Below are 288358 nucleotides of genomic sequence, written 5' to 3'. Positions count from 1 at the left end.
TCACACATGTATATACAAATGCAGCAGCTTATTGCTTCTATTTAACATTACTTGTATGTGTATTTGTTTAGGGCGGACCATTTGTGAAGTTGATATTTATATAAAGGAAGGCATTTTCCTGACTAGAGTAGTTCTAACACCAATCACCATAATTATATTTAAGTTAAAATTAAACACTTTTCTAAAATGTGATCTGTCAGATCCCCACATCCCCCCTCAACAAGCATGGCTTGATTAAATGAGAGCCTTGGCTTAACTTAATCTCATAAACGTCAGAGACTTGACATTTGGCCATGAAACAATGTTATCATTTCTAGGCCATGTTTTGTGTTTATTTTTAAGTTCCTATTTCCTCTGTTAGTAATCTGGAAAACCTAGTTTCTTGATGCAATAAGTGGCTATGCATTGATCATGCAGTCATAGCTTTCTGATGACTGCACAGCACGTTAGCTAATATGCTATCATTTTCCATGACCTTGCAGAGTCTTTTGTATGCTTACAGTATTCTAAGAACTGAGATTTACCACTTTCCTTCTGCCAGTTTGCTGTTTCACAGGGCTTGGATATCTGAGGCAGTTCATGATGATTTCAGCATCCTGAGGCTTTGCTATACAGTCTATGTGGAGAAGTTCTCAAGAGTGACATCTGCCCCTAGTGCCATGGGAGCTCTATAAAATGAGCACAGCCTTATGGAATGCTTTACATCAATCCCACCTCAGGCTCTGCACTTCTTCCTGCTTCACTGCTTGGTGGTGTGGTGATTCCCAGAGCCTGCATCCTATCGTCAGCATCCCTGCCTATATTCTCCCTGCTTAGATTCCCTTCTCTGCACAAGTGTCGTGACAGCATCTTCAAACCTGATATTTAGGCCACTCCTTTATCAGCTGCATAGAAATGCCTTGTTTAAATACTATCTTCATGTTGTGTGTGTGAGCGCACGCGTACACATGGGTACATATATGTCATGGCCTGTGCACGAAAGTCAGGAGACAAATTTTTGGAGTCTCAGAGATTGAACTTAGGTAGTCAATCTTGGCAAGAAGCACCTTTACCTACTGAGTCACCTTGCAGTCGAAGACATATCAAAAAATATTGAATAAAAATTTCCAGTCTATATTTCAGAGCACTTTAGTGATAGGCTGCTCCACATCATCCTGTTCCATCATTTTCTAAGGATCTACATGACTTCCTGGTTCTCAATCACTCTATTTTTCCTTTAGTGTCTGCACTTTGTTCTTTCTCCACAGCTTAGTCATTCCAGAACTTTCCATTTTAATCACTCCCCATGCTATTCCTCACAATTACACTTAGCACTAGTTCGAGGAGAGCTAAATTTATAAAGATTAAGTGTCTCTCAAAAATTAGCAAGAAAGATCATACTTTAAATCACTCCAGGGAACTCAAAACTGGAAATGACCGCAATAGAAATCACTCTCTTTGAGAAGCGAAGACATCCATTTAAAGAGTGAAGTTTGAAGGTTCTGTTCTGAGTTTTCACATGTGAATAAGACTTAAATTATCATCAAAAATTAGTTTGAAAGGACACTTTATCTTAAATATTCACTTTAAGAAATTAAAATTAGTTGTTGCACTTTTATTACATACTGTTTACGTGTGAATGTTAGTGTTCCCTGAAATTCAAGCATTAAAACCTCTGTGATGGTAAGGGGCGAGCATCAGATATAATTAAATAGTGAGCATAGAGTCCCCACCAATGGGGAAAGAGGTCTTATCAAAAAAGCTATGGAGAGTGTCTTGCTTCTGCACAATGAGGAGGCACTGAGAGAGTGACCCAAAGACGTCAGATCTATCAGTATAGAACTCATTCATAGCAGATAGTGGGATGGGATGGCTTAAGAGGCAGTCTGTCAGTAATGTGCTCTGAAGTATAGTCTGAGAAATTCTGCTTTGGCTAAATACGAAAGGAGACATTGCTTGGGCCAGTGGTAGGATGGCTTGGTGGGTAAGGGCACTTGATGATGCCTTGTCTGATTATGAGTTTGATCCCCGGGACCAATGTGGCACAAGGAAATCTCGAGTTTCCAACCTCCAGATCAGTAAGAACCATATTTCTTTTGTTCCAGCTCAAGTTTCGCATCCTTTGCAGGATGGAGAACATCTCATATTCTCATCTTGTCTGCCTGTTGGCTTAGGCATTTTGTACCTCTGCTAACAATATTTTCATCCGTTCAGTGATCTACACCAGAGACCCAGACATCCTCAAGGCTAACTCAACATTTCACCTACCTAACTCAACATTACTCTTTTTACTACACTTTACCTCCTTTGATGTTAAGGTTAAAATGCATGCTCACCATTGTATACTATTGAGCACATCACTAAGCATATGGATGCTAACTAATAAATACTTTAATTAATTAAAATACTCCTTATTATCAACTTAACACAACCTAGAGTCATCTGGGAAGCAAGCCTCAATGAAATACATTCAGTTGGCCTATGAGCCAGGTCTGCAGGGAAATTATCTTATGAAGTTAGTTGTTGTGGGTAGACTCAACCCATTGTGGGCAGCACCATTCCCTAGGCAAGAAGTCCTGAATACATGAATAAGGAAACCGAACTGAGTCAAACGTGTGAGGAAGTGAGCCCATGTGCATCTATTCCTCTCTGCTCTTGACTGTGAATATCATGTGACCCGCTCCTACTTTGGTGTTTCCACAATGATGGAGTATAACTTGAAGTTGTAAGACAAATAAACTCTTCTCCTACAAGTTGTTTTTACCAGGGTACTTTATCACAGCAATATAAACACAACTAGAACACACTCTTTCCCTCATATCTAAGCGACTATCAAGGGCTTAGAACTCACCTCCTAAGTTGTTATTTAATAGTTTCCCTCTTCTCACTCCTGTTATGCTCAGATATGTATTGTCTCTTATCCATACTGTTCAGATCACTTCTAGCAATTTAAAAAATTGTAAACACAACAAATTACTCACTTGAACTACGAGCATGATGCTATGTGAAGCTGCTTTTGCATTGAGTTGTGTGGCTAAGTACATGAACCTCACTTACTCATTCAACAATTATTTACTAAGTTGCTTTCATGTGCCATGCAGTCTTCTATCTACAGAACAGGCAGAGGTGGGCACGTGAAGTGCATTGTCGAATAGACACAGTAATAACTCAGCCTCCAAAGTCTTAATCCAAAAGGTTTTCAGGACTATTTCAGTGATCATTAAAATTCTAAAGATGTGTCTTTACTCTCTTATTTGTATACAGATTCAGAAGGAATGGGTTACAGTTCAGTTATTTGTATTAAAGTCTTTTTTTTTATTTTATGAGTATTGTCTACATGTATGTATGCTCACTATGTGCATGCCTGGTGCCCGAGAAGGTAGAAGACAGCATCAGATCTCCTAGAACTAGAGTCACAGACAATTGCAAGCCAACATGTGGGTACTGGATAAAGATCCTAGGTCCTCTGCAAGGAGCAGGAAGTGCTCTTAACTGTTGAATCATCTCTCCAACCCCTAAAGTTCACTTCTTGATGGATCTAGTGAGAAAAAGCAATACTTTTGTGATATTCTTATCACATGTAGGAGGCAGTACTAGTGACATTCTCATTTAATACATGAAGTAACTAGTGCAGAGAGCCAGTCTGACATCATACTCCAACAGAGGAGCTAGGACCAAAGCTTGCACTCTAACTCTGGACCTTAGCTGTTAGTGGAAACTGATGTGGATTAGGCTGGATTTGAATTAGATACTGAAGTACTTGAGAGAGCATGAACACAAAGCAGAGGGGTCAGTATAAGACAGTAGAAGATGGCATAACAAATGAAGAAAGATTGGTATGACAGAAGTGAAGTGCAAAGAAAGGGTAGCTGATAAAAGGAAGCTGAGAAGAGGGTGGGCTGCCTGGACTGAGCTGCAAAGGAAACTGGATTCCCAGGAAAACAAGTAGAGATCGTGAGGTTAGATCTCACTTAGCATGAGAGGTAAACACAACTGACACATTAAAAGACCCCAGGGGCAGCAGGGATCGTTCATCACTTGAGTGTTTGCTGCTCTTGCAGAGGACCTGGGGTCAGTTCCTAGAACCCACCTGGAGCAGTTCACAATTGCCTGGAGCTGGAGAGCTGCAGAGCATCTGATACTCTCTTCTTGACTCTGGGTACTGTGCTCATATGCACATAACCTTGTACAGATATACACATGTACACACAATTAAGAATAAAACAAGCCTGCAGGAAAAGGAGAGTTGGTTTGGGATGCTTGTCAAGTTATGAGCAGGCAAAATTTGGAGAGAAGGATACAGCTCCAGTGCAAGAGAGAAGACTGTTGGCAGCAGCAGTGGAGGAAGTGACTAGTGACTATAGACCCCAGACTGAAGGGACAAGAGAGCAGGACACTTTATGGAGGGGCCTAAATGCTTCTCCTTCTCCTTCCTCCTCCTCTTCCTCCTCTTCCTACTCCTCCTCTCCTTCCTCCTCCTCTTCCTCCTCTTTTTCCTCTTCTTCTTTTCCTTCTCCTTCTTTGTTTTCGTTTTCTTCTTCTTCTTCTTCTTCTTCTTCTTCTTCTTCTTCTTCTTCTTCTTCTTCTTCTTCTTCTTCTTCTTCCTCTCTTTCTCCTCTTTCTCCTCCTCCTTCTTCTCCTCCTTCTCCTTCTCGTTCCCCTTCTCCTCCTTCTTCTCCTTCTCCTTTTCTTCTTCTTCTTCATTATTATTATTATTATTATTATTATTATTATTATTATTATTATTATTGTGTGTGTGCGTGTGTACCTAGCTGGGAAGTTGTGAGTTACATGGACAATGTGTAACAAACTCAGGTTTCCTTCAATAACAGCACATCCCCTTAACTGCTGAGCCATCTCTCCAGTCCTAAACTATACAAAACTCAGAGAATTAAAAAACATTATTTTCATGAAGTCTTTTATAAGTGTGATGAAGGTTGCAACAGTTAAATCATGTTTAAGATACTACAGTTTCAACTTAGGAAAACTGCTATGACAAAGGTCAGAAGTGAAGCTAGCAAATACTGATGACTCTGTCTAAGACTTGAGTTTCCTAGTATGCCAAGAGCTTCCATAACCTAAGACCATGAAATCATAGCAGGATGGAGGAAGGGACTGTGTTCATCTTCACAGAGGTAAAATAGATTTCAACGTAAGAAACATGGTCAGCATCACCCCTGGGAAGTGACAACCTAATCCATGATCAGATGCCTTATTCTCAGATGTTCTATTCAGCAGATTGAAGATAAAATATTTGATAACTCACTGTTATCAAAGGTATGAAAAGAGACTTTCTATGGTGAAAGTGTAAATTCTGCTCATTTTAAAGTACCAAGGCATTATGCTCTCTTTGACATAGCAATGGAGTTCTGGGAATCTGCCCTACAGATGGAATTGTGGGTATTCACATGACAGAAGAGGCTAAACACACACACTTTGAAACTGCTTGTAGCTGTCAAGTACTGCAACCAAAGCAGTGAAATTACTGTACTTCAGAAATCACTTATCATACACTGGAATGTTCTTCAACACATAAACCATAGAGAATGAGGAAGCAAATACAAATCCCCCAGGGAAAAACTATGGATGTGTAGTGCATTGTCATGGGAATAAATATTGGAACTATGTAATTGTGTGCATGCTTATTATTTTAATTTTCATTACTTTCATTTATTTATTTATATTTACTTATTTCGGTGGCACATACACACCACACACCACACACACACCTCACCACACCCCCCACACCCCCCATCCCACACACACACACACCACACACACACCACATACACTACACACACATACACACCACACACACACACCACACACACTACACACACATACACACCACACACACAAACCACACACACACCACACACACCACACACACACACCACACACACCACACACACTCACTACACACACATACACACCACACACACACACACCACACACATACACACACTACATACACACCACACACACACCACACACACACACTACACACACATACACACACATACACACCACACACACACACACCACACACACACACACACCACACACACACACACCACACACACATCACACACACACCACACACACACACCACACACACACACCACACACACACACCACACACACACACCACACACATACACACCACACATACACCACATACACATACTGCACACACACACCACACCCACTACACACACATACACACCATACACACCACACACACACACACACACACCACACACACACACACACGCTACATACACATACACACCACACACACACCACACACACACTACACACACATACACACCACACACACACACACACCACACACACACATCACACACACACTACACACACATACACACCACACATACACCACATATACACACCACACACACACACCACACACTACACACACATACACACCACACACACCACACACACACACTACACACACATACACACCACACACACACCACACACACACACTACACACACACCACACACACACACACCACACACACACTACACACACACACACACACACCACACACACACACACACACACCACACACACACATCACACACACACTACACACACATACACACCACACATACACCACATATACACACCACACACACACACACACACTACACACACACACCACACACACACACACACACACCACACACACACCACACACACACACACACACTACACACACACACACCACACACACACACACCACACACTACACACACACACACACACACCACACACACACACACCACACACATACACACACTACATACACACCACACACACACCACACACACACACTACACACACATACACACCACACACACACCACATACACACACCACACACACACACACACCACACACACACACACCACACACACATCACACACACACACTACACACACACCACACACACACACCACACACACACACCACACACATACACACCACACATACACCACATACACATACTGCACACACACACCACACCCACTACACACACATACACACCATACACACCACACACACACACACACACATCACACACACACACACACGCTACATACACATACACACCACACACACACCACACACACACTACACACACATACACACCACACACACACACACACACCACACACACACATCACACACACACTACACACACATACACACCACACATACACCACATATACACACCACACACACACACCACACACTACACACACATACACACCACACACACCACACACACACACTACACACACATACACACCACACACACACCACACACACACACTACACACACACACCACACACACACACACCACACACACACCACACACACACACACACCACACACACACACACACACACCACACACACACATCACACACACACTACACACACATACACACCACACATACACCACATATACACACCACACACACACACACACTACACACACACACCACACACACACACACACACACACACACCACACACACACCACACACACACACACACTACACACACACACCACACACACACACACACACCACACACACTACACACACACACACACACCACACACACACACACACCACACACACACCACACACACACACACACACACACACACACACACACACACACACACGTGTGGAGGTCAGAGGGAAACATGGAGGAGTTGGCTCTTGGCTTCCACAGGCTGGGTTCTGAGGATTGTCCTCATGCCCCCGGGGTGGCAGCAAATGTCCTTTCCTGCTGTGTCATTTCATCAGCTGATGTGCTTCTTATAAAATAGTGAAAATATGTACATAAACATTCTGACGGGTTTCCTTAAGTAGGCCAGCATTTCTGGGAGGAACCAGGGACATCTCGTCACTCTGTGCTCTTGCCACAGCCTTTTCCTGTTGTCAGAGCATGGTTGGTGAATGAAGCTATGGAAGGAGAATGTTTGAGAACTTGTGAGAAAATTCCAAAGAAATGAGACAGAAGTCTTGTAAGCTGTTCCTCCACATGTGGGTTGTTCCTGGGATGGGCTTCTGTGCCCTCCTGGCTGTGAAAGTGGGAGTGGGTTATCCATCATCTTATCCATCGTTATTTAGATGATGCTTCCAGGCGTGGGTCACCCTTGTTGCCTTATACAGCTTAAATTCTTGTAACCTTGCCGGGCGGTGGTGGCGCACGCCTTTAATCCCAGCACTCGGGAGGCAGAGCCAGGCGGATCTCTGTGAGTTCGAGGCCAGCCTGGACTACCAAGTGAGTTCCAGGAAAGGCGCAAAGCTACACAGAGAAACCCTGTCTCGAAAAACCAAAAAAAAAAAAAAAAAATTCTTGTAACCTTACCCTGTGACTGTATATAACTTGAACTCAAATGAACTTTGCTCACATGACCTGGCCTAGTCTCACAATGCCCACAGAATAGAAATTGTCTGATGCCCTGAATAAAGTTGGCTCTTGCATGAGACTTTAGTCCACCTCATTTTTAGGCCCTCCTCTCCCAGGTGTTACCTGAGAGATGTTACCTGAGTAATGTTAACTTGAATATTATCTGAGTCTTCCTGTGGTTAAAATTCTATGCTTCAAGATTAAAGGGTAGGTCCAAGGATTGTAAATTTCAAAAACAGAACTTACAACATTGCATATTGACTGTATTCTAATAATGTGTTTTGTGTATCTAACTTCTCCAAAAGCCAGTTACTCTAACTTCCTTCCTGTTTTCTTTCTCTTCCACTATATATATATATGAGACTGTAGGTTAACTCTATAACTACCAATAACTAACTAACCAATTAACCAATTAAATTCAAACAAGACCAAAAATTTTTTTACTTTATCATCCAACCTCCCTCCCCTAGCTGTTTGACATATTTGATATTTTAGTACTAAAAATGTTGGGAAAATAAATGAATAATGTCTTTGGAAATAATAATTTGTATTCATTTGCCTGTTTCTACTATATCCTTTTATTTAAATTAGCCATGATTCCCAAGGAACGCTTAAGATGTACATGAATTTTTAAAAATAAAGACTTAAACCAGAGTAGGAGGCAAGGTCTTAAAGTGATACTTGGGTTGCTCATGGGACCTAACATTTAGAACTGCACATGAGTTAGTAAGGACCCAAGGATGTGGGGTGAGGACAGAGGGAGTAGCATGTCAGAGGAAACTGCACTGCCCGAAGACCATGTGGACGTTCAGAAACACAGGCAGCGTGACTTCAGTTGTTTGCTTCGAAAGGCGTGTCCTACTCTCAACTCATGCCCTGTGAACACGGGCATGGTGCTAGGTTTGAACGGGGAAGGTTACAAGAATAATTTTGAGCCTCCTTGAAAACAGTGCACTGAGGACCACAGGGATATTACCAAGGTAGTCTTCTATGTTTCTGAGAAGTGGAAATTGTGGCAGTGGGCATGATCCAAGCCGTAGACCGTGAGCTCAGCAAGATTATGCGAACTAGAAGTTCACTGGCATGGAGGTGGGAGATTTTCCTGAGGGTACAGAATGTTGGATGGTATAGAGTACTTGAGGAGCATTCTCCTTAGCATTTCAAAAGCTGGACTGTGAGTCAGCCCAGAGCATCATCCTGATAGTGACGGAACATGTGTAATAGCTTTTCATGTAAATGCTGATGCCGAGATAAACAGCTGCCTCACCGTGCATCATAGCTGCTCATCTGAAACACACGAGGAAAGCCGGGGTCGCAAACAATAAGGGAGTCAGTCCTCGTGTGCTTTGTGCTTCGTGGTTGTTTTGTTTTGTTTTGCAAACAAGGTCAGTATAAGTGTAATTAGATTAACTCACTCCAACGTCCTTATCTTGCTGCAGCGCAAAACACAAATCCAAAAGAGCAGCTACTCTTATTTACTAAACATCAAACTCAGTTGTGTAAATGGTACAGTTGTGTCTCCAGATAATAGGCATGACTGCAGAGATTGAAGTCTTACAAACACACAGTAAACGTCAGATAATATGAACTTTTCAGTTTGCTAAGGCATAATTTCCTTATTTCCATATTTTTCATATTTTATAATTCATTACAACCTAGTAAGAATACATTTGTAATCAGAATTATGGGTTGGCTACTTTTAAAAGGAAAATCTGAAAATTTTCCTATGACACACACACATACACACACACACACACACACACACACACACACACACACACACATATATGGAAATGTGACTTAAGTGTACTGTTGAAGAAATATTTTCCATTTTAGTAAATGAGTCATTAAGTTGTGGGTAAATAATAGTGAATACATTAGCAATACATATGCTACAGAAAGTTAGTCTCAGTAGTAGGAGCAAAGACTTCATGTGTTAGTATTTAGCAAAGCTGTTTAATATATAATTAAAAATCTGCTTTGATACAGAGTTTTCAGAATTTCTTGGTGTCTGTCTTGAGCTTGAGATGTCTCCCTGTCTAACTTTGAGTTAACTATACTCTGTGCAGAAGCAGGAACCTCATTTGGGTCATGAGCCTGAATCAATAGCTTTAAAACATGCCAACATACTTGGCCTTGCCATAATAGCCAACTTTAGATCTTGATTATTGCATTCTTTGTTGAACATGCTAATTTTATTTGGAGATAACATAACTGTCTTGGTCTTTGGAAATACAAATGAATAATGGATTACACCAAAACAAACATCTGAATCGTCTTTTATATTTTAATGGCCTTAAGGGTGGATTAAGTAGAGACAACATAAGCAAATTACACTGAAATTAGGAGGGAGTTTATGGCGCAGATTTAACCACATTCTGTTACACTCTGTTCCTGGGGAGTTTTATAGTTTTGTTTTCCAGGAGGAAGCTAGGAATTGCATCAGGGATCCAAGACTTGAGAAGCTGAGGAATCTCAAATTACTGTTGTGACCCAGCTAGACAACACTGATCAGATACTCAGAAGAGGACTCCAAGCAAGAGCTATGCATTAGTTAGAGGGACCTACCATGAGCACAAAAATGAAAATGTCTCTCAACGTGATGAAGCCATCTCTGTGTGAGTACAAAACAAAGGAGCTACCTTGAAAAGACTGAGGAAACTAGTGATTCTCTTTAACTGAGATGCGGTTCAGCTCTCTCTCCTGATGGCGTCACTTCTGGGTGTCAGAGCAGGATGGCAAGCTGGGACGATTGTGAGAGAAGGCAGGTAGGAATACAGGAGGTATTCCAAGACAGACCTTCAAATGGAAAAGGTCCTGGACCTAGTGAACAACCACCAGGAAGCAGACACACTGAGTTCACTACTGTTCCTGCCTTCAAAACACGTACCCTTGAGAGCTGGGCATTCGGAAGGTTCAAGGAAAGCTGAGCTAATTCATTTCAGAAATCTCGTGCTTGAGGCCTTACTTTAAGTAGGGGGTTGATCTGGATGACATAAATCACATGCAACCCCCAAAGGCTATAGTTATTTGTATACACATACATATCATCACACTGTATATTGACTTGTTTGAACAGGAAAATTGATTCATTATGGAAAAATGTCACCCCCAGTTAAATACACTTTGAAAGGGACTAAAGAAAAAGCAAAGAGCAAACTCAACCAAGGCTTAATCATTGTCTTTTAATAAGTGTTCTTAATTTTTAAAGTTTTTTTTAATAGAAAATGTTTAAATGAGTTTATTCTAAAAAACAAAACAAAACAAAACACATAACAACAAGGAACAACAAAACACTAAAAACTCACTTAAAATATCTGGATTACAGCCCTGCTTTACCAGCCTGGCTCACGCTGCCCCGGGGCGGAGCCCGTGCTTCGTGCGTCCTAAGCACACTCTCTACCAATGGACCCACATCCCCAGATCCACAAAAACCGTGTTCTTTCTCCTTCAATTCTTGTCTCCCTTATAGTGCGTATTTTAAATAACAAGCTGTGATCTTTTCCCTTTTCAAAGTTGAGGCATTATAAAGTTGAAAACCCATTTAAGTGCAACATGGCTAATACAAGCTAATAGCTGCCAATCCAAAGACCCTAGCCTGCTGACTGAAGCTGCAGGCAGGCACACTGGATGGGGATTCAAGTCCCTGTCTGGGCTGGGCTTAGGTAGCTTTGTAGATAACCATGCTAGAATATTTTTCCCACTTTTATTGATCCATTTTACTGGATGAATTCCAAACTACGTCTTGACTTTCATGCTACATTTAGGTATCAGAAAGAAACATGGCAGATTAATTATGAGAAAAATAATATAGGACCCCCAAGGACCCACCCGAGAGACAGGAAAGCTAGAGTACACGGTGGAGAGAAGGGAAGGTGAACTGGAGTGGTTCCTGTACTGTGGAAAGAGGTGGAATGGGAGATGTGATGGCAGTAAGGAACAGGCCCATATGAGCTGCCACCTGAGGCCATGGTGATGTCCCGGGGCACACTGCTGCTGAGGGCCATGCTGACCTGAGTGCCCTGTACTGCCACCTGAAGCCATGGTGATATCCAGGCCCAGTCTGCTGCCAAGGACCATGTTTGGGTCCATGGCCCTACTGCAGCTGGGGTCTGTGTTGATGTCTGTGGCCTGAGTTACCACCAAAGGCCATATGGTTGTCCATGGTCTGGGCTGCTACCTAAAGCCATGCTAGTGTTTGAGGACCATGCTGCTGCTGGGTGCCATGCTGACCTGAGTGGCCTGTACTGCCACCTGAGGTCATGGTGATGTCCAGTCCCCCACTGCCACCAAGGGCCATGTCTGAGTCCGTGGCCCTACTATGGCTGAGGTCTGTGTTGATGACTTTGACTGTAACCATGTTGCCAGTGAGGGTCATTCAGATGTCTGTGATCTGGCTGCCACCTGAGGCCAGAGAGATGTCCAAGTGAGAGTTGGCCCTGCCCTTTGATGGCAGCCACAGGCAGGAGAGCTGGCCCCCAATGCATCAGAGCAGGTGAAATGGCCCTGCCCCTTGCTGGCTTCAGCAACTGGGAGAGTGGGAGGGCACCCCCCTGGGCAGCACAATAGATGTTGCCCCATGGGAAAGCTGGCCCTAGCCCTTACCTGCTGTGCTGTGGTGTGGGTGAGGGAGAGCTGGCCCTGGTGGCAAGGGTGCAGGAGAGCAGTTGGGCTAACTCAGCTTCCACTCAGTCTCAGACCCAGGGCTTTGAGTTGGTCCACCCCAACATCTACCCCATCCAAGAACTGCTGGAGTGTGTGGAGAGGCTGGTCCTGCAGAATCAAAGCTGCAGGATTTCCATGACACAGGGCAACAGTAGAATATCCAAGAGGAGCCCTGGTGAGGATCCAGCAGTAGTGGTGTAGCAGAAGCCAGAACCAGTTCAGTGACTCATTGAAAGGGACATTTGCAAGTAAAGCTGTTTGGGCAAAAGGATCTATACTGTGTGGCACAGCATGACACACTGCAGCTTCCATGGCGAGAGCTTTGTTGTTGTTGTTTTGGTTTTTGTTTGTTTGTTTTCTTTTTGGGGGGAGGATGCAAGGGCAAAGGGCAGATATAGAGGGACTAGGAGATGAGTGGGATTAGGGTGCATGATGTGAAATTCATAAAACAATCAATAAAAAAATTAAAAAAGAAAAAATATAATATATAGCATGCATAATTATAAGGAATATATGTTTATCATATATATTTATTATATATGTTCAGCCAAGAATATATAGATCTGTCAGTTTTCTCACTTATAAACATTACTGTTAGCATTGAAAAATAGACTTCTGTTTTTATAGCATCTTATTAAATCTGTGAGCAAAGGGACATTTGAGAAACACTGAAACATCAACAAGAAAATCACCATGCAGTCTTCCTTCAATTTACTCCCCTTCAAAAGAGGAGAAAATGGTGTATGGCTTTCCTTCAAAGTGAAGGCTGATAGCTGGAGTTAGAGGATGAACAATGATAGCACTACTCTACAGTACAGGTGCATTTTTCTTCGATGGCACATATTCACAACAATGGAGTACGGTTTCCTGGATCAACTGGGTTCTCAGAACACAGGGAATGCTGGCCTGTGAAAGGCAACGCACTGCATGCCAGAGTTTTATCTCACCAGGAGCTTATATGGTTGTGTATATATTTGTTCATTTAAAATGTGTTATCAAATAAAAAAATTAAATTCATTCAAAGAACTGAGTTTGAGGCCAGCCTGGTTGGTCTACAGACTGAGTTCCAGGATAGGCTCCAAAGCTACAGAGAGACCCTGTCTTGAAAAACAAAACAAAACAAAACAAAGAACTGAGTTTAACAGGAACTCAAGACACACTCTAATGCTTCAGGTTGTAGATATCACTTTCCTTATCATCAGAGTGTGAATCCTAAGTACCTTGTAGCCACTCATTATAGAAGAACTATTTTATTAGTTTTTTGTGGGTTTTTTGTTTTGTTTTGTTTTGGTTTGGTTTGTTTGTTTTGGTTTGTTTTTTTTTGGTTTTTCAAGACAGGGTTTCTCTGTGTAGTTTTGGCGCCTATCCTAGATCTCGCTCTGTAGACCAGGCTGGCCTGAAACTCACAGATATCCACCTGGCTCTACTTCCTGAGTGCTGGAATTAAAGGTATGTGCCACTTGCCACCTAGCTAATTTTTAAAAATTCTATTAACTTGTGTGTATGGGTGTTTGGCCTGCATGTATGTCTGTAAGCCAGAGGAGGGTGTGGGATCTCCTGGAATTGGAGCTACAAACAATTATAAGCTGCCCATATGGGTGCCGAGAGAAGAAACGGGGTCTTCTGGAAGAGCAGCCAGTGTTCTTAACCACTGGGCCATCTCTGCAGCACCCAAGGAAATGCTTAAATAGATATTTCTGAAGTAATATCAAGTTGATTGTTTTTCTTACAGAATGATCTGTGTGTGTGTAGAAAGAGGATGAGAAGGAAAAGCAGAAAGTGAGAATCTCGTTCTTTATAGAGACTGATAAGAAGACAGAAAGCCATGTATGTACAAGCATATACACGTACATGTGTGTGCACATATGTACATGCTATGGAAGCATTTCACACACACCCTATAGCACATATATAAATACAGCGTTATGAAAGAAAACTCAAAGATTTCAAAGAAATCTAGATTGTAAATGTGAGTTTTATATTGACCAACATTGTCTATTGGCAGAATTTTTGAGGAATGAAAAAAAAACTACAGACAAAAGTTAGCTCATTTTTGATTCTTGAGAACACCTTGTGCTTTACTGTGGTTAATGTATTTCCTCTTGAATGAATGGTGCTGCCTCCATTATTGACCCTCTTAAGTGCTAGGGTCTTTACTGTGCAGGGCTCTCTGTCTCTCTGTCTCTGTCTCTGTCTCTCTCTCTCTCTCTGTGTGTGTGTGTGATCTGCATTTGCACATGTGATTAGGGCAGTTCAGTAACTATAATTCTAACTCAATTCTTAGCTTCATGTTTTTCCTAACTACTTAGTCAGTGAGATGACTTTTAAGACAGAGGTGGGCTCAGATTCTGGGCATTGTACAATATTAATAAACTGCAGCCTCTGATGTCAGGTGTCAATCTCTCCGTGACTCAATGTGTCACTGGAGGCACTAGGCATAGTAGTGGTGGGCTATGTGCTTTCAGGGTTACCTTAGGGGCTGAAGATGCTTTCAAGTAAACTGCCTTGTACAATGTCCCTATGTTCTTGTAAAGTCACATCAAATCAGAACAAATGATTTTAAAAAACCTTAATTACTTCCTATATGTGACATCAGACATATCTTCTAGCCAAATTGTTATTCAGTGTTTTAAGATTGCTGTCTGTGTGATAATTTCATGAAGAAACTACATAGAACTTACTGTAAATGCCCTTCCAGAAGTCTGGTCAGCCTCTAATCTCATCTACATCCATTTATAATCAGCTACATTGAGCACATATTGCTATGTCAGTAAAGGGTGATTTATAAAAAGGACATTGAGCAAGCCTCATCAGCCAATAACACTGGCTTCCTAGCATACTGTCATATATTGGAATACCATTACTGTATGCTGTAAAATGGACTTGTAGATCCCACAAGTAATGACTACTTGATGACAGAAAGTAGTTTTAAAATACTTAACATATATGTTCAATATCTTTAAATTTTTACTGTTTGAAGAAATGATCTGTCTAGGTCTGTGTTCTATTACCACATACCTCCAGCTAGACTTTTCCAGATGAACTGCTCTCACAACGCATCTCTCCTTCCTTTCCTCCAGGCCTTACTGTTTTTAATCGGTGCGGAAGATTATACTTTAGTCATAACTCTTTCTTTCCCTCTCCTTATCTTTGGCTTCCTATTAAACTATTTATTTGTACACTTTCATTCTTGACTTTTATGTGTGGTCTCCTTTATTCTCATGTCAAGACAGAACTGCTATTCTCCATCCACCCACGTCTCCCTTTTACACTGCATTGTTTTTCTGAAAGCTTCTCCTTAAGCATACTCAGGTATTTGCTTGAGTGCTGAAGCCCTAGGTTCTGTCCTCCGCACCATGTAACCCAGTGTTGTGTGCTGCCTGTAATCCCAGCACTCTGAGGAGGAGGCTGGAGGACCAAAAACTCACGGACATTATGGGCTACATAGAATGTTCATGGACAACATGAAATCCTGCTTCAAGGGGCAGGAGGTGAGCTATTCCTTGATATTATAAAAAGTGATATAAATTTATCATCTTTATTCAGTTGATCCTTATGGAGTGAAATCACTCCACACAAGATGTTTCTCTTTTCAGAATTTGTCTGGACCACTCTGTTTCTACAGTACACAGCAGGGCTTCGGTGTCTCATTGCATGCTGGCCCCCACCTTCAGACCCATCTCAGCCACAGTGAAGTACAATTTGATACCCTTAGCAGCTACAGGTTGATACAATTTGAGTGTCTCCCCAGCTTCCATGTGTTAAAATAAATCACAAAGTATTAAAAAAATGGAAACAATATGGCTAGAGTGTTTGTGGTGGGACCTGTGGAAAGTGCTTTTGATTAGATAAGAGCATGAAGACAACCCCAATGACTGAATCCTGGGGCTTTATAAGACGAGGGAGGGAGCAGAGGACATACACCACCACACCCTCTCTATCTCTTGCCCTATGGTACCCCACACTGCCTGTAGAACCTGTCAGCAATAAGGCTATCCACAAATAAGGTACCTTGACCTTGTGCCTTCAGAACCATGAGCCAAAATAAACCTATTTTCTTTAGAAAGTATTTGCTTCATGTATTATTTTATTTATTTATCTTATTATTTATCTATTTATATAAATATTTTATTTTATAATTAATTTAATTTTATATATCAGCCACAGATTTCCCTGTCCTCCCCCCTCCCCACCCCAGACTTCCCCAATCCACCTCCCATTCCCATGTCCTCCAAGGCAAGGTCTCCCCTGGGGAGTCAGCCCAGCCTGGTAGATTCAGTTGAGGCAGGTCCAGTCCCCTCCTCCCTGCTTCATGTATTATTATAGCAACAAAAATGAGCTATCTTACTTGTTTTAAAAGTTCTTTAAGATTCCCTGTATCTTTTTGCTTAATCTTTAAGGCATTTTATTTATTATTTTATTTAATTAACAGTTTTTCATTTATTTTACATACCAAGCACAGTTTCCCCTCCCTCTTCTTTTCCCATTCCCTCCCCCCATCAGGCATTTTATTATGGCCAAGGTAAGTGTGTAGTTTGTGTTATTGTCCAGTTTCATTTCCAGTTGCTGTGGTAAAATACCCCAATAAAGAGTTTCTTTTCAGTCACGATTCCAGGACCCAGCCCATCACTGTGAGGCAGCAGGATTGGATGAATGTGATATTACACCCCTAGAAAAGAAAAGCAGGGCGCACACGAGCCAACGCTGAGCTCAGTGTCTCCAAACTCAGTGGGCTTCGGTTTTTCCACATCAATTAGTGCAATCAGGACAAACCACCCCAGTTAACCCGATCTAGACAATCCCTCACTGAGACTCTCTGCTCAGGTTGATTTATTTAAAACTATTTTACTTGTGTATATGTCCGTATGTCTGAGCACAGCCAACTATGTGTAGGTGCCCTGGAGACTAGAGTAGGGTGTTGGATCTTCTAGACCTGGAGTTCCAGGGGATTTTAAGCAGCACCACATGGGGGCTGGGAAGTACTCATGCCTCTAGAACAGAATGTGCTTTTAACTGCTGAGTCATCTCTCCAGACCCAAATGATCCTAGATTGTCAAGTTGACAATGAAAGCTACTGATAATTTCTACCCTTTCATTTACTGTGCTCTTATTTGCAACTACGTAGAGACCACTGAAGGGTCTCAGGCTGTCCCAGCCCTCAGCAGTTTGAGAATTTGTGACTTCAACCACCAGGCACATGAATGAATATGAAGCTCCAGGTGATTCTGTCTTCTAGCTTCTGAGGAGGATAGAAATGGTCTACCTGACCAGGACATTAGTTATATTAATCACATAAATTGATTTTCTTCATTTTTTCCATCCCTAAATGTAGCAATGAATTTGTCCTTCTTGGGAGATATGTTTTGAGAGATTACTAAAACGGGGAGGTCACCTTGGCATTTCCTGTTTAACATTTCTTGATTATTGCATGTAGTACTCGACTTTGTAACCTTTTATCTCATGGCTAGAGCATGATGAACCAAGAAGACCACAGGTACAATGTGACTCTTCTAGTAGATGTCAGTAAGTGTGCTTTGAACCTTTCCAGCTTACACCACTCCAGGTGAATCAACAGAGTAGCTCTTTGAATCACTGCTACTAAAATAATTTTCTCAGTTTGCTCTTTTCATTTGGAGCTAGTGGTTACATGATAAATAACCATGCTGGTGGACAGCCATGAGAAGTTTGGTGTGATAATTACATAATTGGAAGCTTTATTCCAGAAAGACACAGTGCTGAATGAAAATGCAACAATTACTTAACAGTGAGTCTGACCTCATCTTCCTCCGCAAAGTGCACACCATGTCTCCAGCTGGAAACCAGCTGAGTTTAAACTGTGCTCAGTTTATCAGGATGAAAACACACATTGTTTGAAAGAGCATCTGTTTGGGTAACTTTACCAGTACACTGAGACAATGGATACATTTTTCCTGGCAGGTTTGTTCATAGCTTGCTAATTCCTGAGAACACAAAGATTAGAATCCAGGAAATTTGCAGGATCATGAGTTTTCTGCTTCTGTCCCAGTATGTTGAAGGACTGCCCATTATGAGACACAGGCTAAGGAGACCTCTGGAGTGTGAGCTAATAGACACTTCCTCTGCTGCTGAACAACTGAAACAAAGCCTGTCCCATCCAGTTCAAATCAAGTAGATCTTAAATTAGACACTTTTCTGTGGTTTTCTATACTTTTCTATTATATTGCTGAGCTCAAGAACAACACAGGCCCAATATGAGCTGAAGAAATGGTTAGAAAAATCAGATTAAAGGACATGGAGGAAAGGAACATCTGCAGAGACAACATCTGAGAAATAATTAAACATGAACCACACATAAGGGACTCTGAGGTAACACCAAGCAGCATCAGTGAGAAAGGAAAATTCTACACTTTCCATTTAGACATGAAGCAACATAAAACCAGAGAAGCTTTTGCAAGCAGTCGGAGACTGGGGTGTCATTTCTAGAAATAACATTATGAGCCAGGTAGTAAAAGGTCACTGAAGGACAGACAGATAGATGATCACAGACAGAAGGTTAGACAATTGAGGGATGTCCGGCTATGCTGGCAAGTGTTCAAGTAAACATCGCCGGTATGAAATAACGAGTGTCTGATTTATAGATTAAAAGGAATAAAGCCACAAAAGCCATGTTACCTGGGAGGAGGCGGGATTGAAGGATTCGGAGCAGTATCTAATACACATTTACTTGGAGACAGTTTTAAACCAGAGGATTCTCATTTAGTGGGCAGCATGTTTACTTTGAAAACTTGGGGTGGCTGCACATTCTCTGGGGTTTGGCCATGGGAGGTTGTCTGTGCTCCAGTGACTGCCCCCTCGCCATATACATAGGAGCAGCACTAATTCACTTAGTGAATCATTTTATTTTAAAAGAACATGAAGTTGGAGAATGTATTAGGGAGGATCTAGGAAAAATTGGGGGAGGAAATGGGGGTGAATATAATCATATTTCTTTGTACCCATATATGAATACCTCAAAAAATTAACTGAAGATAGAAAAAGTGGAACAGACCTCACTCAAATGTGGTTCATATGTCAGTATGGATGGCAGTCACACAGTGTCTCTTTCCCTCTTCTTGTCTGTCTATCTCCCTGTCTCTCTCATCTCCCTCCTCCTCCCTCTCTGTCTCTCTCTCTGTGTATCTGTCTGTCTGTCCCCCCCCCCACGATACAAAATTATTGGCATAATTAGATTTCCCAAGAAAAGCAGATGGCCTGGGGAGTACCAGAGAAGGAAACTTACTTGGGGTTTTATGATGGCTACAGGTGAGGTAGCTTGCAAGTTTCTACATGTGGTTATAAATCTCCCTCCCACAGGTATCAGAGCAGACAGCAACTTTCTTGTAGTGGTTCGCAGTCTGGTGTATATGAGGTGGAAGTCCAGCATGAAGAACCAGAAAGCTTCATTTCTTCTGAAATTTCTCTTTGGTTTCCTGAGGGCGGCATTCTCTTGGGTCTCATGTAGTTCATTCTCCCATCCTTCTCTCTGTGTTGTCTGTGTCCCCAGATCTCCCTCAGGTGGACACTAGTCATGTTGGACTAGAGCTCACACATAAGTCTTCAGTTGATCTGCCTCTTTAAAGACTCTCTCTGCAAATTTAGTTGCATTCTAGGTACCAATAACAGGACTTCATTACATGAATGTTGGGGTACAAAACTTGACCCTTATAAGTGTGGTATGCTATTTTGAAGGTGAAGATAATTTTAGTGAAAGGCTATTGAAACAGACTCAAACATCATCCAAGTTAAAATGCAGAATACGGGCTTGAAAGACAGCTGTGGGCAAAAGTGCTTGCCTGAGTTCAAAGACCTGAGTTCAAATCACATGAGGTTGGACAAATAGTGTGAGCATCTGTTTTCCCTGAACTAGTCTGAGGAGAAGGGAGAGGGAGACTAGAGACTCCTTGGAAGCTCACAAGCCAGCAAGCCAGGCATCCACAACAGGAAAAGAATAAGATAAGGTGGAAATCAAGAACAGACACTAGAAGTTGTCCTCTGACCTCCATGCACATGCAAGTTCACAAAGGATGGACATGTGCATGTGAACAAGCATGCATACACCACACACACAGAAACAGAATACCAAAACACTTATAAGTGGTCAATTGGATGGAACCAAAAACTTTAAAACATTTTGGACATAAGTACATTAGCAGATGGGACCATAGTGTTAAAAGTCCATAAGGCAGTGTTAATTTTTCCCACTTTGTAAACAAGCCAGAAGTAATGAGGGTCATCATTCCTTTGCTAATTAGCTCTTACAGATTCTAGGTAAGTTCTTCAGTTCCTAACTAAGGAAAGATGGCCCATAGATCTACTTAATATTCACACTGTAGATGCTAACAGTTTAATTTCTAACTTGCTACTTGTGGGATTAAAAGATCTACACTCACAATGGACTGTTGTAAAGTAATGGATTTCCTGACCATGAGAAATTTTGGCAAGGCAACAGCTCCAGCAATTAAGGTGGGGGTATCCTGTCCCCTCTATTGTGTTTCATGACTCCCGGAGAGGACAGTGTGCTGGATCCACATTTAATGAGATCTCCAGACAAGACCGCAATGTAAATGTAGTGTGGATAGACATCATGGAGTGTTACCAGTGTGTGCATTTCATCCGGTATTAAAGTTCACTTAGGGCTTGTTTTGAAAAGGCTCAAAAGCTGATCAGCATCTGGCCATCTTCCTGGAGTAGACTATTTTAGTAAACACTGGATTTCTAACTGGTTCAAATTGTAGACCTGTTTTTAAGGGCTACTGCTGTTGTTGGGGTCTGTGTCATTTGACTAGTTTTACTGTCTTATGTTTCCTTTCCGTCTTCTCTTTCCTTCTATTCTCCTCTCCCTCCCTCCCTCCCTTTTCTCTTCCCTTCCTCCTTCCTTCCTTCCTTCCTTCTTCCTAATGCTCACTGGTGGCCACCTGCTAACATAGTTCTTTTCTTCAAAGGATCTTCAAATGGGAACCATCCAGAGCCCTGGCCTTTCTTGTGATAGTGAATGGCTATCAGAGGTGTTCCTTAGGTATTTCCCACATATTCCTGAAGGTCTGGATTGGTTTATGTGGCTGAGGCATAGACTCAGGAGCACCAATGACATTTTATAAGATCATAATGAGTCATCTACATTTAGGAGTGTGATTTCTGCGTGCCACATAGTAACTGCTCTTCCACACCAGTGAGTACCCAATGGGGCATTGTATCTCACAGGGTATCATTGTTTCTCCTGAGTGCTTCCAAGAGTGGAGCTAACATTGACTGACACATTCAATTAGCAGCACCAGAATAAGAGTATTCCTAGATCTTAGCATGAGTTATAGTTCATGCTCAACTCAAGATACATAACCTATAATACAAATAGGTCTGGGATGAAACATACAGGGTCACTTTAGAGAGGCCTGTAATACTATATCCTAAATGCCACTTATAACTTTATAACATTCATAAATGACTTAGGCCATTTAATCTACACAAAGTCTCAGAAGGACTCAAGAAATGCATCACTAGACAATATAGTCCAAAGTTAAAGTTGACCAACAGAGAGCAGATTCTGTTAACAAAGCTAAAAACTGAAGCATTCTGATGATACAGCTTTGGGGTAGATATTCTATCCACTGCACCAATAGCTGTACCATTCCTTCTTTGCCCTTAGAATAGCTCCAAGTCTATCTTCTGGCCTCCGTGAGTACACTTTAGTCTCTACAGTAGGACTTATGATATGACTCTAAACATTTTAGACCATAATTAGTATGTGAAATTATCTGACCTGGCATTAGAACCGTATTTTAGATGGGGTCTATTACTAGATGGGCAGAGTCCATCCCATCCTCCTATCTAGCTATAACTTAGTACCCACTGGTCATCCTTTCCTCCAGTTACTCATCTAAACACAATAGAAATGTAGGGCATTGTGTCACCCAGAAACTCAGAGGCTCATAAAAAAGCGACTGCACATGAGGAAGGTTGTAAAGAATTTGAAATGTGATAAAAGACTGTGCTTCTGCATGGCAAAGGACACCATCAATAGGACAAAGCAGCAGCCTACAGAAAGGGGAAAGATTTTCACCAGCTCCACATCCAATAGAGAAATAATATCTAAAATATATAAATAACTCAAGAAATTAGATATTGAAAACACATAATCCAATTCAAAAATGGGGTACATATCTAAACAGAATTCTCAATAGAGAAATTGCTAATGGCTGAGAAACACTTAAAGAAACATTCATCCTTAAGCCATCAGGGAAATACAAATCAAAATGACTCTGAGATTCTATCTTATACCTGTCAGAAAGGCTAAGATCAATAACACAAGGGACAGTTCATGCTGGAGAGGATGTGGAGTAAGGTGAACACTCTACCATTGCTGGTGGGAGTGCAAACTTGTACAGCTACCATGAAAATAGATATGATGGTTCCTGGAAAATTGGTATTCGATCTACCTCAAGACCCAGCTATATCACTCTTGGGCATATACCCAAAGGATACTCCAGTCTATCACAAGGATACTTGATCAACTATGTTCATAGTGGCTTTATTCATTAATAGCCAGAAAGTGGAAACAATCTACATGTCCCTCAACTGAAGAATGGATAAAGAAAACGTGATGATTTACACAATGGAATATTACTCAACTGTTAAAAAAAGACAACATGAAATTATCAGGCAAATGGATTCAGCTAGAAAAAAAGTATCCTGAGTGAGGTAGATCAGATCTAGAAAGACAAATATAACATGTATTCACTTATAAGTGGATATTAGCCATTAAGTAAGTAGTAATCAAGTTTCAATCCACAGACCCAAAGAGGTTAGGTAAAGAGAAGAGCTGTAGGGGGAATGCATGGATCTCCCTGAGAAGGGGAATAGAATAAATTTTGTGGGTAAACTGGCATCAGGTAGAGATGGGAGCAAGAAGGCTCAGGTGGGGTGTGGAGGGAGAGAGTGTAGGGAGAGACAGCTGGGGGACATTTGGCAGATGGTATGGAAACCTAGTGCAGTGGAAACTTCCTGGGATCTATGAGGGTGATCCTATGACGATTCCTAGCAATGGAGGATACAGAATCTGAACTGGCTATGTTTCATAGCCAGGCAAGGCTTCCATTAGTGGGACTGGGTTACATTCAGTTGAATAGTTGGCCAGGGATGTTCTGTGGAGATCCCAAACAACACAGACTGATACTAGGACAGGTGATCACTCTCTCAAAACTGACAGTGGGCCCCATTGCCTAGAACAACTCCCACACAGCTCATTGAACATAGAGAGGTCAAACTGGTGTGAGCATGGAGCCTTCACCCCTATGTTACAATTTCTTTGGCATGAGAAGCTACTCTGCAGGCTACTGGAAGAGAAATCTGGACCCCAACTCAGCCACAAAATCCTAAACCTACAATCAGCCCTGCCTGCAAGATGTGCTGGGGCAATGATGGTGCAGAATTTATGAGAGTGGCCAACCAATGTTTGGTTTAACTTGAGGCCCATGCCATGAAAGGGAGCCCATGCCCTACACTGCCTGGATGGCCAGGAACCAGAGACTGGATAGCCCAGAGACCTAGGGTAGAAACAAGCATGACTGGCAGAAAAAAATTAATGAAATGATTCCTAGTGATATTCTGCTATACTCATAGATTGGTGCCTTGTGCAGTCAGTCATTAGAGAAGCTTCCTCCAGTAGCAGCTGGGAGCAGGTGCAGAGACCCACAGCCAGACATTATGCAGAGAGACAGTCTAAATTGGAGCATTCCATCTAGCTCCTCTTCTCAGAGATTGGGGAACCCTGTGGAAGAGGGGACAGAAAGGTTGTGGGAGTCAAAGGTGATGGAGGACACCAGGAGAACATAGTCCACCAAATCAACTAAGCAGGTCTCATATGGGCTCACAGAGACTGAAGAGACAAGCACAGGGCCCACATGGATCTGCACCAGGTCCTCTGTGTATATGTTAAGGCTGTTAGCTTGGTGTCTTTGTGGGTCTCCTAACAATGGAAGAGGGTGTGTCTCTGACACTTTTGCCTGCTCTTGGGACTCTTCCTCCTATTGGGCTGTCTTGTTTAGCCTCAATATGAACACTTTTGTCTTTTCTTATTGTCCTGTCATGTCCTGTTTGGCTGTCAACTCTTGGAAACCTGCTCCTTTCTGAAGAGAAAATGGACTGTGAGTGGATCTGGAGGAGAGGGTAGGTGTGGGAGAGCTGGGAAGAGTGGAGGGTGGAGAAACTGAATTGTATGAGACAAGAATCTATGTTTTATTATTGACATGTAGATTAACCATTGAACTGCCTTACTACCACCTAGAGTTTGAATCTCTATGTTTTGACCAGCTGTAGTTTTCTGTAATGGTCTCTGTCTGCTGAAAAAAAATCTTTATGCGAGTGAGAGCATTACTTATCTGTGGATACAAGGGGAAAGAATGCAGACATAAATTATATTGGCTTGGAAAAGGGGCATGACTTCAGTAGCCATGGATAGCTTATAGTATGAGGCGTGAATTCCCTCCTATTTCGAGAACCTTGAGTCCAATAATATCTCTGTTGCTCATCCCCAGGTATCAGTGTCACTACTACACCTTTGAGGCTGGTCATTGTGGTTCAGAGGCCACAGCTGAGTGGGTCTGTGGGTTGACTTTCTCCCTTAGAAGCTTGCATCACATCTTTGGAAATGAGAGCTGGTCCTTAGGGTGGAGGCTTCCAGGTCAGTCCAGCTCTGTTCCTTTGAGTTCCATGTCCAAAGTGTGTGGCCCCTATCCCAGCACAGTAGGAGGCTCATTGCATGCTTTTTAAGAAATAGTGTGTGTGTGTGTGTAGGGGTGGATATGTGTGTTCATAACTATTTTTTTCTGCTATATATACTGAAAAATATATGAGGCTAGCTGTATCCTTTTTTTTCCTTTTCTGCGATAAAGTCTTATGAATCTCTGACTGGCATAAAATCTACTGTGAATTTAAGGATGGTCTTGAATATCAGATCTCCTGCCTCTACCTCCTAAGTGCTGGGATCACAGGTGTTCACACCATGCCTGGGCTATTTAGTGCTGAGGATGAAGCCCCTGTAAACAATTCACCAACTGGTCACTGAGCAGTATCCTGGCCCCCGGCCGTGTTCTTTCTTGGTCTGACATCAAGAGTTTCAGTCCCTAGGGGGTTTGATGACCTGGAACAAGCAGTTCAGCTGGTCAAAGGCTTGGAGGACTGAAACTGAAGGGAAATCAGGAAAGAGGTCTGCATCCTGGGATGTGTGGTAAATGCAACATTTTCAAGTACTGGTTTAGACCCCTCAGGCTTTTGGCTCATGATATCCAACTAAGCACTCTCCCATCCTTTCTAATATATTTTACAAGCTTCATTTTCCCTATTATTTATTTCTATGAAGTCATGGTAGAGGATTGGTAGCTTCAAACTCGTCTGGTGATTTTTTAAAAATATAAATTGCCTAAAATATTTCTGTCCTTCTATGCCCCGGGTCACATTGCTCGGCTGAGTAAGTTTGGACACTGCAGCAGAGATCCAAACTGTTTACTTTCCTCTTTTCAGACCCAGGCTTTTGCAGGAGCTTTCCAACGTTTAGTCACGATATGATATACAGCCTGTTTCAAGCTTCAGGCTAAAGTTAAAGATTATTTACCTAAAGAACCTGGGAATTTGGGTAAAATGTATGAGCTGCATGAAGAAAATAAAAGAGTATAATGAATTAATAAGCCTAAATAATCATTAATAAGCCTTATTAATTGTTTCTAAGACTTATTTTTACACTTCTCTCTCTCTCTTTCTTTCTTTATTGTGTGTATGTGTGCACCTTACTTCATGCGCACACATTCTTGTAGCTGCCATGGAGGCCAGAAAAAGGCCTCAGATCCCCGGGAGCTGGAGTTACAAGTGGTGGTGAGCACTTGAACGCTGGAAACTGGATTCTAATCCTCTGGAAGAGCAGCCAGCACTCTTAGCTGCCACACCATCTCTCGAGCCCTTTCTTGACAGTGATATTGTTTTGTTTTGTTTTTTTTAATCCCCAAATGGTTTTAAGTGTCTGGTATGAAAACTTTCCCCAGATTGATTCTGCAGACCAGAAATGTTACTACAACAGGTGGATGGTGAGCATGTCACTCAGAAACAATTTCGAACAAAAATTGAGGGAATTTGAATTTTATGAAAAAGCTAAGAGGGTATTGAGAAGGTGTGGCCCAACACTGGTGAGACTATTCATGGACACAGGAAGCGATGTGGGATAAACAAGCCCTAGTTTCATGGCTTCTTCCATCACGTCTCCGTGAGTTGGCTGGGCCTAACTCAACTGATTGTATCTGTTTAAATAATGAGTGTAGATCTATCCTGGTGTGTGTGTGTGTGTGTGTGTGTGTGTGTGTGTGTGTGTGTGTGTGTGTATCTGTGTGGGTCTGTGTGAGTAACTTTTGTTAACTATGATTTTCAAACTGTCTGGCAAGTATCCTATATTTAGGACACTTCTCATTTCATATTTTAACATATTTCAAATTCCCAGTAGCAGGCATACACAGCTAGGGACCAACATGAACAATTCTACTCAAGTTCACGAGGAGCATGGATGCCTGATCTCTGCAATAGTGACATACACATATAGTATTTTATTTTTCCCATTTTTAGTTCTTTGACTTCATACATGTATGTAATAAATTTTAGTCATTTTCTCCTCTCGTTCCTCCCACCCCCACCCCGCCGCGTCCACTAAGCTCTGTTTTCTTCTCAAGTCCTCTTCCTCTGCTACATTCTTGTCTATATTTTTATTCTACTCTCTTGTACAAATTCTCCATCCCTTTTCTACCCTGGACTGTTCTTTTCCAGAAATTTCTCATTGTCTTTCCCATTAGTCACAGGGCCTTATACCAAATGAAGTAAGTAAGGCCAGATGGAAAACCCTCAAATGCATGTTCTGGGGTTGTCATGTTGTGTTATATTCTGGGGTTGTCCTGTTGTGTTATATTCTGGGGTTGTCATGTTGTGTTATATTCTGGGGTCATCCTGTTGTGTTATATTCTGGGGTCATCATGTTGTGTTATATTCTGGGGTTGTCCTGTTGTGTTATATTTTGGGGTCATCATGTTGTGTTATATTCTGGGGTTGTCCTATTGTGTTATATTCTGGGGTCGCTATGTTGTGTTATATTCTGGGGTTGTCATGTGTTATAATCTGGGGTTGTCATGTTGTGTTATAAACTCACTTGCCCTCTCACTCCAGCTTTTCATCAACTCAGAGTTCGGAAGCTATTTTATTGTTAGCAAGCAGTTTGCCTTGATCCGTTTGCTCTGCCTGTCTGTGTGGCATTAGTCATTTAGAAATGGCCTTTTTCTGTGTGTTCCACATCGTTCTCTTTGACAGTGGTGCCATCCAACCCCACTTGATTATCTTTCTGTATTCTACCTAAGTAGTTCCTTTTTTTATTGGCAGGTAACTACCATTAGAACTGGGGCTGAGCATCAATTGCCTATCATTTAGGAAAGCTAGATGCTGTGGTGCTTCCAGGATGGCAGATGGAGCATCTTCCCTGGGACGTTTCTTTGCCATTTTTATGTGTATGGCATAAGTCAATGTATTCCTTACTTTTCCGTTACTGTGATAGATACCATGACTAGAGATGTTATGAAAAGAAGTGTTTATTTTGGCTTAGAGTTCCAGAAAGACAGAGTCCATCATGGCAGACAGGCAGGACAACAGTCAGGGAAGGGAGGACCACAGTCAGGGAAGGGAGGACAACAGTCAGGGAAGGGAGGAGAACAGTCAGGGAAGGGAGAACCACAGTCAGGGAAGGGAGGACAACAGTCAGGGAAGGGAGGACCACAGTCAGGAAAGAGAACCACAGTCAAGGAAGGGAGGACAACAGTCAAGGAAGAGGACAACAGTCAGGGAAGGGAGGACCACAGTCAGGGAAGGGAGGACCACAGTCAGGGAAGGGAGGACCACAGTCAGGGAAGGGAGGACCACAGTTAGGGAAGGGAGGACAACAGTCAGGGAAGGGAGGACAACAGTCAGGGAAGGGAGGACCACAGTCAGGGAAGGGAGGATCATACTCAGGGAAGGGAGGACCACAGTCAGGGAAGGGAGGACAACAGTCAGGGAAGAGGACAACAGTCAGAGAAGAGGACAACAGTCAGGGAAGGGAGGACAACAGTCAGGGAAGAGGACAACAGTCAGAGAACAGAGGACCACAGTCAGGGAAGAGGACGTCAGGGAAGGGAGGACCACAGTCAGGGAAGGGAGGACAACAGTCAGGGAAGGGAGGATCACAGTCAGGGAAGGGAGGACCACATTAAGGGAAGGGAGGATCACAGTCAGGGAAGGGAGGACCACAGTCAGGGAAGGGAGGACCACAGTCAGGGAAGAGAGGACAACAGTCAGGGAAGGGAGGAGAACAGTCAGGGAAGGGAGGACCACAGTCAGGGAAGGGAGGACAACAGTCAGGGAAGAGAGGACAACAGTTAGAGAAGAGGACAACAGTCAGGGAAGGGAGGATCACAGTCAGGGAAGGGAGGATCACAGTCAGGGAAGAGGACAACAGTCAGGGAAGGGAGGACAACAGTCAGGGAAGGGAGGACCACAGTCAGGGAAGGGAGGACAACAGTCAGGGAAGGGAGGACAACAGTCAGGGAAGGGAGGACCACAGTCAGGGAAGGGAGGGTCACAGTCAGGGAAGGGAGGACCACAGTCAGGGAAGGGAGGATCACAGTCAGGGAAGGGAGGACAACAGTCAGGGAAGGGAGGACCACAGTCAGGGAAGGGAGGACCACAGTCAGGGAAGGGAGGGTCACAGTCAGGGAAGGGAGGATCACAGTCAGGGAAGAGGACAACAGTCAGGGAAGAGGACCACAGTCAGGGAAGGCACAACTTCTCTGTTCACATCACATCTACTCCAGTGAAGAAGTAAAAGAACAGGAAATGGGGCAAAGTATAAACCCCAAAGCCTACCCTGTAGGTGCACTTCTTTAGCAAGACTCCACCTCCTAAAGGTTGCATAATCATCCCAAACAGCACCAGGTACTGGAGATCACATGTTAACACATCTGAGCCTATAGAGCACGTTACACATTTGAATCATAGCAGTCGGATTTATTGTTTACATTAATCCTTACACAGTGTAAACTATTTTATTTTTTAATTTTAGGCAAGTAACACAGAAAGATATTCCACCAGTTTTTTTAAGTTTTCCAGGGAAGAAAGGGGATAAAGTGGCATAGGAGAGTGACAGGAGTAAGAGTCCTGGTGGGTACAGATAGCTCATGCATTCAAAAGTGTAAAAAATAAAACAACAAACAAATGACCATAAACAAGACACTTCAAAGCACTCCTGGAGGAGTCTAAGTGATAATTGATAAACCATTTATAGTAAGTAGAGACAGTCCTTGCTCTGATAAACTGACAAATCAATTTATATACTGAGATTAATGTTCAGAAATTTGCATATTACCTGGGTTTTGGTTCATGTCTGCACTTTTTCAAGTTGCATTTTAAAGTATTCTTTCAGGTAAAAACTCACTTCCAATATGATCTTTGAATTTTTGTAATTTTTAAATTAAAGAGTCTCCAGAAAACTTATTAAATTTTTCTTGTACTACTATGAAAGAATTCCTAAGATATCTTACATGATCTTTCAAAAACTATTATTGTCCCTTAGAAGCCTGTTTGTTTTCTAATGAGAGACAGAAAGGGAGTGGATCCATGTAGAAGGGGAAGTGGGGAGGAACTGGAAGGAGTAGACAGACATAAACCGTAATTAGGATATAGTGTATGAAAAAATCTAGTTGCAATAAAAGGAAAAAGCTATTTTTGTATCTTTTTTTCAAAATTAGTCATCCTAACAGGTATTTTTAGTGGGACTCTGACTTATTATTTATGCTATGAGATTTAGTAAAATTTACTAACAAATAAAAATGTATTAATTAAAATATCATTTTAATGGTTTGAAGGAAGAATGATTTTATCTTTAATAAGTCAAACTGGATTGGCTGCAGCAGCAGAATATAAATTCTAAGTGAGACAAACAGAGGTGATTCAGAAGACTAGGAAGCATGTGGCTAGCACTCTAATGTGAAATAGAGGGTGTTTCTCCCCATTAGCTCACTGGCTGATGATGTTCTTGGTTCAATAGTCTCACAGTGAATGACAATTATTCCTAAATCTTAAGCTATGGTAAGGCTGATTTAGAAAGAGCAAATGTATTTATGTTCATTTCAGAATATTCATTCTTTTTATTTTAGTTATCTAACTTATTTCTAGACCCCACATGCTGACTTGAAAACAGCCCACAGTCTTGGTGCATCCCCCCCAGGTATTGTTAAGTAGTTCTTACGTATATTTGCCCGCTATAATGAGTTCACTGGGTATTAGAGTGGTCCACTGAGAAACTTTTGGATATTTATTATCAAGAACTCTATTCTGATCAGGTATTTTCTTGAGTTGTGAGGACAGTTAGTACAACTTCGGGTTTTAAATAGTCTGAAAAACATTTCTGAATATACCAGAAATATTTGTTTTCTCCATCTCTAGAAATCAAGAAAGACTTCAATCTTTTGGAAGTTTCAAACTAATCCTGCATTATAAAATGAAGTTAAAAATAAAACCATAAGGGCAGCTTTTAAAAAAATAAATTCAGCTACAATAGAAAGAGGATAAGAATCAATGAAAATGTGGACTAGGAACAGAATTTGTGTTTTGTTTTAATGTAAGAGGAGTCATGGGTCATAGATTAAGAAGAATACTCTTTGTTTCTGGGGCATTGTGCTGGCAAGCCACTGTAATTGCATGGATTAAATACATAAATTGCTTTCTTTCATTCTTGCCTTCTTTCTGTAGACCCTAGTTATTCCCTTCCAGTTTTATTTCATCATCAGGGCATATGTTTAATAAGCAATTACAATTTCTCTAACAATGGATTCATCCTGTACCAGCAAAAACACAGTCATTTCTGATAGTATTCCAGAGATCATGTTCATTGATCCACCATAAAATTTGCGTTTCTTTATACCTGTGAGAAATTTAGACACCTTTAAAATAAAACAAATAGCAGATTTGTGTTATGAATACTCCTCTTACATTGATAACTGATGATGGAACTTGCTTAACCTTCATTTATGATGTCATCCAAGAATTTTTGTCAGGATGCATAAACAAGAAAGTAGTGTGATGATATACACAGATGAAAATGTCAAAATCAAATTCATTAATTTGTAGTCTCACTCAAAAAGAACTTTTTAAAATAATTATTGTCAAATGTATTTACAATGAGTACTCTTATTCAACAAGAAATCTAAAATATTTTCATTATTTTTAATGTTTCAGCATAAAATGATTATTTCTTTTACCCTGTACTAAGTGGTTTGACAGCAGAAACAGAAATGCAGCCTGTGTTTCAAGAGCAGTGCTCCGGTTCCCTGGTTTGTAAGAAGTTTGGTAGTGATGCGTGCACATCCTGGTGCATTTGGCTGCTCTCAAGAGTGAACCAGTACTGTGAGCTATGATAATGTGAGTAGCTGCAATGTGCTAAATGACTCACTCTCAGATTTATGCTAGCAGTTCTACATGCAGGAAGTCAGAGATGATGACAGACCTGTGAACTTCCATCATCTTCATCAGATGAACACGTACGAGTCTTTGAATAAGGGCACGACAGCATTTGGAGAGGTTAGCACTCTGTGCATAGGACTGTCCTTCACCCTGTAGGATGTTTAAGCCTCCCCTGTTCCCATCTTATATGTTCAGTACCTCAAATCTTATTGTACATGAAAACCAAAAACTGCCTGACTTCACTTATGGATGGTAGGCATAATAGAAAGATGCCTTATATCAATAATTATCTTCTTGAAAGTGTGTGTAAGATGCCTCATGAATCAGACACTACATACAGCCTGAAACTTTTTTTTAAAATCAGGAATACTAGTAAGCATTAATCCTGGCATGTGATAGGTAATAATTAAAATTTATATTTAAGTAAAATGCATAAAAATTAAGGCTTTTATGAGTCCTACGTAACTGTTTGTTTACTCATTTTTTAAGCTAACACCACAGCCGCACAGTTTTCAAAGAAGATGACATAGTTGAGGTCTGAGTAACTATAATGGGAGAGAAGGGTGTTTTATAAGGTTAATTCTAAAGGAGAATGTGTTACACCTTGGCATAATGTCCAGAGCAAAGTAAAATTTAATGATGAACTAGAGTACATTGATTCTATCCCTCATTTATCCATGTTGCTTTTAATAGATACTGTTGCTATGGTGAGGAGTTGAAAGACGTACACCACCAGGCAGCCACTCCTTCCTTCTCTGTTCCCTGTCAACTCGGGAGATGGCTGATTACAGTAACACAATTGGTGATATTGATGGAGTTCTGTGTGGAGCTCTTCCTGTTAGTGGTACTGTAGCCATTCTGGCTGCCCTCCAGTGGGCCACCTCAAGTCCTGCTCCACCATAGCCTCGCTGGAAAGGCAGCTCAGGACTCCACAGCATTCCTCCCAAAAGCAAACTTCTGTGGACCACTGACCAAGAAAGATGTAGTAAGTCTTTCTCAAGGTTCTGCAGAACACACTTTCACCTCATGTCTAGCAACAGAACAGTTTAATGTACTTCCTTATCTTATTTGTTTTCATCTAAAGTTCCTTTAATCATAAGAAACTAGGCTATTCTTGCTTCTCTTTGCCTCTCATAGCTCCTCTGTTACGGCAAATAACAAAGCCATGATCTTAAATTTGTGTACAGCAAAACAAAAGGTCTTGGAATTATTGAGGGCTCTGCCTCTTTAATAAGCATTTCAACAGTCATCTACTTGTAATCTAGCCCTCTCTTGAGGTGCAGACCAAATTCCACCCTTTAAGCAGTTTATCTAAAAATTCATCACCACACCAAATATGCCCATCTATTCCACCATAAAGAAAGAATACAGAGTTTAGAATCAAAATCATGCAGTTAGTCAAGACTTGTCTGAGCCTCAGGTTCTTCATTTAAACATTGCAAGAGGGGAAGAAAGGATATGCAACCTTAAACAGCAAAAGTACTTTGTATATAATTCACCTCATTTGATCTGCACAGAGAGTATATTGTTCTCAGCTTCTAAAATTGGAAGATCAGGGCAGTATAGGGACCAGTTCCAAGAAGCCGAGCTGTTTGGAGTGGGACTTGATCCCAGATACTCTGATTTTAATCTAGTGCCCTTTGTCCTCTGTTGTTTCACTTTGTTCATAGATAAATGATCATAGAAAGCAAAACTTGCCTTAGGTTTTCTTTTTTTGTTTTCTAAACACTCCCTCTTAATAGGAGGGTGGGCTTCAAAAGTCATGAACCAAGACTTAAATATGAGCTGGAAAGACAATGTCAAGCAGTAGAAAGAGGAAGATAATCAGCAAGCTCACTGGCTTAAACAACCTTTCCTGTCATTCATTTCATAGTGCTGTGAATGAGAAAATCAAGTTCCACCCTCTCATTACCAAGGCTTATATTTATTTATTTTGTACTGTTTAGTTACTTGAACAATACTCACCCAGTCCAAGAGACCTAACCCACTGTGCAATTTTTATCTCAATGGGTATTTAATGCCCTTATCCTGCACAAGTTCAATGATGATTCTGAAGGGGAGTCCAGAAGACAGTTTGCTGAAGAGTAGTATAATACCTCACATGGGCAGCGAGATGATAAAAAGAAAGAGGAGAATGTTGGGCTCTTTAATATAGATTCCCAAGAACAAGAGCAGGATTAAAAAAGACCATCTAGTGGAGATGGGAGCCTGTGCCCCAGTGGAATCAACAGCCTTTTCAACCACCTGCCGCCAGTCCCAATGCTACTAACCCACAGATGTAGAAGAAGCTCCGAGGATGATTGGGAAAGAGTCTGAAGGAGAAGAGGGCGGTGCAGCAACAATTGATCTTTCCCAGGTGCTATTAATCCCCGCGTCCATCAAAGGATGCACTAACACCCCCAAACAACTTGGAAACAGCATTTTCTTGTTTTCTCTGAAGAAGGATTTACAGTTTTCATTAAGTTTTCTGAGAAACTTATAATCTAAGTTTATTCATTCCTCTCAAAAGCAAACTTCCTTGGACCACTGACCAAGAAAGATGTAATAAGTGTTTCTCGGGGTTCTGCAGAGCACACTTTCATTTTATGCTTTACAACAGAACAGTAGTCTCAGGGGTGCCCAGTACCCTGCAACAATGGATTCAAACTCCCATCTGTCATGTGCAGATCCCATCCAATACTGGTCTCACTTAACACAAGTCCTCCTTTAGCCAGGCCTGGTAATCATTCATGAAAATGTGTCTCACCTGGTCTTGACCACAGGCATGAGTGGTTTGAAGGCTAGACTCTGACATTTCTACAACTACCTTGCAACCTGTACTTTGGTTGGCTTGACTTCCCTGGCTTTACCATGAAAAATCCCTCCAATGGAGAGTACTCTGGCTCTTAATGTGTTATATCCAGTTTCCTGCTGGATGTCTCCACTTGGGTTGCACAGGAGTATTTCTAATGTAGCACTTCTAAAAGAAACTCATCCTCTCCTTTACAGTGGCATGACCTCATGAGTGGTCCCTATCAATATCCTATATCCCTGTCAATACTTAGCAGTATATAAAACTCTGGTTTCTTCTGATCCACTGGATATACATGGTGTTTAATTAGCATTTTCTAATTAAAATAGTGACTATTTATTGGTGTATCTGTCTCATAACTGTACTGTAAATTCCCTGAAGTCAAGGTCATTATTTCCATGCTTTCTGAACAAGTGTGTGGAACATGTTCAGAATCAATAACCTTCTATTAGACAGTTGAACAGGTGAATGAACTCATCAGAGTCCTCGAGACCACTGAAAGACAAATAACTGCTTATTAAACAGAAACATACATATATATTTAAATAGGAATCTACCTCATATATTTATATACATACATGTACATTTCTGTTTATTTATATGATTTTATATTTATTTATATTTATGAAATTTGGGGTTAAAAGATTAAATCAGCCTCACATTAGAGAGTTATGCAAGGTTTGTTTCGACACCCCTTTGACTATGTCTAAGCAAATTCAATTTTCATCTCAGTGTGTGGCAAGTGGAAAGGATAGGTTTGGAGTCAGTTGTATCTGTTTTTGCAGTGTGTCTCTGTCATGTTCTAAGTGCTTTCCTCAAGATAAATAGTTTAAGCTATGGGGAAAATAATACATGTTTCATGGAATTAATTTAAATTTAATTTGAAAAGTATCATATATTGCAAGCTACTCATCACTGCTCCTGGCATGAGGTATTTCAGGTGGTAAATAATAACTGTTATTATTTTTCCTGGAAGGATTTGATAAAACTCCTAGGTGCACTTAAAATTGGATTTCCAGTTTTATTCTACATGAATCACCTTGAGAGAAAAGAATACTTACTATATACTCCATGGTTCTGCTAGGCTGCTCATTGATTGCTGTCATGTCAAAATAACTGTTCATTAAGGGTGAACTACCATGTTGGGGTGCTAGAACAGGAATCACAAGTTTATGAAAGGAAAAAAATTAAAGAACCTTTTTATTGTGAAGCTTGATGACATTTCCTCATCTAAAAAACAGAAAGGAAAGAAAAGGTTTAAATAATGAGCATTATTTTGATTATCCCTGTGCCTTACTTAGGTCAAATTTTATATATTTTATTGATTGTCCATTTGACATTTCATGTTCATTACTGCTAAAATGTTTTATAAGAAATCACTTCATACTCAGTGGCCAAAAACAACAAATAATTTATTCTCACTCCTGCATTTGTGTTGACTAAACTTTGGCTAGACAAGACCAGTCTCATGTGGGCTTGCATCCAAGCCACAGGCTATACCTGGGCCTACTCTATCTGTCTTATTCTCCTAAATTCTGGTCTAGCTGTGGCATGCTGACTTTACAACAATAGCAGAAGTGTATTACAGCAAGCTCAGGCACAAACACAATGATATTTGGGGATTTTTCTTAGACAAGACCAATGCCTTAGCTAATATAGTATTTCAGCTCACAGTTCTAGTTGACTGTGTATAGTAGCAGAAAAGACAAGATCCAGCCAGTCCTGCCATCATGTTTGCTTATGCTCATCATCCTCTCTATACACAAGCAGCTTAGGATCCCCTGACTAGGTGATGATGCCACGCAACGTGGGCTGGGTCATCCCACACCAATTCATATTAGTAATCAAGACAACGTCCCATAGACATTCCCACAGGCCAACCTGATCCGGACAAACCCTCCTCGAGATGCTCTTCTCAGGTGGTTCTAGACTATGTTAACAGTTTAAATGAACCATTGCATGGTGAAACTGCTGGCATTGCGTACCTGAGAGGTGGCAAGGATCACTGATCAGCATTGGTTATGGAGGAGAGGAGGAAGGAGACACCAGGCAGCCAGAAGAATTTGGGCAACCCATTGGTTGTTGGTAACCAGGGGAAGGATCAACTTTCCTACTGCAATGTATTGTGTAGGCACATAAAAATGGTAGTGCCATCAAGAAATATGGACAAAAGAGAAGAGCAAGATGCAGATGGGTGGACTAATTCTGCTCTTGGCATATCACATTTGAGAATAAAACCATCCTAAATGTCTGATGCTCATAAGAAAGGTGACAGAAAGCTCTTGGTTTGAATGCATTCTCACCTTCTTCCATAAGAGAGTTGTAGCTAAACTGTGGACCAATACCTTCCCCAGGCCTCTTAGGATTATCTCACAAGATGTCTCAATGATGTGTGTGAACAGAGATGTGAACATCTCTTTCAGATTTTTCTGTGCTCCATGATCCATGGACTCAAACCATAATAACCACAGCTATCTTCCAAGTCATTTGTTGGAGAAGAAAATCCATCAATGGTCAGTCCACCTAAAACTCTCTCTCCCTAGAATGTCTGATGAGAAAGAAATGAACTTGCAGAGAACTACTATATCTTGTTTACTAATCATATTAGCCCATCTGAGATGCTGTAACAAAGCACTACATTCTGTCAGTTTATAAACAATACTAATATACTTCTCATCATTCTGGATCTGGAGGCTGGCAGTACAAAGTCAAGCCACTTACAGTTTGATATCTAGGGAGAATCTATCTCCATTTCCTAGATGGCACCTAGTCACCAGATACATTCTCGGAGGAGAAAAGTGTGATGGCCTTGTGAAGCAGAAGGCACAGAAGAGCATGAGGGTATGAACTCTCTCTCAAGCCTCTTTCATAAGCACATTGATTCTTTCATGAGAGCCTGGGCCTATTGACTTAATCACTTTCCAAAAGGCCGCTCCTCTTAATGGAATTGGAGTGGGGATTAAGTTTCAACTGAACTTGGGAGGAGATACCATTGTTCAAACCATGGCAGGAACAGCTTAAACCACATTTATTATATTATAGCAACTACATTACAGATTCTGCAATCAAACAAACAAACAAATGAAAGTCTCAGTTGCTGGGAGAAGGCTCTGTGGTTAAAGAAATTATTAGATAAGCAACAGGGCCAGAGTTCTAAGTCCCAGAACCCTTGTATATGCCGGTGAGTGTGAGAACTTGCCTATAATTCCAACCTCAGAAGTTAGAGACAGGAGATCTCTAGAGCAAACTGGCTAGAGAGACCAGCCATATCAGCTTGCTCTGATCTTATCTGAGAGAGCCTGCCTCAAAGAATAAGGTAGAAGAACAATGGAACAAGAACCCCAAACAACCTCAGGCCTCCATGTGTACTTCTCACACACACATACACACTCACGTACATGTACACACATACATATACACACAAACATGCACATGTACACACACATGCATATACACATTCATGCACACCACACACACACACACACACACACACACACACACACACACACACACATATATATATATATATATATATATATATATATATATATATAAATCGAACTAAAAAGAAAGATCAAAATGTGACACTGGATCGGGATTTCTGGGTGGAAAAGCTGCAGGTGCCCTGCTGATATCTCCATCAGCCAAATGGCTGTGACTTGTAAGACAGTGTGCTCACCAGACCTGAAGATTGAAGAGAAATGCTTGAGAAAAGTCACACTTCCTGTGTTAGCTGTTATTTATTGCTTTTAGCAAGGTTGAGCAAGGAAAAAAATATGGAACCTGGTCAAACAGATTTGCAAGTCAGACATTAAAGAAAGTGCAGAAATGTTGGGCTATGTCTACAGCCTCCTCTCTGGCCTGGAAAGGTTTCTATACCTCAGGTAGCAGGAAATAAACCTCTCGGTTCTCAGATGCCTTTCTCAAAGACTTCTCCATCTCATAAAGGGGCCTAACCATGGTGCAAACAAGCAGAATAAAATGTGGACTTCTGTGACTGGGGCGATAACTCAGTTGACAAAACATTTGCTATGTAAGAATCAAGATATGGGTTTGAGCACCAGAATCCATATACTAAAGCTGAGTGTGGTGGTTTGCACTTGTAATCCCAATGCTGGGAAGGCAGTGGCTCACTGGACAGCCAGCCTAGCTAGAATGTCATATTTTAGTCCAGTAAGAGATGCTGTCTCAAATAAAAAAAAAGCCACAGTGGATAGCATTCTGAGGAATAACAATCAAGACTGACCTCTGGCCTCCACACACACATACACTTATGTGTGCATACACACTTCTGCACACATGAATGTGCACATATATATATAAATCTCTGTATTCTGTCAGTCCTCAGATGATCTCCTAGAGGATTGTTCACACTCCTACTCCTGGCTACCAGACATGTGTTAAGACCAAATAATTCTGGCATTCACTGACTGGAACTAAGCTTGACCAGGAGCTTTGAGGAATTAGCGAGGCTTTGGGGAGAAAAAGAAGGCGACCTGGGACTAGCTTTTGAGGACACTTGATGAAGGGATCTGCAATATTAGACAGAAAAGCACGGATGTAGTGACTTGGAATCTCTGCCCCAAGGCACAAGATGAAACTCCTCGACAAGGTTGATAGAGGAGGCAGCAAACTAACCTCTGGAAGGACTCTGAGAAACAATTATCATAGGAAGTGAAATGTAAGTGTCTGAGCTGCTCTAGCAGACAGCATGGAATGAAAACATGGGTATTCCTTCATATCTCTAATGGCTGGGGGACTCACAGGAGGTCGATGATCCATGGGTGGGCCCAGAAGAAGGACATTCACCAAGGTCATCAGGGTTGTGCTGATGTGGAGAAATGTGCCTCACTAATACAATGTGTGGCAGATTTTGCCCACTGGTGTGGAGCAATGGAAGGAGAAGCGTCACAGAACTGAGTCCATTCGCGGCCACAAGGAAGAGAAAACTAAATAAAGTACAGTTGGTAGTGCTTGGTCATTAGTCAGGCGGCTACAAGCACAGGACCAACCGGTAATTGTTATAGGGACTGAGGGGTACTGAATGAATAGTGTATATCTACTGGCAAAAAAAATCAGCCACAACAAAAAAGAATATACAAAATCCATATCAGAAGAAGAGGATGGAGAGACAGGAATCTGAGACTTACCTCAGTTCCTGAATGTCAGCCAACCTTTAGGTCTGGCACCTTTGAATTTTCAAAGAAATAACATGATAAGACTGTAGTACTTCTTTCCTTAAAGAGACCTACAATCAGAACTGACTCTTACTAGATCTGGAGACTGGAAAGATGGCATTTATTTTTAGATTTTTAATGGAATCTTGAAACTGGTCATGATGGGAACATTTATACTATAGAAATCAGCAAACACTGGGATAGAGGGTCTCTCTCACAGCATATACCTCTACACCACTATCTCTACAGCTATCCATTCAAACACACTGGAGAGACACGGGTATCCAGACTTTTAAGGACCACTGGATGCAGATGCTGAGCTGATTTTGTTGTCTGGAAACCCAAAACAAAATAACAGTTTTTCTCTTAGTGTGGAAGCCTGTGAGAGACAGGTGTTAAATGGAATCCTGCCCCAATATGCTTCGTAATTGGTTTGTGAGTATCTGATAATTCTCTAACTAATAATAAGAATTAAAATACTTGGTAACCTCAGCATCCACCATAGCAGGTTCTTGGCTTGTGCAGTAAGAAATAGCCCAGGGGAAGTCAGAAAACAGCTCCTTCTTACCCTTCTGACAAACCCAGGAGTTCAAAATAGGCACACAGGAGCTGATTCTCAGCCATGCTGCCTTCTTAGTGCTGGGGTTAGGGCTGCCAGGAAGACTCAAGGGCTGCAGGCTGTGGTATCTAACAGTTCCTTTAGGCTTCTGGATAGTCGCTGCACAAACCAGGTACTTCCTGGAAATGGTGGTATGTTCAACCAAGCCACAGCCTAAACCGTAGCTCTTTTGTTGAATTCAGAATCATTGGACCTTATTGCACGGGCTAAGATAGGGTGAAGTATGTGGGGTTTTTCTTCTGGAAAGAAAGGCGTCAGAAGCAGTTTGTGTTCTCATTAAGTTTCACTTTGGAGCTTAACTCTCCCGCTGTCTACCATAATGTGGGTCATTCAGACCTCCTACAAAGCATTGCATTCACTTATAAACTGATCATATGTCCAGAATTGTTCATCTTCAGAAGAGTCTGTGGAATTAAGTTCTCTGAATGACCTGGACTGGTAAATCAGTCCTTCATAGGAATGAAATTGTATCCAGCATCGAGGCTGTGTCAACTCCAAAGCCAGAGTTCAGCTTCCTGACAAGTGGCCAAGAGCCGCAGGTCACCCACAACAGTTGTGCCCTCCCTTGTGCTGTGTCTGTATGGAGAATCCAGCCGAGCAGGAAGCAGAAGCTATAGCTTGGCTTACAAATGGGTCAGTGTGACATAGGATGTGAGCTAAAAATTAATGGTGAGTACTTTTAAATCAGCCACAGGGGTGGAATCAAAGGGCTGGGAAGAGAAAGTGTTCCCGGAGTACAGATCGGAAACATCCATTTTATGCTAAGACCCTATGGCCTTCCGGACACTGGCCTTTAGCAGCATGGGGATGTGCATGGCAGCTGAAATAGACCAGAGGATATAGAGCTTTCCTATATTGTCCAGGTCCCTCATATTCTGGTGCTACTCTAAGAGATATAAATAAGACTCAAATGAAGTTTCTTGTCAAATGTATAGGATAGAAACCTCCTATCATATTTAATTTGATGAAAAGAAAACCAAGAGACCCTTCTTAAACAGCTCTATTGAGAAGCCAGGATTATACCATTGTAAGATTATTACCTAATGAGTCCCAGGGATACTTCTCACTACCTTTAGTTTCTATACTGTGATATAGTCTCCATTTTACTCAAACAGTTCCATGGGTTATATTTTTTCTATATTCTCCACAACCCTTTACAAAACAAGTTGTTAAGATTTTTAGTACTAGAAAAGTCAAACTGATCTATGTTCTTCTCCATAGTTTAACGTTATTTCCAAGGTGTGTGAATGTGTATGTGTGCATGTGTACGTGTGTGTAAGCGCACACGTGCATGCGTACGAATTTTCAGACTGATCTTCCTTTCAACGGAGCAAAGTAGACTAAGTATCTCCAGCCACCAACCCATGAGAGCTGAATAAAATGATGGCGAGAACCTGGGATGAATAGCAGCCTTCCTCCTGGGACTTCTCCTCTCACGGAGCACACCTCGTCCTGAGTCAGTCTGTGCATTGGTAGAGTACAGATGTGCTTTGGTCCCATGCTGGAAGCTACTGCCACTCTGTCCTCTGGAGACACAGTACATACTATCTCTGAGATGTTACCAAATAAGGACTGTGTAAAATTTAGTCCGTTTTTTCAACCAGAGAAGCAGCAGATAGTGATGGAATAAGCAACAGTTGAATCTAGATCAATTTAGGCAGGCCACCCAGTGGTGGGCTCTGTGCTTACCATGGACACTCTCCACTCCAGGATCATTATTTGTAAAATGGGAACAGTAACATTTAGCTGGAAGGATTGAATGTCTGGAAAAGTAACTGAGCCATATCAATAAAAACTTGCTCAGTACAGTATCTGGTTTATAGACAACCAACAAATATTCCTAAAACTGAGAGGAACAATCATATTCAAGAAAATGGCTATAATAAGTAACATTTTTAAAGCTGTATAAATGTTATGGTGAGCACTTTGCAATCATATCAAGCTCTTAAGCACCATCATTGCACAATTTTATAATAAGAATTTGAGATACAGAGAAGGTAGGGGATCTTCCTATAATCATAGCAATGAAGGCTTCCTACAAACCTAGAGGTTTGTTCCACCTCCCAGAATGTATGTGAGATTGTCACATCTTGTCCTTTAACAAAACAAAACAACAACAACAACAAAAGCCTTGATAGGGTTAGAATATCTAAGGTACATAAACCTACACAGTGATTGTTACCCCCTTGTCTGCCATTTTTATTGTTTTTTTAGGAACTTCATACAATATGTCTTGATCATGTTCACCCTTCTCACAACTCCTCCCACATCCACCACACTTCCCTACCCACCCAACTTCATGTTTGTTTGTTTGTTTGTTCGTTTCTTAAATCAGGTCCAGTATGTGCTATTCATCTACTCATGGGTGTATAACCATTCACTGGAGTGAGGTCAACTTGCCAGGGACTACACCCTTAAGGAAAACTGACTCTCCACCCTCCTGGCAGACAACATACGCCAGTAGTTCCTCTTCTGGGGGGTGGAACTTCATGTCCACCCCACTGCTCTGGTGGGCTTTGGGGGATTGTTATTATTATTGATCTTAAATCAAATAGACATTGTATGGAAGCTCCTCCTTGAAGTCCAAGAGGAATAAGAAAATGCATCTGGATATGGAGTCATGAGGCAAGGACATGTCATGGTTTTGGCTAACATTGTAAATCACTTAGCATGCTGGGTTTTGACAGAGATGGGGACAATTGCTATCTTATTTTTCTGAGAGGAATGAATGAGCAAACAGATATAAAACACTTCACAAATGCAATTGCCTAACAGATAGTTGTCATTATTATTTAGACATAATTATATATCTTTTGAGAAACTTAAAGTTGATACTGAAATTACACTGATTTTTCTTTCCATTCTAATTGGAAAGTAAAATAAATTATTTGATTATGTTTCAATTTACAACATTCTACCAAGTAAAATGTTTTAACATGTAAATTTCCATACTATAATTTTAATCATATTTTAAATTTATTTTTTGAAAATTTCACACACACACACACACACACACACACACATATCTATCCCCTTCTGCTTCCTTCTAACTCTATCTTGACCTACCCCAACATTTCCCCCTCATAATATCATTATTGTATCTTTTAAAGTTATTTTTGAACCCACTGAATACAACTAGTGTTGTTTATAAGCACGTGTGCCATCCACTGGAGTGTGAGCAACCTACACACCAAAGGAAAAAGACTCCCTCCCCAGTCACCACCAATTGCCTTTAGTGCTTTTGTGAGACCCACAACTGGCCAAAGTGCTGAGAAGTGACTGAGAGCTGAGCCCTAACTGGGACATCTGTATCGCCCCCTTTCCCTGGCTCTAAAGCTCAGGGAATATCTTGCTTTTAATATGGCAAAATTACTATGGATGAAGACAAAAGATGGAAACACACAGCAATGCTTCTTTCTTTGTTTTTGTAGAAAGTTTCGTAGGAGGATGAGAAACAACAGATATCCCATATTCTGGAAGATGTCATTGTGGGGTTGCCTAGGAGACACACCAGGATACATTATCGAGTTACGCTTTGCATTTTCTTTGGAGTCAGTAGAAATGAGTGAGATGTGAGACATTGAGGCTAAGACTTCAGAAAACAAGCTTGCAGCATTATCACAGGAATCAAGAATGTGCAAAGATGTATTTATACTTTTTACCAACTTTGAGAAATATGTCCTATTTCACTGAGAAGATTCTGAAGCAGGCATATCTGGAACTATTCGCTAGTTGAAAGTGTAGGATGCATAGAAATAGAGTAAACAACATGTAGAAGGCCCTCCCATTAACTGACAATGTAAGTGTTGTAGCTGGAAGACAGGTTGTAGACAGGAGGAATGGCTGTCTGAAGGATAGCCCAGAAACTCCTATAGGAGTGAGAATAAAGTCTAAGATCTAAGAAGAAGCCTTGGACATTCCCTATAGCAGAAACAAGGCTGGAGAGCTCTGAGAATGCTCAGTCAAATGGCTGGACACACAGGATAGTGTTCCAGAGAATAAGGAAGAATGTGAGAGCTGAGGAATCTGAGATGCATGCAGTGGGCAGTAGCTGCTGAAGGGACAGTAATGTAGAGGAGCAGAGAATTTCTGTCCAGCTGGAAAGCAGCCTTCAGGTGGACAGGGAACAACTTTAGTTTCCTGTTTGGGTTAGAGACCTTCAATATATGAATTACATAAGATTTCACCTATGCTGATGAGAGAAGCAGCTTGACTGCTTTGAATGTAATGAAAAGACCACAAACATGCCGAGGCTGTTACAAATTTTGCAGGTATTACTAGACTTGCAATTTCTTCTGGAAAATGAGTCCTTAGGGTTGCAACATGAAGAGGAAAGGATAAGTGCCATGGGCAAAGGCACATTCAGGAGAACTGGTCATCTGAATAAAGTGACAATTTACCAGAGCAATGTTTACAAGGCCAGTTTGTAGAGTAGACTGATTGCAAGTCTACTCTAAAGCAATGATCTTAGGTAGACAAATTGAGGCTGCAAATAAAATTTGTTTGCAAGATAGATGATAGATAGACAGACAGACAGATAGATGGATAGATGGATGGATGGATGAATAGATAGATATTTATAGATAGACAGAAACTGTTTCATTGACTAGTTTGATCAAGGCAGGCTTAGAGATATGAAATGTTTTGTTGATATCTCAAAAATTCTACCTGTGGCTAGGGAAGCAGCTCAGGGATAGATTGCTTATCCAGCATGTTCAAGGCTCTGAGTTTAATTCCAGCATCAAGAAAATGTATCTTTGTTTTACATGGAAATAGTTGGGTGAGTGGAGGGAAAACTTAGTGAATTTTGCCTCTAGTTCCATCAGCCGGAGTTTTGAAAATTCTTTCTAGATTCCAGTATTATATTGTACATCACACAGTTTTTGTATTTTAATGTGTCTTTATTTGAGTCTTCAAGCTGCATTTTGGGAAAGTTTGGGGGACATGTCACTAAGACACTAGTCAGATGATGTTTTAAACTAGTCTTTCACAATTTATTAAGTATTAATCTATTTACCTACTTTTACTCACTCTGTTAGTTACTTTTCTCATTGCAGTGACCAAACACCTGTCTTGAACGAGTTTAATGAAGGGGAGGACTATCGGCTTCTAGCTGCAGAGGGATAGTCAGTCTCATTAGGCAGGCACAGGAACAGGAGCAGGAAGCTGAGTGGTCACTTTTCAGTGGCAGAGAGATAGCAGAGAACAATCAGAAAGTGGAGTTAACATATACGACTTCAAGGCCTGCCCCTCCTGAACCACTTCTTTCAGTGAGTCTCCACCTTCCAACGGTTCCATGACCTTCCATGCAGAGACATCAGCTGGAGACACGAATTCAAACACAGGAGCCTTCAAACTATATCATCTATTTAATTCTTCAGTGCTAGGGACTGAACCAAGGGCCTCATGTGTATGAGGCAAATGCCTCGTCACTGAGCTACACTCCCAGTCCTTATTTTAACATCTTTTTTATTTGAACAGTATTTTAGGCATCATTCCTGGGTTTTGCTTTAAAGTACCTTCTTGTTTCTAGTTTTATTGCATCCTGGTCAGTTTGCTTGATAACATGGTTCTCAGTCCCAGAAACGTAAGTCTGGTTTATTTTTATGAAACTTAATTTCTGAAAATTCTACTAGTTTAAGTCTTTTGGAGTTCTGTCTCTTTTTTCTTATGACCTTTGTCTTTTCACATACACAATCACTGCTATGAATTAAATTTAAATATCTTGAGACATATAGTTTTAAATAATCTGCATCTTTATGTATTATAGCATACAGTCCTTTAAATATGTGCAAATATGTCTACACACAAAGCACAATGATGCATATGTACTACATAATTGCACTCAAATAACGGTACTCACGTCACTGACTATTAGTAGCCTGTCAAGCTCTGTTTGTTTGGAAACATCTTAACCCAACTTCAATATCTGAGACCCTTTGAGCTATCCTGGTAATCTATTTCCAGGCTACAAGACAATGGGGGGAGGTTTGCTTCCTGATGCCAGGTTCTCAGAATGTAGAGCTCTTTGGAAGTCTTACTTCCTACCTTGAGCTGAAAGGAAAATGGGAAATGGTAGAAAATTTTGTTTATTTATTTTGATTACTATTATTTTTTAATCAGAGTGGACATATTCTTAAATAATTCTCAAAGTTTTAATTAACCAAACATTCCAAGATTCAGGCAACAAAAGCCACACATATTCTTTAGTTCTAAATTTCAGTTCAAGTGTCTTTAACATTCTGACACTGGATAATAGGGGCAGATGCCTGAATAATAAGGATAACTACTAATACTTCTCAGGAGATTTCGATATCTACTCTTTGCATTGACACTGTATTGGAAATTTTCTACATTTCTAAGTCATATAGTGTGTTTTAATCATATGTTTATATAAGATAATGGAGTTTTATCTACACAAAAAGAAATGGACTCTGTTGTAGGGACAATCAAGTTATGACTTCCCATACTGGGAGTTATTTGGCTGCTTTGTTGGTTTGAACAATGAGAGAGGATGCTGTCTGGTGAATGAGAACATGGAAAGAAGAGATATGAAAATGAGGAGAAAGGAAACACCCATCAGTAGCTGTGCAAACAAGGACATTGATCATTCCTTGCCATAGATGGCTGCTTTTAAAAAAAAAAAAAATGGGACTTTTCTACAGCAGTCAACATAGTTCTTCCATCCTTATTAGGAAGGGTGGCTGATCTGCATTTGTTTATATCTTAGACTTGCTGGAGGTTAGACAATGATTAAGACAGCCTCTCTACTACCTAGCAGCTTACAGTCCACCTGCAGTGGGCAAACAGTAAGCAGGAACACTTAGAAGAGTCCTGTGTTAAGGGACTAAAGTTACACAGAAAAGACTCGATGATGAGGAATAGCTAATGTCTTATTGCAGTGACACTCATCAATGTGAGCTACTTCTCTTCTTTTAATTATCTTAGATTAGTACAGCAAGGAGATGGAGGAAAGGAAGGCAGCATTAAGAATCGCACCCCTGACAGAAAGGAGTGCCAGGTAGAAGACACAGCAGAATAAGACATGCAAACATCCCCATGAGTAGCTTCTGCTGTTAAAGGTTCCCTGACATTGGCCTTTTCTCCAGGATTGTTGCATTTACCTGTTGCTGAGGCAGACTGGGTCATTGCGACCTTAACCGGAGAGTGCTTTTCAGCATTGACTAACCCGACATGTTGCTTCAATGCCATCTGAGTCTTACTCATAATAACTGTCAAAGTGACACCTGGCCCACTCCAACCTATCTCTTATTCACAGAGATTTTCACAGAAGCTGCACATTAGAGAGTCTGAGAAGTTGCCATCCCAGCTCAACCCTTCACAAGGTTTAAGCACAATAGGATTACTCTAATCTCATGTAGTAGAAGTGTCAGAGAAAGGTTTTGTTCTTAGATCCACTCTATCATGCTTGATGTAGGGTTGAATCAATTGTCAAAAGCTGCTTTTGCTGCAATTCAGGTCAAGATGTATAAATGAGAGTGAATAAGAATGTCAGAACAACCAGTGACAAGTTTCCTCTGGCACAGTTGAGCCTGAGGGCCTAGTGCTTCACGGTGTCTCTGCGGTTCCTCTGTCTTCAGTTACCCACTTAGCACTCAGGAGCAATATGAAGAGTTTGACACTTAACTTCAAGCCTGAGGAACTGGGGAATGTGTTCTGCAGTTTCCAGACAAGACAGGATTTGCTTAAACGTTTCTCAGCGTATGTCTAACCAATAGAAAGATCCTATTATATTCTAGAGTTACAGAAATATGGTATGAGAGTCACAGTTGCTACAAATAACAATCATCCACAATCTTTATAACTTGCTTTAGAAACTGGAAAACCAGACTTCTTTTTCTGGAGGGCAACATATTTATATACACATCCATTTTCTGTTATTATGACATGTATAAAATATTTTTATATATAAAGGATTTAGATGTTAAAGAGTGATTCATAATACTTATCTTTCTATTTCAGTCAAACACACACATGTTTGTATATAAGACACAAAGAACCATAAAATAAACATACTGCTTAACTTATAACTTAAACTTAAGCCTCCACTGTGTCCTACCCTCCAAAAATGTATCCTTTTAATAATGTTGATACATAACTTCTATTTTGAATTTTGTGTTATATACAGACATAATTGTAAGGTTCATGTTTGGAAATGTTATTTTTATGTCTTAAATTTTAAATAATTGATATTATATCACGTGTATTTTTCCCTTTCAACAGTCTGGTTTAAAATTCAATGAACAAGAGTGGATACCACAGCCTCACTGGGCACTAGTGTTGGCTGCCCAGTGAAGACTGTACAACTTTCTGTGACTGATCTAGAATATACTAATAAATCATTTTATTTAAAATTTGATATTTTATCATGAAGGTTTGTATTAGTTTTGACTTTTGAAACACTTCATTAAAATGTCATTTATGTTAGCTAAGCATAGTGGTGCTGTGCTGTCTATAGGCTGAAGTAAATGGATCATGAGTTCAAGTCCAGCCTTGATTACATAGTGAGTTCAAGATCAACCTGAGCAGAAAGGTGAGAACATGCCTCAGTCCCCACCCCCTATACACACATGATTGACTTTAATTACTGATTGTTATGGTTCTCACTTAAATTTTACACCTAAGGTGAGTGTTTCTCACATGATTTACCTCATTCTTATCCTTCCTAGCTGGCAATCACTAACTTTTTGCAGATAGAAAGTATTTCTAGAGCAGTAGTTCTCAAACTTCCTAATGCTGAGATCCTTTAATACAGTTCCTCATGTTGTAGTGAGCCCCAACCATAAAATTATTTTCACTGCTACTTCATAACTATAATTTTGCTACTGTTATGAATCACAATGTAAATATCTGATGTGAGGGATACTTGACATGTGACCCCCATGAAAGGGTTGTTTGATTCCTCCAAAGGGGTTATAACCCGCAGGTTGGAAACCACTGTTCTAGAGGACCTGGGCATTGCATCCATTAGTTTCTGACCCAGAAGAAGGCATGGCCGATTCTTTTTCAACTTGCATCCTTGGGTGAGTTGGATGAATATGATTAGAAAAGAGGCCCTAGCTAGACAACACCATGAGGAATAGCCCTTTTTCGAAGTGTGGAGGCTGTTTATCATCTAAACCAGTGCTTCTCATCCTGTGGGTCACCTAAGACCATCTGCATGTCAGCAACACATTTCTTTCTCTTGGGCTGGTTTGTTCCACTCCTGTTAGCAGCTCTCCTTGGCAGGTGTTCCATGGCTCTGGCAACTCTAACATATTGGGGTCTTAAAGGCAATCCAGGCTTCAACTTCACAGTTTCACAAAATGGCCTCTCTAGGCCTCCATTCAGGGACACCCCAGCAGCTTTCCTTAGACTCAGAGACAAATTCCATAACCCATTTCTTCTATACTTAACTCCAAAGCCAGAACCACATGGCTGAAGCTGTAAAGTTCTGCTGCTTGCTGGGACTGGAACATGGCCCCCACATTCAATTACATCTTCACCAGCTTTCTAGTTTTGATTGTTACCTTCACTGCCTAAGCCTGCCTATCCTTGAACTTAATCTGTAGACCAGTTTGGCCTCAAACTCAGAGATCTGCGAGCCCCTGCCTTGCAAGTGCTGGGATTAAAGGTGTGCACCACCACACCCATCCCTAAGCTTTCCTTTGATTCCTTTTCACAAATTGGGAATTAGCTGGATGGGATCTTGCCCTGAGGTCATCACTCCCTTTATTCCATTTCTTAATCTGTTTATCTCCTTGAACACAGGATTCAGCTCTATTCCACTTCCTGGTGCCCCTTTCTAATTGTGTACATTTTTTATTTTTATTTTCTCAGCTTGCTCCTTTTCATTCTAAATCTTCATTAGAGTTACCACTAATAACCACTTAACAGAGTCTATAGAAGGCTCTTTTGACATTCCCTCTACCAATAGAATTAATCCAAAACTCTTCACTTTATCCTCAGGTAGACTCTTTGGAAAAGGGCAAGAGGCAGCCATTTTCTTCACCAAAGTATCACAAGAATAATCTCTAGGCCACTGAAACTTCTGAAACCTCCTGAGAAAGAAGCCCACAGTTCAAATAACTCTTAGTGCCACTGTCTTCCATGCTCCTACTAGTAGGTCCAACTAAGCAATGCTTAAAGCATTGCACTGCTTTCCTAACCCAAAGTGCCAAAGTCAATATTTCTTCAGACAAAAGCATGGTCAGGCCTATCACAGCAATACCCCAGTCCCTGGTACCAATTTCTGCTTCATGGGGCTTCTATTTCTATGCAGAAACGCCATGAACATGGCAATTCTTATAAAGGAAAACGTTTAATTGAGGTGGCTCAATTACAGTTCAGGGGTTCAGTCCAGGCAGACGTGGTACTGGCTACATCTTGATCAGAAGTCAATAGGAAGTAGACTGTCTCACTGGGCAAAGCTTGAGCAAAAGAAACCTCAAAGCTTGCCCTCACCGTGACACACTTCCTCCAAAAAGGCCACACCCACTTCAACAAATCCTAATAGTGCCATTCTCTTTGGGGATCATTTTCTTTCACACCATCACAGCACAGTAAGACATTATCAATTTAAAATAAAATAATTTCAACACTTATTATAAGTTATGTGAATGCATCCATTCACCCTTTGTGAGATGATGTGAAGCATTCGGTGTCTATGTCATAAGATGGAGTGAGGAGAATGAAGCCGACATGTGGCTGCAGTATTAGGGCACGAGGGTTCCCTGAACACAAGCCCTTTGACAGGTGATCTGAAAGCTGGGAGCTAGCAAGTAATAAGTGGATGGGTTGTATAGAGAGTGGACATGATAAACAAAGGCAAACCAAAGTAAGTAGTCTCACTGCCACTGATAGACAACTCAATGCACCATTTAAAATTTATGAGTTGCTTATTTCTGGAATTCTATTTAATATTATTGAACTTAGTTGTCTTTAGTGAAAACTCAGCTAAAGAGGACGTGTTGTAAAGAAAGACTGGTGGTCCAGAGTGCCACATCTGCTACGTGTTGCTTTTGTCTTGTTTTGATCCCCTCTGCAAATGGGAAGCCTTTGAACGACAGATAAAGATACACTGCTTCCTTCACATCCAGGTACCCTGGTGCACATAGACTCTCAAAGCACACTTTAAACAGCCAGGGTTCCAGAAAAGCCTCAGAGTTCTTTGTTCTTAGAACCAGGAAAAAAGATAAGTTAATGTGTTCTCAAATCACCCTAATGTGACTTTAATGTAAGAAAAGAGGTGACTACTCACATTTATTTTTAAATTCTCTCCAGAACTGGCTTTTCTTCTGTCTCGGGCTAAGAGAACCTGAAGCCTATTAGCACTGCTCTCCATCAAAGGCCAGAGCACAAGTTCAGCACACATGCTCTGGTCAAGTTGGGCTCTGCTTGTGCGGAGTATAACTGTGTAATGGGCAGACTGCTATCACAAGAAAAATTAAAAGCCTGCCTGCCAAAGGCAGAATATTTTCTATTATAAAATTATTTTAAGAGGTTAGGATTCTGGGTGGAGAGAGAAAGTACACATTGTCACTCCTCAAAAGGTGAGTTGAGACAGCCAGTTGGGAGGAGGTAAAGAAAATATTAAAAAGCAATATGACCTCAAGAAGGAAACCTCCCTGTCACAGCTGGCTATTCTACAACACACAAAAGGAATGATGACAAAGGCCAGGAAACTTAGTGCACCCATGAGGATGAAAACGTTTTATTTTAAAATACTTATATAAATGAGGGCAGTAAGTATATCATAATATATGAAGCCTGGGATAAATTTGTCTTTTTACCAAATAGTCATAAGATATAATTTTAAATAATATTTGTGGAAAGAAGCACAAAGAACAACATGCCTAGGAGCCACAAAAATCACAATAATGCCCTGTTGACATCAAGTCAGTTCTTCAGTCCGTAAGTGACACAGACACTGAGCTGAGCAAAAACAGCCTTAATGTTAGTCACGGCCCCGAATGGTATCTGTCCTTTCCAATATTCCCTGGTTCTTTAACAATTTTAACCTCTCTCTCTCTCTCTCCCTCTCTCTCTCTCTCTGTGTGTATTTGTGTGTGTGTGTGTGTGCCTGTGTGTTTGTGTATTTGTGTGTCTGTGTCTGTGTGTGTGTGTGTGTGTGTGTGTGTTTATGTGGACACAGACCAGTCATTGTATGTATAGATACAGCCTCCTTTTGCCTCCCACCTTGCTGAGTCAGGATCGATCTCTCTGTCTCTGTCTCTGTCTCTGTCTCTGTCTCTGTCTCTCTCTCTCTCTCTCTCTCTCTCTCTCTCTCTCTGTGTGTGTGTGTGTGTGTATTTGTGTGTGTGTGTGCCTGTGTGTTTGTGTATTTGTGTGTCTGTGTGTGTGTGTGTGTGTACGTGGACACAGACCAGTCATTGTATGTATAGATACAGCCTCCTTTTGCCTCCCACCTTGCTGAGTCCTGGAAAGCAGGTGCCTGCTGCTGCATCTAGCTTTTCACATGGGCTCTAGGCCCCAAGTCATGTGATCAGGCTTCTGCTGCAAGTCATGTGACCAGGCTTCCGGTACAAGTACTCTTACCTTCTAAGCCGCCATGCTGGCTCCCCAGTGTTCTTTAATTTATATGGAGACAATGGATTCTCTCCTTGCCCTTCAGACAGCTATTCAAATCTGTATCATTTGAGCAGCTTTAAAATTTCTAAATGAGCTTGTGGACTTGTACAAAGAATCTCTTTGGGTTTTGACTTGGACTGTATTATGTATATAAACTGACTTGGAGAGAACTGATACCATAAATTACTAAATGTTTTAACAAATGGAATTCAGAGATGAAATTTTTCAAGTCTTTTGTTAATTTATTCTGTAGTGTTTTCTGTTGACGCTGTTGTAACTGTGCCTAGCTGGTGTATATCCTTGTCAATCTTTTGGTGCTCTGTTATATATACAGAGATGGGTTTTGGTAAATGTGTCCACTATTTCTAGTTCCTTCCCTGAGCTTCCCTGTGAAAACAACAAAGTCGTCCACAGAAGAGATGGTTTACTTCTTGTCCTTTATGTCCCTTGCTTATTTTACAGTGATTGCTAAAACTTTTTACAAAAAAAAAAAAAAAAGCTAATAAAAGTGGTAAATGTAGCATTTGCACACTGACCCTGACCTGAGGGAAGCTGGTGAACATTTTAGTCAAGTGTGCTAACACGTGTGCCTTTCAAAATAGTTTTCCTCTGAGTATGTCTAAGGACAGCCTCTTCTATGTGGTCTTTAGTACATTCATTTGATTGATTTTTGATATTAAATGCAAATTTCCTCTTCATGTTATATTATTCTTGTTTATGTTATGAGATTCAAATAAACTTAGATGCTGTCTGATAGTAATTTGGTATAGATTTTCCCATCTACGTCCTGGGAAGTTACTGGTTTCAAATTTCATGTCTTTTAATATTTTTTATCACGATTTAGTGCTTCATAAAACATGCTGGGGAACGTTCTTGACTCCTGAATTTTGTGAACATTTGTGTGATTGTTGCATTATTCATTCCTTGAATAATTGATTCAGTTTCTGATGAAAACATCCAAGTCTGAACATTTGTCAGTGACAATATTCTCAACAGACAATTTATTCAATTGGCATGTGTCTGTGGAGGTCTTTTGGTGAGTTTTATTTTTCAAGGAAATTGATTTAAAATAAATGTATTGCACAAATCCATTGCTAACGGATCCTCATTGTTCTTCCCACTCCTGCATGGTTTGGCAAGTCCTTAGATTAGGTAGCACTGTGTTCTGTTTTCTCCTCCTGGTCAGCTGTGAGTAATTCATCAGCAGTTTTCCAAAGAAATCTAGTTTCTTCCTTGCTACTTTTCTCCATCGCCTATATTATTTATTTCTCCACTGATTTTCCTCCTCTTTTGTTAATATTTAATTTTTTATATTTTCCAGCTTCTCCTGGGCTAGTTCATAAATAATTAATGTAAATATTTTTATCTCATAATATAAATAATTTCAACTACATTTATATGTGTCCATATATTAACATCAACAAATGACATGATTCATTTTATTTATTATTGCATGTATAGACATTTATATATGTATAATTTTCATTTTTAATTTGTGATTTGTCTAAGGGTTTAATGTTTATGGGATTCCTTTCTGCTCTCTGTCTCCCTCCCTCTCTCTCTCTCTCTCTCTCTCTCTCTCTCTCTCTCTCTCTCTCTCTCTCTCTCTCTTTCTCTCTTTCTGTTTTAGAAACAGAGTCTGAGAGAGCCTAGACTAGCATCAAACTTGCTATACAGTCAAGTTTGACTTGAACTCTTGATCTTCCTTCCTCAGCTTCCCAAGTGCTGGGGTTACACTTGTGTAACCTGGCAGTTGCCTCTCATTTCTAAATTATCTGTTCATCTGTGTTTTATTGTGCTAGGGGTTGAAGCCAGGACAGGAACACACCAAGCAATGCTTTGCCACTGAGCACCGTTTCCACATTTTATCTCTGCTTTAATTATGTATTAGTCAGAGAACAGCGTTCAGTCTCCACTTTCTGGCTAAAATTAAGACATGTTGTGGATTATTAAATGGCCCATCGTGACAAACATCCCAGGTGAGCTTCATTATGCGGCCATTGTTGGCTGCAGTTGTCTACGGACGTGTGTCAGATCACGATGACTTTGATGTTCAAGTCTGTGTTCCCATTAATCTTCTGTCTGCTGTTAAATTCCCAGCTATGATTATAGGTTTCTTGGTTTCTTTTGTAACTCTCATTATTTGCCTTGCACATTTTGAAGCTCAATTATCTGGGGAAAATCTCTGTCTTGAAAAATTTCTGATATTAATGCACTTATTTAGATTTCTTAAGCTTGCTTGTTACATGATTTCTTCCTAACTATCTAAGTGTTTTATGCTTCAGTTTTGCTTGTTTCAGGTGACATAACTGGCTCTTCATTTTCGACCCCTCTCCATCTGATATATTTGTAACTTATATTCCATTTTATTTTATTTGTTGACTTGAGACAAAGTCTTAAGTTATCCAGGTCAAAGTCATTACGTATCTGAAAGTGACTTTGAACTCAAGATCTGCCTGACTCAACTTCCCCAAATGCTGGGATTACAGGTGTATGCCACCTAACCTGAAAATCTGTGTCCTATTTTCTGATGATTTCCCTGTGACCCCTGTGTTGGTTTTATGTGGCGCTTTTACCCTGCAAGGAAAAGTCACGAGGTACAACAAAAGCCACCGTAAGAGTTTATTAGGAGGAGAGAGGGACAGGACAGAGTGTGTGGTCAGGCCTGCTGAAAACATGTGCAGAGAGCAGGGAGGGTACATAGAACCCACCTCTTACAGACTTATGTAGTCCCACATGGAGCCACCTGGCTACTCCATGCATGCACATAGATTACGTGATCACACTGAACACAAATTACATGACCACATGGCGCATGGATTATGTAGGACATATGGCCCGGGAATGACTAGGTAGAAATGACTGTCTCACCAGGGCATGCATGATCATGGGGGCATGGCTAGAATTCCTATCATCCCAGATTCTTTATTTTTGTAAAAGATGGCGAATGAGTGGGTATGGGGCATCGTTTCTCCTGAAAACTGCTTCTCGCTGACTTGGTAGGTGTTGGTTGACTCTTGGGGGTGGGTAGGCAAGGAGGCTTCTGAGGTAGCCAGGCATCCTGGGATGGTGGACTGTCCTCTGCTGCTCTGGAGCCATCCATCATCTTTCTTGGGTTGGGACTCTGACTGCTTGTGTCTGAGAGTGTGCTGGTGAGACAGAGAAAAGCTTAGAAAAAAAGAATTATATATTTTTTCTATGTGCATACGAGGCACAGCTCTGTAAGCCCATATGCGCATGTGCAGGGGAATCCCTAAGAAGCGGCTCACAGACTCCTCCCCCTTCTTCTGCCCCCTCCCCCCATGCACACGTCTTCCACAGGCCTGGTCGTGTTCCTTCCTGTCCCTCCGTTCTCCCTAATAAAACTCTGACAGTGGGTTTTGTCATACCTCGTGGCTTTTCTCACACAGTAACAGTGCCACTTAATGAATAGCATTGGGCTGCCACATTAAAACCAACACCCTGTTTACTTCTTTGTGAGCTATTCAAGTTTTGTGTATTATATTTCAATTTTTTCATTTACCTCTGACCTTTATATTTTCTAAGTGGTTTTACCCAGGCTTTGTATTTTTCTGAACCAGGTCTCACTATGGTCCTAGGCTAGCCTTGAGTTCAAAACCTCCCTGTGTCAGCTTCCTCAATGCTGGTATGTATCCTGAAACTGTTGTGCCCATCACAAGACCCCAAGCAAGACCACCGCAGAGCCAATATCCGATGCAAGCACACAGAGTTTTTTAATAACAAAACAAGACCCGGAGCTTGGTCTGTGTCCAACACTCGACATGGTGGGTGGAGGAGGACGGCCGAGCGCTCACTTGAAGGGGTTTATATAGGAAAGGTTTACATGCTGCTTGGGATTGGACGAGGGGGCTGGGGTGAGGTAGTTCTTTGAAGTTACTGGCTGAACTATAAGCATGAGGTTACTGATGGCTGACAGGATGCAGGGCATCAACAGAGACATAAATTTTTTACTCCTTGTGTTTTGCTTTACCAAGTCCAGGATATATAGACTTATTGTTTCAGTCTTATCTTCCCATGAGCTCGACTTCTGGTCAGTTCTAAAACTACTGGTCAGCAGATACCTTTGGAGGGGGAGATGTCTCTCAAGAGGGCTATTGATTTTTCCCTTTCAAAACCTAAATTTTGAGTTATTTATACTTTCCCACATGGTAACTTTTTCTCCTCTTTTGGAAATACATATATATGCAGTTTGAATCTAAAATGTGGCCACATGAGGCTTTAGGGGAGTGGGTCTGGATAATAGAGCTAGCCCACCAGGTGCAGGCCTTTCTGGAGTTGAACTGCCCTGACTCTGGTCCAAGTCTCCGGCTTCCTGTCTGCTGTGTGAGCAAGCCAGCCCTACTTAAGATTCAGTGCGGCACATGGAGCCACTCTACTGATGCCCATTCTTACTGACTGATGCTTCTGAAACTGTGAGCTGAGATAAGGCTCTCCTCCCTCAAGCTGCTTCTGCCAGGGATTCTGTCACAGCAGCAAGACACCTAACACAGTTGAAATACTATGGTGGTCTGAATGAGAATGGCCCTGCAGGCTTATGTATTGGAATGTTTGGTTCCCAGTTGATGGACTGTTTAGGAAGGATTGGGAAGCATGGCCTTGTTGGAGGAGGTGTGTCACTCAGGATGGTTTTGAGGTTTCAAAAACCCATACCAGGACCCCTTTCTACCTGCAGCTATGGATCAAATGTGAGCTCTCAGCTACTGCCCCAGCACCATGCCTGCCTGCTGTCTCACTCTCCACCATGACGACCATTGACCGACCCTCTAAAACTGTAAGCAAATCCCCAGTCAAATGCTTTCTTTTGTAAGTAGCCTTGTTCATGGTGTTTCTTCACAAAAATAGAACAGAAACTAAAACAAATACTTAGTATTCTCAACTCACTAAAACTGTATTCATTAGGTAATATAATGGTGGGATTTTTCTTAAGCATTGACTTCAGAGAATTTAAGTAATTGAGCCAAGCTTTTACTAATTGAACTGAACAATTTCACTTTGCTGTTATTTTTGTTTTGGCAAGTCTCACTTTGTATTCCAAGCTAGACTCTAACTAGGGATCCTCTGCCTCAACCTCAGGGTGCTGAGATCTCAATGGAAGCCTCATGAATTTTTTTTTCAGCATCAAATGTTTCTTCATTATCAGTGAGTCAGTGTAGGACATTGTTCCTTTATTGAGTGGACAGAAATTAAGAATTGTGCTCTGATACTTGTATTACTAACACAATGTCTAATAAACAGCCCTGCATCTCAAGACAAAAACCTTCACACAGAACACTCCCTGGATGACAGCATACTGTGACCTGTGTGAGTCTCTAACAGTGTGTATCTGTTTCCATACTTACATGTTTCTGCTTCTTCTTGTACTCTGAAAAGTGTCCATGTTTGAACAGTTAGTTATATTGTCATCAATTAAACCTGAATTTGACTTGACATTCTAAATGAAATATGAAGAGATAAATGTAATCAGAGTAGCTAAAACAGTTTCTTATAATATTTGAGTGTATCCATTGAATGAGGGCCCCATTTTTAAGACATGACTTAAACAATACACTAATTTAAAACTTTTCTCTCTACATTTTATTAACCCAACTGTATTTAACGTCCCAGCATGAATATTGATATTTTTATTGTTATCATATATAAGGATTTTCTCAGTCATCTAATATAGTTTTTTTTTTTTTTTTTTTTTTTTTTTTTTTTTTTTTTGGTTTTTCGAGACAGGGTTTCTCTGTGTAGCTTTGCGCCTTTTCTGGAACTCACTTGGTAGACCAGGCTGGCCTCGAACTCACAGAGATCCGCCTGGCTCTGCCTCCCGAGTGCTGGGATTAAAGGCGTGCGCCACCACGGCCCGGCCTCTAATATAGTTTTTTAAAGTATGACTTGAATCATCTATATATTATTTGGAATGTATCATTTGGGGTAGAATTTAAGTAGGAAAAATATATGTCATACAACACAGGACAGAGGCAAGATACTCATCCATTCTTTAGATGTGGTTGTGATCTCTGTGCAATCTTCTATTATAATGCTGTTCAAGGTAATTGTTTTACTTTTTCTTTCTTTTTGTCCTGAGGACTGAGCCTTCTCATAGATAGTCAGGGGACAGTCATCATGAAGGTCATCAAGATGGACCCTACTATCATAATCAACACCCTGTATAACCAGGAAAACAATTAATCTGATTCCCATTTCTTATCTTACATAGAGACATGATATTCTAAACTTCTCCAAAGGTCTTATTATTACCATATAGCAGTCATATTTCTAAAAAACAAAGATCAAATATTGCCCTAAACTAGAGCTAAGACAAGTAGGCCAAATAGGCACCAGACAGGGAAGCACCTGTTAGGAAGACTATATGTTCTAAGTACTTACAGAAATAGTAATAGCCTACCTAAAACTGTAGGTTGGTATAATGGTCTTTGGCCACTATCCACCACACACCTCAAGAGTATGCCACACATAGTGGTCTCTCTGGCTGTTGTCCACTCTCACCTTTGAAAGTTCCCACTTTAACTTGTAACATACTCCAGCCATCTTCTGCACTACACTCTTTAGTCTCATCTGAATCCCTTTAATGGAGATCACAAGGATGGGGGCGGGGCAGAGAAAAGACAAGAACAAGATCTTGGTGACATGCTTTGGTTTTTCCCCTGGGTTGCTACTGAATTACCTTCATCTTCATTGTGGCAATCATGAACACCCCTCCCTCAGGGCATCAGGGAATTCCCTTTTCCTTTCTACTTACAACCTTCCCTCAGCCATGGGTTCTGTGCCTGAGTATGGATGCCTCACTCTCCTGTTTTAGGAGACTATGTCAGTTTACCCTTGTTCACTTGCACTTCTGTGTACTACAACATCAGTGCTAACATAATTCAAGTGCCATTAACGAAAGAAAGGTTGCTGTTTTCAAATAATGTTTTCTGGCTGTGTCCATTGAAATCTGATGAGATCAATGTGTTTCCTATATCAGATTAAAGGGGTAACACCAGGCTTCAGCTGTCAGAGTCTTCTGTGTCTGATGCACTTATTTACATAATGTGCTAAATGGGTCCTAAGGAGAACGTAGGAATGCCCCAATGATTGTTAGCCTCTGTCACATTGTGGTCAGGATAAATAGCTTTATTTTGGGATTCTCTCCCAATTTTACAAAATGCTTATGGAAAAACTGTATTTATCTAAAAGAAACAATCATATCTTTATTATGTATATATTTTTGTAAAGTTTGAAACCTAGACCTTGATGTCCAGGAACTTGGCTCACACTGACTGACACAACTCTAGAATCAAGTAAACCATGCTATTTACTAAATGATGTTTACTCATAAAATAGGCAAGACAAGATACCCCTGATTCCCAGAACATTGTCGTAGTTGACCCACATTGGCCAGAGAATTTGGTCCCCATTGACCGAGGCTCCTCTGTAACTCAGCAGCACACAGAGCTCCTGATTTACAGACTTCTGAGGATGCTCTGGCTGTTCAGTGGTGTTTCAGCCTCTCTCTCTTCTTGAGAGGAAGTTCTTCTCCAGTTTGTTTGTGCACCAGTTTGGGTTTATGTGGTTTAAGTGTTAAATGGCCCCACAGGCTCATGGGTGTGAACATGGGGTTTCCCAGCTAGTGGCACTATTTGGAAAAGTTATGAACTTTTAGAAGATGTAGCCTTACTGGAGGAAGTGCATTACTGGGTGAGTGCCTTGATGTTCTACAGCCTGGTCCACTTCCTGTTCACTCCCTGCTCTGGACTGCTATAGTGATGTGGACAGTTGACGTCTGTTTCTAACAGAAGCCATGACTTCCAGGATCCATGATAAGGCCATTCCTTCAAACTTTAGGTCAGAATGGACCCTTTCCACTTTTATTTTGTCACAGAAATAGGAAAAAAAATAATTATTGGGACAAATTTGGTCCTCAGACTTTAAAAACAGAGAGCTTCACTTTGCTTTATATAAATAAATGGCAATTTAAATTAAATGCTCAAGACTAATAGTATACAATTAATGATTGGGGCCAGGAGAAATCCCACCACCTCTTCAGAGCAGCATTATAGCACATTATAAAAGCACATTCTATGAACCTCTTCTACTTTAAAGAAAATCCATCTCTGAGACAGTCTGCTCTGGTTAGTTTTTTTGTTAACTTGTGATACAACCCTAATTTATCTGAGAATAAGGATCTTCATCTAATGAATTTTCAGATCAGATTGGCCTGTGGCTATATATGTAAGAGACTGGCTATCTTGATTGATGATTTATATGAGTGGTCTCGGCCTACTGTGGGCAGTACCACTCCTAGGTAGATGAGTCTGGGATATGTTTAACCAAAAAAAAGTTGATCCTGACCAGACAGTGAGCCAGTAAGACAGTAGCATTACTCAAGTTCCTGCTTCAACTTCCTACCTGACTTCCTCAAAGACGGACTATGGTCTAGAACTTTAAGATGAAATAAACCTTTTCCTCTCCAGGTTGCTTTTGGTCATGGTGTTTATTACAGGCACAAAAAGCAAACTAGAACAGAATCTTTATTCAATCTGCTCCTGACATTGGAAGGAAATTACAAAATTTTCATTGACATTCGAGATCCACACTGATGGCCTACTAAATATAATAAATTCTGTTTCCTGTACCTTTGATCTAAGGAGGAAGAGAAAGAACAAAATGAGGCTAGATCTACCAAAAAGAGAGGAAAAGGCACAGAGAACAGCTTGAGACTTCACAGGGCGTGCTGATTAGTTTTGTCACCTTGACATATACTAGAGTCCTCTGGGAAGAGGACACCTCACCTGAAGAATTGCCTCTATCAAATTGGCCTGTGAGCACAGCTGTGCGGTTTTCTTAATTGTTAATTGGTGAGAAGAGTACACTCCACTATGGGCATTGCCATTTTCAGGCAGGTGGGCTTGGACTGTATAAACTCAGCTGAGCAAGACAGAGAAAGCAAGTCAGTAAGCAGTGCCCTTCACCGTCCTGACTTTAGCTCCTCCCTCCAGATTCCTGCCCTGAGGTCCTGCCCTAACTTGTATCAACCATGCTCTGTAACTTATAAATAAATGAAACCCTTTACTCTCCAAGTTGCTCTTAGTCATGCTGTTTATCACAGCAGCAGAAACCAAAGCAGAGAGACCAAAAACCTCCCACTGGCTTCACTCCAAGGAAAACCAAGCTTCCAGATCCGTGCTGTGTCTGTTGGAAAATTATTAGAAAACTCTTATCTGAATATTGAGCATCATCCTAAGACTTGTTGCTTGTCAATGAGGTGAAGATAGAACACTGGAGAGGTTACTGTCCCGAGGATCAAAAGCCTCTGAATTAGAGCCCCAGGTATTGTCCTTGGAATGAGGAAGCTCTTGGCTCCAGTTGACTCCTCACTTGACCATCACAAGTGTGACAAAGTCTCACATAAATCTTGAAGTCACAGGTAGGACCATGATTTTCACATGACAGTGGAGCCTACAACTCCACTCGTACCTTATGTGCTGGACAGTTGGCCTCTGCCTCTTATGTAATGTGCATCAGTGAGAGCCGCATGACAAAATGTCCGCTGTGCCTTATGCTGTGTATGGAAGAGTTACTGTGCTGGCTAATTTTATGTCAACTTAACACAAGCTAGAGTCATCTGAGAGGAGAAAACCTCAATTATGAAAATGCTACCCAAAAAATGTGCTATAGGCAAGCCTGTAGGGCTTAGTGATTAGTGACTGATAGGGAAGGCCCAGCCCATTGTGGGTGGGGCCATCCCTGGCTGGTGGTTTTGGGTTCTATAAGAAAGCAGGCTGAGCAAACTATGAGGAGCAAACCACTAAGCAGCACCCTTCCATGGCCTCTGCATCAGCTCCTGCCTTCATGTTCCTACTCTGCTAGAGTCCCTGTCTTGACTCATTCTGATGATAAAACTGTGGTGTGGAATCATAAACCAAATAAATCCTTTCTTCCTCAAGTGGCTTTGGTCATGGTGCTTCATCATAGCAATAGTAACCCTAACTAAGACAGTTAATCTTGACCTGCTTTTTTTCTAGTAATGTCCAACTGTTCTTTACATTTATTGACAAAAAAATGGTGTTCTAACTTCTCTTCATTCCAGAAATAATCCAATAACTGCCAAGATCATCTCTCCTGGAGATAATAAACAATCCACTCCTTTCAGGCCTCCTCACTAACCCACGAGCATGGGCACCAACAGGCCAAAAGGACAATCACAACCACTCAATTGTAGTAAAAATGGGAAATTCTTGTGCTTTTCCTAACCATAAATAATATTTTCTCTGGCTTAAAGTCCAAATAGAACTTTATCCCATAATCAGTAAACTGCTTTGTGTTGAACTTTTAAATCTCTGTCAACATCTTGTAATAATGAGTTTATCTATTAAAATCTTAGTAGCAATGCTACTAGTCTTTAGATATTATTTACTTGAATGCCTTCTTAAGATAACTGACTCGCTTTCATAATCAATCAGCCCTCAGCTGGTCATAGGACATTCTTTTTTCCATAAATCTGGGTCTCTTCAATTGTCTCCCCAGCTTGAGTGAAGAAATAAACTTTTCTATGACTCAATTAGTCAAAAGTAGCGAGATAGACCCAGTTCCCATCTCCTATGGGACTTTTTGGACTCAAACCTTGAGTGGGGATTGCTAGATAACTAGTCAGTTATTAAGCAGCATAGAGGGTATGGAGGATGGGGCTTGTAGCTCATAATTAGAAGCCTGAAAAAATAGGAAATGAGACTAGAACTTTGACAGCTGGTAAAAAGAATGATATCTGACTCATATCTCTTGCCTGGAGTAGAGACATACCATTCAAAAGTGTTCAGAGATCATCCCATAACTATGTGACGACAGACTTCCTTGTCAGGAACAAAGACATACTATTGTCCTCTCCTCTGAAAGTTAATCCAAGCGGACTCTCCAGTTGCCTAAACACCCTCCCACCCTGGAAACCCATCTGTTTTGAAGACTTTAAGAAATAGTGCAGGGTTGGGGAGATGGCTCAGTTGGTAAAGTATTTGCCATATTAAACCAGACACACTGAACTGGACTGAAGAGGAAATAGAAAATAGCCTTGAAGACAATTCACAGGAGACAGGAGACAACTTCCTAGACACACACAGGTACTAAGATTAACAATTAATAAATGGAACTTCATAAAACTGAGAAGCTTCTGGAAGGCAAAGGACATTATCAATAGGACAAAACAGCAACCTACAGAATGGGAAAAGATTTTCACCAAGTCCACATCTAGTAGAGTGCTAACATTGAAATATATAAAGAACTCAAGGAACTAGACATCAACAAACCAAATAATCCAATTAAAAATGGGATACAAATCTAAACAGAGAATTCTCAGTAGAGGAATTTCAAATGGCTAAGAAACACTTAAAGGAATGTTCAACATCCTTAGCCATCAGGGAAACACAAATCAAAACTACTTTGAAATTCTATCTTACACTTGTCAGAATGGCTAAGATCAATAACACAAGTGACAGCTCATGCTGGTTAGGCTATGGAGCAAGGGGAAGACTTCTCCTTCGCTGGTGGGAATGCAAACTTATGCAGCCACTATGGAAATCAATATGGTGGCTCCTCAGAAAATTGGAATTTATCTACCACTAGACCCAGCTATACAACTTGTGAACATATACTCAAAGGACACTCCATCCTACCACGAGGACACTTGCTCAACTATGTTCATATCAGCTTTATTCATAATAGACAGAAACTGAAAACATCCCAGATGTCTCTCAACCAAAGAACAGATTTTTAAATGTGATATATTTACAAAATAGAGTAGTACTCAACTGTTTAAAAGATGACACTATGATATTTGCAGGCAAATAGATAGAACTAGAAAAAAAATCATCCTGAGTGAGGTATCCCTGATCCAGAAATACAAATATACTATGTACTCACTTATAAGTAGATATTAACTGTTAAGTAAAGAATAATCATGCTACAATCCACAGACCCAGAAAGGCTAAGTAACAAGGAGGGCTCTAGAGAAGACGCAAGGATCTCCCTGGGAAAGGGAAATAGAATAGATTTTGTGTGCAGACTGGGTGCAGGTGGGGATGGGAACAGGGGAATCAGGTTGAGGAGGGAGGGAGAGGGAGATAGTACTAGGAGAGATGGGGGGGGCTTTTAGAGGGTGATGTGGAAACCTAGTGCAGTGGAAACTTCCTGGAACCTATGAGGAGAACACAGAGCCTGGGCCAGGCTAGGCTCCCAGTGGTGAGACAACAACCCAGCCACAAAGCCCACACATACGTGTCCTGAGTGTAAGTTGTGCTGCAGCAATAGTGGCTCAGCCTGTAGGGGTGGCCAACCAAAGACTGGTATAACTTGAGGCCCAAGGAATGAGAGGGACTCCATGCCCAACACTGCCTGATTGCCCAGGAGCCAGAAGCTGGATGTCTCAGAAACCTAAAATAGAACCAAATGCAACTGACAAAAAAAAAAAAATGAAATGGTTCCTAATGATGTTCTGCTATCCTTACAGATTGGTGGCAAGCCCAGCTGTCATCAGAGAGGCTTCATCCAGCCACTGATGGAAGCCGATGAAGAGTCTCACGGCCAAACATTAGGCAGAGAGAGTCCAAACTGAAGATCTCCATTGGGTCCCTCCTTCTGGAGCTCAAGGAACCCTGAGGAAGAAGGCGAGGAGGATTGTAGGAGCCAGAGGGGTTGAGGACACCAGGAAGCCATGGCCAACACAGTCAACTACGCAGGGCTCATAGGGGCTCCCAGAGACTGAAGTGACAACCACAGAGCCTGCCTGGGTCTGAGGTAGGTCCTCTGCATACATGCTGTTGTTGTTTAGCTTTGAGTGTTGTGGGACTCCTAACAATGGGAGTGGCGGTGTCTCTGTCTCTTTCGCCTGTTTGTGGGACCCTTTTCCTCCTACTGGGTTGCCTCACAGAGCCTTGATATGAGGGTTTGTGTCTAGTCTTATTGCATCTTGTTTTATTGTGTTCACTTGATATCACTAGGAGGCCTCTCTTTTCTCGAGGGAAAGAGAGGAACAGTAAATGGGGGGAGCACTGGAAGGAGTGGAGGAAGGAGAGCCTGTGGTTGGGATATTGTATGAGAGAAAAAAAGAAAGAGTATAGGGCTGGGGAGATGGCTCAGTTGGTAAGGTGCTTGCCATATTAGATGTGAGGACCTCAGTTTGGATCTCCAGAACCCACAGAAAGGCCAAACATGGTGTGTACACTGTAACCTCAGCTATGATGTGATAGTGCATACAAAGCTTCAGCTATGGTGAGATGGGAGACAGACAGACAGATTTCCTGAAGCTCAGTTTTCCAGCCAGCCCAGCTTAATTGGCAAAACTCTAGGCCAATAAGATATCCTGTCTCAAACAAAAGATGGAAGGTTTCTAGGGATTCACACCTAAGGTTATTCTCTGACCTACACATACACACACACACACACACACACACACGCTCACATACACATTGTCATGAATGTGCTATGTCAGATACAGAAATGAACATATTTGTATCTTTCTATAATGTCAGGATTTAGGGAATAACAATAAATTCACAGTGTACACTTGTTTCAATGGCATCAACTTGCTAGGTAATTGGACTTTCCTTGATGATACAGCCAATCTGCTTTTACAGAATTATTTGTGTGTGTTTGTATGTGCATGTGTGTGTGCGTGTGCATGTGTGTGTGTGTGTGTGTGTGTGTGTGTGTGTGTGTGTGTACCTAAAGAGGCCAGAAGAGTTCGTTTTATTCTCTGAAGTTAGAATTACAGGCAGTTGTGGGTGCTGGGAATATGTCCTCTGAAAAAAACAAAAAATGTTTGTAACCACTGACCTACCTCTCCACCTGCATTTTAGTCCAATCTTAATTACTATTATTAGCTCTCCATCACACATCACACAGTAAATATGCTGTTATAGAATGGTTGAGGACACTGCCAAATTCAAGAAATTTCAGAATGTAGGCTAATAGAAACACTAGTTAGATAAGGAAACAACTGGGCAGGGTTGCAGGAGTTGGAAAAGCCATGGCTATGTGTCTCACAGGTTTAGGGCAAAGCTGCAGAGTTGAGTCCAGCTGCAGAACCAAAGGGCAGGACTGCATCCAGACGAAGAAGCAGATGGATGGATGGATGATGGATGGATGGATGGATGGATGGATGGATGGATGGATAGATAGACGGATGGATGGCAGGTCCAGATGAGTGAACAGGAGACTAGAGTGTTGAGTAGGCTGTACCAAGAATGGGAAGCAAGTTCATTGGAAGTCCTGAGGACAGTCGGGGGTTCTCTGCCTGTTGATCCTTGATGCATACAACAGATGGTCAGATGACAGTTTGGTGGAGGCTATTGTAATTGTCTACCTCCTTATGAGGTCCAGGTGAAGAAGTTACACCCATTCCTTGGTATACTATGTCCAGGAAATTCTGGGGCTTGCTTTCCCTGATAGGATTTTAATATACACGTCCCTACAGCTTCACTTCCTTCTGGTAAATTTATGCAGAATAAGTCACTTATCAGTCTGCAATGCATGGATAGTGCCAGATAGATGGTGGACGCATGTATCCACCCAGGTGCACAGTCACCTCCCATCTTCAAAATAAAGTCAAAGGTACTTGAAAAGTGAGATCTCTTAGAGCAAGACACAGTCGTAAAAGCTGCCGATTTATCCAATATGGAGTAACTTGGATCAGGGCACAGACTGATCTCAACAAGCATGTACTCTTTTATGGGGGGAAGGGGCCACAAATTTAAAAAAATATAAAGTTTATCTGAAAAATGAAGATTGATGCAATGGGCCCTTTGGCCACTGCCCATTCTCACCTGGAAGAGTACTTCACTTCAATGAATACAGCTTACCTTAGGCAATATCTCCCAAAAGTTTAATTGAATTCTTTCTATAGAAGGCAGGGCACTGGGGAGCTGGGTGGTGGTGGTGGGGACTGCAATGAGATCCCAGTAACAATCCAGGACCTCACACATTAAGAAAGTTTTCTCCTACTGAAGGATACCCCTTATATTTAATGTTGCAATTTCCAACATTTGGTACATTAAAATTGTTCCCCTAATAATGATAGTTGATTCCCAATTAAATTTATTTTCCTCATCTCTCCTCAAACAAGGAACTTATAAAGTCCTCAATTTAGCATCGAGTGTGGCAACTCAGGTATAGGTGTGATGTAGCTTTTTCCTCTAGTCATTACGGGACCATCATCTGCTGTCATGGAGCAGAGATCGTTTTGTTCCTATACTTGGCTATGAAGTAAGCAGCATAACACAGCCATTGCTTTTGTGGTGGCAAAGAGATGGTTGATAGCCTAGTAGTAGGGAAGGGAGGGTCACCAAATCGTTACCTGAGATTTCACGTGCCATTCCATCCTGACTCCCAACTCCGTGATATGTCTAAGGGATACGGAAAATGAAAGATTAACTAAAGAAGGGACACCCATGATGAAGCCTCCATGAGGACTTCTACTATGACGGGTGTAAGACTTTTTGATACAGATGTTTTGGGTCACACGTGCCACTGTAAGTAACCCCTTATCAATGCTTTTGTAAATAAGTCCAATAAACCCACTGGCTTAATAAGCTAGGCTGTGTTAAATCATTACTTGAATCTTCACTATATGGTCTGGGGTTTTTTCATGTCTTCCTAGGAAAAATACCACTACCTTTTCATTTAAAACAAATGAATTGGTGTTATTCAGAAACAAAGCTTTTTGTAAAACTTCATTATAGACCAGGTTCCTCATCCTGGTCTTTCTTCAGCTCCCTGGTCTTTGTGATCTCCATAGAGAGAATATAGATGAGACACAGTGAGTATAGTATAGAAGATGGGTGGGATTCATTTGAGTAAAGCAGTCTCATTAATTGAGAGTGAGCTCTGGCTGTTGGGACCATTGCCAGGGTTTATATTTTAAACAGGCTTTACAGTATTTTTAAAGTCTTGAGCAGAGGGAGGTGGATCTCTGTACATTTGATCCCATCCTGGTCTACAGAGTGAGTTCCAGACCAGCCAAGGATATGCAGTAAGAACCTGTCTCAATGCGCTCGCTCGCTCTCTCTCTCTCTCTCTCTCTCTCTCTCTCTCTCTCTCTCTCTCTCTCTCTCTCTCTCTCTCTCTCAAACTAACATCCAGGCAATGACTAATGGATTCCACAGAATCATCCTCATGGCTGGGTAAATTATAATTTGGGGGTAGGAAGTACCGCAACAAAGTAGAGAATAGAACATTAGGGTGATAGATGGAATCAGGGTTAGAGAATACTTGCTAGGATTTCCATGTTCTGGTTTCCCTGAATAGATATTTGGGCAGAGATAGGTGGATAGTAACAGAAGAACTGACAGTGTACTAAGGAACAAATGTCCTTCCAAGGCCACAGCTGGACAGTGGTCAGAGGCTGAGTAGGAGTGCTATTTGAAGATTCTGGGTTTTTACATCCCAGGATCATTGACTTTGGGATTATTTGCATAGCACATACTTTTTTTTTTTTTCCTGATCATGTTGTCCCTTGTCACTCTTGGAGTACAAAGGTTGTCAGCCTTTCTCACTGTCCATAGTTTCTTTCACATTCTAATCTTTCGTTTGTTTGTTTTAACCAGTGTCTTGTTGTATAGCTTTGGCTGGCCTGGAACTCATTTTGTAGAATAGGCTGGCTTCAGACTCACAGAGAACTGCCTGTCTCTGCCTCCCAAGTGCTGAGATTAAAGTGATGCACCACCATGCCCAGTTCACGCATGCCAATCTTAATGCCCCACTCTTACCATCTCTCCTGTAACACTGATGTAAGGACATTTAATGGAGTGTCAAGGAGTAAGCTTGATAGTGTGAAATCAACACTTGGATGCCATGGATTCTTCAGATTCTAATGGGGACATTATTTGGAACAAAAGCTGACAAAGCAAAGGAAAGTCTGAGGTGACAAGAGACTGGGACATGGAAGTACATGCTACATAAACCCCTCCCTCTTTAATTTGCTTTTGGTTGGAGTGTTTTATCAGAAACAGAAGAGAAGTATAAAAGAAGGGCTTGTCTGGCCTTACAGTTTTAGGGAACACAGTCTATTGTGGTGGGAAAGACAGCAATAGGAGTGTGAGGACTGGTCACCATGTGTCCGTAGTCGTGAGGCGGGAGAGAAACCAGTGCTGATGCTCATCAGGAGTCAAGCACCTCTGACAAATACCCCATAGGTTGATGCACTTGACCAAGACCTGGGTGGGTGGGAGCTTCCTCAGCTAAACCTGGAGTTACTAACAAATAGTTTGTATGATGTGAAAGGTTGTGGTACCTAACACTGAAGACTTATAAAAGGTCTTTTGCTGGGCTGAGGAAATGATTCAGTGGGTAAAGCCCACACTGCTTTTTGTTTGTTTGTTTCCTTGATTTGGTTTTTCTATTTTCTTTTATTGAAAACAGATTTTTTTTTTTTTTTTTTTTTTTTTTTTTTTTTTTTTTAGTATAACATTTCTGATTACAGTTTCCAATCCCCTAACTCCTCGGACTCCTCAGCTCCCCTCCCATCCACAGCCCCACCCTTCCTGTCTCTCTTTAGAAAACATGATTTCTAAATCAGACAAAACAAAAGTGAACAATTCAGAATCAGACTAAACAAACAAACGAACAGAAGGAAAGAGCCAAAGAAAAAGCACAAGAAACCCATACAGACACAGAGACACACACCTTCACACACACAGGAAGCCCACAAAAACACAACACTGGAGGCCATAATGAATATACAAAGGACCTGTAGGGGGAAATAGTCCTGACAAAGTATTATGGTCCAAAGAACCTCCAAAGACGCCATTGAGCATTGAGTTCGTTTTGTGTTGGACATACTGCTGGGTATGCAGCCTCTCCGGTTTCCCCAGTGAGACTCCCTTGGAGAAAACTAATTTTTCATTTGTGAGGAATTATCAATTGGACATAGCCTCTGGGTTAGCGGTGGAGGCTTGCATCTACTTCCCCTCTCAGAGCTGGGATTCCATCTGGTGCAAACCTGTACAGGCCTTGTGCATGCCGCCTCAGTTTCTGTGAGTTCCTATGTGTGTCTGTCCTGCTGTGTGAGTTCCTATGTGTGTCCATCCTGCTGTGTGAGTTCCTATGTGTGTCCATCCTGCTGTGTGAGTTCCTATGTGTGTCTGTCCTGCTGTGTGAGTTCCTATGTGTGTCCGTCCTGCTGTGTGAGTTCCTATGTGTGTCCATCCTGCTGTGTGAGTTCCTATGTGTGTCTGTCCTGCTGTGTGAGTTCCTATGTGTGTCCGTCCTGCTGTGTGAGTTCCTATGTGTGTCCATCCTGCTGTGTGAGTTCCTATGTGTGTCTGTCCTGCTGTGTGAGTTCCTATGTGTGTCCTTCCTGTGGTATCTGGAAAGCTTTGTTTACTTGGTGTCCTCCATAGCCTCTTGCTCTTAGAATCTTTTTGCATCCTGAACCCTGAGGTAAGGTATCCCATGGGGTTCCCTAAGCCCTGAGGTAACAGACTGATGGATAAATCGTACTTAGGACTGAGTGTTCCAGGGTCTCTCACTCTGCACATTGTCTGACTGTGGTCTCTGTATTTGTTCCCAGCTACTGCAGGAGGAAGCTTCTCTGATGATGGTTGAGCAAGACATTGACCTAGGAGTATAGCAGAATGCCATTACAAGTCATTTTATAGCTATGTTTCTTTAGTGGAACAGTAGTATTTGGTTTGACATTTCCTTTTTCCCTATGGTAGCATGTGCAGTACCTTCTAGTACCATAAACAATATTTAGAAGGGGTGAAGGCTCTGGGTAGGTGCTAGCTTGACTTCTCCATGTTCAATGAGTTGTATAGGTGTCATCTTCTACAATTGTCTTCTGCAATAGGGCTGTTTCGTTCGGAGCCTCCCAGCTTGGCTCTGCATGGTCCTAGAAGCCCTGTTCTCTCTCTCTCTCTCTCTCTCTCTCTCTCTCTCTCTCTCTCTCTCTCTCTCTCTCTCTCTCTCTCTCCCTCCCTCCCTCCCTCTCACGCACCCAGAGAGTCTCTGAACAAAGGAATGCCTCCAAAAAGCCCAGTTCTGCATTCTTGGCAACTATTACAACTTCCTCCCCGACACTGCCAGCTGCCCAAGTCCCCACCTAAGCACTTGGGCACAAACCCAGCTTGCAGCAGACACATCATCACCCTCACCCACAGTCTATAAAATGTTCCTACCTTGGCTCAGGCTCATGACTTCTCTGGCCTCAATTTCTGGGACCCAAGAACCTGCCTGGGAGTTGCTTTTCTCAGTACACCTGTTGTTATACTTTTTTAGTTCAGCTTGATTTGGCTTACTGTATCAGCGGAGAAACTCATTTGGAGGGAGGGTGCAGAAAACCTATTAAGGCCTTTACCATCAGTTTGTGGACAGTAACCAATAGCCTTGGCAATAGCCTGGGTTGTTTGGAATTTCCATGGGGACCTTTTAGCCAACAATTCAATTATATATAACTTATTTTCAGTACTAGAAACTTTATTTTATGATGAGAGATGTCCAGTTAGGGAAATGCCTACTAAACAATTTGGCAATTTCATTTAGATCACTTTCATATATGAATATATTTTAGGAAGTTTCTGCTTTTTCCATACAACCCATCAAATGGCCCTTAGTTTATCTCCCCCAATATTCTATCCCTCATCTTCCTCTACCCTGCTCCTCCCTATTTGAGAGTCCCATTCCAGTCCTCTTCCCATCTATAACTATCTACTCTGTTTCTCCTTCCTAGGGAGAATCATCTCTCCTCCATTACTTTATACCTGATTTCTGTGATTATATGGATAGTAGCTTGCTTATTGAATACATAACAGCTAACATCCACATATGGGTGAATATATACCATATTTGTCCTTCTGAATCTGTGTTATCTTGCTCAGAATCACTTTTTTCTAGCTCTATTTATTTACCTGCAAATTTCATGATTTTATATTTTTAACAGTTGAGTAATATTCCATTATGTAAATGTACTGTAATTTCTTAATCCATTCATCTGTTTATGTATATCTAGGCTCTTTTCAATTTTTGTCTATTATGAGAAGAGTAACAATAAACATGGTTGAGCAAATGTTCATATGATAGGATGCATGTCCTTTAGGTATATGCACAAGAGTGATAGAGCTGGATCCTGAGGTAGATCTATTAACAGCTTCTTGTCACACTGATTCCCATAGCAGCTGTACAAGTTTACACTCGCTCTCACAAGCAATGGATGAGTGTTGTACTTACTCCACAACTTTGCCAGCACGAGCTATCATCTCTTTATTGATCTGAACCATTCTGACAGGTTTAAGATGAAATCTCAAAAGTAATTTTGATTTGCATTTACCTGATGTCTAAAATGCTGACCATTCTTTAAGTTTTTTTCAGCCATTTCCTTTTGAGAATTCTTTATTTAGGTTTGTAACCCATTTCTAAATTAGGTTATTTGTCTTCTTGATGTCCAGTTTTTCTAGTTCTTTATATATTTTAGACATCAGTCCTCTATTAGATGTGTAGTTGAAAATAAAATTTCCCATTCTGTAGCCTGAAGCTTTGTATAGATGATGTTGTCTGCTAGAGTCCAGCTCCAGCAGGGTTCAGGTCCCAAAGAGGAGGTGTAGAATCGATGAAGGGAAGCAGGACCTGAGGGGGAATCTGGATGGCTGCCACTTTATTGAAAAAAGAATACACCTTTTGTTATGCCCAGATTTCGGGGGAATTCCAAAAAACACCATGGAGACTGAATCCCATATGCAAAAACAAAGAGCCTTTATTTCAAGCTCAAGCTTGGACTCTCCATCTGTCAGAGAGACCCCAGCCCAGTCAGGGTAGGGTTTTTATCATAGCAGAGGTTGGGGTGAGGGGATTTCCAGGGTTCAGGACCCTGATTGGCTGACATTTGTCTAGGGGTATCTTGTCGAAGGGGATAGGTATGTGCTAGGCTGAGACAACTGTCAAACTTATCTAATCTTATCTAATGGTTGGAATGTTTAGAATGTAAGGTACTTCCCCTTAGATGCTGGCCCATCCCTGGGTGTTTTCAGCTTATGGCTTTCCCTGGATCCAGGTGTTACAGCCTAACAGTAACTGGGAAACTCAGGCCTACTTTTTAACTGATTTTTATTAAGCTTGTCATGGCAGATATGTGGCTAAGCTGCCCTGAGCCCTGTTGTATTTGCCGGACCAAGAATGGACCACAAATATACAATAAAATCCACTTTAAGAGTTTTATTGGTGGAGAGTGGGAAAAGGGGAAAAGAGGGTGGGCACAGACCTGTCTGGAAGAAACATGGCAGAAGAGAGGGCATGGGACAGGCAGGTCTGCTTTTAAAGATAGCTCAGGGCATGCATATAGATTATGTAGCCATGCTGGGCATGTGCATAGATTACATAGGACGTAAGGCCATGGGGTGACTAAGCATTTTGCCTGAATGCTGATGGTACATGCGTGTCCATGGGACCCCAGGAGTGGCTGGAGGATGCTGGAAATGATAACAGGCCCATACTTTTATACTCTATAATTGCACAAAGGATTAACTAGAAGGGGTCATGTGAGCTGGGATGTGGCTTGTGATCAGGGGTTGAGGAAGCTAGCACTGACCTTGACAAGTTAATAGGCTCTAGTTATATGTTAATGGAAGGGCCATGAGTTCCTCTTGCCAGAGATAAGAATGTCTCCCTTTTAGCAAGCAGGAAGTTTCAAGCCTCTGTGGGAATGGGGACTTTTGTCTAAATGCCAGACCTTGGGAAAGGACTTTCTCAGGGGACCAGACAATCCATTATATAATATTGCAGTTTTTTTATATGGCTTAGTTTATCCAAATAGCTAAAGCTTAAAGTGAGCAAAGATGAGGCTAGACAATTACTGCTGGGAATCTGAGTAGACCTTAGGGATTTATAAATCTTGATTATCAAATATGCCTTATTTATCAAGCATGTGTTACTTATCTAAATTTTTTAGCAGCTGGTGTTACCTTGTATGGGAGTAGGCAGAGTTATCACACTATATGGTTCCATGGTGGTGGGGATTTTTTCCAAAGGATTATTTTGTTTTAAGAGGCTGCCATTTTATAAATTTTCATCCTTCAAAGCTGGCACAAAATTCCCCAAAGGAAAAGGCGTGAGGAATTCCCCTAACACATGGTCAGAATCATTAAAAATGAAAGTGAAAGAGTGCTGGGAAGTTGTGACCTGCAAAGTCAGAATGCTGGAAGTCGTCAAGCAGCATCAGTTGCCATGCCGTCTGCACCAGTTGTCCTTTGCCAGGCAGGAGCTTTGCGGTTCCATGAGGGCCCGTTTATTAACTGTTGATCTTAGTGCCTGTGCTGTCAATGTCCTGTTCAGAAAGTCTTTTTTTTTTTTTTTTTTTTTTTTGTGCCAATGAATTCAAGGCTATTCCTCACTTTCTCTTCTATCAGGTTCAGCACATCTAGTTTTATGTTGAGGTCTTTGATCCACACAGAGTTAAACTTTGTGCAGGGTGATAAGGATGGATCCATTTGGATTCTCTACATGCAGCCATCAGGTGTGACCAGTGTCAGTTGTTGAAGATGCTTTTCTCCAGTGTGTTTCCAACTTCATTATAAAAAATCAGGTATGCCGTGAAATGTCGTTCTGTATGCTGTGAATGTGTGTTGCTCTGATTGGTTGATAAATAAAATGCTGATTGGCCAGTAGCCAGGCAGGAGATATAGATGGGATAAGCAGACAAGGAGAAGTCTGGGAAGAGGAAGGCTGAGTCAGGAGTCGCCAGCCAGACACAGAGGAAGCAAGATGTGAAGGCAGAACTGAGAAAAGGTACCAAGCCACGTGGTTAAACATAGATAAGAATTATGAGTTAACTTAAGTGTAAGAGCTAGTCAGTAATACGCCTGAGCTAATGGCCAAGCAGTTGCAATTAATATAAGTCTCTGTGTGTTTACTTGGGGGATGTGAGTGGGAGAGATTTGTCCTGACCACCAGCTGGCTGGGACACAGGAAAACTTCCAGCTACATTTGGCTGCCTAACATGAAGCAAGAGTTTCCATCTAAAACCTGAGAAAGCTTTATTAAAAAAAAAAGATTCTAAAATGGAGCTAAAAACAGCTTGTCTCTCAAGCAAGCCGTGAGCTACAGTATGGCAGGTTCACAGTGGCGTGTGGGCTTGACCTGCAGCGTGGCGGCTTCCTGCTGCGTACACAGAGGCATCTCCAAGCCACACAGCTTGGTGCATGGTGGATGTAGCTTTTGCTAGTACAGACAAAAAAAAAAAGAAAAAAGAAAAGGTTCCTGGGCTACACACTACTAGATGGAAGCAGAGACCCACTGCCTCACAGAGTCAGCGATAAGCATGGTTCCCTCAGAGCTGGCGGTAAACATACCACTGCCATGTTGGAAAGCTGAGGTGGGCAGAGCCAGCAGCCAAAGCTGCCATTTCAGTCCTAGTCAGGCTGCAGTTCAAAGCAATAGATTAAACCTCTAAATAGTTTACATTATATGTAAAAATGCATGTAGATTCGGAAGAGAGAGGAAAAGGAGGATAGACAGTTATGTAAAGAAATAGAAAGTTTTAAAAAATAAAGTCTTTAAAGAGAAAGTAAAAGCAATATAAAAATAAGCCACATAAAGATGGAAATCACACAAAGAGTCTGGATTATATTGTCTTTGGGATTTTTAACTACAGAGAGACATTTGATTGTAAAAGCTGCTGAGTTAAATCAATATGTATATTTTAAAGGTATCTTGACTTCAAAATTTATGTTTAAGGTTATGTTTCTTTGGAAAAGAGGTTCTGCTTTTGTTTCCACAGAAGTTGAGAACCTGTGGATTGCTTCTTGATCAGCCAAGACCCCCTGAAAGGTCTCCAATGACACCATGGCCCAGATGATCCAACATCCAGAATGGCTTCAAGGCAACTAGCTCAGACAATGCAGCCTCACAGACTACTCCAGTCAGGACTTGACCATAATTCTTAATTTTCTCTGGATCCCCATAAGATTACCAGTGCCCACAAACAGCAGGAAGTAGTGTGAGAAGCTTCACCCAAATTCCCAAAATATTATTTATAAATGTTTAATTTTATTTAAAGCAGATTGATTATAAATGCAATCTTTATAGGTATTCATAGGTATGTAGACTTATGTCTAGATTTTTATCCAATTTTGTTGACCAACATTTCTGATTTTTGTGTCAATACCAGGCTGTTTTAATTACTATAGTTTTGTAGTACAATTTGAGGTCAGGGATGGTAATACCTCCAGCAGCTATCCTGAGGGGTTTTTTTGTGTGTGTTTCCATATAAAGCTGAAAATTGTCCTTTCAAGTTCTGGTAATAATTGTGTTGGAATTTTGATGGGAATTCCTGTATATTATTAAAAGGACCAGCTGTAATAATATACTTCCCAGGGGCTCAAAAGAGAAACTACAAATGGCAAAAACTATTTTTGGGAAATGAATCTAAGTACACAAAGCTCTTTATCTGTCTACTTTATTCCTCAGGGATAAAATCCTGTCTACACAGCTTCAGTTCTGTTTTTGTGCCTAGCTCCTTTCTTGCTTGATTTAGCTCTATATTTATCTACTGTTGCCTCTAAGTTCTATCTTAATTCTCTTATCTTAATTATGCCTCATCTAGGTCCTTCTCATCTTGTTCTTATCCAGCTAATACTTCCCCACCTGGCTCTTCCTCATCTTCCATCTTGTTCACACATTCTCTTTGGTCAAAATCCTCCTTATCCCTCTCAGTTCTCCATCCTCAAGTTCTCCACTCCTTTCTTCCTCTTTGCCTCCTTATACCTCAAAGTTCTTCTCTGAAAATAAAACCTTTTTATCCCTTTGACCATTATCTCTCCAAGCTATCTCTGCTCCTGCTGTTTCTGGCAAGTGTGCTCCCTCACTAGGCAAGTTAGCTAGGCAACTTCCATCACAGCTGGATGTACCTGTAAGTTGGGACCCTTTAGTTCTGAGTTAATTGTTAAGGGTGGATCTAAAGCTAGAGATAAGACTTTGGAAAGAAAAAGGTTAAGCTTAATTCGCATATCTGCCAGGCCTTCTCAAACAGGTAGTCTGGACACTTAAGTCTGTTCTTAGAGAGTACAGAGGTATCTCTGATAAGGTACTTTCCTCCGTCTGGGGATGGACCTGGCCAGATGCTGCCAATGACGATAATTACAGAGAGACTTGAACTGGGGTCCTGGCTCTGCCTAGCTGTCAGTGCAGAAGGTTATCTAAATATTCCTAGAAGTGGTTAGGTAAGGAGTTAGAGGACTATAAAGTTAGTAAGGCTGTAAGAAAGGAGGGTCCAAGCTAAATTGTGCAAAGCTACTACTTAAGGTCCACCTGACCTAGGCAGTGTCTCCTTGTGGAATTTACCTTAATTCAGGAGACTTATTATGTGGTGGTTTGGACTGTTTTTCCTGTTAGTCCTTGAATGTAGCTAAGGAAGATATCTGATACTAGTGCTATCTAGTACTAGAAGAAACAGATGGGCCTGAGGGAAAGAAGTCTTTCCTGAGGTTGTTCTCCAAATACCTCAAACGTATATGTCCAAATAGTGATCAGTCCACACTGTTAGCATTTCTTAGGAAAAAAATCAATTGGGAAAGCTATGAAGGCACACATGATTTTCATAACAGAAGACAGCTGATATACAACAATCCAAATAACACCAAATGCTCCCTGGAATTTGGCTTCCTCTGAAGGAATTCCTTGATCCCTTCAGGTAGTGGCTTTGCCATAACCAGCTGAGTTCTTATAATATATTCCTGCAGCCTGTAGCAGGGAATTGCATTGAATCTGTGCATTGCTTTTGGTGGGGTGGCTATTTTTACTATATTAATCCTACCAACCAATGGAAGCATGGAAGACCTTTCCATCTTCTAATATCTTCAATTTATACCTTCAATGTCTTAAAGGGTTTTTGTTTTTTGTTTTTTTTTATCATACAGGACTTCCACTTGCTTGGTTAGAGTTACCCCAAGATATTTTGTGTGTGTGTGTGTGTGTGTGTGTGTGTGTGTGTGTTTTGTTTTGTTTTGTTTTGTTTTTGTTTTTCGAGAAAGGGTTTCTCTGTGTAGCTTTGCGCCTTTCCTGGATCTTGCTCTGTAGACCAGGCTGGCCTTGAACTCACAAAGATCTGCCTGCCTCTGCCTCCCGAGTGCTGGGATTAAAGGCGTGAACCACCACCGCCCGGCTATTTTATGTTTTTCAGGCTATTGTGAAAGGTGTCAATTCCCTGGTTTCTTTCTCAGTCTGTTTATCATTTGCATATAGGAAGGCTCTGATTTTTGTGTATTAATTTTACTACTTTGCTGAAAATGTTAATCAGCTGTAGGAGTTCCCTGGTGGAATTTTTAGGTTCCCTTATGTATACTATCATATCATCTGCAAATAAAAATACTTTGACTTCTTCCTTTCCAATTTGTATTCCTTGATCTTCAGAGTTGTATATTGCTCAAGCTAAGGTTTCAAGTTCTATATTGAGTAGGTATGGAGATAGTAGACAACCTTGTCTTGTTCTTGATTTTAGTAGAATTTCTTTAAGTTTCTCTCCATTTACTTTGATGTTGGCTGTGGACTTGTGATAAGTATTCTCTATTATTATTTTATTTGCATCTTTAATCTCTCTACAACTTTTATCATGAGCAGTATTGAGATTTGTCAAAGGCTGAATCTAATGAAATGATCATTTTTTGTCTATCAGTTTATTTATAAGGTGGATTGCATTTGTTAATTTACATATGCTGAAAGATCTCTGCATCTTTGAGATGAAGCCTACTTGATCATGGTGGAGGATCTATTTGATGTGTGCATGGATTTGGTTTGCAAGTTTTTATTGATAATTTTTGCGTCTATGTCCACAAAGAAAATTGGTCTTTAATTAATTCTCTTTGTTGGATTTTTATGTGGTTTGGGTATCAGTGTAACTGGCCTTGTAAAAAGAAATTGGCAATGTTCTTTCAATTTTTAATTTGTGGAATAATTTGAGGAGTATTGGTATTAATTCTTCTTTGAAAATTTGGTAGAATTCTGAACTAAAATCATCCTGTCCTAGTATTTTTTTTTTCTTGGTTGGGAAACTTAATTCCTGCTTCTCTATCACTAGGGATTATGGATCTGTTTAAATTGCTTATCTGATCTTGATTTAACTTTGGTAAGTGGTATATATCAAGAAAATTATCCATTTCTTTTACATTTCTCCAAGTTGTTATAGGTTTTTAAACTATTTCTTTATGATCCTCTGGATTTCCTCACTGTCTGTTGTTATGTGCCCCTTTTCATTTCTCCTTTTTTTTTTTAAGTTTGATCTTCTCTGTTCTTTAACAAATTTGGCTAAAAGTTTATCAATCTTGTTGGTTTTTCTCAAAGAACCAACTGTTTGTTTCATTGACTCTTTGCTTTGTTTGTGTTTTTCGTTTGTTTCTATTTTATTGATTTCATCCCTAGTTTAGTTATTTCTTTCCATGTAATCCTTTCAGCATTGTTTCTTCTTTTTGTTCTAGAACTCTCAGGTATGCTCTTGTTACTAACATGGGATAGCTCTAGTTTTAAAAAAAAAAAATGAAAGTACTTAGTGCTATGACCTTGCCTCTTAGAACTACCTTCATTGTGTGCCATAAGTTGGGTATGTTGTGTCTTTATTTTCATTCAATTCTAGAAAGTTTTTAGTTTCTATCTGGATTGATTTTTCATTCAATAGTTCAGTTTCCATAAGTTTGTAAGCTTCTTGTTCTTGTTGATATCCAGCTTTAATCCATGGTTGTCCGATAGGATACAGGATACTATTTAAACTTCCTGTATCTGTTGGGACTTTCTTTGTGTTCAAGAACATGGTCACTTTTGGAGAAAGTTCCATGAGGTGCTGAGAAAAAAGTATATTCTTTTGTGTTCAGGTGAAGTGTTATATAAATATCTGTTAGGTCCATTTGGTTTATGACCTCATTTAGCTGCAGCATTTCTTGGTTTAGTTTTTGTTTGGATGACCTGTCTATTGGTAAGAGTGGGATATTGAAGTCTCCCATCATCCACTGTGAGGGTCAATATGTGAGGGATTTAAGTGGTAGTAGTGTTTCATTTATGAACTTGGGTGCTCTTGTATTTGGTGCATAGACACTTAGCACCAACTACCCCAGGCACTCCCTGGAAACTTGCTGGCCAGGGAACCCATTTAGCAGTCTTTACTCCCTCCTGTCTCCTAATCCCAGTCCCCCAGTCTTTATCTAGGCTTTGTAGAAGACCACCTGCTTCCCTTTCTCTTCCTGCATTCTCAGTGGATCCTGTAGATCTTCTCCAACAGCCCCCACCCCATCCCTTTGTCTCAGCTGCCAACTCCAGGAGGAACTCCCTAGAAACCTGCCAGCCACTCCAGCCAGGGAATTGCTGTGGGATGGTCTGTATGTCAAGTGTGTTGCTGATTGGTCAGTAAATAAATCACTGATTGGCCATTGGCTAGGCAGGAAGTATAGGCGGGACAAGGAGGAGAATAAAGCTGGGAAGTGGAAGGCTAAGTCAGAGAGACACTGCCAGCCACCACGATGACAAACAGCATGTGAAGATGCCGGTAAGCCACGAGCCATGTGGCAAGGTATAGATTAATGGAAATGGATTAATTTAAGCTGTAAGAACAGTTAGCAAGAAGCCTGCCACAGCCATACAGTTTGTAAGCAATATAAGTCTCTGTGTTTACTTGGTCGGGTCTGAGCGGCTGTGGGACTGGCAGGTGAGAGAGATTTGTCCTGACTGTGGGCCAGGCAGGAAAACTCTAGCTACAGGGAATCAGAAACACATTCTGTCTGAGACCCCGTGACACCTAGCAGAATCTCAGCACTCCCTACCAGGCAACCCACAACCGCTACACTCTCCTAAGAACCAGAGAGAGCATCAGAATCCAAGGAACAGAGCATCCACCCAACAAAGACAAGGCCAGACAACAGCACAAGACACACTTGGTATGTAAGCAGGAGAACCCAAGCTTGAATCTCCAGAATCCATGTGATGCAACCCTTGCAATCTCTGTGCTTTTAAGGCAAGATGTAGAGCAGAGACAGGGAACTTTGTGTGCTGTCTTCTAGGAAATGCCCTGCTTGCATCAGATGACTTGAGGCAGATTCTGAGGAATGATGATAGGTACGGAGATGACCTACATATCATGATCCAATGTTCAGTCAGTTAGCTAGGACATGTCCCAAAATACTAGAAGCTAACTCTAAAGCCTCAGGGAAGAACAGTCTAACTGTGGGCACCAGTCTACTTAAAATAGTGAATTTGAGACTCAGATGAAATGGGAATACAGAAGAAGACATCTGTGAGATTTAGAAGAGTGAACCATTAGGTACATGAGTGGTGTTATGTTAATGAAGTCTAAGGTTAAGGACTGCTGGGTGAATGGAAACCAAAGCCTAATTTGTGGAATGAAGGTCCTGTGCCATCCAACATTCTGTTAAACTTGTTACTGGCCAGTACTGGAATATTGTAGGGAGACTGCCAGGGGTTTAAAAGCCTATTTTGGAAGAATTTGTGAATTAGGAGTTCAAGTCTCACACAAACTTCAGGGTGGAGAAAATGTTGTTTATGGTTAGAAAGAATATTAGCATCCTTCACTTGGTGGTAGCTGAGGTGCCTGGGATGGCCTTACGTACTCAGGAATGCATACTCGAGGTTTAACAGGGAAACCTGGAAGGACTGAGTCATTGTTTATCTATATAGGAGAGATGATCATGGCCATTAGCTGTAGAATTTTGTGAGATGTTGCTGATCATGTAGACCCCAATTTTTTATCAATAAGTCTCTGCCTAGTAAAGGGAGAGTATACTCAGACATCATTACGAAAATATGAGAAAAGAATAATTCTTTGTGTTGTTTAAGGGCATCAGGAGGGAAGCATTCAGACACTGGTGTTTCATTGATGCCTACTACCCCACAAAACTCAAAGACCAGTGGTCCAGGACAGGGGTAAGGACAAAGCAGGAGCCTGCTTTATCAAAGAGAAAAATGTATGCTCCTAGCTATGTCTCCAACACTTACCACAGCTCCATCTCATTGATGGAGACAGCTGTGACCGAGGTAGTTTCAAGGTTTCCTCATTCCAGGACAGACACTTTGGGCTCCAGCCTGGGGGGTCCCTTGGTTCTTGAAGCACTATGTAGAGTTAGTTAGTTTTGCTCTTTTGGGGGGGCCCACCACCCAGCTCCCAAATAAATCACATATGGAGTCTTATTCTTACTTATAAATGCTCGGCTTTAGCTTAGTTTGTTTCTTGCCAGCTTTTCTTAACTTTAAATTATCCCATCTACCTTTTGCCTCCGGGCTTTTTCCTTTTCTTACTTCTGTATATCTTACTTTTACTCTTACTCTGTGGCTGGCTGTGTGGCTGGGTGGCTGGCCCCTACAGTCCTCCTCTCTTTGTTCTCTTGCTCTTTCTCCTTTTCCTCCCAGATTTCTCCTATTTATTCTCTGCCTGCCAGCCCCACCTATCCTTTCTCCTGCCTTGCTGTTGGCCATTCAGTTCTTTATTAGACCACCAGGTGTTTTAGACAGACACAGTAACACAGCTTCACAGAGTTAAATAAATGCAACATAAAAGAATGCAATATATCTTTGTATCATTAGACAAATGTTCCACAGCACAAACAAATGTAACACTTCTTAAAACAATATCCTACAACAACTATGCCCTCCAGTGTCTGTTCAACATCAGGGTCAAGAGTCTGAGGATGGCATCTAGCATTTGGCCAACTTGCCAGTGATGCATCTCCAACAGGCACTGCATTTATTTACTGGCTTCCCTGTTTTCTCTGGGGGAAGCAGCAGAAGACTAAGTTTCCCACAAGGCTGAGAGGCCTTCAGCACATCTTAGTTCTCCATAACAGTTCTGGTCATTTCCTCCTGATGTCAGAGTAGGGGATGTGTCCTGAGAAGGAATCAGCTTCCACAGGAGGAGGGGTCATTTAGAGTATGATTTTGTGTGATGTATTTAAGACACTCTAAAAAGGAAGTTTTTTTAATTAGGCCCTGGTGGATAGTTGCCAGTTTATCATAATTAATGAGTTTTGCATTACTGTTCTTTAGACCCTCACAGACAGTGAAACCTGAACACTTCCACATACCACATCCCCCACCATATTACAGTCTTATCTGAGGGAATCCACTGGGACAGCCTCCATTCCTACAGTATGCTTAGCACTGACCAGGCATAACTCATCTGCAGATTCTCTAGCCCTTGAGTCACTACAGTTCCTTCAGAAGCAGTGAACATCTATCCCATAATAACATTGCTGTTTTTCCAAGAAGACCAGTAAGTTTTAGAAAGATGTTGGATATTCTTGCCGTATTTCTCAGGACAGTCTGAGAAACTGCCTAGATCTTGTGTGGTTTGCTTAAGATCTCACATTGAAAAGAATTATTAGACTTTAGTGAGATCAGATTTGCAACACATACTGAGCAAGGACACAGCCTAACAGACAGAGTTACAGCATTGTTAAAGCCATGAATTTAAAAGGGGGCAAGGGAGGCTATTAAGGAGGGGTTGGAGGGAGGAAAGGGAAGGGGAAATGATGTAATTATATTGTAATCTGAAAACATAAAAGAAATAATTTAAACAAACAAACAAAAAGAAGTGTGGGACCCTAGGTCCCTTTGTCCAGCAGGTGGCAATATTACTAAAGCTTAGTTCTGACTTATCAGGATGATGTCCCATGGAGGTGGCATCCCCCAATTGAGAGGCCTCTTAACCATTTATGAGGCCATTATTTTTGGATCTAAGTGGCACTGTGTTGCTGGATCCTAACAGCTCCCTTGGGGGAGGGAGTGAGAAGGTGTGGCATCAACGGCACAGACATTGGAAGTCACTTGAAGGCAAACAACAAACTCATTTATTTAATAACAAGGAAGGTCTTATATACCCTCCTTCCAATACCCAGTCTGTGTCACAATCCGATGGCATTGTGTAGTTGTCCCTCATTGGCTGGGCACAATCAGGAACTCTGACATTGATCAGGAACTCTGATAACACCTGTTGCTAGGCCCTCAGGCAGACTCCAGGTTGGTTCATAAGGAGTACATTAAGTGCATATCTTGGCAACTGGTCTGAGCTAATTTCTTTGACCCTATGGGCCTGTCCTACTACATATCCATCCTTTTATTTTATTATATTTGAGAGTCAGAGTCCTTTGTTCCAGCCTTGTTGACTCTGTCTCAGGGGGGCTCAGCGACTAGATTGTACCTTTCTTAGATTGACTTGCCAAACAAGCTCTTACCCATCATTGACTATCAGCCCTCGAAGAGCATTTATCCCTGGGGAGTCACCCTAAGTGGGGAGGGTCAGGCAGTAGCCTTTTGAATTTCAGAAAACCAAGCATGCATAGTCTCCTGTGGAGGGCTATGAATTGAATGTCTAAGAGTCGTTAACACCTGCAGAGTTGCCTTAGTGGCCGCCTGTTGTTGTTGGGTGTGCTGTAGAAGACATTTAAAAAGGAGAAAGATTAAAAGCACCACCCCGCCAATCAAAATGTAAATGAAAATCCAGGAGGGATCAAACAGTCTTTTTATATCATGCCAAACTTTTCAAAAACTAAATAATCAAAGGCCATAACCTCTGCCCTTGTCTGATTTAGCTGTAATGGATAATATTAGCTGACCATGGGCCCTTAATATATTTAGCTAGCTCCTGGGATGCTAAACTAATGTTCCTCATCTCAAAAGGCATCATACAAAATGAGGGAAAGTAAGGGTCCACAATTCTTCAGCCTTTAGAGGAGCAATGAGAGCAAGAAAGGGAAGTATATCCATTACCCATCCTGGGTTATTTCCTCCTTGATGGAAGCAGGATGATCTGTGACCAGGTGCACATCTCTTGCTGGGTCCCATATTGGCATAGTGGCACTCTGAGGAAAAACACAACCATACACTCTCCCATGGGTTAGCAGGAGGACTGGTGGCTGCCATTGGAGGGAGATAGGATCTCTCCATCTCACCAGGGGTAGGGATCTGTTCTTTGGCAGAGATGCCCAGTGCTTGTAGGCCAGGCTGAGCCATTTGTAGGGCCTTGAGGGCCAGGTCTGAGACCTGTTGAAAATAGGCATTCAAGCCAATCTGTGCCTGGTGCACAGGATGGACATATTCCCCATTCCCTGTGAGCATATCCAAGGCCCATATCGTCTGGGCCTTGGATTCTGCCTGATCATCATAGCCAATCTCCAACTGAGAAAGACTGCAGACTCCAACACAGCTTTAAGCAAATGGTACCAATCAAAGTAAGTTTGTAACTGCATAGACCATTGAGCAAGGATCTGCTGAAAGTAGGGGGAATCTGGGCCTGACTCATTGGCTGCCTTCCTAATGAAGGAGAGATCAGCTATGGGGGTGAGAATCCAGGGCTGAGCATTGACATTTGGGTCCACCTTGACCAGGAAGTCTTCTTTAACTTCACAGACTAACAGTGGCAAAGGCTGAGTGGGTTATAAGATACCTGGCACTGTGGGAGAGCAGCTACCTCCTGAGGCAGGCAGGTACTGGGGTAGATTTTCACAAGAATATTGAAGTGGAGGCATAGTAGCCCACAGTGGTGGTGGAGCAGACGGGGAGCAACACATGACTTAATGACAGCTAAGTTCTCCTTGACAGATTTCTCAGGGCCCAAACTGACAGCTATGGTTGACAGATTTGGTGGGAGCCAAACTGACAAGTTTCCCAAGGCCCAAACTGTCTGTCTCCTCATCATCGGATCTCATAGAGATATCTGACAGGGAAGTGGTAGGAGTGATGAAAAGATTACCCATTGTTTTAGAGGGAAACAACAGTCAGAGAGAAGATGACAGTCAACAGGGGTGGAATTTGTACCAGACCCTTATGTCTTGTGCTTAGTGGGGGACTTCTGTGGTGTTTTAGGCCACAGCCATATGCCCACATTGTGTCTCTGGACAAGGGATGGAGTTGGAAGCTGAGCCTTGGTTCCACCTCCTGAGGGGTCAATCCTTATGTGGAAGCGCCAGGTGAACGGAAAAAGAAAAAAAAATGTGCCTTCCTAACAGAATGGGCAGACAAACATGACAGACAACACAAAAGAAGGAAAGAAATGGGGGTCCCAATGCTTACCTGTCAAAGGGACTGAAAGAACACAACACTAAGGGGCCTTCTCACCAAAACACACCATCTTGGGGGCACTGTCAAGCACTGTGAGTGAAGGGAGGGAGATGATCAGAACCTGTGCTGGGAAAGAGAAAGTAACAGAAGCCCCATATTAAAGCACCAGATGTTGCTGGATCCTAACAGCTCCCTGGGGGGGAGGGGGGAGGAGGCACAGCATCAATAACACAGACACTGGGAGTCCGTTGAAGGCAAATAATGAGCTCATTTATTCAATAACAGGGAAGGCCTTATATACCCTCCTTCCAGCACCCAGTCTGTGTTGCAATCTGGTGACATTGTGTGGTTGTCCCTCATCGGCTAGGCACAATCAGGAACTGTGACAGCTCCTGTTGCTAGGCTCTCAGGCAGAACTCCAGGTTGGCTCATAAGGAGAATGTTATGTACATACCTTGGCAACTGGTCTGAGCCAATTTCTTTGACCCTATGGACCTGTCCTTCTATATCACTATTACCTTAAATCTGAGTCTCCTTTTAAAGGAAAGTATTTTATTTACAGTTGTCTCAGACCATTTTAGTCTTTCAGTAAATGTCCAGCTATAAAATGAAGTTGTAATGCTTATACAACACATCTTACGATTTGTCATCTTGGTCACATTATCCTTCAGAAAATAACGTTCTCTTTTTATTCCAAGTTTTTAGGTAAAACTTGTCCCAATTATGAAAGATACATCTGAGAGGAGAATCAATAAGAATCAAAAGGAGTTGCCCATCTAGAGGGGAAAGCAAATGCCAGTGACTGTTTGGAGCATCTCTTTTTGAAGTGTAAATCTAATTAATATTATCAATAAAAACCAGAAGTCAGGTATCAGAGTAAAACCTGAAAGACCAGAAAAGCAGGAGAGCAGCCACAGTCGCTTTCTTCCTCTTCCATATCTCCAGTCCTAAAAGGCAGAGATCTTGTCTCTTCCCCACCTTATCACTTCCTGTCCCTCTCTCTACAGTCTTCCAAATCTCTATGGTTAACTAGTGGCTAGCTCTGTCCTCTGACTCCAAGCAAGCTAATTGTCAGAACACAATCAAGATATCACACAACACTTTTCCTTTCAGGAGCCTGGGACACCAGTTAATTCTGGGGTTATCTCTTATTTTGAGAAGCCTGGGACACTAGTGAGTTCTGGGGCTCTCTTGTTTTGAGGAGCCTGGGGTACTAGTGGGTGGTTGAGACATCTCTCTTTTACTCAGAAGCCCTAAGAATCAGGTTAGCAAGCCTTGTCTGATGCTGAAGTTGCTTTGGCCAGAGAAAGCCAAGTCACTGGCCATTGAGGTTCAAGTTCCATCCTTTGTAAATGCACAATAAAGGTATGATCATCACTCTCAGTTATAGCATGCATTTTATTCCTACAAATATTTGGAGATACTATGAAGAAACACACAAAAGGAAAGAGTCACTGGCCACAGTAAATCATAAGCTAATAGCCACAGGTGAATCTAAAAGTTCCTTTCAGTACATAGTTAACAAATTACAAAAAATAAGTGGCTCAAAAAGAGAAAGTCCTACCATTTGAAATCTGACATAACTTTCTTTATGCAACATAAGAAAAGGTCCTTTTCATATGACAAGAGGTATGCTCAGAAAACATTATATGGGCATAGTTACCCCATCTTGAAAATGGACATTTGAGTTAGGTTAGCATGGATGTAGCAGGATACAGAAACACAAAAGAATAAGAGCAAGTCACTGAAGATTACATATTCTGAAAGCAGAGAAGTAAGGGTGATCTCATAGCTAGATGAAAATGGGCATTCAAGAGGAGAGTGGTAAGCAGAAAGGAGTGAAGAGGTATATGGTTCAAAAGAGAACTCCATACTGTACCAACGAAAATGAGGGGCATCCAATGGGAATGCCAAAGATGTCAGTGGAATAGCACCTGGGGCTCTCCTAAGCCTCCTATTCTTTGTGATTGTCAACAAAACAGTTAGATGAAGCACACAGAGTGCAGAGGAGAAGGTAGGTAAGGTTTATTAAAGTGAAGCACTCTCAAGGGGTAAGAGTGGGCAGTGGCCAAGAGAACGTTGGCCCTGTCTACATCTTAAACAGGATTTACACTAAAAGCTCTAAAACATACTTTTTCCCAGGGGCATTTTCATGCCTAAGTGATTGACAGGCCATTGGATTAACTGTTAAGGGAGGAGACAATGCTATGTCATACTTTACCAGAAGCCTTTGGTTAGATAATAATCTTATGACCTTCCATGTAGCTCAAAATGTCACGTCTCCACCCAGGGCCAGATGTGTTACTCAGATGCCATTCTTGTGACCAACAAATCAAATCCTGCAATTTAAATTCTTTTTTTTTTGTTTCCAAGCTGACATCCCCAGTGACCTCTCACATTGTTAAGAGCTGACTAGCTACCTTGTCAGAGGGATTAATTTATGCAAAAACTGGCCATGTATTTAGACAATATGGAAAAGCAGTATGGTGGGTAGTAAGACAGAAGACTATGTGAAGCCTCTTGTGAGAGTAATAGAAAGAGAGCTGGCAAGATGGATGAGCAGATTAAAGACCTTCCTATACAAGCCTGACAACCTGAGTTCAATCCCCAGATCCCATGGTGGAGAGAGCCAACTCCTGAAAGTTGACCTCTGAACTCCATATTTATTGTACAAATGTGCCCTTATTCGTACACAAATCACTTGCACAACAATGACAAATAATAATCAGAGTTCAAAGGAAGAATGGTGGAATTAGTTAAGAGAGGAAAGAAGGAAAGTCTTCTATGAAAGGAGGAAAGTAAGAGAGGAAATGGTAATTCTTGTTCTGTCAGGGTCTGGGGCCCAGAGATGTCACCCAAGACATCTGGAGACAGGCCTATATAGGACTCAATCGAGGTGGCAATGTGGTAGACAAAGATTCTAAATCTCAACTTGAGGCATAGAGTCGGATAGCAGATGTTTTCTGATTTGTAAATTAATTTCCTAGAAAAGTTTGACAAGTGCAGAGCTCGAAAGCACATTTGATCACACATGTAACAAGTTGTTTTCATTAAGGAGCTGAAATCTTTATGATAGTAGACCTTCGGATCTGTGGGTCATCACAGCCACAGCTCACACCACTGACTTCAGCCAATTACACAATGTGAAGTCACTGTGAACTTGTAAGACAAAATGAGAGGTCATCTAGCACATTTAGCACACAGCATGACAAATGTTGAAACATTTCTCACTGCACGTCTGTTTGAGAAACACCAACCCGAGTACATAAGAGCATCTCCAGGGGAGAGACAGAGAGTGTCTACCAAATACTCCTGTGTGGTGAGACAGAATCAGCCAGCAGCAGAAGAGTAAGCCCTGGGCACTGAGGTGTCTACTGACACTTCTTTCCTATAACGAAGTGAGTATTCCAGATCCCCACAAAATGTGGCTAATGCAGAGTGTTGTGCCACAGTCCAGGATAGGAACATTTCTTTTGGAAACAAAAAGCAGGCCTTGTGAACTCCATTGGTGGTTACATACTGAGAATGTACGTGGTCCAGTGAACTCCATTGGTGGTTACATACTGAGAATGTACGTGGTCCAGTGAACTCCATTGGTGGTTACATACTGAGAATGTACGTGGTCCAGTGAACTCCATTGGTGGTTACATACTGAGAATGTATGTGGTCCAGAGCAGCACGGCGCCTTCCATGGGAAGAGTGTGTGCCACCCTTCACAGTACAGACAGCATTCTAAATAGTTGGCCATAAAATGTCAATTTCCCTTTCCTTCTTGTGGGATTCCATGATCATAAAAGTAAAAGTTTTATATTTCTGCTAAAATTTGGGGGGGGGGGGCGGGGCGGTGGATCCTTCCCCAGGGAACTAGTTGGGGAAGGATTGATAGATCTACCAACCACTTGGTAGATGCTGGGGGTGGGGGGAATCACTCTCTTCAGCTACACAACTGTGAGCCTACCAGGCTTCAGTGAACAGTTCCAAACTCACGGTCACGTGTACACCTTTGCTAGAACTTGTTGGGTCATATAATAGAACAAAAGTTATGAATGTCAAAAAGGAATTTATAAGAAGGGTGGGTTATTGATAGTGTGGAAGGGAGATAAGAGGCAGAAGGATGTGAGAGAAATCAGAATGCATGTTATTCAAAATTTGGGGCATTCATAATTTTATTTTGACTTGTTATTATTTAGACTTAATGTGTTTCGACTTATTGTGTTCTTAGACATGTAGACAGTGGGATGCTCTTTCCATTATGACCATGAGGCTGGGTAAGAAAACTGGCCTGAGGCATTTGTCTTCTCCCAGTAGTACTTCGAGAACCAGGTAGAGGTGACATACTGGCTGCTCCACAAACTCTGTCTCTAATGGTGAATGGGGATGAGCTGAGAAACAACTCTCTCATGAAAATATTTTGTCCGTACACAGACCATCACTTTGCGCTCTAAAGAAACAGATGCCCCAGCCTTGTGCAGGTCTTGGTTTCCGCTCTGACATGTCTCTTCTGTAATGAACACAGCACCATGCTACATGTTTGAATACGGGAAGGAGGCAACTGGAAACTCGGAAGTAGAAATATTATGTAAATAAGCATCACAGAGTATGCTGTACTCGCAACTTTGGTTATGGAATTGTTTATGTCTTATAGAATTGTTTGTCAAGGTAGGATTTTGAGCTATTTATATACTTTTGAATTTTGTAAATTGATTGGTACCCAGACAAAGGCTGTAAAACCAGGTTGAGAAAATATAAAGAAATACATTACGGTACCTGCCCACATTTTTGGTTCAGTATTATGAAGGGAGACAATGGAAAGAAGCCATCTATTTTCATGATACGATGGGACAAAGAACATAAGTTCACAGTTAGAAAAATGCCTTCCAATGGCTTTCTACTCACTATGTGTGTGACTTATGTAGGTTACTTGTTTACGGTTGGCACGCATTGGCATAGTTATTTTCTTGATAAAGAAGCCATGTTTTGTTTCTTTTGTGTTTCCAGAGATGAACATAATGATGGTACACAGCAGGGATACAATATGTACAAGAAATTTACATGTTTTGGCATTGAATAACTAGTTTTCTTGTTGGTAAAAATGATATCAGAAGCTGCTGAAATTAGGGAAGGCTCACCATAGACGTGTCCACCACACACAGAAGTGCAGACATTCTCCCTACTTTTGCTCTGGGTTTCAGCACCCACTGAGTGCGCACAATTTGTAGGTAGGCAGACTTTCAATAATCTTAGTGTCCCTGTGTTGATTCACACAAAGATGAATTAATATCGTGGTTATAGACAATGGCAACACATGCAATCAGAATGCCTAGCTTGTTAGAGTTAGGCTTCTGATTTGTCAACAGTTTGGAATAGCCTGTCCAAACCCTCCCACCATGCCTGTCTCAGCCGGTCCCACCCTGTCACTTGTGCAGCAAATGAATGGCTTTGTCTTTCATGTGATTCTTGCCTCTAAGGGAATAGTTTCCCACAAGCACTCCTATCTGCCATCCATCTGTACACAATTTTTTGGCTCTTTTTTTTTCTTTCTGACTGAAGTTTGTTCTTATTATCCTTTTGCAGCTTTGAAAATTCTTTTTAGGGCCAGCGAGATGGCACAAAGGGTGAAGAAGGTTAGCCAGCAAGTCTGGCAACTTGAGTTTGATCCCCAGGACCCATAAGAGAAAATCAACTATGGCAGGAAGCCCTCTGACCTATGGGGGAGGGGGGTGGAACAGAAGAAAATACAAGGTAAAATGTCTTTTAGAAAGAAGAAAGTGTGTATAATGACACACTCATATGATGAAGACACTAGAGAAAGCCTGGCACTTTGTATGCTAACTTAAAAAGTCAGTTGAAAGGGGAAAGGCAGCGATGCATTGCACACGGTTGAACTGACTTGCCAACTCTTTGTCTAATTTTATCTGATGGTAACAGCTGCACTCCCTGAGGGGTGGCACACTGAGTCGATGATACCCATTTCTATGCTCAGGATGTAGTGGGACCTCTGAAGTTCTGTGCAGTCTCTCCCTTCCAGTGACCCATCCTGACAACTCCCAGACACTATGGTGTCCTTGCTCTTCAATCCCTCTTCTCAACTCAAGGAGTTTATCACACTGCGCCCAGTGCCCTGTCTCCACTGCATTCTAGGAATTATCTCAAAGAGTCCCACTGCACAGCTTAGTACACTGACACCCAGTATCTAATTTTAGTACTTACTAATATTGCTTTATGTGTTTTTATCAAATATTTGGTTATTTCAGACAAGGAAGGGGATTTTGTCCCTATCACTTCATCTAACCCAGAACTTAAAATCTCTTACACATTTTCAAAAATTAGGTCTTTAAAATAAAAATTTAGAAATGTGCCTCCTTTTCCCCCTTTGCTAATTGTATTCTCACACCATAAAACTATCTTCAGGCTTTTTTTTCACATTGAAAAATGAGACACCAATATCCTGTCCAGTATATAGTCCTACTGTGTAATACAATTTCTAGAAGGTAATAGTCACCCCATAAATATTTGACTTGAGTAAATGCAGAAAAGGACAAATAAATGAAATCCCAGATACACTCAGGGAGAAGATGAACACACAATGGTTCTAAATTTTGTTTTATGTAGCAAAATTATACAGAAGTGAGAAAACGAAGGTGTGAAGGAAATACAAGGAAGACTTGGTTTCTGGGCAGGCGTAGAAAGGGAGCTAATGCTTCCATCTTTCTAGAAGACACAGCAAGCACCCGAGCTTCCGGTTGCCCTCCTCCCGGCTGTCTCGGAAGGGGAGGGGCCGTATGGATCTCCAAGTCCCTCCCTTTTCATGTCAGTTCATTCTCTGTTCTTTCTCAGTGTGTCTCTGTCGCTCTCTTTGCTCACCTCCCTCTTCCCCCTCCCTGTCTCCCTTTTCTTCTACCTTCTTTCCCCCTTTTATGGCTAATATTACATGCACTATATTTTGGAGTCCAAAACTCAACAGCCAATTAATTGTGTTCTTATAGGATGACACAAACTCAGTAACTGGAAACTTGTCTGCGCTCCTTCCTGGGACCGTTTCTGCCTCTGCACTCCTGCTTCCCAGGGAGACCCCAGAGAATGGACAGTCCTGGAACTATGTGGAGAGCTTCTGGTCTCATTCACTACTGCTTCTCACAGAGGCATGATTTCCACTGTTTTTTCCTCAATTTGATGCTTGGAAAGATTGCCCTTATGCAAGATATCACTGGTTTAGAAGCAATTTGCAATTTAAACACTGTATCTGTCATTTAAAAAAATGTTAATTTTTCTGTGGATACAAACTTGGGCCTTATTGGAAAATAAATAAAGCTTAGGGGCAAATTCATAGCACAAAGTAATTATACGTAGGAAGTCTTGTGTCTGTTTTATTTCTCTCAGTTCATGGAGCAGTGTTCCCAGAAAACAAAACAAACCACAAAAAATCTCTGCCTTTTTGAAGTTAATTCTTCCATGAAAACCGTGATGGGTCAGGACACCCTTGTGTATTTTTGTACCTGCCCATCTTGATATATGTCTAAGATTTTCTCATGCTTTTAATTCTGTAAACATTCAATCCTGAGTGAATGCTTATTTTTGATACAATCAAACCCGTGGCTCACCTGTCTCTGAGGATGAAGGGGCAGTGAGTCACCGAGAGGAGGAGGGTCACATTAACCCTTGGAAGACATGGGGGATAATTTATGAGCTTGTTTTTGAGGGCATAGAGTGAAAGCCCTCAGGGTCTCCTGAACGAGGTCATCTCCTTGCTCTCCCACAGGGATGTAGAGCCTTTGCCCAGGTCCTGTCTTGACTGGTGTCATGGGATTTAGGAAAGCAGTTTTAACAAGTTGTAAGAAATACCACTGCAGATGCCCATACTCAGCTGTCCCCAGCTGTCTGCAAATCAACCCCGTTGAACACGGCTGTTCTGCATCATGTTGGAAATGCATCTTTTTCTGTGACGTAGATACAGCCTGCATCTGGGACACAAATCTGAGGAATAAAAGAACCAGCGGTTCTTTCTCTGTTGATCTTCCCTCCAAGCAGGACCTTTCAGTCGGTGTTCTTTGTCTAACTGTACACTGAAGCGGGGAAAAGGCATAAAATTGAATGCTAAAAGCCAGCCCTCTGATGGACCAGGGCAAAGAGAACACGGTGTCAGGGTGGCATCTCATAATGTAAGGAAAAGCAATTTGCTGATCTAGGTGAGTGCTCTATCCTCTGCGCGTGTGTAACCTGAAGAAGGTAAATTACTTTTTCCTGGTACCACTTGGTAGCCAAGAGGAGGCAATTTACCTCATAATGTCAAGACACCCTGCTGCCTCAAAAGTGGTCATATCCTGAGCTTGCTACAGGAGAGCACTCGGCTCACAGTCAAGCTGACCTTCATAAATCTCTCAGTCCCAGGCTGAGATACTACAGAAAATACACATGGGACGTGCAGATGAGCAGGTGTGTGTGTGTGTGTGTGTGTGTGTGTGTGTGTGTGTGTGTGTGAGAGAGAGAGAGAGAGAGAGAGAGAGAGAGAGACAGAGACAGAGACAGAGAGACAGAGAGAGAAAGACAGAGAGAGAGAGGGAGGGGAGGAAGGAGAGAAAGAGAGAGTAGGATTTGGGGGGTTGTGGGGTTTTGGGGGTTTTTTGCTCCTTCATTCACTGTGATTTGAGTGCATGGTTCCCTTGGAAACAGTGGTTTTTCAAAATTCTAAACTGGTGAGAAAGGAAGTTTCCTCACTGTGATTCCATCTTATCTCACACATGCCCAGCAGTTGAATGCTCTAGGAATGACTTCCTCATCGGTGTTTTAAGGCCCCCACATGTAGGAAAGGGAGGAGTTAATTGCAAACCCTGTAGCAAGCCTGCCTCTTAGCTAACATTTCAACTCTGTAAATCGGCTGTAACAAGAGCACTGGAAACAGAATGGCCTTTTTGAACCCCTCCCCCGTCTAAAAATAAATATTTTTTCCTTCTATTGAAACAGATTTTTTCTCATATAATACATTCTGATTACAGTTTCCCCTCCCTCTACTTCTTCCAGTTCCTCCCCACCTCCCCTCCATCCAGAGCCACACACAGGCTTCTAAATGATTACAATAAAATTATATAAAACAAAAACTAACTCTTCGTAATAAGACAAAACAGAAAGAGAAGAATCCAAGAAAAGGCACAAGAGCCAGGCGGTGGTGGTGCATGCCTTTAACTTGTTCACACACTCAGAAATCTCATAAAAACACTGAATTGAAAGCCATAATAATACACAAAGGACCTGTAGGGTAAAAAGAAGGAAGAAAAAAATACAAATAAAATAAAATAGAAAATAAGATTAAATAAAATGTTTTTGTTTTTGAAACAGGGTTTCTAGAGCCAGTGTAGCCCAGTCTATCCTGGAATGAACTATGTAGACCAGGCTAGCCTCAAACTCAGAGACCCACCCTTCTCTGCCTTCTGAGTGCTGGGATTAAAGGTGTGTACCACCACTGCCTGGCTTTTGTGTACATATATGATAGATAGATAGATAGATAGATAGATAGATAGATAGATAGATAGATAGATAGACAGAGATAGAGAGATAGATAGATAGATAGATAGATAGATAGATAGATAGATATTGGTTTTAAGATGAAAACTTTAAATAAAAAAAAGAAAATCTCTTACATGACATTATGAGACTAGAAACCTCCAAAGGTGCCATTGAGATCATTTTCTGTTGGACATCTACTGCTGGGTATGCTGCCTACACTGTTTCCCCAGTGAGACTTGCTGGGAGAAAACTAAATTTCCATTTGCAAGTGGTTATCAGTTGGAGATAGCTTCTGGATTAGAGGTTGAGACATGTGTCCACTTCTTTCAGCTCTAGGGAGCATGCAGGCCCTGTGCATGCTGCCTCGGTCTCTGTGGGTTCGTGTGTGCATCAGTCTTGTTGATTTAGAGGACCTTGTTTTCTTGGTGTCTTCCATCCTCTCTGGCTCTTACTCTTCCACTGGGTTGCCTGAGTCCTAAGGTGAGGATTGATGGGGACATTCTGTTTAGAGCTGAGTGTTCCAAGGTCTCTTACTCTGTATATTGTCTGTGAGTCTCTATATTTGTTACCATCTGCTGCAGGAGGAAGCTTCTCAGATGATGATGAGCAAGGCACTCATCTATGAGTGTAGCAGGATGCCATTAGGAGTCATTTTATTGCTACATTTTGGTTTGATTTGGTTTAATGTTAGTATTTGGTTTTACCTTAGGCTATCTACTCTCAGGTTCTTGGTCACCCAAGCAGTGTCAGGTATGGGTTCCATCTTGTGGAGTGGACCTTAAGTTAAATCAGATATTGGTTTGTTACTCCCACAAGCTTTGTGTATTAATTACACTAGTATGTCTTACAGACAGGACACCATCATAGATCAAAGGTTTCATGGAGGACTTGTGCTTATTTTTCTCCTTTGGTGGTGTGCAGTGAACTCCTTTATAACAAGGAAAATCCTTGTGCTGAGAAAGTATTGCTTTTGCTACACCAACTGAGACAACTCAAGGGAAACAACTCCCTAGTGCTAGGCTTCATCTGGGCCATCTGTGAGCAAACGGTCCCTCTGAGGAAAGCCCCTCAGCTGAATGTGTAAAGCTCAGTTCTGACACATGTGCCTTTGATAGATCGACAAGACTCCACAACTGTTGCTCCCCATGATACCGATAAACACCCAGAAGGATGTTATAATGTACTTAAGTGGAAAGTTGTAGTATCTATTTATTCATTCATTTGTTCATTTAGTGAGTATTTGTTAGAAATCCAGTGCATGACAGATATTGTGCTTGATGCTTAGGCTGAAACATAAGCAACAGAAATGCAATCCTATACTAGATGTGGAACAAGGATGACTGGACTGCTACTCACATCACCAGGCAGGCTACCTGGAAAACAGGACCCCAAGAAAGACACAGGGACCGCCCAATGACAGAGAAATGGAATGAGATCTACATGAACAGCCTGGACATGAGTGGGGGTAGTGAAGGGCGAGGGTCGAGGGAAAGAGAGCTTGGGTGAGTGGGAGATCCCAGCTGGATCAACAACAGAGAGGGAGAACAAGGAATAGGAGACCATGGTAAATGAAGACCACATGAGAATAGGAAGAAACAAAGTGCTAGAGAGGCCCACAGAAATCCACAAAGATACCCCCACAACAGACTGCTGGCAATGGTCGAGAGACAGTCCGAATTGACCTACTCTGGTGATGGGATGGCCAAACACCCTAATTATCGTGCTAGAAACCTCATCCAACTACTGAGGGATCTGGATGCAGAGATCCATGACTAGGCCCCAGGTGGATCTCTGGGAGTCCAATTAGCGAGAATGAGGAGGGTTTATATGAGAGAGAATTGTTGAGACCAAGGTCGGATAAAGCACAGAGACAAATAGCCAAGCAAACGGAAACACATGAAATATGAACCAATGGCTGAGGGGTCACCAACTGGATCAGGCCCTCTGAGTGGGTGAGACAGTTGATTGGCCTGATATGTTTGGGAGGCATCCAGGCAGTGGCACTGGGTCCTGTGCTCATTGCATGAGTCGGCTGTTTGAAACCTGGGGCCTATGCAGGGTCCCTTGGCTCGGCCTGGGAGGAGGGGACTGGACCTACCTGGACTGAGTCCACCAGGTTGATCTCAGTCTGTGGGGAAGCTTTGCCCTGGAGGAGATTGGAATGGGGGGCGGGCTGGGGGGAAGGTGAGGGGGCGGGAGGGGGGAGAACAAGGGAATCTGTGCCTGTATGTAGAACTTAATTGTATTGCAAAATAAAAATTTAAAAAAAAAAAAAAAAAGAAAAAAAGAAATGCAATCCTAGTGCTGACATCCTGGGTAGGTGTGTGGGCTTTAAGTAGGAAATCTTAAAAGTCACCAGCGTTATGGAAACATCTATGAAGAAGAAAAGTGGAAAGTGCTTGAGGCGTTCATACGGGGAATAAGCTCATCAGGGGAGTGGGGTAACCATAAAAATTTCTCTTCTAAAACTGAGGACCAGAGAAAGGGCAGGAAGAATAGGATGAATTGGGAAATGAGAACATCTAGAAGAGAAATTAACTTGGCTAGAGGTTCTAAGCATGGAACAGCTCAAAGCAGTTGTTCAAAAGGAGCCGGGCTGGAGCTGGAGAATCGATGCCTCCACCAGTGAAAGGGCAAATCAGTAGCCTAGAGTGGTGGTCACGGTGCTTTCCGGACACCTAGCTCAGGCACAGTGGCAGGATCTATGAGCTCCGGGTCCCTTGAGAGACTGGTTCAAAAACAGAAGGTGGAGATAGAGTAAGACATCTGATATGACACTCAGGCCTCTTCATGAATGCATGTATGTACACACACACTTGTGCATACATGCACACATACAGAGGAGACATGATAGAGGAAGATCAAGGAAGAGAAGAATGACTCACAATAAAGTACTTGATCTGTGTGTTTAATAAACATGTATTACACTTACTCTGTGCCAGGACAGCCGCATTTGCAGATATTAAATAATTTAATCTTCATAACAATCCTGTAGGTTGTATATTATTATTATCCTTATCTTATAGATTTGGAAATTAAGAAACAGAATTTTATAATGAGACAACAGAACTGAAAAGTCATGCAAGATATTAGAAGTTTTGTCAGAAGAGCATGGGAAGTTAAGGATGGTCTTGAGTAGTGAGTAATTTTGTCATCATTTAGCTAAATATCTCAGATCAGTGTCTGAAGAAGGAGACTAGATGCTAAGGGGGGTGTAGCAAGAATTGGGGAGAAATATCAGTGAGGAGTCACCGCTGGGTACTACCCCAGGAGAGTGCTGCCAAAAGGAACAGGAAAGGCGAAACTAAGAAACATCTTGAGGGTCAGTGAGATGATTCAGTAGGTAAAGGAGCTTGCTACCAAGCCTGGTGGCCTGAGTTCAATCCCTGGAACTCACATGCTGGAGGAAGAAAACCTGCTCCTGAGAGTTGTCCTCAGGCCTTCCACCTGCATCTTAGCACACACACACACACACACCATGACACACAGACACATGGAAATACATATACACACACATGCTTTGAATGTATTGCTCTGATTGGTTAATAAATAAAATGCTGATTGGCCAGTAGCCAGGCAGGAAGTATAGGCGGGATAAGCAGACAAGGAAAATTCTCAGAAGAGGAAGGCTGAGTCAGGAGTCACCAGCCAGACACAGAGGAAGCAACATGTGAAGGCAGAACTGAGAAAAGGTACCAAGTCATGTGGCTAAACATAAATAAGAATTATGGGTTAGTTTAAATGTAAGAGCTAGTCAATAGTTAGCCTGAGCTAATGGTCAAGCAGTTTTAATTAATATAAGCCTTTGTGTGTTTACTTGGGTCCAAGTGGCCGCAGGGCAATGGGAGTCAGGCAGGACCAGGAAAATTTTAGCTACAGACTTTGAGGCCTTAGATGCTCAAGCCAGGCCCAGTGTCTCTCTCTTCTTGCTGCCTGTGGATCCAGATGTAGAACTCTCAGCTACTTCTCTAGCACCATGTCTGCCTGCATGCCACCATGCTTCCCACCATGATGACAATGGACTAAACATCTGAACTGTAAGCCACCCCAATTATCAAGAGTTACCATGGTCATGGTGTCTATTAATAGCAATAGAAACCCTAACTAAGACACACACACATGCACACACACACACACACACACACACACACACACACAAACAGGCACAAACATATACACACATACATACATAAACAAATACACAATATAACATACACAATACATACATATGCACACATGCATACGGACACAAGGACACATGGACACATACATCACAAATGCACATACACACAGATATACACATGTCCCACACACATATCCCAAATAGATAAAGGTAATAATAATGAATTTCATTTAAAGGAATATCTTGGGATTTGAAGATGCATGACTTGCAGATAGAGTAGATGCTGTTTGGGGGAAAAGAAGGAAGGCACAGGACTAATTTTATGGTATCTGTCATTAAGAGTTAGGCAAGGAACTGTTCACTACATTAGGGAATGGCACAATGATGCATAGACAGTGGACACCAGAGAAACAGTCTCTCAGCAACAACACATCTGAAGTTCTTAGGATATAGTAATTGGGATAATAAGTAGATATCTGGATGTGAGAGTATGAAATCAGAAGTAAACAGAAAACACATCTAAGTTTGGAAGCCATTGATATTTATAGGGACTCTTCTCTGAGAAGCCCATACCTGTATTCACAAGTATGTCTTACTTTTTTCCTAAATGTCTTTCTCTAAACCCTAATATTTAAAATCTATATGAAAATCTCTTTATAAACTCCAATTGTACTTGAAAAAAAAACCTTTATTTTTCAGACTTTTGCAAATACAAGTAAATATAACATTTAAGAAGTACTAAAGGTGTGATGGTGCACACATTTAATCCCAGCACTCAGGAGGCAGAGGCAGGTAGATTTTTGTGAGTTTGAGGCGGCCAGGCTGGTCTACAGAGGGAGTTCCAGGACAGCCAGGGATACACAAAGAAACCCTGTCTCGAAACTCCCCCAACCAAAAAAAGTACTAAAAGTACTAATACAGTATAGACTCTGCAGGATACAATACAGCTGACAGCATTGGGGGATTAATGGGGAATTAGTTCAGAGGGAGAGTTCTAGAATGAAATAAGGATAGAGAAATGTAAGGCCATGACCAAGACACCTCATTGTCAATGTCTGGTCTTTTTGTGATAGTTGTTGGCAGCTTATGCTCTTAATCGCCCAATATTTGAATAAAACTTTAGGAGACCTTTCCTTTATCCTTGCATTGACTCTTTGGGACTTCAACACCTAGCACCCCACAACCCATTCTAAGATCATGTTGTGGTCTGAAAGACAGTGGCACCATAGGTCATATATTTAAGTGCTTGGTCACCAGCTGGTAGAACTATCTGGGAAAATTCAGGAGGTGTGTCACTGAAGATGAGCTTTGAACTTCCAAAAGCCCACACCATTCTCAGTTAGCTCTCTCTCTCTCTTCTCTCTGCCTCATGCTGGTAGATCAGATGTAAGCTCTTAGCTACTGCTCAAGTGCCACGCTCTCTGCCATGATGGCTGTAGACTCTAAAGCTCTGGAATCGTGAACCCTAACAAATTCTTTCTTCTGTGAGTTGCCTTGGTCTTGGTATCTTAGCACAGCAATAGAAAAGTAACCAAGGCAGCATCCTTTCATAGAGATACCAGGAAAGATGGTATGCGGTTCCCCTTGTCTACTGTACATGAGGCATGCTTTTTCTGGGACAAACCCTATCTTGGAGAACAGCTTGAGGCTTCCCCTACCACGTGCCAGGCTGCAGAATGGAGCCCAGGTGACTGGAAAAAGCATTTCCACTTAAATCTCTTTGAAATGAGCTGCTCTTTCTCTCTCTCAATTTCTGGCATCTAATAGTATTTTTGGAGGAAGGGAAGGAAGGAAAGAAGGAAGGAAGGAAGGAAGGAAGGAAGGAAGGAAGGAAGGAAGGAAGGAAGGAAGGGCAGACAAGCCTTGGAAGCCACCATCCCAGCCTACAAGTTTTTAAATTTCTTTTCTGTTTATTTCCCTAAATATATATTGTCTCAGTCTTTCTTTACATTTTCTCCTCTTGGTTTATTAAGAGATATAAAACATTTTCCTGGCAATAAAAGTAAAGAAATCTGTGAAAAATATGTTTGTACCTGTATATGTGTGTGTGTGTGTGAGATTCTGTATGAATTAATAAATATCTCCATTTAACCATTTCACATGTATACATATTTTAACATTTGAGCCATCTCACCAGCCTAGACTTATAATTTTCAAAGGATATATTATTTTAAAAGTATCAGTTAAGGAAGAAAATATCCATGACCTAAATAGCAGTAATAATAATATCATGTGGGCTAAGGTTGGTGGGAGGGTTTGTCTATCATACATAAGGTTCCCAGAAAAACAAAAGACAGCATAATCTATTCTATAAAAGCTATGATCTGTGCTTGCAAAACATCCAGGCAAAACTGGGCTGGTAGAGAAAATGACCTGTAGCAGGAATCTTAAAAATTCTTATTAATAAAATCAGGTATTGGGTTGAACACTGGAAGGTCAGAGAGACAGAACAAGCCACAGCTAACCTCACCTGGCCAACTTCTCAGCTGGTCTTGTTTCCTCTGACTGGAAGCTTCTGTGTCCTTATCCCAATGGCTCTCAGCTGAACTGCTGCTCGAAAGGCTGAACGCGTAACCAGCCAAATGCTTAACCAGCCAAATGCTTAACCAGCCAAATACTTAACCAGCCAAATGCTTCTAGTTTCTGGTCCTCACGCCTTATATACCTTTCTGCTTTCTACTACCACTCCCTGGGATTAAAGGCTTGCTTTCTGGGATTAAAGGTGTGATGAGTCACCATGCCTGGCTATATCCTTGAACACATGGATTTCTGCCTCTGGAATGCTAGGATTAAAGGCGTGTGCTACCACTGCCTATCCTTTATGTTTAATATTGTGGCTGCTCTGTCTCTGACCCCAGATAAGTTTATTAGCATGCACAATATTTGGGGGAATACAATACCACAATGACCTCAGGAAAGATGTTCACTGGTGGCCAGAAGAAGCTCTAAGAAGTCAGAAAACATAACCTGGATGTGACGTGAGAGCCTGGGCAGCACAGCTTTGACCTGAGGTAGAAACTGTGTGCCTCTGAAAGGCAGCTTCTTGAAATCACATTCAGCGTGAATCCAGGAATGCTGGCATGTCTGGGGCAGAACCAAGAGGCATTCGAGATAGTTTAGAGGGCATCTACTCATTGTTTAAAATGACAAAACAAACACTCAATGCTCATAAAATGATAAAGAAGAAGCTAAAACCTTTCTTTGAGGTCACATCCAAAGGTGAATTCTTCTAGACATCTTCATTTGTTCCTCTCCTGAGATGTAAGGGGGAGTGTAAGGAGGGATTGACCGCTTTGGAGAAAGCAGAGAAGGTAGTTAAGATAGATGTGGAAACTGGGTCCAGGGATAACACAAAGGTCTTTTAGAAACACACTATCATTTGGAAGCATGCTATCTCTGTCCCATGAGTCCTATTAATTATTTATAGGCCCAAGGGCAGAGATGTGCCATTTCACTTTTCACCTCTCCAGAGCTTTAATAGTGGCTGACATCCAGCACATGCTGAATAAATGTTTGTTGAATAATCAGAGGCAGCAAAGAGATGGAAAAAAACAGAAACATAGACTAGAAACAAGAATGTAGTAAAATTCTACATAATATGCAAATGGCTTGGGGATTTGGAAAGGGTGAAGAGGGGCAGAGGGCAAACCCATGCCTGAGTTTGTAAATGTGACCTGTACAGAGTGTGTCTATCCTGCACTTCAGCAGATGTCTTAGAGCTGAAGAGGGAGAGGCAGGCTGGAGTGAACTGGGACTCACACCATGAACAGCTCTGCTTATTAAAAGGTCTTAGGAAAGCGTTCAAATGTCAAGGTGCTTGATGTGTTCCAGAAGATAGCAGTGGCAGACTTATGAAAATGACAAAACACTAAAACTCTTTTTATCTAATCTTAAATATAATTCTGGACTGTTGGAATTCTGCATATTATGGGTTAGGTTCCAAATCTGACTAGAGAAAAGCAGACCACCCTGGCTCCACCACTAATCAGTCACGGCTTCCTGTGAGTTAAAGTGGAGACTAGGTGAGCCTCGACTTCTTTCTCTGTAAAATTTCAGCACTCAGCACCACTCTCCTAAGGATTCTGTGAAGATTAAATCCTTTACACATTTAAACACTCCAGTCACACAGCGAGCACTCTATATTAATTATATTACTGCTAACACTCCAGCCACACAGAAAATTCTATATTAATTATATTACTGCTGACAAGAAGGAAGGGTTGTGAGCAGAGGACATGTTCACTGAGAGTAAACATACTTTACAAATTCATTTTCCTTTCATTTTGATTTTTGTGTATGTATGTATGCCTGTATGAGTTTATGTTCACAACCTGTACAGGCAGTGACCATGGAGTCTAGAAGAGGCCATCAGATTCCCTGGAACTGGAAAAACAATGGTTGTGAGGGGCTTTGGCGTGGAAACTGAACCTGGGTCCTCTGCAAAAGCAGCAAGTGTCCTTAACCACCGAGTCATCTCTACAGGCCCCACTTTTAAAAAAAAAGATTTTGAATTGTTCATTCAAGGGCACGTTTGAAGGGTGGTAAAGATACTTCATAAAGTCCACAGTTCTGCTCCTGAGGATGATGATGACATACTGCCCGGAATCGGTCGAACTGGGAGGAACATGGACACTTTCTACCCTCAAAAGCCTATGCTAAAAGTATTTATAGCTAAGATTTTTACTTATTAGAAACAACTGTATTACGAAGACGCAGTCTCTAAAAATATTGTTTTAGGGAAAAGTGAAGGAACGTTTTATCCAAACACTTATCTTATAGCTGAAATCGAAACTGAGAGAGATTCAGTGAATGGAGCAAAGCCATGAGCAGGTCTATCAGCTAAGATGCAGACTCACATTTTGAGGGCACCTTCTGACAGAGTGGTATCGAATCATAGCATTTGTTCCTTTTCCTAGAGACTGGTCTAGAAGGCTACTTCTTCACGCTGTTCCTACTTCTTTACTGGCCATCATAGTGCAGGTGGGGAAGCCAGTGTTCCTAGTCCAGTTGTCTCACCCTCTGTCCACCTGGAGCCCAGTGTTTGCAGGGGTTTAGGCAGTTTCCATGAAGCTTAAATTGGGGTTAGAGCAAATGTATTTCTTTAAGATGACAAAGCGCAAACCAGACTGCCTGGGCTGCAAGTCTAAATTTGTCTTTATAGTTTTGGTGTTGTTCTTTTAGCTGAAATGCCTATGGATTATGCAAGAGTTCTTTGATTTGATTTGCTCTGCCTCCTGACATTTCAACTGTGATGAGTTCTTGAGGTGTCCACATGGCTATGCCCCTCTCTTGTAGAGCCCTGTTTGTTATGTGTAACTGTTCTTTCCCTGCCCATACTTAGTGAGATCTCATCTTCTTCACACCACTGGCTGCTCACCTGTCAGCTTCTAAAGTGCCACGGCTTCTGACAGACACAGAGTGTGAGTCTGCTGAAGAGGAGAGAGATTCCAGCCAGTGCTGCTGTCTGGGGAGACCTAGGACACAAAGAGGACCATGGAGAAGTGAGCAAGCTCCAACACTGGATGACACCTCTCCTTCCAATTTTCAAAGCATGAGCTTCACTCAAACTGAATCTTTTTCTTCTAAAATGTCAGTTCTACTATGAGGAATTTAGTCAAAAGAGCGTCAGCACACCATGCAAGGTACAACACTGTGGCCTTCCAAGTTAAGAGTATCTTATCCTTCTCACAGACTAAAGCATATTTGTAAGTTTCTTTACATTAACTGCCACTGGGGACATAGCTCAGTGGTGGTGGGGGCTCTTGCAGAGGACCAGGTTCAATTCCCAGCACCACACAGCAGCTTACAACTATCCATAACTCAAGTTCCAATGACCTCTTTTGGCCTCTGTGGGCACCAGTCATGCACCTGGTGTAGAGACATATATGCAGGCAAAACAAACACATAAAATAAAATTAATGAATCTACATTAACTGCCAATCAATGGCCCCAGGCTGAAACTGCTTTTCTCCCATCTCTTGCATGCAGTTCTGGACTGAAGATAATCATAAAAATCTTTTTTTTCTTGGCTCATGCCCACCACAGGATATCAGCTGTAACAGCTCTGGGAACATTTATTGAATGTCAGTTATGCTCTAGGCACCGCATCACTGATCTCTAACTCACAACGTCTAAGGCAGACTTCTGTCCCAGAGGAGATGACAACATTTCTGTGGTCTTGAAGTTTTGTGAGATCCAGTTGAAAAGAACATCAACAAGAGATGAAGTCAGGCAAAGCTTTGTAAGCCAACCAAGGGCTCCAGTGCGCTGTGACATGTGACATACCCAGGCCACAGGGGAGCTGTTCCAGGTAAGGGGAGAAGCCTATGTGGCAGGACAGAGTGAGGGCTCTCCATAGGAGAGGCGAGTGAGTCCAGTGTAGAGGAAACTGAGGGCTGTATTGAGAATGAACAAGAAGAGTAGGTAGAAAAGTTGGGCTCCAGAGCCTAGTCTCAATTGGCACAGCATCACCCAACACCTGGGAAGGTGTGGGACTCTTTCTGTACTGCCTGAGCGTTTTGCTTCAGGAATTAGAAAGTGGATGCGGCACAGCTTATGTCTCTAAGCGCACACAGTCCGACGATCTCAATGAAAGATCTTAGCAAATGTGGTGTGAGTGCCTCTACCCTAACATCACTTTAGAACAGTGCCAGGGAACAGCCTGGCAGAGTCTAGGGATGAAGAACAGCCGCCTACCTGCAAAAAATATTGCCCAGTCTCTATATTTTACGGAAATCCTTAGTAGGAATTACATGACAAATAATAAATCTTCCAGTTCATTAGCATTCTTACACACTCACTTATTTTTAATTTAAAATTATATCATGTTATGTGTCAGACAGAATTCTAGGTTCTGCAGGTTAACAAACATCTGAGAAACCTCCATGTTTCTCCTGTGTTTGTAATTGATCACAAGGGGCTGGCGAGGCTCAGTGTGCCATGAGGCTCTGTGAGGGATAGCAACACTGGTCAATAGGCCAGGCTGGGAAGAGATTCTCAACTGACGGTAGTCTAGAGTTCCCTAGAAAAAACGTCCCAGACCTAGAACATAGCGTGCAAACTTTGAAGAGGAGAAAAGAGCAGGTACATTTGATGAATTCTAAGATGATTGAAACGTGAATGAATGTGCTGTTCTTGCCTTGGCCATGAAGTCTATCCCTTGTAGTAATATTTTCGTAGAAAACAAAATACTAATCCAACCAAAGCTTGGTACTATAGCCAGTCACATACTATGTAGCAGAATTCTTAAAAGTCCCCTTTTAACATTTTATGAGCACATATCCCTTAGAAGTAGAGCCTGAGGCAGGAATTAGAAAACACGTGACTCATTCATGGAGAGTTCTCCAGAGGTCGTAAAGAGAAAACAGGATAACACAGCAGATGCTGCTACGCAGTGAAGGGGATTTAAGTGAAAATTAAGCCTTGACTCCATGCACTCGGGAGGAGAGCTAGAGCAGAAATCATAAGAGGATCCTTCCTTCTTCCTGTGACTCCATTATTTTAGCCACACAATGGCATCCAGAGCTAAGTGTTGCAAATGCAGCATTTTGAGAAAGTCAAGAGGAACAGAAAGTGTAAATGTGTATGCTGATGTTTTTGTCAGTATTGCTGGGGTTCTGTGCGTGCGTGCGTGTGTGCATGCGTGTGTGTGTGTGTGTGTGTGTGTGTGTGTGTGTGTGTGTGTGTGTGTGATGAGGAAGTTAGGCAAGCATCCTGCTGTCCCAAGGATGAATTCTGTAAATCAGGGTTTCTCAGATGGAGGTCTGAAATGTGGGCTGCTATGTGTCAGAAGGCCTGACAGCATGTGTTGGCCTTTCATTTGTCCAAAGTGAATCACAGATTCCTGAAAGAATCATAAACTCGGTTTGCAGTTGTCTGAGGCTAGGTCAAAGGACAGTGTTTTTCTGTCCTGAGACTGGGGTTGGAATGACATACTCCTACAGTGAATTTTGTGGGGTCATAAAAACAAAGAAGTGGCCTGGAACCCTCCTCTGCACATCTCCTGCATCTATCACTCCCTCCTAAATCTGATCTTTCAGAACAAAATCACTTTATGTATTACAAAATTTGAATTTTCATTTGTATGTTGTTTCCTAAACATGACAGTTTGAAGTCCTTTTAATAGTTTAGTACAATGTGCAATATAAAGACATACTGGTATTTCTCTTTAGAGTTGGTGTTCTTTTTGTGACCTTAATAACATGTCTTCTCTTATGGATGGTAAGTAGAGAATTTAATTATCCACTGCTCTTACAAGACAACGATGGCTAATGTTTCATGATTTGAGGAGTATGAGGTCACATGCCATATGTTTATAAACCACTTTTGTGTTTTCAATATTGTTCTTGACCCTGTTGGACGTTGTGAAGAGAAAGTAGAAATGATTCCCTCTTCTGTGAATAACAAAGTAGTAGAAATAAGTAAAAGAAAGACAAGTTAAAATGTCCCACGTTCAATGATAAAGTCCCCACGTTCACAGGCAGTGTGCCGATGAATGACCTCAGGAGACTCTTGAACATCCTTATGGGGCAAACAATATTTGTCAGGAGAGTGTGGCTAAACACATGTACTTGGTTATTTTAATACAACTTTGCCACTTGGAGTTTATAGAAAAATGAGTAAGTGACACATAACATTCAAGGGTGCTGAAGCTCTTCTGGAAAGGACAGATGTGGCCAAAACATCTGTGCAGTGTGAGTCTGATGCTTGCTTTCAGGCTTGCCAAGCATGGGTGGGTGCTGTGGTCATCCATAAGCTTTGAAAATGTTTTAAGCTCTCACCCTAGAAACTTGTGGATTAATTTTTTGATCCAAGGATTGTAGATTTTTTTTCAGAAAACTGTATTGATGTTTCTAATTTTAGATATACCTAATAAATATCACCCAGAGATTTATTTCAAAGCTAATGCATACCAGCTGTATCATACACCACAAAGATTGTATCCCAAACCAAGTTCCTTACTCTCAGCCATCCACAGATTTCAGTAATCAATTACACAATACATGCCGTATTAATGTGGTACATTTCCATGGAATCTTGCCTATAGGCAAGGCGAGAGCAATCTATCAGTAATCCATCCTCTAAACCATTTTCAAAGCACCCAGTGATTAGCCCAGAAATATACCCATCCTGAAGTTTTCTGGGAACCCCAGTGAATCCATCCAAACCTTATGTCTTCATCACCCGAAGGAAAACAACCACATTATTTACAATCTCTATCTGTGGGGTTTGTGTAGGAGACCCAGACAGCTGCTGGTGAGTCCAACAGTTTCCTGGGATAAAATCTAACTCAGAGCTCCCTCATGGATACCAGAGGGACACAAGTGATTATGGCCACTGTTTCACAAGAAACGCCAAACTACATCCACAAAAAAAAAAAAAAAACCAAAATAAATGCAGTAAATGAAATTAATATTTAAAAAAAAACTACAAGAAAACATTTGCAATACAAAAAGGCAAAGAATGATTATCTTAGTGATCATCATAATATATCAAACTCTTCTGCATGAAGGAAAGAACTAATATCTTAGTGGAGACTTAGAAAATGTGTGGGAACAAGCAGCACACAGACAGAGTAACTAAGACCAAGATGGTGGACCATGACATCTGGGGTGCTGTCTAGTCACTGACCTTTAGCTTTTCTTCAGCTTGGAATACTACTGATTACAGACACATACATCATGACAGAATTTCCTTCAGGTCTCAGCTCTAATGTCTCCTGGTCAGGATGCTCCCCATAGCCATTCTATGTAAGCTAAAGTCTCCTATGTGGCTGTCTTCATTTCACGGCATCAGTACCTCACCTGTGTTTGTTTATAACATATTCTCTGCTGTCCTTGGCTAGAGCATAGATTGCATGAGGGTAGGGACCATGACTGTTGTAGTTGGTAGTGCCATCAGCACTTAAATGAGGCCTTTCATACTAGAAGTTTTCAGAAAAATCTGTTGAGAGGCTTATTGCCCTTGCAGAGGGCTGAGTTGGGTTCCTAGCACCCATACCAGGCTGATCACAACTGCATGTAAATCCATTCCAGGATGTATGATGCACTTTCCTGTCATCCATGGACATTGCGCGCACACACACACACACACACACACACACACACACACACACACACACAAATGACTCCAGAAATGACTCATATATTTTTCAATCTAACAATGAAGACTGTAAACATTTAACTCTGGCACTGTGTGGCATCAAGAACTTAGACACGGATTGAATGAATACCAATGAAAACAGAGTAAAATGACCACAGCCACTTCATGACGAGCCATGAAGCTATTCACACAGCAAGGCAAATCTGCATTAATAATAGAAATCCTCAAAGAGAAACAAAATATCATAAAATGCAGAACAATTTTGGTCCTGGAAAAGTTTTGTGGTTATACATGATATCTGCATACATTGCACAAGAGAAATAAAGGAATGAGGTACAATTATCTTTTATAGCATTTCCTGTGGGGGAAGGGAGGGACTTTGGTGCAATTGGGCACAGAGGGAAAGATGTCTTTGAAACTGTTTTTACACTGTGTGTGCGTGTGCTGTGGGATGGTCTGTATGTCAAATATGTTGCTGATTGGTCAATAAATAAATCACTGATTGGCCAGTGGCCAGGCAAGAAGTATAGGCAGGACAAGGAGGAGAGTAAAGCTGGGAAGTGGAAGGCTGAGTCAGAGACACTGCCAGCCGCCACGATGACAAACAGCATGTGAAGATGCCGGTTAGCCACGAGCTGCGTGGCAGGGTATAGATTTGTGGAAATGGATTAATTTAAGCTGTAAGAACAGTTAGCAAGAAGCCTGCCACAGCCGTACAGTTTGTAACCAATATAAGTCTGTGTTTAATTGGTTGGGTCTGAGCAGCTATGGGACTGGCAGGTGAGAGAGATTTGTCCTGACTGTGGGCCAGGCAGGAAAACTCTAGTTACATGTGTGTGTGTGTGTGTGTGTGTGTGTTTTGTCTGTGTGTGTACCATGTGAGTACTGGTGCCCAAAGAGGCCACAACAGGGCTTCAGATCTCCTGGAACTGGAGTCACAGGTGGTTGTGAGCTGCTTGATGGAGGTGCTGGGAACCAAACCAGGGTCCTCTGGAAGAGCAGAAAGATTCTCAACTTCTTCTTCTTCTTCTTCTTCTTCTTCTTCTTCTTCTTCTTCTTCTTCTTCTTCTTCTTCTTCTTCTTTTGGTTTTTCAAGACAGGGTTTCTCTGTGTAGCCTTTCCTGGATCTCGCTCTGTAGACCAGGCTGGCCCCAAACTTACAGAGATCAACCTGCCTCTGCCTCCTGAGTGCTGGGATTAAAGGGGCGTGCCACCACTGCCCTATGGGTTCTCAACTTCTAAGCCACTTCTTCCATCCTCACTTGCTTAGTTTTTTAATCACAGTTAGAATGTATGCATTGCTTGAGGCATGAGGTAAAGGAGAAATTTGATCAAGCGAGTTCATATAAAATATCAAGAATAATAAAGAATGGATGATGACTTCTACGGTTTATATTACCATATCTTCAGGACATATAACAAAGAAGAAAGGATCAGTTCAGCTGCATCAAAGAAGAGTTTAAAGATGCAGTCCCTCCACAATAACTAAGGGAAATTGCCTCTCCACTTTGATGTTTTGTGAGACTTTGTGACCTTCATAGGGACTTCCTGGGTCACTACGCCCCCTCTTCCTTCTGAACCACCCTGCTTCTTGGTGACTTGAACATCTCTGTGAGTCAGATTTTAATGAGAAGGAATTGACGTTTTTCCAGATAAAAGATTCTTTGAGATAATTCTAGTCATATGAGGGAGGATCTAGCAGATTTGAGAATAGTCTGAGAAAACGACCTCTTTTGAGAGAGTTCCAGTTAGTATCTAGGAAATTAGGATAAACATTCAACATTCATTAAGTACCCAGAGGATTGTCATGTACATGGTTGTAACTGACATGGTTTTCACAGGCTAAGCAGTTTAGTGAGGCCTGCAGGAGGACAGCCAATCCTCTGTATTTCCCTGGAACTCAGGGGCCAGAACTGTAAGAAAAATCAGGGAAGCAGCCAAAGAAATTGCAAAAAGTTGGTTATTCAGCAAGGCAACAACACACATGTATTGAATGTTGAACTCATACCATGTGCAGTGTGCTGGACACTCGGGGGTAGAGTAGTGTTGGAACATGAGCATACATGATTCCTGCCCTTAGAGTAGTGGTTCTCAACCTTCCTAATGCTGCTACCCTTTAATATAGTTCCTCATGCTGTGGTGACCCCCAACCAGAAAATTATTTGATTGCTACTTCATAACTGTAATTTTACTATTGTTATGAATCATAATGTAAATGTCTGATATGCAAGATATCTGATATGTGACCCCCAAAGGAGTGGAGACCTGCAGGTTGAAAACCACCTCCTTAGAGGGTTGAAGGACTTGACATAGAAAGTAAACTGTAGGGCACTAGCTGTGCCTGTCACCTGAAGGTGCTTTTGGCGTTTAGAAAACTATAGGAGCAGAAGAAGTGTGGAGAATGAAAGAACTTACAGGAACACTTAGCAGGATGCCTCTCCCTCTGCTGGCTGAGCTCCTGACATATGGTGGCCCCACAGCAAATGGCCTTGGAACTTCATTGGCATGTGTTTTGGAGCTAAGTGTCCATGTGTGGGCTTGAACTAAAAGGAGTGTGTGTATGGATTAGAACCTACCTTCTGCTTCAGACAGGCACTCTGACCTCTTGTCCTCTGCATCTCCATTTCAACAAACAAATTTGAGGGATAGAAAGATGACTCAGTCTGAAAAGTGCTTGTCATGCAGCATGAAACATGAATGTGCTTGAGACATGCCTGCAAACCCATGTTGGAGAGGCAGAGACAAGAGATGGCATTCACTGGCCAGCCAGTCCACCTGGACTGGGGAGCTTCAGGTTCAGTTTTCTTGTGAAAGCTAAGGTGGAATGTGATATTGGATGCTTTTTATTTTATTTTTTTACTCTTTACTCTTTTGGGTGGGGTCCGCCACCTAGCTCCCAAATAATCACACAGAGGCTTATTGTAGCTGGAGTGTTTTCTCTCCAGGTCCCACCAAGTCCCAGCAGTCCGACAGCCCACTTATAAAATAAACACACAGATGCTTATATTATTTAAACTGTTTGGCCTAATGGCTCAGGCTTCTTGCTAACTGTTCTTATATCTTAAACTAATCCATTTCTATAAATCTATACCTTGCCACATGGCTCATGGCTTACTGGCATCTTCACATGCTGCTTGTCATGGCGGCGGCTGGCAGTGTCTCCCTCCACCTTCCTGTTCTCTTAGTTCTCCTCTCTGTTAGTCCTGCCTATACTTCCTGCCTGGCTACTGGCCAATCAGTGTTTTATTTATTGACCAATCAGAGTAACACATTTGACCTACAGACCATCCCAGAGCACTTCTCCCTTTCTTTTTTTTTTAAAGGAAGGTTTTAACTTTTACACTTCTCCAAAGCCAGCTTGGTATATTTGGGAATTTGGGCATAGCTTCTCTTACTACTTCCTGCTGGAGGGGGGCGCTGTATCTTATGGGGACACAAAGAAAATTTAGAATTATGGAGTAGTCCATGAGAGTGTATCATCTGAGCCAGTTGCCTTGAAACAGTTCTGGATGTTGGATCATCTGGGCCTTGGTGTCATTGGAGACCTTTCAGGGGGGCCTTGGCTGGTCAAACCTGATATATCTTAATCTGGAACAAATCCATAGCCTCTGGTTATCTGTGGGAACAAAAGCAGAGCCTCCTTTCCAAAGCAACATATCCTTACATCCAAATTTTGAAGTCAAGGTACCTTTAAAAGCTTATTCTTGCCTATAAATGCCCAGCCTTAGCTTGGCTTATTTCTAGCCAGGTTTTCTTAAGTTAAATGATCCTATCTACCTTTTGTCTCTGGGCTTTTACCTTTCTCTACTTCTGTATATCTTTTCTTTCCTACTTATTCCATGTCTGCTGTGTAGCTGGGTGGCTGGCCCCCAGCATCCTTCTCTCTTCCTTTTCTTGCTCCTCTCTCTTCTCTTTTCCTCCTCCTATTTATTCTCTCTGCCTAGCAGCCCCACCTATCCCTCTCCTGCCTTGCTATTGGCTGTTCAGCTCTTTATTAGATCAATCAGGCATTTTAGACAGGCAAATATCACAGCTTCACAAAGTTAAACAAATGCAGCATAAAAGAATGAAATACATCTTTGCATCATTAAACAAATGTTCCACAGCATAAACAAATGCAACACATCTTCAACTGATATTTCACAACAGGTGGACGACATACAATGTTGATGTCTGGTCTTCACGCCATCATACAGACACAAAACAAATGAGTAAAAATTATTTATCACTTAGAAACACTGGGCTCTGGGAAACTGATTCAACATAAGTGTTACACACACATGCACATGCACATACACATGCACACACACATATGCATACACACATGCATACACACACACTTAATAGGCTAATATAATATTTATGTACAATACTGTGACTACCATGTTTGAGAGTCAAAGCACCTGCTAAAGCAATTAACAGCCACAAAGGGGTAGAAAAACAGAGGATGGTGAAGCAGAGGCCTGTGTGGCTCCTCTTCTAACTCAGAGAATCAGATGACTCATTCTTTGTACTGTTTGCCAAATTGCCTAATGGATAGGATGTCACTGGTCATGATTCAATGTTGTGATGTAATTTAAGAAACACAGTTTTGATACTGAGGGCAATCTGTGGTCACCAAGGCTCTGCCACCAGCTGGCCACTCCCTTCTCTGGTTAGCATTTCCTCACAGTTATAATGTGAGCTTTACCAGGCTGTCAATGAGGACAGTTCTAAAGCAATAGCAGGGTTGGGGAGAGGGCTCAGTTGTTAAAGTACTTGTCCCACAATCATGAGAACTAAAGTTCAAATCTACACAGCCCATGGTAGGTGGGCATGGAGGCTGGCATGTAATTCCAGCCTCAGAAGGCAGTGACAGGGATCTACAGAGCAAGCTGGCTATCAAGACCAGCCACATTGTTAAGCTGGGTATGACTGAGAAACCCTGCCTCATGGAGTAAGGTAAAAGAGCAACCGAGGATGATTCTGAACACACACCTTGGGCTTTGCCATGCATGTACACACAGGTGCTTGTGCATCACACACACACACACACACACACACACACACACACACACGCACACACACACACATGCACATAAAATATGTGCATATACACAGGTACACTCCACATACACACATATGAAAATGGAATTTTCATTTTAAATAAAGCAATAATATTCTGGATCTTTATTCCTTTTTAATTTATTGTACATTGAGGTTTTGCCTATATGAAAGTGTCAGATCCCTTGGAACTAGAGTTATAGACAATTGTGAACTGCCATGTGGGTGCTGGGACGTGAACCTGGATCTTTTGGAAGAGAAGCCAATGCTCTTAACCATTGTGCCATCTCTCCATCCCCTCTTTATTCCTTTATACTCCAATTTTTTCACTGTTGGTTTGTCATTCCCAACAATGCTTCCTTGGGTGTAATGGACTTCACGACATGCAGTGACACGGTGGAAGGCAAGTCCACTTAGTGATGGTGACATTTGATTAGGAAGTTGCTCTAACCCCTTACACTGAAGCAGAGGAGGAGCAGGCAAGATAAGGATGTTCGATCCTAAAAGATACTTCATGAAGTGGCATAAGCATGCCAGAGAGGTTCAAAAGAAACCAATTCAGAAGGCTTCCAGTGGGATTTCTCTGAGCATCCATTTACAGAATGTCACTTCTCAGGAATCATAGATCAAGCCTTAATAGTTTGTGTTTTAGAAGGTTTAAGAATGTTTCACATTCCTTAGTGGGTCTTGGGTCAATATTTATTTGTGGTAAAATGGCCTGTATGAGGGCTGGACTAAGGGAAAGTTGCAGAAGCCTAAGAATATTTTCACTCCTTCCAGTCAATGAGGAGTTGCTATGAAATGTATCTCACTTCCAGGAACAACATACTGTAGGGGAGAAGTCATATAATGTGTTTCTCTGATTATTCCATGACAATAGAGGAAAGAGAAAGAATTGTCCATATGCTCCTTTTGGTAGTTTGAATGTAATTGGCCCCCATAATCTCATAGGGAGTGGCACTATTGGGAGGTATGGCCTTGTTGGAGGAAGTGTGTCACTATAAGGTGGGCTTTGAGGTCTTGTATATGCTCAAGATAGTGCCCCATGTCCCAGTCCATTTCCTGTTGCCTTCTGATCAAATGTAGCCAGCACCAGGTCTATGTGCACACTACCATGTTCCCTGCCATGATGATTATGAATTAAACCTCTAAAACTGTAAGTGAGTCATCCCAATTAAATATTTTCTTTATAAGAGTTGTTATGGTCATGATGTCTCTTCAATAGACAATAGAAACCCTAAGACACTCTGCTTCATGTTGGAAAAAAAACTTAAAACTTGTTCTAGAGGACTCAGAATCCCCTGTGTTCCTGTGTTGCTGGGAGATGAATGCGTAAGCATAAGTCTCCCTGCATCCCACAAAAGGAATCATTAGTGGTCTTCACGGGGACACTGATGGACACAGCATGAAGTACATGCTCTCAGGGTGCCTCAGAGCTCAGAAAGCATCCGTTCTGTGACAGTAACCAGGCTGAGCAGGAGAAGGCCAAAGATCTAAAGAGGTTCCTTGAAGGCTTCTCACGTTTCTCTAATTTCCTGGGATCTAATGGGAGGGTGCTCATGTGAATATGCAGTATGACATGCACTGAAGCTGTCCATTTTAACCACTAGAAGCCCACCACAGAATCAGAGCTATCTGGGTTTTATCTGACGTCCATCAGTGAATAGCCTTTTCTCTATGGACAGACCACTTATATCTTTGAAAGTAGCCTGGAAAGAAGGAGAAAAACATTTGAATGTATATTCCAAGTCCCTCCTCCTGAGATAATACTGTATAGTGGCTGTAAGTTTCTCATTAATCAAAAAATTTAAAGTGGGTACATGTAGTATTCAGGATAGACAGGGTATACATCTAAAATCAGGCTTCTAAGCTGAATTGCAGAATAAACATCCTTCTAGTTTGTCCAATAGAGGAGCCAAACAGAATGGGCCTAAGCTCTGCCCTGGTTGATGTGTCCTTTGTGAACATTTTGGATTCCTACCACAAGGTCGTGGTAAACTGCCCTGTCCTCCAAAATGGAGACAGCCCAGAGCAGCTGAGCACAAAGCCCTGTCCTTACACAGAGCACTCTGGCCACTGCTCATGTGTCGCCTGCTCACCCACTGCCTGGAGCTGCTTTCCAGCCCTGGTTGATGCCTTCTGTTGGCAGTGATGAGCTTCAGTGCCAGCATGGTATTTGTTCCCTCTCCCCAGTGCTGTGTTTACACTGTGTAGAACCGAACACCACATTAGTCAGCTGATCCAAAGCCAAGAAAGCTTTTGGCCTCTCAGATCATGTCTCTCGGCTAAGGAAAAACAGGTTCTGAGACAACCTTTCCATGACTTGTATAATACATAAATGGACCTTAAAAATTATTTTAAAATGTTGAATCATTGGCATCAAGTTTAATATACACTAGTTATTACGCAGTGGATTTGATCTCCTTTCACATTATTAACACACCTTGACATCCCAGCTTTTGATTGTGTTCCTGTTTTTGTTTTATCTTTTTCCTTTGTCCATACTTCTGATCCTAGTAGCTTATGTGACAAGAGAGCTGTGAATGTGGTCCCATGTGCAAAGCCCTTATAAAGACTGCAAGCATTGACTCTTTCAGCATTTCTGTCACACATTTCTTTAGGATTCCATAAATATGGATTGAGAGCCTCGAGAGCTGTACATCATCAACTTGTGCTGTTTTTCTTTCATTCCTGGGGTTTCTCTAATTAGGGCTACCATGGTAATATATATACTTGCGGTTTTGATTGGATGAATCCAACTTTTAATATAGTTATTTTATAATTTAATGTGCAAAATTTACTTAAATAATAACAACACAAATGTGCCATCTTACAAAATTATTGAGTTTTTAAAAATTTATTCTCTCAAACCCCAATTTTCTCTGCTGAAAAATACTGTATCTAAAATACTACCGTGAAGGACTGGAGAAACGGCTCAGAAGTTAGGATAACTCATGCAGAGAGCTGAGTTCTCTTCCCAGCACCCACATAGGGTGGCTCACACCACTTGTAACTTTAATTCCAGGGATGGATTCAGAATCCCTCACTTCCAGCCTCTGTGAGCATCTGCACACGAAGCATAGCTACACAAAGACATACATAATTAAAACATAAGAAGCAAACATTTAAAATAATGCAGCTAAAATAATAGAATATAGACTGGAATCCAACTTATCTGAGACAGAAATCTAGGCTGTCAGTCATCATCAGTACAGGTGCTTCAAGTGTGGGACAAAAGCATGATGGAGCAGAGGCGGGTTCTGAGGAGGCCGGAGGATCGACTCTAGAGAGATGGGCAAGAGCCTGCTGCATTAAGCCAGTATGATGGCATGCTCCTGTGACTTCTCACGCCCTTCAGGATGAATGTTGACTAGGGGCAGTTTGATTTGAAACCATCTGAAGCCTCACCTTACAGCGGGAAGACAGAGACAAGACGAGTCAGGGCTCACACCAGGCAACAGCGCAGCACTGCAGTACCAAGGAAGGGTAGAACCGAGGACTCACCGATGGAGTGAAATCCATAGGCTGCATTGACTCTGAACGGCAAATGAGTGAGATGAGACGCCATATCAGTCAGGCTCCTGTCTTCGTCAACTCGGTAGCCAATGACATCATTGTAGGGCAGTATGTCAGGAGGAGAGCATATTTTAGCAACATGATTGTGAACATACTGGGTTTAAGTGTAAATGGGATAACCAAGTAGAATCTGACACATGAGAATAGAGCTCAGACAACAGAATAAAGGATACTGAGTCTGAATCATCAGCAGATGGTTGGAATTTAGGAGTTCTGTCACCAGGGGGAGCACAAGCTGTGATGAAAGAAGAAACTTGTAACCTCTCCAAGAAATATAATCAGGGGTAAGAAAAGTCCAAAGAAATTGGGACGTGATGGGGATAAAGAGAGGAAGGGAGGGGAGAAGAAATGGACCAGAAGAGAACTATAAGAAAGGACATGCTGGCCGTGGTGCAGTAGTCTTAACACAGGAAGTACCCCACCAGGCTGAAATCCTGACTAAGGTGCACCCGTGCATATGTTTTTGCTTTGTATGCGAACAGAGGGCTCTGTTCCTAGCATTTCCTATAACTGTCTATGCCTGTTCCCTGGACGCGATCTTTCTCAGCCCTAAATTCTCTCATAGTATGTTACTATTTTTCTACTCTACCTTTTCTGTCACATATTTATCCCTGTTGGGTTGTGAATTATAAGACGATAGGAACCAAATATTCTTCATTTCCTCATCAAAAATAAGACCTACATAATTTGAGATATAAGATAGATTATTAATAAGTATTTGAAGAATTCAATTCAATTATAATTTTGTCATAGACCATATCTTTTCTAGAATCAAGAAAAATTTGTTATTTACATGTGAGTGAACTCACACAGGCCACAGTGCAGGTGTGGAAGTCTCAGGACAACTTTCTAGATTCAGTTCTCTCCTTACATCTTGTGCGTTACAAGGACTGAACTCAGATTGTCAGGCTTGGTGGCCTTTACCCGGGGGCCATCTCAGCGGCTCCTGTAGTTGTCTACACAGTTACCACTTCACCACTACCAAGCAATACCCTTGTGACTTCACTTCTTTTTTATTGAAATTCTGTGACTGGGAGTTTTGGTAGCAAAACTTTGGTAGCACTCAGGCCCTGCTTTTAGATTCTTGGGACTGTGACAAAACTGTCTCAGATAGCGTCATTAAATTTTCACAAAAACTTACATTAAAATTCAGGCTACATTTAAAAAGCTTCACATATCTCCATTCCATTTTCAAGAGGAGAGATGAGCAGACATGTTGAAAACTAAAGAATCACTCCGAAGACTCTGCCAGCTGCCAGTGTACTTGAGCATCCACCTGACATGCCCTGTCTGTCGGTGTCTAAGACCTTACCCTCACTCTCAGGGGTGTTGGTTTCTCCTCAGCACAGAATCCGTGGGGTGCTTACCCTCACTTCAAGATAAATGTATTCTCTCCAAGCATATACTCTACTAGCAGTGGACTGGGTCCTGCAGAAGCTCCATGGCATAATTATGGTCTGCACACAGGGAAAGAGGAATGCACAGCAGGGGTCAAGAAGAAAACATGGTTTCTTTTCATGAAAAGAATTTCTGAAAAACCAGTTTTGAATTTTGTCTTATTTTTATTGAGTACATGATTTGTGGACCATTTACTGTAAAACAATGATTTGACAACGTTCAATTATTAACCTGCTTCAGCTTTTAACCTAAGTGAGCCAGCAGGCAGTGTGCTCTAAGCAGAAAGAACGGGCCACCAAGCTTGAATCCTGAGCACAGCCTGCAGAGTTTGTGAGATGAGACTCACTTTGCAGAGGAGACCCTGCTTCTGAAGTGGGAAAGCATCAGGGTGCTAAGAGTTTGGCCCTAACCTGGCTACTGACTGTCCCAGTTGATAACTGCTTAAATTCTTTAAATATAATTTTCAGTAAAATGGTAAAAATTTGATGCTACCAGATGATCCTTGTAAAGATTAAACAGGACAATTATGTAATAAACTTTTATCATGCTTGGCTTAAAATAATATCCCAGTAAGTACTTAGGTTAACATCTCAAAAACGCATGTTTCAAAACAAGTGCCTATTTCATGGCTGTAAGATGGAAATAGAGATGGCAATAGTATCTGTCCTCTGGGGTGTCTGTGAGGACATGCCGATCTATGTGGTACGTACTTCAGAATTCTCCCCAAAACTTCATAGGTTCCCCTCCTTAGTCTTCTAGCAGCCATGTGTTCAGGCCACATTTACTAAGAACTTAATATACATTAGGTGCTGTATAGGTAACTATAGTCAAAACTTCGTAAGCAGAACACTGTAGGAGCTGTACAAAAGTCACTGGCCTGAGTCAGAAGCCACAACCTCGTAACAGTTAGGTTTTAGCCTTATGAATGCACAGTTCTTTAAGTTTTGAGAATTTCCTGATTCATAAACTGGGATAAGAGCAACTGTGTTGCTCATCTTCAGGGATATTCAAAGAAACAAAGCAAAAAAAATTGCCAAGTTTCTAAGAAAAGTGCCAAGTGTAGCTCTTGATCGTGACTTGCCAGCCCCCACCCCTACCCCATCCCCAGTTTAAAGGGGCTGAAGGAAAGAAATCCGTTGTTATACAAAGAATTCGTGTCTAGGAATGACAGAAGCTGACCAGAGACAAGTGGCCAGTGGATGTGGGAGTGTAGCAGGGAGGGCAGGAGGATCAACTGAACCTCTGCTAGGAGCAAGAGCTCTGGTGTGTGACCATACAGTGGGGTGGTTATAAATAATAACCACATCCTATATGTTTCAAAAAATTGGAAGAAATTATTTTCAATGTTCTCACCACAAATACTAAATGTGTGAGGAGATAGGTGTGTTTAGCCTGATTTTAAAATCACACAATGTGGCCTAAAGAGACGGCTCAGCAGTAAAAGGCACATTCCACTCTTCCAGAGGACTCCAGTTTGGTGCCCAGCACCCACATCTCACCTCTCCCTGCAACTCCAGCTCCAAGAAATCTGATGCCTTCTTCTGGTCTCTGCGGGGTATCTGCACTCTCATCCATGTAGATTAACACATACTTAAAGAAAAGTAATAATAATAAACATTGAAAAAGGCATATAATAAAATATTTCCATATCTCCAAATACCATGTGGGAAATCCTTAAACTATATAATTTTATGTTTTTAGGTATAAGTTTAAAATTAAATATAATCTAATATAGATATATTATCATTTGTATTAAATAAATAAATATATATTCTCATAAGACCAATCAGGTGAGGAATGAGCTGTCTGCAGATTGCTACTGTTCAAACCCTCCTCTTCCTGCTTTTAGAGTTGGGTTATTTACAAAGTCCTAAAGGTCGAAATAACTTAAACTCCAAAGGAATATTCTCACTGAATTTAAAGGCTGAACATGGTTATGATACTAGGAAAGTGGCAAAGAAGGAGAACATAAGTGATAGTTCCCACAAATACTGTTAGACTTTTGATGCTACAGAAGAAACCATCATTCTGTGGGTAATTCAGTCTCGGGTATCCATCCCTGCTGTGGTATGAATGGCAAGTGTCCGTACAAGCCCATGTGCTTAAATACTTTCTCTCTAGGGGGCAGTGCTGTTTGAGATGTTTGTAGATCCTTCACAAGACAGAGCCTTCCTAGAGGAAGTCCGGATTTAGTATTTTGTAGCCAGTTCCCACATGCTGTTTGCTCTCTGCTTCCTGACTGTGGAGTATTGCTAGTAGCCAATACTCCTGGTGCTTTCACCATGCTTTCCCCGCCATGATGGAATGTGTCCTCTTGAACTGTGAGCCAGACCAACTCTTCCTTGAGTTGCTGCTTGTCGACCATTATGTCATAGCAATGGGAAGGGCAACCAGAGCAAGTACCCTAGAAACAAAGCCAATGCCGTCAAAGTCAGGCACATTTGCTGACGTAATTGCTCCACCCTACTCAGTTCTGCCAGGTTTGCAGATCAGTTCTCTACACTGGCAGTGACCCTCCACACACTCTTGTTGGCAAGTTATTTTCTTTAGGTTCAAGCCCAAACTGTGTGAAGGGCAGCAGCAGAGTGGCTCAGACTGAGGCCGAATGTCAGCCGCTGTAGCCATGTTTTGTCTTTTTTCTGTGTAGACAATCCAGACATCTCAAGGGATATACCCGAGGCATTGTGGCCAATAGTCAGGAGCAGAGGTGTGGTGTCAGGAGCCCTGGCTTTCAGGCAGGTGTAGAACCACTGGGATTTTCAATTTTTAAAATACTTTCTTCCACCGGGCAGTGGTGGTGCAAGCCTTTAATCCCAGCACTCGGGAGGCAGAGCCAGGAGGATCTCTGTGAGTTCAAGGCCAACCTGGTCTACAGAGTGAGATCCAGGACAGGCACCAAAACTTCACAGAGAAACCCTGTCTCAAAAAAAAAAAAAAAAAAAAAAAAAAAACCCTTTCTTCCATTAAGAGAAAAAATCCACTTTCTTATATCAAATCCTTCTGGTGATATGACTAGAGATGAGATTGTCAAATCTATGTCTCACCCTTACATACGCTTCAGGGTTTAACAGCAACTACAATAACAATTCACAAATGCTTAAAAAATCTAGATTTGCTGGGCAAATATTCATTAAAAAAACAGTAATTTTCTTGAATTTCATGTAGAACTACACTATCCTCAGACCACTGGTGATTTCCTAATTGACAGAGCATTGACACCCATACATTCCTGAAAGTCAAGGGTGTCTGTCATTGTATTTCACTAGGAACTTCACGTATGGATAAAACAGATGAGGTGGGGGGATTCAGTCAGAAATAGCTTTCCTATCATTTCCTATCACCTTGCTTATGTTGCTTGTGGTCTGTCTTTTGGAAAACATGAGGAAGGGTGAGCTGTGTTGGAAGACACACAAGTGGATAAAGGCTCTCACAAAAGGTCAGGAAGGAGTGGATTTGAAGCCATGTGCTACCCACTAGGTTGTCTCAAAAACAGTGTGACTGTTTTACGACATGTAAATAGAGGTATAATTGTCAAGGGGAGCAGAGGGCTCTAGCAGGGACGGGCCAAGGGAAGGGGAGTACTCAGTGTGCAATACAAACTCTACGAACACGTCTTTATGCAACAGAGTACCTGAAACAAAGTGAGCCTCCACGGGGGTTGAAAAATTACATGATGGTGTGTTTGCCCAGTCTTTTACTGTGACCTGAGAACTCTCACTTCAGGAGGAGGATTTTCCCAAACTGTAGTTTATCTGGTTGCATGAGTTTTTCTGTGAAAGACAAAAACAAAAAACACGAGGATGTGTGCATTTTTCATGGATGAGGGATGAGGTGGTATTTGGAATGAACATTTCCTTGAAGCGGTGGAGTTTTGGCCTTACATGGTCACTGACATTTAACCCTTTCATTTCTGATATGATGACCATGAGGCTCAGAGTGGTTAAAAGACTTAATATCACACTGCCAGTGAGTGATGGATTTGATAATGAACTTACAGCTTACAGCTTCTGTGGTCCTCTGTCCTTCAAGGACAATGTGAGTGAGCTGACAATAACTCAGCTTTATTCATTATTCCTTTTCTCACTCATGCTACAAAACTCTCTTTTTCAACCCTACCCTCACTTTAAATCCGTTTGCCTTTAACAACCTTGGTTTTACCAGGAGGAAGCAGCTGCATGTGGACAAAGGTTCTTCTTGATACAGTGGGTGAGTTTGCAGTCCAAAATGGACACGGCAGAATAATGTGTTTCTGTTGACTGATTTCCTCATTGTATATGATTAGACAGGCATGAAAAACCTCATGAAGAAAAAAGCCAATTACTCATGTAAAGCTTTTATCCATAGACCCCACCAAACAACTCCTGTTTTATATTTCTGATAAGGTTTTTATTTCAACATTCGTTTGTTAAGTGAATAGAGATTATTTTGTTGAGCCTGTGTTACCTCCAATGAAGCATTAATTTATTGATCTAAAGATTGCCAACTTGCTTTGGCTTGAGAGACCTCTGAGGACCTTGGGTTAGAATCTGATTAATGGAAGTCAGCTTCCATGAAGTTGTAATCAACTGTACATGTGACTCATGAGCTAACAAGTCGACCACACTGAGACAAGGGCTTATGAACTGCAAGAACAATATTTTCCAGGTTCTTGCCTTCTGCCTGCCTTATGGTCACTGTTAGACAAAGAAATGCACCTGTACCATCATGGAAAATAAAACGAATCATGAAAAGTATTGCCACAGTTCCATAATACACAGGTTACAAGTCTATTTGGACCATACTATGCTAGACAGGATTGCCTTTTTTTGACAGCCAGGTAATATGCATTTTGCCAAAATTTTTAGTGTTTTCTGACAACCCAAAAGTATCCTATCTGAAACAAAAACTGGAGAATACATAAATTTTTAAATGCAAGACCAAAGTTAAAATTCATATGTAAGTAGACTTACCAACAAATTTGAAACCTGGGCTTAAAATGAGAATGTTGACAAAGTAAGGCTCGAACAGCCATTTTGAGGATTAATACAACATTTTGCCTGGAGCAATGCTCCAAAACAAAACCGATACTTATACTTGCGAGATGTGACAGCCCCGTCACTTGTATTTCCTATCTTTGACCAAGTTGATCATCAATTCCCAATGGGAAAGCATGCTAATCAATTCTGAATCTGAGAATAACCCTTCCCCTCATCTTTCTCTATCAATCGATTCATAGAGATTTACTTTCCTGCCTTCTGTTGTTTCTAGAATTGACCATTTCTCTCCACTGCTGACATCACCCGAGAGCTTCTCCAAACTGAACATTTCACTCAGCCTTAACTAGCCCCCGACACCCACTGTCAACAGAGCTTGTCTTCCTGCTTATGCATTTGCTGAGTTACTTGCTTTTATGTTTCTAACTTCTAAAGATAGATGCTCAGCTCGGTAAACATCAGTCATTTCTCATTTCCAATACAAACCTCCTGTTTTGTTTTTGTTAGAGAAAAGGTCTTACTATGTGGTGAAGCTAGTCTTGAGCTTCTGAATGCATCTTCAAAGTTCTGGGATTACAAGTGTTGACTACATTGCCCAGCCCTGATATAAACTTTTTTTTACAAAGGATTTATTTTTATATTTAATTACGTGTATATGTGTTACATGTTATATAGATATACAGGTATACATGGATATACATGTTAGGGGAATGGGGGAGGGTTTGTGTCTGTGTAAATGTAGGTACCCACAGAGTCCTTATGAGGGCACCAGATCTGCTGGATCTGGAATTGGGAGCAGTTGGGAGCTGCTCAGGTTAGACCCTGGGAACCAAACTTTTATCTTCTACAAGAAAAGTACATGCTCTTAATCACTGAGCCATCTCTCCAGCCCCCTTGCCCCAGTACAAAGTTGTAAAGCTGAAAAATTATTGTAATTCCTTTTATTGGATTCCACAAATTTTGATATGTAGCATATAGAATTCTAAATAAATAATTTAAATGTTTCATTGTTTCTTAGTTTTCAGATATAATTTATAACTTTTGTCATCATTTTTTTGTCATCATTTTTATTGTGATGTTTTGATGACAGAAAAAAAAATCTCTAGGATTTGTTTTCTTTAAAATATGACTTTTTCTGTTCTGATTGGCAAACTATATTTTTGTAACTGTTCTGTATAGACTAGAGAAAACTCAAATGTATAATCATGCTAATTGGTCTGGGAGTGTTTTATAGGTCATGTCCATTACCCTTTGTTTATTATTTCATTCAAATCTTTTGTAGCTCACTTATTTTTACCTGCATATTATGGTTTGAATATGGAATGTCCCCTATAGGGCCATGTGTTGAAGGCTTGGTTTCCAGCTGCGGTACTGTTTAGGAAATTGAGTCTGATTGGAAGAAGTGAGTTACTAGGAAAGACCTGCTTTGCCCACTTTGCTGTCTCTGGCCCTTTCTCGTCCCTTGCTGCTTTCTAGCTGCCACAAGACACTCCGTGCCACTCTGTTGTGTCCTACCTCACAACTAGAGCCATGAAGCCAGCCAACCACGCACTTAAACCAGAAGCAAAATCAGCTCCTACTCTCCAGTGTCCTCAGGATGGGGCAAGAGATGGCAAGTGGACATTAGTGCTGCATCTGCTAGTTCCTTCAGCAGGTACCGACTCACATCAGCACAGAAAGCAAAGTCCCAGGACAGCTGGAGTCACTGGCATGGGACAACTGTCCACTGTGTAAGTACTGCTGTTTTAAGTCAGTAAATTGAACTTGCACTTTTAATGAAATTCCTTCATTGTTTTAATGCCTTTGGCCCCAAATCCACTTTATCTCACAGAACTTCAAGTTAAGATCTGACTAAACTATCATTTTATCATTTTACTTTGAACCTTCCTATATCCTTGCTTTTGAAGTTTTATAGTTTTAACTATATTTTATTATTTATTTTATGTGTACAGATGTTTTGTCTGCATGAATGTCTCCGTATCATACATGTGCCTGGTGCCTTTGGATCTGCTGGGACTGTGGCTATGATGGTTGTGAGCCACTGTGTGGGCACTAGGAACTGAACGCAGGTCCTGTGAAAGAGCAAGCAGTGCTCTGAACCTCCAGCCACCTCTCGAGGCTCCTTACATATGATTTTTGAATGGAGTCCTGGGCATGGCCTAGTTGAAAGACATGGGTGACTGGTGAGTGCACCTTTGAAGGGCTGAAATGGCTGTCCTTTTCCTCTGCAGGTGACCAGTGAGTGCACCTTTGAAGGGGCTGCACTGGCTGCCCCTGCTCCTGGCTTTCACAGGGCTGAGCAGCTTTGTGCTGTCATGTACTCTTGTACCATGTTCTTCATTATAGTCACAGCAATGGAACCAGCTGGGGCTTCTGAAACTACTGCCAAAATAAATCTCTCTTCCCTTAAACTGTCTCATTGACAGGCTCTACTTTACACCTTCACACTGGTCATACTCAGGTTTTAAATGTGACACATTCAAATTCTAACATTCCAGCCCTCCTTCCTGAACATTCATGTCCTTCTCACATGTAAAACAAATTCGATTTCATCACAGTAAACACTGGTAGTCTGTGTTAAAACTTAGGTTGCTGTTTGATTAACAAATATTCATATGTACTTATGACTTCTAATGTGAAATTTTGATTCGTATGTATAGCATAGTGATCAAATTAAAGTTCAGCATATTCATCACCTTAAACTTTTATAATTTCTTTATGGTAAGTACTTTCATTATGAATACCTAAATAAAGCTTTAGTCATGTTCAACTCGGAAATTATTTTTTTTTGTTAATGAGCTGGTATCTTTCATGAGATTTGAATAATTCTTCATAACCATTGTTTCTGGAATGTAGATTGATAGATATCAGACTTTCCTATTCTATCTTCCCAGTACATCTCCTTCATATTTTCAGCTGATCAAAAGTGGTAAATACATTTGAAATACGACCTGAAAGAGCATGTTCAAGGAGTCACAGCTCATATTCACATTGACCAAAAACCCTGGTCATTTTAATGGAAATGAGCCGCACAGGTCTCTTGGTGGCAGAAAAGTAATGGAAATTCATATGGAAATAAATTGCCTTTATCTCAAAATTCAACAAACTCCCACAAATGTCAAAGAAAATAACCATTCTATATGAAAAAATATGATTAAAAAAATCCACTAGCCAGGTATAGAGACACACACCTACAACCACACAATCCACTAGCCATGTATAGACAGACCTACAACCACACACTGAGAGGCTAAGGCAATAAGACTGTGAATTTGAAGCCACTTTGGACCACATAGTAAGACCATAACTTAATCAATACATAGATAGATAAATACATAAATACTAAGACAAAAAAATATGAGTAAAACAACCAATATAAACAGTGAATAGATGAATCATCTCTGTAGACAATGCAGTGTCTACTATATTCACCACATTTAAAGTAACAGAAAACAGGTTTCAATAATAATAAAAGAAACAGAAAACTCAAATATTCTAGAAAAAAAAGTCGAAGTTAAACAAGGGAGCGATTAGGTCGTTATGGATTTGCCCAGTGTGACTTTTGAGGCTCCAGCTGTAGCCAGGAGAGGACAGCCAGGGGTCCATTTCTTTCTGTTCTTTGGGTGCCACCACGGCCTGTCTTATTTTGCCTTTACCTGTAAAGTGTACCAACAAATCTTGTGTTGAGCACGTTTAGCTAAATTTGGTCCAAAAGCTGGTTGCCCCACCAGGAACTTAGGTCATCTGTGAAGAGGTGGCCTGGAACCGAGGAAAGGCAAATGCGTTCCCCACCCTCCCTCTTACCCGGAGACAATCAGACGCAGCGGGGAGTCAAGTCAAGCAAGAACTCCTTTATTGATAGGCAGTAAGTCTCTTTTATACCAGAAAACCTCAGAACCCTAGGAGGGGGTGAAGGAACCAACCAATCATTTTAAAAGTCACCTTATTTACAAGTTGTTTATGTCCTGACATCATCTCTTGTTTTTAGTGTCTTATCTTAGCATAAATAACTTGAGCTAACTTCCTTCCTCACCGTTTGTCTTTAATCTCCATACAAACAACCCAAGCTAACTTCCTCTTAGCCATCCTTTGTATCTGTTCTCTGTACAAACAACCCAAGCTAACTTCCTCTCCACATCGTCCTTTGTATCTACTCTGTTCGTAAACAGCTTAAAGCTTAAGCTCTATTTGTCTACATTTCTCTTAGCACCTTCTTTGCAGCCCATGTATGCCCCACAGTTTTTATCTGGCACAGTATGGGTTTTTATGCCAGTGTTCCCACAACTTTTATTTGATTGGTGGCCTTTACATTTTATCTGGCATTCTGAGTTGTTATTGTTTAAAGTGGGAAGCGTTGTTTTGCTACTAAGTCCATTGTAACAGAAGGGGATCCACGCTATACTGTTCTTCACTGACAATCCTGTCATCTTTGTGCTTTTGTTTTTACTTTGTCTTTTCCTCAAAGCTGAAAACACTAATGGATTTCTGTTTCTCTTCAGATAAAGCTTATACATCAATCTGACTTACAGAGCCCAAGAAAGTCTATCTCCTTTATGCCCCAGTGCCATCTGATGCTTCACTGTCCCTTGACCTTCAGTTTGGGCCAGACTTCTCTGTTATCAGTTCTCCAAATACTTCATTCAACTGGCTGTCACTTCCTTCTGAATTTAAGAATTTCTAATTCCCATGTTCTGGGTGCTGGTTGTGTGGTGCAGCAAAGTATAGGATCTTCCAATGCAGATGTATGTCCTGGTGTGTTTCCTAGCAGTGGGAGGTCTTTATCTCTCTGAGAGATAGTACCTTCCAACTATCTCTGTGTGGCCACTCCATCTCAACGCCCATGTGAATCTGTTACTGTTTACTCAGTGATGCTGTTATCCATTGCTCAGCTCAAATGCGGGAGAGCAAGCAGTCAACTGGTCTACCTACTCTGAATATAAAAAAGTAAAAACTCCCAACAACTGTTCAATGTATAGCTTCAGTTTATTGTATTTGCTGGTACTGTTGTTAATTTTTAATTATAATTTGACAAGGATGCAAGAGCATAAAAATACACCTGTGTGGCTTTCCTTCTGCATGTTGAATTTCAATGTATCTGTGACAATAATCACCTGTCTTTGCAGGCTGAACAAAAATGACATTATCACGTCCTTTGGTACAGTGCAGTGCTCCAACAGCCTGGTTTCTTCCTTGCACTTATTCAACACGAAATGCCTGGCAGACATCTCAGCCTGCCCCAACTTGAGGTGCGCTAGACAAGAGCACAAAGAACTTTCATTAAATTGCCCCATTGATGGCAGACTGACTTCTCTTCCAAAGGAATGAGTGGCTCTTTTTCTGTTTGTTATAAATCAAAAGAAAGTTAGTACAGCATTCTCCCTTTGGGGTAAAATGAGAAATGGAAAAAAAAAGCATTACAACTATACACAAATGGGTTTTGTATATTTTAATGGGGCTGGAGAGATGACTCACCAGGTAGAGAATTTGATTTACAAGCATGAGGACTTGAGTTCAGATCCCAGCACCTGCATAAAAATCTTGATATGGCTGCATGCCTGCTTGTAAGCCCAGCACTGTTGGACGTGGAGACGAAAGAGGTGCCAGGTTTTCCTGGATGCCAGCCTATCTCCAGGTTCCCTAGGAGACCTGTCTCAAGTGAATACAGAAGAGAGTGATGGGCCAAGACATCTGGTGCCCTCCTCTGGTCTCCGTGCACATGCACAGGTATACACACTCATACACATACTCATAGATATACTTCAACCAACCAACCATACATACATAAACATATACACATACGCAAAACACAATTGCTCACCTCTATTTTTAAGAGGAATTCATGGAAGAGAAATCTTGTAAAAATTTAAAATAATAATTACAAGAAAATTTCTCCTGAAATTGACAAAACATAAAATAAATTAAATACAATTTTTTTTTTTTCGTTTTTTGAGACAGAGTTTCTCTGTGTAGTTTTGCGCCTTTCCTGGAACTCACTCTGTAGTCCAGGCTGGCCCCGAACTCACAGAGATCCCCCTGCCTCTGCCTCCCGCGTGCTGGGATTAAAGGCATGCGCCACCACCGCCTGGCTTAAATATAATTTTTTTAGTTGTACTAAATGTTATTTGAGTGCCAGACATCATTCTACATGCAGAGATCCCTGAGATAAATCAAATGCTGTTCTTTCCCTTGAAAAGCTCACAGCCCCCTGGGGAAGAAAAGGATTTTGCTATTGCCCCGGGTCATATTAATAAAAAAATAAGAAAATGCAGAGAAGATCAAGGATCCCTATTCACCTGGGATGTGTCCAGACATGTTAGCACAAAGATAAATCTTAGCTGTAGTCAGAAGACTTCAGCCATCATGTCTGGAAGGAGGGCAACAAGTGTCTATGCAGTTATGAATCCACACTGCTGAAGTTTGTGTGGAAAGTGCATAGACATAGTGCCTCATTCATTCATTTTCCTCATGGACACTTAGGCTCCTGAGGCATCAGCTCCTGCCTCTTCAGAACTGAGAATCTGCTAATGTCCACTGGCAGCACAGTTGTAGCAACATGGATGTGTGACATTTGAAGTGTGAGCTGTTTCCTGTATGGAAGCATCTAGAAGCTAAAGCAGACATTTGTTTCGATTGTCAAGTGTTTGCATCACCGTAACCAGTCTACCCTGACCTTCTGAGAAGATGTATGTGGATCAAAGGTTTCTCTTTGCCAGCTGTATCCCGCTTGCCACAGCTGTGAGAGCAGAAGACATGGTTCTAGAGACAAAAAGTCTAAAGGGTTCTTCGACACACAGCTGAGGAGACAGCAACCAGCTTTGGGGTCCACAATCTGCCTGGATTGCTGTGATGTGACACCAAATGTTTGTTTATTGTTTTGCCAATTTGGATAAGACTTCTTGAACAGAAATCTTAAGATTTGTGTGAACTATGGACCAAAGAGTAAGAAAGTCCTTCCATTAGAAGCAGATTAATTTCATCAGGATGGAAAAAAGTTGGAGTATTTGAGATTAGAACTGAGAGACGAGAGCTGACTTAAAGTTAACAGAAATTTGAATCTTATCAGATGGTAGATGTTGGGGACCGATTCCGGACAGCAGTGTCCTTACTTTATCAAACCTTACAAAGGCAGGAAGTTCCTGGCCTAACCTCGGGCTGTACAACTTCCTGGAGTACCTGCTAATCAGCCAGCTGCAGGGGCCTGGGACCAAAGTGACCTCACCCTCTCTTAGGAATTTTCCATTCTTCTCTCAGTGCTTCCCCTGTTCCCCCTCCCTGCCTGAAGCCCTGTTTATAAGCCTCAACACCCAGTCAATAAACGGAGACCTCGACGCAACTCAGAATGTCTCTGTCCTCCTTTACGCGCCTGGTCTCCTTTCTCTCTCGCCCCCATTGATCTTTCAGGAGGTGCCTCCTCGGGTCTCATCAAATAACCTGGCCCGCGGGACCGGGCAAGTGGCGCCCGAACATGGGGCTCGAGGCACGGTGACCTGCCGGATGACGGACAACGGAAGGGGCCCCGAGAGGATCAGGGTAGAGACGCCCGGACCGCATCACTCGTGCAACGCGGGAGAGTCTTGAGGTAAGTATGTCGTCCCATCGATCATGGGCAAAAATATATCTAAAGAGGCTGTTTTTCTAAAGGAGATGAAAAGGTAATCTTAGAGAGAGAGAAATAAGAGTTAAGAAAAAGGATTTGATAAAATTTTTCTAATATGCAGAGGAGAAATGTCCCTGGTTAGTGATTAATGGACCAGGAATTCACCCTCTGACTTGGAACAAGGTTGAAAAAGATATTAACAAATTAATCAGAGATGGGGAAAATGTCCCCGATGCCTTTTTTAGTTTTTATGGACTTTTGTTTTGTACCGGTCGTTCGATTTGTACTTTGCAGGCTCTCACTGGGGCAGACGTGTCCGGACAGTGAACCTGGCGGCGAAGGGAGACGTCCCAGAGCCCTAAGGCCACCTCAGAGGTGACAATTTGGTTTAGGAGCATCTTTGGGTATCTTCCCCCAAGGTGGGAGGAAGTGCCACTTTGTATTTTGTCCCGGGAACTTGTCAGAGCCATTTTGTGGGTTTTTTTGTATGTTTTGTTGTGATCATTGTTACTTTACTGTCTCTCCTTCTCTTCCAAGAAAAAAAATTTTTAACTAAACGAAAAAAGGGGAACTGCTGCAGGCCGTAGGAATATATCATAAGAACTCAGCTGGTTATGGCAAAGTCACTACCTGGAGGAATCAGGGAATTCCTCCAGAGGAAGCCAAATCCTAAGGAGTTTTTGGTGTTACTTGGCTTGTTATGTATCAGCTGTATTCTGTTATGAAAATCATGTGTGCCTTCATAGTTTTCCCAATTGATTTTTCCCTAAGAAGGGCTAACAATGTGCACTGATCACTCTCTAGACATACACATTCCAGGCATTTGGAGAACAGCCCCAGGAAAGGCTTTCTCTGGAATCAGATATCTCCCCTAGCCATTTTCAAGGACACAAGGAGACACCACCCAGGTGGTCACCCAACTTCCAAGGACTAACAGTGATAACCACCCACAGGCGAGTCTCCTGACTTAAGGTAAATTCCACAAGGAGACACCGCCCAGGTGGTCACCCAACTTCCGAGGACTAACAGTGATAACCACCCACATACAAGTCTCCTGACTTAAGGTAAATTCCACAAGGAGACACCGCCTAGGAGAGGTGGATGTTAAGTAATAGCTTTACACAGTTTAGCTCGGACCCTCCCTTTTATATATCGGGACTTCCAGGGCACAGAAAGGAAAAGAAAAAAGAGAATGGAAGAACTAGATGGGTAAGAACTTGAGAGGAACAAACTGAGATGGGGAAGAACTAGATCGAAGGGCTAAAAGAGAGGACTAGAGGAATGAGATGGAAGATGAGGAAGAGCCAGATGGGGAAGAACAAGATGAGGAAGAGCCAGATGAGAGAGAAGGAGATGGGAGAGGAGCTGATAGGGGAAAGAACTAGATAGATGAGAACCTAGAAGGGTCAGAACTATATGAAGGAATTAAGATAGAACCTAGAGGTAGATAAATATAGAGAAATCAGTCAAGAAAGGAGCTAGACATGAGAGCAGAATAGAAGCTGTGTAGAGAGAGAACTGTCACAGAATAATAAAGTGTATGAACAAAACAAAACAACAACAAAAAAAAGGTGCATGTCTGACTGACAGGGATGTGGAAGCCCCTGATGTCTGTTTGATTAAGGACAGAGGTCCTCGACTCTGGATTGTTTTTGGTGTGATTGAGCCTGGAGAGTCTCCCCCCAGAGCACATCAGGCTGTCATTGTTCTTGGAGCTTTGTTGGTTGTTTTGTTGGGGCAAAGTTTTTTCGTGTGCCCTTGGTCTTGTGTGTAATGTATTAATTGTTCTCACTGTTGACTTGACTGTGACGGACGCTATGGGACAGTTCCCTTCTTCTCTACTAGACCTTTGCCTAGCCCACTGGAAGGATGTGTGAGCCACAATAGAGGGAACTGAGTTCCCCACCCCCACTCCCCGATTGAATTGAGATAAACAGGTAGCTCCTGCCAGGTGGGGCTTGCATACTGCAGGAGGGCTTGCTGGCTGTGAATGAGGCCGTCATCTCAGTGCTGATGTTCCGGTTCTTGGATTGTCTGTATAAATGTTATTTGTTTCTGTCTACTAACCTCCCTTATTTTCCTAGAGGAAGAGGAGGAAAGAGAGGCATAACAAAGGCCATCTCCGTCCCTCCCTAGCTCTCTTGCTATCAGGACTGCAGCCAGCTAGCTGCTCTCACGAGGGTGGGGGTGCGTGCTCTCGGTACAGGCGGGCAAAGATGGGAGCTTTGGACAGGGCAATGGGGACTACCTGCAATTGACAAAAACTGTGTGAACACTAAAGAATCTGACCCTCCCTTCCTTTACTGTGATAACTTCAAGGTCTCTTCTGCTGGCCAGCAGCTTCTCTTGTTAACCCTTCTCTGTCCTGATATTGCTTAAAAAGAAATGTTAAATTACCAGTTCAAGATACTGGGAAAATTATGCTTTTGTTTCCACAGGAAAAATAAAAATTTACATGGGTTTTGGTCATTTGAGTTCATTGGGTTACAAATACTTGCCATCATTTAAGAGAATTGGTTTCAAATTATTGTTGGTTAAGATAAAAAATAATGTTTTTATAAAAAATGACTTGAGATATATATATATATATATATAAAATGAAACATGTTTCATATTTCTTTGTCTTGCTATTCTGCTGTTACATTGAGACTCCAAAGGGTCATAGTTGTAAAAATGTCTGTCTACAGGTATGAATGAAAATGTGGCCACATGTATGTTTGGTTTTGAATGTCTGAGTTTGCATGTCCTTTGTGTTAAGAAATACAAGTTAATACTAGTCATCTGGCTATTCAGATACTAGTTTAAAGCATAAACTGTTCTATTTTAATATAAAAAAAACTAAGAGGTATATTTGACTAATATATCTATAGGAGAACAAATTGGCCTGGTTATTGTTACCAAACTTAGAGATATTTTCAAGATTAGGCCTAGATTTGTTTGGCTCAGATACATTTAATAGATAATAGTCCTCAAACCTGTGAAAGATCTGATGAATATGGCATTTACATTATTTGATAAAAAGCTTACTATAGCAAACAGAGACTCTGAGCTCCCCAGCTCCTAGCAATGACTCCCAAGGTCTCCAAAGAAGATATGAAACAATGACAAGAAGATGCCACCTGAATTGTGGACAATGCTGTCCTGACACCTGTCCTGCCAACACTATGAAGACTATAGGAGCCTGGGATGATGGCAGTCTGGGTAATGGATAGTCTATGTTGTTTTTTAAATAGACTTAAAAGTCTGCACTCAGGTAAAGTTTATCCTTCTCAGATCTTTGATGACATTTATGACTGGACTAGCTATAGCTTTCTCAGCTTAGTAATTGATTGATCAATGAATTAATTAATTAAAGCTAATAAGTCTCTTTAAAAAAGATAAACAGATTCTAAATATAGACTTACAGATGCTTTTCATTGGGCCAAGGAAATTTCAGTCCAATCTATACTTGGTTCTCTAGATAAAAAAGACACTATGGATTTCAGGGCAAATTGATAATACTACAATTACTAAGACTATGGGTCTAAAAGTTCCAAATAAGTTCATAAGTTTTAACTCCTGTTCCTAGTTTATATCTGTCTCAACAGGTTTCCACTTGGCTGACAGATACATCCAAGCATCATTTGCTGGTGACAACCTACTGCAAATGACTATGAGCCCTGAACTTGCTGAAAGCTGATATGGACCAATTCAGCCGATATGCATACCATCTCTTCAGCTGGTCAATAAAACGTTCCCTCTTGTCTTTGACTAACATTCTGGCTTTCCAGGGCCTTGACAACAACGTCCCAATGTCAGCAGGAAGTAATTACAGAAGAGAGAAAACATCGCCCCTGTTTCCCCCCCACTCCAGAATGTTAGCTCAAAAGGGAATTTCTTGTCATAGGGAACCTGAGATAAAGTTCCAAGTTCCTTGAGGATAAGGAACTCTGTCAGCCATCACAAGGCTTTTGGCCTTGTGCTTCTGCTAATTACTGTTGGCTCTTATATCACTGATGTCTTAACTAAATGATGATTCATGTCTGGGTACCACTAAACTGAGGATGCTAGAATTCCAATATCCACCTCTGAACCCATGACACACTTGCAGATGGCAAAAACTGAATAAGGGGAAGCTCGCTTTGCCATTGATAATGGAAAAACTCTTATGCTCTGGTCCAATTAGTCTCCGATATGGAATTCTTTGAGCAGAGAGGCAGATACACTCGAGAGCCTGTGTCTATGACTATTGCCCTCTTGTTAGGTATTGGGGCATCACTGCAGGAATTGGTACAGGAACTACTGCCCTCGTGCAGAGCAACCACCTTATGCAGTTACAAATGGCTATGACTACTGACCTAGAGGCCATAGAAAGATCCATTTCTGCTCTGGAGAAATCTTTAATCTCGCTCTCTGAGGTTGTGTTACAAAACATAAGAGGTCTGGATTTACTATTTTTAAAGGAGGGGGGATTATGTGCAGCCTTGAAGAAAGAATGCTGCTTTTATGCCGACCATACTGGTATTGTCAGGGAATCGATGGAAAAATTAAGGGAAAGGCTGGCTCAAAGAAAAAGGGAGTTTGAAAATCAGCACAGGTGGTTTGACCTTTGGTCCCTGGGCCTTTCAGCGGTTGACTCGGTTTATCAAAAATCAGATTGATTCGGTCTTACCACGACACGTCTCGATTAATTATCACAGAGTAGATTCCGAGGAGGCCGGCCAGGAGCCCCATCAAGGACTCAGATTCAGTGTCCTAAGGCCCTAACGTCCCCACGGTCCTGCTAGAGGGTACTCAATGACGGGAATAGTACAGGGCCCACGCCGGAGACAACAGCATACAGAGGTCGCCCGAGACCGGCTCAACATGGCATGCTGCCGAGCGTGGGAAGCCCCCTGTGTAGCCTAAGACAGGGACTCTCTCGGACCACCCCGATCACATGGACTTGGTCCATTTTTGAGAAAAGAGGGGGAACTGTTGGGGACCGATTCCGGACAGCAGTGTCCTTACTTTATCAAACCTTACAAAGGCAGGAAGTTCCTGGCCTAACCTCGGGCTGTACAACTTCCTGGAGTACCTGCTAATCAGCCAGCTGCAGGGGCCTGGGACCAAAGTGACCTCACCCTCTCTTAGGAATTTTCCATTCTTCTCTCAGTGCTTCCCCTGTTCCCCCTCCCTGCCTGAAGCCCTGTTTATAAGCCTCAACACCCAGTCAATAAACGGAGACCTCGACGCAACTCAGAATGTCTCTGTCCTCCTTTACGCGCCTGGTCTCCTTTCTCTCTCACCCCCATTGATCTTTCAGGAGGTGCCTCCTCGGGTCTCATCAAATAACCTGGCCCGTGGGACCGGGCAGGTAGACATGCATGGCTGTCCCCGAGTTCAGGACACACAGTAGAAGTGGTGTGTGTCCTTCTTTGATTCAGCGTAGAATTACCAAAGGGAGGCTTGGAATTCTCCTATTTCTGTTAATAAAGCAGCAGCTTGAGAGTTTCATATAGGAGAGATTAGCATGTACTTAAAAGCGCAAACAATTACTTTTCATGTTTTGGTTTTGCTTTTTGCCTCTTTTACTGACAGAGTGAACTTTGGGAATCCATCTGTCTTAAAGTGATTAACATCCCATATGTTAAGACATGCTCAGGCTCTGAGCCTTTAGACTTAGAAAGATGGAATTACTCTGTGCAAATAGAATGCAATTTCTTTTAGAACAAAACGGAAAAAAAAAACTGTAAGACTGGAAAAGATGTGAAGGCAGAGACTCGAAGATAAAGAATAACAATACTTTTTTGGGAGTAGGTGGAAATGCTTAGGATCCTGAGATGGCTACTTAGGAAATAGGCTAGATGGTAGATTTTGAAAGGATGGATGCAACTGAACCATAAATCAAAATGAGGCAAAATTTCCTCAGCAGGTATGATGGGATGAAGGTGTCTGGTGAGCTCCCAGAAAGAAAGAGGGAGCTCATAGGTTTAAGGACTGTGCTTCTTGTCTCTAGAATCATGGCCAATCTTCTTTTATACTTCCACCAGAAATCTAATCCACTCAAAATCATGACTCAGTTTGAGTCCTGGGTCATACTACTGAACCAACTCTATAAAACGCTCAAATTCACTTAGTACTGTCCTCTGAGCCTTGCTGCTGCTTTGGCTGTGTGTATGGTGGTGCATTACCTCTACCTCTGACCCCACGGAGAGGATGTTTAAGAGCTGCTAGAAATATGGAAGGAACCTGCAAGTGTTTTATCTTTCAAACAACAAGAATTAGAAAGCATACATTTGATACACAATTTTATTATTTTATCATCTATTACTGGTTTTCTTTTTAAAATAGTATTCTCCAGGCTGGGTTGATAGTTCAGTCAGTACAGCATTACAAGGAGTGAACCAGTGGCCCACATCTTCTAAGATAACCAAGATGAAGGACTTTTCCCAAATGCAGTTGACGTTGGTCATACAAATGTACCTGTTTGTCTCCTGGCAGAAGGCTAGGCATGGTTAGCTTAAAAGATAAACTCTACTTTATTAATTTCTTTTTTTCTTAAACCAAATGAATGTCTTAATCTCTGTTTTGAGCTAGGAGACCAGTTCGGGGATAGGGTATCTTAAATACCTGGAATTTTTATTTGCCAGCTGTACCCAAATAAATATGGGAAGGTAAAATTGAAAAGTACCGTGAGGACACCTGGTTCAGGGGACCATTACAGAAAGGAGAGAGATATGGATGTACAGTGACATTCGGAGTTTAGGATCTGTCATTGCTGTGAGAGGATGGGGTGCACACAGAAGTTCATAGTCACACTGTGGAGGGTTCCAAGAGATGCCTTTCATAAGCACATTTCAAACAGCACATCCACATCTCCATGCCTTAATTCCTTTAGAAAGTCACCTCAGGCTGCATATTACTTGTGACAGATTCCAGTTTTGAACAAAACACCTTGACCTGGGCCTCACTATCCTGAGCTCACAGTCACCTGGTCAAGCTGATCCTCGAAGAGAAAGCCTTTGAGGTTGGGGCAACACCAGGAAAGTCATATAGTAAAGACAACCTGGGGCTTTAGTCAAGGCTTGTCTCTGCAGAAAGAATCAAAACTTAATAGCCTGTCCAGAAATGAATCTGGATGCGTTGTGAACGTTGTTAGGATTCTGCAGAAACTACCAGGCACTGGAAATGCAGGCAGCCAGACACCCATGGAAATAATATGGTAATCAGAGGTAAATGGGGACACCCCTCTGAAGATCATGTAAGTGCTGTTGTTACAGGCACAGGACTCACCCCATTCCCAATTACCCAGAGCAGTAATCATGATGTTTTAGATTCTTCCATTACAGACGCCTTGCTTGATGTAATTATCAATCTTTTGCTGCTTTCCCTTTAAAAAGGAAAGCCCTATGGCCAGGAATCCCAGAGTTACACGGGCATGAGAGTGATTAATTTAGTTTCTCTGGCCATTTTCTAGACAAATGTCCTGAGATGAAAATAGAATTTGTTTCTAAGTTGAACCTTGCCACATTCTGGCTTGTCCAAATATTGTCTGAACACTCTGAACCTCGGTCCATTCCTCAGCAGAATGAGAACAGCCACACTATATACGGTTGTTGTCATCCTAACCTGAGAGTGCTCACGCACATTGATTTGCTGTAAGGGAAACAGCACACCACCACCCCTCACCTTCCTCATGACTACTCAATTTCAGTATCAGAGTAGCCAAAGATGATAGAGACTGGGATCTAGAATGGCCATCTCCTTAGGGACAGCCATATTAGTTACACGCAAGCTTAATCAAATCTTTCTTCTTCCCCCTGATGCTGTGGATGTTCCTGCCACCTCTCCTTGCTCACCAGTATTTATTGCAATGAGCCATTTATTTGTTTTTATAGGACTCCATACTGTAGACATGAGCAGGGCAGGCAGAGCCCCTTTCTTTTCAAGAGAGTGCAGTCCTTAGATAATGATTTGTGTTTTCTTTGTTGAGTGATGGTCTTGCTATGTTGCCTAGGTAGGCCTCAAACTCATGATCCTCTTGCCTCAGCCTCCTGTGTGCTCAAATTCAGGTACATACACCATGTTCTACTGACTTAAAGCTCCAAAGTGCCCATTTCACAAGGCTACACAGATGTCTTTATTTTCCTGTGTATGTGTAGCACGGTAGTGTGTTTGTGTATGTGTGTGTATACTAATTCGTGTCTGAGTACATGCACACCTACATGTGCACATGTAGAGGCCAGAAGTTGATGTCAGTTATCTGTTTCTATGGCTTTCTCTGATTTTTTGAGACAGGATCATTTACTAAACCTAGAGTCACCAACTGGGCAAGATTCGTTGGCCAGCAAGCTCTAGGGGTACTCCTGCTGATAGGAAGTATGGGGGTGATGCCCTGTTCCCAGAGGCAAGCCTGTAAAACCAGGGAACGTCCCACGACCTGATGGCATCTTGACCCTTTCCAGAGCTGAGAGCTCCACCACCATTACCTCCCACTAACACACCACTACACCATTACCTCCTCCTAACACACCACTACACCATTACCTCCTCCTAACACACCACACCACCATTACCTCCTCCTAACACACCACTACACCGTTACCTCCCACTAACACACCACACCACCATTACCTCCCCCTAACACACCACTACATCACCATTACCTCCCACTAACACACCACTACACCATTACCTCCCACTAACACACCACTACACCATTACCTCCCACTAACACACCACTACACCATTACCTCCCACTAACACACCACTACACCACCATTACCTCCCACTAACACACCACTACACCATTACCTCCCACTAACACACCACTACACCATTACCTCCCACTAACACACCACTACACCACCATTACCTCCCACTAACACACCACTACACCATTACCTCCCACTAATACACCACACCACCATTACCTCCCCCTAACACACCACTACACCATTACCTCCCACTAACACACCACTACACCATTACCTCCCATTAATGCTAGCTTGGCGCTTGTGTGTCAATAACACAGCAATTGCTACAGAAACAGTAGCAAACAAGATAGAGCCTGCTTTTCAAGTAGTTCGCATTTTAGTGATGAGGAGAGGCAAAAGAATAACAAAAGCTATTAAAACCTGTAACTATTTACTCTAAAGAGCATTTAAGTAGTTTGAGGGCTAATATGGTTTGAGTGCCTTCCCTGAAAGTGTAGGATAGAAACAGTACTCAACACAACAGTGTTGGGAAAACAGCCTGAGAGGAATGGGGCTTTGTTCACAGGGGTTCTATTTCCTGAATAGTTCAGTCCTAGTTATGACGGATCTTGTGGCCACGCTGGTGAATAGCTGCCTGGTACTGAAACACTCTTGAATCATCATTCGCTTCCCTAGGCAGCATATCTAGTGTAGAAAAGCCCCAGTGGGTTGAACAGGGGCAGCGTGTCAAAGGAACAGACACAAGTCTTGGAGTTAAAGGCAAGATTAGGTTTTTTTTTCCCCAAAGTTGGCTCCAGGCTCTGAGCAGAGGTCAAGGTTATCTAAGCTGACCACCGTCTTCTCCCCCTTACTTCCTCATGCCCATCTATCTTTCCCAGTAAGATGAGGTAGTAGGTCCTCTGCAGATATGGTCTTCCAGCTCCCACAACATTAAGAAACAAGTCTATTTTATTTATAAATTATTAGGACTGAATAAGCCTGTTATAGCAACATAATTGAAAACTCTGGAACTCTCAGTGAAAGATTCTGCAAAAACCCCAGAAGAAATGATGCTGCAGTGAGACAAAATGGATGCCTGAAAAAGAGAGTTACAGGGAAGATGTTTGTCAACAGCATATTTCACCCCCAAGAAACAAGTCACATAGCTGGCAGGCTGGGGAGACCAGTGGGTAAAGTGCTTATATCACGAGTGTGAGGGCTTGAGGTCAGATCCTCAGAGCCCAGTAACTCCTGACACATATGTGTCTGTGATTCCAGAATGCCTTTGATGAAGTAAGGGGTAGAGACAGGAAGTCCATGGAAGCCTGTAGGCCAGTCAGCCTGGTGTATGCAGAAGCAAACGAGACATCTTCGGCAAAGCGGTGACAAAGGCCTTCATCTGAGATTATCCTGTGACCTTCACATGCACACCATGGCCTGTATGGGTCCACACTTAGACACAGGAACTCACAGGCATGCCCAACACACACACACACACACACACACACACACACACACACACACACACCACAGAATTTAGAAGAAAGTTGGAGAAAGAGTGTTCCGTGTAAAGCAGCCCGTGGGAAGAACTTGCAACTTCAGAAATAATCCAAAGAAATTGTGAGGAACTAGAGGGAGAGCCATTTGGGGAGGAAAACTGAGAGGGAGTTTGGAAATGAGACCCGGAAAGAGAAAGGCTCTCGTAGAGCCCTGGCTCATTTCCCTGGACAGACTAGATAGGGACACCTTCTCAATAACCCCATGTCAGGGCATTTGGGTTGAAGCTGGGTTTCTGAGAAGAAAGATGTAGCCTTCCATGCTGCATCAGTTCCCTCAGAAAATTCGAGAGGGCGGGGGGCTCAGACAAGCTGTCTGGATCTCTTGCTAAGCTCCCCGAGAAAGTCCACTTTGGGGGAAAGAATGTAACCTTGTCTTCATCTCCAGGACCTGGCTCTGACCCTCTAAGAGTCTTCTGCTGTTCATCCCTCTGGGGCTCCGCTACACCAGATACACAACCTACGGGAATGAATGGTGGCCTAAGAATGTCTCAGTGCCAGGCAGCTGTTCACCAGGATGGCTGAAAAGGAATGCTGGAGTCTAATGTCTTAGAATAGTGCTATCAAGGACGACTCTCAAGGACACCAAGCTGTACCTCTTGTCTTTCCCCTTTCTCGTTGTTTTCATGTGCCCAAAATGTCTTCCTTTACTCCGTAACTGACTATTCTCTGTTGTGCATCCAATTTCAGGGCAATTTTCTGTAACTCGTAATAATCTGTCCCTTCTGGTTTCATTACTATCAAATCTCTTTCTTCAAATGAGAAGAAAAGATATTTAGATAATGGTTACTTGGGGTTAGAGTGGCGACATGCTCCATTAAGGTGAATGTGATAAGGTGTATACCCTTGAGCGTCTATTTATTGTCTGTTTAACACATTTCTGTGTCCAGAGGATGGACAATAGCACACAAAATCAGAATTCTCTGAAGGCAGACCTTTACAAATGGTGAATTCAACTTTATGTGTATTAAACTTAGCTAAATCCAATCAAGATTAAGAACTACTGATGATCTATTTTAAAATGCATCTAAAGTTTTATATTTATTTTCTCATTATCTTATCAAATTTTTAAATTTTTATTTATTTTGCAATACTGTGGATCAAACCTAAGGCCTTTCTTGTTACTAGTCAAGTCCTAAATGAAGACACAGGCAGAGACAGATAGAAATTCATTAGATATATTCTCTTAGCAAATTCCATAGCCCATGAGTGCAGTAAAGCAATGCAAGGTTAAGTATGGCTAACAAATGGACCTGGATTCCCTATATACACAGTGTGGAGTGGAGCAGAAAACACAGGCAGTAGAGAATTTATATTTGGGTCATGCACAGAATTATACTTAAATTAAGATTTGCTTATTCCCTACTTATCAAGTTGTCAAGTTCCTAGGCTGTTCTGTGCTTGAGAAAATTGTTGTTATACCCATTTGAAAGAATTATCTGAAGAACAAGAAAGACACTCTCTGTCTTTTTGTTTAGTTTTGTGTTGGTGTAGAGCAAATACCTGAGATAGACTATAGTAGAATATTAGTTAAAGATGTGCTACATTTGTTTATGCTATGGAATATTTTTTAATGATGCAAAAATGTGTTGCATTTTTTTATGTTGCATTTGTTTAACTCTATGAAGCTGTGTTATTTTGCCTGTCTAAAACAGCTGATGGTCTAATAAAAGCTGAATGTCCAATAGCAAGCAGGAGAAAGGATAGGTGGGACCGGCAGGCAGAGAGAAATAAATATAGGAGAAATCTGGGAAGAGTTAGAGGAGCAAGAAAAGGAGAAGGAGAGGAGGACTCCAGGGGCCAGCCACCCAGCTACACAGCAAGTCATGGAGTAAGAAATAAAGAAAGATACACAGAAATAGAGAAAGGTAAAATCCCAGAAGCAAAAGGTAGGTGGATAATATAAGTTAAGAAAAGCTGGCAAGAAACAAGTCAAGCTAAGGCCAGGCATTCATAAATAAGAATAAGTCTCCATGTGTGGTTTATTTAGGAACTAGGTGGCAGGCCCCACAAAGAGTAAAGAGTAAAAACAACCAACTACATTTCAGCATACCAACGTGGGGCTTGAATATCCATCTAGAGCCTGAGAAACCTGGAGAGAGAGAGAGAGAGAGAGAGAGAGAGAGAGAGAGAGAGAGAGAAAGAGAGAGAGATTACTCCTTTAAGAAACCTCGCTGTACAGAAGAGCACTTAAAAGGCCTTTTTCATGCTAAATAGAAACAAAAAAACTAAGTAAAAAGTACCTGCCACAGTGCAGGGCACTGGCATTCCATAGCTTGGGGGGTTGAACTCAGTTCCTGTTCAAACGTACCTCTACCAACTAGGCCTTAAGCTTTAGGCTTCGCTTTCACAGACCAAAAAGCAGGCATAGCCAGCCAATATAACTGTAGCTGTAGCTTAACAATTTAAAGTTTGCTCATATGGTCGAAAAAGACTAAGAGATATGCAGTAAAGACAGATCCAGATGGAGAAAAACCTCTAAACAGGTTAGTGTGTTTAACAATGCGCATAGGCTTAAGAAAAGAAAAAGGGTACAGTCATAGAAAAAATTGAATAGTTTAAAATAATAAAGTCTTTAAAGAGAGAGTAAAAGTACCATAAAAGAAAAAGGCCATGTAAGAGGGGAAATACACAGAAGTCTAGATCCTATATGTTATTGTGTTAATTTTGAACTTTTTTGATTGCTGATAAGCAAATAGCAGCTGCTAAGAGACATGGGATTGAAAGGGGGACTGATGAAATACACCAGCCTGGACATTTTAAGAATGCCTCAGCTTTAAAGTGGAAGTAAAAAATATATTTGTCAAGTGGAAGTCAAAAATGCTTTGGAGATGAGGTTTTGCTTTTGTTTCCACAGAAAACAAGAGGCTGAGGATTTGTTCCAGGTTAATATGGATCAGGTTTGATCAAGGGAGACCTCCTGAATCTTGACAGGTAATATCTATCAACAAAGGTTATAGCTGGTCTTCCCAGGACTTGGATATTATCTCAAATTTTCTCAGGAAACCTTAAATATGTCTTTGCCCACAGACAACAGGAAGCAGTTTGGAAAACACAGTGCCCACATTCCCAAGAAATGGGTGGGTGGTCTTTGGTTATTTGGTGAGTTATGGATGTTTGTTATCATTTAGGGGAATATAAGAATATAGGATAAAAAGACCACTATTAATCTCAGATATTTTGCATTGGCAGGGATTTTGGTATATTGATACAAATTTAAAGTTATTTTTGTTAAACTGTATATATGTTTCCACTCTTGTTCAAGGTATTGTACCTATGCAGTTTATTTAAAACTGTAAGGTAAAGTTATAGTTTTTGAAAGCTATTATAAACTACTTAGGATAGTCAAGAAACAAGGGTTAGTAGTTAGTCATCTACAACAATTAAACTTGTAGTTAATGTTAGGTATATTTTCAAGATCATATAGAGATATATTTTAGATAGACAGATGGTCTTAAAACACTTCAAAGACCTATAGAATATGGCATTTAAAATGTTTTGTTAACTTAGGGTTTTTTATGACGATGGGACACATTTGCTCCTGGCAGCACTAATTTACTTCATAAAAGGATGACAGGCATCCAAAAACTCCATATGAGTTTGCTTTCATTGTGGCAAGATTAGTCATTTGGACAAGAAACTGTTTTTGCCTTGACTGCTAGACAGCATGCTGCTATATGAACTGGACATGTAGGACCCACAGGAAAAAGACAAGGCATGGCAGTTCTTTGATATTCCTGCTTCGTGGAAGAGTCCACCAAACATTCTGCAGGACACAGAGAAAAGTGACTGACGAATTTTGCCAAACAAGGTGGGATAGTTCTTTAAGTTTTCTGCTTCACTGAAAAGTCTGTCAGAAACCCTAGGCCTGTAGACTGAAGATGGATGTCCCAACATTGCAGAGGAACTTTGGTGACTGTCCAGTCAGTCAGAGGTCTGTCATTTCTAGAGTATTGTAACTTGCTTGCAATACACTTTCTGTTTACTCGGGTAACATTATATCCTTCGGGGCCTTTGATGGAGTTGAAGACTTGATAGATATAGTTGCAGTTTTCCTTACTTATGATAGAAAGTAAATTAGGTATAAAATTTTAGAATCACTAAGATAAGATAGATAATGGAATATTTCCTCTAAATTTGCTAAATACAAATGGAGTGAATATTGTAAATGTAATTCTTGAGAACTGTTTTTGTCATATGTAGTTTTACTATGTTAAAGTTAAAACCTTTCATTTTTATTTAGACAGAAAGGGGGAAATGTTGTAGAATACTAGTTAGAGATGTGTTACATTTGTTTATGCTGTGGAACAACTGTTTAATGATGCAAAGATCTATTGCATTCTTTTATGTTGCATTTGTTTAACTCTGTGAAGCTGTGTTACTGTGCCTGTCTAAAACAGTTGATGGTCTAATAAAGAGCTGAATGGCCAATAGTGAGGCAAGAGAAAGGATAGGTGGGGCAGGCAGGCAGAGAGAATAAATATAGGAGAAATCTGGAAAGAGTTAGAGAAGCAAGAAAAGAAAACAGATCCCTCAGTAGTTGGATGAGGTTTCTAGCACGACAATTAGGGTGTTTGGCCATCCCATCACCAGAGTAGGTCAATTTGGACTGTCTCTCGACCCTTGCCAGCAGTCTATTGTGGGGATATCTTTGTGGATTTCTGTGGGCCTCTCTAGCACTTTGTTTCTTCCTATTCTCATGTGGTCTTCAATTACCATGGTCTCCTTTTCCTTGTTCTCCCTCTCTGTTGTTGATCCAGCTGGGATCTCCCACTCACCCAAGCTCTCTTTCCCTCGACCCCCAGGTGGATCTCTGGGAGTCCAATTAGCGAGAATGAGGAGGGTTTATATGAGAGAGAATTGTTGAGACCAAGGTCGGATAAAGCACAGAGACAAATAGCCAAACAAATGGAAACACATGAAATATGAACCAATGGCTGAGGGGTCACCAACTGGATCAGACCCTCTGAGTGGGTGAGACAGTTGATTGGCCTGATCTGTTTGGGAGGCATCCAGGCAGTGGCACCGGGTCCTGTGCTCATTGCATGAGTCGGCTGTTTGAAACCTGGGGCCTATGCAGGGTCCCTTGGCTCGGCCTGGGAGGAGGGGACGGGACCTACCTGGACTGAGTCCACCAGGTTGATCTCAGTCTGTGGGGAAGGCTTTGCCCTGGAGGAGATTAGAATGGGGGGCGGGCTGGGGGGAAGGTGAGGGGGGCGGGAGGAGGGAGAACAAGGGAATCTGTGCCTGTATGTAGAACTTAATTGTATTGCAAAATAAAAATTTAAAAAAAAAAAAAAGAAAGAAAAGAAAACAGAGAGGAGGACTCCAAGGGCCAGCCACCTAGCTACACAACAAGACACAGAGTAAGTAGTAAAGAGAAATATACCAAAATAGAGAAAGGTAAAATCCCAGAGGCAAAAGGTAGATGGATAATTTAAGTTAAGAAAAGCTGGCAAAAAAACAAGCCAAGCTAAGTCCTGGCATTTATAAGTAAGAGTAAGCCTCCATGTGTGTATTTATTTGGGAGCTGGGTGGTGGGCCCCCAAAGAGTAAAGGGTAAAAACCACCAGCTACAATACACAATGTACACAAAAGAAAGTTCATTTTGGCTCACAGGTTTGGACCCATGATATGCTGCTCTCAGGCTTCTTCTGTGAAGATGTGTAACTTCCTCATAGGCCCATGTGTTCTAACACCTGGTCTCCAGCACATGGTGTGTTGGGAAGGTTTGGGGGCATTAAGGAGTAAGTAGTTCACCAGGAAGCAGGCTTTGGGGCTCATGGCCTGGCCACACTTCCTATCCCATCTCTGTTCCCTGGTCCACAAATATGAGAAGCAGCCTTACATTCCAACTGCCATGTACCCCACTATAAAGAAATACATCTTCAAATTGTGAGCCCAAATCAACCCTGCTCCCTCAAGTTCTCAGGTGTTTTAATTACTTTTCTATTACTATGAAGAGACACCATGACCAAGGCTACTTATAAAAGAAAGCATTTAATTGGGGGCTTGATTATAGTTTCAGAGGGTGACTCTCATGGTGAGAAGCAGACAGGCCTGGTGGTAGAGCAGTAGCCCAGACCTTACATGTTGAGACAACAACAAGAAGACAAAGAAACACAGAAAGAGACAGACAGAGGCAGAGGCAGAGATGAGACAGAGCTAACTGGGAGTGGTGGGGATTTTGAAACCTCAAAGCCCACTCCCATTGACACACTCCTCCAACAAAGCCACACCTCCTAATCCTTTCCATATAGTTCCACCAACTAGGGACCAAGTGTTCAAATATATGAGCCCATAGAGGCCACTGTTCAAACCACTACATAAGGTATTGGGTCACAGAAAGGAGAAGACTGGCCAAATAAATAGGTGGGCTCTGTGATTTTCTATGTGGGTTATTGTTGTTACAACCAGAGTTGAAGGAGGCTAAGGATGGACCTAGGGAAAGGAAGCGTGAGATCTAACGGAAAAGCAACTGGACATGCAAGAGCAAACCCCATGTGTCTCATATCACCAGTTAGTCCTGTTAAATGGCACATCTTCCCAAAGTCATCCAGCATCATCATCCAAACTGAACAATGTCCTGGCATGTACTAAGAAACTTGCCAACAATGCTTACATGTACAGTTTGTAATTCCTCCCGTCAACATTTGCAACAGGCTCTGTACTATCATGGTCTATTGAGCATTGGCTTCTCTCACATTGAGTCACATCATTTCCCACCAAATAAGTTGTCACAGACAAATATTTCATTTCACTCTTTATGCCTCTGCATGACAGAGCAAGAGTTTCCAGTACAGGAAGATTTTTACACAACCAAGGTGTATTTGGCAATGTCAAGAGATATTTTTGTTATCACAATAAAGGGAATGTTCCCAGGACCCAGCAGGTAGACACTAGGATGCTTCTAAACATCCTACTGTGCACACAAAAGGTCCTAAGCTAGTAATGATAGACACTAAATGTTACCAGTAATGAAACTAAGACATAGTGAATTTAAAAACTTGGTTGTTAAGTCATGAGAAATAATTATTAAGTTAAGTGAAGAAAAAAATCTTCTAAAGCAAAGGAACAAGGCTTATTTAAACTACACACCCATCTGAATTTTTTTTAGAATTTTGTACATGAGTATTTACATTATTTCTAGCCCTAACTCTTCTCTTATCCCCTCCTGAATTCATGGCCTCTTATAATTGTTTTAAATATATGTATCTATGTATTATATAGCCTGCTGAGTCTATCTAGTGTTGCTCATAAGTACATGGGTTTAGGGTTAACCACTTAGGATCAGGTAACCTAATGGGGTTTGTCGTAGAGAAAACTGCGTTTCCATCCTGCCATAGCCATTGGTTCCGAAACTCATCTAAAGATGGAGCCATGTGTAATTTCTCATCCACTTCACCGTGGCGACGGGTGTGATCCTTATACATCATGGCAACTGGTGTGATCCTTATACATGCCACCATGTTGTTGAGATTCCACAGAACCAGCATTCCTGTCACTTTAACTCATCCATTTTCTTATAATTTAAGTGTGTTTTCTTTTATAACAGTAAGTATATATTTCCATTCATTAAATATTTTTAAAACATTAGTGTGTGCCAGATATCGTTGACATAGACATAAAAGTAAAAGACACAGAAATTACCCATGGGAAGTACAAGCCCAAACGAGGGAGAATCTGGGCAAAGACCCAATCATTTTTGTGCAATGTGTAAGTGTTACAACAGACTCTCAGAGAGGTTGAGAAGCTGGCTGGGTCAGTCAGAGGAGGCTTTGGTCACAAAGAATAAATAAGTAGAACATGTTGAATATTTAGGAAGTGTGACTACAGTTTGAGATGTATGGTATGTGGGTAGAATTGCAGTCCACCAGATTTCTTATGTGCTTAAGGGATTACATTTTTTCTAATATGCTTTTATGATCCTAGAAGTCATTCCAAATTCATTCACATGAGCATACACTTTTATCAAATGTGAACAAATCAGGTGTTCTCTACAGTTCTTGTGATTAGGGTCAAAAGTTTGACTTAATAGCTTTTTTTTCCTAAGGAAAACGTCCACTCCCATGTCACCCATATTATGTGAGTTCTGATAATTCTGGTGATGCATCCACTATAGCCCGTTTTAATAAAAATAAAGAATCATAGTTTATTAAAATGTCTTCATTCCCATAGGCATTTCTCCATGAGATAATTTATGTAACCTTTATTTCCTAAATAGCAACACTCAGGAAGTATACATGCATTTCTTCAGGAACACTCCACAATAAAACAGTTCATAAAATATCGGTTAAGTAACAGGGGTCAGGCCAGGTACAGAACCCTTGAAGACAAAGAGAGATTGGAGCCATCAACTATCCCTTCTTCCTCCCTTCCTCCCTCCATCCCTCCCTCCCTTCCCTCCCTCCCTCCCTCCCTCCCTCCCTCCCTCCCTTCCTTCCTTCCTTCCTTCCTTCCTTCCTTCCTTCCTTCCTTCCATTCACCTGATTCTGTTCAAATCCTTGGAACAGCTAAGTTCCAGCCACTACCTTACCCAACACCCTTCTTCCATCCCCCAGGCAGCTTCCTGACAGGTCCTCCAACATTCTCCTTTGGCTGGAGATAGGGTGGCACAGATGAACTGCACGGTGGCTTGCTGCCATGAGTTCCTTTCCTGCTCCCACAGCAGCCTGTCTCTCTCAACCATCTCACTCCCCCTCTTCTGTCCTTACAGATGCCCCCACAAGTTTCTTGAACATGAAAGCTTGCTTTGGTGTCTGCTTTGGCACTTCCAGACTAACACAGGAGAACATTCTACAAATGCCATTAAGGACTTGGTCTGCTCGTCTCTCCTTCCCCTCCACTCCCCTCCTTCCCTGTTCTCTCCCCTCTTCTCCCTCTCCCTCTCTTTCTGACAGTCTCCATACGTAGTCCAAGCTGACTTGGAACTCTATATGAGCTCAGGCTGCCCTTGGACTCCCGCTTCAGTCTTCTGAGTGCAGAGATACCAACCATGTACCACCATACCCTGCAAGTCCTGGTTTTTGTAAGCAGAAGTTTCTCCTGGAATTTGTATCCAACTCTCCAGTAAATCACTTCAAGAAATGAGTTCTCCTTCTCATACTATCCCTGTATTTTTAGATGTAGAATTCTGTCTCCCAAGGCTCTTCCCATCCACAAGACAATAAACATTTAAGAATAGACTCTACCACCAGGGTTCCCACCCAAAATCAGTTTCAAAATCAACTGGCAACTGAGGAAACAAAAAGAATCTTTCTGAGCGTGGTTCTGTGTGGTCTCCCTGTGCGCAAAACCATGTCCCTCCTGCCTTCAGTTTCATTCTTAATAGTGCTGTAAATGAGCCATGAGGGAGCTGGAAGGCCTGTTCCCAAATACAGCCCATCCAGACCAGTCTTTGTGTGGTCTTAACAAGGTTTGTAGATCACTGCCCTTACCCTTTTGGCTTTGTGATTTAACAGGAAGAGATGTTTGGGGCTTAATGGAAATATCTATAAATGAGATCTGCACTGTGCTAAACACTCTCTATGTGAGCTAAAATTATGTACCTGTTTTAGTAAAAATACTCCCACTTTTAAGTAAGAAATAATTGGGTTTTGTTTTTCAATTCCATTTATTTATTTGAAACAGGCTGAAATCACATGTGTTTATCATGTTCAATGTGATGTTATGAACACATATGCAAAAGGCAAACATCACCTGATCCACTTAGCCTGTGTTCAGCACAGTATTCACTGAGGGTCTCATACCATCTAGGTCATGTTTTGTTTCTAGTTCAGGCTGGCCTCTAACTCCTATGAGACAGGGATAACCTAGGTCTTCTGACTTTCCTGCCTCTACTTCCTGGGTGCTGGGTATGGAACCCAGGGCCTTGTGCAAGCTGGGCAAGCAGTCCAACAACTGAACTAGCCAACAGCCCTGTATCAGGCATCTGTATACGTGTTCTGCATTACCCATCCTCACCTGGGAATAGTTATGATGCCATCAATACATTGCCTTTTCCCAAGATGTTGATCATGGAAGTTGGCCTCTTGAGGCTTTATTTTGCCAAATGTGTCCATGGTTCAATACCTGCAGAAAGACCTGGATTTAAAATGTGTACAGAAATTAATAGAAAACTAAAAATGTTTTGACGTCAGAACTTCTTGGGGTCCTCTAGAGGGAGGGATGTGATGTCGAAAACATATGTGAGTTTATTACGGCAAAATGTATGGGGTCCATCCTATCCCTGCTAGAACCCTTTCCCCTAGGCATGTCTCGGGGATGAGCTCACATAGCCTAAGGCTGATGGGAAAATCTTGCTTTTCCATACTCCAAAGTCAGTTCCATAAAACTGGCCACAAGGGGTTGTTGTCTGGGAACATAAAGGGAGAGGCCCCTCCCTGCCTCAGACTGACCTCTGTTACCCCTCCATGGAGCGTTCTGCTGTCAGAGCCCTCAAGACTGGAAATCATTTGACTTTAAAGCACATACAAGTTTTAACTCTAGCTCCCTGCTTCAATTTCAAACATTGCAAGACCTAGCCTGTGAGGTGCGGCCCATTGTTTTCTCCCCTCCCCACCCCCCTACCCCCCAGCGTCAACTGTAACTCATCAAGAGCTCAGGGTGGCTGTGAAAGGCAGGTCACAGCCTGAATTCATTCTGCAAGGAAAAGGTTGGACTACATCCCAGTGTCTCCTCTGGTAACTCTAACACTTCCAAGCTCTTGCTAAGTAAAATGTTCCCGTTTGTGTGACACACCACAAGCCCTGAGCCCACACGGCCCTTCTGTATAAAGGCCTCCAGGGTGGTAGCTTATCTTCAAATCTATTGCGTATCATCATCCAGTGTGCAGCAAGCCTCTGCTGTTTACATCTTGGGGCCTCTTGGTATGCACTGAGGGCTAAGTAGAACCTACAATGACATGGACAAAGAGTTAGAGACACAGGAAACATCTTTCCAGTTGCTCTCTGGAGTTTGGGTCTCATTTCCACATTGATGGACATAATAAACCCAGGCAGGGAAAACGGCCTAAATCAAATTGAAAATACTCAGTGCGTGGTGGATACCACTAATCCGGAGAACAAGGCTTGTGGAGAGTTCCTCTTGGTGGTGGTTTTCTTACAGTCTTGAGGCTCAGTATATCAGTCGTATGTAATTCAATAATCTTTCTTTTCCATACTCCAAAGTCAGTTCCGTAAGACTGGCCACAAGGGGTTGTCTAGGAACATAAAGGGAATTGTTGCCATACTGCACAATACTCATTTGTGGCACAACGTTTCTTTGAAAAGTTTCTGTTGATTTTCTTCATGGGCCATTGCAGATCTACTTCAATATTTAGTTATATTAATGTACTCATCACTCACTTCCCTCTACTAAGGATCTGAGGCTATGGCTTCATTCCAGGAACATGGGGTGTCTCAGGACACACAGGGCTTATTTTCTCTGCATATGTTGCTCATTCTTTACGTGCTCCCCGAACTGAAGCATGTGGTCATTCCACAGAAACCACCAGTCCTTCTTCCTCTGCCACTTTATGGGAACATGAAAGAGAGCTGCTTGTTAGGGTGTAAAGGAGCCAAGGAAAGGCCTACAAAAGGGCCTATGCAGGCATAAGGCAAAGTTAAGAAGGGATTTAGGGGGCTGGAGAGATGACTCTGGGGTTAAGAGCTCTTGCTGCTCTTATAGAGGACCTAGTTCAGTCCCCAGCAGCCATCAGGTGGCTCACAATTTTCCCTAAGTTCTAAGGAGATCTATTGCCCTCCTCCAGGCTCTGCCAGCACCAGGAACACATATGTACACATACATATATGCAGGCAAACACTCGTATACATAAAATACAAATAAAATAAATACTTTTAAAAAGAAAAGATCCCGGGAAAATAAAGACTGACTGAATAAGAATGTTAAGAACCAGAATATGTCACAAAAAAACCATGTCTTTGACTTTCTTAAGTATCCACTTTACCCACACTCATTTACCTTGTTACTTAGCTACTCAGTGCTCCTCAATGTTCCCTTACCGATAGAAACATTGACACTCTTGGCCTGCAAAAACAAAGGCATTCTAGCTCATTACATTTCCCAGGAAACATAAACTATAGAAAATCTTGCAAGCTTAAATAATACTAACAATAAAATGAAATAAAGTTGCGTGTGCAAACCTTAATGTCATAGTGAGGCTGAGAGAATCCTCTATAGCACAAGAGTGTGACAGCTACTGGAGAGACTCTCGAAGCAGGCAGGCTTACCTCCTAGTATTAGAGATTCAGGGAATATGAGGCATTCATCTTACCCATCAATACTGTTAAAATCAGTTCACAGGTGGGAGAAATTGGGCTTATTTGCTGAAAATCCATCTGCATTCCTCACTATGGCATTATCTCCTTCAGTTATAATTTACCTTATCCATCAGCTAGAGCACAAATTCCACTCTTCTCATACTTCATGCTGCAGCCTTGTGCATGGATCTGTCATTAGCGCCCACCTTAATCAGCCATCTATTACTGTCTTAAGCTAATGGTGGAGGGGCAGGCAGCATGTCATATTGCACTCGGCCTTCGGTGCCTAGCCCAGAGCTGGGCACTCAATAAGAGCTCTCGGGATATTGCTTTGATGTGATTGAATTGAAGGTGGCCACAGGGGGAGTGGAGAGAGCGAGGCAGGTGCTGACCCCCCCCCCCCTTGCTTTCCTTTCCCTCTGTCCTTTGAAGGGAAGTCGGACCTGTGTTCTTAGAATCATCAATCTTCATTTTTCCCACCTGCAGTCGGAGCTCAGCTAACTCCAGTTAAGTTTGCGGAGATGTGCAGATGTTAGCCATACACGTGGTCTCCTCGACAGCTCACACAGGAAAACCAAGGCTCTGTCCTGGTCGTCACAGCTTAAATGAGCCACTCTGGGTTTGTACCAGTCACCGACTGCTCCTTGTCCCTGTCAGACAGAGAAAATAGATACATGACCTATAGCTGCCACAAATGACAGTGTTCACGCTGCCAAGAATAGTACAAGCTGTTCCTGCTTTTCTTAACAGTCCATGAACCTGGATATGGAAAAGCCATTAGGGCATCTCTGCTGTACCTCCTCGGTCTGCTCCATCCCCTCGCCTCACTGCTGCCTAACTAGTTCTAAGTTAATTACAGCTGAGGACAGACCCTGCAGCTGATGGGAGACGATGACACACACGGACAGATCCTGCCATTAATGTCTTCCCTTCAGAACTGTTTTCCACAGCTTAGTTCCACCTGTAAGCCCTAATTAGAGCCAGCTCTGCTTGCTTTATTCACCAGGTGTTTATGAAGCAGCCACTGCAAAGATGAAGCCGTATCTGTAGCCACTGCAAGGGAGGGGGACGCAAACACTGCCCGTGCCTCGTCTCCACTGTGCTCACTCACTCCTGTTTCCTAGGCACAGCAGTTGGAGATCAGGGCCAAAGGTCTGGGAGGTGGCTCCAGAGAGCCCCTTGCTGCCGCTAAGTAGGACATCACCTGTCTAGTCATTTACTCATTCAACACTATTTACTAAGTACTCCCTGGACTCGGTGCTCCAGTAGTGTCCGCTACTTAACTTCCACATCCAGTAAGGTCTTTGGATTAGAATTAGAATTAGCGGGGGTCCGGGGATATCAGTGGGTCGGAATGGGATTAGAGATCATTCTTTATCACTCGAGTCTCCATTCTTGCTTCAGAACTGGGCAAAGCTGGTTTCTTATAGGCTAATTTTTCTTCCTAAAGGAATAAATTCCATCTTTTCCAAGATCAATATCTTGAGCTATTGTTTCTGCTCCTGCGTCTCAGTCTCACTTCAGCGTTCTTCTAGTAACTCTCTTCCTGGAGTGTTTACAAACACAAAACAAAGCAAAGCGCGGGACGTTTCAAAGATGACCAAGTATCTGTAATAAAGCCTGAGATGTCCTAAATTTCACGCAGAGCTGACCTGAGCCTTATGGTCCTGGAACTCTGGGACCCCTCGCCCAAGTCTGTCTTCAGGGGCCATGGGCTGATCTCCTGGGCAAGCAGCAATGCACCTGCAAGGATGACAATGGCGCCCTCTAGTGACGCTTTGTCACCATGCTGCTCGTTCTTGTCCTTGCCAGGCAAATGGAGAGACAATTTGTTCTTTTCCTAACTTCATGCGGATAGACAGGAGCAACTTGACCTGAGTCTGAGGATGACTTCCACACACTCCCATTGAGAGTCTCTTCTCCTGTCATTATAGTCTTGCATTCAGAAAGTACTAGTCTTTGCCTTAAATGAGCCGGGCTTTCAGTTCTGGTTTTCAGAACAATGGTTCACCTTTTCTCTCAGCCTCCATGTGGGGACCAACGTGAGCATGAAATAAAAATGTGTGTGAAGCAAAACGAAGCACATAGAAAACAGGATTCAGTCGACAAGCATGCAGCATGAGGCCAGTCTCTTTGTTCCTTGCTCTAGGTAAAGGGACAATTTAATAGCCAAATGGGACACAGGTGGTGACGGGGGCACGGTGACTCTAAGTAATTCTTTTTCATATTGAGTCGAAAGTTTGTCAAGGAAAGCTGAACATTTACTTTGCACATTTATCAGATTCTTCTGTGTGTCTGTAACTGGACCAGACAACGATGGGTCGATGGTGGGCCGGGCCACACCTTGTCCAGGCTACTCCGATGTGCATGTCCTCGACCCTCTACCTAAGCTTCAGTCTCCCTTCAGGACCCATAAGGTAATGGGAGTGGTCACTGAGTCTCTTTGTTTTTCCCAGGGTGACCTCATTGGATAAATCTCCATTTTCTGCTTTCTACCATTAATTTGTCCTTTCTTGGTTGCTGAGAAGGGGAGCTAAACCTGGCTTGGGTCACAGGCTATGAGCCACAAGTTCTGTGGTCCGTGGTAAACCTTGGTCGCCGGTTCCCATTAGAGATGGTGTCCGTTATGCACCTTTCAGTAGTGAAGGGAAGAGAACTTGACCAGCCTCAACTTAAAGCATCTCTCAAGCAGTGGGGGCCAGGCCGGTCTTTGTTCATCAGTGTCATGTTTTAGGTGTTTCTATCCAATCACAATAAGCATATTGTCTGTCTTAGTCCTGGGCATGGTAATACAAAGCCAGGCTTCTCTCTGGCCTTACGCTTTCATAACTTCAGGACATCACAGCTCCTCCAAACTATCCGTTTTCTCCTGGGGCTGTGAAAGTGGGGGGGGTGATGAGCTGTTTTCTTGCTGGGATAGGAACTGAAGATATCATAGTAGGTTGGCGATGCTGCAATAGACCTGCCTCGACACCATTAAACATGCACACAGCCTTCTCCAGCAAGAAAGGCAAAGGCAGCCATGAAGTGGGGGCCTTCTGTTTCCAGCACCTGCTCTCCCCCATGCCCCTACTCTTTCCAGGGGGACCTGCATTTAAGTCCCAAAGCTACCACACATTCTCTGTGTGGCTCTGATCTGATTGAGATGTTGTCATCTCTTCTAGAAAAATATCTACGTGATGGAGTTTTCCTGAAAATTTGAATAAATAATGTAGGTGGAGGAAGACCCACCACAGACTCTGCCTGTTCCCTGGGTTTAATAGATAACAACTGTTGTTACTATTTCTAAATATTAGACAACTTAAAAAGAACTTTTTAATGGCAACAATTAAGTGATGAAATAAGTTAAAAACATTGAGTCTGTGGAGTAAGAGTGCTTGTTGTATAAATGTGAAAACCTGAAGATGAGTCCCAGACGCCCATGTAAAGAAATCTGGGGTAGCCATATGTGAACCTGTCACCTCAGCACTGTGGAGGATAGAGAGAAAACTGCTGGGGTTTGCGGACTGGCAGTCCAGCTCCAGGTTCAGTGAGAGACCTCTTCTCAGCAGGACAGTGAGAGTGACTGAACAGGACATCTGATGACTGGTGTCCTCCTCTGTCCTCTCAATACTTGCACCTCTCTCTCTCTCTCTCTCTCTCTCTCTCTCTCTCTCTCTCTCTCTCTCTCTCCATCCCTCCCCCTCCCTCCTCTCTCTCTCTCCCTCCCCCTCCCTCCTCTCTCTCTCTCTCTCTCTCTCTCTCTCTCTCTCTCTCTCTCCATCCCTCCCCCTCCCTCCTCTCTCTCCCTCCCCTCCCTCCCTCCTCTCTCTCTCTCTCTCTCTCTCTCTCTCTCTCTCTCTCACACACACACACACGCACACACGCACACACGCACACACGCACACACGCACACACACCCCTTTATTATTGTATTGTGCGTTACATTAAATCTGAGCACATAAGCCTTCACAATCCAAGTATGTTGGTAGCATCCATCATTGGTGGGAAAAACAAGAAGAAGAAAGGAAGAGTAGCTGGCCATTGCGCAAGTCAGGCCTTAACTTCATTGGCTATTCAGACAGTTGTCAGGGACTCATCTCAAATTCCAGGATTATGAGCACTGAGAACCTGAGGGTGACCTCAGACAGTTATAGAGCCAGTCTATGTCACAGTGCCCTGCACTGCTTGACAGACTGTACCAGGGCACACATGGCTGCTCAGCTGCCCACCCAGGCTCTCTTGTTGCCCCGATCCAGCCCCGCCCGCTAAACGGAAGGCTGCGCTCATCACCCCGCCATCACCACATGGTGGTGCTAGAGAATAAGTTCGAATGCAGCCTACCCCTGCAGTGGGCTGGCTTCAGTCCAACCGCAGGGGTACGCCCTGAAATGTTGGCTTAAGTCAATTTCTGGAACTAAACAGAAGATATTTTCACGTTCATTTCATAAAAATCAGTTTCTGTGCCTGATATAATGACTCGGTGAGTAAAAGGCACTTGCAGTCAAGCCCAGCAGCCTGGTTTCAACACCTGGATTCCCACATACAGAAGGAGCGAACCAACTCTGTCCTCTGCTCATCCACGCTCCGTGGCACATGGACACAGTGTGTGCACACATGCAATAAATAAACCAATATCATAAGAATTTAATCAGTTTTCTTTTTGACAGAAGGATTCTGAGGTGAGTTCTTTGCTGGTTTTATTCTCTGACAGAACAAGAAGGACGGTGAGGCGCGGAGCTTTCTCATTCAGCACCAAGCAGTCCCCTAACTGCTCTTGCGCTGATTTCTCACAGTTAATCAGAAAACCCCTCAGTTAGGTCCAACTTCATGGCCTGTTAGCGGCGGAAGAGCCTGTGTCAAAGGAAACGGGAAGAGGGCAGCAGACGCAGCTAGCCAGCAGAAGGAACTATGAAACAGGGAGGCGAGGTCGCAGAGAGTGACAAGGACCCAGGTGTGAGCCTCTCAAAGGACCGCACTGTGAGTGGGACATTAGACAAGTCGGCTGCTCCCTGTATCACACCAAGCTGCACTGGGGTGGTAATGTGAGATCAGGCACGGAGAGGCTCAGCCTCCAGAAAGCAAGGTAAGAAACAGGCAGCAGAGAAACACTGCCTTAGCTGACATCAGCATCCTGCTTTGCATCAGAGTGGAAACCACAGCCTTCCTGTGGCCTTCTCCACCTCCAATGGACTGCGGTCCTCCACCCTTTGGCTCTCCAGTTGCAACCCCAGAACATCCTGTGCCCCTGCCTGCAAGACTTTTGCCCAGGCTTTTCCCTCCTGGAACTTCCTCCTCTACTTCATTTATTTCTCTGCCACCTTCAGATGTTTTTCTACTTAAAATTGGAACTCACTGGCCCATCCTCATTCTTCCTTGTAGTAAACTTCACATTTTACTATTATGGGTCTTCAGCTTCCTGGCTCCTAGGCTCATGAGAAGGCAGAGGTTTTCCTTGTTACTGGTCTCATCCAGGGAAACATCCAGCACACATAACACTCAGAACAAGCCTATGGAACCACAAATGAGTCAGGTACTTGCTGCTCACAGTCCACATCTCTGGTGGGACAGAAGCTCTAGAGAACCTCAAGTCCCAAGCCTAAAGAATCACACAGGTGATCAAGGTGGCCAGCGACCCCAGCCTGGCAGCAGCCCCAGCTGGCAACAGTAGTGCTTGTGTAGGTTCATTTTCCAGTAACCTACTTGATGTTTACAAATAGGCATATGGCTGTGAAAGGATTGATAGCTAACTAACTGCCATCAAGACTCCAGAAATGTCAAAAATAGAGCCCACAATAGACTGGATCTCCACTGGAAATATCAGTTAGATGTGGAAGACAAGACTATAGTGGACTTTGGAGCTAAAACAGGACCATAAAATGACTACTCACAAGAATGAATGCATTCCTTCTTGTGGTTCTGGACTCCTGCCCTGAATTTATCTCCTTACTACCTCGCAGAGAGTGGATCTGTGTGAGTCTCACCCTGGCATTTAATCACCCAGATGCATACCTCAAATTTTGTCCTGGGATTGTTTAATAAGAATGTATATAGCATCTCAAAATTCACTTGGACGTTTTGGGTAGACAACATACAGAAGCTGATAAGGCCTGTTTCCTGGCAATGATACTCAGGCATGCAGCTCTCAGAGACAGCCCTTCGTATATGCATTATTTAATCCTCACTCCAACCTCAGAGGAGGCAGGACCTCGGGGAGAGTCAACAGTTTCCCAGACTTCCCAGCAGGAAGTTAGTGGCAGCATGGGGGCTTTCCTTCCAGATCCTTCTCTGTCCATTTCTCTGAACAACAGCAGCACAGCAGCAGCAGCAGGCCCAACCACTTCCTGTCTGTCCCTCCAAGGCCTTGTCACAGCCTGCTTGACCTGTGTTACTGTGACCTCCATATCTGGATAGGAAACGATGTGGTCTGCCCAGCAACTACATATAAGGGAAACAACTGCATCTGGCCAGGTTTGTGCAGAAAGACGGAGGCAGCTGCCAGAGCATTGGAGGCCCACACCCTTTATGAAGTCTTGGTGCCATGGAGCCTGAGGGGGTTACCGAGATGCCACTGCCAGAGTATTTGGCCAGCAGACCTTAACTTGGTCCCCTAGGACGCTTTCTCTACCTGGGGCCTGGCCCTCTTTTGTCCTCCCAGGTGAAGGCTGCCAGCCCTATTGGGGTTGCAAGCTGCACCAGACCAGTCACTCAATAAACACATCCATGTGTTAAGCCTTCTTTGAGTCTACTGAAACTGCCGCCACCTCTGAAAGTGCCTGTGAAATAGCTCCAGGGGTCATAGGTCTCTTGGGGTTATGCAAGGTTTTGTGATGGCCATGAGAATATGGATTCAGAACACAAGACCCCTAAAGGCGCTTCTTCCTGCACTGTATGAAGCACATTCTGGCTCTTGCATTCCCTTAGGCTCTCCAATGCCTCCCTTCAACCCCTCGGGCCAGAGACTGCTGTGGTTTTGTTTAATCATAAAGTGGCCAAAACAAAATGATCTTACATTCTAGCCCTTTTCTTACACTCACCCTCAGTAGTTATTACACCTAGATCTTGTTCTTCAAAGGTCCACAGGACTCGTTCCAGGCCAGGGTTAGGAAGCCATTGAGTTATAATCCCTTTGAAATGGAAAGAAAATGCAGAATCCCATGCTGACAGTAGAGCATGTTCTGATGCTGTCAACCAAAGGAATACAAGCAACCATGTGCAACTGGAGCAGCGTCCTCTCCAGCAGCATTGTAGCCCACTGGAAACCTTTTGACATGTAAAACCAGCTCTTCCCCTCGCTCTCAAGCACACATGTAGGGGCTTCTCCCGAGGGTTCACAGTGTTTAACCAGCTGCACATCTCAGAACTCTAGTAGGATACAAACATCTTAGTTATTGTCATGATTTTAAATGAAATGACTGAATAAGCCATGAACGCCTTGTGTCAGTCTAATTGGAGTTTTGGTAAGCCTGGGGCGGAAGTGACCATCAGACACTGGTCTGCAAAGCACAGGCCAAGACACTCAGGACAGTGCTACTGCAGTGAAGTGGCCTGACCGTGCATTTCTGATGGATAGTTTGTAATCCTCCCTAAATGCTGTAAAATACTCAAAGGATGCTGCTGCAGAACTGGAGAAGAGAGGGAAGGCAGAATGATGTAAATTATCTTACTGGTCACAGGCTGCAACAGACAGATCAACATTCAAGTCTAAATTCTGATTCCCAGTATAAATGAATCTCTGTAAGGAATCGCCATGACCACCTAGTGCCACAACTCTGGACCAGAACACCCAAGAGTTTGGGTTTTTACACCAAAGCCAAACTATGGATCCTTTAATATATGAAACACTTTTATCCAACACCATCAATATTGATTTGTCCAGACTGAGGAATGTTCAAAGGTCTCTTGGGACCTGTGAAGATTCACACACAGATTTCACTCACAGGGCTTCATTGAGCTCCTAAACCATCAGGAAGATGCCAAGGCTTTAATAGAAAAACCTTAAATACAATTGCATAGTCACACCTGACTTATTGGAGATATGTAAGAAACATAATGAGGTCCAGCAGCAGACAGAATCCAGGGGAAGTGACATGCTGATACGAGCTGTGTGAGCACATGACAAACAAAATGAGGAGAGCCAGGGTGTGACCCTTCCCACTGGTGATAACAGTGGAGACTGGACTGTGCTGCTGAAGCAACCAGGTAGGTGTCGAACAGTGAATTAACAACAAACATGTGGCATGTGGAAGGGAATTTTGTTCTCTTGAGCTGAAGGATGGCTTTCTGATTAAACAGAGGGACAAAGTGAGCAAATTAAATGGTCATACTTCAAGGGGACTTGAAACCACCCTGGAGTCAGCCCACTGGCATCTGAGCAATGTCCAGCATGTCTTCTAAGAAAGAAGAAACCACAGACTGTAGCAGGAAGTTTGAACATAACAGAATCAGCCCAGATTTCCTTCTCCACTGAGGATCTATAAGCTCCCTCATGAGCATTCACAGTTTCTTCAGAGAACAGGAGCCCTGCACTTCACTGGCAGCCCCTACGCCATTACAGAGAAACTGCTTACACTTTGTCTCTGTTACTGAAAGCCACATCCAGAACATTCCCACCAGTGTGACAAGCTCCCAGTAGAAGTGTTATGAACAGGAGCTAACATAGTCCTCATCCCAAACAACCTTTGGATGCCATTAGTTAAAAAAATGCATTATTAGGATGCAAAATAGCAAAAGCACCATGAAATTTTCCCAAATACTGTTCAAATGTGGGCCATCTATTTTTTAAAGTATGACAGGCATGTGTAGGCCAGTCTTGCATTCGACAGACATAACTCCTCTGTCATGCTTCTCTACTAATTCTAGCTAGGGCCCCAGGTTCCTTCTTAACTCAATGCTCCAGGCATGATATAGGAGCTGACCAGGGAAATGCAAGTCAAAAACTTGAATGGCACTTGGTTTTATGAGGCTTAAGGTGGAATAGGCTAAGACATAATGGAAAAAGGAGTTTGTTCATCCCATGTTCCTTTTTTGAGGCAGGGTCTCGTGTAGCTCAGGCTAATTTTGAATTTACTGTGTAGCCAAGAATGACCTTCAACTTCTGACCCTCCTTCTTCTACCTCTCAATTCTGAGATTACAACCAAGCACCATGGCACCCAGTTGTGTGATGTTGATGTCCAAACCCAGAGCCTCATGCACATTAGGTGAGCAGTCTACCAATGCTAGTCACCCCCAGCCCTAGAAAAATATTTTTTTAGCCACATCATTTTTGTAAAATTGCTACTGCTAAATGAAGACTTACTATGTTCCAAGTACTACTGTCTGAATCTAAAACGTCCAAACTTACCTTCAACATAACTCAGTGGAGGAGATGGCAATAGCTCTCCACCTATACAAAATGGGATGCTATAGACCAGAAAAATAGGAAAATGGTAAAGAATGCTCAGCTGGAAATTGCCAGTGCTGGGATTTGAACCCACACATTCTGGCTTTGGATCTATATTATGAACTCTTAGGCCAAGATGATTTTAGAAGAGGAGATAACAGAGACTAGAGAGGGGGTAAATTATCGAAATAATAAAAACTAAAAGGAAAGGATGCATAAGAAGAGAAAGAAAATACATATGATGTCTCAGACAGCCTTGATTTGCAAATGTCTTTGATCACATACACATGTATGTATAGGTAGGTGGTACCGTCATTTATTATATATAATGGATTATATGTAGATGTGTGTGTACTCTTCCACATGTGTCCTCTTCTGTATGTTAGCAAATTATAGCAGTAAAGTGGACACAATTGAACCCTTTTTTAGATACAAGGAAGCACTCTAAAATTTGACCTTTTCCGATATTCTAGTGGAAGTCCACCTTCTGAAGAGAAGAGGAGGGTAAATGTCAGGCAGCAAATCAAAGACTACTGAAAAGGTTAAGGCACAGTGAAGGACCTCCACACTGCTTTAGACCAACACATGGTAATAAGGAACTTAATTTATTCTGATGAAAAGTTTTTTCTTGTGGCAATATGAGAGTCTATTTCATGGACAAAAATTAGAATCAAAATGCCAGCTAGTGAAGTTTAAGACTCACTTCCTGAATGTCAGCATCAAGGTTTTCTCTAGAGATTTAGAGAAAACAGCCATGATGTTCTTGTGTTTCCTAAAGGGCATGTCCATCCACCCACTTCTGTACACTCCCTGCAGTTTATCAACAGACAGGAGCATGTCCATCCACCCACTTCTGTACACTCTCCCTACAGTTTACCAACAGACAAGAATAGTCCTTGCTCCCAGGTATGCATGTAAAACAAAAAGATTCTGTGCATACACATGAGTGGTCTGAATATTTGTGTCTGCTTCTCAAATTATGTTAAAATCCAAGCCACAAGGCAAAGGAGACTGAGGAGGTGACTGTGGTGGTCTACATGGATCACCAACTTGACAAAGGTGTCTGGGGAGGTAACTATGGTGGTCTACATGGATCATCAACTTGACAAAGGTGTCTGGGGAGATGACTGTGATGGTCTACATGGATCATCAACTTGACAAAATCTAGACTCTTCTAGGACACAGCTCTGGACACACCTATGAGGGAGTATCAAGATTGTACCAACTGAGGTAAAAAGACCACATTAAGGTGGATGACATCATTTTATACGCTGACATTGCAGACAAATATGAATCAAAGTGGGCTGAGCACTGACATTCATCTCGCTCTGCTTCCTGACTGTGGATTGTAGTCAAATTTGCTAAATGGACTTATTAAACAAAAACCCAGAGTTAGATATAGGAGTGAAAACCTGAGAAATCAGAGGAATAGGAAAAGCCGCAAGCTGACCTCACCTCACTGACACCTCCATCTCCAAAGAGACCTACTTCCTGTATACCCATGCCTATATGCCTTTCTGTTCTGCTATCTCATTTACTCTCTGTGTCCAGCTACATCACTTCCTCTTCCTGCCCGTCTGTACAGACCTCCAGACCTCTATGGTTAGTGCTGGGAATAAAGGCGTGTCTCACCACACTTGGCTCTGTTCCCAGTATGGCTTTGAACTCACAGAGATCCAGACAAATCCCTGCCTCCCAAGTGATAAGATTAAAGGTATATTCTACCATTGCCTGACTTCTATGTTTAATATAGTGGCTGGCTTTTTCCTCTGATCCTCAGATAAACTTTAGTGGGCTGCACAAATAAAATATCACCACAGTGCATGAAAAGAGACAGAGCTTTTGGGAAGTATTAGTGCAAGGGTTGGTGCCTCATGAATGGGATTAGGGATCTTGTGAAAGAGACCCCAAAGAATGGCATGGCCCCATCTACCATGTGAGGACACAGTGAAATGAGGAGGCAAAGCCATGCATGTACATGCAACAGCTTTTGATCTGCTCACTGGCAATAAAGCCGCTGGTACTAGGTAAGGAGAGGGCAGGGCTGGGCAGGAGGGAACAGCTGCTGGTTATGTCAGACTTCATAATCACTCCTCCAGGTGGTACCCAGGTCTCCAAGAGGAAAGAGCAACTGGGACAGATACATTCCAAATTTCTTTTAGCAGGTGAGGTGTCTGCAATGTGAATAATGGTCTTCGATGATTTGTGTTCATAAAAACCAGTGATCCTGAGATCTTTGTCATGTTAGGGTCAATCTTTAGCAATATGCCTTAAAAGAAGTTGCTGTTGGAATTTTTAAACTTTTAATATATTTTGGTGTCTTTCTTTAATGTTCCAGCTGAAAAGAAACCAGAACACATTCTTATCCAGCTGCCCTCTGCAGAAACTGCTGAAACATGTAACAGGAGGTGCTTCCTGGGAACCCACTGCCGTACTGCCCTTCTCTTGGGGACCCACCGCCATAACACCTTCTCCTGGGGACCTACAGCCATGACACCTTCTCCTGGGGACCCACCGCCATGACACCTTCTCCTGGGGACCCACCGCCATGACACCTTCTCCTGGGGACCCACCGCCATGACACCTTCTCCTGGGGACCCACCGCCATGACACCTTCTCCTGGGGACCCACAGCCATGCTGCCCTTCTCCTGGGGACCCACCACCATGACACCTTCTCCTGGGGACCCACCGCCATGACACCTTCTCCTGGGGACCCACCGCCATGACACCTTCTCCTGGGGACCCACCGCCATGACACCTTCTCCTGGGGACCCACAGCCATGACACCTTCTCCTGGGAACCCACCGCCATAAACCTTCTCCTGCGGACCCACCGCCATGACACCTTCTTCTGGGGACCACCGCCATGACACCTTCTCCTGGGGACCCACAGCCATGACACCTTCTCCTGGGGACCCACCACCATGACACCTTCTCCTGGGGACCCACCACCATGACACCTTCTCCTGGGGACCCACCGCCATGACACCTTCTCCTGGGGACCCACAGCCATGCTGCCCTTCTCCTGGGGACCCACCACCATGACACCTTCTCCTGGGGACCCACTGCCATGACACCTTCTCCTGGGGACCCACAGCCATGACACCTTCTCCTGGGAACCCACCGCCATGACACCTTCTCCTGGGGTCCCACAGCCATGACACCTGCTCCTGGGGACCCACAGCCATGCTGCCCTTCTTCTGGGGACCCACCGCCATGACACCTTCTCCTGGGGACCCACTGCCATGACACCTTCTCCTGGGGACCCACCGCCATGACACCTTCTCCTGGGGACCCACCGCCATGACACCTTCTCCTGGGGACCCACCGCCATGACACCTTCTTTTGGGGACCCACAGCCGTGACACCTTCTCCTGGGGACCCACAGCCGTGACACCTTCTCCTGGGGACCCACAGCCATGACACCTTCTCCTGGGGACCCACCGCCATGACACCTTCTCCTGGGGACCCACCGCCATGACACCTTCCCGCCATGACACCTTCTCCTGGGGACCCACCGCCATGACACCTTCCCGCCATGACACCTTCTCCTGGGGACCCACCGCCATGACACCTTCTCCAAAGTGCCTTCTCAAGTTAATCTCCTTGGAGACACAGGAGTCTGAACATCTCTTCTGGAGCTCCCTGCAGTTCAGCCTAGTCACTGTTCCACAGTCCTTGGCACAGAAGCCAATCTCTTGAATAGCACAACACACAAAGTCTGTGGATGTTGCATTATTTGAACTTGCAGATACAGCACTTGGTATGAGGTTGTCTTTTGGTTCTTATTTTTCACAATTGCTAATTAAATATTGTCACACATGATTTGAAGATGGACCTCTGCTTTTATCAGTGTAATTTTATCAATAAGAAACAACTACAAATATCAAAAGCACTGAATATAAATTTTCAACTGTGTGCTCTAAGCTGGTTCTACAGATGTCCTTTGATTCAGCCACACTTGGTGCTGAACAGATGTTCTGTTTTTGCCACCTATGAGGGAAGTTAAAAGACATGCTTCTGCTGAACTCAAAGCAGCATTTCAGTTAAAGCAGGCAGCATCTGAAGATTGAGTCTTTGGGTAAGATGATGACCCTTAACTGCTGGTTTCTAGTTATTTAAGATACTGGATCACAGTGTCAATAAATATAACAACAGCCACTTAGTGAATGGAAATGAATACAAAACTTTGTTTATATGTTTGGGGAACAGAGTAGACCACAGTGGAGATAACGAGTGAGTGTTTGCAAATTCCCACATGGCTGCTTAAAGTCAAAGGCTGAATATCAGGTTTGTCTGTAAATGTCCTTAGAAATGGCGCAGAATTGTGCTGCCACTGAACCAAAGAAATATAGTGTTTGGGACTTCGACACTACTGTAACAAAAAAAGTTCTTATTGAATAGTAACTTTTGGTTACAATTTAAAAAGTCATAATAAAGGGCTTTTGAGTGTTCAAATTAGTTATAAAAGAAGGCAAGCATGTTGTGTATGCACAAACACATAAATTCACACACAAGTTCATGAGTGTATGCACATGCACACACACACACACACACACACACACACACACACACACACACACACATCAGAGAGAGTGGCGGGAGACAGAGACAGAGAGAAAACTGGGCCATGTTTTGGGCATTAGCTGAGAAAACACGTTTTCATTGTTAAATATAATGTTTTGAACAGATGAGGCAGAAAATTGAACACAGGCATAAGCTTATTTTGTTTTGATTTTTAGACATGGTCTCATGTAGGCCATGGAATCTCACTGTATAGCCAAGGCTGACCTTGAATTCTAAACCTCACTCTATCCGCCAAGTGCTGGTGTGACAGGTGTTTGCCACCACACGGGGCTCTAAACTCATTTGGAACAGGTAGTATCAATTATATTAAGTAGCTAGATGGTGGTTACAACGCTCTTTAAATAGATTATTTTCCTCCGTATTCCAGGGTTGGAAGTCCCCAACAGGGAAAGAAGATGCCTGAACTCACTTTGTCAGAGGAGCCACACAGGGAGCAACCTAAGCCTGCCCCTGCCATCTAAGACCCATTCCCGAGACCTTCACAGGAGCACAAGTTACTCTCCCTCCCTCATCTCACCCACCCCACCCTACAAGAAAGCTACCCAGAACACAAGCTCCAAGGAACCAAGCGGACTTCTCAACACAGTCTGTAATCTTTAGCCTCAACAGTGCAATTTAATCACCAAAAAATGTTGACATTAGGACTCTAGATGATCCAAGTTATCATTCAACATACTGTTTATCATTGGCACTTAAAAAAATAAATCAGAAAATAATATGGCTTCGAGTGGAGAAATAAATATGCATTTCTGAGGGGCTTCACATTATCTGTGACTTTCCTCCTGTTTGGCCTCTAAGGACAATCTCTCCCCCAGTTTTCGAATAAGTTCTGCTAGGTCTTCTGTGTTCTGAGATTTTTCTTCAAGGAGTTCATAACGGAGACTTGAGATGTCCTGCTTGATCTCCTTCAGTTCCCCTGGGAAGAGGGAGAGAGAAAAGATGTCAACCATGACTGTGAAAGCAAACCAGTGATTCCAGGGTAGGATAAAGACAGCCCTGACTGTATTCTGAATCTTTTCAATGGAAATAACTTCCCAATCAGAGTAGGTTTCTATTTCCTCAGATAGGAAAAGTAATTACAGCAGAATTTTAGTGATTTGGAGAATATTGCACTTGGGGTAGCAGCCTCTCACCTTTCCCAGGCACCTTCACCAAGGACCCCATAAAATAAGGATGTTTTATCTAAGTCTGTACCATCTGCAGACAAAGGACTTGTTCCCTGGTATTTTGTGGCCTTGTTGGCTGTGGAGAGGACTAACACCGACTGTCAACTTGACAAGCTCTAGAATCACCTTGGAGACTGACTGGCATCTGGACTAGTATGGGAGTAACCTGTGGGTTGGGGTAACTGTCGTGGGAAGATGTATCAAAACTGTGGGCAGCACCATTCCCTGGGCAAGAGTGCCAGTGGCATGAAAGGGAGAACGTGAGCTGAGTGCAGACAGTCACCTCCGTCTGCTTCCTGACAGCAGACACACAGTAGAATGGCGCTCTACCGTTCTTGCCATAGCACTCCTTCACAGGCCTAGAGGACTGACCCCTCAAACTGCCCCCCGCAAGGTGGGTGATCCCCCAAACAGTGATCAGAATAAAGGGCCCTAAAGTGTTCTGTCAGGTGTGCTGTCACAGCGATGGGAAGAGCAAACACAGGTGGAGAGAGCCTATTCTATATGGCTGCCTGAGGCTCTCTCACCTCTACATCAGGACACAGCCCAGCTCACAAAGGAAAGCTTTGTCCTTATGTTCAACTCACCTTCATTCACTTCATCACTCTCCTTATCAATCTGAGCCTGCAATACATATCTTTTAATGAGTCTTTTCATGATTTTCTAGACAGGAAAAAGAGAAATCCATTTCAGCAGCATGTTCATGCAAACATCTCATTTGGAATAGGCTTCTGGTCTACCTGTCTCTAGAAGTGATGGCTATCAAAATCGGGTAAGATTTAGCCCACAAGGAGTATGTATCTCCATATTTTATTTTTCTTATGAAAGCAACTGTCATGTTACTTGGGCTAATGACTCAAACATTAATTCTCAAAAAGAGGAATAGCAGAGAGCAAACACCAAATACTTTGTGCCTCTCTTGTGTGATTTGAAGGCAGAGCACAGACTTCCTGTCAGATAGGTCCAAGACTGTGCAGAGCTCTTTGAGGAAGTAAGGAATTAAACAGTGCCCAGTTGTTTATTTCCCCTACCCTACCAAGAATTGTAGCCACTTTTGATTGTACAGTTGCTTTAAGAACCACCAGTTTCAACGTAATAAGGTTTCTCTAGTTCTTTGGTTTATGTATAACTATAAATATATATTAAATGCAATTTAAGAAACACAACAATAGTGCAGGAAGTTCTTACATTATGAAACCAAGTCTTACCACAAATTAAAAGGTGACTAATACAGTTCTGTTGGAGAAATTCACATAAGGACATAGTTTGGTGTGTAAAAGGTGATGAATGCAATTCTGTTAAAGAACTTCACGTAAGGACAGTTTGTTGTGGAGATGTGTGTGTGTTTTCAGTAGTGTTACTTACAAAAGCAGTAAAGGAAAACTTAAATGTCCATCAATGGTGAACTGTTTCAGTAAATTGTCCTTTATTTCTACAAACGAATACATCGTGGGTATATATGTTGTAGAGTGAAAGCACACACTATAGAACTATATATAGAACACCTTACTATTAATTCATGTGTATGACATGCCACAAATATTACAGAATATTAGCATGTATAAAACTGTACACATGCATACACATATACAATCAGTAGATAGAACATTCACAAGTAAGCCATCTTTATTTCACAGTAGGAGACTGTGAAGTAAATTGTGCTCTTTAGTTTTATTTTTAAAGATTTATTTTCACTTTTAATCATGTATACGTATGTGTAAATGTGTGCAGGTATATGCACAAGAGTGTAGGTACCCTTTGAGGTCAAAAGAGGGGTCAGATGCCGTGGAGCCGGAGTTTGAGGCAGTTGTGAGCTGCTGTGGGGATGCTGGGAACCAAACTTGGGTCCTCTGTAAGAGCAGTGCATACTCCTAAGTTGAGATATTCCTGTAGCCCCTCATTATTGTTTTGAAAGGTTAGCCTTTTAAAAAGAACCTGGTCTCTAAGCTGTGTGATTATCTACTTACATATTCCTCACTTAGAAAGTACCAGGCACATGATAGTTGCACCATAAGCCGTTCTAAACATCCTTCTGATGTTTAGAACATGCCCTGACATTTTATTTTAATTTAACAAAGTGCAGAGCTTGAGAACCCGAGCCGAGCAAAGAGCTAGCCTCAAGTCTTGAGTTTGTGCTTACCTGGTATTGCCTTGGAGGACTACTGAAGCTGTTTAAACGGAAGTCTTCCGAGCTCCTTATGCTTGACTGTTTCTGTGCCAGCTACAAAAGGAATCAGAGATCCTCATTAACTCTCATTGTAAGCAATGTGTAAGAGATTATTAGTCATATGGGTGCGCCAGTAGTCTGGTGTACTCAAACGAGCATATCTGTATGGATAGGGCCATTTGTCTTAATTGCTATGTTCTGCTTATAAGATACAAGAAGTGGTCTTGCAAGGGTGTTGAACCCCTCTGTTGCTGCTGGAGATTGTGTGTGGAGCCTCTCAGACTTGGTGGCCCTCATGACAGTGTTCTATGAGTCTTGTTGCAGCCTTGCAACAGGTAGATGTGTGGTGAATGGAGAAGCAAATGTGGGGGGACTTCCTGGTGCTGGTATCCCAGTCACCGGTGAGAAGACGGACACTGTCTGATTGCCACACTCACACCTGCCTCCAAGTCTCACCAGGTCACCAGGGCACCTGACCAGACAGAAGTCAGGTGCCATGGCAGCTCTTATAAACCATCTCAATTTTGACATCTGGACAGTGTCCCCTTCCAACTGCACTCTTCGCTAAAGTTTCATTGTGGCAGCACGTTTGAAGAAAGACAATGAATTTGGGTTATATGCAGTAAATGTGCCCAACTACATTAGCACACTAAGAGGCTGACTGAGAACTCTTTAATGCATTGCTTCTAGAAGAAAAAGTGATTTTTACAAATAAACATGAGGATTTGAGCATGACAGAATACTTCTAAATCTGTACATCGAAGGGATAAAGTGTCTTCCAAGGGAATGAAACCCCTCCAACTGCCCGGGAAGTCATTCACGTTGCATGCCCTTGTGACATTTTGTGCCCATCAGGAGAGTCCCTTGCTTTGACTTCCATGTAATGATTCTCTCATACCAACATGCTCTGTTAGAACAGCAGAGATTTGTGCTGTAAATAATGTGCAAGCTTATTAGTTACATATGTGACCTAATAGTCTGCTGAATGTGAGTGTATCTGTGCATATGGAGCCATTTTGACTCTCGTGCCCCATTAAGTAGCGTGCCCACACACGTATCCCTGGAGCAAACATTCGCCCAGGGTTTTCCGCCCAGAGGGAACTGTGTCAGACTCCAGATATTGAAAGAGGAGCATAAATCATGCTGGCCTAGCAAAATGCCACCAGCAGGCAGATGAGCACAGCGATGCTGATGAGAACCAGAGACGATGTATAGTTTGAAAGCAGCGCTTCCTCTTTTTTCGTCTCCTTTGAAAATTTCAGCAAAATATCTATGTATTAATTCGTGTTGACTTTTAAAATCATTGGGATACTGTGCTACAATTTACCAAATTAAGCAAGAATATGCAGTAAGGGTAATTGAAAAGAAGACCTGGTGGGAACTTGGAGACAGGTTCTAACGTGGCTTCTCCCTCCCTCCCCTATTTGCTACAGAACCCTAGGCAGGACACTTAGCCTTGCTAGCATCCCTTGATAATGAAAGGTGTGGTCTCCTTGATGTCTACTGTCCCTCCCTAACTTAGGAAGTCATGAAATGACAGGAAGCTTCAACACAGCATCTCTGGCATTTTAGGACACAATGGCTTTTAAAGTACAGTCTGTTTCTGAAAGCTTGGGTTCAAGCTAGCATCCACCTCTCTACCACCCAAGTTACTAGAGAGCATGGAGGGTGAGGGCAGCCTCATAATCCACGGGAAGAACCTAGATAAAAGGAATCCTTATGATTCATGCTTTTGGTTTATTTACTGCATAATCCATGGGAAGAACCTAGATAAAAGGAATCCTTATGATTCATGCTTTTGGTTTATTTACTGCGTAGCGAACTCAGGGTCATGATCTTTCTTATCTTAAACACCCCAGTACAGCAAGCAGTAGGTGGAAATGAGACAGCAAAGTGAAACTTCTGCATATTGGAAGCTTTGAGAACAAGGATCTCTGGTTATGCATACTCTGACATGTCAATCCTCTGTGAAGATGGACCTGAAAAGATAATCTTTCCTTTTAACCTAATAGTTTGTGAATGTCACATGGGTCATCTTTCATTTGCTCTCCAAATTAAAGGCCATTGTGTTTGCCATCCCTAAAACCTTTCCTTCCTTTTGCTAGCAAAATTGCTCAGTAAGATCACTGAGATTTTAGCTTAAGGCATAAGCTCTTTAGAAAAGCTTTCTTGCCCACTTCATGATAACAACGATCCTGAACTGGCCACGCCTTTTGTTTTCTTCACAGCACCTGTCAGAACTGCTCATGATTCTTACACTGGTTTGCTTGCATGGTTGTTTTTTTTATGTTTTTGGTCTTGGCAGAAGTTTATTTCAGGGCCCTGTGGCAGCACTGACATACAGCAGGTGCTCAAACATTGCTGTCTTGTGTAAAGAATGAAATGATGGGTGGTTTTCATCACCAGTTGGATGTACTGGGGTTGTGAAGTTTTGGTTGAGTTGGACATGTCCAATATGAGATCTTAGCCAGGTGGTGGTAGCTTAGCTTCATGGTAAACATGTATTGGAAACACAAGGAATAGTTTCAGGGCATAAGCAGATGTCTTACAGGCTGTCATAGACAGGTTACACAGGGATGGTAATAGTGCAAGGAAGGCTTGTGTGTGGAAGAGCACAGATGTGGCTTTCTAAGGTGCTGATCTTAAGGCCTGGGGCCCAAAACTATGGTATATTCCCACGTTCCCTCTCAAATGCATGCCAGGTGGACAAAACCTTGCTTTTTCAGTCACAGCAATATCAAGATCAATATCACGCTCTGGAAAAGTCTTCACTGTGGGCAGTGTCCTATGTGTTGTATAGTGTTTAGCAGCATGCCTAGTTCCTAAGCCATAGATGCAGATAGCAGCCCCTACCCCTGTGTAACAAGCCCAAGTATCTCCAAATCAAATGTATCCTTGTGGGGGCATCAATGGCAAAATCGTTCCTGACTAGGAACCAACTCAGAGACTGATGGTTCACAAGCAGGCACATATTAATTCATACCAATTGTTTTGTGGCTAATTCTGTTTTGAAATATCAGGTTTGGGATGAAATGTTATTTCAGAAAAATGATATTGTTATTTTTCCAGTATAACAACTCAACAAATCAGTTTTTTAATTGAATAAGGCAAGAAAATAATGTGTAAGAGGAAATGCACCCAACGTGCAAAGAAGCATTGTTACCACTTGGTGGCAGAAAATCCTCATTTATCATCTGGCTCCATGGCCAGCTACCCAGCCAGCTGAGAGTCTAGAGAGATGGTACCACAGCTTGTTTGCCCTTCAGCTCACACCAGGGAATTCAATGGCAATCTGAAGAATGTTTAAAATTTAGAGACGCAGCTACAGTAAAGGTGCAAAGGACCGAGTGCGAGCTTTGTTCTTACTGTTTGTAAATATTCACTCTCCAGTTCAGAATGAAGCATGGACTGCTCTTTAAAAAAACTATCCTATTATTATATTTTATGCATTTTTGGAAGAGATGGAGCTCAAATTCATGGGTCTGTGCATGCTAGGTAGGTGCTGTGTCATGAGCTACGCCTGCCCCAAGTCTGTCTCTGCATTCTTTATACTTTTCCTTTCTCATTTCATATTTTATATTAGCATTTTTAATCCTACAGACCACAGAATATGCATGAGTAACATTAAATAAAATGTTTATTATTAATGTGGAGAAGAAAGTAAGTTCCTGCCTTCCTGAACTTACAGATAATTCTGGAAGTCTGTCTTATTTTTGTAAGGACTAAATTGCAGGACCCTGGGAAAACACAAGGAAATAAGACAGTGGAGGTGATGTACTCGGGCCTCTCAAAATGCAAATGTGAGGTGGACCATAGTGTGCACTGTTAGGAAGCCCCCTGCTTTAGAACTAAGTGGCTGTGGACTTGGATTTTAACTGTCACTTGTCTAAGGCTGAAATTTAGGCAAAGTACTTCACCTCTCAGAGCTCAGCGACCTCAGGTGCAGAATAGAGAAAATAATATTGCAAAAGAAAAGCAGTATGGATTTTCCAGCTTGGAATGATAGGTATTGCCAATATCTGTTATTATTATAGAAAGGCATGTGTATCTACTATATGGTATGAAGTCTGTTCATAGATGGTCCTGATCTAGTTCATATACACTGGGGATACTCTGCCAAACGTTGTTTTTGATTGATGCATCCAAGCCTATGACTAAGTCATTTAGAAAATTATATAATGTGGCTCCTCCACAATGATATCTTAAAGTCTTTTCTTTTAGACATGTTTTTACTACATAGCCCTGGGTGGCCTAGGACTCACTATGTAGACCAGGTGGGCCTTGAGCAGCAATCCTTCTGTCTCTGCTACCTGAGCACTGGGATTAAAGACATGAGCCACCACACTCAGCTTCCCCAGAGCTTAGTGAGTGCACACATTTCCAGGACCCTCTGTCATGTTTTAATGTATAAAGGAAATCACATGAGAATTCTCACAAAATCATGTAGAAAGATGGGTCAGCATTTTACATGCTTGCTTCTTTGGATGATTTCATTTTAAGTAGTTCCTACCCTAAGTAGTGACTAAAACCATAATTCCTGGATGTGTAACCAGTGTATATCATATATATATATATATATATATATATATATATATATATATATATATATATATATATATATATACTCTCACTAAACCCAGGGCAGAACAAACTACCCAAAGGCATAAAACCCACTGTGATATAAACAACCTGGTAGTGACCTGTGCTGGAACAGGAGCAGAGCAGGAATTCAAGACATCACTCTGCATTAGCAGGTTTACATGTGTAATGGTGAATGGCAGAGACTGGTTTTCAATTACACGCTTCTTTTGCACTGTATGTCTGAAAAGGTAACACTAGCCTCCATCGAAGCCAGGAAACATTTGAAATGAAGGATGTGACAGAAGATGAGAAGGCCTGCTCAGTGAGTACTGAGAAGAAATTTTACTTGGCTCATCCTGTGGATTGTATGGTATGCCTGCAACAAACGAGAAGACAGCATTTCCACAGCTAATTAAACACTGCCATCTTCAAGCAGTCAGAGAGGCCTTGGATAAAACACAAACTGCCGTCCTAGAGGCCAACTTTATGAAAACATCCAAGCCAAGCTATGGGGTAATGAAGCCTGAACCATGGAGTTTGAATCTGTACCTACAGAACGGCATGTTCCCAGAGGAGCCTCCTTCAGCAACACTGGGAAACAGTTTTTTTTCAAGATAAATGGACTAATTTAAAACTATTTTTTTTCAAACAAAATCATTTGAAACCAGATGCTCACGTGGTAGGAAAATGGACATTTGTGTTGATTTGAGCATCCAGGATGCAAGTGTCAAAGCCAGCATTAGAAGTTTGAGATATATCCAGAATTGCATGTATGAACCTGTCACATACAAATAATGGGTTCTGTCTATGACCCTTACATGTGTGTATCATGTGCTCTGCTCATTCTATCCCTCATTACCCTCTCTCACTTTCCCTCCATACACTGCTCCCCTCGACACTGAGGGTTGGCTGACCTGTGAAAGCAGAAAAGGCACGAAGATTGTCTAGAAGAGCAGCCAGCCCCATGGAGTCCAGCCCAATTCCAGTGTCTTGACTTCATGGGGTGGGGGTCACTGTGGGACAGAAGTACTTAGGACCTAAAGGGCACAGTCACAGCAAGGGAGTGACAAGATCTCAAAGATTCTACAGCTAGAAGCTGCCAGATGACCCCAAGATGACCAGACTCTGTTTTGAAGAAAGATATGAACGCCACATCTCTGTGGCTGCCATAGTATACGACCTATTGAAAAGGTTTTCGACCTGTTAAACTGACATCAGAATCAACATCTCACCCCAAACTCCACAACTTGATCAACTAAGAAACAGCCTGTGCTGCCTAGACATTCACACCCTCTTCTTGCCCCTGGGATTGGTTACGATGCCATGACCAGTATGATTTTACCAAGGAAAATGAGAGGCAGATACTAACACAGAAGTAACAAAACAACTTCCATCACATGTCTTACTGCATATTTTATCCCTTTAGTCATCCTTTGAGACTGTAGTAGCTCATGCAATTTGTGCAAATTCTTAGCTGGAATGTAATGGGAAAATCAATATAATGGTGATATGTGTGTGTGTGTGTGTGTGTGTGTGTGTGTGTGTGTGTACTGTCAAGCATACCCAACATATGCTAATGCTGGTGTCATTTCTCAATTAATGTATGCTGGCTTCCAAATGGCATGATAATTTTCCATTATCATTACTGTTTTTCCACTTGCTAATTCACTTATTTCCAATTATTTTTTCCAGATACACCCATTTACATTACTCAGCTGGACTCCCTTCATTTTCTGTTTGTACCCTTTCTCTAGGACTTTTAGGCTGAATCCCATTTTCATTTCCCCATGTGACTGTAACTGTGTGCCTGTGTTTGTTCTTCCCACTCTTGCGATGATAATTAAGTAGCTCTGTATTCTATTCTGTCTCAGATATTGTCGTAAGCACTTTATCTGCACGGACTGATTTGATGTTGTGAACACTCTGGGATGGCAGCGTGTTTGATGTCTACATTCTAAAAACAAGGAAGGCACTGTCAAGGTAGTGTTTGTAAGCATCCCTCCTACGGTTATTCATTATTATGAGGAATCCCTTACAAAATATTCAATATGCTCTGTGTCTTCAAAGTGTTCTTGTCATAACGTCCCCACAAGCTGAGGAGCAGGAAGCTTCTGCTGTGAACAGATACTAAATACTTTGGAGTTGTGAGCCACATACTGTCTGTGCCACATTCTTCCCTTGTTTTTCCTGCAGTTCCTTAAAATGTAAACAACACACACACACACACACACACACGCATGCACGCACGCACGCACGCACGCACACACACACACACGCATGCACGCACTGAACTACATCAGTCTGAGCAAAAACAAGTTGGAGAGCAAGCATAGCTGCTGGAAGTGATAGAGTTCCTCCACTTCCCCCCAACCAACACACCAGCTTCTCCACAGGGAAAATGGACCTTATAGATCTCTTATTATTTATTTCACTCCATGACTCCCCTGTCTATACCATTTTAAAATGCCTGGTGTCTCAGTGGCAACAGAAACAACAACTTGAATAGCAAGACTGCCAATTCCCCACACTCCTTAGGGGTGACTGCCTTGGGGACCACAGGTGATTTCACTGCACCTGCTGCGATTTCACTCCCAGCCCCCACTGCTGCAACTAAAGCCCCAAGTTGCAGCAGGCTTTATGGGTTCCTGGGTGTGTCACACACACACACACACACACACACACACACACACACACACACACACACACCTCCTTCCACTACCATCCTTCCTGCTTGGGATCCTGGTCCATGAAAATTCTTCCCAGTGAAATTACTAATGAGAGTGGGGCTTCTGGCATACGTCCTCTTATTCTAGATTTGTCCTTTAGGTTCTGGTTAAGGTGGGAATGGTTGACAGACTTGTGGCTGAGATGGTAACAAAGAAAGCTGGGAGGCTGGGAATCATGGTCACTCAGACCTTAAGCATATATGTATTCTGCTATGGGACATAAAATATTCAGTTAAAAACAGAGCACAGTGGCCTCCTCTGGGTCTTTGCTTTCCTTGGGGTAGCAGCACAACTCATTTCTGGCCAGTCAGAATAACGAAGTTACGAGGTACTTCTGGAATTGAGCTAGCCAGCCATTCTTTGTACATATTCCTCTTTCATACCTCAACAGGGAGTGTAATGACAGGAGGTAAAGCTGTCATCTTGTGTCCATGACGAGAAAACTCCAGAAGGGCCCCAGCCACTCACCCTTAACAAGCACCGCACACTGTCTCACAGGGCAGGTTAAATGAGAGCAGAAGCAGGAAGGCAGCTGCCTTGCTTTGCCCGCCATGATTTGGGCTTTTTATTATGTGCAACTGAACTCGGTTCCTTCCTGACAAACTGCTCTTCTCATTTCTTTTGTCGAGTTTCTTGAGTTTCTCTTTGGTGTCTTTTAAAACCCTGTGACTTATAACTGACAGGGAAGGGAGTAAATATCTTATCACTGAGGATTTGGTGACTCCAAATTAGGAGGCCGGTGTATCTCGAGATACCTATCTCATTATGAACTGTACTGGCCACATCTGTTGAATCCTCACAGTACCTCAGCAAACAGCTTCTTGATGCCTGACAGACATCACTGGCTGTGTGCTCTGCATGGTTAACAAACCCTCCGGCCCAGTGCCTTGTATCTCACTACCCGTCAGGACCCACAAATTCATGGTTAACACACTGCTTACATGTACACTAATATCCTTTTGCAAACAGACATAGGTACATTCTCAATTACAATTTTTGATATAATAGTTGTTAATAGTATAACTGTATCTGCTACCTATTTCTTTTTTACTTTTTAAAATGTGCATTAGTGTTTTGCCTGCATCCATGTCTGTGCATACCCAGTGTCTGTGGAGGCCAGAAGAGAGCATCAGATTCCCTGGAAGTTACAGAAGGTTGTGAGCCATCATGTGGATGCTAGGAATTGAACTCAGGTCCTCTGGAAGAGCAGCCTGTGCTCTTGACCACAGAGCCATCTCTCCAACGCCTGCTACCCATCCCTTAATGTTGCTTCTAAACACTGGTCTTTTTCTGTGACAAGACAACTGTGATCATAGGCAACCTAAGTGTGGCTTTCTATTTTCAAGTGTTATCTTACCTGATTTTTGTCAAGTGAAAATTTTGAAAGGTCTTCATGACTTCCCAAAATTCCAAATTTCTTTTCTTCGTTTCTCTTTTAAAGATAGATATTAAAATGAGTCCAGTTGCATGGCTTTTTTTTTTTACTCTTCATTTCATATTCCAAAAGCTACCTGCTCTAATTCCCCAGCAAGTTTTAATGAGAGAAACATATTCTTTTTGAGTCTTCCTTTTGGCAAGTTCTTGGACATTTATTCAAACACTAAATTTTCTCAGGTTACAATTCTAATCAAAGCTGACAACTGTACATTTAATTACATTGGGTAAAGAAAAATGTCTTCCACTTAACCCACTGACTCCTGTAAATCAGCCATCTGGAGGAAGGCCATCAATGCTGCTTCCTCCAAATTTCTATGCACAAGCATTTAGAAGTTTCAAAGCACTTTTAATATTTATTTTACTTAATCTCTGCAACACAGACAGAATTTTGATTCCTATTGCTGGAGAGGAAACTAGAACCCATGAAGCTTGCCCATGACTTAGAGTCCTACACAATTGGTGCAAAGGGAGCACACATTTTCCTTCCATCCAAAGACAGAATCTTAACGTTTCAAGAAACCTCAAACCATTCGGTCCAACGGCCCACCCAGTCTAGGGAGAAACAGCTTTGGGTTTCTAATGTCAGACATTTGTAGTTTACTGGTTAACTACAATTCCAGGGGCACCCTGCTTCCTAAGATTATCCACTGCTCTGCTGGGTAGATCTTATCAAAATGAATTTGTTCTTTCATAAAACTGAGATTGAACTATTTATAACTTTTGCTCATTGCTTTTCTTCTCATTTTTGAAGAGACAAAAAAAGCCTGTAATCTCTAACCAAAAAGTGAATGCTCTAAAAAGATTCTTGTTCCTTTCAAAATCCCTTTTCAGAAGAAACAGACAGCTCTGTTAGTTATTTGAATACATTCCATTCTATCATTCATGTCCCCATCCTGATCCACCTCCACTGGAAGCAGCTAGTGTAACTCCCCTCCTTGGTTTATACTCAGCCCATGTCTCCAATCCTATGTATACACAGCATTGTATATGTGTTTGAAATATATCTGAACATACTGAAAGCCTCCTACCCCACCATCGGAGCACTACTCCTCATCTATGCTTTCTTGAGATCACCTTGCCTACTGAGATTATTATTTCCAATCAGTAATCTTAGACCTTCTTTCTTCAAGCACCTTGCTTCAGACACAGACCTCCCACGTTGAGTGTGAGCAGTCATCCCTGAACTTTGCAATGCAGATGTTGTTAGATGGCCAAATTCCTATCAGCTATTGATAACTGCTGGCACATCACTAACAGCAAAGTGAGAAACTTGGGGCACCAGCAGCACAATAAAGCCCCAAATGCTCTCAATTTCAGTGTCTACACAAGACAATGTATTAATTTAGTTACACTTCATTTCTCTTGCATGTTTTTACATAGGAAATGTCCAGTGTGCCCTTTATAAACAGTCACCAGACCAAGGAGCACCGTATATGTAGCTACTAGGGATGAGAATGGAGGGACATGGCTTATCCACAGAAAGCTTCTTCAAAGGCTATTGCTCAGTGGTTACCATGGTGGTAACAATTATGACTGTAGTGATAAATGATCAAGCTAATCACCTTGTTCATCTCTGCATCTTCTTGGAAGCCTTTCTTATGACCCTGGACCAGGTCAGACATCCATTTCTTAAATTTCAATAGGAGATAGAGCAGGGACTTTGGACTTGGCACAAGATTGAAGGGGACTGGAAGTGTTCTTCCCTCCTCAAAATAGGAAAACCATAATTTGGCCCTTGCAAACTTCCACTCCACATCAGCATCATCCTGTACAAATAGACATGATTGTTTAGCAAAGAAATATGGAATTATTAGGTTCTTCGAACACTGTGTGCATAGAAGAGGCAAGGGCTAGAGGTACATAGCCTGATTCCTAAGGCTGAAGGCTCCACACTCTCATTCTGAAGTCTGCTTCAGATTTTACTAGGCTTCCTAGACTACTGACCTCAAAATTCACATGAGTTTATAAATACTATGCAAGGTATCAAGTGTGCTTTCTAAAACACTGCAAAAATGTATCCTTCATTCAGTCACTCATTCATTTAGGATATTTCTGGAATCAATATTTCTAGAATACAAACAGTCATCACCAATTTGAGAAATAATCAATTCTGAATGTAACTCAAAAAAAGATTTGGACAGTATATTATTTGTAAACAATATTTTTTCCTTTGTTGCTGTTATTTTGAAATAGAGTCTTATTGTATAGTCCAAGCAGGTCTGAAATTCATATTGCTCCGTCTGCCTCAGTCTCACAAATGTTGGGATTACAGGGTTAGGCCACCACAGCTGGCTGATAGCAATAATTGTTGACTAAAAAATTAATTCATCACTAAGTACAGTAGCATATATACTTGGAAGGTAGAAGCTAGAGGATCAGGAGCACAAGGCCATCCTCTGCTATGTAGCAAGCTCCAGGCTAACCTGAACTACATGAGACAGTATCTAAAAGAAGTAGAACAACAAAACACCAAAAAAAATAAAATTTCATCTTGATACAGTGTTTCAGGTTTTAAGAAACAGTAAGAAATTAGACAGTGCTATCCCTTATCCTCTGCTGACTCAGAATACTCCATCAATACTGTGTTTAAAAGAAAGTGAAGCTTGTCTGCATTCCTAGACCAACACTGACCAAGCAAGCATGGACAGTGGAGAAATAATGAATCATGGAGAGTACACTTCATTCCACTGATTAGTTGATCCTTACGATACTTGAAATATGAACATGGACTATAAGTACACATGGATTTCATACCTCAATTTCTTGGAATGAACTGTTGATCATTGCAATTAACATATTTAGCAAAACGATAACCATCGTGACATTATAGACACCATACAGAACATAGCCAATGTTTTCAATGAACTTGTGATTGTAGTTGATGACCACTGACTTCACTTCTGAAAGCCCAAAGATAGCCCAGAACAGTGTCTTGAAACTTTCCTCAACTCTGGGAGAAAAATAACAGGAAAAGAAATACAAGAAAAGATGTTAATACATAATAATAACATCATCATAATTCTGAGTGGTTTCAATATTCTTATAAACCATTAGATATTCATGAGAAAATTATCTTCTTGTCTGAATTTTCAACTTCCTTTCTGTAAAATGGGCAAAATAGCAGTTTTAGGTTCATTGCAAAGATGTGGTATTGTGCATATAAAGTGCATAGCTTAAGATTTAGCATTGAACAGACACTCATTAAAGGCTATGGGATAAGTTTATGACTACAGACGTTGGTATTTAAATGATTGATGGATTTGGCAATGGAAAATTTAAATAAATTACTTAATAAAAATACGTGTTAGAGTCATTTTAGTTTCTTGTTCATCTTACTTCCATTCACACAAAATAAATAGAAAATAATAATATATATATGGAAATATGACAATATAAATATAAACATGGCACCAAAATTCTTGGCATGTCCTAGGAAGAATTGTGATGCTTCAGGCATAATCATTTGTCCAGAGTTAAGCTCATAGGTTTAACATAGTTGGTTTAATTTTCTATTGAAAAAAATGCACTTTAGAAGAATATAAAAAACAGTAGGTTCCTCTTCAGATGCCATTTGTCATGTGCCATAGACACTGACATTTAAGACACCTATTCCAGCACAGTTTATTCAAACTGTGTGTGTGTGTGTGTGTGTGTGTGTGTGTGTGTGTGTGTGTGTGCTGAATGCAAGTCATAATCTTGTCACTGTTGCTACTTATAATCTGTCCAGTGATAAGCTCTGGCTAACTGAACTAGGAGAAGAGCTGTCCTCACACCAGTGCCCCAGCAGTCCCCATGGAAGAGGAATGGGACAGTGGATGCTACTTAGTAAATAATGTCAGCATTTATGCAACATCTAGAACATTGTTTGGCTTTTGTGAGCTTTAGTTTCTTCTTTTTGTGCACTGTTGATAATAAAGGTATGTGTAGGAGGATTTACCACATGATATAGCTTTAAAAAATGTTATCATTATTTTATATTAGGAAGGTTTCTGTATGTTGGTCTTCTTACAAGTCACTCTGAAAGCAGTCTTGCTGAAACAGACTTAGAGAGGGTGTCTGCATCAAAGCATGGGCCTATGAACTGAGTGCTATTGAACAAATCCCCCTTTGAGCCGTCATCAGATTCTGTCAGCAAAATACCAGGACCACTTACGTTGTGAAGGCTTCATTCTGTTTTGCACCGATGTAGTAGGAGTAGAGGTTGAACATTCCAATCATAAAGGCTACAAACACCATGATGAATATGACCATGAATTTGAAGATATCTTTTACTGTTCTTCCGAGTGAAATCTGCAGTGGTCCGAAGCTTTCGTTTGCTGGTAAAATGTAAGCTATTCTGGAGAAACTTAAGACCACAGCAATTGCATAAAGACCTTCAGAGATGATTTGAGGATCAGAAGGGTCCCACTTTATCCTGGCTAGAAAAATATCAGAGACGAGTAATTCCTATGGGTTGCTTATACTTTGTAAATTCTTTTCTGATAATAATAAATGTATGCTCAAGTTCAAGTCTCCATTCTGAAGAACTTCTCAAGTGCCTGCCATATCTTCTAACCTGACTGAGATGGTTTGCTATGCATTCTCAACAGGGTATAATTCCTAATCTGGCAGATCCATGGTAGACGAGTTGAGCAATTGTCCCTATTGATAGCTATGTATCTCCACCTGAAAGAACTTATACAAACAACCCCTCTTAGGTTTACTCCTCTCTCCCTAACAGTGAGAGAGTACTACTCCCATGGCTCTCATCTGCCTTTGAAAATTCAATAAGTTCACAAACAGACAGTGCTTAGAAACATCTAGCACTTACTAAGTTATAGCATTTATTGTTCAATCTTGAACTATAAACCACAAAATAATGTCATTTGATGCTTATATATTTCTTATTATTTAAACCTACTAGAAATACATTTATTGGTCAGTAAAACAAGTCTATTTTTGCCACAAATTTTTCTACAATTCATTAATAATTTCTTTTGGCATTATTACATTAAGCCATCAAAAACCACTTAAGAAACCATTATGAAGAAAAATGCAAAACAGTGTGTAAGAATGAGGAAAATATGATTACAAATTTGCATTTGGTTATTTTCAGAGAAGTGAATTAGGAAAGGATAACACAAAACTTATGAATATGGTTTCTTTTTATAGTGTTTTGAGTATTACCTTTAAATAGATGTCTTTGAGTATATTTTGAAACTCCTTAAATAAAAACCTAGGATTGAAATAAATACTAAAATCCATAATGAAAATGAGACTTTAGTGATATAGACTTTAAGCCCACAAAGATGTCAGTTAAACATTAATAGATTTATTTTCCCCAAGCTGTTTCTATGGGATAGATTACTTTACTTGGGTGAATATTGAAATGTATTTCCTTCCCTTAGTCAGTTTTCTCCTGGGGAAACAAATAGCTCACCATTTGTTAACCTGGGATAGGAACCATGTTGACTTTGATCATGGGGTTGGCACTGCCCTCTCTCTTGTGAGACTTCTCTGGTCCCCACAGAAGCATCCCTCAAGATCAACCATTTACAGTCATCACCATTCTACCCCTCACTGATAACACTGCCCTGGTCCACTGCTACCTGAAAACTGGATCCACCTAGCTCTGATGTGTGACATCTGCCCTTTTATCAGTTTTAGAGTTGATGACTGAGACTCTACTTCATATTCATTTGTTTGTTTTATCTCTCATTTCTTTCAGTGCCTAAGACCCCTCCTAGAGACTTCAAAAATTATTTTGCTTTGACACAGTTTATATGTCTTAAAAGAAAAAAATCATTCAAAAATAAACTTTTAAAACTCATGTGTATGTGAGTTCAATGTCACATATGTTGACATGTCATGCTGATTAAATTAATATAGTTAATATATCAATCACCTCATCACATACTTTTTCTGTGTGGTAAGAACATATAAAATGTACTGTCTCAGCAATTTTCCCATGTGTGGTACACTGGTTAACTACAGCCACCATGTTGCATGGCAGAATATCAGCATTTGTGGCTTGTGTCTGAGTACAGCATGTTCTTCTCTCCGGCCCACACGTCTCCATTCCCGCTTACCACCATTATGCTTTGCTTATGTGAGACACATGTAAGTGAGATCATGAGATTTTTCCATGCCAGTTTTATTTCATGTAGCATGAAGTTCATCATGCTTTTGCAGTGATCATCTCCTTTCTTATTAAAGCCAAGTATCATTTCATCATGTACGCATAGTTCACATGTGAATTTTTCTCTTTCTACTTTAACATTTCACAGCTGTTGAATATGTTCAATTAAAGAAATGTCCGATGAACTTCTGTCATCAACATGTGATCCTGTCAAATGCTCAGACAAAGCCTGCAGTAAGAGGCCATATTTAACCCACAGTCACTACTCAGAGCTGCTCTTACAGAAGCCCAAATGGAGCTTGTTCAGCTCTGTGCACTAGGCAAACACACAGTGAGTTTTAAAAGCAAAAGAACTAACTTTACTGAAGTAGATAGGGGACGCACAATATGATCTCTGCTTTCTTTACATCGTTACAGACAGAAGTGCAGCCAAAATAAGAGCTTTTATTGGAGGCTTTAGAAGGAAGGGAATTCTTTCATTATATGGAAGAAATGATGGCTAGAATACAGATATCCTATACTGGCATTTTTTTGGATTACTGTCTCATGTGAACTCTCTTAATAGACAAGGAAAAATATGAGACTGTAGAGAGGGCTCAGTAGTTCGGAGTGCTTGATGCTCTTGTAAAGGACACAAGCTCAGTTTCCAGCTCCCATGTTGAAAAGCTCACAATCACCTGTAACTCCACCTTCAGTGGATCTAACAACTTCTCCTGGACTCTTTGGGCACTCAGTCTTATATGGGAAACACACACAAAGACTCAGTAAAAAGAAAAAGACAACAGAAAAATACATAATTATAAGATATGGTACAGGGATTCTCAATTGATTTGGTAGCTATCCAGTTGATTTAAGAAGGAAGAGGAGATGAATCCCGTGGTTAATAAAGGTTTCCATGCAGAAGATAAACCAAATGTAGAGGCAGAAACCACGAATCTTCAGGTGATGTTATTCTTCAAATACAGATGCCATCAACAAACGATTTTGTGTGAACTGGGGAAAAAAGCTACTACTATTTACTTCTCCTTTACAAGAAAATATTGTATCTTCAGTGGTTTACACAGTAACATAAACTCACCCAGATTGTAGTACTTGACATTGTCTCCCAGTGTGACTTTTGTCAGGTCCTTCAAAGTGTCATTTGCATCAATGATGCTCTGAGCTTTGGATGCATGCCAGAACGCCATGAATCTTGCAATGAATGATGCTGCAAAGATTGCCAGCATCCCAAAATCAAGCATATTCCATAACTCAAATAAGTACTCTTTGGGGCCTTGAGTCCAAATTTCTTTACATTCAGCCCATATCATGCCTGCAGCAGTAAAGGATTAATATATCAGCTCAATTTCATTCTAACTTATCTCTTCCATGAAGACAAAACAATTGGAAAGGTCTCACCTGATATTCACAGCTCTGTAAATTTCCCCTACCTTCCTCTCCAGTCACAATTTTCCCACCCCCAGAAACCCAGTCCAACAATATCACCACGTTACCTGAAAACAATCAAATGAAATTAATCAAGAATCTCAAGTGAAAAAATGCCACATTGATCTTTTATTTCTAATCATGGAAAAATACTTAAGATGTTCTTTTTAATATCCTAAGCACAACATACCTACATACTCAAAACAGAAGTGCTCACATTTTCACAATGAAATTATACAGATATTTGATATAATATCTTATAAATTATTGTGGGTTACAGATCATGGGAACTACCTGCCGGCATCCAACCACAGAACCTTCCTTGACCATGAGCCTTGTCTACTGTCTACTGTCTTCTGAAAACCACCTCCACTTTTCCTACTGTGTGCCCCTGTAGACAAAGACTGAGGAACACATAGGACTTCTCTGATGGGGACTTTGACTCAAAGATTAATGGTCTTGCCATACTTCTCTTAGTCTGAATGAAAGTTTGGACACATCTAACCAAAGATGCCTCCCTTCCATTTCCAACCCTCAGGGCTTAGTACGCACCAGGTTTGAGAGCCCTTTCCCCTCCCTCCACATTTTTTTTTCTCACAAGGATATTCTCCTTAATAAAATTACACGTCTTTCAACGTAAATATTGTTTGTTTAGTTTTTCCATGTGTGTCTTGAGGAACCAGAACACTATCATCAAGTGAAATTCAAAAGTTTAAATGGCATGCAATCTGTGAACAAATTTAAAACGAGCATCTTGAAAGGCTAGAGGAAATTACAGTAGCTGATTGCATCACTGCACTAACAGTGATTGACTTTTTGATAAATTATTAACAATATTTCATGGTTTTCCAAAACCTTAGTGCAGCACTTACGAGCATTGGTTGTGAGATTCTGCTTCTGCAATAATTGGCTGCGGACTCAGTATAGTGTTTAGACTTTCTAGAATGTAGATTGCTAAATGAGAATGCAACATTTACCTACTTTACAAGACCACAATGTAAAAATGAAATGATATGTGTAAAACATAGAGCATGGTGCTGGCATTTGTGATAAACTGTGACAAACACTTTGAGCACTTGCTTCTTCGATTTACTTGTAACTTTCATGTACCCTCTTTCTTAACTTGAAGGATATTACTGGATTAAAAAGAAGTTAAAAATGCTGTCCTGTCTGACACCCCATCCCCTGCTAGAGCCCTGTGCAAAAACACAATCCACCTGCTCATTCAAGTCTTCTCTCACAAAGAACTTCCTTCACAGACTTAGAAGCAGGCCTCTCCCCTAACCTTCAGCATCTCTTGCCCCAGTTCCCACATCCATCTCATGTCTATCACAGAGCATGCTAGTCCAGTGGCTGAGCAGCCCTGCCAAATGAAGAAAATGCCATGGTCATTACTCTTGTTAGGTAATTTCAGGTTAAGGGGACATTAGCATTGACTTATAAGTTTATAACAGGAAATAGTGCAAGATTCACATTCACACCAAAACATTGAACAGGATGGGAAAATCTGAAGACATCTATGTTCTTGGTGTGATCTCCAAGTTTTCCCAACTTTAACAAAGATTACAATGATTCAGAGTAATGTATAGGAACTAAGGGGACACTGGAACTCACACAGTCCAGTCATTTTGAAACTGTCTCTTTCTTCTCATACCTTTGCTCCACCTTTTTTTCTGGTACAAATGGCATCGTGCTGCATCTGACAAGCTACAGCTAACACTCAGAGCTGTTCAGGAAGTGTGCGTGTCCAGTTCCCTCTATGCTGATCCCACCCTCTGGGTTGCTGCTTAAGGACCTTTGAAATTGTCCACATCTAGTCTGGCTTCTCCCCCATGCAGGAGAGTTCTCCATAGGGACCACACTGCCTAAACAGTGCTGGGTTGAGTGACTTCCTACTTCTAAGGGAGACTTGCTCTGTTGCCAGCTTGTGAGGACCATCTCTTCAAAGAGAGTGTGCTGGTTCTATTTCTGTTCTCTAGAGCAGTGGAGAGTGTGCAGCTCCCTCTGCACTGATCTTCTCTAACGAGCAACGCACTTGTGTGCTCATTGCGTTCGCTCTCCTCCAGCAGAGCCATGCTTACCTGTGAAACTAAGGCAGCTTGAACTTCATCGCCCTGCTTGCCCCTACTTCAGGTTTATTCCACCTTCTTCTCTAAGTGACCCCCCCACCAATGGAATAAGCCTCAAATTATAATATTGAACCCCTCCTTCCCATCCCCTTCAGTGATGAAAAGTAAACTCCCCCAAGTCCTCTGAGGACCACTGTGTGGGGTCACTCACACTCGTTTGTCATTCTCGAAGCCATGATCTCCACAGCAGAGCAATGACAACCCCGACCCTGCTCTCACCCTGTTCGAGTCAACCCAGGACTGCTTGTGCTTTCTCAGCAGCTCACTGTGGGTGACAAACGACAAATGATCCTCGGACTTCTGAACACGAAGCCCCTCACACACAACCCCTGCCCTGAGTTCCTGGCAGACCCCGCATCAACACCGGTTTGCAGTTACTCTGCCTGGCCACAATCTCTTGGAATATCAGTTCTGCTCTTTGGCTTTTCAAATCTTCATCAAATGAAAATCACACAGATTTGCTTGCTGTTAAAAACAACAAAACAAAAACATGTCTTTTCCACCAACACTATAAAACATCTGGCCTGTGACCTACATAGCCAATTTCTCATTAATATTTCTAGAAGCTTCTGTGAGTTTCTTGCAAGAACAAAAATACAAGAAAATAGATCGTAGAGTCAGAGGCTGAGCCAGGAACCCACATAGTCTACATGGACACAGCTGTCTCTTTGATTTAATTTTGTTTTTCTCTTCAAATAAACATTGTAAGATAATTTCTAAAGTAAAACACATAAGTTGTCAGAGCGGTTCTTCCATGGAAAATGTTTTTGTTCATAACATTAAAGATATTTAATATTCTCAGCTTTGGTTTCTCATTGAAAAAGTATCTAAGTCTATACTAAAAATTATATATTACAGGAAGAATAATTTTTGATAAAGAATGAAATGAGCATTCATTATCTCTAATACTATCAATAAAATTTATTTTCTTTTCAAAATTATGTCTTGTATTTAAAGATATATCTCTTATCTAATAGGAAATGCTTACCATATATAAAAAAACAGATAATACCTAATGAAAAGTTTAGTAATTATCTGAGACTCTGAGCCTGTCCAACGCTCCAATTCCTTATTGTATATTTTACTTATACTAATTTATTAAAAAAAAAAACTCAGAGCTCTTAGTGTAATAAGATAGAGGCTATAAAACAGCATTTACTCTTAAGTCATAGAACAGAGATAGAATACATCTCTTCCAGTTTTGTCAATTAAATTAGAAAAGAAAGAGTTAAAGAAAAGGCAGGTTCTGCCATGTGTCCCAGATCAGCATTACTTTAGTAAAACCAAGGGAAAACTATGAAATCAAGTGCTTTAGAAGTTTTCAATAATTCAGTAGCTGTTGAATTACCTTACAAAGGTAAAAATAAGCATACTGCAATTGTTATACTACTTCCTAATATTTCAGCTGGTCATCCATTGGGCTCAAATGTGAAGAAGCCCAGAAGACACGGATGCCCTAGAAGTGACATAAACTTCAGGCATTTCTCTGGGTGACTAAGAGGGACAGCTGATAGAGCAGACCTAACAGACTGTGGGAGGTTCTATACCAAGAGCCTTTGCGTCTTCTCTTCATACTCCACACAGTTCCAGAGGGAATTTAATACAGCCATGGCCTTAAGAGTCATGTGAAAATGAAGAATTTCTGGAAATTTATCTATGGCCAGACTTATTCCAGGAGTCATTCTCCATATGACTCAGTTGACATTTATCCCTGGAAATGCTAGGACATTTCATAATTAACCATGAATTTAACAAGCAGTTTTTCATGGTCCCCATTCTAACCCTGGGCATCTCTGTCCCCCCACCCCCTAGAGGACAGTAACCACCTTCTAATACACAACACTCCCTGTAAACACATAACAATTACCAAGTTATTTGCAGTTTAACCTTTAAGCCACTCCCAGGTCCTCTCCCACAGATGCTGAACTCAGGTAACTCTTGTCATTAGGTTCACTGCAGTTGGGCCCAGCCTCTGGGCTCACCCCGCCACCTTCAGCTTCCCTCTACCTCAAAACCACTGAGACATTTCTGAAATGCGCTCTGACCCATCAGCAGCAGCCACTGGAAATCACCCTCTGACCATTTCACCACCCACTTCTATCACCCACATCCACGAAGCCCCCAGACACCAGCCAGGAGGAGTTCACAATATTTCAAGTGGTCCAGTCTTATTGTAGTTCCTCATCTCAACACCTGATGCTCCCATGCCTCTGTGTCCGTATCCCCCAAATGCTTGGTCTGGTTAGCATGTCTTTATCCTCAAAGCCTTAATTAAAGGTGCCATTGATATTTAGGAAGGACTTTCCTGCTCCTTCTGCATCCTACCTCATTAATATTTAAATGCCCAATCTGTGCTTCTGTAGTATCTTAACGAGTCCTCAATTATAGCATTTTTCATGAATGAGATTTAACTATTGACTTTTTTATTTGTTACCCAGATTACTTCCTTGAATGGAAAGACTACATCCCACTCAACTTAGTATCCTTATTTCCCAATGACAGCTCAATAGCTGTTGAATGTGTTTATTCATAAATATCCAAGAGAGATATTTTTCTCACATGCATTGTATTTAGTGACAATTCACAGGTGTAAGTGGATTCTAAAGACAAATCAAACCCTATAGTGCTTCAAACTGAATTCCTCATCTTTCACAAGCTACCTGAGGAAGTGAGTTACTTAATGCCCACATAATTCAATAAAATAGATGTTATTACATATAGAAGATTGGATATCTGAGAGGCTGTGTGGCCTGATGTATTGTAAGGGCTTTGAACAATTCCTGGTACATAATAAATTTTCAATCAAAATGAGTGGCTCCTAGTTTTAGTTTCTCTTAAATCCCAACATAAAATAACTCAGTTGTTTTCAAGCTTGAAATCAAAGCCATCCCAAACTGCACATGGGAGGTTGTCCTTATTGGTGGTGGGTTTGATTAATGGTATACTGCTGGTTTTCTTCCTTTTGGGGAGAGGGAATACAATTATCATAGGGCATATGAGGAGACTGATGTTGGTAATAAGGGCACCATAGCAACTGTGTAAGATCACAAAGAAAGTCACGGTGCATGGAACACTGTTTCCTACTGCATACATTTGTATAACTGATAGTGTGGGAGAATCAGCATGATTCAGTCCAACTGCTAAGGCTGCAAAAAGGAACAAGACAGAAAATCAGTCTTTACCTATTACCCAGGATATAATGAGCATCTCCATCCATGAGAAGCAGGATGTTTTCATCCTGAACAGCTGTCTTGCATTATCTGTGCTGGTTTCATTAGGGAGGAGCTTGGTGCCTTCAAATCTGTCAGCTGCATTCATGACGAGCAGCCCGAGGAAAATGGTGAAGGAAGCTGCATGTGCTACAAACTTCATGAATGGTCCACGCATTATCTTCCCAATCTGCCACAACACACATCAACAGAAAAATCTTTTTTTTTTTTTTTTTTTGAAAAATAATTCTTCTGATTAGGAAAAGATCAGAAAAGGAAAGATGAAAGAAAGAAGAAAAAGCTACTACTTTTTAGTTTAACCCGGTTTGTCAAAAGTATGATTGTTTTTCATAGAAGAAGTACTGTTAAGTATGCCAGCCTTAAATTCTTGAAATGATCTATACCTCAAGTTTCAGATCTACTCTTCAAGCTGGTTGTGGATGTCAATAAAATAAAAACAAATTTTGACATTTATCAAACGTTTATTGTATGCTAAGTAGTATGAAACCTGGGGCCTATGCAGGGTCCCTTGGCTCGGCATGGGAGGAGGGGACTGGACCTACCTGGACTGAGTCCACCAGGTTGATCTCAGTCTGTGGGGAAGGCTTTGCCCTGGAGGAGATTGGAATGGGGGGCGGGCTGGGGGGAAGGTGAGGGGGGCGGGAGGGGGGAGAACAAGGGAATCTGTGGCTGATATGTAGAACTAAATTGTATTGCAAAATAAAAATTAAAAAAAAAAAAAGATAAGGCTGTCTTGGCTCTTCACCAGAAAAATCTTAATAATGTTCTCTCTCTCTCTCTCTCTCTCTCTCTCTCTCTCTCTCTCTCTCTCTCTCTCTCTCACACACACACACACACACACACACACACACACACACACACACAACATCTGCATATTTCTTTTCTTTTTTTTTTTTTTTTGAGACAGGGTTTCTCTGTGTAGCTTTGCGCCTTTCCTGGAACTCACTTGGTAGCCCAGGCTGGCCTTGAACTCACAGAGATCCGCCTTGCTCTGCCTCCCAAGTGCTGGGATTAAAGGCGTGCGCCACCACCGCCCGGCAACATCTGCATATTTCAATGCTCTCCTAAAATAGCCATATATATTTTTTTATGATTAGTAACAGAACAATCATTTTTATGTTGTTGTAAAATTTTGGTCATGTTCTTCTACTTCTGATGTTTCTAATAATTGAAAACTAATTTCACAATCAAGAATTTTTAAACTCTTAGGCTGGAGAGATGGCCCAGTGTGTTAAGCAACAATTAAAGAGTGTTTGCTGCTCTTCCAGAAGACCGAAATCTATATCCCGACACCCTCATTGGGTGGCTCACAACCACCTGTAACTCCATCTTAGGGGATCCGATGCCATCTTCTGATCTTCTTCAGGCACTCACTCATACATGTCAGACTCACAAATGCACACAGATGCATACATAAAATAAATCTTTTAGGAAAAGAACACTTAAATTCTTGAGGTGTGGCTGGAGAGATGGCTCAGAGGTTAAGAGCACTGACTGCTCTTCCAGAGGTCCTGAGTTCAATTCCCAGCACCCACATGGTGGCTCACAACCATCTGTAATGAGATCTGGCACCCTCTTCTGTATACATAATAAATAAATCTTTAAAAAAAAAAATTCTTGAGGTGTTGTTAATGTTGGTTCAAATGCAGAGGACACCATCAGCACACTCATAAGGAGCAAACTCATTTAGTGAGCCTAAGCATGGAAGAAGCAGCAGTGAAAACATTAAGCAAGTCTGCATTATAAAGCGTAGACCCTGAGTTTTGTCTCCTGCGTGATTCACTGACAAACATGGAGCTCAGGCTTGGGATGATGCCAATGTCTTGTGGATACTGTCAGGGCATAAAAGTCGTGAAGATCAACACAATGTCTCCCTGGAGGACAGGACACATTGGAGCCACAGGCTCAAAGGTCACTGACTTTAAAGTTCAGCATTTGGGGATCAGGCTTCAGCTTCATCATTTTGTTTTCTGGGTGACAAAGAGTACATTTCTTGCCTAATGTGAAAACTGAATGCTTCCTACGATAGGAAGATAGATGATAAAACCTACTATGTCACTGCATTATTGGATTAATTTCTGTCTGAAATGTGGCCTTGGCAGTGAGAGAGTCTAGGTTATACCTCAAGGCTCTGGACATCCTCTAAAATGATGAATGAAACCCATTAAAATCAGGGATAAGCATACATAATACACAATGATACATCTGTTAAAATGTGATAAAACCCATAATTTTTACATATTGAAAAAAAATTAAAAGTTTGGTGATTTTTAAAGCAAGCAGACAAATGAAAGCAAAAAAAAAAAAAAAAAAAAAAAAAAAAAAAGAGCAACTTTCCAGGAGGTTAAAGCAGTATATTTGAATCCTTATATCCTTTATTATTACAGGAAACTGAACAGGCTCTGGCTATGTAGCCTTGAGTTGGGATAGCCTTGAGTTGGGATACTCTAGCCTCTGCCATTGACTGCTAAACTCATAGGCACGTGTACAGTTGGCTGTATCTCTCTTTAAAATGAGGAGATTTGGGTATGTCTCAATGAAATTTAAGAATTGAGCAGTTATTTTAGAAAATTTTGTCATCCATATTTTGGGATATGAATAAATTTATAATATATAGCTATAGATAGAAGTATTTTATTGAGTAAGTTGCCAAAAATTCAATAGCTTAGCTAATTATTGAATTAAATACATTAAAATAAACACACTCAAGTTCTTAAGTTGCATCACTAAGTCATTTATTTGTGTTCTTTCTGATTGTTTAAACATTAATGTAGACGATTAGGGCTATAAACTTCCCCTTTAAAACTGCTTCCCCTGCCTTTAAATAGTTGTGTTTTTTTGTTTTTGTTTTTGTTTTTTTTGTAATGAGCTAGAAGGGATGGTACAGTTAGCATTCACAGACAACACCACACACCAGTCATGAAGGCAGCAAGAATGATGGGAAAGAACATGGAGGTGAAGGCCTGTAGTGTTTATGAGGCAGCTTTAGACCACCTCTTCTTAGTAGACATGGTTGGAGACAGAGAGACCCACCAGCTGACCCCTGACTGGCCTTGTTATTTACTTTGCTTTACTAGCCAGGCTGTTGACCAGGGTTTGCTTAGAGCTATATCTATTATGCTGTACAAAAAAATTAGATCCAAGTGGATCAAAGACCTCACTCTGAAATGTGAGACCCTAGAACTGCTAGAAGGAAACATTGACAGTAACCTACAAGACTCAGGTATAAGAAAGAACTTTCTGAACATGACTGTATTAGCCAAGTATTTAAGGCCAACAACTGACAACTGGGACTTAAACAAGGTTCTCTACAGCTTATGGAACAATTAAGTAAAGAGCAACCCACAGAACTGGAGAGAGTCTTTGCCAGCTATATACATGACAAAGGATTAATATCCAGAATATACAAAGAACTCGGTAAGCAGAGTCAAGGAAACAAATAAGTAGCATTACATTGACTAAGCAGGCTGTGTTCATGTATTTAGGAATACATACAACAATTAATAAAAAAGACAAATTTGAAGGAGAGTAATGAGGGGCGTATGGAATTGTTTGGAGAGAGGAAAAAGCAAAGGGAAATGAGTTATTATAATCTCAGAAAGTCTTTTAAAAATATTTTTAAATGGGCTAGGGATCTAAAGTGTTCTCCATATTAGAAATGGCTAAGAAGTATCTCAAAAAGTGTTTATCACCTTAGCAATTAGAGAAATGGAAATTTAAAAAAATTTGGAGATTTCATCTCACCTCAGTCAAAATAACTAAAATTAGCAAAAATACAATAAATGCTAGCGAGGTTGTAGAGAAAGAGAAACTCTCATTCTCTGTAGATGGAGGTGAAGACTTGTGTAGCCTCTTTGGAAATCAGTATGTAGAACCCTCAAAACACTAAAAATAAATCTACCATATGGCTCAGGTTGGCACACCACTCCTTGGCATATGCCCAATGTGGTGAGATATTGTGTATCCTAATAAACTTGCCTGAGAATCAGAGGACAGAGCCAGCCACTAGATCAGACATAGAGGTCAGGCAGTGGTGGCACACACCCTTAATCCTATCACTAGGGAGGCAGAGATCTGTCTGGATCTCTGTGAGTTCAAGGCCACAATGGAAACAGAGCCAGGCAGTGGTGGCACATGCCTTTAATCCAAGTACTGGAAAGCACACACACACCTTTAATCCCAGGAAGTGATGTCTGGGCAGAGAAAGGCATATAAGGTGTGAGGAAACAGGAACTCACTCTTTTTAGGCTGAGGATTTTTTAGAGGTAAGAACTAGTGGCTGGCTGTCCTGTTTCTCAGATCTTTTAGCTTTCACCCTGACATCTGGCTCTGGGTTTTTATATTATAAGACCTTTTAAGATTTGTATTATATCTGGTGCCCAACGTGGGGCATGAATTCATGAACTCATGAAAAAGCCGCTTGCCTGAGGCTCAGGCTCGAGCTACATGGAGCCAGAATCTCCATCCTGACTGGGCCTGGAGTCCTTAACCCACTGGCTAAGTTTCTGTTGCAGCCTCTCTGTAGCAAACTCCCCAGGCTCAGGCTCCAAACACCCCAGAATCAGTTGCTTTTGCATGTTCTCCAGTGCAGAAAGCTGGCTTTTGGGCTTCTGTTCTCACCTGGTGGGTTTTGGCTTTCCTTGGGCCCCTTCCTCAGGCTGCTGCCACACCGTCATCTGAATTGTCTTTATCAGAAGATTTGGTGAGTCAGTTAAGATTTCTTAAAGGGAGAAATTAGGTAAAAGAAAGTTTTTCCCATATTAAAAAATGGGAAACATTTTTACAATGGATAGGATATGGTCTCTGTTTGATAATACAATTGAAAGTGGAACAATTAAATGAGAGGATAATTAATGTAGATGGTATTTATGTAACATCAATTATAAATATTATTTGTTTGATCATTTTGTTTTATTTTAAAAAGTTGGTTAATATGAGTGCCAAGATAAAAGTTTTAAAAATGCTTGTTAAAACAGATCATAGAGATATTCAGACCCAGACAGAAGAATTTAAAGGTGGACCAATCTCAGCACTACATTATATGGTTACAGAGGAATAGCCTAAGGCTTTCAAGCAGCCAAATTTAATCTATCCAGTAACCCACAGGAACTGCCAAATGCTCAAGGTTGTATAAGAGCTGATTGAACTCCTGTGAAAATGTTAGATTTGAGGAGATTCAAAGAAGCATATGGTATGCATTCCCCATTTGTGAATCAGATGTTAAACTGGTGGTCAACTTGTAATAGAATTATCCCTCAAGACTGGAGAGATTTGGTTACAGCTGTCCTAGAAGCTGGTCCACAATTGCAATGGAGGACCTGGTGGAAGGATGAGGCTAAGGCCATTGAACAATGAAGTAGGGCTAGAGGTACGGAAATCTCCCATGATCAGCTTGTTGGAGAGGGAGATTATGCTAATATAGAAAGGCAATCTCAATATGATGACCACATCCTAGCTTTATGCCAAATTGCAGCCTTGAATGCTTGGGGCAGAATGAAGAAGTAGGAAAGAAAATTGAGCCATTTACAAATGTTATACAGGGCCCAAAAGAAACCTTCACCAATTTCTTACAAAGGCTGTCTTCAGCAGTAAATAGAATGATATCAAATTCAGAAGCTAGACAGATAATAATTAAATATCTGACTTTTAAAAATGATAATGTACAATGCAAAAGAATAATTAAGCCATTAAAGGCAAGCTCAGCACCCTTGGAGGAATGGATCTGAGATATAATTAATATTGAATCTCATGACCATAATGATACTCGGTTAGAAGAGGTGATTTCCAGAGGTTTGAAGAAAAATAGTAATGTCAGATTATGGTGATATTTTATTTGTACTGAAATGTGATTTTATTTGTATGTTAATAAATAAAGTTGCCTGGGGGTCAGAACTAATAGCAAGCCATAGCAGAAGCTGGGCGGTGGTGGTGCATGCCTTTAATCCCAGCACTTAGTAGGCAGAGCTAGGAAGATCTCTGTGTGTTCAAGGATACATCCAGCATTGGAGACACAGGCCTTTAATCTCAATATCAACCATAGAAGACCTGGAGGTCTGTACAGACAGGCAGTGACGAGGCAGTCATGTGGTTGGGTTTACAACCAATGAGAAGGCAGAACAGAAAGTCTTTATAAAGACAGACACACAGGAAGAAGATCTCTTTCAGAGAGGTAGGACCACCAGGATAGTGAAGGGTAAGGTTTTTAGCTCTTAGCTATTGCTCTGACCTCTTGGCTTTTATCTCTGTATTGGCTCTGTGTTTCTTATTTAATAAGATGGTTGGTTACTTCTACATCAGATGTTTTAAATGTGGTAAACAAGGTCACCTAAAAAGGGACTGTAAATAGGATGTTCCTAGAAACAATGTTTTTTTCAAAGAATAATCCCAACAGAATGCCCCTCCCTGCTGGAGTGTGCAGAAGGTGTGGCAAAGGCAGATATTGGACTAATAAATGTAGATCAACAAGGGACAGACAAGGTAATCCTTTGCCTTTGCTATCAGGAAACTCCCTGACAGGCCTCTGGCAGGCCCCCATGACAAATTCAGTTCAGTCTTTTCATGCCATCATGGGTGAAACCCATTCTCAGAGCAATTTAAGAACCTATTACAAAAAACCATACTGCTCAGGGTGATAGAACAGCTATAGAAGAGAGAACAAAATATTCAGGAGAAACAATAAAGCCAATTTTTTGGCAAACTTCTATAAATGAACAAAGACCAAAATTAAAAATACAGACAAATGACATTATCACTGAAGGTCTTGTAAATGACATTATCACTGAAGGTCTTGTAAATGACATTATCACTGAAGGTCTTGTTGACACAGGTGTGGACATAACAATAATTACATCCGGAATCTTGGCAAGCAAATTGGCCTCTTCAGGAAGTAGATGTTCAGCTTTTAAGGATTGGAACATTATCTCAAGTAAAACAGAGTGCACGATGGGTCAAATGTATCGGGCCAGGAGGACAAGAAAAGAAAATTAAAGCCACATAGAGTTATGAATCTATGGGGCCATGACTTATTGCAACAATGAAATACTCAGATTAACATTCCTTCAATCTCAGAAACAAACCATAAACTAACATATGGTTCTGGGGAAAAATATTAGAAGGTATTAAAAAAAGCAGTCACCGACCATCCAGACTGTACAAGAACAGAGCACAACAGTTGCTGATCTTTCAAAGACACCAACAGCCCTGCCTTTAAAATGGTTAACAGACAAGCCTGTATGGGTTCAGAAATGGCCTTTAATAACAGAGAAACTACAGGCCTTAGAACAGCTGGTACAAGAGCAGTTGAATGCTCAGTATATTGAAGAATCAACCAGCCCTTGGAATTCTCCTGTAATTGTTATTAAAAAGAAATCTGGTAAGTGGATATTGGTAACAGATCTAAGAGCTATTAACAAGGTAATTCAGTCACTGGGCTCTCTACAATTTGGAATTCCTTTGCCTACTCTGTTACCAAAAGGTTGGTCTCTTATAGTTACCAATTTAAAAGACTGTTTCTTATCAATACCCTTACATGAAAAATACAGAGAAAAATTTACTTTCACAGTGCCTGCTTATAATTCTCAGCCTGTTAAGAGATATCAATGGATGGTTAACCCAGAGGGAATGTTAAATAGCCCAACACTGTGCCAATATTTTGTATGACAGCTGTTGGAAGTAATATGTAAACAATTTTCTCAGTCTATAGTTTACCATTTCATGGATGACATTTTACTAGCTGATTCAAATGTAGATAGTTTAGAATGTTTGAAGAAGTAAAGAAAAATTTGCCTTGTTGGGGATTACAAATTGCTCTTGAAAAGATACAAAGAGGAGATTCTATTAATTATTTAGGATATAAAAGAGGTCTACAAAAAATAAACCCCAAAAGGTACAAATTGGAGATATCAATTATGGACTGTTAATGACTTTCAAAGATTATTAGGAGACATTTCCAATCTATGGGCCATTATTGGGGTAAAAAATGATGAACTGAGTAATTTGTTCAAAACCTTATAGGGTGACAAGGACTTAAACAGTCCAAGAGAATTACTAGCTGAAGCTGAGAAAGAATTGGCCTTGATGGAAAAGAAAATACAGGATGCACATGTGGATTGTTTGGATCCAAAGTCTGATTACATTTTGATTATTTTACCCTCTAAGCATTCTCCTACAGGAACTTTAATTCAGAGGGAAGATATTACATTGGAATGGACATTTCTACCAAATAAATAGTAAAAACTTAAAAATTTATATGGAAAAGATCTCTGACTTGATTTTAAAAGGAAAATTGAGACTTCTTCAATTAGCAGGAATAGACCCAGCAGAAATTGTAGTAACTTTAACTAAGGATGAAATTGAAAAATTATGGGCAGAAAGTGAACCTTGGCAATGAGCTTGCATTAATTTTTGGGGAAAGATTAATAGCAAATATCCCAAAGAGATAAAATTCAACTTATAAAGATAGCTAACAGGATCATGCCTTGCATTGTACAGGAAACACCAATATCTGGAGACCCTACACTTTATACAGATGCAAATCAAAAAGGAAAGGCAGATTACAAATCAGAAAATTTAAGTAAAGTGGTTCAAAGTCCTCATAATTCTGTCCAAAAATCAGAATTATATGCCATTCTGATGCTATTAATGGATTTTTTGGAACCTCTCAACATAGTTATTGACTCTCAGCATGCTGAAAGAGTGGTCTTACATATTGAAACTGCTGAATTTATCTCTGATGAGTCATAATTAACTTTGTTATTTATTCAGTTACAAGAAATAATCAGGAATAGAAATCATACCTTATAAATAACTCACATCTAATCCCACATGGGTCTACCAGGCCCTCTAACACAAAGTAATGATGAGATTAATAAACTCTTGATAGGAAATGTGCTGGAGGCTTCAGAATTTCATAAAAACATCATGTAAATAGTAAGAGTTTAAAAATTGATTTTTCCATTATCTGGCAACAATCCAAGGAAATTATAAGAAAATGTCCTACTTGTTCTTTATACAATCAAACTCCACTACCAGCAGGATGCAACCCAAAGGGTACTCAGAGAATAAAATCTGGCAGATGGATGTGTTTCATTTTGAAGAATTTGGAAAATTGAAATATGTACACCACACCAATGATACCTATTCAGGATTTCAATGGGCAACTGCTCTGTGTTCTGAAAGAGCTGATTCTGTAATCAAGCATTTGCTAGATGTTATGGCCATAATGGGTATACCTGCACAAATTAAAACTGCCAATGCTTTAGCATATGTCTCTGGTAAAATGAAACAGTTTTTTGTTTATTACAATATAAAGCATATTACAGGTACACCACACAATCTTACAGGCCAAGCAGTCATAGAAAGATCAAATTGAATTTTAAATGATATGCTAAATAAATGGGAAGGTGTAACAACCACCCCCACCCCCAGAAATAGATTGCATAATGTTTTATTAATTTTGAATTTTCTCAATACTAAGGAGAAAGGAAAGACAGTTGCAGAGAGACATTGGATAATAGGAAAAACTAAAGAATTAAATCAGCCTATATACTTTAAAGATGAGCTGACCTGAGAATAAAAATTAGGATATGTATTTAATGGGGATGAGGTTTAGCTTTTGTTTCTACAGGTGAAGAAAAGCTATGGATACCATCAAAATTGATAAAAGTTGAATTTGCACAAAAGACACTTCTTAATTAGAAGAGGTGATAGTTCATCAATCAACATGACCATTAAATTAACTTATACAACTAATAAATGCTTTTCATTTGGTCAGATATAACTTGCTCAAAAAAAAAAAAACCCTCCAAAGTTAGGGTTAGGGAAGGGTTTTGTTTTTGTCTTTTAGGAAAATGGAGGCATCTAACTATGTAATCTGAAGACCACTGGATAAATGAGACATCTGAAGAAAAAGGACAAGTCATCCAGAATAAATGTCCCAAGAAAAAGATTTGCTGCAGGGAATCATGACCATGCCTAACAGCAAATTTGAAGTCTCCAAAAAGATGATGGGACCCCACAATGATGATTCCATCAGGATGATGATAATGCTACTAAGCTGAAACATACCACCCAAACATTGGCATTGGACTACAAACTGCTCAGGACATTTTCAAGATAACTAGCTGAGATTAACCAGTCTCACAGACTACTCAAGCAAGAACTTCAGACAAACCCTGTACTTTCCAATTATGCAGAGACTAGACAAATGATACAGAAAACTCTCCCAGGACTTGACAATTAACCCAAAATTTTCTTTTCGGGATTCCCTAAAGATGCCTTTGCCCCCAGACAGCAGGAAGTAATTTTAAGAACACAATGCCTACATTCCCAAGAGATAAGATGGGTAGCTTTTGGTCTTTCAATGGGTTATGGTTTATTGTCGTTGTTTAGGATGGTTGGTTACAAGCTGTTAATTGTTACTGGTCAGGAAAAAAGTTAAACAAAAGAAATTAGATTTGGGGTTCTTGTTTAAAAAAAAAAAAAGGAAAAAAGAGGATATAGATATGATAAGATAAAAGATAGATTAATGAAATCTATTCTGAAAAGATAAAAGAAAATATGGATATGAAAAGATAAAAAAGTAGATTATTAAATCTACTTTTAGGAAGCAACTACTAGTTTTAAATATTTTACAAAGGATTGGATTTTTGTATACTGTATACAAATTATGTATGTAGATACAAATTTGAGATTGATTTTGTTAGAAAATACTGTACATATATTTCTAATCTTGTTTAAGGTATTGTACCTATATAGCTTATTTAAATGGATACGCAGGACACAAAAGGAAGGACTGCCAAACCTTGCCAAGAGAAGGTAGGAAGGCCCTTTAGAAAATCTGTCTTCACAGATGAGTCTGTCAGATATATTCAGCCTATAGGCCGAGGATGGATGCCCCAATGTTGCAGAGAAATCTTGGGTGACTGTCCAGGCAGCTGGCTGTTTCTGTCATTTCTCATATTTTCTAGAAGTCACTTGTTTGCACTTCCTGCTTACTTAGTTAATATTATTTCCTTCTTGATTTTCTGAGGGAGTTGAAGATTAGATAGTTACAATTTTCCTAGTTAACAAATTTAGAAAAGAAACTCACTAAAGATGCGTAAAGTGTATAAATTTGGAAGACATCAAAAGATATTTTTGGCTGGTAATACAAGTTAAGATAGAAAGTGAATTAGGTACAAAATGAAGTATTTTCTCTGAATTTGTCAAATGTTAATGAACTGGACATTGTTAATGTAACTCTTGATTGTAAATATTATGTATACTTATTTCACTTATTGTACATAGTTTTTCTTATATTAGTTATAACCTTTCTATTATTATTTTAGACAAAAAAGGGGAAATGTGGTGATATACTTTGTACCCTAATAAACTTGCCTGAGGATCCGAGGACAGAGCCAGTCACTAGATCAGACATAGAGGTCAGGCAGTGGTGGCACACACCCTTAATCCTATCACTAGGGAGGCAGATATCTGTCTGGATCTTTGTGAGTTCAAGGCCACAATGAAAACAGAGCCAGGCAGTGGTGGCACATGCCTTTAATCCCAGTATATATAAGGTATATAAGGTGTGAGGAAACAGGGACTCACTCTCTTTAGGCTGAGGATTTTTTAGAGGTAAGAACTAGTGGCTGGCTGCTCTGCTTCTCTAATCTTTCAGCTTTCACCCTGATATCTGGTTCTGGGTTTTTTATTATAAGACCTTTTAAAATTTGGGTTACATCCAAAGGACTGGACATCCTATGTCACATAAACTTACTCATCAACACACATAACCACCTTATTTGCAACAGCCAGGAAATGGAACCCTAAATGTCCTTCAAGAGATGAATTGATAATAAAAAATGTGGTATGTGTGCACAATGTGAAGACAAATGAAGTCATGCAGTTTGCTGGTAAATAGATGGATCTGGAAAAGATTCTATTGAGTGAAGTAATCTAGACTCAGAAAGACAAGAGTTGCGTGTTCTCACTCATCTACCTTCCCTAGCTCCAAATCCTTAGGTGTGAGTATACAATACTGAGTAACCACAGAAAGTAAGAAAGTATAAGGAGAGGTCTTGGAAGGGGACTAGCAGAATGTGAATAATATGAAGTGGGAAACTGGAAAGAGGGTTTGAACTGGAAAGGATAGAAGATGGTCAATACAAGAAGAATAAGAGACAAAGGACAGATAACACCAAAGATATTTGATGAAGCCTCAAGGAATCATATTGTTTTAATTTACCAAAAATTGTAACATATATATATATATATATATAGACACAATATATAGGAAATTATGCCAATATGCCACCTGAGCTGACAATACTCTCCACAAGAACCATAAACTAAGAAAAACCCAAGTAAGCAAGCATAAGAAACTGCCTTTAAAATGTTCACTCAAGGCAGTCCTCGCTATTCCCCAAACAACATAGATTAGCGATGTAGACCTTGGTTCCCTCTCAGGGCTGTGGGTGGTCCCTACCCCTGAAAACAGCACATGCTTAAGACACAGAACTTGGATGATTTAAGCTGGGTCTGACTCGAAAAGCCTTTGCTCTGTGGTATAGCTTCCCATATACCATAAAGTATTTTTTCCAGCTGCCAAGGGAGGGAAGCAATTAAACAGTCTTACCAAACAGCAATATCTATGAACCATGACAGCTACCAGAAAGGCAAGACATCCATAAAGTTCCAATGAGTGGTATTCACATGTTGGTGGTAACCAGCAACTGTCTATTTAGAATTAAGGCCCACTAAGGGGAGGGAAATCATACCTGGTACTAGAAACCTGGCCAATTTTCCATAGCTTTTCATAAGTCATGAAGTTTAAAAAAGAATATGACCCCCACTTTCTTAAACTATCATTATTCCTTATTACATCCTAAATTGTATCTTTATACCCACAGGTAAGTGTAGCTACCAACCCCCATGAAAGAAGCCATACTTTACAGCAAATGGAGACCATCACAGAAAACCATGACTGGACACAACACAGAAATCAACAGATCAATCATGGGGAGCCCAGGCCTAACGGATGCACCTACATCACAGCTTCTGCATCCATGGCTCGGGGAACTTCATGGAAACCAGGCAAAAATATTCTAAAAGTCAGAACACCAGAAGCCTGCTGTGAAACAGCCTTTCCTAGAAGTGTCTATATAAACAAGAAAATGATGATACACAAAGAACTACAGGCAAGTATTGACATCTGGGAGAAGGAGAATCAGCCCCTCTCAGGGATAAGGCCTCTTATTGGTTGTTCAAATGCATAGTGGTTGGTCCTGAAATCATACACACACCACCGCCATCAAAACAGTATTTCTACATATTTGCGCATATGTATACATATATATGCATATGCACACATATGAATGTATGTAACAATAATAAAGAAAAATGGGCTACCAATTTAGGAAATGTGGAATCGTGGAAGGGGTTCAGGCAGGGTGGTTAGGATTGGATAGAGAGAGAAAGGGAATTGGGGAATTAATGTAATTCTATTTCAACTAAAAACATATTTTAACAAAAGAAAAATTATGTATTTAAAATAATTTAAAAGAAATGCTTCCCTTTAAGCATTATCTACCACAATCTTCCAGTTTTTTACCGATGAGCAACTGAAAGACAAGCAAGAGCTTCATGAAGATATATTCCTAAAATTTTAATCTATATTTTTGTGGATATATAAGAAAATCTAAAATATTTTAAATAAAAGCATCAATTTAGCCAAAGATGCCTTTCACTATTAAAATAAATCAGCTCTATGACCCAGTAATAATGTTCAGTTCATTGCTAATGAGAAAAGCTACACATTTTATCATCATGATTCTGAGGATAAAGAATAGACAATAAAACAGCTTCAGATATGAGGAAAATGCTTTGATAATGCCTATTTAACCTATGCTTGCCTCAGTATTTATAAATCAGGATTGAAAACAGATATCAGAAAGAATTATAACCAGAGAAGAAGAAATCGTGAAGAAAATCAGATAATTAATATTCAATTAAAATTTGAGAAATGTGTAAACCTGAGGCAAACCACAAATGGCCTGAGTCAAAGCTTGAGGAGCTAAGGAAAGTATCATGATCTTCACTCACTACTTACAGGAAAGGAATATTATTTGCTTTAGAATAGTTGTCACAATTGCATGGCCACTGTAGTGGGAGCTGTCTGAGCCATGTCCTGAGGCACCACCCCTAGTGAGGTAGCAGTTGGGAGTGGATGGGCAACCCACGCTCCCACATGGAAGAGTTGGGTGCCAGATAATGGGATTAACCCACTGAGTCTATTTAATGAGCAAAGGAATTTATTTTGGGGGTAACTCATAACCACAGGAGAATTATTGTAGGGTCCAGGAAAGTTGAGCTATGTCCCATGCTGACCTGCCTGGTCCAAGATCTCAGCATCTAAAACCACGAGGTAGGGAAGAGAGAGAGCGTACATGCACCCCAGGTCTTAAGGGCACCCCAGCAGCCACGCCCCAGAGACATGTACCTCAAGGTCATAAGCAGGTGTAACAGCTACCTACTACCTCCCTAGGGGCGGTGCTTCAGGGCATGGCTCAAACAGCCACCCACTGCATGGCCATGGAGTGAGAACAAGGATGATTCAGACACTGCTCTAACTCTTGAAGACTTGGAAAAGAGCAGTAGAGGCATAACAGACTACAGACACAGTCACAACCAGTGTTCAGAAGAGAGTTAGTTAGAACACACACTGGCAAGAAATTCCCACTCAAAAGGAGAGAGAAAAGAGAAGATGTTGAAAAATGATATGAGAATTCAGCAGTTAGCTGTAAACCATATTTTCTAAAAGTTAAATCCTAGATCTACCCATTATCAACTGCAACTCTGGGCAGATTTCTTAACTTTTCTATGCTCAAGTTTTCTTGGCTGTAGAATTGGAAGTTAGCATGAAAATTCACGCTTCTGAAGGTCTTTTATTAGTATCTGGCTACGGGGTGTGTTTGGGGAATATTTTGTAGTATTACTGTAAGGGACCAGGGGAGTTTTAAATATTGAGTAATGTAGAGCTTTCAAATCTTATACTAAGGTAAGGAAGGGGTGGGGTAAAAATAACTAAAATTCACTATATAAATATATGAAACTGTCAGACAAAAAATTCAAATTTAAAAAAGAATTTATCACTCCTCTAAAAAACAGGAATGGTGCCAACAAGACGACTAAGCAGGGGAAGGTGCTTAGGTTCTTGTTGCTCAGACCTGACAACCTGAGCTCAATCCCTGGAACCCATGAGGGTCAAAAGTAAGAAGAAACTTCACAATGCTGCCCTGTGATCTCCCAACATGCTCTATCACACACACACACACAGAGAGAGAGAGAGAGAGAGAGAGAGAGAGAGAGAGAGAGAGAGAGAGAGAGAGAGAGAGAGAGAGGAGGGGGTTAAATATTTTTCAATCAATTGGAATGGGAATATAACCTTTATATGAAAACCTGTACTATAAATATCATTTCTAATAATCTATTATTGTTAATGTCATCAATGTGTGCTTTATATATGGTCAAGTTTTGGTCTCACGTCTTCTAAGGGGGAAATTCCATGATGGTGAACTTTACTCTCATGAGAAGATACCATGTTTCCAGTAGTCCCTAACATCATCATTGTAAATAGTCAGGAAGTTCTTGCTGTGTAAGAGACCTTGTAGCAGCATCCTAACAGGAGTCAGCATGAGATCTCTCAGCATGATAAGACAACATGCTGGAAATGCTGATGTGTGTTCTCTCCCTCATAACAAATGCATATATTGGGTCCTGCCTGTGTCTATGAACTGCACTCATCACCTGATGTGTCTGCCTGGAAGAGATGGAAGAGATGGCCCAGACGACGCGCATTGCTGAATTATTTCAGTCAGCCTCTCAGATTTGTGACTTACACAGAACTAGAAAGTGGCTTCAAAAATATGAAGAAAAGTTTGCTAGCAATGCAGCCTCTGAACCTATGTACCTGTTAGCAGAATGATAAGTCAGTGTTGCCCAGGCTTAGTGGAATGGACTTGTAGGCCCAGCTATGGCACGATTTCACTGGAAGATTGCAAGTTCATGGCCTGAATGGGCAACTTGGTGAGGCCCTGTCTCAAACAGTTCAAAGAGAATTAAAGATGCAGCTCAATGTAGAATGTTTGCCTGGCATGTCCATGGTCTTAGATTCAACACGCAGTCCAAACAAACTAACAAACAAAAACAAAAAACCCCTCTTCAGTCTTACTTGAATATTCACCAGAAAAGCGAGGTCCAGTTGTCACCAAGGCCCGGGCAAACAGAGTATGCTTAGAAAGTGGGTGACCACTGCTGCATATTTCCAGTGAACTTTCTCCTTGATATAGCTGGCCTTTACTGAAACATGCCTCATAATAGCATTTGTACTCTTGTTCTCTGGTTATATAAGGTAATATATATATACGAAATTTATCTCAAATACTATCTCAAGAGAAACAAGAAAGGAATAATGATCGAATTTTATGAAACCTTTGATAGATGAGCTCAATAAAACTAGGACTAAGTTAAAATGCATAAATTATGTGTATCTATATGCCTAGAGAAAAAAATAAGGAAATAACTTAATAGAGTGACATTTTATTTCACACATAAATAGTGACAGTATTTTGTTTCAGGTGAATTTTCTGTTTTTTTTTCTTTTTCTGTTTCTGTTTCCCATTGGAAATAAACAATATTTTTAGAATATTAAAAAGAATAAGTCTGTGAAGTGCTTGTTCCTAAATAGGATATTTATAATACACTGTCACCTCCCAAGGATCAGGAATCATCCTGATAGAAGAGGGAAAAGAGTGTTTGAGTCATAGATGGTGAATTGCTGCAGCCCAACAGTGTCTTCTGGATATGACAGGGCCATTGCGCATGTGAGCTCAAAGCGATTATGCAGCTTCCACAAGACCTGCACAAAACAAGCCAGATGAAACCTCAGCATGTTGTTGGGGTGGAGGCAGGAGAATGGCATGAAGTCCCACAGTAGCTGAAGAGCTATTGGCAATTGATGGCTGCTGGAGTGGGATATTTTCTTCAGAGATGGAGCCACTGAGAGGCTGCCCATGTTCCAGTAGACAGCCTACACGCGTGCTCCAGTAGACAGCCTAAGCTCATGCTCCAGTAGACAGCCTAAGCCCATGCTCCAGTAGACAGCCTAAGCCCATGCTCCAGTAGACAGCCTAAGCCCATGCTCCAGTAGACAGCCTAAGCCCATGCTCCAGTAGACAGCCTAAGCCCATGCTCCAGTAGACAGCCTAAGCCCATGCTCCAGTAGACAGCCTAAGCCCATGCTCCAGTAGACAGCCTAACCCTGTGCACATACTGGCAACTCTAAATTAATTCAGTGGGTTTTTAAAAGAGCACATGAAGTTGGGAGAGCAGAGTGGTAGTGTATACAGGAAAGGAATGGGGGTGGATTTGTTCAAAAATCATTATATGCATGTATGAAATTCTCAAACAAACAAGAAGATTATTTAAACCTGTGTACTTCAATCAGATTTTCATTTTGGAGTTAGAACTTTGCCAGCCCGACAGAATTTCAACTGCAAACAGGTAGCGGGCCTCACAGACATACCTTGCTGCATGGAGCGCACCAGTATATGAGAGCCAGGAAGGGCAGTCCAATGGCAACCGCAAGGACCACGAGAAACTTGACTGCCATGGTCTGCTGCCGTAGACCAGAGAGGTTCTCATACCATATGGACAGGAGCTGTTGCTGGCAGTTCGGATGAGCTACAAACTAGCAGTGAGACAGCACACAACAGTTTGATTAAAGACAGGTGAAGCATAGGCTAGTCTCTGGAGTCTAATACGTCTTTCTACGCTTTCCCATGAAAAAAATGTGATTAGAATTAACAACCAAACAAGCCATCTAACTACAGGCATCAATCAAAACAGCACTCACTCTGTACACAAGTTCAGATATTCAAAGCACAGAAAATGTTTGGGTTTTTAACATTATAAAAAGATTCTCAAGTATTTTTGCCCAAGTACTTTCATGAATTCTATATAATTTTTTAAGCAAGAAAGAGCAAGATTAAGGTCATCCTAGATCAGATGTGGAAATATTGTTTGTTTATGAAGATTTGTTTCTAAATGTGTGTGTGTGTGTGTGTGTGTGTGTGTGTGTGTGCCTATCTATGTTCCTGGTGTGTATGTGTGCATGCACGAGTCCACATGCCTTCAGAAGACAGAAGAAGGAGCCATCAGGCCTGCTAGAAGCTGGAGTTACAGGCAGTTCATGAGCCATCTGATATAGTGCTAGGAATTGGCCTTGTTTATTCTGTAAAAACAGTGTGTGTGCTTTTAGCTGCTGAGCCATCTCTCCAGCCTCAAATCACCATTCAAAGCAAACCACATCATCCCTTCACTTAGCTGGGATGGCGTGCTTTCCACAGAGGTAGCATTCTGTTCGTGTGCCAATTCTACACATCCAGCTCCTCTGGGAGACACCTGCTATCTCCTTTACTCTTTCAATTATAATTCCTTTATAGAATTCTTTATTCTCACATATTTGATTTGAATAATGTGTTTTCTTATATTTATTTGTATTTTACATAAGAGCAGTTAACTCTAGTCAGTATACAAAAAAGCAATCTTCTAAAATAAAAATTCATAAGGAAAAGATCAGGTTATGTAAAAAACAAAAAAACTTCAGATGAGTCTTAAGGATAGTTCATCCCAAAGACAATGAAAGTAAAGTGTACAGTTCAACTGTTCAGAATGTCAAAGCATGAGAACGTCACTATGAGGAGGAGTGAGCCTCTGTACACTGTGGGGAGTGAGCCTCTGCACACTGTGGGGAGTGAGCTTCTGTACACTGTGGGGAGTGACCCTCTCTCTGCACACTGTGGGGAGTGAGCCTCTCTCTGCACACTGTGGGGAGTGAGCCTCTATACACTGTGGGGGGGAGTGAGCCTCTGCACACTGTGGGGAGTGAGCCTCTGCACACTGTGGGGAGTGAGCCTCTGCACACTGTGGGGAGTGAGCCTCTGCACACTGTGGGGAGTGAGCCTCTGCACACTGTGGGGAGTGAGCCTCTGCACACTGTGGGGAGTGAGCCTCTCTCTGCACACTGTGGGGGGTAGATGAGCCTCTCTCTGCACACTGTGGGGGTAGATGAGCCTCTCTCTACACACTGGGGGTAGATGAGCCTCTCTCTGCACACTGTGGGGGTAGATGAGCCTCTCTCTGCACACTGTGGGGGTAGATGAGCCTCTCTCTGCACACTGTGGGGATAGATGAGCCTCTCTCTGTACACTGTGGGGGAGTGACTCTCTCTCTGCACACTGTGGGGGGTAGACGAGCCTCTCTCTGCACACTGTGGGGGTAGATGAGCCTCTCTCTGCACACTGGGGGGGGGTAGACGAGCCTCTCTCTGCACACTGTGGGGGTAGATGAGCCTCTCTCTGCACACTGTGGGGGTAGATGAGCCTCTCTCTGCACACTGTGGGGGTAGATGAGCCTCTCTCTGTACACTGTGGGGGGTAGACGAGCCTCTCTCTACACACTGGGGGTAGATGAGCCTCTCTCTGCACACTGTGGGGAGTGAGCCTCTCTCTGCACACTGGGGGGGGGGGGTAGATGAGCCTCTCTCTGCACACTCTGGGGGTAGAGGAGCCTCTCTCTGCACACTGGGGGGGGTAGATGAGCCTCTCTCTGCACACTCTGGGGGTAGAGGAGCCTCTCTCTGCACACTGGGGGGGTAGATGAGCCTCTCTCTGCATACCTTGGGAGGGGAGTGAGCCTTCTCACTGCACACTGTGGGGGAGTGTGAGCTGTCTCTCTGTACATTGTGGGGAGGAGTGAGCCCTCTGTCTGCACACCATTGGTTACATCTTTTTTGAAAGAATAGTTACAAAATATTCTGAAATATAATAAAATAATACATAAAGTAAAATTCTAGCATATAAATTTCACACCCAAGAATTATTTGCAGATTTAAAGCAAGTAAATCATTTAAAAATGACTACTATATAAAAATGGTCAGTGTCTTTATGACTGAAATTTTTAAAAATATAATAAGCATCATTTCATAGTAACTGATTAAGTGTGTAGAATGATACTGCACAGCCGTAGAAACAATGAAGTGTGTGTTTGTGGACTGCTATGAGAAGGGCCCCAGATAAGAATTTGTGGAAGCAGACAGTAATGGTCAATTACTCTCTGCTTTTAACTGGACAGATGGAGAGGCAGCTGATTTACACAGAATAATTACCATAAACATATATTGCTTTTATTTTTTTAAAGAACTATTAAAAAACCTTTTTAGTGGCTAGAGATGGCTCTGTGCTTACGAGCACTTTTGGCTCTTTCAGAAGAACAGCCCCAGCCCTCACATCAGATTCAAACTCCTGAAACTCCAGCTCCTGGGAATCCAACACCCTCTTCTGGTTTCATTGAGCACACACACACACACCCACACACACACACACACTCTAAATAAGTAAATACATGCATGCATACATACATACACACACACGTACATACATACATACATACATACATACACAAAACTTATAAAAAACTTCATGCCCTAGAAAAGTGGTCAGAGGAGTAGGGATCAATCAATATGTAAAAAACGAATCTAAAAAATATTATACAAAGATTCTGGAAGGATTCAAACCAAAAGAATTGAAGCCACTGTTTCAAATTGGAAACTAGTGACTGATTGGAGAACAGAGGCATCTGAAATACTGTAACTAAGTTCATCCCCTTCATATAGAAAATGCCTTTGGGTTTCCATGTATGGAGTCATTGTTGTTATTATCCGAGTGACGCAAAATGGCAATGACTGGATTCTCTGTGTCAAAGCGCCTAGATTTTATGACTGACCAGCCGTGTGCATTCTGTGTCTCACTAGATGCTTCTGGTTCCTTGAGATGCTGGAAAACCCAGGCTCTCTCGGCCATGCTAAGCCTTCCTGCTTTGCATATCCACCCAGAGGAACTGAAGCAACAAAGAGGCCTCAAGCCCGACCTTACTTTTTTTACTTCATATTTAATGGCAAGTTTTAATCGGCTGAGATTCGGACGGCCGAGGTCCCCTGGCTGGCGAGTCTCTGCGTCCCCGTTCAGGATGGCCTCCACTTCTTCCGTGTTTCTGCAGAGATCCAGGAGACCAACCACGAAATCTTTGCACTGCATGGACAGCTTCCTGTAGTCATTCTAAGGAAGACAGGCGCAATGAAAACAAGGAAGAACGGGCTCGTTTTGCCATGTTCCGCAGAATTTTTCAGATAATTGGGGGATTGTACATTTCAAGAGGAAAAAACAAATTTTAGGTTTGCCACTCCTGATTTGTTCTGGCTTTGGTTTTGCTTTGAGAGAGGATCTCACACCGTAGCCTAGGTGATATGAAACCTACTGGTCTAAATTTGCAGCGATCCTCCCGCATTAGCTACTCAAGTGCTGAGGCTAGGATGAGCGGCTCTGGCCAGCGTGGGTTCACTGTATTTTATTTTAAACACATTTTGATCCTGTTCTGCTGTCTGTCCCCCGAACTACATTGTCACCATGAAGACTTTTCTCGAGACTCTAAAATAATGATATTTGCCCAAAGAATCACCATAACTATTCTGAAGGGTTTTGTTGTGCCAAACTCACTGCCTGATCTGGGAGAGATAAAACAGCCAGCTTTCATAAAACAACATGGCTACCTTGCTTTGCACAGATCTGTCCTATATGGTATAATTTCACCGTTAAGTTATAAAATACATGCTTGATAGAACATTGGAAGACTATGTGCTGTGTCGACACACCTGAGACTCAGAGCATTTAACACTTACCTGGACCTTCCTTCCTTTTTCTTTTCTTTTTCTTTTCTTTTTCTTTTTTTAAGACTAATTCTCAAGTACCTCAAGATGACTTGAACCCCTGATCCTTTCGCCTCCACCTCTCAGGCACTGGGAATACAGATGTTGTGTACCACAACTGGCTCATCAATTATCTTTTTAATGAATTGTTATTTCTTATTATGAGTTCAGCACAGGGTCAAAATATAAGATCTATGTATAGATTCTGAAAACTGATATTCTCTTTAGAGAAGAAAAAGTTTAGTCAGGTGTGAGTGTGTATGTGTGTGTGTGTGTGTGTGTGTGTGTGTGTGTGTGTGTGTCGGTGTTGGGGGTACCTGTAATCCCAGCACTTGAGAGGCAGAAGCAGAGGGGTGGTGAGTGCCAGGCCAGTGCAGGCTAAACAGTGAGAAGAATCTAAACAAAAACCATGTTTAGTGGAGAAGCCTTTACTGTGCTGCTGTATTAACATTCTTCAAGAAGGAGTTAGAATGCAGGCTTGAATGACTGTAACCTACCGCTGTCATTCTGCACAGCATCTCTTCACATCTTCATTAGCCTCTTCCCTAGCTTCCTCCTTCTTATTTCCCTCTCCTGAAATAAGGCCATACACATATCACTAAATGTTAACCAAGAAAACCTGCTGTGGTGGTTTGAATGAAAATGGCCCCCGTAGACCCATAGGGAGTGGCGTTATTAGGAGATGTGGCCTTGTTGGAGTAGGTGTGGCCTTGTTGGAGGAAGTGTGTCAATGGGAGTGGGGTTTGAGTCTTCAGACAGTCAAGCCAGCCCAGTGTCACTCTCTCTTCCTGCCCCCTGTGGATCCAGAGGTAGATCTCCCAGCTTCTTCTCTAGCACCCTGTCTGCCTGAGTGCCACCATGCTTCCCACCACAATGATAATGGACTAAACCTCTGAACTGTATTTCAGCTCCAATTAAATGTTTCCTTATAAGAATTGTCGTGGTCATGGTGTCTCTTCACAGCAATAGAAACCCTAATTAAGACACCTGTTATCAGAACCTGCTGTGCAGCAGGTAGATATAATCTCATTTAACTGTCATATAATTTGCTGAAAGCAAATAAGGTGTCCTAAGTCATTCACTCAAAACTGTTGACATCCGACCTTGGCATAAATCTGTTTGGACTCAAACTCATTCATTGCCTTTGAGGACACCACATCATCTCTTCTTCACAAATGCTTTCTCACTTTGAACTTTGAGATGACAAGCAAGCAGGACAGATGCCATTTCCATCTAGGGTGTGGAAAAAAACCAAACCTGTTTCACAGTTTCACAGTCTTTCCAGCAATGCAGATCTAATCAGCTGTTTCTCCATCCTGAAACTCCTGTGCTGCCAGCTGAAAGGTCCCTTAAAAGGCCACAAGGGGAGAACACTGGAGAAACCTTGTGGCTCTGGGTGCCAGTCAACAAGATCATATTTTAGCGATGCTGCTCTGGAGCACAGCTTCGTAAGTGATGCATGCAAAACAGCTTCATAATGTGTGCCAAGTGACCCTCAAGACCTCAGTGACCGTGAAATCAGCCATCCTCGACCAGATTCAGCCCCATAAAAGGCGAATGAGAAGAGAAACATTCTGCACACCATGACCATGCTAGATGCCATGGTCTTGCTAAACTAGGAGACCAGAGGGGCGACGCATCTGAAGATCAGGATAGGGCAGAATCTTATTCTCCAGATAATGACAGGTGCCCTGATATGCTATGGGAACTACTTTCAATCTGGGACTCCCCTATCTTTACAATAACAGTCACTAAAGGCATACTGATCATACCTCTGCCATAGCTGATATGAGAAGGGCAAAAGAAAAATGGAGACTACCCTATCGGAAATGTAAAAATAAATTATATACATTCTCAAATAAGAATTAAGGAAAGACACTTCCCAAGACGCTCCTAACTTTTCTGTGTGTTCAGCCTCAGCAGTGGCCCCCATTTCACTTAACACCTTTGATGATGGCTTTTATTCTTTGAGGTACCACGGCTGCTGTGAAGTTGAAGGAGCAAGGAAGTAGACAGACACATACGGGATTCCTATTGCAGTAGATGCCCTGAAGCAGATTGTCCTGACAGTCCTTTCTCTAACTGTGAGCTATCATCTGTTGAAAATCTGTTGGAAGGAGACTTTCTCTGTCCATTCATATCACACTTCAGCAGGAAACACAAAGGGAAAACACATTGTCGTGCACGTGAATGAGACACAGGCAGAATTTTACTGCATTTGTTTGTTTACACTTCTGTCTCTTTTCAACAGACTCACAAATTTCCCCATTTTTATTTAATTAAAATATAATTATGTAATTTTCCCCACTCTCTCCTATTTCATATGCTTCCTATTTACCCTTCACACTCCCTCCCAAATTGATGGAGCATTAACCATTGTTGTTACATATACTAAATGAATAAAAACATAAATACAGCCTGGTGAGCAGCTCTGGGTTGCCTGTGTGTATGTTTCTAGGTCTAAAGATTTTTTCTTTCATAACCATCTAAGAGGGCTCATCCCTGAATCCTCTCTCTGTAGCTGTTAATCTGTGAGCTGCTTTTGGTGGATTGGGCGTTTCCCCACACGGAGTCTACCAGTTCATGAGCATGAAAGGTTTCGTTGTCGAGGGTCTTCCTCAATCTCTTTCTTCAGATAGTTAAAGTTTTCTCTGTAGAGGTCTTTCATATCCTTAGATAGGTTTTTTCCTAAAATGTGTTCTGAGACTATTGTGAATGGGAGTGTGCGCATGATCTCCTTCTCAGCATGTTTTTTGTTGGTATACATAGAAAGGCTACTTGTTTTTGTGAGTTGATTTGAGTATCTTTCGAGACAAGTGCTGTATCTTACTTCTCTTTTGAGTCTACACAAGCTGGCACAATATGCAATCAGCAAACTTTGCTGGAGAATGTAAAGAGAGGAATGTGGAAGGATAGAAAGTGTAGCTTTATCTGAATTCCTGCTTACTGCCTAATAGACACGTGAGGTAGGATTCGTAGCTCCTTGTCTGGTCTAGTGAATGCTGTTCTGTCATGAAGTTAGAGTGGGAATCACTTAAATAATTCATGAATCTCAACAAGAGTACATTTTCTCCTTCCTCTTTGGTCAGGACTTCAGCTCTATGCTCTCGGTGCTGTGACTCTGCCTTGCAGGCTGTATCTCAAGTAAACAACAGCCTTTGTTCTCTTATAAGGTCTGATAATAGACACATGACTTTACTACTAACAAATACTACTTTCCTACCCAGCCAGTTTCTTGGAAGATACTTATCTTTCAAGCAGGCAAATGGCCCGGCATTTTTAAACGTTCTACGACAGAACATAGCAATGATTTAAAAATAGACACGACAGTCATTTCTCTGCCATTCTCTTTCCCCCTTCTGCAGCAGAGGCATCTGGAGGGCCATGTGCGTGTAAGTGCACGGACCTCTGGGGAGACATAATGGAGCTGGAAAAGCTGCAGAAAAACTTTCTCTTCAGAATTACAAGGATGCTGACAGTCTTTGCTGCATAAAGGAAATGAACGGGGAACTGAGGGGCAGTAAAGGGAACCACTGCATCACTACAAGCAACCCAAGAGGTAGAGGGACTCAGAAAAGAATCTAGAGACAGAGCTCACAGGAGCACATGGAGACACCAAAAGGAAATTGGGACACTGGGGACATGTACTTGTGGACAAGGCCACCCTGTCCTGACCTTTCCCTTTGAACTCTCTCCCTCCCGGTCTGAGCTTTGACTTCAGCCGGAAAATATGCGCTTCTACAGTATTAAAACAAAAGTTCTGGACCTCCGTTTTTTGTTGTTTGTTTGCTTACTTGTTTGTTTACTAATTTTCTGTCTGCTGCCAAGTCTTAACTCTGATTTTAACCTTACAATAGTCTAGATCCCACATTATTCTCTAAGGCCTATTTTCTTAAGATATTTTATTCCTTTACAAAATAATATCACATGTACCAAGTAATAAGGGATCTTCCTCTAATGATTAATCTATTTCTGTAAACCCTGAAGGTGTCCTGTGTCTCTCCACATTCCACCACCTGCTAAAGAGGATGCTGGTGGTAGAGATGCATGTGAATTAGTGTTAAAATGATTCACATGTGTACTCAAGTGAAGCAGTAAGAGCTGGGATCATTCTTAATGTATTTCCCCTCTTTGTTCTCCACCATTGACAAGTAATACACCATCCTTGAGTGAGACGCCGGCTAGAGTGAGGGGCATAGGAATTAACAAGGACCACTGAGCGCAGTAGCCCTGCCTCATCCCTGGCTTTTACTTTCCAAAGTTTCAGATTCCCATGGTCAATAGTGGTCAGAAAAGACTAAATGGATGGAAAATTCTAGAAATAAAAATTTCCAAGTTTTAAATTGTGTGCATATCCTGGTAATGTGATGAATTCTTTCTTTCATCTCTGCAGCTTTACCTCCCCTGTGTCCTGTGTTCAGTAATAATGACATCAAGGAGCTTCCCAGGAGAGACTGGACTGCAGTCTCTCAAGCTGTACAGTGGAGAGACCATCTTCTCAAGGTATATGGAATAGAGACAATTAAGTTATCATGTGCTTGTATAAAACACTGAGTTCAATGAACTGAATTGATTCAAGCTGCATAAGTTTATTAAAGTGAACAGTGATGAGGTGCAGTGGGAAGATAACTCAGTCCATCAAATGTTTGCTGTGCAGGCTTGAAGATCTGAGTTCAGTCACAGCACCAACATAAAAGGTCAGGCCTGGAGGTGTATACATCTAATCCCAGAGCTAGGAAGGAAGAGGCAGGCAAATCCTGGGAACTCTCTGACCGAGCAGTCTAGCCAAATAAGAAGCTCCAGGTACAGTGAGAGATCCTGTCTCAAACCTAAGGTCCAGGGCTGGTGAGATGGGTCAGCAGGCAAAGGTCCTCGTCACTAAACCTTATGACTTACATTCAATACCCAGAATATGCATAATAGAAAGAGAAAAGAGACTCTTACAAGTTGGCCACTGGCCTCCATATACATTCCATGGCTGGAGTGCATACGCGTGCGCACACACAAATGTTAAGAGTAACTGAGTAAGACACTCAAAATCCATGTCTGGGAATCACATGATCATTAACACATGCATACACACACACACACACGCACACACACACACATACACACACACACACACACCAACATGAACATACAAACGTATAGACAAATAATCGTAACAAAGCAGTAAAAAAGAAAATGAACACAATCAGACTGGAAACCCAGAAGGAAGTTCAGCAGCATGTGGATGCTCTTTGGCTTAAAATCTGAGCTTTCACCTCCTCCAAATGTGTCAGGGAACACATAGACAAGGGCTGGATCTGATACCATGTCTTTCCATAGCCACTTTTAATAATAGTCTGCTTATAGTTCGACATGCCTGCTTCCCTCATGTGTACAGGACTATTTTGCTTCTTGTCTCTCATTCTTGGCCTTCCAAAATCCCATTCATTCTTCCACACATGGAAGTACCACCTTCCAGACCAGTTGGCTGAAGCCTACTAGGAATTTAATCTTTTTTTTTAACTTCTATAGCACAATTGTCAAAGCTCGACCTCACAGTCATGCTTTATTTTATGTCATGCTTATCCACGTATGTACTGCCTCTCAAACTGTGTCTTTCTGCACCAGTGGCATCTGTCACGCTATACTGCACACAGACACAGTATGTTTTAAGAGAAAGAAGCTGAAAATCAGAGGGGAACTGTATTCTGATCCCAGCTTTGCCATTTACCAGTTGTTGAATTAAGTCCCACCTAACCTTCCTATCCCCCAGTTCTCGAATAGAACAGAGAAATACTTACTTGGGGCCATGATAAATACAAAATATCTGATAGAAAGCAGATAATTGCAGCAACAATTATAATACACTTATTCAATAAAACATAAATTGGGATGGGCAAAGGGCTCAGTCAATAATGTCTCAGCTTCACAAGAATTAGGACTTTAATTGAGATTCTCAGAACATGTCGTTAAAAACACAACAACAACAAAAACTGCACACTGACACATCTTTGTAACCCCAGCAGTAACTCAGACAGGTGGAGTCACTGAGCTCTGACTGCTCAAGGAAGACACCCCATGTCAGCTCTTGGCCCCTACACATATACACATGTGTACATTCACATGTTTGCACAAGCTCACATGAACACATACACATACCCCACACACACCCATAAAGCCCCATCATGCACAGTAATTAGCACATCTTGGAAACATGGAAATAGAGCCTGGCTTTGACCTTGCCAATGTCATACTTTCTCTCCCTCTGAGCCTTCCAAATTCTGGTGCATTCTTCCACACGTAGCTGACATGACAGCTTCTGCAGAACTTTGCTGAAACCTTGGAGGAATTATATGTGCCTTGCTCTAATATTGTGCAGCACACTGCTCACAGATCTACATAGTGCTTGAAACTTGTGATGTTGCTGCTGTCAATGACCTACCTTGAATTCTTTCTCAATGTTGGCAAGCACAGCCAGCTCATTGCTGAGTTCTAAAGCCGTCATGACTGGATCTTCACTGGACAAAGACAGGTATGCTGGACTTGCCAGGCCTTTGTAGGCATTAATCCTGGATCTGGAGTGACTGAATGAGTCATTCTTTTGTTTCTGGCTGCATTCTGTACACTTGCAGAAGTAATCATGAGGCCGTTCAATCCGGGCACCCTTTCTCAGGAGTGTGTGCACTATTTCATATTCCTGGCAATGAGCAGCCAGAATGATTGGTGTCACATCATGGGAGAATCGAGTCCCATCTTCATCATAGGCATAAAAGTCATCTTGCTGGAGTTCAGACTGGCTGGGGCTTGTGGCTAACCTCTTGCCTTCAGCAAAAGCTGGATGGTTGAGGATTGCTTCCACAATCCGTACATAACCCTTACTGATAGCTAAAAGCAAAGCATCCCCAACTCGAGACAAGTTTTCCTTCTTGAGCAACAGCTCTGTAATTTCCAGGTGCTCATTGGCTACTGCCAATTGCAGGGCATTCTGGCCCATGTAATCCACACAGTTAACGTTGAGGGAGAGACACTCGTCTAGCATTTTCCGCACCACCGGGATGTTGCCATATTCAGCTGCATCTAGAAAGCGTTCCTCCTCAATAGACAGGCTTGTTGAGTGATCATTAAACATGTATGCTGGTCCTCGGTTAGCCAGTCTTCTTCCCTTCTCACGGAGAACTGTCTGCCGCCGGTGAGTCAGTCTGTTCTCATTACCCCGGCTGCAGTAAGACAGAAAGATGATGAAGAAATCATATTAAGAGCAATTTCTTGTGCCAAATGACCTGTCATTCATCTAATGCAATCCTCAAGTATATTAGATGTTGCCTCAGCATCTCTAGACCTACTAGCTGATAAGATGAAGATGAATTTATTTGTTAATGAATTCTAAGAACTCCTTATTTAAGAAAGGTAAGTACTTTATAGAGCTTAACTTTCCAATTCGAGGTGGAGACCTTGGCGATGGCCATCATTTTTCTTATGTCATTCACTTAGAGATATTAGTGAGTATTTCTGAACTGCAGATTGCAAACACTTGGGAAAGGCTATTGGCCACTGTGACGGTTAGTTTTAAATGTCAACTTGCCACAACCTAGAGTCACCTAGAAAGAGTCTTCCTGAGGGATTATCTGGATTCACTTGGTCCATCATGACTGTGGGGATTTTCTTGTTGATAAACTGACTCAGCTCTCTGTGAGCAGTAACATTCCCTGTCCCAGAGCCCTGGATTGTATAAGAGTAGTGAGGGCAAGCAGAGTAACAAGCAAGGAGGTATCACGGGTGCATTTCTTTCTCTCTGCTCTTGTCTGTGGCTGGGCTGTGCACAGGTGTCCCAAGCACCTACCCCCATGACTTCCCTCCAGGGACGGACAATAACCTGGAGTCACAAGCCAAATAAACCATTTATTCCCTAAGTTGTTTTTGGTCCAGGTGTTTGTGACATCAACATAAATGAAACTAGAGCAGAGAACATGAAAATGTTTTAAAACAGTGAACAGAACAGAAAATTTACTCCAAGTCTTCAGTATCTACTGAGTCATTCCCTATGATAGAGTAGTACATTACTCCAGGAAAATTGATAGTGAACAATATACTTTTTATTTCTTTAAGTCTTATGCTCTAAAAGCAGAAGTAAGTATAATGCCCCATTACCAGCTGCTTAGCTGTTGTGATGAGCCTGTAACATGGCCATCTAGCCTAGCTGCTGGGAGAAAATGGCATGCCAGAAATGGAAGCATGACTAAGTCAGATGAGTGTGTGTTTGGGAGCTTGGGCTTGAGGTGGGAGTAGATGGGAGCTTTCTTCAGCAAAGGAAATGTACTGAGGAAGAACTTTACTGAGATAATTAATGCTTGGACTCTGTTAACCTGCAACATCACTGTAAACTTGGAGTCATGATCAAGAATACAGGAAGAAAGGAAATCTTCATGGTGGGGACTGTTTCCAAAGGGGCTGTTGGCCTCTACTGAGGCCTTTAGATTATCATAAGAAACTTAAGTAATCCTTGTCCTGATCAAAATATTGTAAAAAGAAATTTATCCTTTATGGATCCAAAATGTGTCAGAAGGTCTTCTTGAGGTTGAAGGACTCTCATTCAACTAAAAGGTTCAAGCCTTATTACCATCACCTACTGGAAACCCAAAGAGGAACAGTGTTGCAGAACTGAGGATGTGCCTGGTTATGGGAGTGGCTTAAATGAAAGAAACAGAAAAGACAAATGAGGAGCTTCCTTGATATAAATGTTCAATGGGCTATCCTCTCTAAAGACTGCCAATAGACCCTCCAGTATAAAGAGAGCACCAGTGGGTGATAGACTTCACAAGCCACCATCTCTGAATGCATCCAGGTCTAGGAAACCTAATAGCCTTTTCTTCTTGGAATTCATCTGCTTTCCTGGGGTGTTGTCTGTAGCAGTAATGCCCACTAGAGAATGGAACTTAGTGAAACTTCATCAGCTCCAAAATTCATCAAGGAGCTTGTAAAGTGCACTGCCATGTCCACAATGAGCTTCATTTTCATTCATCATCGATTGTCAAAGGCATCTTCTAAACAAACCAAAATTATGCTTTGCTAAAGAAACAACTCCTCAGTCAGTGTTTCCAGGTAAGGTAGTAGATGTCTTATGTGTTTGGTTGGGAAAAAATGTCTTATCAAAACAGACATTTTTTTTTAAATTTTTATTTTGCAATACAATTCAGTTCTACATATCAGCCACAGATTCCCTTGTTCTCCCCGCTCCCACCCCCCTCACCTTCCCCCCAGCCCACCCCCCATTCCAATCTCCTCCAGGGCAAAGCTTCCCCACAGACTGAGATCAACCTGGTGGACTCAGTCCAGGTAGGTCCAGTCCCCTCCTCCCAGGCCGAGCCAAGGGACCCTGCATAGGCCCCAGGTTTCAAACAGCCAACTCATGCAATGAGCACAGGACCCAGTCCCACTGCCTGGATGCCTCCCAAACAGATCAGGCCAATCTCTGATGACACCTTCCGATCCCTGCTGCTTCTGCTTGGGGCTTGTAGAGACTTCTGTCCCCAACACCAGCCACACTCAGAATGGGGCTAGTAGTGACTCGTGCTTGCAAAGCACTAGAGTCAAATTACAGTGATAGGAGGCACATTTCTTGGAGGAAAGAGAAGAAAAATAAATGAGTACAAGAGCTGGGCGGAAATGACTATCTTAACATCTGTTACATCTTTCTAGGCGTGTTAGAAAGCTTAAAAACTACGCTTCCCAGATTATCTTGAACCTAACTGTAAAAATAATTGGTTTCTGTTAATTAAAAGCATTTGTGTGATATCTGGAAGGTGAGAGGTGTAATCATAATTACCTAGTGCTTGAAAAAGGTTACTGGGCCTTGCTTAATAGTTCAGTAGGTTTGGAATGAATCTGAAAATTGCACATGTAACAAGTTTTCAGGTGACATATATCTCAGGGTTCTGTCATTTATTTTGGTCTCCCAAGTATGAGAAGGATTCTCCACGGAAACATTGAGAGCTCTCTGACTTCAGATTGTAGCCACTGGAGAATTATTTGTGGGCTCCTTACTAGTCATCCTAAACCAATGAGCACATATAGGATGGTTAATCTTGACCATCAACTTGACAGGGTCTGGAGTCACTGAGGAGATTAGCCTCTGGACCTGTCTGCGAGGGAGTTTCCAGATTAGTTGGGATGACCCACTTTAAATGTGAGCAGTACCATTCTCACTTTTACATTCATGTCCTTAAACAACACAGATTCCTCATCTGAATAAAACCTGTGATATTGCCTTTTTGAAATTGGCTTTTTTTTTAATTTTTATTTTGCAATACAATTCAGTTCTACATATCAGCCACAGATTCCCTTGTTCTCCCCCCTCCCGCCCCCCTCACCTTCCCACCAGCCTGCCCCCCATTCCCATCTTCTCCAGGGCAAAGCCTTCCTCACAGACTGAGATCAACCTGGTGGACTCAGTCCAGGCAGGTCCAGTCTCCTCCTCCCAGCCGAGCCAAGCGATCCTGCATAGGCCCCAGGTTTCAAACAGCCGACTCATGCAATGAGCACAGGACCTGGTCCCACTGCCTGGATGCCTCCCTAACAGATCAAGCCAATCAACAGTCTCACCCATTCAGAGGGCCTGATCCAGTTGGTGACCCCTCAGCCATTGGTTCATATTTCATGTGTTTCCGTTCGTTTGGCTATTTGTCCCTGTGCTTTATCCAACCTTGGTCTCAACAATTCTTGCTCATATAAACCCTCCTCATTCTCACTAATTGGACTCCCAGAGATCCACCCGGGACCTAGCCATGGATCTCTGCATCCAGATCCCTCAGTAGTTGGATGAGGTTTCTAGCTCGACAATTAGGGTGTTTGGCCATCCCATCACCAGAGTAGGTCAGTTCGGGCTGTCTCTCGACCATTGCCAGTAGTCTGTTGTGGGGATATCTTTGTGGATTTCTGTGGGCCTCTCTAGCACTTTGCTTCTTCCTATTCTCATGTGGTCTTCATTTACCATGGTCTCCTATTCCTTGTTCTCCCTCTCTGTTGTTGATCCAGCTGGGATCTCCCGCTCCCCCAAGCTCTCTTTCCCTCGACCCTCGCCCTTCACTACCCCCACTCATGTCCAGGCTGTTCATGTAGATCTCATTCCATTTTTCTGTCATTGGGCGATCCCTGTGTCTTTCTTGGGGTCCTGTTTTCCAGGTAGCCTCCCTGGTGATGTGAGTAGCAGTCCAGTCATCCTTGTTCCACATCTAGTATCCTGCTATGAGTGAGTACATACCATGTTTGTCTTTCTGAGTCTGGGATACCTCACTCAGGATGATTTTTTTCTAGATCCATCTATTTGTCTGCAAACCTCATGATGTCATTGTTTTTCTCTGCTGAGTAGTATTCCATTGTGTATATGTACCACATTTTGTTTATCCATTCTTCAGTTGAAGGGCATCTAGGTTGTTTCCATGTTCTGGCTATTACAAACAATGCTGATATGAACATAGCTGAACAAGTGCTTTTGTGGTGTGGTTGAGCATTCCTTGGGTATATGCCCAAGAGTGGTATAGCTGGATCTTGGGGGAGATGGATTCCCAATTTTCTAAGAAAGCGCCATATTGATTTCCAAAGTGGTTGTATAAGCTTGCATTCCCACCAGCAGTGGAGGAGAGTTCCCCTAGCTCCACATCCTCTCCAGCATAAGGTGTCTTCAGTGTTTTTGATCTTAGCCATTCTGACAGGCGTAAGGTGGTATCTCAGAGTTGTTTTGATTTGCATTTCCCTGATGATTAGGGATGTTGAGCAATTCCTTAAATGTCTTTCAGCCATTTGAGTTTCCTCTGTTGAGAATTCTCTGTTTAGTTCTATAGCCCATTTCTTAATTGGACTGTTGGGCATTTTGATGTCTAATTTCTTGAGTTCCTTATATATTCTGGATATCAGTCCTCTGTCAGATGTGGGCAAAACAGACATTTTTGATAACCTTATTTCTATGAAAAAAACAGACAGTAGGCATCAGCCTAAGCAGGATTTTCTCTGGTGTGGGTGTGGGGAAAGGGAAACACTTACGCACTGCTAGTGGGAGTGCAAACAGGTGCAGCCACTATGAAAAAAGTATGGTTGTTCCCCAAAAAGCTAGAAATAGATCTACCATATGATCCAGCTACACCACTTCTGAGTACATTCTCCAAAAGAATCTATATTTTACTTATTACAGAGATACTTGCTCACCCACATTATTGCTGCTAAACACAGCAGCCAAGGAATGGAATCAGCCTAGATGTCCATCAGATGATGAATGGTTCAAGGACTGTTATGGAAGAGGGATCAGAAAGATTGTAGAGCCAAAGGAGCAGGAAGTAAGTTGTGACATTTCAGAGAGGCTGTACCCATGAAGTCTCATCAACATGGCTGCCTAAACAAGACCTGATAAGGGCAATGCCAATAGACATGCTAACATGGAAGTGGGAAAGCTCCTATGTGAAGCCTCAATTCTAAACAAAGAGCTGAAGAATGCTTAGAGCCAGAAAAATGCTCTTCGCCATGGAAAGGACTTCTTCCATAGTGGTTTTCCAATAATGTGGTGGTTTGAAGAAAAATGCCCCATAGGTTTGTGGTGATATTTTTATTGTGCTGAAATGTGTTATTATTTGTATGTTAATAAATAAAATTTGCCTAGAGATCAGAGGTCACACAGTGAGGTCACATAGCGAGCCATAAGCAGAAGTCCGGTGGTGGTAGCACACTCCCTTAATCCGATCACATGGCAGGCAGAGTCTCTGTGTGGTCAAAGACACAGCCAAGTGTGGTGACACAAGCCTTTAGTCCCAGTGCCAACCATAGAGACCTGGAGGTCTGTATAGACAGGCAGTGACAAAGAAGTCATGTGGTTGGGCTTAGAGCCAATGAGAAGGCAGAACAGGGAAGCAATAAAAACACAAGACACACAGGAAGAAGCTCTCTCTGGGGAAGCGACAGCGACAACGTGGTAAGATAAGGTAGTCATGGCTCTTTGCTAGTTCTCTGATCTCTTTGGCTATTACCTCTGTATTCGGCTCTGTGTTTCTTATTTAACAAGACTGTTTAGAAATTTGACTGCATAGGTTCATATATTTGCATGACTGGTCCACAGTTGATAAATTGTTTGGGAAGGATTAGGAGGTGTGGCCATGTTGGAGTAGATGTGTCCTTACTGAAGGGGTGAGTTTCAGGGTTTTAAAAGCTCATGCCAGACCCAGCCCCCCCCTCTGCCTGTTGCCTGTGGATCAGGATGTTGCTCTCAGCTACTTCTCCAGCACTATGCCTTCCTGCCTATCCACCTACCTGCTGCCATGCTCCCTGCCACCACATTCCCACCACAAAGATGACGGACTAAGCCTCTGAAGCTGCAAGCAAACTCCTAATTAAATGCTTCCTTTTGTATTATAAGAGTTGCCATTAGGGGACATCAACATCATGAGAGAAAAACCCACAGAGACAGCTGACCTGAGCTTGTGGGAGCTCAGGGACTCCGGACAGACAGCTAAGGAGCTGACACTGGACCGACCTAGGCCCTCTGCATCTGGGTGACAGTTGTGTAGCTTGGTCTTTTGTGGAGCCCCTAGCAGTGGGACCAGGACCTGCCCCTGATGCATAAGCTGGCTCTTTGGAACCTATTCCCTATGGTGGGATGCCTTGTTCAGTCTTGATGCTGGGGAGAGGAGCTTGGTCCTGCTGCAACTTGATAAGCCATGCTTTGTGGATTCCCAAGGGAGATCTTACCCCATCTGAATGGAGAGGGAGGAGGAGTGGATGGGTGGGGAGAGGGAATGGGAGGAGAGGAGGGAGGGGAAACTGTGGTTGGTATGTAAAATAAAGAAAAAATCTATTTTAATAAATTCCAACTCTGCTTCAAAGAAAAAGAATTGCCATGGTCATGGTATAGTGTCTCTTCACAGGAATAGAACAATAACTAGGAGAAATATCAAGTAATCAGCCCTGAGATCATATACATGCAGGTAGCATTATACAGACGGAGCAAGTTACATTTATATATTTAGAAATACGTGTGTGTGTGTGTGTGTGTGTGTGTGTGTGTGTGTAATAATATTTCAAGAAAAAGAAACCATAAATTTGAGAGAGCAAGAAGGTGCATAGGAGGAATTGAAGAGAGAAATGGGAATGGAAGAATAATGTAATTATTTTATTATTTTAAAACATATATGGTACATTTATGTGATGGAATATTTATTATCCAACTGTTGGGAAAAATGAAATTATGAAATTCGCAGGTAAATGGAAGCAAAATTTTTGTAGATGAGCCATGTCTAAAATGACTTAGTCGTCTCACCAAATGTAACTAACAGTGTGACCACATGAGGAACTCCATTGACAGAAATCCTGAAATCCTGACTCTGTTGGAGTCTAGGATTTGAAGCCACTGCTAAGAAGTACAACGTGCCTTGAATTCTTGCTCACTTCTTTGTCTCTTTTGCCCTCAAATTAAGTGTTGGCTTGTAGAGAGGAATTTTCAGGAACTTTTTCTCAAATGTTTCCTTTCAAATTTTATTAACCATTATATTGTCATTATTCTATTTATTATTACTAATTATTACTACTACTACTACTGCACTGAGCCATCTTGTGGCCCAAATGTTCCTTTAATTCGTTTTTCAATGTCTTTTTATATTCCTCTGCAGATATTAAGAATATAGGCAATGCAGATTGTAGTTCAAAGAATTGCTCACTTCGATTTGTTTGCGTTGGTCTCTGTATTTCATATCACCTTTCACAGATAGTAAGTGATCCTTAGTGGATACGCTTTCCTATCCTCCAAAGAAGTAGTCCTAATGTACTTCCTAAAAGGATGCAGCCTTTCCCTAGGAGAACTAGACTAACATTGGTTTGCCAAAGTGTGTTTTCCTGAGTGGGATGGATGTTTCTCTCTTTCTTTTTTTTTAAATTTATTTATTTAGAAGAGGGTGTCATATCTCACTACAGATGATTGCGAGCCACCATGTGGCTGCTGGGAATTAAACTCAGGACCTCTCAGAGAGCATCCAGTGCTCTTAACCTCTGAGCCATCTCTCCAGCCCCCCAGGATGGCTGTTTCTGAGAGAGGCTTTATTTCCATGTTAACAACATGGATGGGGAGAAGGCAGGGAACCACTGAGGCACGTTGTGTGAACAGCCATCCAGCATCTTCCCTACGGAATTCCTAGTCCTCTTCACTCCGCTGTCACTCTTCTGACCTCGGACAGTCTCCTTGGGCTTTTGCTTCCTGTGTTCTTACTTAGCATCTTCAATGATTTTGTTGTTTACAGGAAGTTTAAAGATGGAAGAAGGGAAAGCTGTCAGCTGAAGGTGCAGTATGGTTTGAAAAAGACAAAAATGTAAAAATAAGTGAGAAATGGGATTTAAAAAGATGAGATGGAAGCATTGAAAGTGAAAGCTTGCAAAAAAAGCTCTTATGAAACAATAAAAAAATAACAAGAATAGGAAAGAGGCATAAAGTAGAATTGAGTACCAAACGATCAAGAACAAAGCCTCTTTTGTTAATTTTAAAAATATTTATCTTTTAATTAATTAATTAGTTTGTTTGTTTTTCAAGACAGGGTTTCTCTGTGCAGCCCTAGCTGTTCTGGAACTCACTCTGTGGACCAGACTGGCTTGAACTCACAGAGATCCACCTACCTCTGCCTCCTGAGTGCTGGGATTAAAGGCATGTGCCACCACTTGCCACCACTGCTTGGCTAAAATATTTATCTTTTTTTTTTTTTTTTTTTTGCTCATGTGTGTATCTACATGTACATATGCCACATGAGTACAGGTACTCATGGAGACCAGAAGAGGGAACTGGATCCCAGGAGCTGGAATTACAGGTGCTTGTGAGCCACTGATGTGGTGCTGGAACTGGACCAGGGTATTCTGGGAGAGCAACAAGTTCTCTTAGCCACCAAGTCACCTCTTCTGGCCCCCAGATTTGTTCTTTGTCTGTTACAATAGGAACAAACAACTATTCCAGCTTGTCTCAAAGTATTCCTTTAGGAGTCTATTAAAGTTAGGAACGTGGAAAGCACTTAGATTCAGATTACATTCATCCTGCATCCTCATAGACAGGCACTTAAGGAGAAAGACACCGGGACTTCACCATTTTCCGTGTATTATTCAAATAAAAGATCCTGACAATGCTCACAATATGACAATAATTAACACAAGAGGCTTTCGCTTTTCCAAAGAAAGAAAACATCTTATCGGTAACTTCATTTATAGCTCACTTTTTAACTCGGTGCCCATAGTTGTGTTTGCTCACACATGTTTAAGTTTATATTCAACTAGACTATGCCATAGTAGAGACACACTTATTCTAAAATTTAAGAAGGACAATTTATTATCTTACTATTTATTTGGAAAAAAAAAAAGTCATGTTCTATTTCGGCAAGCCATTGGTCCGGGGACACGACCTCTTCCCCTCCCAACTCTGCCTCTCACACTCAGACTTCCCTCTGGAAGAATTACAGTCCCATGGGAAGTGAAAGCTGTTTTCCAGGAGGAAGCCACTCTCTTTTGTCCTAAGGGCTGTGCCACAAATACATGTGGAATACAGTGACATTAGTTTCTGAAACATTTTCATTTAAAAACCTGGCTTTTGGTTTTGTTTTTTATGTTGTTTCAACAGAAAAAAAATGGAGTATATAGTGTTTACATATGCATTTTCTGTGACCTTACAACAGCAATGACTACACACATGATAAAGCTAATTCCCAAGTCCAGGGGCAGTGAGGCAGGAAGGGATGCTCCAAGCTGGAGGAACACATTGCTTCCTTCTGCCCCTGCTCAGTCTAGCCACAGTGTAACAAAGCAGAGGGAAGGTCTGGCTTTTGGTTTGGTTTGGTTTGGTTTGGTGTTTGAGTTTGTGCTGGTTCCTTCCTCCCTGACTTCCAACTGTAAATACAAAGTAGGTAAAGTAACTTTTAAAATAAGGTGCATTTCAGCCCTTTCAGGGAATATAAAAGGTGTTAATAGACCACATTACCTCTCTGAAAATGGATTTTATAAAACTGTCTTGTAGAACTTGACTGTAACAGAAAACACAGCCTGGCACAATCACCCATTTAAAAAACAACAAACAAGAAAAAAAACCCTCCTAACTGTGTCAACAAGAGTTATTTTCATTTCCACTAAAAGGTAACTTTGCAAAACCAGCTCTTCTATTTTAAATATGTACACATACACACATTCACACACACAGACACACATACACACATTCACACACACAGACACACACACACATCCCTTTCTCTCTCACACACAGTTTTTCTGTCCATTGAGCAATATTTAGCATAGCTAAATGTTCAATAATCTACATTTTCATCTCTAATTTAAAATTTTTTCATCACAACATATAAATAACAGTTCTAAGAAATAATCCAAACTAACCACTACCTCCCATGACACTCGGCTCTCAAATCAGGTCATGAAAACAGGTTTTTACGTACCTCATTTCCGTGACTCCTTTCTCTGGTTAAATAGTGCCTGTTGCCCCAGATAGTGAGCGATGGAATAATCCATCTCAGCTGAAAAAGCCAGCAACGTGAATTAGCTGCTAACAGAACAGACTGCGTGCTGGGGCCAGAGCATGTGTGGTCATTTTCTCTACTTCCTGTTCCAAGATGATGTGCTTTTATCAAATGGAAGTGCCCTTGTCCAAATGAGCCCCACAGCGGTTCCTTGCTTAGCTTGCATTTTTTTTTTTTTGGGGGGGGAGGGTCTCTAAATTCCTTGTGAATATATAAATTCAAGCACAAATCTATCTACTAAAGCAAAAGTTAGCAATCACATAAGAAGACTCCATATATTCAGCCTAGGAAAATGGAAATAAAGGAGATTTGGAATCTATATTTTATGAGACGTATAATTATTCAACAGAAGAATTAGACTTGGTTATTTGGAAACTTTTGATCAATACAAGAAGTGAGTTTGCAATCATGTTTGGGATGCATGAATGACAGAAGTCATTTTATTATAATTGTGTAACATTAACTCTATTTTGAACATGTCTATTTAATCTCTCTCTCCATAATCCAGGACCTATCTGGGGTTGAGGAAGTAATAACTATTAGAGTGATGTTCGCCTTGGTCTTGTGGGAGCAGAAACTACTTCACTTTATTCTTCCGTTAATCCACACACTCGGGCGAGCGCTGCTCTGTGAGTGTTAGTAAATATCTGCCAAGCGAGCGACGCCTACCTGTCCAGGGAACCAAGTTCACAGCCTTTAAACTCTGCCTTAACCACGATGTACAATGCTATAGAAAAAAAGAAAAAAAAAAAAACAGGCAAAACATACAAGCAAAGCACGCTGTTCAAGGAAACATCAGACTCACTGGGGAGTTTTTAATACCACAAATCCAGAGGATTTTTCACCCTTAGAAATAGAACGAATAGCCTCCCAGTGTGCTCTGCTCTTCCCACCTGGACTTGACACGGCACAGAGTCCATGGCCACCCCTCACAGCGCATCACCAGACCTGTCTGGACCCCAGTCAGTGTCCTAGGTAGCAATTCTTGACCTGCCTCCACTCAACTGGCTTTGATTTCCCCACCAACTCCTTTCATCTCATGAACCCCGAACTTTCTACTTGATCGGTCCCACTCCATCACTGCCTGCCTGAGATGTTTGTCACCTTTAGTTCTGAGGTAACAAAAGTGTGACTGCAAAATCCTTGTTCATGGTAGAGATTTGGGGTTGCGTGTTTAGGTTTTAATCACCAATTGTTGTCTTGTTTGAACCAGTTAGATCCTAGACTGCTAGAGGACAAACCTAAGTACCACCTGGAAGTTGTAGAAAGTCAGCGTTTGATAGAACTACATCTAATATGTACATGCTGCTCTCTCTTTTCAGCTACCAGTTTGAGTTCAGTTAATTTTTGTATGCCATGTCTTCTTTGAAATGCTCTTCGGTAGATTTCTGGGGACAGGCATTCAGTTTTTATCTATTTTGATGAGTGTTCTTGGGACTATTAAAAATTTTGTGTATAACATAAGCAAAATTGACCCCAATTATGTTGTCAAAGGAAGAAGTTTAAACCCTTTGCTTCTATTATCAACAACTTCATAGTCCTGTATATTTCACACAGGTCTCTTCCCAGTCCACAAATAACATCTCTTCTATAAGGCAGATTCTAGGGTGGAAAATGAGAGGGCACTTACAGAGGATAAAATAAAGGAGCCACTAAGAGTGTGGAGAATTCCAGCACAACACAATACAGTGCCTACACCAGGACAACAAAGACACAAGTATAAAGTGATGTAAGGAGATGGCCAGCTGTCAGGAGTGTGAGATGCAGAGATAGCCCAGAGATAAAAGCACTCACTGCTCTTGCATTGGGCAGGAATTCAGGTCCTATTGCTCATATTGGATGGCTTATAACCATCTGTAACATTGGTTCTGGGTATCTGACACTCTCTTTTGGATTCTGCAGGAACCTGTGTATGTATTTGCGGGTGCACATGTACACACACACACACACACACACACACACACACACACACAGAGAGACAGAGACAGACAGACAGACAGACAGAGAACAACTTCTTCTGCCCTCTGAAACCCACAAGTCCCTCCCATATGTTGAATCCAGGCCAGCGACAGGAAACAAAGGAACCATATATGTAATCTGCACAGGTCTGCATTGGTGCCCCCAAACACTGGTTGCAAGGAGTGCAAAGATGGAAAGAGGAGCCGGAGGCCAACCCAACGACAACAGCCCAAGCTCTACGGTGAACTCCTTCAGAAACGACGGGTGGGAACATGTGCAAAGGAGATGCCAGAGGAACTTTTCTGTGAGTCATTGGTGTGTCATCATTTCTCACCTCTGAGCTCTGTCAGGAAAGACACCCACAGTCAAGTCCAGGCAAGTTCATTATCTTTTCTAAAAGTGAGGCTCCAAAACAAAATTAATCCATCTGAATTTTAAGTTCCTGCTTATGTTCACATGAGGCTTTGAGTGAACAACTGAGATTCTAAAGTTGAGAAGGAGGTGCTCCAGTGTCTCATATTTGGTGTAAATGTCTGTGAAGAGCCTGTACTGAAGATGCTGGCTCCCCAAAACAGTCATGAATGGTATGTCTGGAGCTTGCTCCTGAGAGACATGTAAACAACGTTTACTAGCCTTTCCATCAAAGAGTTAAGTAAAATAGATTTTAAAAAAACTGAAGAAGCTGCTTGGCAGAAATTCTAATTCCTCAAGGGTCATGACTTCTTGAAATCAAAATATGTGCTTAAGGTTGCCCACTCTGCTAAAAAAAAAAAAAAAATGCATGTGCTTCTCAACTCCATCTTTTAAATCAGCCAGTCTTGTAAGGATATGAGCTGAAGTTCTGATCACTCAAAGTGGAGTATGGGATTATTGGCTACCCACTACATAGGATCCCTTTGCATTAGGAATAAAACTTAGCAGAACCTCCACACATACTTACACACTGCATATACTGGGATGCTTGCCCGCTTCACTCAACATGGCTATGTACCCTTCTAAAGAAGTATTATTTTTTGCCTTGAAGAAAAACTTTGGATTGTGTGGTCCTTTGCTTAGACTCCAGAGCCATTTCTTACATTCTCAACCTTTACCACTAACCAGGGCCAGATCCAAGAACTCACTGCAGAAGCTCCCGTCTACAGGAGCCTTTGTGTATCAGCAAACACAGCTATGAAGGATGGGAAGGTAAACCAAGGAGCACATTGTTTCCATTTACTGAAACCAGTGCCTTCATTCACCAGTCAGGTGAATTTTAAACACGAATTACCAATTGCCTTGATTCAGTCATTCAATAGTTCAAATATTTTTCCTGTCAAGTTTTGTGTGTGTGTGTGTGTGTGTGTGTGTGTGTGTGTGTGTGTGTGTGTGTGATGCGTATGTGCCACAGCACACATGTGGAAGTCAGAAGACAATGTGCAGGAGTCAATTATTTCCTTCTAGAACCATATGGGTTCCAGGTCTCAAACAGTTTGACAAGCATGATGCAGGTACCTTTACTCCATGAGACATCTCGTTGGTCTAAATGTTCCACTATTTGCCAAATACATAACCAGAATGTTCTAGTTCCTGCGTTCAGCACTTGGCAAGTAAGAAGAGAAGATGAGGTAGAAAAAAGAGAAGATTAAATGTGGAGCCTCTTCTGCTACTGGCATGGTGTGCTGTGCAAGCCAGTAGGAGGCAATTTTAAGCCAGCCTGTGGGTCAGGTAAAACCTTCTGAGGAAATGTTACTAAACCTAAGGAGGAAGGAAAGCTAGCAGGAAGGGGACATCACTAGAAAACAGCAACAAAACAATACAAAAATAAAAAAAGACAGAAAAGCCCTTGCTGTGTGAGTCAGTAACCTGAAATTGTCCTTCATTCAGGAACTAGAGTACCCTTTTTCAAAGAGAAATCTTGTCTCTTCTGTTTAACTGAAGGTCTGGGACCAGGGTTAGATGCCTAACATCAGTTGACCTTTGTTGTTAGATTTTCTTTTACTGTAGCCCCACACTGGGTGCCAAAATGTTGCTGGTTGTTTTTTCTACTGTTTTGCTCTTTGGGAGACCTGCCAATCAGTTCCCAAATAAATCACACATGAAGGTTTATTCTTAATTATAAATGCCCAGTCTTGGAGTGGCTTAGATTCTAGCCATATTTTCTTAACTTAAATTATCCCCTTTTGTCTCTGGGCTTTTTCCTTTTTCTGTTTCTGCAGATCTCTCTTTCTTACCCCATTGCTGGTTATGTAGCTGGGTGGCTGGCCCCTTGCATCCTCCTCCTTCTCTCATGCCTTCTTTTCCCCTCCAGATTTCTCCTCCTATTTATTCTCTCTGCCTGCCAGCCACACCTATCCTTTCTCCTGCCTCACTATTGGTCAGTTCTTTATTAGACCATAAGGTGTTTTAGACAGGTAAAGTAACACAGCTTCACAGAGTTAAACAAATACAATATAAAAGAATGCAACATATCTTTGCATCATTAAAACAAACATTTCACAGCATAAACAATTATAACACACCTTAAAATAATATTCTCCAACAGACTTTCACTGTTTAGCACTTAGGACTTAAAGTTTAAGGTAGAAATGGGACTGTTTAGGCCACTCTAAAAGCTCAGGGTTATGATTTAGGGAATTTAAGTTCAGAACTCAGGTTCTAAGTATCCAGCCCAGCAAGTATTGTTCTGAGTCAACTGGGGCTTTTGAGAGTCCAATTCCAAAGCTGGAAATCACTCAAGGAGAACTCATTATAACCAAGCTCTGAGTCTTTAGGATCTGGACTTCATGTCACTTGGGGGAATCAGGCAAAGCAATGGTGAGAGCATGAAAAGTTAGGACTAGAGTTTTCAATATCAGCTGCTGAGCCTCATATTACTTAATGGAAGAAATGGGATGAGGGCTAACCCTATATTTAGGGTTATTATGAAGTTGATGATTTGTAGAATTCAGCTTAATGGAACTCTGCTTTGTCTACTATGGTCTACAAAGCTTCTTGATCATGATTGGTCAAGTCCAGTGACAGACAAATAATGTGAACAGAGATTTTCAAAGAAGATAATACATACATGAAGAAAATGCTTAGTTTGGCATCACCCACATCAGAGAAATGCATATCCAAAACACAATCAGAATTCTTTTCCTTACTGTAGTTACAGTCATTATGATTAAAAAGAAAAAGAATGTGCCATTGAGATGCAGAGAAAATGCAACATGCATTGTTGGTGGAATTAATAATATCTCTCCAAAAATCAAACATCTAGTGATCCCACTCTTTAGCAAATCCCCAAAGGAAAAGAAGTGTATATATATATATATATATATATATATATATATATATATATATGTATATATATGTATATACATATATATATATACACATATATATTCTCACAGTTATGGCAAAGTTATTTACAATAGTCAATAAATGGGATCAATCTAAGTACCCACCAGCTAGAATACAAAAAGGAAATGTGGTACATGTACACAATGGAATACATTCAACCATAAATCGTGTGATTTGTAGCAAAGTGGATGAACCTGCAGAACATTATATTAAGCAAAATAAGCCAGGCACAGAAAGACAATAGCATACATGAGTTCTTGCTCATATGTGGATGCTGAAAATGTTTATCTCATGCAAGCAGCAAGTATAATAGTGATTGCAAGAGGCAGGAAAGGTCACAGGTAGGCAGAAAATGAAAAGATTGATTCATGGGTACAGTGCTACAACTGAGATAGAAAATTAGGCCATATGATTACAATTAATAATGGCATACATTTTATAATCATTAGAAGAGAGTTTTGAATGTTCTCACTCCAGAGAAACAATAAATATTTGAGGAGATAGATCTGCTAATCCTAATGTGATCATTATAAATTGTATAGCAGAACCAATACGCAAGTGTGAAATTATTCTATGTCAATTAAAAATAAAGTAAGTGTGTTTTAATACACTGTAAATTTAGTAGAATAATAGTATTGGGTTCTGCTCTAGGGCCTATGACAAATCTAGCCTCATGTTTTTGGGCCCTTTAATGGTGCCAAACATGGATTCCATCTTATGGAGTGGGCCTTAGATCCAATCTGAAAGTGGTTACTTACTCCCATAACATTCATGCCACTATGCACCAGTGAGCTTATCTGATCAGAACAGTCATCATGACCAAAATGGCACCTTCAGTGCCTTATGTTTTATTTTTTATCTTCATTATATCTGTGCCTTGACCTTGAAGACACTGTTCTTAATATGTATTCCGTTATTTTGGCTTCAGCCTTCATTCTCTTCTTGTGCATGTGTGTTCTAAAGCCCTGAACTCTTCTTTGGATTCCACAGCCAAATCCAGGGGTCATGAAAAAATTCTCTAATGACTCTACAAATTAATAAACAAATAGAAACTATAAAAGATGACTGAATCAAGATCATCCTGGATGATGGGACCACAGCTTAGCTGTAGAGTGTTTACTTGGCTCTTGTGAGGTACTGGGTTCAATCTCCTAAAGAGTTGTGGAAATGCTTTTCTTCCATGTCAGAAAGCTTTATCCAGTGATAAACTGATTTATGGTCAATAGCTAGATAGATAATATTCATACTGTACAAATTTCCTGTTCCATCTAAGAGTTTCACTTTAAATGACAAAAGCTGTATACTATCATGAAACTGTTGAGTCTTCCAGATATCTTTGCATGATGATGATTTGGGAGGGAGAGGAGAGAGAGAGCTTACTCCATACTGAAACTATGTTTGCTTTAATGCACATGAAATTATTGTCCACTTAAGGTTTCACTTATCAGAAGAGTGCAACCTCATTAAGCACATACCAGGTTTTAAATCACAGGTCTTTGAAAGTCAATTTTACAATTGTCACAAGACTAAATTTATGAATCTTTATGCACTCTCTTGAAACAACTAAGATCTTCCTGTAATGCACATTTCTGTCTTTTAAATGGGCTAATGTCTTAGACATGCAGGGTCAAGTTTTAAGAAGCATTATAAACAGTAAATAAACCCCAAAGGGTTTCAAAGTTGATCCATATTCTATAAATTTGTCTTCATGATATTCTTAATATCATGATGTAAGATTCAAGGCATTGTGTGTGTGTGTGTGTTGTGTGTGCGTATGTAAGCACATATGTAGGTGCTCTGCTGGCCCATGGGGGCTGTGGAGACCAGAGGCTCACGTCAGCTGTCTTGTTCAATCACTTCTTCACCTGACTTGAAACAAAGTGTCTCACTGAGCCTGAAGCTCCCTGATTCTTCTAGTCTGGCTGCTCCATGAGCCCCTGGGCTCTCACTGCCACCATGTGGATTCCATATCCACCCTTTACATGGGTGCTGGGCATCTGAACACTGATCCTCATGCTTGCTCAGTGAGATGGTTATTCCTGGTTGTCAATCTCATTACATCTGGAATTAACTAATTCCCCAAATGGAGGGCACATCTGTGAGGGATTTTTTGCCTAATTTGAAGTAGGAAGATATACTTCTAATCCAGATCTTTTGAGCTGGGAAAAACAAGCCTTTAATCTGAATCTTGATGCAGGAAGACACACCTTTAATCCAGATTGTTCGAGCTGGGAAAACACATTTCTAATCTGAGCCATACTTTCTGCTGGAAGCCTACCTAAGGACATGGAAGAAGGCAGCTTTTTCTCATTGCCAGCTTGCTCCCACCTTGCTAGCAAGTCCATCCTTTCACTGGCATTGGAGCCTATGTCTTCAGGATCCCAGCATATATGAAGAACCGCTGAGACATCCAGCCTTGGGGGCTGAGCAACTACTGGATTCTTGGGCTTTCCATTCACAGCCAGACATTTTAGATTATCTGGGCTGCAGCCTGTAATTTGTTCTAAGAATTTCCCCTTTTTTATATGATTCATTCTGTAAGTTCTGTTTCTCTATAGAATCCTGACTAGTACACACAGCAAGCACGTTACTAACTGATGCAGCTCTGTTGGCCAGGACATTTTTTTTATTTGCCTTTATTTCCTCATTCTATGCTCAAATTTTTAATCAAACATTCCAGATTCTGCCAACTAAAAGCACAGATGCTAGAGTGAGCAGACACGGATTTTGGTTCTGGCTTTTCCATTTGTTGACTGTCTGGCTGCCTGAAAATGAGAATTACAATGTTCCTCTCACAGAAGTGGTGGAAGAGCTCTGTGTGAGTGAGTGTGTGTGTGTGTGTGTGTGTGTGTGTGTGTGTGTGTGTGTGTGTTTGGTAAATTCACTCACAGCTCCAGTGTAATGTGGATTTAATGAAGACAGTCACTTCATGAACAAACAGAAATGTAAGATTTCAAACTCAGGTTTGCAGATGGTCATATTTCACCATTTAAATGTTTTTCTTGCTGTGACAGAAATAAAGAAACTATGATTTTAAAGCAATAATGAGTTTGGCAACATTTAGCTCCCTTCCCCACCTAAGAATTACTTCACTGGTCGTTCTTAGGACTATTTGCTTCTCAAACCAAGAAAAGTAGCAGGTGTTTGGCTCTTATATTAAATATTCTCTTCATTTATTGTTTTAAAAGACTACATATACAATCACAGCAAAACAAAAAGAAGAAATATTGTCACTGTGGCACACTTGGAGGGAGTTTCCCTAAGAACAACATCCCAGGAGCCAGTCCTTGGATTGTGAGGATCCACAGAGCTGCACTCACTATCTGGGAGACTGGCAGGGCACCTGTCTATACATCTACTTCTTGTCGTTTGTTTTGGCTCTTTTTGTGGGGCGACACCCAGCTCCCAAATAAATCACACACAGAGGCTTATTCTTAATTATAAATATCTGGCCTTAGCTTGGCTTGTTGCTAGCCAGCTTAACTTTAAATTATTCCATTTTGATTTTTCCTTTATGCTTTTACCTTTCTTTATTTCTGTATACCTTTCATTATTTCTTATTCCATGGCTTGCTATCTAGCTGGGTGACTGGCCCCTGATGTTCTCCTCCTTCTTTGGCTACCTTCTTCTCTCCTCTTCTTGATTTCTCCTTCTATTTCTTCTTTCTGCCTGCCAGCCCTGCCTATCCTTTCTCCTGCCTTGCCATTCAGCGCTTTATTAGACCATCAGGTGTTTTAGACAGGCACAGTAACGCAGCTTCACAGAGTTAAACAAATGCAACATAAACAAAAGTAACCCATCTGAAAGTAATATTCCCCAACATCTACTGTTCTCTACGCTCTCCCAAATGCATAGGTCAAAGAACATCCTGGTGCATTCATCCTTTTCAGGCAATTCTATGTCACCTTTAGAAATAAAGGTGCTAAACACCGATTTCTTGTTTTATCCTATGACCTCTTTTCTCTGTATTGGTTTTTAAGTCTTATTTTGAACAGGTATGTGTGAATATATGCCACATATGTGTGGGTACTCTGGAAAGAAAGGGGTGTTGAATCCCCTGGGACTGGTGTTATAGGCAGTTGGGTGCCATCCAAAGTGGGTGCTAGGAACCAGACTCAAGCCCTCAGTAAGAGCAGCAAATGCTCTTACCTAATGAGCCATCTCTCCAGCCCCTTGTCTGTATTTTTTTAAACCAGTTCTGCAAAACGAAACAGTGAATTATGACAAAACCTGTGTTAGTGTAACCAGCCAGTGGCTGCAAAGCAACCAGCTGGGTTGCTAAGAATGAAATACAGCATCTTCATTCATTCAACACTCAGGGGTAAAAGCACTACTTACAATGAGATTGACAAGGTGTATCAACCTATGATTCTCTGAGACTTCTCTAAAGTAAAGTGGAAGGGAAACACACAGTTGAGTCAGCAAAGCCGCAGCTTGGCACAGCACGAAGACAAGTCTAGTTGACCACATCTTGCATGCATACACCAGAGATTTGGAAGGACTAGTGCAAAACAGTGTCTTCTGGACATGACAAGGTCATTTCACCTGTGTTTGCCTGCAAAAGACTTAGTCAAGATCAAGCCAGTAAAAAATGGAGCATAAATGGGAGAAGGACTCATAAAGCTCCACTCCTAGCCTAGAAACCTTGGCAGTTGAAGACTGCTAGGGTAGGGGTAATCACTTTTCTTCAGGCAATGGCCCCCACTAGGTGCCCATGTCCCCGTAGATGGCTCTACATCCATATAAGGACAGTAATGATCAGAGTCAATAGCCTAGAGAATTGTCAAAATGACATGAGGATGTAAAGAACTGGGAGGAGTTGGAAGGGGAGTTGGAGGCGGATATAACCAAATTACATGTTAAAAAAAAAACAATACAAATAGCCCTGTTATAAAAAAAGACAAAAGTTCTGGCTCTCCATAGAGAAAGTGTTATCTTACTCTCTTTATGTCAAAAACTGAACATCAGTCCCTACCAAAACAACTCACACCACTTTTATTGACTGCATTACACTGCTTGCTGGTAAGTTTCAAACAGAACTCTGCTGAAGGTTCCCGTTCCCTCTGCACAGTCACCTCTGCCATACTTTATTAATGCTGGTGGTCGCAGGGTGTCAGTCACTTCGGTATTTGCCACATTGAATATACTTCCACATCACTTCTTTACCCATCAAACAAAAGGGGTGTTGGTTCCCGTGGAAATGGAGTTAGAGTCAGTTGGAAATCACAAACTCAAGTGCCAGCATGAGACTTGAAAATGGCCTCTTTCAACATTGTCAAACATCTGTCTTACATTTTCCTAGATGGAAAACTTCAGTTAGAAAGTGGAACTTCAAGGGGCTTGCAGTGACATGACCAGTGTTGAATAGATGCTTGTAACCCAGAACTGTTGACTTACTTTGCTTTGAAGTGCTACTATCCAAAACAATTGTTTTTAAAGTAAGTTCATTTCTCATCCTATTAAGAGGTATTTTGTTATGGCAAAGACCAAATTTAAACAACATATTTCCCCCAGATAATCCTTTAGTTGATATTTAATGCCCTCCATTTACATTGCATTCATATAAAAGCAGAATTGTCTTAGGCCACAAGGCTAGCTGAGTTCATGCTCCTCAGCCTTAAGCTAAGGCTAAAGTAATGACATACACCACAGATGTATCGGCTAGTGGGATGTGTATGCATTTTGTTGGTTGGTTGGTTGGTCTGCCACATTTTCTTTAGTTTTACTTTTTTTTTTTTTTTTTTTTTTGGTTTTTCAAGACAGGGTTTCTCTGTGTAGCTTTGCGCCTTTCCTGGGACTCACTTGGTAGCCCAGGCTGGCCTCGAACTCACAGAGATCCGCCTGGCTCTGCCTCCCGAGTGCTGGGATTAAAGGCGTGCGCCACCACTGCCCGGCCTAGTTTTACATTTTTATTTACATTTTTTATACAACGTATTTTGATCACATTCTCCCCCTCCCAGCTGCTTCTAGCTCCTCCCCCATGTTTTTGTTTCTCTCTATCATCCATCTATCTATCTATCTATCTATCTATCTATCTATCTATCTATCTATCATCTCCCCAAAGAAACAAACAACAACAACTAAAAAACAAAAATATATCAAAACAAAAAGTATACACACACACACACACACACACACACACACACACACACACCATGGAACATGGACCAACTTTTTCTGGGCATGGGATACCTAGAGAATGGTTGATATACTCAGTATTACTCCTTTGAGGAAAACTGATTTTCCCTTTCGCATCAGGTAATGATTGCAAATAGCTTCTCAGTTACTGGTGGAATGTGTCCACTTCCCTGTCTCGGTCCTGAGATTTGTCTGGTTTGAATCTGTGCAGGTCCTGTGCCCGCCATCCCAGTCTCTGGGAGTTCATGTGTGCATCAGTTCCTTTGCGTCTAAAGATGCTATTTCTTTTGCTCCTGGAATGTTACAGGGCACCTAGCCAAGTAGGTCAGCCAGATGTTTCTTTCCATTAAACTAAAAAGGAGGAAGGAAGGAAGGAAGGAAGGAAGAGAGAGAGAGAGAGAGAGAGAGAGAGAGAGAGAGAGAGAGAGAGAGAGAGGAAGGGAGGAAGGAAAGGAAGAAGGGAATAGTTTTCCTTTTTCAGTCTTCTGTTTTGAAGCAACACGTCCTCTCCCTCAAAGATACATTCTCAGTGCATGGAATGCACCCCACACCTAAGTAGATTCATGATGAATTCCACTGAATAGATGAGCACATGCATAAAAGTCATGTGGGTTGATATCCAAAAGGAAACATGAGGTTCAGGTTCAATGTAAACGTTGTAACAGAGTTCTTCAAAGAGGTAGATGACATTTGTAAATCTCTGTCAGAATGATTAGAAACAAACAAACAAAACAACAACAAAAAAAAAACCCCAGAGAACACAAATTACACAAAATACTAAAAATGAGAGAGTTAATATTATTACAAGTATAATAGACTATGGACTACTTTAACATTTAATAATGTGTACTAACAAGAAATTTTTAGATAAGACACAGACAGCATGATTTGTGAAAGACGCTAAGAGTCAGGAGCTAATCCAGGGTCTGGAAGAAAATATATGCATGTAACAACCTGGTGAAAGACATATAGAAAGAATACAGAAAAGACAAGACTTGAATTAAAATGGCACGGGACTACAGGTGTAGCTCATTGGGAGGGGGTTTGTCTACCACATCAAGTCTCTGGGTTCAATTCCCACACCAGAAAAGGAAAGGTATGAAGAAAAACACAATAAAAGAATGAATTCAATTAAAATGTTTTCAACTTGTTATTTGTGTGTGTGCATGCTGTGTGTGAGTGGGCATGCATGCAGAGATCACAGAACAACTTTGCAGAGTCTGTTTTCTTCTTCCATATTTATGTGGGCTAGAGGGACAGGACGCAGGTCATTAGACTGGCTTGGCTGGCACCTTTGGGTGTTGAGCCATCTCACTCACAGAAGAATTCAATCTGAAATGAGTACATTTAGCAGATCCTTCATCAAAGCATATATGGATAACAAATACCAGCCCTTTAAGAAACTCAAACTAAAACTTTTATAAGATGTCACTGTAGCCTCATGGGATGACTGGAGGTAAGGAGAATGATGGCACCATGCTTGATGAGGACTGGGCATTTGGGAACTGCATCCCCTGGCTGGTCCGCATGGAGTAAGATTCCCAGTTCAATGGCGCCCTCTTCTGTCAGTACTGCAAAGTTCAAGCACTCCCTTGGCCTTTGAGCTGTTCTGGTGGTGGAAGGGGAGTTTGCATGCTCTCAAATTGTTTGGTTGTCTGTTGTATTTGTTAGAAGGATCCAGAGAAACAGGACCAAGGAGATTTACTGTACAAAAGTGGCCTTTTAATTGAGTGGGATGAGAAGGCCCATAATCTGCACACAGAGAAACTGATGATGTCCTTCAAGTCTGAGTCTAAGGACATAAGAGCCAAGAAAGCAGAATGTGGGGTTTCCAGTGTGTCTCTGTGCCCTCTTGTTTTGGACTCTCCACAGATGGTGATGCAGGCTCACACTGGGGGAGACCTTTATTCCTCAGTCCATCAGTGAAAATCTTCTCTGGAGACACCCTCACAGCCACACTTAGCCACAAACTGAGTCACATACTTGGAAGCCCTGTGGCTCAGTCAAGCTGACACAGAATTAACGGTCTGCTGTCTTCCAGGACAGAGACCCGTGTCCCCTTCCCTTCTTTGCTCTTTCACTGCTTAAAAACAAAAAGGCACTTTTTAAAGAGTCACTTTGCCCTTTTAAACCAAGTGTTATACCTTCTGAAGACTGCGCATTTAAATCATACATGCTTTTAAATTATCTCTTCATAATTCATGTTCTAATCTACCAGGACACGTGTTATAATCTTTTCCAAATTTAGGGTCACCTCATTCTTCCTGGAAGTGATTTTATATGAACCAAATACACACAATTGGTTTTTTGTTTGTTTGTTTGTTTGTTTGTTTTTCTCCTTTGTTCCTTGTGATTTTTTTTTTCTTGTTCAGGGTAGAGGGAAAAGTCGGGAGGATGACAGAGCAATGGAACCATCAGATCGGGGAACTGATACTTCTATTAGTTTAGCATCAGATTACAGCTACTTGGAAGTTTGCTCGCCCTCAGTCTCTGCGTTCCTTAGCGGGCAGCGCTTCTCCGGAGCTTCTCTTCTTTTCTGGTCTGCACCATTTCCAAAGTGGACTGAGCAGACGGCACCATTGTCAACTACTAGAACTTCTATTCTTTTGTCTTTCTTGTAAACATTTTACACCAATTGCAGTAAAAGTTTAAAAAAAGAACCAACAACACAGACTCCATTAAAAGTTGGAGTCTAACTTTGTAATGCAAACGTCAATCCTTGGTAGAGAGTTTTAAAAAAGAGACAGAAAGAAAAATCTATATTTTCCCGTAAGTTAGATAACAGTTCATTTCACAGATGATTATTAGTGGATGAAACAGAATAAAAAAATACTGAAAATTTTAAACAATTTCAGTGGTTTTAAAAATGCATCCAACATCTACCCCATACTCCGCTCTACTGACAGCGATCACTTGCAGGAAGTACGTGTAGGAAATAAAGATGTCTGTGAGCAGAAAACCAGTCAAGAATGGATATTATTACTCCATGAGAAAGTTCTGCACCTTCCTCTAACAACCTTGGACAAAGCATGCCTCTCTGCTATCCCTCCGGCCCCTGTAGCTGCTGCAGTTTTTGTAACTATAATGACTGCTGACTTGAGAAGCATTTATCTTAAAGGAAAAGCTCTGTCCTCAGCACGATAAACTCGGAGTTGCTCAGAAACGGTCCTGCGTGTGTCTGCTCAGTGAGTCAGCACTCTTGGACCTAAGTGGCCACCCATCCATGCGCTCCCTCCACAACAGCATTCCCTTCACTGGGCACGGTAGTGCCACTCAAGTGAGTTTCCCAAGTTATGGAAAGACAGGAACTTCAACCTCTGCCAGGCCTTCTTTATCCGCTAAGCTAATGTGTAAATACACCATAACTCTATGACACAACTCTACAATTCTGCAAGAGCTTCAGTTTCCAGAGTGGGTCTTTCAATATCATCCATTTCTCAACACATTGACCGCTGTCATGATACACATGTATACAGAATTACTCATAATTCTTTGTCTATAAAGAGTGACAGGAAAACTGGATGAAATGGTTACTATAGATGGCAGCATACTGCTCCAGCATACTGCTTTGTCATTATCTTATGAATATCCTACAGCTTTGCTACAATACTTTTTAACTAAAATATTTTTGATACAAAATTATACACAGCCCAGCTATCCCATTCTTGGTGTGTGTGAAGAATTCTAAGGTCAGCATACCACAGAAATACTTTCACATCACAACAGCGAAGATATGGTACCAATGTAGATGTCCAACTATACATGAATAGATAAAGCAAGTGATATATATATTATAAACAATAGAAAATTCTCAGTCATAAAGAAGAATGCAATTATACAATTTATGGGAAAATTGGTGCGATTGGAGATCCCATTAGGCTAATTAAGCCATTCTCAGAAAGAATTGCATCGTATGTTTTTTCCTTGTTAGTGGTTCTATCCATGTATATATTATGTGGAAACAGAAATGAAATTGTCCGTGGGAACAAAGGGGATTAGTGTGAAAGAGGGGTAAAAAAATAGGAAATGGGAGGAAAGGAAGAGACGTTCAACATCCAATATACACCTCTGGGAAACTCTTAGATTGTGAAAGCCAGAAGTGGGAGGCCACTACAGCACAACTGTTTCCTGGCCACAGCAAGGCAGTTGCACACAGCCTCACAGCAATTCTGACACATGCACTGTCATTCTCAGGTTGAGGCCAGGAAGAAAACCCGTATGGAGGTGGGAGAAGGCTTGAGGTCCTTCCTTAGCTGAAGAGTCGTTGCAATAGACAGCTGCTGGGGAAGAGAAGGTCAGTTTTTCTTAAGGGTGTGACCCCCAGTAGGTGAACCATACTGCGAGATGCCTACATACCCAATGCCTGGGCAGCACAAATAGACTGGGTGGGTTAATTTTGGTGGGTATGGGAGAGTGGTTCTGAGAGAAGTTAGGAGAGAAGGATGAAATTGATCAAAAATACACTGCATAACATGCTCAGACAATTAGTAACGTATTAAAAACAGCACTTCAAATGATACATTGCTTCATTCACTTTCTAGTTGTTTCTCAAATCCCATGCCTTGGAAATGAAAAAAAAAAACCTGTTACGTCATTGCTTCCCTCCAAGTAGCCAGTGATTTAAGTAGGAGTCTTGGTGGAACAGTTGAAGAGATAAAAATATTTCAATGCCCAGTGCCAATTTTGTTAGTCACTGATTTTATTTTAACAGTGGAGGAAATATTACAACAAACTGAATCTGAGTGAGCATGTGTAAGTGGTGTCACCTTGAGCCTTCAGCCATACCACCTTGAGTTACCCAGCCTCCTCAAGGTGATGTCATTTTGAACAAGCGTATATGGTCATTAGCACCCTCCTCACCTGGGAAAATGCCATGAAATTTGGCTTCAGTCTTAGCTTTGTGACCTACTAGGTGCATGATTTTAGGCGAGTGATTAAAGGACTCTTGGCTGCAATTCTGCCAGCTGTGAAAGAGTATAAGATGATCAGTGTAGCAGGGTTGTCTTAATGAGTAAGATTAGAAAGTAAAATAGTCCACAGCAAAAACATTTCATCTGGAGTTTTAAGGACGTAGTGACAGAAGGACTGGAAAGGAGATGGTAAAGGGGGGCGTGGACAAGAGAGCCCGTTTCTGGCGTGGGCGGATAGAAGAAGATGAAGACTACAAGATGTATATGAACTTGTCAGGTAAAGGTTCAGTAATATGAAGCAAATATTCTAGAAAGAAGGAATGCAAGTTAAAAAGGTTGAAGGTAAGACAATATGTTCTTGGAACTCAAGATAATTTAGAACAGTTTGGTGGGACAGGGTGCCTAGAGAATGGGTTGAGAGAAAAACTGGGCAGTTGTAAATGGAATTTTCTATTAGAACGCAATGTTTAGACTTTATCCTGGCGTGATGAATAGGCCCCCAAAGCTACTAATTCCATAGTTACAAAGGACAAGGGACAGAAAGCAGAATGACCAGTTAGGGTTTGACAGCCAAAGGTTGATTCGGTACAGGGGTGGCTGAATTTGAGAGTGACAATGGGAACTGGAACACACACCAGGACTGTTTTCAGAACCCAAAGCCCTCTACACTCCTTACCCCCCCCCCCCCGTGTGCTTACACACTAACTCTGACTATACAATAGGGGATATTTCAAAAGGATAAGTGCCCTGGCTTGTTTGCCATTCTCCACACAGCCTCTGGCACGTGGAAAGCACTCAACTGATGTGCATTGAGTATACATCCGCCTCTCTGACCTTATTGCTGTCCTTTTAACAATTCATGGGGATGTGTGAACACTTTCAAGTACTAGAATGTTGCAGTATTAGTCTCACAAAAATTATCTGCACTGATTTCATGCAAAATTGTATTAAACATTGAACAGTAACTAAATATGACATCGATTTTGCCCATAAACCTCATATGTAGGATATATTTTTAGACTTTCAAAAAAGATAAGCTTCAGTGAATTCAAGTTGTTCTTTTCTCCTTTAAAGTGTAAATCTGTTTAACCAACGGTGTTTGGGGGATATGTTACTTCCAAATTGTATCACAAGGGACAGAAGAAGGAGCTGGAGTTAACGATGGTTGTGGGCAGCTTCATGTAGAAGCTGGGGACCAAACCCAAGACTTCCACAAAAACAGTACATACTACTAACAGCTGAGCCAATGCTCCATCCCCAAATTCCAGAATATTCTGAATATCAAAAGATAACTTAATTGAGTAGATTGAGTCCCAAACTGTAGTGACTATGTTATAAAACTATAACAGGTGACCTCATGTTTCTAGAGAACTATATTATTCACTATGTACATGAACTCGGAGTGAAAAGGAGCACAAATTGAAAGGCACCATATAGGTGCAAAACTGTGCAGTGTTTTGTGAAACAGAGGACTGGTACTGAAGAAGGAAAGAATGCTACCAATATAAGTGTGATTTTATTTTTTTTTTAATTTTAGAAGAAAATGACTTTTTTTTATCTCTTATTGTAACAGATTTATTTCCAACTGAAATTTATACTTTGCCTGAAATGTCAAGTGTGGTTTCGTAGTTTTGCAGAGCCCACTTAAATACAGCTCCCTGATCTAACAGGCTTTCACTAATTACTCTCAAGTTTGAAGAAGAGTATTGGAAGATGCAATGTTCTACTGTAATCCACGCCCCTATGACACTTAAAATTTTTGTGAAGCAAAGGTTTGCCTACACAGTCCCATGGCCTTTATGATGTGACTGAACAAGCGAGTGTCCCTGTGCAATGTTGAGACTTTCATATAAGAAGGAGTGCACTCTAAAAGAGCAATAAAAAGCAGAGTAAGTACACAAACCAGCTACACAGTCATTCCTAACTATTATGGAGTACCAGGCACTTCACAGAATCACCTTGCTGTACTTCTGTAGGACTGGCAGGGAGGCAGGACTGTTTCTCAGCATCTCCAGGAGTGTGAGTAACACACTGCACCATGTGACCATGGCTGTTGTATTGGTAGGGAAGAGGGGTTTTGCAGCCCCTGTGTAACCTCACAGGACCCCATTGCAGTGTGCATTTTGCTCTTGGTCAGTCGGCTGCTACCCAGAGCATGCTACATTTGCTAGCTACACAGGAGACTTCACAACTCTCACAAGTGGTGTTTATGTGGGTATATCTACTATTCTTTTCACGGGCATTTTGTTTGGGCTAAAAGAGCAATGATGTACATTTTTGAATTCACTAATAAACTACATGGAATTATTTATGTGCCCAAAGGAACTTTAATAAAATAACTAAATAATTGCTGCTGCTATTTTTTTCTTTTCAGTTTTGTTCAAATTTATGACAGCATAGATCCTTTCTGAAATGTAAGAGAGTACATAATATATTTGTCTGTCTGTCTGTATCTTTAGACAATGTATAATTCCATGTATAAATGTTTTAAATTTGTGTATTCTTTATTATCTTAAAGTACTTGTAATGGAGAAGATAAAAGATCAATGGAAATCTTGAGATACTGACACTGAAATGTATCTACCATATGTGGGCTGCAAAAGGAAGTACATCAATACTAGTAAATGATGTATGATCTCATTATGAAACATTTGTTAAATTTTATCTTTAAAATGTAGATATTGCTAGAAAGTGTCGTCACGTCTGTCGTCCCACAGGAGGAAACAGATTGCTGCTCAGCCATACTCCTGGCGTACATTTAACAAACAAGGTGCAGCTATCATCTTCTTATTGCTGTATTAGGAACTCATAACTGATCATGTCAATACATATTCTTTGACTCAAACGAATTTTTGACTAACTGTAAGGTTCAATTATTTAATTATTGTATTTATTTATTGTGTATGTATGTGTGTATGTGAATAGGTACACATGTTTCATCTCATGGCACACATGTAGGGGTCAGAGAACATCTTGTAGGAGTTGGTTCTCTCTTTGTGCCAAGTAGGTCCTGGGGGTTGAACTCAGGTCTTCAGGCATGGCAGCAAGTGCTTTTACTTACTGAACCATCTTGCCATCCAACAGATTGCAAAGTTCTTATATACAAAGAAATAATTTCTCTTAAAAGACATTACAAACCAGTTGGCATCTAGAATTATGAAATATTAATGATTCCCTGAAGTAATATATTCTGGGAAAGTTCAACTAATAAATACATAGACACTTTAGTAAGCAGGAGTATTAGTGATGAACAGGTATCACTCTCCTTCTTTTAACAGTTAGTGGGCTAACCTTCAGTTGAAAGTCTAAGGAACAGAGCATTCATGTACTCCCAGGACAGATTTGACCAAAGGCTGGGAAAAGCTCCAGGCTTCAGTAAAAGCTGAGGATGAAAAGAAGAGATTGAGTGAGTCCACCGCCTGAAACTACTACTGTGGGTGAGCATAGGATAATGTATGTGCAGCATCTATTACCCAGGAAGAGTGGAGACATAAAGGAAGCAGTGTCTGGTTGAAATGCCAGGGCGGCATCCTGGTTAGGAGAGGCCTGCCCTCAGAATGCTCTCCTAAGGGAATTGATAGATGCTCTAGTGTCATTAAATGAGTTAAATATCCTGGATAAAAGCTTGTGTGTGCACTGAGTGGTCTTTTATCCATTGACACAATCCTCTGATACACATGGTGTTTTAAAAGCATTTGTCCTGTGTGGGCTCATGCAAAGGCAAGATAAACTAGTGTGGAAGTCTGCAGCATATCAGTTGCTCTGTAGAACTACAGAGCTTCAGAGTGCAGTAGACTTTAAAAATCATGAATTATTTTCTAGATATGTGCTGTGTGCAGTCCTAATTATTATTTTCTAAACAAGCACTCAATCAAGGACAGTAAGGTATCAGAAGAGGTAGCCCTCTTGCTCATATCTCATACAAGGACAACAATTTAGCAGCTCTCCATAAACCAAAGTATCTCTGTAGGGTCCTTAGGTCTAGGGAGGAGAATGTAAACCCATAGGTGCCAAGACAACAGTGGTTCTCTCACACAGATCTAAAAGTACATCTTGCTTGGGCAGATACAGCTTTATAGCATAATGGTGCAGTCTATCTTGTGTAACTAGTCAGTTCCATGGGTTGCTGGTCACCTCTAAAGACAACAGCCAAACCCAGATGATATTCAGAAAGCAAATAATATTGGTGTCATGCTTTTCCTAGAATAAAATTGAAGTAATATGAATAATTATAAATATATAATTATAAATAAAGAAGTGAAAAATATCTAAAATTGAAAAGCCTATATTGTGAAACTAAAAAAAGAAATGCATTTTTGAATGAAACATAAAAGAAATCTGGTCTCCAAAACGAGTTCCAGGAAAGGCGCAAAGCTACACAGAGAAACCTGTCTCGAAAAAACTAAAAAAAAAAAAAAAGAAAGAAAAGAAAAGAAAGAAAGAAAGAAATCTCAAAGGTATAGACCTATTTTGCCTCTGTAAAGGCCAAAAAATAAATTTTGAATGTCTTTACAGCTATTCATATATATGCTATCTTTATGACTGATGAATTTGATATATAAACAGTTATAAATGATGAAAAAGAAAAATGAAATGTAAGCATAAAGATGATAAAAGACTTGAGACTTCAACATAAGAAATAGAACTTCGCCGGGCAGTGGTGGTGCACGCCTTTAATCCCAGCACTCGGGAGGCAGAGCCAGGCGGATTTCTGTGAGTTCGAGGCCAGCCTGGGCTACCAAGTGAGTTCCAGGAAAGGCGCAAAGCTACACAGAGAAACCCTGTCTCAAAAAAAAAAAAAAAAAAAAAAAAAAAAAAAAAAGAAATAGAACTTCAGAAGAAACCATGAGATAAGTTTGTGATCGCTGGTTACACAAAGATTTTGATAGGGGTTTAAAAAATATGAACTCTTTCAAAATTGGTAAGTTTTGTTTCATTAAAATTAGAACTTTCTAGCCGAGCATAGTGGTGTACTTTTCCATGAGCTACACAGGGAGACTCTGGTCCATTCCCAGCACTCAGGAGCCAGAGGAAGGCAAGTCTCTGTTAGCTGGAGGACCCCATGGGCTACACAGAGAGATTCTGTCTCAAACAAACAGAATTAAAACCCTCTGCTCTTTGACAACCATGCAAGAAGAAGAACAAAAACAGAGCAAAACAAAACACTCCAGAGAAAATATTTACAAAACAGTTCCCTGGTAATGAGCTTCTCTCCAGATTACAAAAACAGCTCATAACAGAGAGCATAAGATACAGGATAAGATTGTAAAATGAATACACAGGAATGGCTCACCAGTTAAGAGTACTGGTTGCTCTTCCAGAGGATTCAGGTTTGATTCCCAGCACATGGTGGTTTTCACTGTCTCCAACTCCAGTTCTAGGGGATCTGACACTCTCTTCTGGGCTCCATGGACAATGAGGCACACATATGGTACACACACAAGCATGTAGGCAAACACTCATACACATAAAATAAAAATAAATCTCCAAAACCAAATAAATATTCAAATTCCCCATACATACATGGAAAGATTCTCAACATAATCATGAAGTGGTTAATTGAAAGTTCTCACTACGCCAGTCTGATGAGATTGCAGACTTCCTGGAGCTCACACAGGCTGGCAGGATGCAAAATAGTCTAGCCACTTTGGAAAGTACATTTATAATTTCTTATAAAGTTAAAAGCACATGTACCCTTTGACCTATCAATCATACTTCAAGAGAAATGAAAGCATGCTTGCTTAGTAAACTTAAGATTAGTTGGTGTGCTGTGGGATGTTCTGTATGTTATGTGTGTTGCTTGATTGGGCAATAAATAAAACACTGATTGGCCAGTAGCCAGGCAAGAAGTATAGGTGGGACAAAGAGAAGAGAATTGGGGCAAGTGGAAGGCTGAGGCAGAGAGACTTGCCAGCTGCCGCCATGACAAGCAAGATGTAAGGTACCGGTAAGCCACGAGCCACGTGGCAACTTATAGACTAAGAAAAATGGGTTAATTTAAGATAAAAGAAGTAGATAACATGAAGCTTGCCATGGCCATACAGTTTATAAATAATATAAGTGTCTGAGTGATTATTTTATACATGGGTTGTGGGACTGCGGGGGCTTGGTGGGACCTGGAGAGAAGCTCTCCAGCTACATTGGTGTTTATTTGTTTGTTTGTTTGTTTGACTTCTCCAGGGACATATTGGGAACACCGCTCATCCATTCCGCTCTGTGAAATGGCCACTCAAGAATCCATTCATGTAATGTAATGTAATGAATACTACACCCCAAGCATGTGATTCTGGTAAAGCAGGGTCTCAGAATGGGCTCTCTGTTGGTCTTTACAGGGTACATACATGTCCATAGTAATTGAAACCAGCAAAGCATGTGTTTGTGGTGTGCACAGACCTGTTTTAAGCTAGATTTTTTAAATCTGTTTGTGTGTTTGAGTCTTTTAACTTGCAACCCAATGCTCTGCTACTCAGAGGACTGAATCTCCTGATGTGACTAAATCGTAGAAAAAGTTCACTCAACCTTAGCACATTATGACCAGATATTTGCCTCACTACTTAAAGTAAGTTCTAGGCAGAAGATGGCGGTTTTATCATTTTTTCTTCCTTTTGCTGTAATATCTCCTCATTTTTTTCAAGGAAACGCTGAGATTGCCAAATAAATATCCAGCTATAATGTAATTGGTTATTAATTGACCCAGAGATCTGAGTTTGCATCCCACTTTCTCCACTTAGCATCTGGAAATCCAGGGTTACTCCTTAGCTTTTGTGACTCACAGCTTCTTGAGTGACAACATGAAGATAACAACACTCATTTGTAAAACTGACCCAAGATTAAGACAAGACATATCCAAAGCACCCGTCATGTTCTCGGGGAAGCAAAAGACATTGACAAAAAGTTTAGTATGGCTGTAGGAAAACACTTAATACAATTCAGTTTCTATCAGGGTACTTCTTCCCATCCAGGAATAGAGAGGAACTTATTCTGATAAAAGAAACTATTAAAAACTAGGAAATGCAATGGCCCATAGAAACTGGGAAACTCTTAAAATAAAAAGAACAGGTTAGTCAGACTCGTCCTGCCAGTGAGACTTAGAATGGAGCTTTGGTAGGACAGAAAGATGAAGAATAAACACCAAAGCAGACAGCAGAGGGGAATGAACTGTGAGGCAATCCTTGAACACTTTGTGTACAGCAAGGATATTGCTACAAGCCTTTATATAAAGAATAGAATTTTCAATAAACACTGCTGAGAAAATTGGTTTTCTTTATTGAAAAAAGCAAAATTTTACACCTAATAAAATAAACCAAAAAAAAAAATTCAGGCATTAAAAACTACTTAAATGAGAAAAGCAAAATGCCAAGATTCTGGTAAACAATATAAGGAAAATAAATCCCAGCTCTGAGCAGGGAAGAGTTACTTAACCAGACACAAAAGTCAGCCACAAAGGAGGTGGTTGTGAAATCAGGTGGACTGACTGCATTTACAAACCCTTTGCATCTGTTTTCTGGCGCTGTCCCCCTGGCCGGCTCAAAGTTCTCTGTCAGCAACAGGCTGGCCTCAGATTCAGAGATCTGCTTGTCTCTGCCTCGTGAGTGTTCACACTCAGCATGTTTTTAAACAAGTAAACCCCAGATTAGAGACCATAACTGCAACACCAAATAAACAAAAGTTGATAACATAAAAAGGAGTCTAAAGAGGACAGAATTAAAACAGTAACTAGAGATAGAGGATGGTGATGGACAGGAAGGTCCTGGAGGGAGGGTCAAAAGTTAGACCAGCCAGCGGTTTTTGTTTTTGTTTTTTTTTTTTGTATGTACATATGTATGCATGTGCATTTTGTTTAAAGAATACTAAATGGAAAAGTATGTAGGAAACATGCTCAAAGTCTTTGATAAATAAAATTCAAACTATAATTTGATAGCATGACATTTCTGTGAAATTTGAAAATATTAACATGCAAAAAAAATCTGTAATGGGTCAAGTTGTGTTCCTTACCCCCAAAATTGACACACTGAAGTCCTGAACCAGTGTCACTAAACATTACCTTATAGAGGACAGAGTCTTAACAGAAGTCATCACATGAGGGTGAGATTACTAGAATGGACTCTAATCCAACAGGACAGGCACTCTTAAAAAACAAAGAGAGAGAGAGAGTGAGAGAAAATTGAACTTAGAGATACCTGCACAGGAAAGACATCCCTGAGGAGAAATTAAGGTTGCTAACATCTCTGCATCTGTAGCATGCAGAAGTGGAAAGCAAGTGAGTTCTGTTGCAGAAGGCACCCGGTTTGAGACACCTTGTTCCAGCATTACCCACAGACAGGCATTGTGCAGGAGGAGTTGGCCAAGGCAGATGTCCAGGTCCTGCTGGATAGAACATAAACTGGAAAACAGCTTTGAAGCTCAGTTTAGCATTATCTGGTAAAGCTCGGTGTACAGGCACTAACAGTTCTCTTAGATATCCATTTGGCAGCCTGGGTGTGAAATAAAACTTTTCAAGGTAAATCTATATTAATTAGTCCTGTCTCATGCAACAGATCCAAGTCAAATACTGTTATCAGGTATTTGAAACATGGTTATCACAATTATATGACGCTCATGTATGTGTGCATGCATGAGAGAGAAATACATAGATAGATATGGGTGTACATATGGACATTTTTGCAAAAGTGTGTGGAGGTCAGAAGACAACTTTAGGTGTCATTTCTCAGACAACTTCTCTAAGGCCTGGAACTTCACCTCATAGGCCAAACTAACTGGCCAGAGAGCTTCCAAGATCTGCCTGTCTCTGTCTCCTACTGCACCATGACAGGGATCACAAGTGTGCACCACCATGCCCTGCGTCCTCCTGGGTTTGAGCATCAGGCCCAGGTTTTCAAGCACATGAAGTGAGTATTTACTGACTGTACGATCTCCCCAGCACCATTTGTCTTTATTTTTTTTTTTTACTGCATGTACATGTATGCACATGTATATAGAGGCCTGCATGTACATGTATGAATATGTATATTGAGGTCAAAGATAAACCTCTGGGGTCATTCTCAGGAATGCCATCCTCCTTTGGTCACTCACTGACCAGGAGTTCATCAGTTAGGCAGGACTGACTGGACGTTCAGCCTGGGGAGCCTCTTGTCTCTTCCTCCCCGCACTGGGGTCAGAAGCATGCCACCACAGAAGACATTTTTAAACATGTGTTCTGCAGATCAAACTCAGTCTCCACATTTACAAAACAAAAACTTTATGAACTGTGCCATATCTGAGTTTCTGATAAATTTAAATAGTTTACAATGTGTCTTGATAACACCTAAAAATACTATGCACCAAGGCATGCAGATAAGAACATCCATAGCAGAATTGACTACACTAGTCTAAATCTAGAAACAACACAAGTACCTATCATAATAGAATGCATGTAATCAATTATGATGTCTTTATGCAATGGGAAACTACCTCGTCATGAAAAGGAATAAGCACATAAAGTTGATGAATCTCAAATATCATCATGAGAGTGCATTAAGCAGGGCATGGAAGAACACAAGCAGCCCAGTGCACTTGCAGGAAGTCCAAAGCAAGATAAATACACAGTGGTAAATTGTAAGTACAAACAAAGAAATGATCCCAACAGGAGTTAAGTTAGGAAGAGGCTCACAGGTATTGCCTGGAATTCACTTGATGATAATTACTTAAACTGTGTATGTATATACTTTCTCTTATTGAAAATAGAGTTTTCTATCACAGAATATATCCTGATTATGGGTTGTCCTCCCACTGTTCCTCCCAGTTCCTCTCCACCTCCCCTCCCATCTGGATCCACTCTCTTTCTGTCCTTCATTAAAAAACAAACAGGCTTCTAGCGGATAATAATAAATATAATAAGATAAGACAAAAACTAACATGTTATAATTGTACAAAACAAACCAACAGAAGGAAAAGAGCCCAAGAAAAGGCACAAGAAACACTCACTCATTCACATACAAAGAAGTCTCACAGAAACACTAAACTGAAATCCCATATATACATGGAGAGAGAGAGAGAGAGAGAGAGAGAGAGAGAGAGAGAGAGAGAGAGAGAAGGAGAGAGGGAGGGAGGGAGGGAGGGAGGGAGGGAGGGAGGGAGGGAGGGAGGGAGGGAGGAGAAGCGAGTGCAGACCTGTGCAGGCCCTGTGCATGATGCCTCGGTCTCTGAGAGTTCATATAAGCCAGAGGGGATGGAGGACATGCTCAGGCTGTCTCCTCTTCTGTAAGGTTCTCTAAGGTTGGGGGTGGGGTCAATAGAGTTATCCCATTTAGGAACAAGGGTTCCAAGGTCTCTCACTCTCTGTGTAATGTGTAGCTTGGGTCTCTGCATTTCTTCCCATCTAGTGCAGGAGGAAGCTTCTTTGATGATGAGCAAGGCACTGATTTTTGGATATAGCATGTGGTCATCAGGAGTCATTTTATTACTACTCTTTTATTGTTTTTGTGTGTTTGTTTGTTTTAGAACAGTAGTATTTGGGCTGTCTAGTCTTAGGTTCTTGGTCACTCAAGCAGTATTGGGTATGGGTAGCATCTCATGGAGTGGTTCTTAACTCAAATAAGATATTGGTCAGTTCCTCCTACAAGATTTGTGCCACCATTGCACTAGCAAATCTTGCAGTGTAGATCAAAAGGTTTATAATTGTGTTTATGTTTACATTTCTCTTTCAGTAGCATGCAAAGTGACCTTCTGTACCAAAGACACTAGCATGTAAGGATGAAGGCTTCTGTAGACACTAGCTGGACTTCTCCATGTCCAATGAGTTTTGTCAGTGTTGTCTTCAGCAATGGGGCCTTGTCATCAGTCTGTGGAGAGCAACGTGTAGTCTTGGCAACAGCGTGGTTTATTTGGGAATTACCATGGGACCCCTTTGGTCAACAGCTCAATTAGATATAACCCAACCCCAGTATTGGAAGCTTCATTTGGTAACAAGAGATGTTCAGTTGGAGCTCTGTCTACCCCGTTATTTGGCAATTTCATTTAGATAGCCTTCATATATGTACATATTTTATTTTAGGAATATGTACATATTCAAATGTATTTAGGTTTCCATATCAGTCCTAAAATGGACCTTAATTTTGTCTGTCTCTCCTTGTATTCTCTCCCTTCTCCTACTTTCCTCTTCCCCTTTCCCTCCTGACTCGATCCCCCCCCATTTCAGTGCCTGCAATCCATCCATAACTATTCTATTTCCCTTTCCTACCTAGGCCTATCTGTCAAACCTCATCCTTTACTCTACACCTAACTTCTGTGACTCCATGGATTGTAGCTTGGTTATCATTGACATAACAGCTAATATTCACATATAAGTAAACACATACCATATTTGTCTTTCTGGGTCCAGGAAACCTGATTTATAATGATTTTTTTCTAGTTCCATCCATTTACCTGTATATTTCATGATTTCATTTTTAAAAGTTGAGGAACATCTAGGTTGTTTCCAATTTCTGGATATTATTACTACAGCAGCAATAAACATGGTTGAGCAAATGTCCTTGTGGCAGGATGAAGCATCCTTTGAGTATATGCCCAGGAGTGGTACAGCTGGGTCTTGAAGTAGATCTATTCCCATCTTCCTGAGAAACCATCACACTGATTTCCATAGTGGCTGTACAAGTTTTCACTCCCTCCAGCAATTGATGAGTGTTCCCCGTATTCCACATCCTTGTCAGCAGGAGCTGTCACTTGTTTTATTGATCTTAGCCATTCTGACAAGAATAAGATAAAAATCTCAAAGTAGTTTTGATTTTCACGTCCTTGACAGCTAAGGATGTTGAACATTTCTTTAAGTGTTTCTCAGCCATTTGAATTTCCTCTTTTGAAAATTCTATCTATATCCCAATTTTTAATTGGATTATTTGTTTCCTTGATATCTAGGTTTCTGAGTTTTTTATATTTTGGATATTATCCCTCTATTAGATAGCTTATTACTCATGTGTGAGTATGCTGTCTCACAATAAAAAAATGAGGCCAAAAATGTAGTTTTAATAGTTACTCTAAGGCATTCATTATGTTTAGTAATTAACATCACTTTTCTTTCAAATGTATAAGATCTAAACACAGAAAATTAACCAGCGATTTTCAGTAGAAATTAAATCTTGATTTTCTTTTCTGTGTCTGAGTTCTTCAATGTAAAGGCCCAGCCCATAGGATCAATATGAGAAGTCCTCGTAAGTGACCTTGCTGATCCAGCTCTCAGTTAACCCATGTCCTTTTTATGGAGCATACTCCCTGGCATTTTACTATGGCCATGTCCTTCTCTCTCAGCTGTGTGTACTCATTAATGGGATTTAAATAGAAAATGAGAGTCACTGATTGTATGAGAAGTCATCTGTATGTTTTGGGAAGATAACAAGGAAGAGTATACAAAGAAAATAACTATTATATAATTAGGATGGATAGATTTGTAAAAAGATGGAAAAAATCAAAATCTAGAAAATTCCTGTATTTGAGCTGCTTTGGGAGAGTTTTTAATTTCTCATTCCATAATTTAATTTCTTATTACACAATCAAAAGATTAAAATTTTTACACAATCAGAAGATTGACTGTGTAAATCAAAGATGGTGCAGTTGGCTGTGGTTGGTGACAGACAGATTTAAAAAAATAAGTATACCAACAGGAAGTCTACAGAAGGCTCAAGGAAAATCATTACAGCAAAACACTTGTAGGTCTATCTGAATTTATGGTTTTAATTATGTTCTAACTTAATATATTGATTTTAAGCAATCATTTTTTATAATTCTTTGTCAAATCAACACTTTGGGCTTAACTGATATCTACCAATGCTAACAGTTAGAAGGCATCAGTTTGACTGTTATCTACTGGTGTTGTTATAAGGTACTCGATGTGCTTAACAGGCCATATTGGAGGAAAGAGGCAAGCACAGTCTAGACAGCAAAATCTTTCAAAACTGCTGAACAGTCCTGCTGCCTCCATTCTCTCCACCCGAATTTTCTTTATTTTATGTTTATGCCACTGAACACTTGATCAAAGCTATTATTGACTTTCATACTGCAAATTCAATGGCCAGTTTATTCATTACTGCTTTGATTGTTGTCCCAGGATTGATGTTCTATCTAGTCTACTTTGAGTCATGCCTCTGAAACTCACTTAATATTCGATTTCAAATAATAAATCCATGTCACCAGGTCTTGCTGCTTTTCTACTCTGAGCCTATATGGAAATCTAAGAAGCATTTGCAATTTAAATGTCCAAAGTGCTACTCAGATTCCATTCTCCCCTATTCTCTGGCTCGCTTTAACTCAGCAGATGTCACCACATCTGCTTTGGAGTAGTCTTGGTCTTCCCTTTTTTCCCCCTACAGCTAATGTCTATACAATAAGCTTTCCAGTGGTCCTTCATATACCTGGAATCCAATCATATAAAACAGAGGTTCATATTATCACCATCGCTGCCATGCTCTCCAGCAATAGGTACCCTAACTGGTCTCTAGTGTCTATCTCAGAACTCTATTTTTCTCAAAATATAAGGTGAGACTGTAAATTTGCCTTGGTAAAAGATAGACAATCTCTAATCATTTTGTATAAAAACCCCTTTACAAGTTTATGAGGAGAAAAACTAAATAGGTAGCTTGCAGCTTAATTACACATGACTCACTTCTCACCATCTTCTACTATGCTCCAGAGACCCTACTTTGTTTCCTTGTCATTTCTTGAATACACCAGGTATATACCTGGAAGGACACTCCTTCATCTATAGGTTTGGTTGAGTGGGGCCTGGAGACAATCTACTAGAATTTTGGCTGGCTTGGTCTTCTTCAGATATTACACAAGTAATCCCAGCTTTTTCTTCCAGTAAAACAACCCTACCAATTAGCAGCTCAAAGAGATCCCCAAGGATTCAGTTATCTACAGGTGTGTCTGGAGTCTCTAAACATTTTATTGTGAGGCAGTGTTATACCTTTTACCCAAACTTTGTTTTCAGGGGTGGTTCATCGAGCAGTCTTGTGAGATAGAATGCCCCTCCTCTGAGCAGAGGACCTGTCAAGATTCTTGCCATCGCAGCAAGTTTAATCACAGAACTTTTCTATCACACACCTCTCTGGAGGAATGGGAAGCATCTCATCCTTTTGTGTCTCCTTGAGGAAATCAGGGCATGGGGAATCAATTCAAAACTGAAAACACATTGGCTGCTGCCATCACTATAATAGAAACCTGTTTACCTAAGTCCAAGAAGTAAATTAGTGTCTTTCCCCAGCATCTATGAAACTATGACAGGTTATCTTGTAGGTATTCAATTGGAAATCCCAGGCCATTCATCATGATTGACACCACTAACATTGCAGACTTTACCCATATCCATTCATTATTTTCAGGATCCAGAAAGTTATGATTTTTTTTAACCAAACAAAACCAAAATTAACAAGACCAAAGTCTGGGTCACTTCTAGGCATCAGAAATAAGTAAGAAAAGGGGTGGATAAAAGGAAAGCAATGTTACCCATGTTTGAAGTAGATGATGACCTATATTTGAAAAAAATCGTATCACAGCCACAGGAAGCTGACTTTCATAACTGTCAGAATGACTTGGCTCTCAGCATGTCTGTCACCTTCTGTCACAGTAGTTCGTATATCAGGAGAGAAAAAAGTTTTCTGGGAAATATTTGTACCAAACAATTAAGGACTCGTCAACACCTTCTTAACACTGAACAGAAACTAAGCCACCAAGTCAGAAAACACATTTTGCTCTGGGGATTTCTTTTATTCTCATTTATATATGTGTTTATTCATTGCCCAGATGAAAAGGGAAACATCATTTAATTCTCCACAAGAAATTCTAAAAGAAATGAAGTTCTAGCTCTATTAAATTGTGTGATTTTATAAAATCTGTATCTTCTGAAAACAGTAAATGTCTCAAACTCTGCGTATCTTGTTCAGAACTTCTGCATTGTCCTTTTCTGCTGGTGTGGAGAAGACATTTTACCCCAGTGCACAGCATCCAGTCTAATTCTGGGTTCTGGGGAGGGCTGAGAATAACAGATGTGAACGTGACAGGATGTGTTTATGAAGGGCAATAATGAACCTCATTGGACTTTATTCAGAGTGGTTTTTCTGTTTCAAATGGCAGATGTAACATGAAAATATCAGAACCAAGGAATCATTTGTGTTTTTGTAATTAGATAATGGAAAATGTCTTTATTCTACACATGTAAAAAGAGGAGCTCCCTTTATGTTTGGGTTTACAGAAATTCCAGAAGCAGATTCTAATGGGGAGTCAAATAGGGCTGTGGGATAAAGCACAGCCAAAAGGAAACAGTGTTCATCCCTTTCTGCTGTGGCTGAGTCAGGAGGATGTACCTGAGCTGGTCTGGGTAGCCAAAGTAGCTCCAGCCTGCAAGGGACATGACTTAGCCCTATATTCTGACCCTAATGCTTTTGTTTCAAATGTTGGTTTTGTTTCTTCCACATTTGACTTTGTCATTCTCCTGAACCTCTGTCATTACCAATATTCCAATTCAAGCTGGATGAACAAAAACATACAGATGCCACCACAGGCTGGACACCAATTTTTAACTGCCCACTAAATCCTATTGCTTTGGCCACCCATCACATCAGCCTCTTTTAACACCAATGTTAGCCTAAAACAGTAATACCACCTCATGCTTGGAACATTAGCCTCCAGGAAAATACTTGAGGATCCACCTAGACTGTGCTCTTAAGAATTTCCTATGGGTAGGTAGCTGAACAAGATTAAGCCCCTCAACAATTCACCATGGGTGGTAAGGGGCCCAAAAGCCTCCCTCCCCTGCCTTAGGAACTATTAGCAATTAATGACTGCTGGGGGAGAGATGTCATTTTCTCCAGTGGTGTAGTCACTGGTAAGCTGCCCATGTGCTGAGACAAGAAATTCCAATTAAACGCAGGGGCAACACACAGAAATCACTCATGAAAATAGGAGGGGGGTTGTTGAGAAGAAGGGCTCCGACGGGAGCAAGTGAGAGAAGAGAATGTGGGGTGAAAATAACTAATATTGTTATGTGGATATTTTAAACTATGAGAAAATAAAAAGGAATTTAAAGAGATTTCCGGGGCACTTTTGCCCTCAGCCAGATGCCTCAGTGTACACAATGCCACACCACTAAGAACTACCCAGTATTCCGCACCTGTCTAAATGGCCTCTGTTCACCCTTTTGGCTCCATGGTTAACATTGGAGTCCCTCAGGAGTCACTCACTCCACAAGCATGCACATAAGACTCACTATGCTGCAGTCAGCAGACAGCGGGAGGAAGTGGTTTTTAAGTGCCTGACTTGGACCACACACTGTTGCAAGTATTCGTAACTTAGCAGGGCAATGTTGGGAAAGTATGTGTGTGTACTGTATGTGGAATAAAGAATTGGAAATGCTGGTGTCTAAGCTGAATTTAGAGGGAAGCAAATGCAATTGATTCTATAAATAAGCAAAAATCAGTCTTCCAGGCAGACGGACCAGCATGCAGTGCAATGGATGTGTGAGACAACGCACTTCATCCTGTGCGGTTTCACCAGGAAGAGCAGAAAGGGGAAGCTCCCTCTTTCCACTTCTGCTTTTCAGTAAAGGGGGAGCTGCAATGAAGTGGAACCAACGCTTAAAGTTTGGTATTTACATACTCTCATTTATGAATCCTTCGTTTGTATAGATGCTATGCTTGTTGGGGTAGCTGGGCACTTGTGGTTATTCCAAAGTTGAGCAACAGTGAAACTGAGCCTCTTGTAGGAGGAACAGCAACCTGACTGTGCCTCACTCTCTACCATTCCCAGACCTGCAGGAATCTGGGTGAAACCCATGAGGACTGGGAATATGGTGGATGGGTTTCCCTGGCAACGGGGAGGCATATCAGGGACCTCTGCCCTCCCCTTCCAGCCCTGGCCTGTTTCAGGTGGTTACTGCCCAGAACCAAGCAATTAGAGGAGACAAATCAGATCCCTCACATGTAGAGTCAGGATAGGGAGAACCAAGCAATGAGTGGAGGGAAATCAGAACCCTCACATGAAGCAGAGGGAAGGAAACCAAAGAGCAGCATGAAAAACAGCAAACCAACTAGAATGCAGTAAGAGGTCGCCTCTGAACTCCCAGCTGCAGTGGATAGCCACTGGCCTTACAGAACCAGACCGCCCCCCATGGACTCTCTACCCTTCCCCAGTCTGTCCTCCCACCAAGCACCCCTGCATCACCCTTTTGAATCCTTCCATTTTGACTTTCCTAAGCTTGTCTTTTTCTCTGTTTCAAGGTCTGGAAACAGCCATCATGGCCCCACTCCATAGCTTGGGTCCTTTCCGGGTTGGATTGTAACCTTGCTCGTGGTCAGGTCACATGTCTCTGAGCCCACACTGTGCTAGGCCACAGACACACAGCCAACAACAGAGAAACTGCAGGTTTTGGAGTTCATTCTCTGTCTTGTGACTTATGTACTAACTCCCTTCTGGTGAAATAAGCCTTTCTCCCCTGTTCTTCAAAGGCAGGATGCTTTAGGCTTGGGGTCAGCTGGTCATGGACCATATGGGGGCTCTGTATTATTTTTTCCGTTCCAAAAATCTCTTCCTTTTTAACTCCATGACATGGCATCCTACTCTTTCACCAAGCACTGGCCCTCTCTGCCATTCCATATCTTTTAAATGCTTTCTCTTAGCTCCCATAACTTCCTTTTCCTGTCTGGGGAGGGTCCTGTGGGCTGTGTGCTTGTTTATGGTCTGAGCTTGGAGAGTAGTTAAGTTGACATTTTCTGTTCACAGTCATCAGTGTGAGTCATAGGCTTTTCCCTATTTTAGAATGAATACCCCTGAGCTTGTGGCACAGCCTAATGACACACAAACTTATAGATAAACAGATTACATCTCTCTGGGAGAAGTTAACATGGGAACATTGTGGAATTGGATGCAAACTTTTAATATAAAACAAACATCAAGGAATATTTGTGCTTACAGCAGGCTGTACCAGATTTCTATGAGAGTAAGTCATTTTTATTCTGCAGTGGGGGGACATAAAGCACTAAGAATTTTATACAAATAAATGTTCATTTGTAAATCTTCAACACACTCTACCTCAGCAAGTCCTCTGGAATGGTTTCCCACGAAGTTATGAGCACAGACATTTAGCCTTAATAATTATGAACTGCTGGGGACATAGCTTGGATGTTTTTCCAGGGAACTTAGAGGACTTCTTGGTGATAAGAACAGGATTTTATCAAAGTGATGTTTTAAGATTTACTTCTCCATTAACTTACAATTATCAACATTAATTCAATCTGTCTTTTTTTACAGTTCATTTTTAAAGTGATGGCTCACCATCTTGTGAAAAATACAGTTGTTTGCCCAGCACCAGAAATAAAATGAAACCTGTAGAACATGGGGAATGATGTGACTTTGCTTTTCTTCCAATCGATAGAATCACAGATTTCATTATGTGAGCTTTTGAGAGAACAGAAATTATTCAACCTTGAATTACAGTCTCATGGAAACTGACCTATTGCTCATTCTAGGTCTTTAAAAATTATAGGCTAAGAGTTATATCTGGTCTATTGTCCTTTTGGATCATGCAGTGTTTGACAAATCAGAACATTCCCCATATGAAATCTTATTTCTGGCTTCTCTTTTAACAATGATAGAATTTAGGAACACAGGTCTCTAGTGCTACATAGCAATTATTGATCAAAGCCAAATAGATATTGTCATGACAGGGCAGCTTCACAAAGTCAGTATGTCTCCTACCCCTCCTATTTTTACATCAGATCTCTTCATTTATTTTTTGTTATTGGCATATGAATTTGAGTTTGCAAGACTGATTTGCTCAACCATTCACCTATTCATCAGGCATATTTTAGATATCACATTGTTCTAAAACTTAAGAGCATAGTAGCAAGCCCTCGAGCCTGCCCCCAATATCCAAGTGCCTCAAACATAGAGTCCTTGTACTGCGATGAATTCCCAGTCAGTCTCTCCAGAGTGTGATGGGATCTCTAGGGGAAGCAATGTGGAGTTCAGAGAGAGCAGAAGAAAAGATTCTCTAAGGGGCTTCCTGAGAGAAACAAGGCAGGGCATAGCCTGTGACAGGGAAGAGAAGGACTGCGGCAGCAGGGGCAGCTGTCATTTGTTGGTAAAACACAAAGATTGGAAAAATGAATAGAGCTGATGTTAAAGACTGACAGAAGTCAGTCGGCAGGAGCCAGTAGACTACATTTGTTCCCCTTGGAGCATCTCATTGATTTGATTGTTGCCCATGAGTCAATCCACAGAAAGGAATGTTCTATTCTATTATCATGTCTCAATGCATGAACATTTTTATTAACTTAATGAATTAGATTTTAAAACCTTTCTAAATGCATTGTGTGCATCTCCTCTTTGATACATTATGCTCTCAATGATGAAGTTTGTTTTGATGACTACAGGGTTCCCTTATAAATGTCAATCATGATACCTAGCTGCCAACAAAACATCAATATTTTAAGTGGGTTTGGTGGTTATGGGACATTCCCTCCTGCAATGTAGCCTGTTTGAGTAGCTCATCTTTTACATAAGCCTGTTAGACAAATTGATAGGAATGAAAATTACAAAGTCTTAGGGGCTGTCTTTCTCACTTGTTGTTTCTAATGTACTATAGGCTAAAGGTATAGGACCAAATTCATGAGAATATAGAAAAACAGTCTTTGGTTTAGATTAAGATGAGCACTCATAAATTCTATACATGAACTCCTTGCAAGTCTTTCATTTATACAAAAGCCATGCATATAACACTTTTATTTTAAATTTCCATTTAAACTGAAGTACATTCAAGAGTAGTGGAACTTGTTTTTAATCCTTTTATAATATATGTGATCTTGTCAAAATCTAAAGGGAAAAAGGTGTTTTGCCATGAATAGACATGGTATGAGCTAGTAGATATAGACAGACAGACAGGTAGATAGGTAGATAGGTAGATAGATAGAGATTTATCCCCATTTCTCCATCTTTTAATACAAGAAGACTGCCACTTTCATAGAGTCCTAAGGCTAAATTTAAATACCTTAAAATGTATAATATTAATAATGTTAAATGGAAAAACAAAATATAAATAAGAATGTCATCATTGTTTAAGACATGCATCATGTATGAATAGAAAGGTATGAAAGTATATATGTGCACATTATATTATGTACATATACATATATGAATATATACATTTAATGTATACGTGCATATAAATATGTTAAGAAATATCTATGAAAACTTATTTGAAAATTAAAATTTTAATTTTATGTAATTTTTATTAGTATATCACCTGAGACACACTCCTTAAAGACTAGAGTATGTCATATTCCAGAAGAATGGAGTGGTCGCCTAGATGAACAAAGAGAACTCAAGGTTAAAGAGTATCCTGAGATAGCAAAAACTCAAGCTCTTTGATCGTGGCGGTTTCTAGTGTTTGTGTGCCTTCTTCCTCTAATTGTCCTGAAAAATGATAAAAGAAAGAGAGAGAGGACGTATAAATGAAGACGGCAGCTACAGAGAGAAATGTGCACAGGCTGAGGGGGACCTACAGGAAGTCCAGTTTAACTGACTGTAAGAAGCCGAATGAGAATTACGTGCTTAGTGTTCAGTTGGGGAAGTTCCGTCCTTCCAGAGAGCTATGACCTCATCCTGCATCCCAGAATTTTCCCAGGGCAAATCCCTTTCAAGCTGTGCTGTCATCTTTTTCTCTTTTCTCTTTATTTTTTTATTTATTGCGCCATATGAAAATGTCCATTTCTGTAAAACTTCCAATTTTAGAATACCATTATAAATGAAAACATAAAAAGGAAATGACCTTTACCCTTGTTTCTGACCCCTTTGGTCTGAGTTTAGAAGGTAATATAAAATTCATCTTATTTACCCAAGACCACAGAGAGAGCACTGAGGATCTGTACTCTGGCATCAAACTACTTGGGTATGAAACCCAACTCTGACTTTTGAAGGGCTATGTCCTAAGTTTAGACTTTCTTTTTCTCATCTGTAACATGGAGAGAAACAATAAAGCCTACTTCATAGGGTTGCTTTGGGATATTAAAGAGCTTGGATATACAAAATGCTTCATCCTTTAGTCATGTTTCCTTTGCCAGGCCCTCAAGAAACTAATCAACATGCTGGCCCTTGTGGTAATCTCATCCACACAACACAATGTAAATTTTTCAGGATTAAATAAAGCCAAAATTTGAGTTTCTCAGTTTTACTACCATATTTCAAGTCCTCCATACCACAGAGGACTGCCATGTTGAGCAGAGAAGATACAGACCTTTTCCACCATTGTAGGGGACACTATTACATGTTGTGTTAGCAACTGTCAATAACCATAGATGGAACAGCAAAGACCCACAAGACAGGATTGAGGACAGGGCTGTGATGAGACAATCAGCTGTTCCTGAACTGCATGTAATTCACTCTGGAACAGGTGACACATAAATCTCTTGGAGTCTTTGATTCAGGAGATCTAGGACAGGACCTAGTTATCAGGGTTTCCAGTAAGTTCCTAACGGATAATAAAAGAATGTCATTAAGAAGCCCTGCCCAGGATGATGGTTACTTGGGGTGTAGGCTCTTGTGAGACGTGTGAAGTCTGTGAAAGAGGTACAACGTCCACATTTTTTACTAAAATTTCTTTCCGAACATTTTATCCATCAAATTGTCACACTGGCTCTCCTTCCCACCTTCCCCTTCACAATCTCACCCCGTCACTTTTATGAAACTTGCTATGTTCCCTGTCTCTAACATTGTCTAATGCCTCACAGCTCAAACTAAGACTCCTTTAGACAAGGCAGCAAAAGTTTCTCATCCATCTTTTCAAAAGACACATTTCTAACAATCATTAAACAGTGAAGTAAACTCTTATTAATCAAATATATTGGGTTTTGATCAATGCAGTCTTAACAGTGGAGACTCACTGCCGGAGATCAGCATTAGCTTGCTACTTGGAATCTTTAGCAAGTTTCTTAATTCCCACACACATCAGATCATCTGGAAATATAGGTGATGATGAATCCCTCTGAGAAGTGCTGGGAGCACTGAATAAGTTCATATATGCAAAGTGCTTAGAACTGGACCAGGCACATAAGAAATGCTGTGTTAGCTATTGTTATTTCTGTTGCCATTGTGAATTATAGCAAATCAAGTTGAAATAATTGGTTAAGAGCACTTGTTACTCTTGCAGAGGACCTGAGTTCAATTTCCAGCACCCATGTGGTGGCTCACAATAATCTATAATTCCAGTTCCAAGGGATCCAATACCACCTTCTGACTTTCCCAGGCACCAGGAATGCATATGGTACACATAAATACATGCAAGTAAAACATTCATATGCATGAAATAAAACAAATAAATCTAATTTTTAAAAATAATTCTAACTTTTAAATTTTGTGTAGGCTTTTAATGTGTGAAATAATACACTCTGTGTAAAAAGCAATAAGACAAGCTAAAGAAGAGCCTCAGACCATTCTGAATTTCCTTTTCCTCGTTACACATGGAAATCATATTACCCCTTACCACCTGCGTATAACTGGGTTTCCTGTGAGGTTCAAACAAGTTAATGTAAATAAAGCAAAGAGCCAACAATATTTTAAGTTCAGCTAGAAAATGTAAAGCACAAGCCCCTTAAATTCTGTACAGACTCTAAAAGACAATGTTTCCCTATGACCTTCCATGCCTCCAGAGAGCTCCAGCACACTGGGCATCATATTTCATTAGTTCTTGTCTATATATATATATATATTCCCCTATTTTTCTTTTAAATATAGTTTTAATTAAAATAAAGTTACATCGTTTCTCCTTCCCTTTCCTCCACCCAGCCCTTTCTAGGAATGTCGCTCTTACCTGTCCTGTGTCTCACAGCTCTCAAGCTGATAGCCTCCTTGTCCTTGATCATGACTGGTACATGCACACACATAAATGCACAAATATATGAATCCAACCTGCTGAGCCTGTTTTGTTATATACAGTTTCAGAGCTGGCCACTGCCCAAAACAACAAATAAAGGGGCCAGATGAATGGAGATGAGAAGGAAGTACGTATATACAACGGAATGTTATTCAGCTGTTTAAAAAAGTGAAATCATGAAGTATGCAGATAAATGGATGGACCTAGGGAAGATCATATCATGTGAGGTAACCCAGACCCAGATAAAATGCCACATGTTCTCTCTCATCTGTGGTCCATAGCTCCAAATCTTCAGTTATGTGTATGCAACATGGATTAACCACAGAAACCAGGAAAGTATAAAGAGGCAACAGAGGGGGTGGGAGTGCTGGGAGGAAAAAAGCAAGATACAGGTGAAGTGGGAAATGGGAAGTGCGGAGGTGCTCTGACTGGACAGGAGAGATGTCAACACAGAAGAGGGCAGGAAATGGGGCAAATAATACCAATATTCGATAAAGTGTCAAGGAATCAAAAGTCAAAAAAGTATTTTGTATTTAGTAGAAATTATACATAATACATATTTATCTACACACACATATAGCAATGGTCCCCAATAGAACCAAGACTAACAAAAACCTCAGTAACAGGCATGAGAAATCTTTCCAATGATTGGTCAGGGGATTCAAGTGACTTGCAATAGACTATTGATGTAGCCCTTGGTTGACCCCCAGAGGTTGAGGGTAAGGCCCCGTTGCTGAAGACATCCTACACTTAGGCTACAGGGTTTGGATGATTTGAGCAAAATCTAATGTCAAAGCCTCCTTACTGCAGTCTAGTTTCCGTAGTACTAGGAAGTACTGTTCAAGCTGCTAAAGGAAGGAAGCAAGATCTATTCGGCTGCAACACCTATGAATCACAATGACCAGCACGGCAAGATGTGCATGAAGGTGCAATAAGTGGACTCACATGTCGGTGGTCACCAACAGCTCTCTAATTGGTCTTAAGACCCACTCAACAGAAGGGAAGTCATGCCTAGGATTAGAAACCTAGCCAGCTTCCCAGAGTAAGTGCAGTCATAGACCTTAGAAAGAATCACTGTTTTGCTAGGTCATCATAATTTCTTATTACATTCTAAACCTTATCTTTATACCTACAGATAAATGAAGCTGTCATCCATCATCAAAGAAGTATCTCACAGCAAATGGAGATCATTACAGAAAACCATCATCAGGTCCAGAATGTTGCTTAATGAACCTGGCCCAGCCCCAGTGGATACATCTACATCATACCTCCTGCATCTATGGTTCAGGAAATATCAAGAAAGAGAGGGCAGAAAGATTATGAGAACCTTAATACCAAGAAGTCTGTTGTGAAACAGTCTCTCATAGAAATGTCTGCATAAACAAGATCAAAACAGTGGCAATATCAGTGGACACCTAATGTGGAGGGGAAAGTTCCACAGAGTCTCACTCCTGGAATGAGAACTATGGGTAACTGATGACTGCTTGGAGAGTTAGCTTCTCCCAGTGATGAATCCCTGTTTCTCCTAGTTTAACATCCCTAAAACTACAGATGTCTTATACCGTAAGCCTTCTAGCTATAGCTCTGTTGGCTGTCAATCGTTGCCATGACGTAGTTTTGATCAGTAGTGCACGTACGAACATTATAGCCTCCAAAGGTTCAGCGTGGGTGACAGTAGCTCAAAAATAAATCCTAGAAATAGTGTGAAATATTCTTTTCAAGCATAAGAAATAAATAAATGTTTGTTTGTATGTATGTCAGGGACTATAGAGAGACCATATGTAACAGCGATGAATCAGGTTCTTTAAGCAGCATCCTGGAAACATATAATTATGAAGTCAGTTTAATTGCATAGCACCAATCAATTGCATTATTTGCTCCAAGGATATTCTACGCCCTCTCATGGTCTCCACTGGCATCTGCATACATGTGCACACACACACACACAAACAAACAAACAAATAAATAATTAACAGACAAATAAATAAATAAATAAATCTTAAAGTTGCTTTTACACCAACATTCTGCTCACCATTTAGACCAGCGCTGTGTTGAAAACAAGGGCACTGAAGACTCTTAGTTAAAATGAGACTCAAGGGAGTCACTTCCTGAAAGTGAAGTGTTCATGATCAGATAAAAAAAAAAGTTATTTTATGTATATGCTCTTTTTATGTGTTTCTAAGTTATACATAAGCCCTATCTATATACATTTATGCATAAAAATCATTTCAATAGATATGAAACAAAATCTAAAACATGAATTCTTGAAAATACATAAATTAGAAGGGGAGGCTACAAATTATAACTGTTGAAAGTTAATGAGATGTAGTGGTTCTGGCTTTCAAAGACAGTGCCTGATGAATCTAAAGAATTTAAACAACTATTGAAATAAATGAATGAATGTTTCATCTTGGAGTAGTGACCAGCCCTAAATGTAAGCAACACGTCCTGGAGAAGGTATTCCCTCAGCACTATACAACTGCAGGAATTTTCACACAGCCCAGAGACCAGGCAAATTTCTGTTTTAAGAATGCTAATATTGGGTCAGCTCTCTCTGTGGTTTTCCCCATCATGATCTTGACCTCACTTGCTCCTGTGATCCTCCCTCTCTTCAACTGAAATCTAGGAGCTCAGCCCAGTGTTTGGTTGTGAATCACTGAGCTGGGGAACATGCATGGGACTGAACTAGATCCTCTGAATGTGGGTGACAATTATGTGGCTAGATCTGTTTGGGGAGCCCCTGGCAGTGGGACCAGGACTTATCCCCAGTGCATGAAATGGCTTTTTGGAACACATTCCCAGGGTGGGATACCTTGATCAGCCTTGACACGTGGGGAGGGGCTTGGTCCTGCCTCAACTTAGTATGCCAGACTTTGTTGACTCCCTAAGGGAGGCCTTACCCTCTCTGAGGAGGAGTGGTTGGGGGGTAGAATGGGAGAGGTGGGGGGGGCAGTAGAAGGGGAAAGAGGGGAACTGGGATTGGTATGTAAAATGAAAAAGAAACCTTTTTAAATAAATAAATATAAATATAAAAAAGAATGCTAATATTGCAATAACAGGGTGAGTTTTATCTGCAACAGTTTAATTCCCTGAAAGAATTTTTAAACTACCCTTAGAATTCACCTCATTTCCAATTCTTATGGTAATTTTGGTAATTTGGACGTTCATTTTGTTAGCAAGCCCTGTGTGGAGTCCAGTCCCTCCCTCGTGCGGTGTCAGGACAGGATGCTCCACACGGCAGGATCAGAGATTCAGAATGGAGATATGAAATCTGCCCTGAACAGGCAATCAGTCTTAACATGGCCATTGACTCATTGATTTTAAGCAGTACATACCTCTGGGTAAATACTGTACAAATGTTTTGTTAAGGAAGGCAAATCTGGTTTTGGTTTTTGAGCTGTTTTTGTTTTTGTCTTATTGATTTTTTTATTTTGTTTTTGTTATTAGTTCTGGTTGTTTTGAGAGCAAAAAAAAGACATGAAGTTGGGTGAGGAGAATTTGGCAGGAGTTGGGAAAAAGGAAAAAATATGAAAAAAATTATAGATATATATATATTTTCATATATATATGAAAAAAATTAAATTTAAATTTAAAAATAAATTATGCAAATCCTACAGTAAACTCTAATTTCACACTGATTTTTTTAAAACATTTATTGTATTTTTAACTTTAGGGATAGGCTTGTGCCCCTGTGGGTGTGAGTGCCAGTGAAGGTCTGAAGAAGGTGACAGATCCTTAGGACTTGAGTTCCAGCGGCCCTGGGTGGGGGCTGGGAACTCAACTCTAGTCCTCTCAGAAGGAAGATGAGCTCCAACAGTGCAGCTGTCTCTCCAGCCCCGCACACGGTCAGTCAAGCCAGTTTCTCGAACACAACCGTATGTTGGCACAGAAGCAATTTATATACATTTTAGAAACAGAGCACTTTATGTCTGTAATTTCTTCTTTATTTTTTATTTTATTTTTAAAATTATAATATAAATACATCGCTTTTCTCTTCCCTTTCCTCCCTCACAAACCCTCCCATGTACACCTACTTGCTCTTTCTCAGATTCATAATCGATTTTTTCATCAATTGTTGTTGCATGCCTTCATGTATATACCTAAATATAATCTGCTCAGTCTGTTTAATGTTACTTATATGTATGTTTTCAGGGCTGACTATTTAACCAATTGGTGTGCTCTTCACTGGGGAAGACTATTTCTCTGACTCTCTGCATTCTGTAGGTACCCGTAGTTCTTTGTGTAGGGTTGAGGCCTTGTGGCCTTTTCCAGTCCACTTTGGAGTGTCTACTGTTGTTGAACTGATTCAGTACATGCTAGGCAGCCGTGTTGGTAAGACACCATGGGTGTGTAGGTTCTGACATTTCTAGGATCCACAGCCTCACAGCTAACTCCCTGATCCTCTTGTGCAATATTCTCTGATCCCTATGTCGGAGTGTTTTCTAGATGTACTCATTGGGACTGGGCTTCACATCTCCGCACTTTTATTGGTTGTGGTTTTCTGTCATGGTTTCCGTATGTTACAAAGAGACATTTCTTTGATAAGGGGTAAGGACTCTACTTACCTATTAGTATTAGGACAAATAATTAGAGTTCAATAAAGTGGTGGTTGTAGGTTCTCCAAGACCCATGACTTCACTAATGGGTAATTGGTTAGGCTTCCAGTACGAGGCATGATTTCCTTATTACTAAGCAGATCTTAAGCCCAATTAGAGAGCTGTTGGTTATCTCTAAGGTATTAATGCCACTATGGCATTGTTAGGGTTATCATATTGTGCTGTTCATTGTGGTTTGTAGGTATCATATCGGTGTAGGACTATTGATTGCCTCTCTTCTTTGAAAGCTTGCATGGCACCTTCTGGTACCATGAGAGATAGTCCTTAGGGAAGAGGCATTCAAGACAGTTTCAGGGGCCTCTGGGCCCTGTGTCTGAAGTACATGTGTCTTCAGCAATAAGAACTTATCTTCTACCTCTGGGGGAAGGGGTGACAAATGAGGGCAATAGTAATACCCTGTGTGTTTTGGGGAGTCTCTTGGACAACCCTGTATCAAAAGAGGGCTTCTCATGACTAGTTTTGGGGATTTTGTTAGTTGGCCTTTGGCTCTTGGAGGGAACATTGTCAACCCAGATGAGAAATTTTTATTTACATTATATATGTATGTTTATAAATAATGTCTGTAGTCTTTAAAGAGTCGTGATAAATTTGTGGATCTTGGTTAAATTTGCAAATTATCTACAGAACACTTATTTTGGTATACTGATCTTCCTTGGTGAAAATGATTGGCCATATTTCAAACCTTCATTTCACTGTTGATGGAACTAATGATGAAAGAGTCTTTGGCTCCTTCCTTTAGTCCCGTTCAACCAACTGCAAGCTGTGTAATGCTGGGCATGCCCATCAACCTCTTATCTGTAAGGTTTTTTTTCTTATCAGTAAAATAAGAATTTTGAATGCTCACACCTCACAGCTTTTATTCAGTTTGAATGACTTAGTATCTATGAAGCATAGAGAAGTCCACAATAAATTCTCCTTACTAAACATAATCATATCATGCCAACAGAGATGGCTAAATAGATTCAGCAGTCAATTAAAGGATGGGAGTATACAGGTTGGCCCTGATCTTCAAAGATGAGAACACCTTGATAGAAAGAGAAAGCTATAGTCAAAGATGCCCAATTCTGTGTAGATTTCTGGTATTTTTTCCTCCTGTCTTCTCTTCTCACCTGGGTATTTCTTAGATATAACAAGCACAGCACAGGAATCTTGGCTCACTATAGCGGAACCAGCATGTGGCTCTCTAAAGTATCTATGGCAAGAAGGAAGAAGCAGAATGGAAGGATGATGTTATGCTGAGCCCTCTGTATGGGTACAAGAATGATTATGTGGGGTGCTGAGAGTGTAGAGGACCCTGCTAGCCCCTCTGCACATGCGTTCCAGATGTACTTTTGAGATGTACTGGGTTGAGCCCATGTGAGAACTTAACAGCCTTGTAACTTCATGCTAGTGGCTTAACATCTGTAAATTTCAGCATCTTTATTTGTAAAACAAACATTAAAAATAGACAAGTGACTGTTTTCAAGAGTCAACTACATTTGTACAACTAGAAAAAGACTTACTACAGAGTAGGTATCCCAAAAATGTTAGATCCCCAGATGTAAGTAAATATTTTGGATTACTTGTCTGTAGAAAAAAGAACACGTTGTATTGTATATAATTCTTCTTAATCTCTTTTCTCCTCTTCCTGGAGCCTCAGTTAACTGAATTTGAGGCCAGGTGTGCCACAACCATATGTTATGGGAGAGCTGGAGCACTTGTTTGCGTAAGAATGTTATTCAGCCAATTGCAATGGCTTGAGTCTTGAGAAGTATAGCAAATTTGACTGCCAGAGTTTAATTAAAACATGGTGCACAGATGAAGATGACCCCTTACACTGAAACCAACACAACACTCCTAAACAAAGAGCAATCATAAACGGTAACTTAACTCACTGGATCCAATTATATCTAGCATTTTAATGAAACAGAAAAAAAAGAGTGAAATTAACAAAATGTCTCCTTTTATGATTTTTACTCTCTAAAAGACAAATTGCCCTGAGAAGTTGCTTCTAATGACTCAGGGAAGATAACCTTGTGGAGAAAAATGATGCACTGTTTCCTTAGAAGTAAGCAACACTCTAAACAAAACAAGTGTTGACCTTTAAGCACATCTGAGGATCATTCATCTCACAGTGTTGGCACTCTAAAGACATGTTCCACGACAATCAGTGTTTCCTGAGGGTTATTGATTATTTCAAGCCATGGCAAGTTTTGAAACAACAGGTGTGTCTGTCATGCAAAGCGCTCTCCATGAGGTCAAAAGTGAGACCCTCCTGTGCTGCAGTGGCTGGGGGAGGGGGAGGAGGAGGAAGATGATTCTAAATGAAGTTGGAAACCAAAACCAACAGTGATTTCCACACTCGCTTTTCCCCTGAGATGCAGCTTCAGAATGTATACTTTCCACCATTAAATAATGGTGAATAATAATTGTTGATATTCATCAATATTTCTTTATATCTCTGCATTTGGAATATTATCAATTATTCTATATACAAATTGCATTTTTAATTGTTCCATTGGGTTTTTTTCAATAATTATATTTTTCAGCCAGGTATGGTGGTACACAACCATAATTTCAACACTCAGCAGGTTGAAGCAAGGATTTCAACCTATACTACATCATGAGTTCAAAGTTAGCCTGGACGACCCAGTGAAACTCTGTCTCAGAAATAAAAAAGAAATTATATTTCTCATGGACAGATGATCTATTGGCTCCTTTAACTAAAGTTCAGGATTTGCCTTTATGTTACTGATGTCATTGCAAAGGACATAACAGATATTAGGATTCTCACTGAATTCAAACACTACCTATTTTTTTTTTGTTTGTTTCCCTAATAGGAAACGAAATTAAATATCTCTTTGGGAGTTGAAGAGATGGCTTGGTGAGTAGAATGTTTGTTCTGCAAATGCAAGGCTCTGAATTCAAATCCCCTGAACCTAAGCCAAAAAAAAAAAAAAAAAAAAAATTAGGTATGGTTGCATGAACCTGTAAGCCCAGCATCAGGAGGTGAAAACAGGCTGATCCCAAGAGCTCACTAGCCAATCAGCTAGATGAAAGATAAGCATATGTGTCAGTGAGAGGTCCTGTCTCATTATGTGAGGCTGTAAGGGAAAAAAAATCAAAAAAGATAATCAAAATCTTGCTCTGCCCTGGATATGCACCCATAGGGGCACAAATCTGCAGTTACCACACATACAACACACACACACACACACACACACACACACACACACACACACACACTACAGAATCTCTTTGGATTTTTTCCTAAAGTTGAGACCCAATGAGGTTACCCTTTAAAAATATTTTGTTCATAATTATGTTCCAAAAGATTCTGTCAGCCTTGAACACTGGCTGTATGAAATGTTTTGTTCACAAGTGGGGTGCAAATGATGCCTTTTATGTGGGGAGGGGAACAAAACAAGATTCTGTCAGCCTTGAACACTGACTGTATGAAATGTTGTGTTCACAAGTGGGGTGCAAATGATGCCTTTTATGGGGGGGAATCAAAACAACATGGCTCTCACAAGCCACACATCACCTATGGATCAGAAGACACCATGGGAGAATTTCCACTGTAAATATTTTAAAATATAAACTTCAAGTCCTTGTATTTTCATTAACTTTTAATTTTAATTTTTTGCTTTCATAGGCATTTTGCAATTAAAATGACAGGTTTTATTTGTCTGGCTTTATGTGTCATGATAATATTGTACTTCATGAACATAGTAATTTGTCATTTCTGGAAATCATTACCCACTATGTATTCAAATATTGGTGCTTCTTTTTTCTCGTTATTTTCTTCTGGAACACCTACCTTCTTGTTCTATGACTCTTATTAAAGTCTATTTTGGGGGCTGGAGACATAGCTCAGTGGCTGGGAGCACTGACTGCTTTTCCCAAGGACCCGGGTTCCCTTCCCAGCACCCACATGGCAGCTTACTACTGGAGTCTGTAGCTCCAGCTTCAGGGGACCTCACACACACATACATGCAGACAAAACACCAATGCACATAAAATAAAAGCAAATCATTAAAAAAAATAAATCTCTATTTTGTCTATTTATTTGTGTCCCTGAATTTTTGCTTTGTTTTCTTTTTCAAGTCAGAGTTTCTCCATGTACTCCTACTCCTGGCTGTCCTGGAACTTACTCTGTAGACCAGGCTAGCCTCAGAATCACAGAGGTCATCCTGCTGTGTCTCTGAATTTTGAATATTAACATCAGTTATACTATGGACAATCTGTATTATCTGCATTATACAACTTAGTGTTGTATTTTTCCATCAAGTGTTACGTTATTTGGGGTGGGAAGGGCAGTGAAGTAGCTCTGTGGGTTAAGGCAGCTGCTGGCAGGCCTGAGAATTCCAGTTCAACCCCTGGGACCCACATGGTGGAAGGCAAGAACTGACTCCAGCGAATTGTCCTCTGACTTACACACACACACACACACACACACACACACACACACACGCACGCACGCACGCGCACACACACACACACACACACACGCGCGCACACGCACACACAATTATGATTAACTTTTAAAATAAAATTGCATTATTTTCTTTTATGGGTGTATCCTCACACGTATGTATACACAAAATAAGTCAATAATTGTAATTTTAAAAACTTTTTAAAATGGAACTGCATTGTTTTCTTTTTCAGATGTTCTGTCCATAGCTCTTTTGTGGATGTGCCCCCTGTTCTTCTGAGACTCTTTCTTTCCTTAAGGTTTTACATTTTTACACTGTGGCATTTTATACAAACCAGCTTTATACCTTTCCCCCTAATTACACTGTTACCCTAAGTGCCTAAGGACCTCACAGGGCCATCATGCTGGCTGTGTAGTGGATTCTGCTGTCAGCTCACTCTCTCCTATTTAACTGTTTCCTGTGTGCTTGGTCACTGGCTGTAGTGAGTCTATTTTTAGCAGGCTTGCTCTTGGATGAATTTCCTAAGCAGTCAACATGGACAGGATGCTTCTCTTCATGCTTTAACATTTCCCTATACTGAGAGCCCCAGGCTTGATGATCTCTAGGTCAACTAGGCATACAAAAAGTAAGAGCTCACTGGGCATATAGGCCCTTAAATTGAAATTCCCAAGGGGACTTGTCTTCTTCCTGGTGTTTGCAACTGACTGTGCTGGTGGGCATCATTTTTTAGCCTAACTTTTCAGTATAATGAGAGTTCAAGGTATTTCTCAATTCTAGTTCTCTGCCTCATTTGCAGCTAAGACCTTTCCCACATTATATTTTCTCTAGCATCTTTGTTCCTGACACACGGCAATCACATAATTTTTAAGCAATTTATGTAATGTTATTGTTTTGTTTCATGGTACTTTTGATCAAATCCTGGACCTTGGGTATACTGGTGAGCATCTTACCATGGAGCTATTCCCAGCCACCAAATTAGTAATGTTTTCAAATATTTGAAAATATATTACTACGACATGCTGGCTACCACAGGGTATTTTTCACATTTGTTTCTTGGGGGTTCATGTACTCCACAGCACATACACACAAGTCAGAGGGCATCTTTACAGGGTCAGTTCCCCGATCCCACAACATGGATCCTGGGGATCAAACTCAGCAGGCAGCAAGTGCCTTTACCCACTGAGCCACCACATCTTGTGCTACCACAAGTTTTTGTAGTTGCTTTAGACTTACTCTAGTGGGTTGCCTGTAGCTTTGATTGTCTTGCCTTGTCATTATTCAAAATCTGAACAGCAATAAATGTCAATTCAATAGTTTATAACTCAGTGGTCAATGGAACTAAATCAACTCTTCTCCATTGCTTTGGAAACCCTTAACATATGCGTATATGTCTGAGATTCTCCTTCATGTTCGGGTCATAGACTGGAGACATTTCTTTAAATAAAGGAACCCCTGGGGTCTTGGGAGGATGTGGGACTTTCTTGTTACTCATCATTTAAAATTAATTATAATAGAATGTAGCATCTGCTTTCTAATTGAAAGTTAGAAAAAGAGGAAACTGTGACTCTTTCTTTCAAAAATATCATCTTTAAAATATTAACACTTACACTTACCAAGGCCTGAGAATGTGCAATTGGTCTCCCACAAGATAATTCCCCACAATCTTCAGTAGTAAAAGCTCCAAAACTACATGTAAAAACATTCTTTTTAAGAAGATAAATGTGAAAGAGAATTTCTAAGTGAGAGTGGGTGGATTTATCTCACAGAAATGGCCACTTACAAAATTCCAGAATCTTACATGGAAATGTCGGTGACTTGAGAAAAATAGCCATTCTGCACCTAAGGTGTATCAGTGATTGCCACAATGACACCAGTACACACTCTACTCAAAAACACACAAAAAAATCACTCTCATCACAGTTTAAAAGTCCATGAAGTGTTCATTTGTACTCTGTACCAAAGGGAAGTCAATTTTTTTCTAGCATTTCCTCCTGCATCGTTTTTTTATTCAACTGCAAAATTTAAAAACTTCGTCAGAGAACACGTTGGATGAAAAATAACCCTGAATCCTTTGGGAAACAGTAGATTTGGAGGAGAAAAGCTTTAACTCTGGTGTGGTTCACTCTCAACATGACTCAACAAGTGCCACCCATCACGAACTGAAGCCCATTACCGTAGTCCTCTGCATCCTCTTTTTTACCTGTCCTCATCAAGAGTAGCTGAAATTCCTGTACTGAAGGAGAAAGGTGCTTTTGCTCTAAATAGTATATTTCTAGAATTCTCTAAATACATAATTACATATCAATTACTATATATAATAGTAATTTAAAGAACTTCATGATTTAGACAGTAAATCACATTTGAAGACATTATGAAAAGTGTTCAAACAACTTGGAATTCTTACTTTATTTCATCTCACTGCTGATAATATAACCATGGATTTTTAAAGTAAATCACTTTCTTTAAGACAAAGAAATCAATTAGAATAGAGATTGTAGAATAAAAAATGTTTAGTTAATGAGACTAATTTTTTGAAGATGCAGATAGTTATCAAATCACTTAATTTAGCCAACAAGTAATTACTAAACAGCATTAGAGCTTAGTGAAACTCAATTCAAAAACAAGGTCTCCCTACACTGCCCAGACTGACCTCAAACTCGAAGCCTTGAAGTAGCTGAGGTCACAGATGGGCAACACCTACCCTGGCTTCAAAGCAAATTTGCAAACAGCTATCATCAGAATGCCAGCATTTTTCTATCATTATTTTTTCTTGCCATGCATCTTCTTGCTTTTAGTGTGTACTGTGTCAACAAGCAAATACAACATCACTAGAGACTTAAAAATGCAGACTTTCCAGTTGCACCTAAGACCCGGGGAACTAAAGTCTTAGCAAAGCCTCTGGATGGTCACATACCCATGGAACGGGGAGAAGTCTAAGTCTGCCCTAGGAAACAGAACTCTTCTGGGCTGGGAGACAGCTCAGTGGGTAAAAGCGCCTACCAAACAAGCACGAGAACCCAAGTTCAGATCCCCAGCACCCAAGTAAAACCTTGGTTCAGTAGCATATGTCTGCCGGTCTTAGGAAAAAGATGAGCTTCAGGGTCAGTGAGAGACCCAAAAAAGTAATGTGGAGAACTGTAGAGGAAGACTTCCTATGTCCATCTCTGGCCTCCACACACAAACCATGGACAAGCGCACACACACACACACACACACACACACACACACACGAGCCCACAGATATATACCACTCCTGCACAGAGGGAGGGAGGGAAGAGGAGAGGGCAGGGGGAGAGAGAGGCTTATCATTGGACAGCAAATATAACATTGACAAAAATGTCCTGAAATTAACTTTTGACGGTGGCTGCCAAGTGCCAAGCGTAATGACTATTACATGTGCAGTGTTGTACTGTACAACTAAAGAGGTGAATTTCACGTTGTCTGAATTATATCTTAATTTTTCATAAATGAAAAGAGGTTTTCATAGATGCTTTTGGCTTGCACAGCTCAGAAGAATGGAACCACTTCCAACTTTTTTTTCATCCTGGAGAAAAATGTAGATGCCCCATTTCCTGGGGCTCAGTTCTCACCAGGAAAGTAAACCACAGAAGGTTTTGACTCTTCCCGTCCTGACCACAGCCCAAAAGCCAGTCTGTAGTCTCTGCCATGAGGGTCTGCCAGCCCCCGGGGGGAAGGGATAGAACCCTCCCTCCACTAGAAGGAGTCACCCAACTGAGAAAGGCTTTTCTCGGAAACAGCTTGGACGGCTGTGACAGGCCAGGAAACCTGTGTATCAGTGAAGCAAGATCAAGCAAAGGCGAACAGAGCCAGAAACACTATCTGCCGCCTGCACACGTGGTCACAGCCTGGGGCGGGGAGAGGGGAGCGAGGCAGGAACTGAGACTGTTTCTCCACTCTGCTGTCTGCTGTCTGTCCCTCCCCATCACCACTGTTAGCAACCTGGAATCTGAGGTTTTGTTGTTGGTTGTTGCTGTTTTAAATAAGGGCTCCTGGTTATTGAGAGACCACTAGGAAGCAGCCGATCCCTATTTTTCTGTGCCCTAACAGGCTCACCCAGGTCCTGCCACGGGTACAAAAACCTGAACAGGTCTCCTTCCTGGTCTTAATCTCAATTCCAGGGTGAGAAGGAGGCTGTCCAGGGGGTAATGGATAGGTCTGGCCTCAGAACCTCCCTACTTGTTTTCTCCCTCAGCAATCCTTATGCAAGACCAGAGGACTGAGGCAGAGCTGGAGAGTGCACTAAGTGGGTTCCTGTCCCCAAAGTGCCTTCAAAGAGAGAGTTCAGTTCATCACTTCCACAAAGACTGAACCACTGGAGCGAAAGCTGGAACCCATTCTGAGTTCAGATCGTGCCTGTTGAGCAGTGCCACAGGATGGCAGGGACTGTAAAAAATGACCCAACAAAGGTGACCAAGCACCAGATCCCCTGTGGTGACCTGGCATCCCTCCACATGTAGTGGGGCGGGAACCTGGCGGGCTCATTCTGAGGGTGAGCGCACCCCTGGAGTGCTCACAGCAAGCCAGCCCGGCCCCACCGCGCACGCCCCTGGATGTCTGGAGAGACATCGCTGGTGGGACACGCACAGTACCCACTCCTGCAGCCCATGCCGCCCGCGCCCGCACTTACAAGCTGGGGTAGTAGCCATAGGGTGGCAGCGGGAGCTGCGGGCAGCCGTCGTCTCCCAGCTCGTCCATCAGCAGATAGTCTTGGCTCTCGTTGCGCCGCGCTCCGGCTCCAGGGGCAGCCAGCGGAGAGCCGCCCCTCCGGGCCACGAACCCGGGGCTCTGGCTCATGGCACAGCGCGCAGCCGGCCTGCACCCTGCTCCCGCAGATCGGGACTTGGGGAGAAGGGGCCGCGTCACCTACCGAACTGGCCCAGAGCAAAGCGATGCCCAGGAGAGGAAGATGAGGGAAGGGATGCAGAAGCCAGTCTTACTGGGCTCTGCCGGTGGCTTCCCTGCCCGCCAGGGTGAAAGTCACTTCTTAGGGGCTTGGGGCACAACCGCCAAGGGAACCTTGACCTGAGATCATCTGGACCGCGCCAACAGGCGGCCTGGGCTCCCAGGCAGAGGGTACAGGCGGGGCCTCGGTGGCAGCCGCCAGGGAGAGCAGCTGAAGAGTTACTATGTCAACCACGACTCTCCAGCCTTCGCCTCCCGCCTTCTCCCCCACCCCCACATCCTCCGTCACGATCCCCACCTTTAAAGGGATCGAAAGGAC

The 288358-nt window shown here is 41.4% G+C and overlaps 1 protein-coding gene across 1 annotated transcript; it reads right to left on the bottom strand.

Moving 5' to 3' along the window:
* Nucleotides 1–171162: 171162 nt before the first annotated feature.
* Trpc6 (transient receptor potential cation channel subfamily C member 6) lies at nt 171163–287931 on the bottom strand. Its single transcript, XM_059267216.1, has 13 exons — nt 287765–287931; nt 223784–224558; nt 216524–216706; nt 213115–213279; nt 195504–195720; nt 189846–190079; nt 186803–187067; nt 185404–185599; nt 184212–184415; nt 182570–182644; nt 173879–173959; nt 172326–172401; nt 171163–171488 (listed from the first exon to the last, which is right to left on the bottom strand). Exons 1-13 carry the CDS (start codon nt 287929–287931, stop codon nt 171337–171339), a joined length of 2790 nt encoding a protein of 929 aa, XP_059123199.1. The 3' UTR covers nt 171163–171336.
* Between the last annotated feature and the right edge of the window lie 427 nt (nt 287932–288358).

The sequence above is a fragment of the Peromyscus eremicus genome, chromosome 7 (assembly GCF_949786415.1).
Source record: "Peromyscus eremicus chromosome 7, PerEre_H2_v1, whole genome shotgun sequence".
NCBI classification, from domain to species: domain Eukaryota; kingdom Metazoa; phylum Chordata; class Mammalia; order Rodentia; family Cricetidae; genus Peromyscus; species Peromyscus eremicus.
This window is presented reverse-complemented; position numbering and strand designations above follow the sequence as displayed.

Bases quoted from the DNA above. Each gene is read 5' to 3' on its own strand.
- Trpc6 (XM_059267216.1), bottom strand. From the start codon at position 287,931: ATGAGCCAGAGCCCCGGGTTCGTGGCCCGGAGGGGCGGCTCTCCGCTG. The intron at 224,559-287,764 runs GTAAGTGCGGGC...GTCTTACTGCAG, and splicing joins TATGGCTACTACCCCAGCTT to CCGGGGTAATGAGAACAGAC. The intron at 173,960-182,569 runs GTAAGATAACAC...TTCCTTTTGTAG, and splicing joins TTTCACTTGACAAAAATCAG to CTGGCACAGAAACAGTCAAG.